Source organism: Bufo bufo, chromosome 1, assembly GCF_905171765.1.
Source record: "Bufo bufo chromosome 1, aBufBuf1.1, whole genome shotgun sequence".
NCBI lineage: Eukaryota > Metazoa > Chordata > Amphibia > Anura > Bufonidae > Bufo > Bufo bufo.
The window spans coordinates 37,199,196-37,487,553 of NC_053389.1; the positions used below are offsets into that span (position 1 = coordinate 37,199,196).

At 45.7% G+C, this 288,358-nt stretch overlaps 1 protein-coding gene across 3 annotated transcripts; it reads left to right on the plus strand.

Annotated features, from left to right (window-relative positions):
• Positions 1-92,690: 92,690 nt before the first annotated feature.
• LOC120993574 lies at positions 92,691-194,167 on the plus strand. Of its 3 annotated transcripts, XM_040422051.1 has the most exons (8): positions 92,691-92,730; positions 92,859-92,998; positions 152,670-152,711; positions 157,139-157,506; positions 158,980-159,052; positions 167,779-168,140; positions 188,701-188,782; positions 191,889-194,167. In XM_040422051.1, the coding sequence occupies exons 3-8, from the start codon at positions 152,692-152,694 to the stop codon at positions 191,938-191,940; spliced, it is 957 nt and encodes a 318-aa protein (XP_040277985.1). In that variant the 5' UTR covers positions 92,691-92,730; positions 92,859-92,998; positions 152,670-152,691; the 3' UTR covers positions 191,941-194,167. The 3 variants fall into 3 exon arrangements, with proteins under 3 accessions (XP_040277985.1, XP_040278000.1, XP_040277992.1); XM_040422058.1 differs by lacking the exons at positions 92,691-92,730; positions 92,859-92,998 and adding an exon at positions 118,516-118,607; XM_040422066.1 differs by lacking the exon at positions 188,701-188,782 and having other exon boundaries at positions 92,697-92,998.
• Positions 194,168-288,358: the final 94,191 nt, after the last annotated feature.

Genomic DNA, 288,358 nt, shown 5'->3' on the forward strand with positions numbered 1-288,358 from the left:
CACGGACCCATTCAAGTTGAATGGTCCTGCATCCGTCTGCGACAACAGCACGGCGGCACACAGCCCTTATTTGGCAGGGGAGATGACTTCCAGAGGGAATAAAATGAGATCACTATTTTAGTCCATGCTAAATGTTAAGTAAGTTGCTGGCGTCACTATACCTTCCTATGCCTTCACAGCGGTCCTTTTACTGCACCATATATTTTCTTCTATACACCTGCAAATAAAAAAGTGATATGGATCAGGGATGAGAGGCCCCATCTACTGTACACGCTGAGATTTTTTATTTTAATGTAAAGCCATTGAAAAAACTTAGACCACAGGTCTAGATGAGGGTATTTTCCACTGTATCCATCATGGCTCCCCCTATCCATCATGGCTCCCCCTATCCATCATGGCTCCCCCAATTCCTCCTAACCATACACCCATAACCAGTGGGTAGGATCCCTTATACGTGAAACAACTTTTCAAACCACTGACAAATACAGATGTAGCCAGCACCAAAACCAGTGGGATAGCGCGCCATCCCCGCAGTGTAACGCAACACCACCATTAGAGGGAATGTGTCATCAGAAAACGACCCGCTGTTTAAATCACTTTCTTATGTTTAACATATTTTTTAACAATTTTTGATGATGTTATTTTTTAATTTTCCATGTCACTTTTTATATTTAAATTAAAACCCCAAATCCTGCCGTTTTCACACTGGCCACTATGTCTAATAACTGGCGCCACTTCTTGGTTTGTACAGATCACTTTACTGCAGTTATCTGCTTATCTGTCAGTCTAATCCTGCCTGTAAAGATATCACCTCTGTGTATAGATAAGACGGGATTCACCATTCACAATAGGTGATTGTCTACAATGATCTATTCTTTGTACAGGTCACAGAGCAAGCCCAGAAAACTCTCCCGTAGAAGTCAATGGGGTCCCCTCCTGACCATGATGTCTATGCCCCATGGGGCTGCTGTAAAACATGTTTCTTAATGCTTTCTACGAACAGCTCAGTCAAGATGTCCACCCCCATAATCATGTTCAGGAAATTAAATAAAGGAAATCTACAATCGGAAAATAAAAACAGATTAGAAAAAAGGAGATGTGTTACTAACTGGTTTTAACTGGCAGATAACATTTTTGGTGACATTTCCTTTAAGCTTTGCACATAATTAAACTAAGTTAGTGAGATAAGCTAGTGGGATAACGCATCAGGTTAGACTTTAACCACCTCCCGACCGCCTAACGCACGGATGCGTCCGGAAGGTGGTTGATTCATTCCTCCTGGACGCATCCGTGCGTCATCTCGCGAGACGCGAGATTTCGGGCATTGCCGGCCCGCGCATGCGCATCGCGGGCCCGCAAAAGTTAAAGAACAATTTCGTCACCAGCCTGCCAGCAACGATCATTGGCTGGCAGGCTGGCGATTTTCAAAAAATCCAATCACAAGCCATATAACAGATCATATTAGTAAATATGATCTGTTATATGGCTTGTCTGCTCCTGTGCTGGTCCTTTTCGTCGGTTGGATCCAGCACAGGAGCAGACTGAACTGTGAGTACACCAAACACTACACCTTAGCCCCAGATCACCCCCCTGCACCCCAATTAACCCTTTGATCACCCCTTTGATCGCCCCTGTCAATCACTAGTGAAAGGAAAAAAAGTGATCAGTGTAAACTGTCACTTTTTTTTTTCCACTAGTATTGGCTGTTAGGTTTTAGGGATAGTTTAGGCCCCTTGGTTAGGTAGTTAGCATCAGTTAGCGCCCAGCCCACCGCACCGCAGTCACTTTTATTCGCTGATTAGCGTATCGCTAATCAGCATTTGTACTTTTATAGTATCTGTAAGTGATCAAAACTGATCACTGTCAGATCTATAATTGTATTAGTGTCACCTTAGCTCGCCCTCCACCCAAAACGCAGTGTTTGCCCGATCAGGCCTGATCGGTCGCCCACACGTGCGTTCACCCACGCCCGCCCCGCCGCAGTGACAAAAATTTTTTTGTTTTTTGATCACTGCACACGCACTGCGGCGATAAAAAAATCAGTTTTGATATTTTTTATCAACCGCAGCGGCCTCCGGTACTTCGCTAGCCTCCCCTTTGTAAGACAGGTTTGCTTTTTTTCTTGGGTAGTCTCAGGGAATACCCCTAAATTTAGTAGTCCAAAATGTCAAACAGGGGGTATTCTTCTGAAGAGGCCTACAGGATTCTGACCCAGTCGGATGAGGAGTGGGAACCCTCATCTGACGAATCTAGCGGGTCAGAATATGAACCTGTGGAAAGCAGTGGCTCTCTGACCCAAAGTTCGGACGAGGAGGCTGAGGTCCCTGATAGCACCAGGCGTACCCGGCCCCGTGTCGCTAGACCACAGGTTACGCAGGATCCGCTTCAAGAGCAGCAGAGTGGGGCTGTCGCTGCCGGATCACGTGGTGAGGCATACACCAGCAGCGCAGCCCTTCCTGGACCTAGTACCAGCACTGCCGTACAACATGGTGAAGTAGCGAGCACCAGAAGGGCAGTTGAAGCTGGTACGGTGGCACGTGCAGTAGTTACCCCGTCGCAGCCACCGCACAGACAGGCCCGTAGAGCCCCTAGAGTCCCTGAGGTGCTGGCAAACCCTGATTGGCAGTCACCAACTTCAGCCGCACCTGTAGTTCCCCCTTTCACCGCCCAGTCTGGAGTTCGGGTTGAGACGGCTCAAATCGGTTCGGCCCTGGGATTTTTTGAGCTGTTCTTGACTGCGGAGCTCTTGGACTTAGTCGTGGCAGAGACAAACCGGTATGCCACACAATTTATAACCGCAAACCCGGGAAGCTTTTATGCCCAGCCTTTCCGGTGGAAACCAGTCCAAGTTTCCGAAATTAAAATTTTTCTGGGCCTTCTCCTCAACATGGGTCTAACTAAAAAGCATGAATTGCGGTCATATTGGTCCACGAACCCAATTCATCACATGCCCATGTTCTCTGCTGCTATGTCCAGGACACGATTTGAGACCATCCTCCGTTTTCTGCATTTTAGCGACAACACCACCTCCCGTCCCAGAGGCCACCCAGCTTTTGACCGGCTCCACAAAATTCGGCCCCTCATAGACCATTTCAACCAGAAATTTGCAGATTTGTATACCCCCGAGCAAAACATCTGCATAGACGAGTCCCTAATACATTTTACCGGGCGCCTTGGCTTCAAACAATACATCCCAAGCAAGCGTGCCCGGTATGGGGTCAAATTGTATAAGCTCTGTGAAAGGGCCACAGGCTATACCCACAAATTTCGTGTCTATGAGGGAAAAGATCAGACCCTGGAGCCGGTCGGTTGCCCTGACTACCTGGGGAGCAGTGGGAAGACAGTCTGGGACTTGGTGTCACCCTTATTCGGCAAGGGGTACCATCTTTATGTGGACAATTTCTACACAAGTGTGGCCCTCTTTAGGCATTTGTTTCTAGAACGGATTTGCGCCTGTGGCACCGTGCGACCTAGTCGCCGGGGCTTCCCCCAACGGCTCGTTACCACCCGTCTTGCAAGGGGGGAGAGGGCTGCCTTGTGTAATGAAGAACTGCTCGCGGTGAAATGGAGAGACAAGCGTGACGTTTACATGCTCTCCTCCATTCACGCAGACACGACAATCCAAATTGAGCGAGCAACCCGTGTCATTGAAAAGCCCCTCTCAGTCCACGACTATAATTTGCTCATGGGAGGGGTGGACTTCAATGACCAGATGTTGTCTCCGTATTTAGTTTCCCGCAGAACCAGACGCTGGTATAAGAAGGTGTCTGTATATTTGATTCAATTGGCGCTGTATAATAGTTTTGTTCTCTACAGTAAGGCTGGGAGAACACGATCCTTCCTCAAATTCCAGGAAGAGATCATCGAGAACCTCCTGTATCCAGAAGGTTCCGTGGCCCCATCCACCAGTGTAGTTAGCCGTCTACACGAGCGACATTTCCCCAATGTCGTTGCTGGTACCTCAATCCAACCGTCACCCCGAAAAAGATGTCGTGTCTGTAGCAGGAGTGGAATAAGGCGTGACACCCGCTATTTCTGTCCTGACTGCCCTGACCACCCTGCCCTATGCTTAGGAGAGTGTTTCCGGAAGTACCACACACAGGTACACCTAGCATAGGGATCACATCTCACCAGGACAGGCACACAGGGCTATTAGGGCCCATTCACTCACAGCTGCTGCAAACGTCTCCTTTCACATGGGACAAAGTGCATAACGTACTTCGCCACATCTTTGGGCGATTTGCGCTTTGCACATTGACCCATGGGGAAGGAGAGGTTTGTTCTATAAAGGTAAAAAAAAAACAAAAAAAAAAAAAACACCAGTAAGCAAAAAGGTTAATGTTCAGTTCAAAAAGTTAAAGTTTCTATGTTCTCTTCCAAAGTTAATAAAATTATTGTGTTGCGGCCTGGTTTTTTCTCTTTTTTTTTTTTTTTTTTACCTTCCAGGTGGACCAACCGATCGACTAGCTGCAGCACTGATGTGCATTCGGACAGAAGCATTGCGCTGCTGTCAGATTACACGCAAGTCGGTGTATGCGGCGCTGCAAGACGAGATTTCTCCTCTGCAGTAAAAGATACGTTTGCCGAGGCATATGAGCTGAGGAGGTGGCGGTGTTCATATACTTTGGCAAACACTTTGTATATCTAAAAAAAAAAATCCCGGCAATGATTTATTCATCCACATCGATTGATGTGAATGGAGAAATCGGGTTTGCCAGGGCATACGAGCTAAGTGGGCATGGATGTTGGGCGGAGCTCCTATGTCCTGGCAGACGCCTTTCCCCTCCTTTTTCTTTTTTTGGCAGAGATTTTTTCATCCACATTGATCGATGCGAATGAAGAAATCTGTGCCGTTCATTTTTTTCTTTCAGCCCAGCAGCTGAACGGAAAAAAAAAATCTCATTACCTGTATGCTCAATATAAGGAGAATAGCAGAAACTCCTAATGCTGGGCATACATGTAATGATTGCGGAGACCCTCAAATGCCAGGGCAGTACAAACACCCCACAAATAACACCATTTTGGAAAGAAGACACCCCAAGGTATTCGCTGAGGGGCATATTGAGTCCATGAAAGATTGAAATTTTTGTCCCAAGTTAGCGGAAAGGGAGACTTTGTGAGAACAAAATCCAAAAAATCAATTTCCGCTAACTTGTGCCAAAATTATTTTTTTTCAATGAACTCGCCATGCCCCTCATTGAATACCTTGGGGTGTCTTCTTTCCAAAATGGGGTCACATGTGGGGTATTTATACTGCCCTGGCATTTTAGGGGCCCCAAAGCGTGAGAAGAAGTCTGGTATCCAAATGTCTAAAAATGCCCTCCTAAAAGGAATTTGGGCCCCTTTGCCCACCTAGGCTGCAAAAAAGTGTCACACATATGGTATCTCCGTATTCAGCAGAAGTTGGGGAATATGTTTTGGGGTGTCATTTTACATATACACATGCTGGGTGAGATAAATATCTTGGTCAAATGCCAACTTTGTATAAAAAAAATGGGAAAAGTTGTCTTTTGCCAAGATATTTCTCTCACCCAGCATGGGTATATGTAAAATGACACCCCAAAACACATTCCCCACCTTCTCCTGAGTACGGAGATACCAGATGTGTGACACTTTTTTGCAGCCTAGGTGGGCAAAGGGGCCCACATTCCAAAGAGCACCTTTCAGATTTCACAGGTCATTTACCTACTTACCAGACATTAGGGCCCCTGGAAAATGCCAGGGCAGTATAACTACCCCACAAGTGACCCCATTTTGGAAAGAAGACACCCGAAGGTATTCCGTGAGGGGCATGGCAAGTTCCTAGAATTTTTTATTTTTTGTCACACGTTAGTGGAAAATGATGAATTTTTTTTTTTTTTTTATTTCATACAAAGTCTCCTATTCCACTAACTTGTGACAAAAAAAAAAAATTTCCATGAACTCACTATGCCCATCAGCGAATACCTTGGGGTCTCTTCTTTCCAAAATGGGGTCACTTGTGGGGTAGTTATACTGCCCTGGCATTCTAGGGGCCCAAATGTGTGGTAAGGAGTTTGAAATCAAATTCTGTAAAAAATGACGAGTGAAATCCGAAAGGTGCTCTTTGGAATATGGGCCCCTTTGCCCACCTAGGCTGCAAAAAAGTGTCACACATCTGGTATCTCCGTACTCAGGAGAAGGTGGGGAATGTGTTTTGGGGTGTCATTTTATATATACCCATGCTGGGTGAGAGAAATATCTTGGCAAAAGACAACTTTTCCCATTTTTTTATACAAAGTTGTCATTTGACCAAGATATTTATCTCACCCAGCATGGGTATATGTAAAATGACACCCCAAAACACATTCCTCAACTTCTCCTGAGTACGGGGATACCAGATGTGTGACACTTTTTTGCAGCCTAGGTGGGCAAAGGGGCCCATATTCCAAAGAGCACCTTTCGGATTTCACAGGTCATTTTTCACTGAATTTGATTTCAAACTCCTTACCACACATTTGGGCCCCTAGAATGCCAGGGCAGTATAACTACCCCACAAGTGACCCCATTTTGGAAAGAAGAGACCCCAAGGTATTCGCTGATGGGCATAGTGAGTTCATGGAAGTTTTTATTTTTTGTCACAAGTTAGTGGAATATGAGACTTTGTATGAAAAAAAAAAAAAAAAAAAAAATCATCATTTTCCACTAACTTGTGACAAAAAATAAAAAATTCTAGGAACTCGCCATGCCCCTCACGGAATACCTTGGGGTGTCTTCTTTCCAAAATGGGGTCACTTGTGGGGTAGTTATACTGCCCTGGCATTCTAGGGGCCCAAATGTGTGGTAAGGAGTTTGAAATCAAATTCAGTAAAAAATGACGAGTGAAATCCGAAAGGTGCTCTTTGGAATATGGGCCCCTTTGCCCACCTAGGCTGCAAAAAAGTGTCACACATCTGGTATCTCCGTACTCAGGAGAAGGTGGGGAATGTGTTTTGGGGTGTCATTTTATATATACCCATGCTGGGTGAGAGAAATATCTTGGCAAAAGACAACTTTTCCCATTTTTTTATACAAAGTTGTCATTTGACCAAGATATTTATCTCACCCAGCATGGGTATATGTAAAAAGACACCCCAAAACACATTCCTCAACTTCTCCTGAGTACGGGGATACCAGATGTGTGACACTTTTTTGCAGCCTAGGTGGGCAAAGGGGCCCATATTCCAAAGAGCACCTTTCGGATTTCACAGGTCATTTTTCACTGAATTTGATTTCAAACTCCTTACCACACATTTGGGCCCCTAGAATGCCAGGGCAGTATAACTACCCCACAAGTGACCCCATTTTGGAAAGAAGAGACCCCAAGGTATTCGCTGATGGGCATAGTGAGTTCATGGAAGTTTTTATTTTTTGTCACAAGTTAGTGGAATATGAGACTTTGTATGAAAAAAAAAAAAAAAAAAAAATCATCATTTTCCACTAACTTGTGACAAAAAATAAAAAATTCTAGGAACTCGCCATGCCCCTCACGGAATACCTTGGGGTGTCTTCTTTCCAAAATGGGGTCACTTGTGGGGTAGTTATACTGCCCTGGCATTCTAGGGGCCCAAATGTGTGGTAAGGAGTTTGAAATCAAATTCAGTAAAAAATGACGAGTGAAATCCGAAAGGTGCTCTTTGGAATATGGGCCCCTTTGCCCACCTAGGCTGCAAAAAAGTGTCACACATCTGGTATCTCCGTACTCAGGAGAAGGTGGGGAATGTGTTTTGGGGTGTCATTTTATATATACCCATGCTGGGTGAGAGAAATATCTTGGCAAAAGACAACTTTTCCCATTTTTTTATACAAAGTTGTCATTTGACCAAGATATTTATCTCACCCAGCATGGGTATATGTAAAATGACACCCCAAAACACATTCCTCAACTTCTCCTGAGTACGGGGATACCAGATGTGTGACACTTTTTTGCAGCCTAGGTGGGCAAAGGGGCCCATATTCCAAAGAGCACCTTTCGGATTTCACAGGTCATTTTTCACTGAATTTGATTTCAAACTCCTTACCACACATTTGGGCCCCTAGAATGCCAGGGCAGTATAACTACCCCACAAGTGACCCCATTTTGGAAAGAAGAGACCCCAAGGTATTCGCTGATGGGCATAGTGAGTTCATAGAACTTTTTATTTTTTGTCACAAGTTAGTGGAATATGAGACTTTGTAAGAAAAAAAAAAAAAAAAAAAAAAATCATCATTTTCCGCTAACTTGTGACAAAAAATAAAAAGTTCTATGAACTCACTATGCCCATCAGCGAATACCTTAGGGTGTGTACTTTCCGAAATGGGGTCATTTGTGGGGTATTTGTACTGTCTGGCCATTGTAGAACCTCAGGAAACATGACAGGTGCTCAGAAAGTCAGAGCTGCTTCAAAAAGCGGAAATTCACATTTTTGTACCATAGTTTGTAAACGCTATAACTTTTACCCAAACCATTTTTTTTTTACCCAAACATTTTTTTTTTATCAAAGACATGTAGAACAATAAATTTAGAGCAAAATTTCTATATGGATGTCGTTTTTTTTGCAAAATTTTACAACTGAAAGTGAAAAATGTCATTTTTTTGCAAAAAAATCGTTAAATTTCGATTAATAACAAAAAAAGTAAAAATGTCAGCAGCAATGAAATACCACCAAATGAAAGCTCTATTAGTGAGAAGAAAAGGAGGTAAAATTCATTTGGGTGGTAAGTTGCATGACCGAGCAATAAACGGTGAAAGTAGTGTAGGTCAGAAGTGTAAAAAGTGGCCTGGTCTTTCAGGGTGTTTAAGCACTGGGGGCTGAGGTGGTTAAAGTGTAACCGTCATTCTTTTTTTGCTTTTGTAATGTATAGGCGCAGTGATGATGACAATTTTTGTAATATACTTTAATTACTGAAATCGTACATTTCTATTAGAAAAATAGCTCTAAAGTTGCCAGTTTTCAGCCTGAGCAACGCTCCTCTGTCTTCTGTTTACATTACTGTGGAGACTTGCTCAATACTGACTGTGTTATGTAAACAGAGGAACGCTGCTAAGGCTCAAAATGGGCGACTTTAGAGCTATTTTTCGAATAGAAATTGATGAATTCAGTAACTAAAGTATATTACAAAAATGATCAGTATCACTGCCCCTACACATTACAAAAATAAAAAAAAGAATGACGGTTTCACTTTAATGCTGGGAACATCTGAAGTTTGTGGTTTCAAAAGTCACACTTGAGATTTCCCTTAGGACGATCCTGCTTGTTGAGCAAAGAGTATCATTGTCTTGCAGGCAGCATGTGTCAGGCCGCAACGTGAATATCTGTACATGAAGAATTTACGTATTACAAATGTGTCATCCGTAACAATTAGGAAGTGGAAATGAGCCATAATAGACAAAATACATACGTATTTAAATTACTAGTAAATAGGCTGGTGCGTCTAATAGGGCGAAAAATACGGTAGTTAAGCTAGGAGGCTGAAATTTTGCAGGTTAGTAAAACTACTTAGTCTAAGTCTCCTTCCAGTTTGGTGCTTTAAAGGGGTTGTCCAGGATCAAAATTATTTTTTCAAAAATACTTTACTCATTATTACTAGCTGAGTCAAGGTTCCCCCGATGTTTTTAGGTATTCTTTACACTGGTGCATGGTTCCTAAGGTCCCCCACAGATTGTTGACATTGATGTTTATTTGTGTGATGACTTCCTGCCGCACTGCACTGTGGGTCCCAGCGCAGCGCGGCATCTCCTGGTTTCTACTGTCTTTCAACTCGTCCCTGCACCCGCCCCCCTCATACATATTCTGCCTCCTGCCGCACATCGTCCACTCCTCCATCTATCTGCCCCCCTCATACATATTAATCCTCCTGCCACACATCGTACACTCCTCCATCTATCCGCCTCCATTCATTAGAAAGATCCATGCCTGATGATGTCACCGGATCGGAGGGGTGTGGCTTAGTGCGATGTCTGCAAGCCTAGTTACTGCCCCTCCGTGACATCATCGGGCTCCCTGAGGTCAGCATCAATTAGTGACAGAAATGCGGATTTCAGCGGTGTGTCACTCATGAGCTAAAAGTAAGTGGTTGCTGAGGACCAGCATGATAATCATTACAGCCCAGGCCTTGAAAAGAGTCCAATCTACCTGAGAAGAGTCCTGGTTATTTATAATCTCCTGCTCTCCCCGACCATCTGCTGATGATTGGCAGTTATCTTCTAGAGAGAAAGAGAGAAAACTTGGTAGAAGACTGTCAGCCATCAGCAGGTGGGCAGGAGAGCAGGAATTCATGAATAACCATGACTCTTCTCAGGTGGCCGTGACTCTTTTACAGGCCCGGTCTGCAATGATTGTGATGTTGGTTCTCGGCAACCACTTACTTTTAACTTATAAATGACAGACCGCTGAAAATGTTGGTAGAGCTGGAAGTTCTGTTAGTTCTTGCACCGGGCTCCAGTCAGCAATTTGCAAATCATTAATTTCTAGGTGTTCATACAACCTCTTAAGATCGGCGTGTGCTCTCACCACCATTTTTCTCTCTGGCGTGTTCACCAGTAAGCCGAAAGGAAATAACCACCGATAGACAATCTTTCTGTCTCTCAGCTCGTCCAAAAGTGGTTTTAATGCCCTTCTTTTCTTTAATGTCATTGGGGACAAGTCTTGAAAGATAGATATGGCAGTATTTGCCTACATTACTTGTACAGATGACCTGGCTGCTTTAAGGATCTTCTCCTTAGTTCGGAAGCTTGAAAGCTTGCACATATTATGTCCCTCAGCTGTTCTGTGGGACTTGGCGGCGGTCCCAGTGCATGATGTGCCCTTTCCAGCTTGATTTATGACGTTATGTCTGCCCCCAGGAGATCTGCTAAAGAGTCTTGCAGCACTTGCACAATGGCGCCCGCTTGTATGCTTTCAGCGAAGCCTTTCAGTCTCAAGTTATTTCACCTCCCGCGATTATCTTGATCTTCTAGCTGGTTATATAAGAAGTTTAGATGGGCCCGTGTATGATCCATGTTGTGCCACATCGTTGTTTAAAAATCCACCATGACTGCCTGCGCGGTTTCAACTGCTTCAAATCATCTCTGAAGTCCTTGAGCTCACTCAAAAGGGGATCCAGTGCTTCAGCTAGGAGTTGCCGTATAAATGCCCTGGAGACAGGCTGTTGGTCTTGCGAGGTAGGTGTTGCTGCTTCGCTTCCAGATTCTTGCTCCGAGTCTGTGGTCTCGTGGGTTCGCGCCCTCTCTGAGCATGGTGCCATCTTGTCCTGATTTCTGAGGAACGGCGAGCTCGTTTTCTTCACTAACCTGTCTAAATCTCCTTGTCCTGACGCCAATTTTATTGCTCCTGGTGTGTCTCTGGGCTTTTCTTTGGTTGGTTTGCCCATGTTTGCTAGATCTTCAGGTTTAATAATGCCCGCTCCCTGGTGATCCTCAGCAGAGCTCACACAGCAGTATGCATGCGGCTCAGCTGCTAGCAACTGTGGAAATTATATGAGTCATTTACTGTAGACATGGCCGTTTCTCTGTCGAGGTGGTCAAATTTCTGCAGAAACATTCTGAAGGATTCACAGGCTTTCCACTGTGCAAATTTAGTTTCTTTGTCTTCTTAGTATGACATTTGGCCAATTTTACCTAGGCCATTAAAGGGGTTGTCCGGGTTCAGAGCTGAACCCGGACATACCCTTATTTTCACCCAGACAGCCCCCATGAGGCTAGCATCGGAGCATCTCATGTTCCGATGCGCTCCCTTGCCCTGCTCTAAATCGCGCAGGGCACGGGCTCTTTTGTTTTCAATAACACACTGCCAGGCGGTAACTTCCGCCCGGCAGTGTGTACGGTGATGTCACTGGCTCTGAGGGGCGTGATTTAGCTCTGCCCTAGCCGTTTTACAGAGCTAAATCCCGCCCATCAGTGCCGGTGACATCACCGGGGTTCCTGGCAGCCTCATAGAGAGCCCCGGTTCGTCACCGAATATCCAAAAAATGCCTTTGCCCTGCGCAATTTAGCGCAGGTCAAAGGAGAGCATCGGAGCATAAACTGCTCTGATGCTCATGTCAGGGGGGGCCTTTAAGGATGTTGACTTAAGAAAACAATGAGGCCTTCAATGTCTAAATACCTCATACAGAAGACAAGATGAGGAGATATTTTATTAATGTTACGGATATAAAAGTAAGAAATCAATGGAAAATATGGAATGCCGATGGGGTAGGTGGATTATTAACCAATGCAGGGTGATGGCTGTGATGGCCTTAAAGGGATCCTAGTAGAAAACAAATGGTGGCTCTCTCACTGTACCACTTCTGGATTGGTGCACAACCCCTCAGCACTCCCAATTGCTGGTACGTAGAAAATGAAGAAAACTTGGATAGGGGGTCACTCAAAATATCAGGCAAACACTTGGGGATATGTATCCACACTCACTTTATAATACATACATTGCACGATAATAAATGCTACATAAAACATGTCATAAAATACAATAAAAAATAAACCGCTATGTCCCAAATGTCTATTGGGGTTATAACCGCGAGTCCCAAGTGTCTATAAATGGCCGCAATGGGGCTAAAAGTTCCTCAAGTTGCCGTTTGAAATAAATAGAGAGTCACTCTTCCATTAATAGATCTAGGTAGTACAATAAATTGTCGATCAGTTGTACATTACCATACCGGACCTTCGGTGAAGTCTCCCGCTTCCAAATGTGGCGCTGTATAAGATTCAGCAGACTGATGCAGCACTATGGTAGACGCTTCCTGCTGTGACCTTCCAGGACCTTACGTGGCGTCCCACGTGGTTCACTGTTTGGTCATGTGCTGATGACGTCTTCTGCGCGGAGATTTCAAATCACCTGTGTCCGATTTGTTGGTATTTTCGTATATGAAATACAACTGCTGCTTGGATAATCCCTCACTGTTTCCCAAACGTGTTTCGGGGATGAGCTCCTTCTTCAGTGGTTGAACAGTGGGGATGAAATGTCCTCTTTATATAGTGTCCGTGTTAGAGACATGTGGGTTGGGACATTAGATTAACCAGGTGAGGGATATATCAAAAAGCAGGAAAAACCTAGTGTTGAGGGATCGGAGCTTATCTTGGTATTTTATACCTTCATATCAAAAAACACTTCATATTTCATAGCGGACTGATGAAATCAGACAGAATTAATATATAAATAATATGCAGACCCTAAAATGATAAAATCGTAAAAAACGCACGTGCGGTTTTGATGCGTTATCGGTGCGTTTTTACGAAAATGTTAAAAATGGATCAATTAGATAAAACAGGATACATATATGAATTCTAAAACCTTACACACATGAAATAAGAACAATATATATATATATATATGTATAATTTACTTGCATCTTCAAAGGCTTGTACATTGATGGAAATAGAGATGTAATGGGGACACTGAGCTGGCGGGAGAGAGAGATCTGGGTGCTGAAAAAACAGCCTGACACAGATGTCCCTGTCCCACCAGGCCAACGCCCCGATTTATAGGAAGCCAAATAGTTCCAAGTCGGCATTTAGGCCTCTTGGTACAAGTGTGTCAAATTCAAAAATTCTTTTAGATTCCAATCTGGACATCTGTAGGATGTGATTACCTCCTCTCCATACATATCTCACTTTTTCTAGTGCCATATATTTAAGGCTTGATGGATCACTATCATGATGGTCTTTATAATGTTTGGATAGTGTGTGTAAGTCATATCCTTTTTTAATGTTTGAAATATGTTCCGACACTCTTTTCCTTAAGGTTCGCTTTGTTCTGCCGATATATTGTTTATGACATGGGCATTCAATTAAGTATATAACATTAGCAGAATCACATGTCATACCCTCCCTTATATCCATCGAAAAGGAGTTTTGAGTTGATTGTGCCTTTAAAGTTTTTTTAGGAAATTTAGTAATTTTACAATTAGAGCAGCGTTCGCATCTGTGATAGCCGCTGAAGGATAGCCAAATTTGTTTTCCCTGTGTGGTATGTTCCTTCTTTTTCACTGAGGGGGCAACTTTAAGACCCAAATTGGGGACCCTAGTATATGTAATTTGAGGTATGACGGTTAGTAATGGTCCCACTATTTTGTCACCGAGCAGATGATGCCAATACTTTTTGATTATTCTTTCCATGCCTCTGTATTGGGCATGAAACGGTAGGATCATCCTCAAATTGTCCTCCATTGTCTCTCTCTGCTTGGGGACAAAAAAGTCCTCTCTTCTCATCATTCTGACTTTCTCTAGTGAACCCTCCAGGAGATGGATAGGATATTCTTTCTCCAAAAATTGCTGTTTTAATGTTTCTGCCTCCGTCTCAAATTGTAATTCCTGAGTACAGTTACGTTTTAATCTCCTAAATTGGCTTTTTGGCACATTAGTCAGCCATCTAGGTAGATGGCAACTCGTGTATAGTATATAACTATTTTTGCTTACGGGCTTCTGATATGTACTACACATAAGTTTGTTGTCTTCCGCTGCGATGTTCAGATCTAGAAACTGTATATTCGTGTCACTAATGGTGGAGGTGAATCTAAGATTCCAGTCATTTCTATTTATTTCTTCCAAAAACAATGAGAGTGCTGGCATTGTATCCTGCCATATAAATATCACGTCGTCTATATACCTTCTCCATAGTACCAGACCCGCCCCCAGTATTGGTTCAATGGTAATAGATTCCCACTGGGCCATAAATAAATTAGCATAGCTGGGGGCGAATCTGGTACCCATGGCGGTTCCTTTACATTGTACGTAAAACTCATCATTGAATAAGAAATAATTGTGTTTCAATATATAATCAACCCCCTCCATTATATACAGGATCTGTTCTTCTTTCATAGTACCGTATGTAGTAAGTTGCTGACGCAGAGATTTCAAACCCAACGTATGATCAACTTTTAAAAAGTGTGTTGAGAACGATCTAAGAAAATTGAAGGGTTATAATATAAAGAATAACCTCACTACGAAGGAGATTGAGGCAATTAAACAGTTACAATCCATCAATGATATAACTATTAGGCCAGCGGACAAAGGGGGTGCAATAGTGGTTTTAAATACGACAGATTATAATCAAGAATGTCTTAGACAATTGCATGATGAAACCACATATAAGAAGCTTAAAAAGGACCCCACGGAGGAATATTTTAGATTGTTGGTGCAATATTGCAAAAAAGGCACTGATTCTGGTGTTTTGCTAGAACAAGAGGGTTAATACATTACAAACACAGAAAAAAGGTTACCTGTGCTGTATTGTATTCCCAAGATCCACAAAAATCCACAGAAACCCCCGGGGAGACCCATAATATCAGGGATAAACTCCATCTCCTCCAATCTATCAGGGTATATAGACAAACTATTGCAGCCTGTGGTAAATACTATACCTTCATATATAAAGGATACGACAGATATCATCAAGGTATTGGAGGAGATGGAGTTTAAGAAGGGGTGGATCTTGGGCACTTTAGATGTGAATTCCCTCTACACCATAATTGATCATACGTTGGGTTTGAAATCTCTGCGTCAGCAACTTACTACATACGGTACTATGAAAGAAGAACAGATCCTGTATATAATGGAGGGGGTTGATTATATATTGAAACACAATTATTTCTTATTCAATGATGAGTTTTACGTACAATGTAAAGGAACCGCCATGGGTACCAGATTCGCCCCCAGCTATGCTAATTTATTTATGGCCCAGTGGGAATCTATTACCATTGAACCAATACTGGGGGCAGGTCTGGTACTATGGAGAAGGTATATAGACGACGTGATATTTATATGGCAGGATACAATGCCAGCACTCTCATTGTTTTTGGAAGAAATAAATAGAAATGACTGGAATCTTAGATTCACCTCCACCATTAGTGACACGAATATACAGTTTCTAGATCTGAACATCGCAGCGGAAGACAACAAACTTATGTGTAGTACATATCAGAAGCCCGTAAGCAAAAATAGTTATATACTATACACGAGTTGCCATCTACCTAGATGGCTGACTAATGTGCCAAAAAGCCAATTTAGGAGATTAAAACGTAACTGTACTCAGGAATTACAATTTGAGACGGAGGCAGAAACATTAAAACAGCAATTTTTGGAGAAAGAATATCCTATCCATCTCCTGGAGGGTTCACTAGAGGAAGTCAGAATGATGAGAAGAGAGGACTTTTTTGTCCCCAAGCAGAGAGAGACAATGGAGGACAATTTGAGGATGATCCTACCGTTTCATGCCCAATACAGAGGCATGGAAAGAATAATCAAAAAGTATTGGCATCATCTGCTCGGTGACAAAATAGTGGGACCATTACTAAACGTCATACCTCAAATTACATATACTAGGGTCCCCAATTTGGGTCTTAAAGTTGCCCCCTCAGTGAAAAAGAAGGAACATACCACACAGGGAAAACAAAATTGGCTATCCTTCAGCGGCTATCACAGATGCGAACGCTGCTCTAATTGTAAAATTACTAAATTTCCTAAAAAAACTTTAAAGGCACAATCAACTCAAAACTCCTTTTCGATGGATATAAGGGAGGGTATGACATGTGATTCTGCTAATGTTATATACTTAATTGAATGCCCATGTCATAAACAATATATCGGCAGAACAAAGCGAACCTTAAGGAAAAGAGTGTCGGAACATATTTCAAACATTAAAAAAGGATATGACTTACACACACTATCCAAACATTATAAAGACCATCATGATAGTGATCCATCAAGCCTTAAATATATGGCACTAGAAAAAGTGAGATATGTATGGAGAGGAGGTAATCACATCCTACAGATGTCCAGATTGGAATCTAAAAGAATTTTTGAATTTGACACACTTGTACCAAGAGGCCTAAATGCCGACTTGGAACTATTTGGCTTCCTATAAATCGGGGCGTTGGCCTGGTGGGACAGGGACATCTGTGTCAGGCTGTTTTTTCAGCACCCAGATCTCTCTCTCCCGCCAGCTCAGTGTCCCCATTACATCTCTATTTCCATCAATGTACAAGCCTTTGAAGATGCAAGTAAATTATACATATATATATATATATTGTTCTTATTTCATGTGTGTAAGGTTTTAGAATTCATATATGTATCCTGTTTTATCTAATTGATCCATTTTTAACATTTTCGTAAAAACGCACCGATAACGCATCAAAACCGCACGTGCGTTTTTTACGATTTTATCATTTTAGGGTCTGCATATTATTTATATATTAATTCTGTCTGATTTCATCAGTCCGCTATGAAATATGAAGTGTTTTTTGATATGAAGGTATAAAATACCAAGATAAGCTCCGATCCCTCAACACTAGGTTTTTCCTGCTTTTTGATATATCCCTCACCTGGTTAATCTAATGTCCCAACCCACATGTCTCTAACACGGACACTATATAAAGAGGACATTTCATCCCCACTGTTCAACCACTGAAGAAGGAGCTCATCCCCGAAACGCGTTTGGGAAACAGTGAGGGATTATCCAAGCAGCAGTTGTATTTCATATACGAAAATACCAACAAATCGGACACAGGTGATTTGAAATCTCCGCGCAGAAGACGTCATCAGCACATGACCAAACAGTGAACCACGTGGGACGCCACGTAAGGTCCTGGAAGGTCACAGCAGGAAGCGTCTACCATAGTGCTGCATCAGTCTGCTGAATCTTATACATCGCCACATTTGGAAGCGGGAGACTTCACCGAAGGTCCGGTATGGTAATGTACAACTGATCGACAATTTATTGTACTACCTAGATCTATTAATGGAAGAGTGACTCTCTATTTATTTCAAACGGCAACTTGAGGAACTTTTAGCCCCATTGCGGCCATTTATAGACACTTGGGACTCGCGGTTATAACCCCAATAGACATTTGGGACATAGCGGTTTATTTTTTATTGTATTTTATGACATGTTTTATGTAGCATTTATTATCGTGCAATGTATGTATTATAAAGTGAGTGTGGATACATATCCCCAAGTGTTTGCCTGATATTTTGAGTGACCCCCTATCCAAGTTTTCTTAAAGGGATCCTGTTGCTTTTTATATTACTGGCCTGGGCGCAGCTCAGCCCTATTGAAGTGAACAGCGCTGATCTGTGGCCAGGCCAGTGATACTAGTCGTGACGCCACCGGGCCTGCGGTAAACAGCGAGAAGGCCGCGGCGCTTCTGCCAGTGCCGCTGCCTTCTCAAACAGCTGATCAGAGGGGTTCCCGGGTGTCGGACCCCCGCCGATCAGATACTGGTAGATCATCAGTAAGAAAAAGCTACAGAACCCCTATAAATACCAGAATTTTTTTTAAAGGCCTCTATGATTAATGTAAAAAAATAAAATCACTCATCACATAGCACATGACAATCTCATTCCAACAAAGCTAGAACCAGCCCTGTACCTCACGTGGATCCAGCTCAAGGGGAGTGTCCTTCCTGCTGCAGCTCAGGGAGCATCTCTGCATTGCTGAGAAAAAGAATGTTTTCATATATGCAAATGAGCCTCTAGGAGAAACCGGCGTTGCCATTACACCTAGACGAGGCTATGCTCTCTGCAACTGCTGTTCCCTCTGCACTGTGATTCACAGGACCAGGGGGGGGAGGGAGCCTGGTAGATGTGACTTTTTATATCTAATATGTGACTTTTTATATCTAGTATACAACTTTTTATATCTAATATATGACTTTTTCTCTGCATTCTTTGCACTTAATGCATGAGCCGACCAACGAACAGTGTAGTTACACATGATGCACCCGAGCCCTGATGATCACGAAGACGCCTCGCCTCATTCTTCAGCTGCTGTGCGAATACTACGCAGAATACCAACAGGTTAATAATCCCTTACGCAGGTCTAATCGAGAGTAAGATTGATGGAACTTCACTATGTGCGCCGCAACTTTGTAACCCACAGGAGGAACTCGCACGATAGAGATTTCCTGCTGGTGGAATCCTGGGTCATAGCTACACAAAAAGAGCCGCGGTTTTACTTGACTTCGCACTCTGACGCTTTGAAGTGTGCCCGGCAGCGCGACTACCTTTTGAATTGACTGAGACTCATTGTGAAAATCACCCACATCACACGTCTGGTCTGCGATAATGCGACGCCGAAGATTTGAATTTCCACAGTGGTGACTTTTATATTTACATCATTTGGTGCTTTAAGATCGCATTCTTCTAAACAGGTGAGCGCGATGAATGACCCCCACTCTTTTCTACAGCTCTAAACTGATATCACTCACGCCACAAAACTTCTTCCCCCCCTTCCCCCGACACTTTGTCAGATGTTTACAGACTTGAAATAGTTAAATTGTCGGGAACTTAACCCCTTAATAACTTCCAAGACAACTTTTCAAAACTGTTCTAGTGGACAAGGAGCGTGTACAGACCAAGTTTCCATCCGTAGGAGGAGAAGAGCTAACACTTCGTGCGCCGGAACAATGGTCGGCAATGCATGTCATCAACTTATCAAAAGCTATTTATCAAAACTGGCTTAGTTGCCGGTGACAACCAATCAGGTTCAACCTTTTTAATTTTCAGAGCTCCTTTGGAAAATGAAAAGTGGAATCTGATTGATAAATCACCCCCATAGGCATTATGTTATCGAATACATTCCAGAACTGTAAGGGTTACATAGCATAAATCAATATAATGCTAGGTGACCCCGTTATACTCGCTCTCCGAGTCCGGAGTGTACAACTCGCTCATGTGAAAGCAGCCTTAGAGTATAGATACCTGATACCTCCCGGCCTGTTTGGTGTGTTACTCCGCTCTTTCCAATGCTCCTCTAATGTGAAACCTGTGGCAGATAGATGTGCACAGCAGGAAGCTCAACTGCAGAATGAATCCAGCCGGCAGTGTGCTCTCAGTATTACCTGACGTGGGGGCGGGCGAAATGAGCCAATGGCAACCATCCTGCTGGGGGGGAGGGGGGTTGTACAAGGTAGATCTGATCAGGGTCTACTCGCCCTGCAGCTCTGCGCTCTTATGTCCCCAAGACGTCTGGTGATCATTTGATCGCTGGGTCCACACTGCCGAGCGCTCATTGAGGAGAAGGCAGAAGTGCTGATAAACCTCTTCTGCCTTTCCTTGGGGAGGGTACCTGAGCTGTGGCTTGTCTACTTATCAATGAAGGTGTCATTTCTTGTCTTGACCGTACCTTGCCGGCTGCCCCGACCCTGAATTTGTTATTTTCAATATGCATGTACTCAGCCTGCCCTGACCTTGCACTGTGTTCAGACTTGCTTAATCCCTCGGTGCTTCAGCTGTTCTCTTGCACTTTGCCTGCATTATCGTTGCTTTATCCCCCACCTGCTCCACCCGTGCGTTCCAGTACCTCTGACCCTGCTCACCACCCTGCTTGCAGGCTTTTCCCTGGGGCACATTAATCAAGATCATCTGTTTTATTGAACTCAGTCAGGGTACATGTTGTGGACTGCAAACGTGACTTGAATGTGTCCGCGATCCGCCAGATATTGCCAAACGTTGGTAATCTCTGTCCGGTGCATGGTGCACGGAGTCCTTATGTTTGTGGGGCATGGAGCAGTGGGTTCGCCTGTCGGTATTTTGGAGGCAGTGGATGAATGAGGAGAGGCGTCCTTGTATTCGTCAGGTCTCTGGTGGTTAAATTTCACTTAGACTAATTAGTAGGTGCATAAAAAAAACGCAAATGTGCTGTGAAAACCCACACGTCTACCAGAAAGTACGACTTTCCAAGCAAAAATAGTCGCACCTTCACCGCTAAAAAAATCAGCCAGCCCCGGAGTGGAGGAAATGCACACATTTCAGTCGTAAAAAAGACCCCGCTACATGAATAGATTGAAAAAATGGGGCAAAAGTTAGAAAAGTAAGATAAAAACTGTTGGGGGCTAACACTAGGGCGAAATGGATAATGGAGGGTACACTATCGTTTGGGTCACCCAATCCCAATATAAAGAGAGGTAAATGATAATGTTAAGATAGTCACTCCTCCTTCTGATGTATGAAGACAACTCTTTAATAAACTAAAAATACAATGGCATATTACGTATTAAAACATATAAAAACAATTGGTGCATGATATCGATATCATAAAAGAAAAGGAACAAAAGGGTGCGCACAAATGGATAAATTACATATAATGATGTTAGTCAAACTACTCAATTGGTAGTTCTACACAATGTAAAAAATATACCGTATTTTTCGCCCCATAAGACGCACTTTTTTTCCCCTATGGGGCGAATGCTGCCATTTTTACATTGCCAACACTGACACATTGCGGATGGCTGCGATGCTGCTCAGCGCGGCAATGTATCAGGAGGAGGGGCTGGATTCCGGGAACAGCTGCTGTGAGCGGTGGGGCCCGGTGTAAGAGTACCGTGACTGCACGGGCCCCGCCGCTCACAGCAGTATTTATATGAAAACTGTAATCCTTAACCTCTTCTTAACATTAGTTAAAGTAGCGCTATCCCGGATACTACTACTCACTATCAAGCTCCTGTAGCAGACAGAGCGGCCGGCAGTTGTAACATCGCTCACTCACGTCAGGCTCATGCTCCTCCCACTTTATGAATGAAGCAGGCGGCGCAGGCGCGTGACGTGATAAGATAGTGCTACTTTAACTAAAGTTAAGAAGAGAAAAAAAAACAACACAAAACCAGGGTTCCTATACAATAAACACAGCGTCTCCAACCACAACCATTGAAACACCAAAAAGAGAACAACAACGCAGTGCTACAATAATGTCAAAAATATATATAATCTTTATTTATTTACACAATTATATAAAAACTGTAGATGGCGATGACCGCCATACGCAAATACATAAAATACACCGTCAGTAGTAACAGTATGAAATGTCTGTTAGCTCAGTTTAACAATAATAATAAAGCAGTCTACTGCTCCTAGTTATGAGCCATATCAAGCTGGAGAGAGGCGGACAGTCTTAAAAACTGATAAAAACTAATGCTCCCTGCTATCAGCATTGTCAGGCTGGTGGGAGGCTGAGAGTAGAACAGGCTGATGCAATCTGATGCTCCTTGTCATCAGCCATTTTATCCTGGAAAGTGGCTGGCAGTTATTAGAGATTGATGCAAGATTTCTAGATGTTAAGAACCGAGTCTTCCTTGTCTCTCAGTCTACGCACATTTCACTTCTCCAGTATTTCCAGGAAGGAATCCTATCTGAAAGTCAGACCTTAGCTATGATGTTTCTGGTTACAAAAAACTGTAGAAAGAATTGTATTTAGGATCTAAAGTAATTGCGACTCAGAGGCTAACCTTAGATATCTCCCCACAATCTACAGCGCTTGAGACACCACCATGTAAGATGGCTCCATTCTGCATTGGGTTCTATGCATTGATCAGGGTCCTTTTTCTTTTTGAAAAAAATAATAAAAAATGACATCAGCTGAGTAATGCAACCCGTGTACAAATTTTATGATTAATCTTCGAAGAAGTGTAATTGCAGTCCATATTTCAGGAGTCGGGAAAGCTGAATGAGATCTACTGCACATGTGCCGATCCAACTCTCGGCAACGCATTCAGGCTCTGAGTGGCCTACAGGGGAACAGGTGACTTCCCCGGTCGGCCCCCAATCCTTCACCCCTTGCACAAATGGCACAAGGCACAATATATTGACTTTACTGTGTACAAATCAGCAGCTTTCAGAATCTCAACCAGCCTGTGTGTCCATATAAAAATGTGAGGTTATTTAACCCTTACGTGCACCACAATGTAGCGTAAAGTCAAGGCGCGCTGTAAAGGAGTATGGAGCTGGCTCACGCACGGTGTAATACAGCCGACATTCAGCCTCAATGCCTGGGATCGCCAATGATGCCGATATTGGTCATTTAACCCCTCAGATACCATGGTCAACTGTGACCATGGCATTGGAAGCAACATTTCCTGAGAGTGTCGCACTCCAAAGGCCCGAATGGCTCTCCTGTGAGATAATCAGGGAAGCCGTTCACTACCTGTGTGATAATCTCCAGCATTAGGAAGGCTTGAGGCTACCACAGCAAATACCTTCCTATGGAACCTCCTATAGACTGCAATGGTAAATTTTTAAAGATATTCATCCAAGTCTTTAAAGTCTATCGAAAAATTGCATTCCCATTGTATCCATGGCCAAGCAACACTGCCGATTCCAAGACATTAAAATTAGATTGCTAACCACAAGGTAAAAATAAACTTATTAGTCACTCATATATGAAAGGTCTTGACTTCTCTCCATGTTTCTACATTTAGTCACTATATAGTAGAATTACATATTCGGTACTACTTCCCACATCTCTTATATATAAAAATGAGTTTCTGTCTGTCTAGACGTCTGGACGTTCTTTATACGCGACCAAACGACTGGACCGATCTTCACCAAATTTGGCACACAGGTACATCAGGTGTCCGGGAAGGTTTTAGACCGGTTCTCAGCTCTCTAGGGCGAACCGTTCCTGAGATATTCCCAAAAAATTACCCATGGGCAGACTAGATGGGCCAAATGGTTTTTATCTGCCGACACATTCTATGTTTCCATGTTTCACATTATCCAATAAAAGTCTGCAAGTTTTTCTCTTAAAATCCCAACTGCTATAAACACAGTTTTAGTCCAGGTTTCCATAACAACCCAGACATTTTTCTTCACTGCTTAAAGGGGCGGGCACTGTGGAGGTCACTGTTTTTAAAGGGGCGGGCACAGTGGAGGTCACTGTTGTTATTAAATGTGCGGGCACTGTGGAGGACACTTATTAAATGTGCGGGTACTGTGGAGGTCACTTGGTATTAAAGGGGCGGGCGCTATGAAGGTCCCTGTTAAAGGGGCGGGCACTGTGAAAGTCACTGTTAAAGGGGCGGTTGCTGTGGAAGTCACTGTTAAAGAGGCGGTCATTGTGAAAGTCACTGCTAAAAGGGGGGTTACTGTGAAAGTCACTGTTAAAGGGGCGGTCACTGAAAGTCACTGCTAAAGGGGCGGTCACTGTGAAAGTCCTTGTTAAAGGGGCAGTCACTGTAAAAGTCACTGTTAAAGGGGAGGTCACTGTGAAAGTCACTGTTAAAGGGGAGGTCACTGTTAAAGGGTCGTTCACTGTGAAACTCACTGTTAAAGGGGAGGTCACTGTTAAAGGGGCAGCCACTGTGAAAGTCAATGTTAAAGGGGCGGTCACTGTTAAAGGGGCGGTCACTGTGAAAGTCACTGTTAAAGGGGCGGTCACTGTGAAAGTCACTGTTAAAGGGGAGGTCACTGTTAAAGGGGCAGCCACTGTGAAAGTCAATGTTAAAGGGGCGGTCACTGTTAAAGGGGCAGCCACTGTGAAAGTCACTGTTAAAGGTGCGGTCACTGTGAAAGTCACTGTTAAAGGGGCGGTCACTGTAAAAGTCACTGTTAAAAGGGAGGTCACTGTTAAAGGGGCAGTCACTGTAAAAGTCACTTTTAAAGGGGCGGGCACTGTGGAGGTCTGTTAAAGGGGCAAGCACTGTGGAAGTCAATATTAAAGGGGTGGGCACTGTGAAGGTCACTGTTAACCGCCTCAGCTCCCCTAGCTTAAACACCCTTAATGACCAGACCACTTTTTACAATTCTGCACTACACTACTTTCACGGTTTATTGCTCGGTCAGACAACTTACCACCCAAATGAATTTTACCTCCTTTTCTTCTCACTAATAGAGCTTTCATTTGGTGGTATTTCATTGCTGCTGACATTTTAACTTTTTTTGTCATTAAATCGAAATTTACCAAAATTTTTGCAAAAAAAAGAAATTTTTCACTTTCAGTTGTCATTTAAAAAAAAATAAAAATACATTTCTATATAAATTTTTGTCTAAATTTATTGTTCTACATGTCTTTGATAAAAAAAAAAATGCAATAAGTGTATATATATTCGTTTGGGTAAAAGTTATAGCGTTTACAAACTATGGTACAAAAATGTTAATTTCCGCATTTTGAGGCAGCTCTGACTTTCTGAGCACCTGTCATGTTTCCTGAGGTTCTACAATGCCCAGACAGTAGAAAAACCCCACAAATTACCCCATTTCGGAAAGTAGACACCCTAAGGTATTCGCTGATGGGCATAGTGAGTTCATAGAACTTTTTATTTTTTGTCACAAGTTAGCGGAAAATGATGATTTTTTTATTTAATTTTTTTCTTAGAAAGTCTCATATTCCACTAACTTGTGACAAAAAATAAAAACTTCCATGAACTCACTATGCCCATCACGAAATACCTTGGGGTGTCTTCTTTCCAAAATGGGGTCACTTGTGGGGTAGTTATACTGCCCTGGCATTTTAGGGGCCCTAATGTGTGGGAAGTAGTTTGAAATCCAAATGTGTAACAAATGTCCTGTGAAATCCTAAAGGTACTCATTGGAATTTGGGCCCCTTTGCCCACCTAGGCTGCAAAAAAGTGTCACATGTGGTATCGCCGTACTCAGGAGAAGTAGGGCAATGTGTTTTGGGGTGTATTTTTACATATACCCATGCTGGGTGAGAGAAATATATCTGTAAAAGTCAACTTTTCCCATTTTTTTGTACAAAGTTGTCATTTTAGAGAGATATTTCTCTCACCCAGCATGGGTATATGTAAAAAGACACCCCAAAACGCATTGCCCTACTTCTCCTGAGTATGGAAATACCACATGTGTGACACTTTTTTGCAGCCTAGGTGCGCAAAGGGGCCCAAATTCCTTTTAGGAGGGCATTTTTAGACATTTGGATTCCAGACTTCTTCTCACGCTTTAGGGCCCCTAAAATGCCAGGGCAGTATAAATACCCCACATGTGACCCCATTTTGGAAAGAAGACACCCCAAGGTATTCTGTAAACCACAACGGATCTTGTCTTTGGATAATCTATAAGGCCTCTATCCCATGGTCAGTGTCCAAAACACAGAAGACATTAAATATTCCAATCATGTGTCATCTCTGTTTTGGACCCTGTCCTGTTTTTACCTTACTAATACTGATCAAATCCTGATGCAAAAAATTCACCAAATTCTGACTGTGTGATTGAGGCCATTAAAGTCCTGCATGCAGGACTTCTTTATCATCTGAGTAAAACCAATGTCAGACGCACATGGCACAAACTCATACAAATTGAGCATAAGGCCTCTATTCCACAGTCAGTGCATCAGGATTTGATCATGATTTTGAAGCAGAAAGCAAGAGTGGGTCCAAAACACAGAATACATACACATACTTCCTTCACATGTCATCTCTGTTTTCGATCCACTCCTGTTTTTGCCTTACTAATACTGATCATTTACTGAACAAATACTGACCGTGTGAAGGCAAATGCTCAAAAGACAGGATCCTTTTTTTGTTGGGTGGACGGATCATAAAAAGGAAAAATAAACAGTGACGTCAACACAAACTTACTGCTGACACCCTCTCCACTCAGTCATGGGGTCACTACTTGTATCAGTGTGTTACACACCAGGTTCTCAAGCAATCTATGTGGAAACAGTAGACAGTATAAAATGAGAGCGCTCTTTCACTGTACAGTGGAGTTTGAGTGGGTAACACAATAGCTTATCTATCAATCAATGTGGACACCCCACAAACAGTGAGATGAGACCGCTCTTTCACAATTTGGTAGACTCAGTGTGTAACACACCAGGTTCTCTAGCAATCTATGTGGAATCAGCAGTGTAAAACTAGAGCGCTCTTTCACTCTATAGTAGAATCTTGGGCCACTGCACGGTTAAGTACATCATATAAGGACTTTATAATGACAGGGAGTTTTCCACAGGATTGGCGCATAGCAAATGTGGTGCCAATATTCAAAAAGGGTCCAAAAACAGAGCCTGGAAACTATAGGCCAGTAAGTTTAACATCTGTTGTGGGCAAACTGTTTGAAGGTTTTCTAAGAGATGCTATCTTGGAGGATCTCAACGGAAATAAGCAAATAACGCCATATCAGCATGGCTTCGTGAGGGATCGGTCATGCCAAACTAATTTAATCAGTTTCTATGAGGAGGTAAGTTCTAGACTTGACAGCGGCGAATCAATGGATGTCGTGTATCTGGACTTCTCCAAAGCATTGGACACTGTACCACATAAAAGGTTAGTATATAAAATGAGAATGCTCGGACTGGGAGAAAACGTCTGTAAGTGGGTAAGTAACTGGCTCAGTGATAGAAAACAGAGGGTGGTTATTAACGGTACACACTCAGATTGGGTCACTGTCACTAGTGGAGTACCTCAGGGGTCAGTATTGGGCCCTATTCTCTTCAATATATTTATTAATGATCTTGTAGAAGGCTTACACAGTAAAAATATCAATTTTTGCAGATGACACTAAACTGTGTAAGTTATGCACATGTCTGTGAAGGTTCTCATTTATCCAGGTCATGGTATATCTGTAAAGAATAAATCAAGGGAACTGGACTTACTGTAGATTTCTTGAAAACGTTTCACTCGTTCTTCCAGATGTTGATTCAGTTACATATTTATTCCCAGAGAATTCTTGTACAGTCACTCAGAATTGAGAAAGCTCGTTGGAAGAACGAGTGAAATGTTTTCAAGAAATCTACAGTAAGTCCAGTTGCCTTGATTTATTCTCTACAGATATGTTATGCACATGGGAAGGAATAATGCAAGTCACCCGTACATACTGTAAGAAGGTACAAGGAATCATCGTGGATGATAGGTATGTGTCACCGAGCTTCCTTGCCTCGGTGGAGTAATAGCCAGTTTTCATGTTTCAGCAGCAGTTGCTGTTTGACACTTTGTTATTTAGTATGGCTGTAATTAGCTGATTCGGAACTCCTCTTACTGGGAGTAGTCAAAGTGCTGGGTGGGTGACTACTCTCCACGTTCCAGGCCGGGTTTTGTCAGGCCTATAAAAACCAGCCAGCTGTGTCAAGTGTGGGGAATTAACTCTCTCTGACATTGGAGCTCTGGCAATCTCTGTACCGGGATCTGAGCCTTGTGTCAGGCTGGAGGCCTGAATCCGGGAGGACTGCTCTGTTCTGAGCTATGCCGGTCGTGTGTGGACTAACACCGAGGACAAAAAGTGACTTTTTTGCTTTTTGAGCTGTCTGGGTGTGAACTAACACCAATTCTGTACTGTGTACTTGAAACAAGTGTGAATAAACACTGAAGTTTGAGTTATAAACTGGTCTTTGCCTCTATACTGCGTCCGCTTGTCCTGACTACCAGCGTCCCCACAATACTAAATGGTAAAACACTGGGTAACACTGACATGGAAAAGGACCTAGGAATTTGGGTAAACCGCAAACTAAGGCTACTTTCACATAAGCGTTTTTTGCGGATGCGTCATGGATCTGCAAAAATGCTTCTATTTCAATAATACAACCGCATACATCCGTCATGAACGGATCCGGTTGTATTATGTCTTCTATAGCCATTAGGGTTGTCCCGATACCGATACTAGTATCGGTATCGGGACCGATTCCGAGTTTTCTCGGCGGTACTCAGCCGCCGATACCCCGCCCCGATACATAAATAGAATACTTTTTTTTTTTCCCGCAATGAATATTTTTGCGGCCCGGCAAAGATGCAGCATCGGGAGAGAGGAGGGGCTGGAGTCCGTAACTATGGGCGGGGCCCGGTGCAGTCACTGTACTCTTACACCGGGCCCCGCCGCTCACCAAAGTATTTATAAACGTGAATCCTTATCCTGTTATTAAGTTGAACTAACGCTGCCCTCTCCCATGTTCCCATGTTCCCCTGTATCCCCCTGTAAGCTTCAATAGCAGGCAGAGCAGACGGCAGCAGTAACGTCACTCACTGACGTAGAGCGCCTGATCCGCCCACTTTATGAATGAAGCAGGCGGAGCAGACGCGCGACGTCAGTGAGTGACGTTACTGGTGCCGTCCGCTCTGCCTGCTATGGAAGCTTAAGTAAGTGCTGTGGGGATACAGGGGAACATGGGAGAGGGCAGCGTTAGTTCAACTTAATAACAGGATAAGGATTCACGTTTATAAATACTTCGGTGAGCGGCGGGGCCCGGTGTATTGGGGGACACTGTTATGAGGGGGATCTGTGGATGACATATAGCAGTGTCATCCACAGATCCTCCCCATAACAGTTCCATCCACAGATCCCCTATAACAGCACCATCCACAGATCCCCCACCAAATAACAATGCCATCCTCAGATCCCCCCACCCCATAACAATGCCATTCACAGATATCCCACCCCATAGCAGTACCATCCACAGATCCCCATAACAGTGCCATCCACAGATCCCCCATAACAGTGCCATCCACAGATCCCCCATAACATTGCCATCCACAGATCCCCATAACAGTGCCATCCACAGATCCCCATAACAGTGCCATCCACAGATCCCCCATAACAGTGCCATCCACAGATCCCCCATAACAGTGCCATCCACAGATCCCCATAACAGTGCCATCCACAGATCCCCCATAACAGTGCCATCCACAGATCCCCCATAACAGCGCCATCCACAGATCCCCCATAACAGTGCCATCCACAGATCCCCCATAACAGTGCCATCCACAGATCCCCCATAACAGCGCCATCCACAGATCCCCCATAACAGTGCCATCCACAGATCCCCCATAACAGTGCCATCCACAGATCCCCCATAACAGTGCCATCCACAGGTCCCCCATAACAGTGCCATCCACAGATCCCCCACATGACAGTGCGTCATCCACAGATCCACAGATCCCCCAAAACGGTCACATGACATTTAAAAAAAGTATCGGTATTCGGTATCGGTGACTACTTGACAAAAAGTATCGGTACTTGTACTCGGTCCTAAAAAAGTGGTATCGGGACAACCCTAATAGCCATGATGGATTTGTCATGAACACCATTGAAAGTCAATTGGGGACGTATCCGTTTTTCTATTGTGTCAGAGAAAACGTATCCATCCCCATTGACTTACATTGTGTGCCAGGACGGATCTGTTTGGCTCAGCTTTGTCAGGCAGACAGCAAAACGCTGCAGGCAGTATTTTGGTGTCCGCCTCCAGAGAGGAATGGTGACTGAACGGAGGCAAACTGATGCATTCTGAGCGGATCCTTTTCCATTCAGAATGCATTAGGGCAAAACTGATCTGTTTTGGACCTCTTCTGAGAGCCCATGACGGATCTCACAACCGGAAAACAAAAACGCTAGTGTGAAAGTAGCCTAAGCTGTAGAAACCAGTGTCAGGCAGCTGCTGCCAAGGCCAATAATATAATGGGCTGCATCAGAAGGGGCATAGATGCCCGTGATGAGAAGATAGTCCTACCACTTTACAAATCACTGGTCAGACCACACATGGACCACTGTGTACAGTTCTGTGCTCCTGTGAACAAGGCAGACATAGCAGAGCTGGAGAGGGTCCAGAGGAGGGCAACTAAAGTAATAACTGAAATGGGTGGACTACAGTACAGATTATCAACATTATGGTTATTCACTTTAGAAAAAAGACGACGGACTTTGTAACCGCTTTATTCTGATAAAAAAAAAAATAATTTACTAAAGGAGATAACATCTTTTCCTAAAAATTCTGAGTCCTAGGAGACTAGAGGGTGTTATAAACCAATTTTCAGGGCAATTGGAGCAACTTTGGTTCAGGTAGAATCAATTTGGACAAAAATCTAATCTTTAAAAAAATTTGACGAACTGACACGAAATGAATTTCACGAAATTCATTGATCTCCAATAAATGGTTTTCTAGATTTATCATATTTAATTAAAAATATTTTATAATAAAGACTATAAAAAGATATGTATGCAGTCTAATGCTCCTGTTATCAGATCTTTGACAATGAGGAGAGTTTGACAATAGTGTTGAGCGAATCGAAGTTAAACGAATTGACTTCAATCAGAATTTTAGGAAAAATTCATATTGTCACAAATCCATATTTCTTGGCGCTTTGTGGTAATGAATCAATTTTTCCTGATATGGGTGCCTGACGCCATAGCAACTCATAGTGTTGAGCGAATCGAAGCATTCGAAGTGGAATTCAATACGAAGTTTAGGAAACGTTTGATTCGCAATGAATCTGAATTTCCTCACTCTTCGTGGTAACTAATCGTTTCTTCTCTAAAATGGCGGCTACACGTTTTACATAATGAAGGTAAGAAACCCGGGAACAAGAGATCGCCATAATGCCATGAAGAAAGTCAATCAGCATCTAGCCAGCCCCTGTGATGTCACATCCCTATAAAAGCCTCATCCCGCACAGTCTCCACCACTGTGAGGGAGAGATTTGGCAAGCGCTAAGGACAGTGTTTAAGAAAGGCTTTAAAATATTGGATAGGGAGAGTGCAGGGAGATCATAGGGAGAGTTTTCACACACTGTAGGGTGGGCATAGGGAGACTGCAGAGACAGTGCAGCAACTGTAATCTGAAGCTGAAGGGATCCATAGGAGACAGCACAGTTTGCATCAATCCCTGTGTAGGGCACACCTCGATCTAATTGAACATTGCCCACCTTGTTTAATAGATAAGCAATTCTATTAGGCCTGGATTCTCAAATTGGGGTGAATAAGCTGTATAATATTACTGTTATTGGGGTGTCCACCTTGTTTAATAGAAGGCTGCTGTATGCTTTTCTTTTGGGATTAGCTAGGACTGTTGGAGGCCTGCACAACTATGCGCCCATCCATATACTGTATGTGACCTACCTGACCTATGCACAGTAACCGTTTCACTACCAGAAAGGACTAGCTATGCGTGTTGCTGCAGTGCACAGTGATGCACACAGAGAAACACTCTCCCTGCAGCCCGGGATATAGCTGATTTAACGCGCTTTGTGACAAATTAATTAGTAAGGAAACAAATTTCTTAGACAGATTCGGCGAAGTGTCCAAATATTTTTTTTTTTTATTCACTCATCTCTAGCGACTGAGATCCTTCTGGTTTTCCACTGACCACCTCATCTACATCGACAGGTTGTGTAGGAGCTATTACCTGCTCTACTTGACCAAGTGATGACACCCTAGATTGTATTCCAGCGTCAACCCTCAACCTGTGATCAGTGATGAACGCAGCATCTGAAGGGTTCAATGCCGGGGGCGGCACGATTGCAGTTTCCGCTACATACAATGGAATGCGATTCATCACAAATTATTTTTTCACAAATCTAATTTGTTGACGAAGTTTGGCAAACTTTTCAAAACTTCGTTCATCACTAGTTGACAGTATTACAGATTATACAGTCTATTACTCCCTGTTATCAGCCATTTTCAGGCACAGATAAGGCCGTCGTAATGCTCTTCAAAAGGAAATAAACCTGCACCATGGGAACTACTATATAAACATCTAGACTGATATCACTCACCACACAACCATGAGTCACCCTTCCCCCCCCAATCATCATGTAACATTAGTCAGCATTTTACCACTAGGCTGTTTTGTTTTCAGAAAGTGGTCAAAAAGCTGAAAAAAGTAACGGTACCTGTAACCACACGACAGCCTGATGGGTGTACTACTCTGCTTCGATACCTGGCTGTATAGAAATCTTTCTGCCGGCCGGGGCAGCGTTCTCTCAGTGCAGGAATTCACTTCCTAGACTGTGAGTTCAGCCTGAACGGTGGCGTAAAGAGGCCAAGAACCAGTCGAAAGCATTTCCAGCATTAAGCTTATAGCAGTGTCTGTTATCAGTCGGGACTGTTTGACTATGACAAGATAGTTTGTATTTGCCTTGAGTAGAGATTAGCAAATTTTTCTAAAGTTCGATTCGACTGCTTCGCCGAGTTTTACAAAATAAATTCACTTTTTGATTAATTACTTCGTCATGAAGCACATTTTTTTGTAAGTAGTGGGTGCAATAACAGGCAGCAGCGATTGCACTGTCCTCTGTCATTGAACCAGGGGAGGGCTGGCAGCCTTAGTCCTGGGGGGCAAATCCAGTCAAGTGGCCCATTTTAGCCCCGCCTATTATAAAAAGCCCCTCCTACATATAATAGGCCACTCCCAACACACACTGTACAGCTGACATTCTATAGTTGAGGCCTGTCTACATATCAAATGGAGAGGGGAGGGTCTGTCCTGGCTGCACTGCCTGCTTATACAACAAATTAAGAAGAAAATCCACAGCACTCCTCAGTTCTGGTGAACAAGCTGGTTACTTTATTGGTAACAGCAGCATAGGGATAGCAACCTTTCAACCATCTCTGGTCTTTATCACGCTATGAGATCATATAGTGACATGTGCCTTTAAATAGTGACTCCATGGGTGTGTCTCCCATCAATAAAACATCAAAAAATCAACATGTGAAATAACTAAGTGTTTAGGATTCAGCCTATCAAGTGACTTGGTGTAGTTAATTGAATCATTAACCTATCATTTATGCATATAATAACATAATACTTACTGGTGGGGGAGGGACCATGTGAAAGCTGCGCTCAGTCAGGAGGTGAAATCGCGCCAAAAACCGACATGTTCCGTTTCCATATGCGCCTGCGCCGAGTCCCCACATCCACAGGGGGAGGGATTCTATGGAGGCCAATAGAAAAATCGGGCGCCCATGACGTCTGCTGGGGCGGGGGGCAGATCCCAGTGAAGGGAACGTCCTCCGGCCGCGGCGCCAACCAGAGTGTAGGTGCCGATGACGTCTATTGTTGCTAGGGAGAGTCCGCAGTCCAAAGCTAAGCTAGGATGGCGTCCCCTCCATAGCAACTACATGTGCCATACATAAAAGCAACTGGGGGAGGACCGGGGTGATGATAGCATATTTAGCCGCTGTGCCTGAGGATCCCATCTGGCTGGGATCGTTGTTTAGGCGATTCCAGCTGTCACTTGGGTACTCATACTAGGCTATGGCCCCTACATGGACGTGACCAACACTAGGCTGGCCATCAGTCCCTAGAAGAGGGGCCACAGGCCGACATTCATGCATCCCCCATCTGCATACAGTGTAAACCACAGAATTTCTTGAGTGTGTTTACTCTGTGACAGGGGTTACTTTACATGATAGTGTCCCCCTGGTCGCTCATTGTTTAGATAGCGACCAGGGGCAATGCTACCCTGCTCATACATACTCATTTAAAGGCCGCTAATGCATCAAACTTACCCCTGCGGTTCCCGTGTAGCCGCTGAAGGAGTATGGCAACTATAGAGGTCTTGGTCGTTGTGGAATCTGTGTAGGCGCAGCTGGAGAGGTAGTCGGGTGAAGAAACTAATAAAACCTGGTTTCACATGGAGAGCCCCCTGTAAGGCAAAGGAAGAAAAGGTGACTTTTGTGATTAAAACAGACACAACAATTATCTATTGTTGGGCACTCTACTTATAATAAAATCATCCGTACCAAAGTCATGGATAAGGATTGGGCAGGACATAGCCTGGGGAAAAAAATTAATGCAAGAAGATACTCAAATTAAAGTCCCTATTGAGTCCTTTCGGTTCCAGCGTATCAAGTCTGTGGATCCATTTCAGTTCCAATTTCTTAAGTAGAGTCTCTCGATCCCCACCCCTCCTCAGTTGTGGGATTCCATCAATGACTTGAAATCTCAACTGTGAGATATTGTGTCCGGTTTTTACAAAATGTTCTGGGACGGGTTTGCGGATCTTAGATTTGTGTTGGGTGAGTCTTTTTTTGATCTCCTGTGTGGTCTCGCCCACATATAGGAGTCCGCAGGGACATTGTAAAATATAGATAACGAATGACGAGTTGCATGTGTACAGTTGTTTGATACGGTATCTAGTACCTGTCCGGGGGTGTACAAATGTATTGCCCTTCATCATGCTGTTGCAATAGCAACATCCTAGGCATGGGAAACTGCCCGTTCTATGATTTTGTTGTTTTGGGGTATGTGCATCTGCATGTACTAACCTGTCTCGTAAGTTGGTTCCCCTTTTATAAGAAAATTGGGGGGTATTCTGGAACTCAGGAGTTTCTGGAAAAGCTTGGGTTAAGAGTTTCCAGTTCTTTTTAATGATGGATGAGATTTTGTTGCTCAGGGGGGTATATGTAGATACAAATGGGATTTTTTTGAGTTGTTCTCTAGGTTTTCTTTTTTCAATCAATTCTAGTCTGGACATACACTGTACTCTGTCTTCGTGTTTTTGAACAAGTTTAGGGGGATATCCTTTCTCCGTGAATTTTTGTGTCATTTCTTTTAGTCGGGTATGTGTATTCTGTTCCTTACTCACTACTAGAGTTGAGCGAACACCTGGATGTTCGGGTTCGAGAAGTTCGGCCGAAATTCCCGGAAATGTTCGGCTTCGGGATCCGAACCCGACCCGAACTTCGTCCCGAACCCGAACCCCATTGAAGTCAATGGGGACCCGAACTTTTCGGCACTAAAAAGGCTGTAAAACAGCCCAGGAAAGAGCTAGAGGGCTGCAAAAGGCAGCAACATGTAGGTAAATCCCCTGCAAACAAATGTGGATAGGGAAATGAATTAAAATAAAAATTAAAAAAATAAAAATTAACCAATATCAATTGGACAGAGGTCCCATAGCAGAGAATCTGGCTTCACGTCAGCAGAGAATCAGTCTCTTCATGCCATAGCAAAGAATCTGGCTTCATGTCAGCAGAGAATCAGTCTCTTCATGCCATAGCAGAGAATCTGGCTTCATGTCAGCGCAGAATCAGTCTTCATGTCATAGCAGAGAATCAGGCTTCACGTCACCCACCACTGGAACAGGCCACTGTCACATATTTAGGCCCCGGCACCCAGACAGAGGAGAAAGGTCCCGTAACAGAGAATCTGGCCTTATGTCAGCGCAGAATCAGTCTTCATGTCATAGCAGAGAATCAGGCTTCACGTCACCCACCACTAAAACAGGCCACTGTCACACATTTAGGCCCAGGCACCCAGGCAGAGGAGAGAGGTCCCATAACAGAGAATCTGGCCTTATGTCAGCGCAGAATCAGTCTTCATGTCATAGCAGAGAATCAGGCTTCACGTCACCCACCACTGGAACAGGCCACTGTCACACATTTAGGCCCAGGCACCCAGGCAGAGGAGAGAGGTCCCGTAACAGAGAATCTGGCCTTATGTCAGCGCAGAATCAGTCTTCATGTCATAGCAGAGAATCAGGCTTCACGTCACCCACCACTAAAACAGGCCACTGTCACACATTTAGGCCCAGGCACCCAGGCAGAGGAGAGAGGTCCCGTAACAGAGAATCTGGCCTTATGTCAGCACAGAATCAGTCTTCATGTCATAGCAGAGAATCAGGCTTCACGTCACCCACCACTGGAACAGGCCACTGTCACACATTTAGGCCCAGGCACCCAGGCAGAGGAGAGAGGTCCCGTAACAGAGAATCTGGCCTTATGTCAGCGCAGAATCAGTCTTCATGTCATAGCAGAGAATCAGGCTTCACGTCACCCACCACTGGAACAGGCCACTGTCACACATTTAGGCCCAGTAACCCAGGCAGAGGAGAGAGGTCCCGTAACAGAGAATCTGGCCTTATGTCAGCACAGAATCAGTCTTCATGTCATAGCAGAGAATCAGGCTTCACGTCACCCACCACTGGAACAGGCCACTGTCACACATTTAGGCCCCGGCACCCAGGCAGAGGAGAGAGGTCCCGTAACAGAGAATCTGGCCTTATGTCAGCACAGAATCTGTCTTCATGTCATAGCAGAGAATCAGGCTTCACGTCACCCACCACTGGAACAGGCCACTGTCACATATTTAGGCCCCGGCACCCAGACAGAGGAGAGAGGTCCCGTAAAAGAGAATCTGGCCCTATGTCAGCACAGAATCTGTCTTCATGTCATAGCAGAGAATCAGGCTTCACGTCACACACCACTGGAACAGGCCACTGTCACATATTTAGGCCCCGGCACCCAGACAGAGGAGAGAGGTCCCGTAACAGAGAATCTGGCCTTATGTCAGCGCACAATCAGTCTTCATGTCATAGCAGAGAATCAGGCTTCACGTCACCCACCACTGGAACAGGCCACTGTCACACATTTAGGCCCCGGCACCCAGACAGAGGAGAGAGGTCCCGTAACAGAGAATCTGGCCTTATGTCAGCGCAGAATCAGTCTTCATGTCATAGCAGAGAATCAGGCTTCACGTCACTCACCACTGGAACAGGCCACTGTCACACATTTAGGCCCAGGCACCCAGGCAGAGGAGAGAGGTCCCGTAACAGAGAATCTGGCCTTATGTCAGCGCAGAATCAGTCTTCATGTCATAGCAGAGAATCAGGCTTCACGTCACCCACCAGTAAAACAGGCCACTGTCACACATTTAGGCCCAGGCACCCAGGCAGAGGAGAGAGGTCCCGTAACAGAGAATCTGGCCTTATGTCAGCGCAGAATCAGTCTTCATGTCATAGCAGAGAATCAGGCTTCACGTCACCCACCACTGGAACAGGCCACTGTCACACATTTAGGCCCAGGCACCCAGGCAGAGGAGAGAGGTCCCGTAACAGAGAATCTGGCCTTATGTCAGCGCAGAATCAGTCTTTATGTCATAGCAGAAAATCAGGCTTCACGTCACCCACCACTGGAACAGGCCACTGTCACACATTTAGGCCCAGGCACCCAGGCAGAGGAGAGAGGTCCCGTAACAGAGAATCTGGCCTTATGTCAGCGCAGAATCAGTCTTCATGTCATAGCAGAGAATCAGGCTTCACGTCACCCACCACTGGAACAGGCCACTGTCACACATTTAGGCCCAGGCACCCAGGCAGAGGAGAGAGGTCCCGTAACAGAGAATCTGCCCTTATGTCAGCGCAGAATCAGTCTTCATGTCATAGCAGAGAATCAGGCTTCACGTCACCCACCACTGGAACAGGCCACTGTCACACATTTAGGCCCCGGCACCCAGACAGAGGAGAGAGGTCCCGTAACAGAGAATCTGGCCTTATGTCAGCGCAGAATCAGTCTTCATGTCATAGCAGAGAATCAGGCTTCACGTCACCCACCACTGGAACAGGCCACTGTCACACATTTAGGCCCAGGCACCCAGGCAGAGGAGAGAGGTCCCGTAACAGAGAATCTGGCCTTATGTCAGCGCAGAATCAGTCTTCATGTCATAGCAGAGAATCAGGCTTCACGTCACCCACCACTGGAACAGGCCACTGTCACACATTTAGGCCCAGGCACCCAGGCAGAGGAGAGAGGTCCCGTAACAGAGAATCTGCCCTTATGTCAGCGCAGAATCAGTCTTCATGTCATAGCAGAGAATCAGGCTTCACGTCACTCACCACTGGAACAGGCCACTGTCACACATTTAGGCCTCGGCACCCAGGCAGAGGAGAGAGGTCCCGTAACAGAGAATCTGGCCTTATGTCAGCGCAGAATCAGTCTTCATGTCATAGCAGAGAATCAGGCTTCACGTCACCCACCACTGGAACAGGCCACTGTCACACATTTAGGCCCCGGCACCCAGACAGAGGAGAGAGGTCCCGTAACAGAGAATCTGGCCTTATGTCAGCGCAGAATCAGTCTTCATGTCATAGCAGAGAATCAGGCTTCACGTCACCCACCACTGGAACAGGCCACTGTCACACATTTAGGCCCCGGCACCCAGACAGAGGAGAGGTTCATTCAACTTTGGGTTGCCCCACAATATAATGGTAAAATGAAAATAAAAATAGTATTGAATGAGGAAGTGCCCTGGAGTAGAATAATATATTGTTAAGGGGAGGTAGTTAATATCTAATCTGCACAAGGGATGGACAGGTCCTGTGGGATCCATGCCTGGTTCATTTTTATGAACGTCAGCTTGTCCACATTGGCTGTAGACAGGCGGCTGCGTTTGTCTGTAATGACGCCCCTTGCCGTGCTGAATACACGTTCAGACAAAACGCTGGCCGACGGGCAGGCCAGCACCTCCAAGGCATAAAATGCTAGCTCTAGCCACGTGGACAATTTGGAGACCCAGAAGTTGAATGGGGCCGAACCATCAGTCAGTACGTGGAGGGGTGTGCACAGGTACTGTTCCACCATGTTAGTGAAATGTTGCCTCCTGCTAACACGTTCCGTATCAGGAGGTGGTGCAGTTAGCTGTGGCGTGGTGACAAAACTTTTCCACATATCTGCCATGCTAACCCTGCCCTCAGAGGAGCTGGCCGTGACACAGCTGCGTTGGTGACCTCTTGCTCCTCCTCTGCCTTGGCCTTGGGCTTCCACTGGTTCCCCTGTGACATTTGGGAATGCTCTCAGTAGCGCGTCTACCAACGTGCGCTTGTACTCGCGCATCTTCCTATCACGCTCCAGTGTAGGAAGTAAGGTGGGCACATTGTCTTTGTACCGGGGATTCAGCAGGGTGGCAACCCAGTAGTCCGCACACGTTAAAATGTGGGCAACTCTGCTGTCGTTGCGCAGGCACTGCAGCATGTAGTCGCTCATGTGTGCCAGGCTGCCCAGAGGTAAGGACAAGCTGTCCTCTGTGGGAGGCGTATCGTCATCGTCCTGTGTTTCCCCCCAGCCACGCACCAGTGATGGGCCCGAGCTGCTTTGGGTGCCACCCCGCTGTGAACCTGCTTCATCCTCATCCTCCTCCACCTCCTCCTCATCCTCGTCCTCCTCGTCCTCCAGTAGTGGGCCCTGTCTGGCCACATTTGTACCTGGCCTCTGCTGTTGCAAAAAACCTCCCTCTGAGTCACTTCGAAGAGACTGGCCTGAAAGTGCTAAAAATGACCCCTCTTCCTCCTCCTCCTCCTGGGCCACCTCCTCTTCCATCATCGCCCTAAGTGTTTTCTCAAGGAGACATAGAAGTGGTATTGTAACGCTGATAACGGCGTCATCTCCACTGGCCATGTTGGTGGAGTACTCGAAACAGCGCAACAGGGCACACAGGTCTCGCATGGAGGCCCAGTCATTGGTGGTGAAGTGTGTCTGATCCGCAGTGCGACTGACCCGTGCGTGCTGCAGCTGAAACTCCACTATGGCCTGCTGCTGCTCGCACAGTCTGTCCAGCATATGCAAGGTGGAGTTCCACCTGGTGGGCACGTCGCATATGAGGCGGTGAGCGGGAAGGCCGAAGTTACGCTGTAGCGCAGACAGGCGAGCAGCGGCAGGGTGTGAACGCCGGAAGCGCGAACAGACGGCCTGCACTTTATGCAGCAGCTCTGACATGTCGGGGTAGTTGCGAATGAACTTCTGCACCACCAAATTCAGCACATGCGCCAGGCAAGGGAGGTGCGTCAAACCGGCTAGTCCCAGAGCTGCAACGAGATTTCGCCCATTATCGCACACCACCAGGCCGGGCTTGAGGCTCACCGGCAGCAACCACTCGTCGGTCTGTTGTTCTATACCCCCCCACAACTCCTGTGCGGTGTGGGGCCTGTCCCCCAAACATATGAGTTTCAGAACGGCCTGCTGACGTTTACCCCGGGCTGTGCTGAAGTTGGTGGTGAAGGTGTGTGGCTGACTGGATGAGCAGGTGGAAGAAGAGGAGGAGGAAGCTGAGTAGGAGGAGGAGGAGACAGGAGGCAAAGAATGTTGCCCTGCGATCCTTGGCGGCGGAAGGACGTGCGCCAAAAAGCTCTCCGCCTGGGGCCCAGCCGCCACTACATTTACCCAGTGTGCAGTTAGGGAGATATAGCGTCCCTGGCCGTGCTTACTGGTCCACGTATCTGTGGTTAGGTGGACCTTGCCACAGATGGCGTTGCGCAGTGCACACTTGATTTTATCGGACACTTGGTTGTGCAGGGAAGGCACGGCTCTCTTGGAGAAGTAGTGCCGGCTGGGAACAACATACTGTGGGACAGCAAGCGACATGAGCTGTTTGAAGCTGTGTGTGTCCACCAGCCTAAATGACAGCATTTCATAGGCCAGTAGTTTAGAAATGCTGGCATTCAGGGCCAGGGATCGAGGGTGGCTAGGTGGGAATTTACGCTTTCTCTCAAATGTTTGTGAGATGGAGAGCTGAACGCTGCCGTGTGACATGTTTGAGATGCTTGGTGACGCAGGTGGTGGTGTTGGTGGTACATCCCATGTTTGCTGGGCGGCAGGTGCCAACGTTCCTCCAGAGGCAGCAGAAGAGGCCGAGGCGGCGGCAGCAGCAGAAGAGGCCGAGGCGGCAGCAGCAGAAGAGGTAGCAGGGGGAGCCTGAGTGACTTCCTTGTTTTTAAGGTGTTTACTCCACTGCAGTTCATGCTTTGCATGCAGGTGCCTGGTCATGCAGGCTGTGCTAAGGTTCAGAACGTTAATGCCTCGCTTCAGGCTCTGATGGCACAGCGTGCAAACCACTCGGGTCTTGTCGTCAGCACATTGTTTGAAGAAGTGCCATGCCAGGGAACTCCTTGAAGCTGCCTTTGGGGTGCTCGGTCCCAGATGGCGGCGGTCAGTAGCAGGCGGAGTCTCTTGGCGGCGGGTGTTCTGATTTTACCCACTGCTCCCTCTTTGTCTTTTGCTACGCTGTTGGCTCGGTCTCACCACTGCCTCTTCCTCCGAACTGTGAAAGTCAGTGGCACGACCTTCATTTCATGTGGGGTCTAGGACCTCATCGTCCCCTGCATCGTCTTCCACCCAGTCTTGATCCCTGACCTCCTGTTCAGTCTGCACACTGCAGAAAGACGCAGCAGTTGGCACCTGTGTTTTGTCATCATCAGAGACGTGCTGAGGTGGTATTCCCATGTCCTCATCATCAGGAAACATAAGTGGTTGTGCGTTAGTGCATTCTATCTCTTCCACCCCTGGGGAAGGGCTAGGTGGATGCCCTTGGGAAACCCTGGCAGCAGAGTCTTCAAACAGCATAAGAGACTGCTGCATAACTTGAGGCTCAGACAGTTTCCCTGATATGCATGGGGGTGATGTGACAGACCGATGGGCTTGGTTTTTATGCGCCATCTGTGCGCTTTCTGCAGAAGACTGGGTGGGAGATAATGTGAACGTGCTGGATCCACTGTCGGCCACCCAATTGACTAATGCCTGTACCTGCTCAGGCCTTACCATCCTTAGAACGGCATTGGGCCCCACCAAATATCGCTGTAAATTCTGCTGGCTACTGGGACCTGAGGTAGTTGGTTCACGAGGACGTGTGGCTGTGGCAGAACGGCCACGTCCTCTCCCAGCACCAGAGGGTCCACTAACACCACCACGACCATGTCCACGTCCGCGTCCCTTATTAGATGTTTTCCTCATTGTTCCCGTTCACCACAATTTTGAGAATGGCAAATTTGGGAATAGTTTTTCAACCCAGAACAAAAACTGTGCTTTTACGATCACTACAAATAACTTGACGAGCTAAAACAGTACATATTTGGTTGAATAGAAATGTGAGGCCTATTTTTTTTTGCGCTGTGTGACAGGTATACGTTTAATCACAGAATTAGACTTGTATCTGCACGGTAGCGTGTGTGTTAAGTTTTTCTGAATGACACTATCAGCACCTTGAATCTAAGATATCCTTTTTGGGATAGATTTCAAGTAGGCCTGATATAGCAGAAACTACTTATTTTGAGAATGTCAAATTTGGGAATAGTTTTTCAACCCAGAACAAAAACTGTGCTTTTACGGTCACTACAAATAACTTGACCAGCTAAAACAGTACAGATTTGGTTGAATAGAAATGTCAGGTCTATTTTTTAGGCACTGGGTGACAGGCTCAACTTGCCCCTGATGTAGTATATGGCCAAAAAATAACCACACTGTTGATGGTTAAATGCACTTGGGTGACACAGGCTCAGCCTGCACCTGATGTAGTATTTTGCCAAAAAATAACCAGACTGTTGATGGTTAAATGCACTTCGGTGACACAGGCTCAGCCTGCAGCTGATGTAGTATATGGCCAAAAAATAACCAGACTGTTGATGGTTAAATGCACTTCGGTGACACAGGCTCAGCCTGCACCTGATGTAGGATATAGCAAAAAATAACCACACTATTGATGGTTAAAAGCACTTGGTGATAGCTCGTGCTGGCGCACCACAAGCCACAAAATGGCCGCCGATCACCCCAGAAAAAAGTGATATAAAAACGCTCTGGGCAGCCTAAAAAAAGTGAGCAAGTCAATAATAGCACTTCAATGATCCACAGCTGGAGATCGATCACAGAATGAAGTCTTTTGGAGGAGTTAATCTGCCTAATCTCTCCCTAACGTCGCAGCAGCAACCTCTCCCTATGCTTGAATCAGCAGAGTGACGTGCAGCGCTACGTGACCCAAGCTTATATAGAGGCTGGGTCACATGCTGCACTGGCCAATCACAGCCATGCCAATAGTAGGCAAGGCTGTGATGGCCTCTTGGGGCAAGTAGTATGACGCTTGTTGATTGGCTGCTTTGCAGCCTTTCAAAAAGCACCAAGAAAGCGCCTAACACCGAACCCGGACTTTTCCGAAAATGTTCGGGTTCGGGTCCGTGTCACGGACACCCCAAAATACAGTTCGGGTTCGCTCATCCCTACTCACTACCCTCCTAACCCGTAGGAATTGGCTCTATGGGAGCGATTTTACCATCCCGCGTGTGTGTGCACTATCAAAGCGCAGAAGGTTGTTTCTGTCGGTTTCTTTGCGGAATAGATCTGTTTGTAGAGTGTTGTTTTCCATGTATACCCTCACGTCCAGGAATTGTAGTTGTTCAGCTGAATGTACCTTTGTGAATTGTAACTCCTGGTGGATCCCATTGAGGTAGTCATTAAATTCCTGCAATTGTAGTATAGTTCCTGTCCAGATGAAGAAGATATCATCCCTCTTCTAGGGACTGATGGCCATCCTAGTGTTGGTCACGTCCATGTAGGGGCCATAGCCTAGTATGAGTACCCAAGTGACAGCTGGAATCGCCTAAACAACGATCCCAGCCAGATGGGATCCTCAGGCACAGCGGCTAAATATGCTATCATCACCCCGGTCCTCCCCCAGTTGCTTTTATGTATGGCACATGTAGTTGCTATGGAGGGGACGCCATCCTAGCTTAGCTTTGGACTGCGGACTCTCCCTAGCAACAATAGACGTCATCGGCACCTACACTCTGGTTGGCGCCGCGGCCGGAGGACGTTCCCTTCACTGGGATCAGCCACCCGCCCCAGCAGACGTCATGGGCGCCCGATTTTTCTATTGGCCGCCTTAGAATCCCTCCCCCTGTGGATGTGGGGACTCGGCGCAGGCGCATATGGAAACGGAACATGCCGGTTTTTGGCGCGATTTCACCTCCTGACTGAGCGCAGCTTTCACATGGTCCCTCCCCCACCAGTAAGTATTATGTTATTATATGCATAAATGATAGGTTAATGATTCAATTAACTACACCAAGTCACTTGATAGGCTGAATCCTAAACACTTAGTTATTTCACATGTTGATTTTTTGATGTTTTATTGATGGGAGACACACCCATGGAGTCACTATTTAAAGGCACATGTCACTATATGATCTCATAGCGTGATAAAGACCAGAGATGGTTGAAAGGTTGCTATCCCTATGCTGCTGTTACCAATAAAGTAACCAGCTTGTTCACCAGAACTGAGGAGTGCTGTGGATTTTCTTCTTTATCTGTATACCTATGGGACCCCCAGCCAGGATCCCCATCCGCGAGCACCGACCTATCTAGGTTTCTATTGGCAACTGTCCCTATATCGGGACCTGGAGTGCTGCTTAACCCTCTTTTTTTCTTTTCTTATTTTTTGCTTATATAACAAGCTACAGCCAGGAAGCTCCTCCGCTCTCCTCCCTCCCCTGATCCTGCTCAAGGCCTGTGGTTTCCCCCACCATCTGCCACCCACCCGTGGCCTGCTGCCCCCTTTCGTCGTCCTCACCCAGCTCTGAATCCTCCTTCTGCAAATGGCAGGAGGAGGAGCCGGAGCATCCCCTCTCCTACATAACACCACATACCTCTTACATCCAGTGATGTCACCTTTGTTGTAGACGTTCTCTTTCCTCATCTTCTCCATTCAGACCAGACCGCCATGATGATTTTTCTGCCATCTCCCGTCTCTGCAGAGATTGAGAAACAGACATTAGTTTCCTGCCTCCCCCAATACTATACTGCAGAAACAGTCCCCCTGGAAATACTACTACCACACAGATAGTGCCCCCAATACTATACCCGCTATGCCCCCAATACTATACTGCAGAAACAGTTCCCCTGGAAATACTACTACCACACAGATAGTGCCCCCTTCAACAATTATTGGCACACAGTGCTCTAAAAAATAACTGCGCCCAGACACTAATAGTATAAAGATAATGTCCCCCAAAAATAATTGTGCTAAGCTGATACTGTGCCAGGGTGCCTCCAAAGGAACAGTGCTCCCCAAAATCCCACCAATAGAAATAATTCTCTGCCAGAGCACACTTAGTAGTAATAATGCCCCTATAGTGCCCTTACTAGTAATCATGTTCCTCATAGCCCCCAGTAGTAGTAGTAAAGCTCCCCATAATACCCCCTAGTAGTACTAATTTTCCCTATAATATGACAGTACATGAAATACCCCCGCTTAGTGCCCGCAGTCGAGCTAATGTCCCCATAATGTATGCCAGTATAAAATACCCCTATATAGTGCCCCAGTAAATGCCCTCATACTGCTCCTCTCCCCCTTCCCCATAGTGTCCCCCATAATATGCCAGTAAAAAAATGCCCCTTAGTGCCCCCAGCAGATGCCCCTATAGTGCTCCTCTCCCCCACAATGTGCAAGTAAAAAAAAATGCCCCTTCTTAGTGCCACCATATGCCCCAATAGTTCTCCACTCCCCCATAGTGCCCCCAAATAATGCCCCATAGTGCCGCTCTCCCCTATAGTGCCTCCCATAATGTGCCAGTAAAAAATGCCCCCTTAGTGCCACCAAATGCCAAAGTGCCCCCCAGAATGTTCCAATACAAAAGGCCCCTTTAGAGCCCCCACTTCCCCATAGTGCCCCAAATAATGCCCCTATAGTAACACCAGATGCCCCATAGTGCTGCTCTCCCCTATAGTGCCCCCCAGAATGTTCCAATAATTAAAAAAAGCCCCTTTAGAGCCCCCAGATACCCCCATACTGCTCCTCTCCCCCATGGTGCCCCCCCATAATGTGCCAGTAAGAAATGCCCCCATAGTGCCAGCTCCTCCAATAGTGCCAGCTCCCCCCTATAGTGCCAGCCCCCCCTATAGTGCCAGCTCCCCCTATAGTGCCAGCTTCCCCTATAGTGCCAGCTTCCCCCCCATAGTGCCAGATCCCCCCCCATAGTGCCAGATCCCCCCCCCATAGTGCCAGATCCCCCCCATAGTGCCAGATCCCCCCCATAGTGCCAGCACCCCTAGTGCCAGATCCCCCCTATAGTGCAAGCCCCCCCTATAGTGCCAGATCCCCCCCCCCATAGTGCCAGCCCCCCGCAAAGAAAAAAAAAAACACGAATACTTACCTCCATCAGCAAGCAGTGATGCAATGCAAGCCTCTTCCGGCCTGTGTCCCTGCTGTGTGCTGCCCGGCTCAGGCATCGCGATGATAATGACGTCATCGCGCTGCCTGAGCCGGCCTCTGATAGGCTGCAGGCATTACTGCCTGCGGCCTATCAGAAGAACAGGGGAGGGACACGCCTCTCCCTCCCCTGCCCCACAGCACACAGCACGGCCGCAATTACATCCAGGGCCGCGCCGCCTGTGGTGATCGGTGGTGCGGCCCTGAAGAATAAAAAATATATATTTTTTTTAAAGACGCGCGGCCAAGCGGCCGTTTATTTAGGGCGGCCTGGGGGGCAATTGCCTCCCTGCCCCCCGGCCCAGCCCGCCCCTGCATTGAACCCCTTAGATGCCGCGTTCATACATGATCGCAGCATCTGAGTGTAAAAACAGTGTAAAATTGACATAAAAAAAATTAAATCAAACTTACCGCCTATTACTTGAAGATTTGGCTCGAAATCTTGCGCAGCCCAAGATGACGTCATCACGCTGGCCGGCGTGATGACATCATATGTCACCACGCACAGGATTTCTGCCGAGATCTTTAATCAAGAGGTAAGTATTAATTTTGAAAAGTGCAGATCGCTCCACAAAAATGAGCCCCTATATAGCTCTGGACACATAACTACAAAAAAGCTCAGGTCATAAATGACAATAAGAAAAGAAAAATATTTTGGTAAAGGTTTTTTTGTTTAGTTTTTTCAGTATCAAAATGCAAGAAAAACTATGCATATGTGGTATCGCCGGATTTGTACTGACCTCTAGAATGAAAAGCACAAGTCACTTTTACCATATAGTGAATGCTGTAAAAAATAAAATAAAAATAAAACTGTGGAAGGGTTAAAGGTGCTGTTTAGTGCTGAGTGAATCCAAGAATCCAAAGTGGAATTCAATCTGAAATTTCCTCTCGTTTGTGGTCACAAATCACTTTTTCCTGAAATGGCGTCTCAAAAAAAATACATATTCACCTCATTCACTTGCTCACGCAGAGGCTGCTGTGCCCGCCTTGATTGAAGAAAAGGCGCCGAAGGACCTGCGGTGAACGTCACCACATGGTCATGCTGGGCGCGCGCCGTGACGTCATGACGTCACCACGCTCGCCCAGCATGATGAGTTGGTGACGTTCTCGTGTCGCCTAGCAGCGGGTTTTCTGCAAGATAGCCGCAACAGCCTCATTGCGATTAAGTGGATGAGGTGATGTATGTATATATATATATATATATATATATATATATATATACACACATATACAGTCATGGCTAAAAGTGTTGGCACCTGAAAAGCTATAGCAATTACACATTTTTGTTATACACATGTTTATTTTCTTTGTGTGTACTGAAACAACAGAAAAAAAAACTGAGAATAAAAAGGCGAATTGGACATAATTTCACACAAAACTGCAAAAATGGGCCGAACAAAATTGTTGGCACCTTTTCAAAATTGTGGGTAGACAAGCATGTGATGCTCCTTCAAACTCACCTGTGGCAAGTAACAGGTGTGGGTAATATAGAAATCACACCTGAAAGCAGATAAAAAGGGAAGAAGTTGACTCAATCTTTGCATTGTTTGTCTGTGTGCGCCACACTAAGCATGGAGAACAGAAAAAGGAGAAGAGAACTGTCTGAGGACTTGAGATCCAAAATTGTGGAAAAATATCAACAAGCTCAAGGTTATAAGTCCATCTCCAGAGATCTTGATGTTCCTTTGTCCACAATGCTTAACATTATCAAGAAGTTTGCAACCCATGGCTCTGTAGCTAATCTCCCTGGAAGTGGACAGAAGAGAAAAACTTCTGAAAGGTTGCAACACAGGATAGTCCAGATGGTGGATAGAGAGACCCAATCAAGTTCCAAAGTAATTCAAGCTATCCTGCAGGCACAGGGGGCATCAGTGTCAGCGCGAGCTATCTGTCGACATTTGAATTAAATAAAGCATTATGGCAGGAGACCCAGGAGGACCCCACTGCTGACACAGAGACATAAAAAAGCTAGACTTCAGTTTGCCAAAATGTACATGAGTTAGCCAAAATCCTTCTGGGAAAACATCTTGTGGACAGATAAGACCAAGATAGAGATTTTTGGTAAAGCACTACTGAACCGACTAAGTTCAGGACGTGTGCCATGCGCCGAAAATTGGCACCGTTGTCGCACACCACTTTACCAACTGTCAAATTGAGCGGGGTTAGCTACTGATCGGCCTGTGACCGCAGAGCAGAAAGCAGTGCAGGACCAGTGTGGCTCTTGGCTTCCTGGCACAACAGCCGCAGCACAGCATGGAAACGTCTCACCTGAGACGTTGAATAGGTTCTGGGGAGCTTGGGGGGTGCAACGTAAAAGGCGGTAGCAGTGGAAAAGGAGGAGTCAGCCGAAGAGGAGGAGAAGAAGAGGCAGGCCTGCATGCAATCCTTGGCGGTAACACCAAATCCACACGGGTGCCAATAGTTACATGCTTGACGGCCGTCAGAAGGTTCACCCAGTGGGCAGTAAAAGTTATATACCTTCCATGCCTGTGTTTGATAGACCACGTGTCTGTGGTCAGATGTATCTTGGCACCGACACTGTTTGCCAGAGATATATTCACTTGCCACTGAACGTGGCCATATAGCTCTGGGATGCTCTTCTAGGATAAATATTTCCTTCCGGGGACCTTCTATTGTGCTGTGCCAATGGCCACAAATATTCTAAAGGCTTCAGAGTCCACCAGTTTATATTGCAGTAGTTGACGAGCTAGCAGTTCCGACAAGCCAGCGGTCAGCTATTGGGCAAGAGGGTTATCCGGTGTCATCAACTTTTTACGCTCAAACATTTGGGCCACGGAAGCCTGCCTTTTGCCAGATGAACGTAACTACGGCACAGTGGAAGATGGAGTGGAGGACAAATGGGAGGAGAGAAGAGAAGGAGAAGAGGCAGGACGTGTAGCGCGCCGGGAATGTGGCTTTGTGGGTTCTGACTGCGTTGCTCCCACTGGGCTCGGTGATGGGAGGCCCGGTGCCTTCTTAAGGCGGTCGTCCCTAGGTGAGTGTTGGGCTTACCGCGACTTATACGTTGACAGCACAGGCTATTGTCAGCAGCTGACACGTTAAAAAAAAGCCCACACTGCGGAGCTATGTGCCGGCATCCTGGGAGTACAAGATGTGACCATGCATGGTGGATGGCTCGCTCCAGATACATTTGCAGTCTGCTTTTTGCCTCCTGTGCACTGCGAGTTCTGCCTGCTTCTCCTCCTCCTTCCTATCTGCTGCCTCTCCCTCTGAACTCCCTTCCTCTTCCTCTCTTGTGGGCACCCATGTGACATCCATCGACACGTCATCATCGTCACCTTCACCACCACTGACATTAGAGATCTCGGAGTAGACAGCAACATCGGGAACCACCCTTCTTGGGCTGATCTGGGTACTGTCGTCAGACCACTGGGTGGCGGCCGTTGCTACCTCCTCTTTCTGATCCGATGCTAAGAATGGCTGCGCATCAGTAAGGTCTGGGAATGGATGGGAAAATAGTTCCACTGGCTCGAGTAGAGGGGCTATGGTGGTGGTGGTGTCTTTGGAGGTGCACACAGCAGAGAATGAGGAGGGTGCAGATACAGAGGATGAGGAGGGTGCAGAAGCGGAAGGCTGAGTGAGCCACTCAACCAACTCTGGTGCGTCCTTTGACGTACTGTAATCACACACGCTTTCTCCAACTTCCCACTTAGGCTCCGGCCTGGTGCACCTGCCCGACCTCTAACACCCCTGCGGAACGGCCTGCCTCTTCCTTTGCCTGTCATTTTCAAAATGACCCTGTGCCAAAGTCCCTAGAGAAGAGCAGTATTTGTGGAAGCAGGTATATCGCAGGCCTAATCAGTATTTGGTGGAAGCTGGTATGTCAAACTCCTTAATCAGTATTTTGTAGAAGCAGGTATATCACACCCCTCAATCGGTATTTTGTGGAAGCCGGTGTATCGCAGGCCTCAATCAATATTTAGTGGAAGTAGGTCTAAAGAACCCCTTAATCAATATTTGGTGGAAGCAGGTATATCGCACCCCTCAATCAGTATTTTGTGGGAGCCAGTATATCACACCAGTTGCAATTATTTGTTCCAATAACGTTTGCCCCTCTATATACCTGCAGTATCGCAGCAGAACCGCACACAACTGCTGCACAATACAAATGCACTATAATATACTTTCTGTGTGAGAAGGTATATTATAAGTATATCACACCCCTCAGTAAGTCACACCTATCGATAGCACACCTATACCAGTCCTTAAAAGGACTTTTGTGGCCCTATTAGCTAGCGTTTGGTGTCCCTAACAGTCTGTCCCTGCTCCACACAGCAACCTCTCCCTACACTGGCAAAACACTGAATGTAAAATGGCGGCCAGATCGGGTTCATTTATAGGGTGGGGTATGTCCATGTGCTGAAACGTCCCAATTGGCTGTCCTGTCCCACCTGATGGATGTGTGATCATCGGTCAAAGTTTGGCGCAATGCAAAAGAATATGGCCCATGAGAATATTGCCATATGTACGCATGTTCGGTGAATTCCGAACGTGCAAAGTTCGCCGCGCGAACAATGCTTAAATATTGAAGGGATTGATGGTAAAGTTCATCCAGTGTGCCATACAGTGCTCAAATAGTTTAGGGGTGAACGGTAATGTCCAATCAGTGCCTAGATAATACTGCCATACCATACCTAATAAGTAATGGCTTTAATGGTAAATTCAAATCAGGGCTCGGATAATACCGCCAGACAAGATTTAAATACGGGTGTGAAGTAAATGGTAAAGCCCCAAGTGGTTTAGTGCGGTGAAGTTCATAAGTTCCCCCTGGGGATTTAGTTCTTCAGACATTCAGAGGATGTGGGTTTTTAGACTGAAGATATTTGTCACAAAATTTCGAAACTTTCACCTGCACCCAAGCTCATACTTCCTGTCGGCCGTTCTGTTCATTGGAGACCGCAAATTGCAGGTCTCCAATGCACAGGCACCATCGGTGCGGCTGCAGCAGACAGATGCAGACCCATTCAAAGTGAATGGGTCCTTGATCTGTCCGCACCGCAGAAGCCCTCCGAAGTGTTTCCGTTGGGTTCAGTCAGTTCCTCCGTTCCACACCGCTCCTTCTGCATTGCATACCCATTCAAGTGAATAGGTGCGCTTTCGTGATGCGGTGCACAAACGGCCGGTACCTGTATATTGCGGACCCGCTATTTGCGTGTGCATGAGCCCTCAACCCGATGGTTTTTATCTGATTGCGTTCAGCGTTTCCATTTTTTTCATCTGGATTGAATCCGGATTGGATGTGTCTTTCACGTGAGTGAAGAAAAACTGAGGAATAAGGCCTCATGCACACGACCGCATTTTTTTTCCGTGTCCGATCCGTTTTTTTTTTTTTGCAGATAGCACACCGTGTGCTGTCCGCATCAGTATGTCCGTTCAGTTGCTCCGCAAAAAAAATTGTGCATGTCCTATTTTTTTCTAGTTTGCGGCCAAGGATAGGCATTATTACAATGCATCCGCAAAAAAAATGGATCTGCAAAAAAAAAAAACGGATCCGTCATCCGTTTTTTTTTGCGGATCCGCAATTTGTGGACCGAAAAACACATATGGTCGTGTGCATGTAGCCTAAGGCCTCATGCACACAGAGTTTTTTTTTTGCGGTCCGCAAAAATGGTTTCCGTTGTTCCGTGATCCGTGTCCGTTTTTTCTTCCGTGGGTCTTCCATGATTTTTGGAGGATCCACGGACATGAAAAATTAAAAAAAATATCTAAGTCAAGTTTGCAGGTCATATTTTTTTTACGGACTGGAAACACGGATCACGGACGTGGATGCCAAACGGTGCATTCTCCGATTTTTCCACGGACCCATTGAAAGTCAATGGGTCCACGGAAAAAAACTGAAAACGGAACAACGGCCGCGGATGCACACAACGGTCGTGTGCATGAGGCCTAACCCTTAGCATCTCCTAGCAGCTATCAGTGAAAATCGCATTGCTTCCGGATACTTTCTGTTTTACACGCAAGCCCCGTTCACTTCTTTGGACCAGAGCAGCGTGAAAAACGCACAATGTAGAAGGATTCAGTCCGGATGCTGTGTGTTCACTAGATACATCACAACCAGACTGAAATGTCGCTCGTGTGAATGAGGTCTAAGGCGACCTGCACATGGGTGCACCGATTTCTGGGTTTTTCTGCACCAAAATCTGCATGTGTTAGGCTACTTTCACACTTGCGCTTTCCCTTTCCGCTATTGAGATCCTTCACAGGATCTCAATAGCGGAGGAAAACGCTTCCATTTTGTCCCCATTCATTGTCAATGTGGACAAAACTGAACTGAAGGGAACGGAGCGTACCAGAATGCATTTACTTCCATTTGGTTGCGTCCCCATCGTAGACAGAATAACACTGCAAGCAACGCTTTTCTGTCCGCGATGTGGTGCCATGACCCACAATGCAAGTCAATGGTGGCGGATCCGTTTTCTCAGACGCAAAAGAAAACGGATCCAACACCCATTGACTTACAATGGTTTTAGAGACGGATCCGTCTTGGCTATGTTAAAGATAATACAACCAGATCCGTTCAGAGCGGATGCAGACGGTTGTATTATCAGTAACGGAAGCGTTTTTGTGAAAGTAGCCTTAATGGCGGTATGATGTGGTTTTGCTGCAGATCTCGCTCTTGGATTGAAAACTGTGAAATCCACACAAAAAAAAAAAAGGACAAAGACTTGATGTACTGCGAGGTCAATTTCTGCGTGGAAGTAAAAAGCAAAGTGTCCATGAGATCTGCAATGTGTGCTGGAACCCCTAGGGCAGTGATGGCGAACCTATGGCACGGGTGCCAGAGGCGGCACTCAGAGCCCTCTATGTGGGCACCCACGCTCTGGAAAAAGTCTATGGCATAGCAATATGCTTTAGACTTTTCCTGCCATTCATCATCCCCAGGACACACTATAAACAGCACAGGCAACGTATTAAATGTAGGCTATTAATCTATTATAGATAAATGATAAAGGACATGAAAGATATATTTTATTGGTATTTAGGTTAAATTGCCGTGTCGGCACTTTGCGATAAATAACTGGGTATTTGGTTGCAGTTTTGGGCACTCGGTCTCTAAAAGGTTCACCATCACTGCCCTAGGGTATACCGTATGAACGCCACGTGGATTTGTATCTGGAAAATGCTAAAAAAACTTGATAATAAAATGCACATATAAAAGCACCATTATCTTAACTCTGTTACAACGGAACACTGTAACGGAATTCCTAACGCAGACGAGAACCTGCCCTAAATACTGTGTGGCCACATTTTATATGTTTGTTGTGATATATATCATGTTCATTTGCAAGGCTCTGTGGAAAGGGTTAACAAATACTCCCTCCAACCTCCAAGTGGCTGTTATCTACCGCCCCTAGGGCTCGGCCACCATCTTTTTTGCCCAATTCAACACCTGGCTCCTACACTTACTTTCTGCTGGCATCCCCACTATCATCATGGTGTGACTTCAACATCCCCATTGACACTCTCCACTCATCTACCTCTAGACTGCTGTCACTTCCCACCTCCTATGACCTGTCTCAGTGGTCCTCCACTGTAGAGACAGCCACACACTGGATCTTATCTGTACCTGCCTCTGTTCCCTTCCTAACTCACCGCTCCCCCTATCCAACTACTTATGTCCTCTTCACTTGTCACTTCAGGTGCCCCCCATTTCACAAATTGGAACACCCTCGTAGGAACCTTAAACATCTTGTCTCTCACTTCCAACCATCTGTTCCTTCTGACGTGATGCAAATGCTGCAGCCACCATTACAGCTGGAGAACATTCCACCCTACTCGCCAGATCGCATCTCACCACCTGTGTGCTTGACCCAATCCCATCCCACCTCATCCCCCACCTCACCACAGGGTTTATCCCAGCCCTAACCCATCTCTTTAACCTATCAATATCCACTGGCGTCTTCCCCTCCTGTTTTAAACATGCTACCATCACACCCATCTTCAAAAAGCCTTCCCTCTATGTAAATTGTCTCTTTTGTTGTTGTGGCCTAAGTCCTCTTTTACACATCACGACATCGCAGACCACAGGTGACACTCCTACCTCTTGACTTTAATGTGTGTAGTCACACATCAGTGGTTTACCATGCACTGTGGGTTTGTGGTGACACCACGGAAGCACGCCCTATTTTTGTCTGGGAGAAACCCTCATGCACATTATAGTTTGTCCGTCCATAAAAACCGTGGACACAACACGGACGCCATTTGTACTTGGTCCATGGATTTCTGGGAATTCATTGTCAGCAAACCATTGTCCGTGGAATATGGATGACACAAGGAGGGCAAAAACAGACACACGGACCAAACACGGATCCTCCACAGACATCTTCACAATTGAGCCACTGACCATCTGGTCATGGATTACATCACAGACACATGAAAAAGGCCTAATAGGCAAGGTGTTTTTGTACATGACTGCCCTTTAGCCCAGGGGCGCACCTATCCTTTCTGCTGCCTGAGGTGAAAACTGAAACGGCACCCCAACCCCCCCAATGCCAATTTCTTAACCTAACCCCTTCCCTTCAGCCCATGGCCCTTTGGCTGCCCCCCTCTTGCCCATACCTGGTGCTGCCTGAGGCGATCGCCTCACCTGGCCTCATTGGTGGTGCACCCCTGCTTTAGCCGCTTTCTTGACAGTGTGCAACCTCCACCTTTTTATTCATGTCTGTTTATTCGTATGTTTAGCTTTTATACATAGGTAGCATCAATTACATTGTTATTTGTTACATTTGTGTTGCTCTTTTACATTTCTTTGCTACATTTTGGTTTCATGGCTCCTTTACTGCTGCTGTCTGGCCCATGCTCTGTGTACAAGGTCGCTTTACACTGCACCAATATCAGGCAGATCATCGCTAACAAGCCATCGCAGCGATAATCTGGCGGGGTAAAGATACCGCAGATTATCCGATAAAAATATGGTAATTGGATTGTTCCTGCAGTCACCTAAGGCTGGTTTCACACGGGCGTTGCGGATTGGGGCCGGATGCGTTTAGTGAAACTCGCACTATTTTGCAAGCAAGTTCAGTCAGTTTTGTCTGCGATTGCGTTTAGTTGTTCAGTTTTTTCCGCGCGGGTGCAATGCGTTTTGATGCGTTTTTCACGCGCGTGATAAAAAACTGAATGTTTACAAACAACATCTCTTAGCAACCATCAGTGAAAAACGCATCGCACCCGCACTTGCTTGCGGATGCAATGCGTTTTTCACGCAGCCCCATTTACTTCTATGGGGCCAGGGCTGCGTGAAAAACGCAGAATATAGAAGATGCTGCGATTTTCACGCAACGCAGAACTGATGCGTGAAAAACAACGCTCATGTACACAGATCCATTGAAATGAATGGGTCAGGATTCAGTGCGGGTGCTATGCGTTCACGTCACGCATTGCACCCGCGCGGAAAACTCGCTCGTGTGAAAGGGACCTAAGGCTACTTTTGCATCTGTGTTTTGGCATTCCGTTTTTTAGATCCAGCAGAGGATCTTAAAGGGAGTCTGTCATCAACATTTCACCTTTGTAACCCTTCCCATAGGTTTCTAGCATCCTTAGGCCTCTTTCACACAGGCGTTGCGGAAAAATGTGCGGGTGCGTTGCGGGAACACCCGCGATTTTTCCGCGCGAGTGCAAAACATTGTAATGCGTTTTGCACTCGCATGAGAAAAATCGTGCGTGTTTGGTACCCAAACCCGAACTTCTTCACAGAAGTTCGGGCTTGGGATCGGTGTTCTGTAAATAGTATTATTTTCCCTTATAACATGGTTATAAGGGAAAATAATAGCATTCTGAATACAGAATGCATAGTAAAATAGCGCTGGAGGGGTTAAAAAAATAATAATAATAATTAAACTCGCCTTAATCCACTTGCTCGCAAAGCCCGGCATCTCCTTGTGTCTCCTTTGTTGAAGGACCTGTGGTGAGCATTAAATACAGTTACAGGACCTTTGATGACGTCACTCCGGTCATCACATGGTACGTCACATGATCCTTTACCATGGTGAATCACCATGGTAAAAGATCATGTGACGTACCATGTGATGACCGGAGCGACGTAATCCCAGGTCCTTGAACTATAGTTAATGCTCACCACAGGTCCTATACAGTATAAAAAAAAGACAGACGGAGATGCCGGCTACGCGAGCAAGTGGATTAAGGTGAGTTAAATGATTTTTTATTTTTTTTTAACCCCTCCAGTGCTGTTTCACTATGCATTCTGTATTCAGAATGCTATTATTTTCCCTTATAACCATGTTATAATAATAATGATCGGGTCTCCATCCCGATCGTCTCCTAGCAACCGTGCGTGAAAATCGCACCGCATCCGCACTTGCTTGCGGATGCTTGCGATTTTCACGCAACCCCATTCATTTCTATGGGGCCTGCGTTACGTGAAAAACGCACAAAGAGGAGCATGCTGCGATTTTCACGCAACGCACAAGTGATGCGTGAAAATCACCGCTCGTGTGCACAGCCCCATAGAAATGAATGGGTCGGTATTCAGTGCGGGTGCAATGCGTCCACCTCCCGCATCGCATCCGCGCGGAATACTCGCTCGTGTGAAAGGGGCCTTACAGTTATTAAAAACGTTACCTTTAGCATCAATCCTGGACTAATAAAACTGGCAAAAAACATCTTTGTAGCATATGCAAATGAGGGCTCGCAAGTGCCCAGGGGCGGCGTTACCCTCATAGGTGCCCTGCTAGCTCAGCCTTTTCTTCACTTCCCCCCGCCCCTTCCTTCCCTCCGCCCGCTCATCCTTTCCCTCTGACCGCCTATCTACTAACTTGTTGTTTCGACGAGATCCCGCGCCTGCGCACTCAGTCCGTCGTCCGGCGCATGCGCACTGCGATGCCCATTCCTTGTACGGCATCACAGTAATTAATGCGCATGCGCCCGATTTGCGCCGTTAGCCCACGAATGCGCATTAATTACTGTGATGCCGTACAAGGAATGGGCATCGCAGTGCGCATGCGCCGGACGACGGACTGAGTGCGCACGCGTGGGATCTCGGCGAAACAACAAGTTAGTAGATAGGCGGTCAGAGGGAAAGGATGGGCGGGCGGAGGGAAGGAAGGGGCGGGGGGAAGTGAAGAAAAGGCTGAGCTAGCTGGGCACCTACGAGGGTAACGCCGCCCCTGGGCACTTGCGAGCCCTCATTTGCATATGCTACAAAGATGTTTTTTGCCGGTTTTATTAGTCCAGGATTGATGCTAAAGGTAACGTTTTTATTAACTGTAAGGATGCTAGAAACCTATGGGAAGGGTTACAAAGGTGAAATGTTGATGACAGACTCCCTTTAAAACTGGTCCGAGATGGTTCTGTTAAGTCCCCCTGCATTCTGAATGGAAAGAGATGCGTTCAGGATGCATCAGGTTGTCTTCTGTTCCGTCAGCATTCAGTTTTGTGACCGGAAACAAAACCGTTGCAAGCTGCAGTCCATCGAAACGGAACAAATCGGATCAGTCACTAAAAACAATGTAAGTCACTGCTAATTGATCCAGTTGTTTAAGAACCTAAAAAAAAAATGGATCTGTCACCCGTTGACTTTTAATGTATTTAGTGACGGATCCGGTTTGTTCAGTTTTGATTTCGCAAAACCGCATCCCAACGGAACGGATGCATCCTGATGTCTAAATCAAAACGGATCTGTTATGGTCAGGTTTTCAGATCCTCTACAGCATCTCAAAACCTAAAACCAAAACGCATATGTGAAAGTAGCCTAAATCATTGTTTGCCGGTGTAATGTCCCGAAGTGCCATTACCACTCCCCACCCCGCTACTTTCTCCCATGGGCTAATACAATGTCATCTTATGCATTTATTTCAGGTCCTATACACTGTGCATATTTATTTCTTGTAACTGTTATTGTTTATGTAATTTACCTGGTTCACCAGAAGGTGGCAGCTAGCATGGCAGTGCTACATTTACAGATAATGGAACCCTTCTTTCCGTTCTAACTCCCCCTCTAATGAGGGGACTAGTTAGTTACAGGTCAGTTCAGCTTTCCTCCTGCTAGGGGAAAGTTCAGCTTGCCCACTCCTAGGGGTTAGGTGTGCAGCAGGTGCACGTCCCTGTTGGCCAGCCAGAGCACCTTCAGCTATGCTGGACATGGAGGCCACAGCTTAAAGCCTCTGAAGCCAGGGGGAAAAGTTTCCTGGACAAGTCTAGAGTCAGACTACAAGAGAGAAGTTGCAGCATACAGCAAAAGCTACAGTAAGTTATACAGCTACCCTGACAGTACAGCAGAGCCAGAGAACAACCGACATAGCAGAGTTGAGTTTGTTTGCCTGCCAGAGTTAATGCTAAAGCCTGCTGGGAACCAAGATAAAGTCTGTAAACTGTTTTGGAGAATGTTTACTAAAGTAAAGCTGTTATTGAACTTCATCACAAGGTCTGGACTCAATTTATTTCTTCTTCCCCAAGTTAACTACCCCCTTTGTCTGCTTCAGACGACCACGCCTGGGATTCTAGCATATCCAGGTAGGAGCACCATGACCCGTGCACACAACCTAAAGGGACATTTCAGGCCACTCTACACCATTCTGGCATTCCTACACCTGGGTACCATCCACTATTTCACTAAAAGGGGCCATGTGCCCTTGTTCCGTCACTGCAACAAGCGTCACAAATATTTCTATTAAAGGGACCCCTTGCCGTTGTCGTGCGTCGCACCGGCAGCAGATTGTGGTGTCTCAGCTCAAGAGCAGCTGACAGTCGGCTGCTCGTTCAGTGGAGGAGACACATTTACATGCAGTTATCTCCTCTACAGTAGGAGGACGAGTGATCGCTATTGCATTCGCTCGTCCTAATGAGCTGCATTGTTTCTGGACAGATTTAGACGACTGCTGCCCAGAAATGCCTGCATGAACGCTCCTTCATCTGGTGATCGGCTGCACCTTTCAATGGGCAGATTGCACGAAAAGAAGATTGGAAAATCTGCCCGTTTCACGTTAAATCCCAGGCCGATTTTTGCAAATCTGACATGCGTTACTTTATGTGCTAATAACTTTGGAATGCTTTTACTTATCCAAGCCGCTCTGAGATTGTTTTCTTGTGACACATTGTACTTCATGACAGTGGTAAATTTGAGTGAATATATTTCACCTTTATTTATAAAAGAAACCAAAATTTACCAAAAATTTTGAAAAAAATCACAATTTTCTAAATTTGAATTTCTCTACTTTTAAGACAGATAGTGATACCTCATAAAATAGTTATAAATGAACATTCCCCATATGTCTGCTCTATTTTGGCATAATTTTGTAAATGTAATTTTATTTCTTTAGGACGTTAGAAGGCTTAGAATTTTAGAAGCAATTTTTCAAATTTTCAACAAAATTTCCAAAACTATTTTTTTAAGTACCATTTCAGTTATAATGTGATTTTTAGGGGCTTTCATAATGGGAACCACCCATAAATGACCCTATTTTAGAAACTGCACTCCTCAAATTATTAAAAACTGATGTTACAAACGTTGTTAACCCTTGATGTGTTTCAGAAGATTAAAAGGAAAATGGAGGTGAAATTTCAAAATTAAATTTTTTTGGTAGATTTTTTATGTTAATCAACACAGCAAGGGTTAACAGCAAAATAAACCTCAATATACATTACTCTAAGGCTACATGCACACGACCGTTGTGTGTTTTGCGGGCTGCAAAACACGGATGGCGTCCGTGTGCGTTCTGCAATTTGCGGAACGGCACGGACAGCCATTAATATAACTGCCTATTCTTGTCTGCAAAATGGACAAGAATAGGACAGGTTATATTTTTTTTGCGGACCACGGAACGGAGCACACGGAGTGCTGTCTGCATCTTTTGCGGCCCCCATTGAAGTGAATGGGTCCGCATCCAATCCACAAAAACTGCGGCTCGGATGCGGACCAAAACATGTGCATGCTGCCTAATTCTGCGGTTTACAGAAATACCCCATATGTGGCGGTAAACTGCTCTATGGGCACGCGGCAGTGGTCAGAAGGAAAGGAGAACCATATGGATTTTGGAGGCAGATTTTGCTAGAATGGTTTTTAGGCACCATTTTGTATTTGAAGAGACCCTGATGTGGACAGTGGAAACCCTCAAAAAGTGACCCCATTTTGGAAACTACACTCCTTAAAGATTATATTAAGGGGGGTACTGAGCATGTTGACCCCCTAAGCCTTTTACGAAATTTGGAAACACTTGGCTGTAAAAATGAAAAGTTTCATTTCTTCCAATAAAATGTTGCTTTAGGCCGAATGCACACGGCCGTGGAACCTGGACGTGAGCGGTCCGTGGTATCCCGGCCTGGCATCCTGCTGACAGCAGGAGCGCACGGCGTCATTGGTTGCTATGACGCCGTGTGCTTCATGCCGCCGCTGCACTACAAAGTAATACACTCGTACGATCCAGGGCCGTGTGCATTCGGCCTTAACGAAATGAAAAAAGGTGAAAGAGAGGGGCACTCTGGGTCCTAGTGTCCGGACCAGACAATACCTGTCCTTCGGAGTCTTTTTCTGACAACACGTCCGTTCGTGTCTCCAAATAATAGCGTACTTGGTGTTGGATCAAATATCAATAGATGAATATAGCTCACTGGTTTGGCAAGGGACAGTGAGCTATATTCATCTAATGAGTCACAAATGGACTTGTTGTCAGAAAAAGACTCCGAAGGACAGGTATCGTCTTGTCCGGACACTAGGACCCAGAGTGCCCCTCTCTTTCACATTTCGTTAAGGCCGAATGCACACGACATTAAGTTCCATAGCAGAGAGGAGGGAGGAGGCAGGCCGGGAGGATGGGCGGGCAGCACGTCACTCACTACATCATGCGCCTGCACCGCCAACTTTATGAATGAAGCAGGAGGCACGGGCGCGTTACTTAGTGAGTGACGCGCCGCCCGCCCGTCCTCCCGACCTGCCTCCTCCCTCCTCTCTGCTATGGAACTTAATGTTGTAAGTAATACAGATGGATTACACATAATTATTACAGTCATGTGAAAAAATTAGGACACCCTTTGAAAGCATGTGGTTTTTTGTAACATTTTTAATAAATGGTTATTTCATCTCCGTTTCAACAATACAGAGAGATTAAAGTAATCCAACTAAACAAAGAAAACTGAAGAAAAGTCTTTTCAAGATCTTCTGTAAATGTCATTCTACAAAAATGCCTATTCTAACTGAGGAAAAAGATAGGACACCCTTGCCCCTAATAGCGAGTGTTACCTCCTTTGGCTGAAATAACTGCAGTGAGACGGTTCTTGTAGCCATCTACCAGTCTTCGACATCGGTCTGAGGAAATTTTACCCCACTCCTCAATGCAGAACTTTTTCAGCTGTGAGATGTTTGAGGGGTTTCTTGCACGTACAGCCCTTTTCAAGTCACCCCACAGCATCTCAATGGGATTCAAATCTGGACTTTGACTTGGCCATTCCAGGACTCTCCATTTCTTCTTTTTCAGCCAATCTTTGGTTGATTTACTAGTATGTTTTGGGTCATTGTCATGTTGCATGGTCCAGTTCCGCTTCAGCTTTAATTTTCTAACTGATGGTCTCACATGTTCTTCAAGCACCTTCTGATACACAGTAGAATTCATCGTGGATTCTATGATGGTGAGCTGACCAGGTCCTGCTGCAGCAAAGCAGCCCCAAACCATGACACTTCCACCTCCATGCTTCACAGTTGGTATGAGGTTCTTTTCTTGGAATGCTGTGTTTGGTTTACGCCAAACATGTCCTCTGCTGTTGTGTCCAAATAATTCAATTTTGGACTCATCTGTCCAAAGAACATTATTCCAGAAGTCCTGGTCTTTGTCAACTTTATCTCTGGCAAATGTCAGTCTGGCCTCGATGTTTCTCTTGGAAAGCAAAGGTTTCCTCCTTGCACACCTCCCATGCAAGTTAAACTTGTACAGTCTCTTTCTGATTGTAGAGGCATGTACTTCTACATCAACAGTAGCCAGAGCCTGCTGTAGTTCTCGAGATGACACTTTAGGGTTTTTGGAGACCTCTTTTAGCATCTTGCGGTCTGCTCTTGGGGTGAACTTGCTGGGGCGACCAGTCCTGGGCATGTTGGCAGTTGTTTTGAAAGCCCTCCACTTGTAGACTATCTTCCGGACAGTGGAATGGCTGATTTCAAAATCTTTTGAGATCTTTTTAAATCCCTTCCCAGACTCATAGGCTGCTACAATCTTTTTTCTGAAGTCCTCTGACAGCTCTTTTGCTCTCACCATGGTGCTCACTCTCACTTCAACAGTCAGGAGCACACCAAACTAAATGTCTGAGGTTTAAATAGGGCAAGCCTCATTCAACATGCAGAGTAACGATCTACTAATTATGTGCACCTGGTGTGAGATCTGAGCCAATTTAAGAGGGAATACATGTGAGGGTGTCCTATCTTTTTCCTCAGTTAGAATAGGCATTTTTGTAGAATGACATTTACAGAAGATCTTGAAAAGACTTTTCTTCAGTTTTCTTTGTTTAGTTGGATTACTTTAATCTCTCTGTATTGTTGAAACGGAGATGAAATAACCATTTATTAAAAATGTTACAAAAAACCACATGCTTTCAAAGGGTGTCCTAATTTTTTCACATGACTGTATATCTTAACAATGCAGGTTAGATAAGATTTTTATTTTTTTGTCCCACTCTGGGACTTTTGGGGGTCTGATCCCCTTTACAATGCATTACAATGCAATCCCCTTTACACAGGGGCCGCAGTCGATGGTTATTGTATTAGATAATAGTATACAGGTATCTCAGTGACTGCATACAGCACATAGCTAAAGATGTAGTTGTGCGCAATCATCCTATACTATGACTGTAGATATTATAAGAGAGGAGATGGTATGTAAAGGAAGGAGGAAAGACCAGAGGGAACAGAGAACTACTGTGCAAAAAAGACAACTACAGGATAGATAATGTAAAACTGTATCATTTGTTCGTCACCCAGCTTTCCTGGGAACAGATAAGAATAACTGAATAAACAGAATGACAGGAGAAAGGTTACAAGGAGTTAATCTTACAAGGAGCGATGACTGGCGATAATCTGGCGGTGGATCGGGCGTTCACATTCTGCACGTAGCTAATATCTGGTGTGATCTGGATTCATATGCCGCTGCTATACTGTGCGGGGGGCACACCCTTCTACTACAGTAGATGAGGGGGAAATACTAATTGAGGCTTCCGAGATATTATCACCTGAGGAGTAGGGATCAGCTAACCCGAACTGTATAGTTCGGGTTCGTACCGAATTTTGGGGTGTCCGTGACACGGACCCGAACCCGAACATTTTCATAAAAGTCCGGGTTCGAGTTCGGCGCTTTCTTGGCGCTTTTTGAAAGGCTGCAAAGCAGCCAATCAACAAGCGTCATACTACTTGCCCCAAGAGGCCATCACAGCCTTGCCTACTATTGGCATGGCTGTGATTGGCCAGTGCAGCATGTGACCCAGCCTCTATATAAGCTTGGGTCACGTAGCGCTGCACGTCACTCTGCTGATACAAGCATAGGGAGAGGTTGCAGCTGCGACGTTAGGGCGAGATTAGGCAGATTAACTCCTCCAAAAGACTTCATTCTGTGATCGATCTCCAGCTGTGGATAATTGAAGTGCTAATATTGACTTGCTCACTTTTTTGAGGCTGCCCAGAGCGTTTTTATATCACTTTTTTCTGGGGTGATCGGCGGCCATTTTGTGGCTTGTGGTGCGCCAGCACAAGCTACCACCAAGTGCATTTAACCATCAATAGTGTGGTTATTTTTTGGCCATATACTACATCAGGGGCAAGTTGAGCCTGTCACCCAGCGCCTAAAAAATAGGCCTCACATTTATATTAATCCAAATCTGTCATTACTGCTTTAGCTGGTCAAGTTATTTAGTGTCCGTCAAAGCACAGTTTTTGTTCTGGGTTGAAAAACAATTCCCAATTTTGCCATTCTCAAAATTAGTGGTTTCTGCTGTATCAGGCCTACTTTAAATCTATCCCTAAAAGGGTATATTAGATTCAAGGTGCTGATAGGGTCATTCTCAAGAACTTCACACACACGCTACAGTGCAGATCCAAGTCTAATTCTGTCCGTAAACATATACCTGTCACCCAGCGCCTAAATAATAGGCCTCAAATTTATATTCAGCTAAATCTGTCATTACTGCTGTGCGTGTATTAGTGTAATACGGTACCTAAATAGATAGCCAGATAGTGTTAGGTGTCTGTAAAAAAAAACCCTGAATTTGAATTCAATACATTGGCCCGAATAATATTTTTCTTATTGTGGTGAACGGTAACAATGAGGAAAACATCTAGTAAGGGACGCGGACGTGGACATGGTCGTGGTGGTGTTAGTGGACCCTCTGGTGCTGGGAGAGGACGTGGCCGTTCTGCCACAGCCACACATCCTAGTGTACCAACTACCTCAGGTCCCAGTAGCCGCCAGAATTTACAGCGATATTTGGTGGGGCCCAATGCCGTTCTAAGGATGGTAAGGCCTGAGCAGGTACAGGCATTAGTCAATTGGGTGGCCGACAGTGGATCCAGCACGTTCACATTATCTCCCACCCAGTCTTCTGCAGAAAGCACACAGATGGCGCATGAAAACCAAGCCCATCAGTCTGTCACATCACCCCCATGCATATCAGGGAAACTGTCTGAGCCTCAAGTTATGCAGCAGTCTCTTATGCTGTTTGAAGACTCTGCTGCCAGGGTTTCCCAAGGGGAACCACCTAGCCCTTCCCAGGGGTGGAAGAGATAGAATGCACTAACGCACAACCACTTATGTTTCCTGATGAAGCACGTCTCTAATGATGACGAAACACAGGTGCCAACTGCTGCGTCTTTCTGCAGTGTGCAGACTGAACAGGAGGTCAGGGATCAAGACTGGGTGGAAGACGATGCAGGGGACGATGAGGTCCTAGACCCCACATGGAATGAAGGTCGTGCCACTGACTTTCACAGTTCAGGAAGAAGGCAGTGGTGAGACAGAGCCAACAGCGTAGCAAAAGAGGGAGCAGTGGGCAAAATCAGAACACCCGCCACCAAGAGACTCCGCCTGCTACTGACCGCCGCCATCTGGGACCGAGCACCCCAAAGGCAGCTTCAAGGAGTTCCCTGGCATGGCACTTCTTCAAACAATGTGCTGACGACAAGACCCGAGTGGTTTGCACGCTGTGCCATCAGAGCCTGAAGCGAGGCATTAACGTTCTGAACCTTAGCACAACCTGCATGACCAGGCACCTGCATGCAAAGCATGAACTGCAGTGGAGTAAACACCTTAAAAACAAGGAAGTCATTCAGGCTCCCCCTGCTACCTCTTCTGCTGCTGCTGCCTCGGCCTCTTCTGCTGCTGCCGCCGCCTCGGCCTCTTCCTCCGCCTCTGGAGGGACGTTGGCACTTGCCGCCCAGCAAACATGGGATGTACCACCAACACCACCACCTGCGTCACCAAGCATCTCAACCATGTCACACGGCAGCGTTCAGCTCTCCATCTCACAAACATTTGAGAGAAAGCTTAAATTCCCACCTAGCCACCCTCGATCCCTGGCCCTGAATGCCAGCATTTCTAAACTACTGGCCTATGAAATGCTGTCATTTAGGCTGGTGGACACAGACAGCTTCAAACAGCTCATGTCGCTTGCTGTCCCACAGTATGTTGTTCACAGCCGCCACTACTTCTCCAAGAGAGCCGTGCCTTCCCTGCACAACCAAGTATCCGATAAAATTAAGTGTGCACTGCGCAACGCCATCTGTGGCAAGGTCCACCTAACCACAGATACGTGGACCAGTAAGCACGGCCAGGGACGCTATATCTCCCTAACTGCACACTGGGTAAATGTAGTGGCGGCTGGGCCCCAGGCGGAGAGCTGTTTGGCGCACGTCCTTCCGCCGCCAAGGATCGCAGGGCAACATTCTTTGCCTCCTGTCTCCTCCTCTTCCTACTCAGCTTCCTCCTCCTCTTCTTCCACCTGCTCATCCAGTCAGCCACACACCTTCACCACCAACTTCAGCACAGCACGGGGTAAACGTCAGCAGGCCGTTCTGAAACTCATATGTTTGGGGGACAGGCCACACACCACACAGGAGTTGTGGCGGGGTATAGAACAACAGACCGACGAGTGGTTGCTGCCGGTGAGCCTCAAGCCCGGCCTGGTGGTGTGCGATAATGGGCGAAATCTCGTTGCAGCTCTGGGACTAGCCGGTTTGACGCACATCCCTTTGGCGCATGTGCTGAATTTGGTGGTGCAGAAGTTCATTCACAACTACCCCGACATGTCAGAGCTGCTGCATAAAGTGCGGGCTGTCTGTTCGCACTTCCGGCGTTCACACCCTGCCGCTGCTCGTCTGTCTGCGCTACAGCATAACTTCGGCCTTCCCGCTCACCGCCTCATATGCGACGTGCCCACCAGGTGGAACTCCACCTTGCATATGCTGGACAGACTGTGCGAGCAGCAGCAGGCCATAGTAGAGTTTCAGCTGCAGCACGCACGGGTCAGTCGCACTGCGGATCAGACCCACTTCACCACCAATGACTGGGCCTCCATGCGAGACCTGTGTGCCCTGTTGCGCTGTTTCGAGTACTCCACCAACATGGCCAGTGGCGATGACGCCGTTTTCAGCGTTACAATACCACTTCTATGTCTCCTTGAGAAAACACTTAGGGCGATGATGGAAGAGGAGGTGGCCCAGGAGGAGGAGGAGGAAGAGGGGTCATTTTTAGCACTTTCAGGCCAGTCTCTTCGAAGTGACTCAGAGGGAGGTTTTTTGCAACAGCAGAGGCCAGGTACAAATGTGGCCAGACAGGGCCCACTACTGGAGGACGAGGAGGACGAGGATGAGGAGGAGGTGGAGGAGGATGAGGATGAAGCATGTTCACAGCGGGGTGGCACCCAAAGCAGCTCGGGCCCATCACTGGTGCGTGGCTGGGGGGAAACACAGGACGATGACGATACGCCTCCCACAGAGGACAGCTTGTCCTTACCTTTGGGCAGCCTGGCACACATGAGCAACTACATGCTGCAGTGCCTGCGCAACGACAGCAGAGTTGCCCACATTTAAACGTGTGCGGACTACTGGGTTGCCACCCTGCTGGATCCCCGGTACAAAGACAATGTGCCCACCTTACTTCCTACACTGGAGCGTGATAGGAAGATGCGCGAGTACAAGCGCACGTTGGTAGACGCGCTACTGAGAGCATTCCCAAATGTCACAGGGGAACAAGTGGAAGCCCAAGGCGAAGGCAGAGGAGGAGCAAGAGGTCGCAGCTGTGTCACGGCCAGCTCCTCTGAGGGCAGGGTTAGCATGGCAGAGATGTGGAAAAGTTTTGTCACCACGCCACAGCTAACTGCACCACCTCCTGATACGGAACGTGTTAGCAGGAGGCAACATTTCACTAACATGGTGGAACAGTACCTGTGCACACCCCTCCACGTACTGACTGATGGTTCGGCCCCATTCAACTTCTGGGTGTCCGAATTGTCCACGTGGCCAGAGCTAGCCTTTTATGCCTTGGAGGTGCTGGCCTGCCCGGCGGCCAGCGTTTTGTCTGAACGTGTATTCAGCACGGCAGGGGGCGTCATTACAGACAAACGCAGCCGCCTGTCTACAGCCAATGTGGACAAGCTGACGTTCATAAAAATGAACCAGGCATGGATCCCACAGGACCTGTCCATCCCTTGTGCAGATTAGATATTAACTACCTCCCCTTAACCATATATTATTGTACTCCAGGGCACTTCCTCATTCAATACTATTTTTATTTTCATTTTACCATTATATTGCGGGGCAACCCAAAGTTGAATGAACCTCTCCTCTGTCTGGGTGCCGGGGCCTAAATGTGTAACAGTGGCCTGTTCCAGTGGTGGGTGACGTGAAGCCTGATTCTCTGCTATGACATGAAGACTGATTCTCTGCTATGACATGAAGACTGATTCTCTGCTGACATGAAGCCTGAATCTCTGTTATGGGACCTATCTCCTCTGCCTGGGTGCCTGGGCCTAAATATGTGACAGTGGCCTGTTCCAGTGGTGGGTGACGTGAAGCCTGATTCTCTGCTATGACATGAAGACTGATTCTCTGTTACGGGACCTCTCTCCTCTGCCTGGGTCTAAATATCTGACAATGGACTGTTCCAGTGTTGGGTGACGTAAAGCCTGATTCTCTGCTATGACATGAAGCCAGATTCTCTGTTACGGGACCTCTCTCCTCTGCCTGGGTGCCGGGGCCTAAATATATGACAATGGACTGTTACAGTGGTGGGTGACGTGAAGCCAGATTCTCTGCTATGGCATGAAGAGACTGATTCTCTGCTGACATGAAGCCAGATTCTCTGCTATGGCATGAAGAGACTGATTCTCTGCTGATGTGAAGCCAGATTCTCTGCTATGGGACCTCTGACCAATTGATATTGATTAATTTTTATTTATTTTATTTTTATTTTAATTCATTTCCCTATCCACATTTGTTTGCAGGGGATTTACCTACATGTTGCTGCCTTTTGAAGCCCTCTAGCTCTTTCCTGGGCTGTTTTACAGCCTTTTTAGTGCCGAAAAGTTCGGGTCCCCATTGACTTCAATGGGGTTCGGGTTCGGGACGAAGTTCGGGTTCGGGTTCGGATCCCGAACCCGAACATTTCCGGGAAGTTCGGCCGAACTTCTCGAACCCGAACATCCAGGTGTTCGCTCAACTCTACTGAGGAGGCTACGATTCAGGAAAAAGTGACAGCTCCTCTTTAACCCCTTAGTCACCAGCCTAACTGAACAAGTGATTTTTTTTTTTTTTTAAATTCATTTTTGCCAAGAGCTAAAACTTTTTATTTTCCCGTCTGGAGGCTTGTTTTTTGTGGGGCAAGTTGTAGTTTTTCATTGCTTTATTTTGGGGTACACATAACTTACTTTAAAACGTATTAACTCTTTCTAGGAGCAGGATGGGAAAACAACAGCAATACGGCCACGGAGGAATTATGTTATAAATTTAGCGGCATTCATTTTTTGCATTTAACATTTGAATACTTTTGCGCAATAAAAAGAAGAAAATGTTTTTGCATCACCGCATCCCAGGACCCATAACTTTTTTATTTTTATTTCCTCTGAGCTGTTGGAGAGCTTGTTTTTGTGATTGAACACCTTGTAGTTTACATTGAAATCAGTTGGGTGAACAAAAGGATGCAATTCTGACATTGTTTTTTTTTTACGTTCACGTTGTGCAGTGTAGGTTGTTACAGACACGGCGATACCAAACATATGGAGATTTTACTTTTTAAATTTTTTATTTCTTTTGATGGCTTCTAAAATACAATGCATTATCCCTATAGAGCAATGCATTTTAATGTCAGTGCTATACTGACATTGACTAGCAGTGTACACCACAGAGGCACAACCTGCTGGAAAACGCTGGAGGCAGACCTGAGGCCTACATTAGGCCCTGGCCTGCATGCACAGTCCACTCCCTCTATAACTGCTTATGGGCAGCGGCCGCCATCGTCCGATGCATGTAAGGGGTTAAACAGCCCAGATTGGCGCTCCTGCTGGTCCGGGCTGTCCAGACACGTGAGAGCCGAGCCCTTGCTCTTTGCGGCACGGCTGACCTGTGACTGTTGTAAAAATGGGTGGTCTATTACTGTACTATAAGGAGCATTATCAGGGGCACTATGGGGACAGGTTTCATACTAGGGACACCAAGGCATTACTGGGGGCACTATTATAAGTGGGGGCATTATTATTGATGGAGGCATTTTAGGCAGCATTGTAATTGCTTAGGGTCCTATTGGGGGTATTGTTATTACTAGGGACACAGTATGGGGAATTATTATTGCTGGAAGCGTTATAGGGGGTATTATTAATACTGGGGGAATTTTTAATACTGTGACACTATGGGGCATTATTATTACTGGGGGAACAATAACAATAACATTATTATTGCTGGAAGTACTATAAGGCCATTATTAATACGTGGGGCACTATAGGGGCATTATTAATATTTGGAGCATTAAAGGAGGCATTATTTTTACTGGGGGTGGGGGCATTACCAATATCAAAAGTACAATATGGGCATTGTTATTATTGGGTTCATTATTACTACCGGGAACACTATTTCTGTAGTATATTTTGGGGCACTGTAGAGCACTGCTAGCACAGTACTGGCATAAGTGGGGCGCCAAGAGGTTTGTGCAGAGTTGGTGGAGTGGATGATGGAAAAGTGAGAAACTGATGATATCTGCCAGGCGAGACATGGCTGAAAGAAGTCGTCATGGCGGTCTAGGCCAAATGGAGAAGATGATCATACATCGTCTACCTTCAAGGACACATCACTGGTTGTAAGAGGTATCGGGTGCTTTATTCTCCTGTATGACTAAGCAGCATGCTGATGGCAGGGCTGACCCGGGGCTGTGGCCCATGTCTCACCTCCTCAGACCCTCCTTAGTATCTTATTGGAGGTGGTGGAGAACATGGCAGCTGGTGCTGGCCACCACAGTGGGGCAGCTTCTAGGGAGGTATTTTGTGCCTTAGACCTGCCTGCTTACTTGTGTTTGCCCCGCCTTTTGTTAATGTTGACCCGCTTACAATATGGGTCCACTTTTATTTTATTTTGTTCACGGCCACTTTGAAGAGGTCATCCCAGACATCAGACATCTTCCTATAGTACTGTACATGATGCTGTACAATAATATCCGTATACACCCTTGGGAGGAAGAGTTCTGTAGGTGACTAATGACTGATTGGTATTTATGTCGAGAGAAGCAAAGGCCTAACGGCTCCAATTATGTACCGGGAAGAATGTATTCCTATGTATAACCCTAAGGCCGGGCGTATAAATGAGATTATACAATGCATAGACACGTGTCTCCTGTCAACGAGGAGTTTTTCATCCACACTCACGGCTGAATTTAAAAAAATAATAATTTAAGTTTTGCAGCTGCCCCCTCCCCCATTGTTTTTAAAAGGGATTTCCAGGAAGCCTATCCTTAGAGTCAATGAACAACTGGTGGTTGTTCAGCCCTCAAGACACCTCCCAATCAGCAGAATGAATGGGGCTGAGCTGCAATACCAGGCACAGCCACATGTATAGCGGTGGTGCTCTGTCTGGAAAAAAAATGAAATTGATGTCAGCGATTGTAGTGGGCGTGCGGGTGTGGGTCCCATCACATCTCCAGAGCAGTTTAATCTGAGGGGGAGACACGATATAAATGTTGATAGGATTTAGTAATGTATCATTCAGCCTGTGTGGTGGGGCATGGGGGGGGGGGGAGATAGATTTTGTAGGTTCAGTCAGTCAGGAGCCGTGGAAATCCTCCTGGTAACCATGCTGTCATCCAGCTTTCTCAGAAACAGATAAACAGATAAGAAAAGACTAAGCAGAGGAAACCAGGGAAAACAACAAGGAGCGAGGAAATGACTCAGCCGACGGGACGGGGGTTCCCCAATCTGCACGACTGTGTCCTGGGTGATCACAGCCTCAAAACAAATAAAACCAGACAAACCTGCTAATAACACTGCACGGGGGGGGGGGCAGACAGCATAACGCATGTTGGGATTAGATACACAGGCTCTGCAGGCTGCATCACACGTGATAGCATTAGATACATTGGTTTAGAGGACAGCATCACACACGGTGAGATTAGATACTGCAATTCACCATACGGTATCACACATTACAGTCTCTTCAGGCAGCATTACAGTATTAGATGCATCAGCTCGGTAGACAGTATCACGCATGATAGCATTAGATACATGTCTCATCAGCGGCCTGAGGCCTATGAGCCAGAGGTAGTACATGAGAATCTCTTTCTAACACAGCTAGAACCAGCCCTGTACCTGACATGGATCCCGAGATCAAGCTGGCAGCTCAAGCGGAGTGTCCTTTCTGCTCCGGCTCAGGAGACGTGTCCTTTTTTTATTCTTCAGCGCTCTCCTTATCATAGCTCAGGAGGCAGTTGAAAGATGAAACTGAGCATGTGCGACCGTCTCAGTGAGTCGGACAAAGAAATAAGTATAAAAAAAAAACAGTAGGGGGCGCTAGATTTGAGTGAATAACTCAATGGCTGTACTACATTTTTTAAATACATGCAATTACAAAAGTATTCAAACCGTAGAATATTTTTCAAGGGACTACCCCTTTGAGTCCTCAGCCCACCCCTGCAGCCCACCCAAAAAATAACTCAGCAACGCCCACTGTTTTCTTTTATCATTTCAAGGGGATGGTGCCCCTGCTGGCTGTCATGGGCCCTTGCAATATGCTCTAATGGGCCCTCAAGTGAGCCGATCATGATCACCCATAAAACCAGTTCCTTTGTGGACGTATTCTCGTTCTCCTCGAGCCACCTGGACATCTTGTAGCTGAAAATGTGTACAATGTTGAGGTGGAATTTTGGTTCATTCCTCCCTGCAAATGTGGTTCCATTCATGAATATTTCTGTGATCAGGTCATGTCACAACATCTCCATAGGGTTAAAGGGGTGTGCAGGCAGTGTACATTGATGACCTATCCTCTGGTAAATGGAGTGAGTACTTGTCATTACACCGCACCGCCGAATCTTCCGAGACTAGGGGCAGTGTAATGAACAGGAAACATGGAGCGCTGCCTTCTCTTCCAACAGCCGAACGGTGGAGGTGCTGGGTGTCGAACCACCGCCAATCAGATATTGATGACCTATCCTGAGGATAGGTCATCAATGTATACTGCACAACCCCTTTAAGGTCATGTCTCTGACGTGACCATTCCAAAACATAAATGTTCTTTTCCCACCATTGTTTAGTTGATTTACTTGAGGGCTTTGGGTCATTGTCTTGGTGCATCAACCAACGTATTTTCAGTTTGAGGACATGGATGTTGTCCTTACTTTCTCCTGTAAAATGTTTTGAATTTGCTGTTTCTTCAATGATCACAAGCATCCAAGCTATGAGACAGCAAGCAGCCCCAAACCCCGCCACCAGCCCCACATTATTTTTTACTGTATACCGTACATTTTTTTTTAGGGCATAATTTTCTATGATGAAGCATACTCTACTACACTATTCCATATGCTTTTCTCATGGTATAGCAGCATATACTTGACAGTGAAGGCCAAAAGAAAGTGCATGGGGATCTATGAAATCTCCTAACGAGCTCTTCCACATGAACAAGTTGAATGTACATCAGTTACATATCAGGCACTTACTGTGAAGACAAACTTAAGGGGATTCCAGGGAGTTTCCCAGATGTACATCTATACATTCATTGACAAATAAAAAAATAGATAGAAATGTCAGATTGCTGCAGAACATGGCATGCAGATATGTCTCAGGCATATATGTAAATCATTACAGATGTGGTGTGATTAGACACTGGGTTTTGCCTCAAGAGGGCAGAGTGTTACTCAATAAAAAGTTTTTCAGAGGCTACTTTTGGGTAGTGTACCTCTTAGTGAAAGATTGTTGACTGCTAGGCATGCCTCTAAAACACATTCAAAGAAATTTTGCACAGTTGACAGACTTTGAGAGGGAGCACATCAATGGACTGAGAAAATCAAGATTTTTTGTTTAGGTGAATTGCCACCATCTCGGCCATTCTGACTTAGCTGTTAGGCACACACACGATGAACAAGCTTCGGACGGTCCAGCCAGAGCCCACCAGTAGAGAGGATTGCTTGATCTGCTCACAATCTCAAGCAGCTCCCATAGTTTTGTTGTCTACCATCGAGATACAGGTGGCGCCTTCATTACACACCTTTGTCTCTGCTTGGACCATTTGTTGGCACTTAGCAGAAGGAAATTTGGTGACACGGTGTCCATTGCATGTCCTGCTATTAACAACAGCCACCATCTCCTTGGTTTGCAGTAGTGTTATGAAGAAAAACACCTGGAACAATATCATCCTTAACATTGATTCTAGGTTCTCTTTTTGGATCCCACAACAGTTGGGATGGAGTATGGAAGACTCGTAGTGAGCACTTCTATCCTGCCTTTGCTGTGGAGCGACACAATGCCCCAACCACTGCTAGTGTGATGATCTGGGAGCCATCACATGTGACAGTTGGTCACCCCTAATAATGATATGAGGGGCACTAACAGCTCAGCGAAATGTGCAGGACATCCTCCGGCCACATGTGTTACTCTCATGGCAGGGCTTCCAACTGGCATTTTTTAGAAGGATAATGCTCGCCCACACACAGCAAGGGTTTCACAAGAATGTCTACTTCAGATTGCAAAACTTTCTTTGTCTCCCCGGTCGCCAGATTTTTTTGCCAAACAAGCACTTATGGGACCAGCTGGGATGCCAGCATCAACAACCTACAAGTGTGCAGGATCTACAGGCCCAGATGTAACATCTGTGGGCAAAGGTCCAAGAGGATAACATACAGAACCTGTATGCCTCCATCCCAACAGCATTTCATCTTGTATCCAGGCTAGAGGCAACTCAACAGGATCCTGGAGCCTCCTGCCTATTGTACAGTTTTCTCCAATAAACTTCTCCTTTCGCTGTAATATTGTAATTACTTACAAATATCTCATCATTACATTTAGGCCTCATGCACACGACCGTATTTTTTTGCGGTCCGCAAAACGGGGTTCCGTTTTCCCGTGATCCGTGACCGTTTTTTCGTCCGTGGGTCTTCCTTGATTTTTGGAGGATCCACGGACATGAAAAAAAAGTCGTTTTGGTGTCCGCCTGGCCGTGCGGAGCCAAACGGATCCGTCCTGAATTACAATGCAAGTCAATGGGGACGGATCCGTTTGACGTTGACACAATATGGTGCCATTTCAAACGGATCCGTCCCCATTGACTTTCAATGTAAAGTCTGGAGTCCCTTTTATACCATCAGATCGGAGTTTTCTCCAATCCGATGGTATATTTTAACTTGAAGCGTCTCCATCACCATGGGAACGCCTCTATGTTAGAATATACTGTCGGATATGAGTTAGATCGTGAAACCTCATTTCCGACAGTATATTCTAACACAGAGGCGTTCCCATGGTGATGGGGACGCTTCTAGTTAGAATATACTACAAACTGTGTACATGATTGCCCCCTGCTGCCTGGCAGCATCTGGTCTCTTACAGGGGGCTGTGATCAGCACAATTAACCCCTCAGGTGCCGCACCTGAAGGGGTTAATTGTACTATCATATCCCCCTGTAAGAGATCAGGGCTGCCAGGCAGCAGGGGGCAGACCCCCCACCACTCCCCAGTTTGAATATCATTGGTGGCCAGTGCGGCCCGCCCCCCCCTTCCTCTATTGTAATAAATCGTTGGTGGCACAGTGTGCGCCCCCCCCTTCCTCCCTCTATTGTAATAAATCGTTGGTGGCACAGTGTGCGCCCCCCATCGCCCCCCCCCCCCCCCCCTCTATAGCATTAACAACATTGGTGGCCAGTGTGCGGCCTCCCATTCCCCCCCCCCCCCCCGATCATTGGTGGCAGCGGGTTACTAGCAATAGTACAATAGTAAAAGATTCATACTTACCTGGGATCTGCGATGTTCGTGTCCGGCCGGGAGCTCCTCCTACTAGTAAGTGACAGTTCATTTAGCAATGCGCCGCACAGACCTGTCACTTACCAGTAGGTGGAGCTCCCGGCCGGACACGAACATCGCAGCAGCAGCCAGCAGCAGGTAAGTATGAATCTTCTACTATTGTACTATTGCTAAGTAACCATGGCAACCAGGACTGTAGTAGCGTCCTGGTTGCCATGGTTACCGATCGGAGACCCAGCGATTAAACTGGGACTCCGATCGGAACTCCGCTGCCACCAATGATGGGGGGGGGGGAGATGGGAGGCCGCACACTGGCCACCAATGTTGTTAATGCTATAGAGGGAGGGGGGGCCGATGGGGGGTGCACACTGTGCCACCAACGAATTATTACAATAGAGGGAGGGGGGGGGGCCGCACTGGCCACCAACCTATTATTACAATAGAGGGGGGGGGCAGCACTGGCCACCAATAATATTCAAACTGGGGAGGGGGGGAGGGTCTGCCCCCTGCTGCCTGGCAGCCCTGATCTCTTACAGGGGGCCGTGATCAGCACAATTAACCCCTTCAGGTGCGGCACCTGAAGGGGTTAATTGTGCTGATCACGGCCCCCTGTAAGAGATCGGGTGCTGCCAGGCAGCAGGGGGCAGTCTTGTACACAGTTTGTAGTGTATTCTAACTAGAAGCGTCCCCATCACCATGGGAACGCTTCTGTGTTAGAATATACTGTCGGTTCTGAGTTTTCACGAAGTGAAAACTCAGCTTTGAAAAAGCTTTTATGCAGACGGATCTTCGGATCCGTCTGTATAAAAACTAACCTACGGCCACGGATCACGGACACGGATGCCAATCTTGTGTGCATCCGTGTTCTTTCACGGACCCATTGACTTGAATGGGTCTGTGAACCGTTGGCCGTGAAAAAAATAGGACAGGTCATATTTTTTTCACGGCCAGGAAACACGGATCACGGATGCGGCTGCAAAACGGTGCATTTTCCGATTTTTCCACGGACCCATTGAAAGTCAATGGGTCCGCGAAAAAAAACGGAAAACGGCACAACGGCCACGGGTGCACACAACGGTCGTGTGCATGAGGCCTAATATAGAGAAGATTTCCAGGTTATACCAGCATGGTCCTTATCACTATATACAAGAAGATATATAACTTATACCAGCTGTACATATATAATTATATACAGTATATACCCAGGTTATACCAGCATGGTCCTTATCACTATATACAAGAAGATGTATAACTTATACCAGCTGTACATATATAATTATATACAGGAGATACCCAGGTTATACCAGCATGGTCCTTATCACTATATACAAGAAGATGTATAACTTATACCAGCTGTACATATATAATTATATACAGGAGATGCCCAGGTTATACCAGCATGGTCCATATCACTATATACAAGAAGATGTATAACTTATGCCAGCTGTACATATATAATTATATACAGGAGATGCCCAGGTTATACCAGCGTGGTTCATATCACTGTATACAAGAAGATGTATAACTTATACCAGCTGTACATATATAATTATATACAGAAGATGCCCAGGTTATACCAGCATGCTCCATATCACTACATACAAGAAGATGTATAACTTATACCAGCTGCACATATATAATTATATACAGGAGATGCCCAGGTTATACCAGCATGGTCCATATCACTATATACAAGAAGATGTATACCTTATACCAGCTGTACATATATAATTATATACAGGAGATGCCCAGGTTATACCAGCATGGTCCATATCACTATATACAAGATGTATAACTTATACCAGCTGTACATATATAATTATATACAGGAGATGCCCAGGTTATACCAGCATGGTCCATATCACTATATACAAGAAGATGTATAACTTATACCAGCTGCACATATATAATTATATACAGGAGATACCCAGGTTATACCAGCATGCTCCATATAACTATATACAAGAAGATGTATAACTTATACCAGCTGTACATATATAATTATATACAGGAGATACCCAGGTTATACCAGCATGCTCCATATCACTATATACAAGAAGATGTATAACTTATACCAGCTGCACATATATAATTATATACAGGAGATACCCAGGTTATATCAGCATGGTCCATATCACTATATACAAGAAGATGTATAACTTATACCAGCTGTACATATATATAATTATATACAGGAGATGCCCAGGTTATACCAGCATGGTCCATATCACTACATACAAGAAGATGTATAACTTATACCAGCTGCACATATATAATTATATACAGGAGATACCCAGGTTATACCAGCATGGTCCATATCACTATATACAAGAAGATGTATAACTTATACCAGCTGTACATATATAATTATATGCAGGAGATGCCCAGGTTATACCAGCATGGTCCATATCACTATATACAAGAAGATGTATAACTTATACCAGCTGTACATATATAATTATGTACAGGAGATGCCCAGGTTATACCAGCATGGTCCATATCACTATGTACAAGAAGATGTATAACTTATACCAGCTGTACATATATAATTATATACAGGAGATACCCAGGTTATACCAGCATGGTCCATATCACTATATACAAGAAGATGTATAACTTATACCAGCTGTACATATATAATTATATACAAGAGATACCCAGGTTATACCAGCACACTCCATATCACTGTATACAAGAAGATGTATAACTTATACCAGCTGTACGTATTAAGGCAGATTGCCTGGATTTGTGGGAGGGGCTGAGGTCCGCCTCCAGCCTATTTAGGGCACTCCCTTACCTGGCTCCTGCATCATTGAGGTCTGAGCTTTTGAGAGAGGAGGTCGCTTGCGGAGTTCCTGGAGTGTTACCTGCGAGTCGCTGGATTTCTGGGAGTTTTCGTTGCCATCCGTTCTGGATTTGGAGCATTTCGGTTCTATTTTTTCCGGCTTCACTCGGTTCACTGTGGGTCACGTTTGCCCGTTAAACTGCGAGTCATCCATACGGTGCAGCCGGGGCCTCACGGTTGCCCCCTGTACCGGTTCAATTCATTTCACCAAACGCTGCACCAATGTCACTGTTTTCTCGTACAGTCACCAGTATTTCATTTCTGTCACGCCTTGTTCATGCACAATTTGTCCACACCGTACCACTATTCCGGTCGGCCCCCCTGCGACAAGCATGCAGTCGTTCCTGGGCAATCCCCCATTTCTGTTCATTTCATTTCACCAAACGCTGCACTAATGTCACGGCTTTCTCGCACAAGTCACCAGCATTTCATTTCTGTCATGTCTTGTTCATGCATAAGTTATCTGCACCATATCACCACTCCGGTCAACACCCCTGCGGCATGCGGGCAGTGGTTTCTGAGTCATCCATACGGTACAGACGGGGCGCGCGGTTGCCCCCTGTGCCGGTTCATTTCATTCATCAAACGCGCACCAATGTCACGGATTTTGCCTACAAGTCACCAGTATTCATTTCTGTCACTCCTGTTCATGCACAATTTGTTCACAACCGTACCACCATTCCGGTCAACAGCTCTGCAGCAGACGGCCAATGGTTCCTGGGTTAATCCCCCATTTCGGTTTGTTTCATCTCATACACGCTGCGCCAATGTCACGGCTTCTCGCATCAATCACCGGCATCTCATTTCTCTCATGTCTTATTCTGGCGTCTTCCCACAGTACTAACACTCCGGTCAGCACCCTGGTGGTTCCGGGCTCATTCCCCATTTCTGGGTCAGTTCATATCACCCCACATCATCCACATTCATGCCCCCCCCCCCCCCCCCCCCCTACTCATGTTCATGTGCACGGCTACAGGTGCCAGCTGCGGTGCACCTGGTACACCCTCCATTCATGTCCGCCTCCACTGGGCATACCGCTGCCACAAGCATCCCCTCCCCCCCGCCTCCTTCCTGTTCCGCCTCTCCTCCTGCCGCGCGGCCGATGGCGCCCGGCCGCGTCCCGGTGCCTGCCCCTGTACCATTCCATTTCACAATCATTGCACTCATGTCACGGTTTCTCGCTCACAAGTCACTTGCCATTTCATGTCTGTCATGCCTTCTATGAGGCAAGGGATACGACCACACAGCAGCCCTACTCCAGTCACCACCATGCAGCAAGCCAGCCCAGGTTATTGTTCCTGGGTTTTCCTCCCATTCCAGTTCAACAAACCACCCTGCACTCACTTACATTCATGGCCCCCCCCCCCCCCCCCCCCGTTTCATGTCACAGCAGGGCCAAAAAATCACACACTTGCTCACATGACCTTGCGCAGCTGAAAAGGCCACACTGCTCACACCCTCCCTCATGGTCAGCACCGCCGGGCACGCACGCTGCTTCAAGGCGACACCCCCCCCCCCCCGCTGCCTCCGGTCCCATTCCGCCGCTCCTCCTGCCGTGCTGCCGATGGCGGCCGGCCGCGTCTCCGCGTTTGGTCTGCGCACGCGCGGCCGGGGTACTGCGCATGCGCGGCGGTGCCGTCGGCGCGTGCGCGGTGTCCCGGCGGCCGTCCGCCGTTGTGGCTGGTGCAGGGTGCCGCCGCCGGGTCTGTCCGACCTCCTGACTGGCCGGCGGAGCCCTGGGCCAGTAGTTCAGCGTCATGCCCCCACCCACACAGGCTGCACAGTCCAGGGGGCATCCAGCCTGTTTGCCTTGCACACAAACCCTTGTGAAAACACCCCACCGCATTAGGTCAAACAGCCCCCACACATAAACATAAACCCACCACTGTGCCCCAGGGTCAAAAAAATAAATAAAAAAATAAATAAATAAAAAAATAAATAAAAATTAAAAATGAAAAAAAAACGGGAAATCCATACAGTCCGCACGATCACACGCTCCGCCACGTAATAAATCACAGGCCTCATTTCGCACATCACCCGCACAGGCGCTGCATTATTGCATATTCACGTTATGATCCTCTCGGGTCATGCTAATGTTTATACCACAGTCCACTCTCGTCATACTACTTTCTGTTACCAGGTACGTACACCTGCTCTTAAACGATTTTCTCCTTACATTTCGGATGGTCCCGTTACTAATAAAAAAAAAAAACAGGGGGGAGGAGTTATCGTCTGGTTACTAATAAAGAAAAAAAAAAAAAAAAAGGGGGGGAAGAGATATCAGTTGGTCACCAAAAAAAAACAAAAACAAAAAAAAAATCCAATTAAAGGACACAAACCAATACGTTCCATTGGATTGCAAAACGCACATTCCCACTTGTGCATGGCCATGCGCCACGCGCTGGTCTCTTCTCACACCAGGCGCAAGCTATCATTTCATGAACAACCGTCATGATCCTCCGGGTCATGCATATGTACCATATACATTGTCACATTTCATCACACTATTTTATGTCTACCCTCCCCCTTTTTCAGGCGGTCAACCTATATGGTATTTTGCACTACCGTGTATCCGGAGAATTTTTTCTTACCACCAGGTACGTTTACCTGCTCATTTAACGAAAGTCTTCCTTACATTTCGAATGATCCCATTAGGGTCAGTGTGCTGGCTTTAGGGGCACCATCATCCCACTAGGTTACCCCCTTCTTGGCTTCGCCAGCAGTTAGTGGTCCCGCGAGGCCGACACCCCGCCTCAAACGTACAGAGGCACCCGCCCAACGCGCCACCTCGTTAGTAAGCCGCCTCGCGTGTTGCATAGAGAGGGCCTCACCTGTCACTCCCTTCCCCTAGTCCTGTCTTACAGTCACCGAGAGGCCAACGCTCCTGCCACTACCACAAGTGGCCTCATTAACCCCTCGCGCCAAATCATAGGTAGAGCCTCTCAAGCCGCTTGGCAAATTAGCAGGGCCTCATCTGTCACCATGCAAGTATAATTTTTTCGCCATCCGGCCTAGCTAGCTTGCCAGCACGATCCTGTGTTTCCCCAAGCTAATCAACTGTTTTGTTTTACCATGTCTCTGGAAGGGATAGAGAACTTCTCCCTACCTGGCACCCCTGCTGGATCCGTCACTGCTACCCAGGGAGACGGTCTAGCCAGTCCAGCACCCATCAGATCCTGGACAATCCCACGCATAACGACGGAGTTAAGGTGACGGCTTGTTCCCTTCCCCGCCACGGCGAGGAGAGCATAGCTTTTCCGGCTGCTGCGCACACCAATCGATAACAGGGAGGCAGGGGAAGGACCTAGCCAGTCCAGCACAGGGGATATACATACCATGCTGTCCTCTCTAAATGTCATCCATGTCTAAAGTCAACGCCAGGTTGGAGAGGCTGGAATCGGTCACCGCGACCCTCTCCCTGGCAGGGCCACCACCGGCAGCGTCACCGGCGCCGGCCGGATTGCCAGTGATCACGTCGACCGTTAGCCTGGAGGACCAAGAAGTCAGCCCGGCGCACATAATACCGGAGGAGGAACCTGGGGTACCCGTCGCCACCAAGAAGACAGAAGGGCCAGACACGGTCATCACCTTTCCTGGGTACCCAGTTGGATTCAGCCTCAATGCAAGCCAGTTTGCCATCCGGGAAGATCCAGGACATTCTCGCCCACATAGACAACTACCTTCAACTCAGCACCGGCAGCCGCAAAGAACGGCAGTCCCTGCTGGGCTCCCTGATCTTTGCCATGCGCATCCACCTCAGGGTCGCTCATTTATATCACGGCTCCTGCACCTCCCCCCTTTTTTCCTACACGACTCGCACAGGTTGTCCCTGGATGCCCACGCTGCGGCAGGTCTGGGCATGTGGGGGAGATTTCTGTCCACCTGGAATGGCGGGAGCTTGTTTCTCCCTCAGCCGTCGGACTCTTCCCCCTCTATCTGGTCAGATGCGGCATCTACCACAGGCTTCGTGGCCATTTTTGGGAACGATTGGCTGTGGGGCAGCTGGCCTCCTGCGGTCCGGGGTTGGAAGGATTCTCCACTGCCTCAGCGCTTTTCAAGATCTACCCCATTGTGGCGGCTGCCGTAGCGTGGGGTCATTCATGGGCAAACATGTCGGTCCGGTGCTATTCAGACAACCATACGACCTGCCAGTTCATCAACAGGATCGTTCCAAATCTCTCACAATCGTGAGGTTTCTGCGGAGACTTCCTTGGTTGGCCACTTGCAATAATTTCTTCTTACATTGTTTCCATGTCCCGGGGGGTGTGCAATACGGCAGCTGACAATCTGTCTCGCGTCAAATTTCAGGCATTTCATCAAGCTCTCCCATCAGCGTCACCCACGGCCTCCATCACTCCATTTCAAACAGCTCATTCTGGATTAGAAGGCATCATGCGGCATAGCCAGTCTTTGTCCCACTTAGCACTATCAGACAATACACATAGAACATACGACAGAGCGTTCACACTATTCAACAGGTTCCTGTTGGAACACAACATCACGCACCCTTTTGTCATGACGTCTCTTCCGGGGTTGGCTTCTTTTGCCACCTCAAACTCAAATGTCATACAACACCATCAAACTATATCTCACCGGCATTTCAACATCATATGCTAATCATACACCCCAATAACATCAGCTTCATGTCCTCGCACCAGATCAAATCCATACTCAGAGGATTCAGGAAACGGAACCCGCACGTCCAGCCCAGAGGCTACCCATAATCAATCATATCTTCAAAGCATTATCCGACTTACTGGACGCCACGCCTCTTGAAACAGATACCAACTCCATCATCAAAACGGCAATTTACTTGGCCTTCTACGGATTCCTGAGTTCCGGGAAATTCACTACAGCCTCCACGACCCGAACCTCACCTTGTCTTCTTGTCTCCCACGTGTCAAAACACATGGTTCACTACATCCTGTCCTTACCTCACTCCAAGAATAGTCAGCACTTACCCGTCAACATTTCATATTACCCCACGCACAACAGATGGTGTCCAGTCAGGGTCCTGGATGCTTACAATCAGCTTCACAAGTTCTACCCTCTCAACCGCTACTTCAACTACATGGTTCGGTACTCACCACCACCACCTTGATGACCCATGCCGGGTCATCCCTCACACAACTAGGCCTCAACGCAGCCAACTACTCAGGGCACTCCTTTCGCATTGGAGCCACGTTCACGGCCTCCAGTGCCAACATCCTCACTCATGCCATCAGGGAATTGGGGCGCTGGGAGTCATCCGCTTACGCGCAATACATTCCCAATCCAACACAAGAGTTAAGAGTGGCTTTCCAAAACATGTCGGGTCAAGCTATTGATACATCAATTGGCTAAAATAAACTGGTTTATTTCCATTTTTGCCCTCTTCTTTCTCAGGCCTACCTCATCCTCGGTTTCGGCACACCACAACCGACTGCACTCATTCCCTGCTTTCCCAGGGCTCTTCACTGTACTACCGTAAGCCCCTTACACAAGTATTAAGGCAGATTGCCTGGATTTGTGGGAGGGGCTGAGGTCCGCCTCCAGCCTATTTAGGGCACTCCCCTTACCTGGCTCCTGCATCATTGAGGTCTGTGCTTTTGACCCTCCCACCACTCCACTCATTTACAACTCATTTCTTCCATATCTTTTCCTTGGGTAGGCCCTCTTCTTTCTCAGGCCTACCTCATCCTCGGTTTCGGCACACCACAACCGACTGCACTCATTCACTGCTTTCCCAGGGCTCTTCACTGTACTACCGTAAGCCCCTTACACAAATATATAATTATATACAGGAGATGCCCAGGTTATACCAGCTGTACATATATAATTATATACAGGAGATGCCCAGGTTATACCAGCATGGTCCATATCACTATATACAAGAAGATGTATAACTTATACCAGCTGTACATATGTAGTGTACGGGAGTTGTAATACCCGTCACTACCAAAGGTCACTTGGTGTGCTGTCGTCCCTCCTTAATTATGGAAAGTTGATATATGTCAGTTTTATAAAATGTCATGTAATGTAATGCATGTATTTCCCTGTTACTAGGAAACTTGCAAGTACAGGCCGGCTAGGGGTGTCATTCCAGCTCTTAGGCATTAGAGGGAGCTAGAGAGCCCTAGTTTATAAAAGGCCCAGTCAAGGAAGGGAAAGGCAGTGTAACCTGATCTAGTGTGGAGTGCAGAAGCAGTCTAGACCAGAGCTCAGAAGTTTCTAGAGCCTGAGGAAGCTGGGAGAGACTGAGGCAAAGATCAGAGGAGCCAGAGGTACTGAGAGAAACAGAGGAGGTACTTATTTAAGCCATAATCAAGGATATAAAGCCAGACTTAGGTTAATGGGCCTTGGTGAAGAATTGCTACATTCCAGGATCAGACAGAGTTAGAGTGCAAGCTCCTCAGCCTGCAAATCCTGTGTTTAACACTCTGTAATTACCCTGCTGTACTGAATTGCCTGCATCGACCGAATTGCAAAATCGACTGTATGCTGAGGAACTGCGTTTCCAATATTGTCTCTGCCTGCAAACTACTAAAGTTGAAGTTCTGTTTTAACACCACGTTTCCTCAAATTATTCCTGCATCCGCAAACGGCGTGCCACCGTTTACTTGGCACTGGCGTCACAAACTATTCCTACCTATACCTGCCCTTGCAGAGAGTCAGCTGGTTAGTGTATATTGCACTACTACACCCAGAAACACCTACTACGCACAACTTGAGTACACTGCACCTCTCTTTTGGCGTCACGAACACGGATACGCACGCTTTATAGTGCAAGAAGCGTGAACTTTGTGCCTTATACAGTTGCCCTGTGACCAAAGTGACAATTTGCCTGTTTATTTCAAGTGGACTTTGTGGACTGAAAATTATACCCAAAGTGTACCAAAAACTTCTAAAAAGCGCTGTGCAGTATTGCGCTATACAGAGGAAGAAAATCGCCGCATTGGAGTGTGGATTTATAGACTTTTTACAATCCTGCTTGCTGTCAGTGAATGGACAGCGTTTTGCTAAAGATGGCCACCGGCTGCCTGGAGTAAAGTTTCCCGCGCCGCTGAGGACTTCGTGGGCGGATCCCTGCAAAGACACAGAGAGTCCCGCCCCTCTTCATCATCGCACCGCCGCGGCCCTGCTTCTCCTGCGTCACCGCGGTCTCAGGACGTCCGGGATCTCGCGAGACTTGGCCTGCGCAGGCCCGACGATACCGGTAAGCACCTGTAACCGGAGGGAAGGGGAGTGTACCGGCCTCTTTAGTCGCCAGCGGCCACCTCTCAATAGACTACCATGTCAGAGCCAGGAGTGCCTGAACAGCCGGCCCCAGGAGAGCTTGCGGCTCCTGGTCATCCGGCGGCCCCCAGCATGATGCCCTTTACCATGCCCTACTATTTCGGGGCCCCATGGTTCCCCCGCTACAGGGGAGAGACCCATACCCTACGGGACTTTGAAGAAAAGTTGCTGGCACTATTCCGATTATACCCTATAAATGCCGACCAGCAAATGGAAATCATGCTGGCGCAACTGGAGGGGGCTGCCCGCAGGGAAGTGTTATCATGGCCTGCTACTGAGCGGAGTACTCTAGGACAGATCTTCACCCGCCTCAGAGCCACTTTTGAAACTAGGACTGCCTCAGAGATAAAGATGCACTTCTTTGGCAAGAGACAGAAACCCGGTGAGTCCCTCCGTGACTATGCCCTATCACTTCAGGAGGCTTTAGGGGCTGTGATTCAGATAGATCCCAAAGAGGCTGATAACCGGGACCAGACCCTAAGGGAACAATTTATAACCGGGGTGTTTAGTGAACAAATAAGGACCCAGTTAAAGATGCTGTCCGCCCAGCACCCTAACAGTGCCTTTCTGGACTTTAAAGAACTGGCTATAAAAATTCTGGGGTCCACAGTATCTCCTGAGTTGAGCGTCCTATCTGAGTCATCAGCCTGCAGGCCAAAACCGCTTGTCACTAACCGAGCTGAGGCCGGTCAAGCTGTTCAAGTGTCAGCTACCGATACTATTGCCATGCTGACAGAGCAAGTAAATCACCTCACTAAAAGTCTAGAGAAGGTGTGCAGAAAAATAGAGGAATGGGAAAAACCCATAATGCTAGAAGAAGAATTCCTGTCACCTCCTAGGCCGTTCCCACCTCCTTACCAAGAGACTCACCCCAGGGATCCTGGGAGGCGTAATAAAAACCGTAAGCGGCCCGTGTGTACATACTGCAAAAAGCTGGGACACACAGAATCCACGTGCTGGCAGTTAAACAGGGCAACCCCTGAGGCTGAGGACCACCCCTCGGGAGGTAGAACACTAGGTCCAGAAGATCCAAATTGGATGCCACGGTATGTAGGATCCCATCCTAAAATCAATATAGAGATCAACGGGGTCCCCTTTGAAGCCTTATTAGATACTGGGTCTCAAGTCACTACTATTCAGCTGCCCGCCTTTGAAAGGTTCTGGGACACCAACCAATTGACCCAGCCGCCTGAATCCTGGGTGGAGATTATCGCCAGCAATGGCAAACCAGTAAAGGTTCATGGATACTGGGAACCCACCCTGCAGGTGGGAGAAGTAACCCTGCCTCAACAGGGAGTGATCGTAGTACAAGCCGGTGACAGAGGAGGACATCCTGTCATTCTAGGCACCAATGTCTTCAAAAACTGTTATTCAGAAATACTTGCTGTATTACATCAGACTTTGCCCACTGCTTCCTCTGCATCCAGGAGGGTGATTCAAAAGACTATCACTGTGTTAAGTGCCCAGCAGAGGTTTGCTAATGAGAAAGGAGAAATTTGTACTGCCAGGATCCGTGATATTAAGCCTGTGACTTTGCCTCCTAATTCTCAAACTCTTTTGTGGTGTCGTGCTGTCCTGGGAGTCGAAGGCCGAGATTATCCAGCCCTGGTGGAACCAATCCAGATGGAGGATTACCCTTATGTGAGAGCTGCCAAGTGCCTGGTGAACGTCTCCCAAGGTAAAGTACCTGTCCGTCTGATTAATCTGAGTAATCATCCTGTTGCGCTTACTAAGCATTGCCCTGTTGCCCAGCTATCCCAGGTGTCCTTCCAAGACATCATTCGTCTTCCAGTGACAGAAAAGCCACCAGCTGCAGACAGCGGATGTTCGCCGGTGACCCAGCCACAAGTGCCCTGGTGGGAAGAGCTCCATGTCGGGGACGAGAATACCCCCCAACGGCAACAAGAAGGGATTATACAGCTTGTCAAAAAGCACCACCAGGCCTTCAGTAAGCATGCCACTGATTATGGAGAGGTGAGTGCCATACAACACACTATACCTACTGGCTCTCATCCTCCTATCAAGGAGAGATACAGACCTTTACCGCCTACTTCATATCAGACTGTAAAGGAAATGATCCAGGAGATGAAAGACTCTAATGTAATCCGGGACAGCCGTAGTCCGTGGGCGGCACCCCTAGTCCTTGTAAAGAAGAAGGACGGTGGTATCCGTTTCTGTGTGGATTATAGGAAAATCAATCAAATAACCCACAAAGATGCATACCCATTGCCCCGCATTGAGGAGTCACTAACTGCTCTGGGCTCCTCTGCCTATTTCTCCACGTTGGACTTGACCAGTGGCTACTGGCAGGTACCCATGGCCCCTGCAGATAGGGAAAAGACTGCTTTCACTACTCCCATGGGCCTGTTTGAGTTCAATTGTATGCCGTTCGGGCTATCTAATGCCCCAGGAACTTTCCAGAGACTAATGGAGCGGTGTTTGGGTCACAAAAATTTCGAAACAGTGCTGCTGTATCTAGATGACGTCATTGTGTACTCAAAAACATATGAGGACCATCTGAAACATTTGGCAGAAGTATTTGAAATCCTTATCAAATATGGCTTGAAGGTAAAGCCATCCAAATGTCACCTGCTCAAACCTGCAGTAAGATACCTGGGGCATGTAGTAAGCGGAGAGGGAGTGCAACCTGACCCTGATAAATTAGCAGCTGTCCGTAATTGGCCAGTTCCTACTACTGTCAAAGAGGTGAGGAGTTTCCTGGGTTTTGCCGGCTACTATAGACGTTTTATCCCCCATTTTGCTCAAATAGCTGATCCTATCCAGGAGCTCTTGAGGGGGCAACCCAAAAAGAGTCCTAGAACTCCTGTGCCCATCGAGTGGAATGAGGAAAGGGAGATAGCGTTCCAATTGCTAAAAAAGAAACTGACCGAGCCTCCAGTGTTAGGTTATCCAGATTATAGCAAGCCCTTCCATCTCTATACTGACGCTAGCAAGCAAGGCCTGGGAGCTGTGTTAGCCCAAATCCAAGAGGGAAAAGAGAGAGTGATAGCATATGCAAGCCGCTCCCTGAAAGGAGCTGAGAAAAATGACCAGAATTATAGTTCCTTTAAACTAGAGTTCCTGGCATTAGTGTGGGCGGTGACAGAAAAATTCAAGGATTATCTAGCCGCCACCCCGTTCATTGCATTCACTGACAATAACCCTCTGGCACATCTAAATACAGCTAGATTGGGGGCCTTGGAGCAGAGATGGGCCTCTCGCCTTGCCAACTATAATTTCTCTGTAAAGTATCGTGCTGGACGTACTAATGATAACGCTGATGCTTTATCCAGGCTTCCCACAGAGACAGCTCCTGATGATGTGCGAGATGCTTGGGAAGATGTAGAGATGCCGGCTTTCTATAACAAATTTGCTCAACAGGATCAGGCTCGAGCTACCAATAACAGAGCTGCAGTTCCTTCATCCTCCAATAGGCCTGAACCTAAAGAAGAAAGGTGGGTGAAACTACAGTCTGAAAGTAGAGTGCTGGGTGAGCTGTTGGACTTCATTACTAGTGGCAGAGCCCCTGAGAGGATTCGGCGTAAGAGTGCAGATCCTGAGCTCATCAAACTGTGGAGACAGCGCCATCAACTCTTCATACAAAAAGGCCTATTGCTACGGAGAAGCCTAGACCCAGTGTCCAACGAAAGAGTACACCAGATTCTCATACCCCGACGAGATGCAGGTATGGTGTTGGAGATGTACCACAATCAATCCGGTCACTTTGGGGTCCAAAAGACTGAGGCTACTATCCGTCAGCGGTTTTACTGGGTGGGCATGAGAGAAGACATGGAGAAGTGGTGTCGAGAGTGTGTAGCCTGTGCCTTGAAACGAAGTGAGCACCATGATCAGAGGGCACCACTAAGACCCATTGTAAGTACCCGTCCTCTCGAACTTGTCGCCATCGACCATGTAAAACTGGAGCCTAGTCGCTCAGGGTATGCTTATGCCATGACTATTATTGACCATTTCACAAAGTTTGTTGTAGCAGTGCCTGTGAGAGACCAGACAGCCAAGACTACAGCCGAAATGTTCTGGAAGCACTTCCTCCTGCCCTAAGGATGTCCAGAAAAGATCCTCACCGACCAAGGACCTGCTTTTGAGTCCCATCTGTTCCATGAACTGTGCCGCTTACACAACTGTAAGAAGATCCGGACAACGGCCTACCATCCTCAAGGTAACGGATTATGTGAAAAAATGAATCAGACCTTGATAGAGATGCTGAGGGCCGTGCCTCCTGAAAACAGAGGAGATTGGCCCAGTCTGTTGCCACAGCTCATGTTCACATACAATCATACCATACATTGTTCCACCGGGTATACCCCTTTTTACCTGATGTTTGGGCGCCATGGGACATTGCCTGCTGATCATTCATTGGATGTACATGTGCCTGACTGCATTAACCCATTACCTAACACCGACTGGGTTGCTGAACATCAAAGGCGATTGGATGCAGCCAAGGCCATTGTTCAGGAACGTATGGACTTTGCTAGAGACCGACAGCAGAAAGACTATGATCAGGCAGCCCATGCAGAACCCTTGACCATAGGGGACGTGGTATGGTTAAAGAATAACCGCCGTACCAGTAAATTGGACAGTAAATGGGAGCGAAGTCCTTATGTTGTCACTGCAACCCCAAATGTTGGAACTCACACTTATGAGATCACCCGGGAAGACAAGGGATCCCAAATTGTACACCGAAACCGGTTGAAGCTCTGCCTGACACCAGAACCTAGTGCCGAGAGTTCTGGATCTGAATATCCTGTGTCAGAGTCAGCAATACAGCCCGAGGATCCTATGCAGGCTGTCAATAATCTAAGGTATGACGCTGATCCCATGCATTGGCTTCTGACACCGTGGTTGAATTTGCTGGTGCCTGCTCCGGCCCCTGCTGTTTCTTCACCTCCAGAAGAGCCCGTTCAAGATGCCCCGGATCCAGTTTCCCCTCTTGTGGATATTGTTGTTCCAGTTGTTCCAGTTGTTCCTGACCAGGGTCTCGCTGATGGAGACCCTCCTGTTGCTCCTGTCCCTTCTACTTCGTTGCTAAGGGAAGAGGAGACCCCTGTACTGAGAAGGTCTACCCGGATGACCAGGGGACGCCCGCCAGTCCGTTTAGGAGACTTTGACTATTCTGGTGGTGTCCCCTCCCAAACCGTTGTTACTGGGAATACCTTGTTGGACATTTGTGCGCAAGAATGGACTCCCCCACGTGAGCCCTTGCCTGTGCTACACCCACAGGAAACCCCTGGGTAGTTCCGTTGTTATTCTGTCATTTTATTGTGCAACTTCATACAAAAGTATTGTGCCCAGAGATGGACTCCACCGCATGAGAGCCTCTGTGATTTAATATGGAAATAACCTGGGTACGGACTCATGTTTGTTATTTGAGCCTCCAAGAACTTTTATACCGTTTTCTACTGTTTTATCATGGACTTATTCATTGTCATGGACTATCCTGGTTATAATGTTACGCTGTGCCAGGTCAGCGCCCCCGTTCCATTCACTATCCTGAGAGAAGAGAACGACGCCCCTTGTCACTACCCTGCACCTTTGCCAATTGGACCTGATGTAAATGTAAATGCAGATGAATTACATGTATGTATGCCTGCATGTCTCTATTTTCTATTTCAGGTAGAGATTCCAGTTGGGCGACCCATGATGGAGTACGAGGTCGTACTCAGCTTAAAGCAGTGGGGTATGTAGTGTACGGGAGTTGTAATACCCGTCACTACCAAAGGTCACTTGGTGTGCTGTCGTCCCTCCTTAATTATGGAAAGTTGATATATGTCAGTTTTATAAAATGTCATGTAATGTAATGCATGTATTTCCCTGTTACTAGGAAACTTGCAAGTACAGGCCGGCTAGGGGTGTCATTCCAGCTCTTAGGCATTAGAGGGAGCTAGAGAGCCCTAGTTTATAAAAGGCCCAGTCAAGGAAGGGAAAGGCAGTGTAACCTGATCTAGTGTGGAGTGCAGAAGCAGTCTAGACCAGAGCTCAGAAGTTTCTAGAGCCTGAGGAAGCTGGGAGAGACTGAGGCAAAGATCAGAGGAGCCAGAGGTACTGAGAGAAACAGAGGAGGTACTTATTGAAGCCATAATCAAGGATATAAAGCCAGACTTAGGTTAATGGGCCTTGGTGAAGAATTGCTACATTCCAGGATCAGACAGAGTTAGAGTGCAAGCTCCTCAGCCTGCAAATCCTGTGTTTAACACTCTGTAATTACCCTGCTGTACTGAATTGCCTGCATCGACCGAATTGCAAAATCGACTGTATGCTGAGGAACTGCGTTTCCAATATTGTCTCTGCCTGCAAACTACTAAAGTTGAAGTTCTGTTTTAACACCACGTTTCCTCAAATTATTCCTGCATCCGCAAACGGCGTGCCACCGTTTACTTGGCACTGGCGTCACGAACTATTCCTACCTATACCTGCCCTTGCAGAGAGTCAGCTGTACCAGGTTAGTGTATATTGCACTACTACACCCAGAAACACCTACTACGCACAACTTGAGTACACTGCACATATATAATTATATACAGGAGATACCCAGGTTATACCAGTATGGTCCATATCACTATGTACAAGAAGATGTATAACTTATACCAGCTGTACATATATAATTATATACAGGAGATACACAGGTTATACCAGCATGCTCCATATCACTATATACAAGAAGATGTATAACTTATACCAGCTGTACATATATAATTATATACAGGAGATGCCCAGGTTATACCAGCATGCTCCATATCACTATATACAAGAAGATGTATAACTTATACCAGCTGTACATATATAATTATATACAGGAGATGCCCAGGTTATACCAGCATGGTCCATATCACTATATACAAGAAGATGTATATCTTATACCAGCATGCTTCATATGACTTGGAGATGTAAGAGTTAAAGGAATAAGAATTCTAAAGGCCAGGGAGGAGTATAGAAGGAAGTGGAAAGTAAACTATTTATATTACATGACTACAAATTCTTACAGCTGCAGAGAAAAGTTCAGTCCTGACTTCTCCATGGTCAAAGAAATTCTGTATGAAGGATTTTTATAAAATCTTCTGGGAGAAGAATTTAGAAATGGATTTGTCACACGTCATCACCTATTTCAGGATACAACTTGATCTTGATATTTTGTTTTTTTTGTCTTGCTGTTGTTTATAGTCTTTAAACTTCTGGTATCTGGAATGGAAATTGTGACCTGGATCTTCTCTACAATAGTGGCTGGATTGAGTGTCTGGACTTATATCCTGGTCATTCCACTTTGAAGATGTTTTTGCCTCCAAATTCCTGAGATCCTAACGGTAAGAGCCTAAAGTAACGTATAACCCTATACTTGGTGCAGTTCACAGTTTCGAGCAGTGTCTGGGCTGACTTTCTCATCTCTAAAATTTCGGTAACCTAAACTTAGGTAAGACAGTCCGAAGGTGCGCCAAATTTGTCAAGCTGTGTGATAGAGTGGATACAGCTTCTTAAACTTGTCCTTCTGCCATCTCTTGGTTGGCTTACTTTATACCAACTTTTCTCACTACAATTTCTCCTCCACTTTGGAGGACCTTAGACCATGCTCCATTTTCTGTTCACTTCTCTAGTTAGGTGAAAAAGGTGTCTTAAAATGTGTTATTTTTAGATAGTGCTTAATGGGGTTTTCTGTATTAGGTGACCCCTTTTTAAAGACCTAGTGTACTCTCTAGAACAGTGATGCCCAACCTACGGCTCGCGGGCCAAATCCGGCCCATGTGGCCCGTGCAGTGCCGCCGGCATCAGCCAGCGAACTTTGTGTGAGCGCTCATCTCGGCCGGCCATTGCCATTCAGTGAATCATTAACTGAACGGCTCAGGTGGGATGAGCGCAGCCAGCAGTGACAGACAGAGGAGGGGAGGTCACGTGGGCGGGGCGGCAGCAGGGGGCTCAGCCTATGAAGTAGCGTGCGTGCTCTGAGTCAGGAAGTGTGCGCCCACCCATCTCACTCACTTATGTGCTCGCCGCCGGCCGCAGCTCACCCTCCTCCAGGTAGGAAAAAACTTTCCATTTTTGCAGCCGCTCGCTCGATCCAGTGCTCCTCTCTAGGCCCCCTGAAAACCGCTGTGTGCATTGTAGTGTACACTGCAGCCGAGGCCTGCTGCTGCTTCAGTAAAAAAAAAAGCACCCACTGTGGTGTGTGTGTGTCAGGGCATATTACTGTGAAGGGGGCACAGAGGGCATTATTAGTATGGAGGGGGCATAATGGGCATTATTATTGTGAAGGGGGCACAGAGGACATTACAACTGTGAAGGGGGCACAGAGGGCATTACTACTACAAAATGCCCAGATGTGCCCCCTTCACAGGGGTAATACCCAGATGTGCCCCCTTTCACAGTGGTAATGCCCAGATGTGCCCCCTGTTACAGTGGTAATGCCAAGATGTGCCCCCTTCACAGTGGTAATGTCCAGATGTGCCCCCTTCACAGTGGTAATGTCCAGATGTGCCCCCTTCACAGTGGTAATGCCCAGATGTGCCCCCTTCACAGTGGTAATGCCCAGATGTGCCCCCTTCACAGTGGTAATGCCCAGATGTGCTCCCTTTTACAGTGGTAATGCCCAGATGTGCCCCCTTTCACAGTGGTAATGCCCAGATGTGCCCCCTTTCACAGTGGTAATGCCCAGATGTGCTCCCTTTCACAGTGGTAATACCCAGATGTGCTCCCTTTCACAGTGGTAATACCCAGATGTGCTCCCTTTCACAGTGGTAATACCCAGATGTGCTCCCTTTCACAGTGGTAATGCCCAGATGTGCCCCCTTTCACAGTGGTAATGCCCAGATGTGCCCCCTTTACAGTGGTAATGCCCAGATGTGCCCCCTTTACAGTGGTAATGCCCAGATGTGCCCCCTTTACAGAGGTAATGCCCAGATGTGCCCCCTTTACAGTGGTAATGCCTAGATGTGCCCCCTTTACAGAGGTAATGCCTAGATGTGCCCCCTTTACAGTGGTAATGCCTAGATGTGCCCCCTTTACAGAGGTAATGCCCAGATGTGCCCCCTTTACAGAGGTAATGCTTAGATGTGCCCCCTTTACAGAGGTAATGCCCAGATGTGCCCCCTTTACAGTGGTAATGCCTAGATGTGCCCCCTTTACAGAGGTAATGCCCAGATGTGCACCCTTCACAGATAAAATGCCCAGATATTTGCCCCTTTACAATAGTAATGCTCATATGTGCCCCCTCACAGTGTTTGCATTTCTTTCTGGCAAAGCTACCTGGTTCTGGCCCGCAAAATTTATACCATGTCTAGTGCGGTCTTCAGGCGAAAAATGGTTGGGCACCACTGCTCTAGAAGATCTGAATCTTTATAGATGGCCAGTGTGTGTGGTCCCCCAGACGAGATCCTGGATGACGCAGCTCTGCATTGCTAAGGAATGGAGCTGGTGAAAGTACATTTCATTGTTTCCCTTTCTCTCAGAACCTGTGTGACAATTAGTGTTGATTGCGAATATTCTAATCGTGAATATCGGCACTTCGAGAATTCGCGAAGATGTAGAATATAGTGACATATATTCGTAATCACGAATATTCTAGATTTTTTTTTCATCAGTAACCTCACTTCTTGCTTGTGGGCCAATGAGAAGGTTCACACACCGTAGGTAGTCTAGTGGTAGGAAACCATGCCACACCGAGATAACCTTGACGGAGGTGCAAAAGGGCTCCGATGTGTTCCTGACCGGAATACATTGGCTAAAGTCTCAGTTCTTAACATCAACTGTAGGGATTTGCCAGAGTTGTCAGTTGCATATCATTCGCAGTGATTTATGTATTTTTATATTTGCATACACACATTATCCCATCTTGTGTAGGATGCTTTTGTGGTGCATGTGGTCCGCTGCCGACATCCTCCATTGTATGCATTTTTGCTGGGGATTGCCCTAGCAACGGATCACATGAGGAGGAATTGCTCCCCCGGTTAAAACACGCTACAGTGTTTGGGGTGTTTGAGCATTTCCTCCCATTTAGGTCACTTTATTTCAGTTATTTTCCCAATGAGAAGGCTGCAATATCTTTGTCTGAGCTTAGAAACATCCCTAACAACCAATAGGAAAGCTGCCTACCCCTTACTATATAAGAACCTCCCCAGCAGCCATTTTCTGCTGTATTTTGCAGTTGTAAGAGAGAGAGCAGTGACATTGCTGTGCTCTGGGCTTTGCTGAGTCAATTACATTAGTTAGCTCCTCTATATAATACAGATAGTTAGTGGGAGATAGTCAGTGTAGGTCAGATAGTGATACAGTGTAGCTGATTCCAGTGCAGGGTGTTAGGTTGTGTGATAGGGATTACTGTTTCTCTGCTGTCCAAACATACATGCTACAGACATAGCGCTGTGATGTCACAACAATACTTAGTGCACCAATCAGTAATATCTACTCAGACCTGATAACATGTGAAGTTGCACGCATTGCGCCAAAAATATGCGCTTCATTAGTGTCGATGTTCACAATCGCGAATATACGGGAGCACAGTGCTGTAATATAAAATTACTTACAGTGATCAGGAGTCACGAAAGTCTCAGGAAACTTCTAGCAGCTTGAAAAATGTAGCAAAATTGACCCACGCCTGTATTGCGCGCACAATATGCGCATATTACATTGGCGATTTTCGCAATCAAGAATATAATTACTGGAGATCACGAGTTTGCGAATTTATGGCGAATATTAGTCCAAAAATTCGCGAAATATCGCAAATTCTAATATTGCCTATGCCGCTCGCCACTAGTGAGAATTGCAGAAAAGGGTGTGAGAAAGAACATGACAGACAACCAATCCGTGCGCACGACAGTGACACACCCCACATCTTGACCAATCCTGGTTGAAGGTCTGGGTATATAGGAGGGTAGGTCGGGGAGCGGCAGCGGCCCGACATCTCATCCAGTTGATCATACGTCTAATATTAATCAATGTTTGATTTGTACTCGTTCAGTGATAGCATGTCTTTGTCCTGCATTGTGTCCTGTATGGCAAGATTGTTTTTAAAACAGCATTGTGGCGTTTATGAAGTAATACCCTCACCATGTAAGGCTGGGTTCGGGGTTTTTTGTATGCGATTTCTAAAACCAAAGGCAAGCGTTTATTCAAAAAGATGAGAAGATTCAGCCTTGTCCTTTATATATGTATGTCCTCTGTTTATGATCCATTTCTGGTTTTGGCTAAAGAGACGGCATAAAAAAAACCTGAACATGTAGACCCAGCCCAATGATGGACTTACCTAGTTTCTAGTGGAATCAGGGGCATAAATAGAAATATCTGGACTCCATGGCAGACCTTTGAATGAGCTCCCCCCAAGCTTGTATGGCAGCAGGATGTCAGGAGTGTTATACAGCTATCAACCCCTGTTATACTCTCAAATACAACTTTATATGATTACACGTCCCTGCAGAGTATTTCACCTATACCAGGCTTGGCCAACCTGCGGCTCTCCAGCTGTTGTAAAACTACAACTCCCACCATGCCCTGCTGTAGGCTGATATCTGTAGACTGTCCGAGCATGATGGGAGTTGTAGTTTTGCAACAGCTAGAGAGCCTCAGGTTGGCCATCCCTGACCTATACCATTATCATGATCTGCAGAGACAATAATAATATGGGGATTATTTATGAGATGCTCTGCAGGATAGTCATTATAAGGGGATTGACTATTGTATGGCTGCAGGGCATCTCAGGGGGTAAAATTCCTTGTGGCATTACGTGGAGTGACTGTCTAGAGGGCACTGCAGGTGAAGGGGTGGGGGCTTCCTCGTATACCATTCCCAGACTATGTACTGGACTGCGGCAGTGACACTCGTCCTGGCGTTAAAGCGAACCTTTCACCTCATTTTCACCTTATAAACCAGCAACAGTACCTTATAGATTATCCTGAGTGTGTTCTTATCCATGTTAGTGCCGCTTTCCTGGGCTCTTTATACTTCCAAAAATCGTCTTATAAACTTCACATTCTGTGCTCCAACAGTCATGCAAACAGTCAAGGGGGTAGCCCTTCCATCCCCTCTGGCCGTACCGCCCCTGCCCTAACCCCTCCTCTATGCACCTAAACTGACAGCCGGCTCAGTCGCCGGGACGGCGCTTCTGAAACCTGCGCATGCGCCGTCCTCCTGATTCGCCGCGCGATCCCGTCTTTCTTGCTGACAATAGTGGAGCACGGGAGGGAGAGCAGACAGGAGAGCAGACAGGCCGGCATTGCGTAAGGCGCATGCGCGATTCTCGTACATGATCGCGCTTTTGTCATCAAGAAAGACGGGATCGCGCGGCGAAGCAGGAGGACGGCGCATGCGCAGGTTTCAGAAGCGCAGTCCCGGCGACTGAGCCGGCTGTCAGTTAAGGTGCATAGAGGAGGGGTTAGGGCAGGGGCGGTACGGCCAGAGGAGATGGAAGGGCTACCCCCTTGACTGTTTGCATGACTGTTGGAGCACCGAATGTGAAGTTTATAAGACGATTTTTGGAAGTATAAAGAGCCCAGGAAAGCGGCACTAACATGGATAAGAACACACTCAGGATAATCTATAAGGTACTGTTGCTGGTTTATAAGGGGAAAATGAGGTGAAAGGTTCGCTTTAAGTAGTCTGCACACCTACCTATCAGACGTGCTATAGCTCCACCAATGGTCAGAGATTTCTGTGTCTGCAGTGCTGGGTGACCTGGGCCCCTCATAGAGTGCAGACCCCAGAGCATTTGCTACGACTGCTACGGTGACTCACTTAATGGCAACAATCCCAAAATAAAAATTATATATAGAACACGTAGGGGGAGATTTATCATACACCCCTGCGCCAGAATTGTGATGACAAAAAGTTCCACATTTTTAAGCAAGCTCCATTTTGTGCCTAAATTTGAAACTTTTTCGCCCTTTGTCTGCCACTTTGTTAAAAGTGTATGTGTCCAAACGACCCAAAGTCAAGGGCACTACAATCTCCTATGAGTGGTCTTCAGTAAGGCCATCGGAATGGTCAACTCTGGGGCAGAACAGAATAGCAGGTACTGTGGTCAGGTCGCAGATCTAGGACATGTAGGGCGCCCAGCTCCCCTACTTTTTCACTGGCACTCCGGCCGGCATTTGTACCTGCAGCAAAAGACTCAAAGGGACATTGTTAACTGGACCAAACTTATTGCTGGGCTGGAAGATAATAACGGCACCACCAATACAGTGTTCATTTTAGGACATGGTCAGATATTATCATAGTCAAGTATCAGAATAATGCCAGTCAGGTGTCACACTGGCATTATTCTGATACTTGACTATGATATCGGACCATGTCCTAAAATGAACACTGGACATGCGGATAGTAGGAGTCATCAGTCTGGCAGCCTGCAGTGTCTGTGAAGCCCATTCCTCCTGCTGGGGAATCATCACTCAGAGAGCAATGGTGAATGAGCTCAGGAGACAGTAACATGTCGCTGTCCTGCAGTCTTATCTTTTACAAACCCATTCTGTGCAGCAAAACAACAATTCACTATTATACAGTACATTATCCCAAAAGCATGTTAGCCAGTAGCCATATGATCTGTGCTATTGACTCCCATAAAACATGACCAACCCCCACCGACCAGCACTGATGCAGATTTGTTTCCATTACAACTCTACTACAGTTGTGTATAAACCTTAGACCTAGATGCATATACAGCTCTGCTACATCTGTCTTCCCCAGTCCCCTACCAGCACTGTGGCTGAATCGCTTCCTATAGAGCTCTGCTACATATGTCTTCCCCTCCCCCTCTAGCACTGTGGCTGAACAGCTTCCTATACAGCTCTGCTACACATGTCTTCCCTGAACCTCTTCATATACAGCTCTGCTACATCTGTCTTCCCTGAACCACTATATATACAGCACTGCTACATCTGTCTTTCCCTCCCCCTCTAGCACTATGGCTTAACAGCTTCATATACAGCTCTGCTACATCTGTCTATTTCCCTCTCCTACCAGCACTGTGGCTGAACCGCCTCATATACAGCCTGGTACACCTGTCTTCTCTGAATCGCTATATATACTCACCTAAAGAATTATTAGGAACACCTGTTCTATTTCTCATTAATGCAATTATCTAGTCAACCAATCAGATGGCAGTTGCTTCAATGCATTTAGGGGTGTGGTCCTGGTCAAGACAATCTCCTGAACTCCAAACTGAATGTCAGAATGGGAAAGAAAGGTGATTTAAGCAATTTTGAGCGTGGCATGGTTGTTGGTGCCAGACGGGCCGGTCTGAGTATTTCACAATCTGCTCAGTTACTGGGATTTTCACGCACAACCATTTCTAGGGTTTACAAAGAATGGTGTGAAAAGGGAAAAACATCCAGTATGCGGTAGTCCTGTGGGCAAAAATGCCTTGTGGATGCTAGAGGTCAGAGGAGAATGGGCCGACTGATTCAAGCTGATAGAAGAGCAATGTTGACTGAAATAACCACTCGTTACAACCGAGGTATGCAGCAAAGCATTTGTGAAGCCACAACATGCACAACCTTGAGGCGGATGGGCTACAACAGCAGAAGACCCCACCGGGTACCACTCATCTCCACTACAAATAGGAAAAAGAGGCTACAATTTGCACGAGCTCACCAAAATTGGACTGTTGAAGACTGGAAAAATGTTGCCTGGTCTGATGAGTCTCGATTTCTGTTGAGAGATTCAAATGGTAGAGTCCGAATTTGGCGTAAACAGAATGAGAACATGTATCCATCATGCCTTGTTACCACTGTGCAGGCTGGTGGTGGTGGTGTAATGGTGTGGGGGATGTTTTCTGGGCACACTTTAGGCCCCTTAGTGCCAATTGGGCATCGTTTAAATGCCACGGGCTACCTGAGCATTGTTTCTAACAATGACCATCCCTTCATGACCACCATGTACCCATCCTCTGATGGCTACTTCCAGCAGGATAATGCACCATGTCACAAAGCTCGAATCATTTCAAATTGGTTTCTTGAACATGACAATGAGTTCACTGTACTAAAATGGCCCCCACAGTCACCAGATCTCAACCCAATAGAGCATCTTTGGGATGTGGTGGAACGGGAGCTTCGTGCCCTGGATGTGCATCCCTCAAATCTCCATCAACTGCAAGATGCTATCCTATCAATATGGGCCAACATTTATAAAGAATGCTATCAGCACCTTGTGGAATCAATGCGACGTAGAATTAAGGCAGTTCTGAAGGCAAAAGGGGGTCCAACACCGTATTAGTATGGTGTTCCTAATAATTCTTTAGGTGAGTGTATATATAGCGGTTCAGGGAAGACAGATGTAGTAGAGCTCTATATGAAGTGATTCAAACTCAGTGCTGGTAGTGGAGAGGAAGACAGATGTAGCAGAGCTGTATATGAAGCGGTTCAGGGAAGACAGGTGTAGCAGAGCTGTATATGAAGTGATTCAAACACAGTGCTGGTAGTGAATGTTGGGGCAAAACCCCCTTCTATAATTGTCGGGGTCCCAATTGAAGTTTTCTTTATGAGCGCTCAGAGAGCTGACACAGACACACTGCTGAATCAGATTCTCTCTCCTTTATTCCATGCAAGCATACATCTTTATAACAGTACAGATAATCACAGACATATCTGGCACACCGCCAAGGGGGTGGTAAGCGAAACAAATTATTTGATTCGTTATTCATAAAAGGCAATACTTCCGCACCATACTAACAGAATTCAAATAATTAAAAAGTTTCTGCAATATCTTACCTCAAAATTAGCATTCTCCAGCAGTACATCCCGAAACTCAGAAGGAACATAACTAGAGTTGAGCGAACACCTGGATGTTCGGGTTCGACGAGTTCGGCCGAACTTTCGAAAAATGTTCGGGTTCGGGATCCGAACTCGACCCGAACTTCATCCCGAACCCGAACCCCATAGAAGTCAATGGGGACCCGAACTTTTGGGCACTAAAAAGGCTGTAAAACACACCCGGAAAGGGCTAGAGGGCTGCAAAAGGCAGCAAAATGTAGTTAAATCCCCTGCAAACAAATGTAGATAGGGAAATGATGAGTTAACATAAAATAAATAAAAATTAAACAATATTAATTGGAGTGAGGTCCCATAGCACAGAATCAGGCTTCAAGTCACCCACCAATGGAGAAGGTCACTTACTATTATTTTGACCACAGCACCCAGACAAAGGAGAGAGGTCCCACAGCAGAGAACCAGGCATCATATCACCCACCACAGGAGTAGGCCACCATTTAGTTACTTTGACCCCTACACCCAGACGGAGGAGAGAGGTTACACAGCAGAGAATCAGGCATTTAGATCACCCACCACAGGAGTAGGCCACCATTGAATCAGACCCCGGCAACCATGTCAGATGGCACAAGCATAAGCTTTATATCAATCAGCACAGGAGAAGGCGACTTTGACAGACTTTGACCCCTACACCCGGACGGAGGAGAGAGGTTTCAAAGCAGAGAATCAGGCATTTAGATCACCCACCACAGGAGTAGGCCCCAATTTAATGGGACCCCGGCAACCATGTCAGATGGCACAACCATCAGCTTCATATCAATCAGCACAGGAGAAGGCGACTTTGAAAGACTTTGACCCCTACACCCAGACGGAGGAGAGAGGTTTCACAGCAGAGAATCAGGCATTTAGATCACCCACCACAGGAGTAGGCCCCCATTGAATCAGACCCTGGCAACCATGTCAGATGGCACAACCATCAGCTTTATATCAATCAGCACAGGAGAAGGCGACTTTGAAAGACTTTGACCCCTACACCCAGATGGAGGAGAGAGGTTTCACAGCAGAGAATCAGGCATCATATCAACCACCACAGGAGAAGCCACCATTTAGTTACTTTGACCCCTGCACCCAGGAAGAGGAGAGAGGCACCACAGCACATATTCTGGCATCATATCAGCCACCACAGGAGAAGCCACCATTGAGTTACTTTGACCCCCGCACCCAGGAAGAGGAGAGAGGCACCACAGCACATATTCTGGCATCATATCAGCCACCACAGGAGAAGCCACCATTGAGTTACTTTGACCCCCGCACCCAGGAAGAGGAGAGAGGCACCACAGCACATATTCTGGCATCATATCAGCCACCACAGGAGAAGCCACCATTTAGTTACTTTGACCCCTTCACCCAAACAGAGGAGAGAGGTTCCACATCAGAGAATCAGGCATCATATCAACCACCACAGGAGTAGGCCACAATTTAGTTTATTTGACCCCTGCACCCAGGAAGAGGAGAGAGGCCCCACAGCACATATTCTGGCATCATATCACACACCACAGGAGAAGGCCTCTTTCAGTGATTTAGGCCTTTGGACCCAGACAGAGGAGAGAGGTCAGAGATTAGCTTCATATCCCCCAGCACAGCAGAAGACCGCTTTATTTGACTTAGGCCTCAGCACCCAGACAGAAGACAGAGGTAGCATGGCAGAGGTTATGGCTTCATGTCACCCGTTAGTTTAACCGGCCACTTTCATCTGGTTAGGCCCCGGCGCCCAGACAGAGAAGAGTTTCATTCAACTGTGGGTTTCATAAAATTTGTATCAAATAAAGAAGTGGCCCGTAGCACAACAAGACATGTTTTAGGCAGTTAATAAGGACTACTCTGCACAAGGGAGGGACAGGTCCTGTGGGATCCATGCCTGGTTCATCTTTATGAAGGTCAGCTTGTCCACGTTGGCTGTGGACAGGCGGCTGCGCTTGTCAGTAATGACGCCCCCTGCCGTGCTGAATACGCGTTCAGATAAAACGCTGGCCGCCGGGCAGGAAAGCACCTCCAAGGCATAACATGCTAACTCTGGCCACGTGGACAATTTCGAAACCCAGTAGTTGAATGGGGCCGAACCATCCGTCAGGATGTGGAGGGGTGTGCAGACATACTGTTCAACCATGTTAGTGAAATGCTGCCTCCTGCTAACACGTTCCGTATCAGGTGTCGGTGCAGATAGCTGTGGCGTGGAGACAAAACTTTTCCACATTTCTGCCATGCTAACCCTGCCCTCAGATGAGCTGGCCGTGACACAGCTGCGTTGGCGACCTCTTGCCACTCCTCTGCCTTCACCTTCCACCTGTTCCCCTGTGACATGTGGGAATGCTCTCAAGAGCGCCTCTATCAGCGTGCGCTTGTACTCGCGCATCTTACGGTCGCGCTCCAGTTCAGGAATTAAAGTGGGCACATTGTCTTTATACCGGGGATCCAGCAGGGTGGCCACCCAGTAGTCTGCACACGTTAAAACGTGGGCAACTCTGCTGTCGTTGCGCAGGCATTGGAGCATATATTCGCTCATGTGGGCCAGGCTACCCATGGGTAAGGACAAGCTGTCCTCTGTGGGAGGCGTATCGTCATCGTCCACCGTATCCCCCCAGCCACGCACCAGTGATGGGCCTGGGCTGCCACCCCGCTGTGAACTTGCGTCATCCTCGTCCCCCTCCACCTCCTCCTCCTCATCCTCCTCGTCCTCCAGTACAGTGCCTTGGCTGGCGACTTGTGAACCTGTCCTCTGCTGCTTAAACAAACCTCCCTCTGAGCCACTTCGAACAGACTGGCCCGAAAGTGTTAGAAACGAGCCCTCATCCTCCTCCTCCTCCTCCACCTGGGCCACCTCCTCTAACATCATTGCCCTAAGTGTTTTCTCAAGGAGACATAGAAGTGGTATTGTAACGCTGATAACAGTGTCATCGCCACTGGCCATGTTGGTGGAGTACTCGAAACAGCGCAGCAGGGCACACAGGTCTCGCATGGAGGCCCAATCATTGGTGGTGAAGTGGTGCTGTTCGGCAGTACGACTGACGCGAGCGTGCTGCAGCTGAAACTCCACTATGGCCTGCTGCTGCTCGCACAGTCTCTCCAGCATGTGCAAGGTGGAGTTCCACCGGGTGGGCACGTCGCATATGAGGCGGTGAGCGGGAAGGCCGAAGTTCCGCTGTAGCGCAGACAGGCGAGCAGCGGCAGGATGTGAACGGCGGAAGCGCGCACAGACGGCCCGCACTTTATGCAGCAGCTCTGACATGTTGGGGTAGTGGTGAATGAACCTCTGCACCACCAAGTTCAGCACATGCGCCAGGCAAGGGATGTGCGTCAAACCGGCTAGTCCCAGAGCTGCCACGAGATTTCGCCCATTATCGCATACCACCAGGCCTGGCTTGAGGCCCACCGGCAGAAACCACTCGTCGGTCTGTTGTTCAATACCCCGCCACAACTCCTTTGCGCTGTGGGGCCTGTCCCCCAAACATATGAGTTTCAGAATGGCCTGCTGACGTTTACCCCGGGCTGTGCTGAAGTTGGTGGTGAAGGTGTGTGGCTGACCGGATGAGCTGGTGGAAGCAGTGGAGGAGGAAGCCGAGTAGGAGGAGGAGGCTACAGGAGGCAGAGAATGATGCCCTGCGATCCTAGGGGCGGAAGGACGTGCGCCAAGGAACTGTCCGCCGGGGGCCCAGCCGCCACTACATTCATCCAGTGTGCAGTTAGTGAGATATAGCGTCCCTGGCCGTGCTTACTGGTCCACGTATCTGTGGTTAGGTGGACCTTGCCACAAATGGCGTTGCGCAGTGCACACTTGATTTTATCGGACACTTGCATGTGCAGGGAAGGCACGGCTGTCTTGGAGAAGTAGTGGCGGCTGGGAACCACATACTGCGGGACAGCCATGGCCATCAGCTGTTTGAAGCTGTCTGTGTCCACCAGCCGGAATGACAGCATTTCAAAGGCCAGCAGTTTAGAAATGCTGGCGTTCAGGCCAAGGGCTCGAGGGTGACTCGGGGGGAATTTGCGCTTCCTCTCTAAGGTTTGAGATATTGAGAGCTGAACGCTGCTGTGTGATATAGTGGAGACGCTAGTTGACGGTGGCGGTGGTGGTGGTGTCGGTGGCACATCCTCTGTTTGCTGCTCGGCAGGTGGCAACATTCCTCTCGAGGCGGAAGCCGAGGCAGCAGCGGTAGAGGGAGCAGGGGGAGCCTCAGCGAGTGCCTGGTTTTTAAGGTGTGTACCCCACTGCAGTTCATGCTTTGCATGTAGATGCCTGGTCATGCAGGTTGTGCTGAGGTTCAGAACGTTAATGCCTCGCCTCAGGCTCTGATGGCAGAGCGTGCAAGTCACTCGGGTCTTGTCGGTAGGACATTGTTTAAAGAAGTGCCATGCCAGGGAACTCTTTGAAGCTGCCTTTGTGGGGCTGGGTCCCTGTTGGCGATGTCCAGTAGCAGGCGAACTCTGGGGGCGGCGGCTCGTCTGCTTTGGCCCCCTGCTCCCTCTTTGGCTTCGCTGTTGTCTCGGTCTCACCACTACCTCTTCCTCTGAACTGTGAAAGTCATCGCCACGACCTTCAGTCCATGTGGGGTCTAAGACCTCATCGTCCTCTGCATCGTCTTCCACCCAGTCTCCCTCCCTGACCTCCTCCTGTTCAGTCTGCACACTGCAAAAAGACGCGGCAGTGGGCACCTGTGTTTCGTCATCATCAGAGAGTCGGTGACTCTGCTGTGGTGGTATTCCCATGTCCTCTTCATCTGGAGACATAAGTGGTTGTGCGTCAGTGCATGGTATGTCTTCCTCCACTGGGGAAGGGCTAGGTGGACGCCCCTGGGAAACCCTGGAAGCAGAGTCTTCAAACAGAAGAAGAGACTGCTGCATAACTTGTGGCTCAGACCGTTTCCCTGATATGCTTGGGGGTGATGTGACAGACTGATAGGCTTGGTTTTCAGGTGCCACCTGTGCGCTTTCCGCAGAAGACTGGGTGGAAGACCATGTGGTGAACGTGCTGGAAGCACTGTCGGCCACCCAATCGATTAATGCCTGTACCTGCTCAGGCCTTACCATCCTAAGAGCGGCATTGGGCCCCACGAGATATTGCGGTACATTCTGCCGGCTAGTTGAGGGAGTTCGTTCCCTACTGTGTGCGCCTGGGGCCGAACGGCCACGTCCTCTACCAGCAACAGAGGCTCCACGGACACCACCACGACCGCGTCCTCGTCCCTTAATAGTATTTTTCTTCATTGTTGCGATTCAACTCGCACCACAATGAAATATATTATTTTTTATAAGCAAAATCCCCTCACTGGAATACTTTCAGTCTTTTGACTGTATGGATTACAGATGGAATGACTGTTATATGTGAGTACCGCTTTCTTTGACAGATTCTAGTATGGGTACATATATGTTTTCCCAACCCCAGCACATTAGTTTGCTAATTCCAGATGTATGAAACGCAGGCCTAACTGTATCTAGTATATTGAACGCCAGATAAACTAACTTGGCCTTTTTTAAATAAAAAAAAAATTCCCTCACTGGAATACTTTCAGTCTTTTGACTGTATGGATTACAGATGGAATGACTGTTATATGTGAGTACCGCTTTCTTTGACAGATTCTAGTATGGGTACATATATGTTTTCCCAACCCCAGCACATTAGTTTGCTAATTCCAGATGTATGAAACGCAGGCCCAACTGTATCTAGTATATTGAACGCCAGATAAACTAACTTGGCCTTTTTTAAATAAAAAAAATCCCCTCACTGGAATACTTTCAGTCTTTTGACTGTATGGATTACAGATGGAATGACTGTTATATGTGAGTACCGCTTTCTTTGACAGATTCTAGTATGGGTACATATATGTTTTCCCAACCCCAGCACATTAGTTTGCTAATTCCAGATGTATGAAACGCAGGCCTAACTGTATCTAGTATATTGAACGCCAGATAAACTAACTTGGCCTTTTTTAAATAAAAAAAATTCCCTCACTGGAATACTTTCAGTCTTTTGACTGTATGGATTACAGATGGAATGACTGTTATATGTGAGTACCGCTTTCTTTGACAGATTCTAGTATGGGTACATATATGTTTTCCCAACCCCAGCACATTAGTTTGCTAATTCCAGATGTATGAAACGCAGGCCTAACTGTATCTAGTATATTGAACGCCAGATAAACTAACTTGGCCTTTTTTAAATAAAAAAAAAAATTCCCTCACTGGAATACTTTATGGCTTTTCACTGTATGGATTACAGGTGGACTGGTATTAGTAGGGGTGACACAAGCACACCCAAGTCCCTGATGTAGGATTTCTATGGCACAGACCACTATTACAAGTGATTAATGGACGTTGGGAGAGATTGTGCTGCAGCACTAGTCCCAAGATGGCCGCCGCCTATCAGCCCAGTAACATGTGCCACAAAATGGTCTGCACAACCTTTAAAAAAAATAGCCTTGGACTGTGCTGCTAAATCGCTATTGGTCTGAATCCCAGGTGTAGATGTCTGACTTGTTTGGAGCTTTGGAATGCACACTGTGGCAGCTTCTGCTGCAGCACTACAAGTCGCAAAATGGCGGCCGGCGGTCAGCCCAGGTACATGTGGATGGAAAAATCACTCTGGCCACTCTAAAAATAGCCAATCCCTATCAAAAAAGCAGCTCAGCTGCAGTTGTTCAGATGAATCACAGGTGGAGGAGAGAAATTTGCTTCCAGTTATTCAATTATCCCTGCCTATTCTCGCCCTAGCATCAGCTGCGTCTAACCCTGTTCTATTCACATCGGGAGTGAGCACGTCCCGACGTGCGCACAAGCTTATAAAGAGGCTGAGTCACATGCTGCACTTGGCCAATCACAGCCTTGCCAATAGTAGGCATGGCTGCGATGGCATCTTAGGGCAAGTAGTATGATGCATGTTGATTGGCTGCTTTGCAGCCTTTCAAAATGCGCCAAAATACATGCCGAACGACGAACCCGAACCCGAACTTTTACGAAAAAGTTCGGGTTCGGGTCCGTGTCACGAACACCCCAAAATTCGGTACGGACCCGAACTATGCTCGAACTGTTCGCTCAACACTAAACATAACGCTCTCTTGTATGTCAAACTCTGATAAGGGGTTGGCCTTGCAGCTAGGAACATTTGATCTATATACACAGAAACTCCCTACATCCTGCCAGCTGGCTCATTCATTTTTTTCCACATATGTACAAGATGGAGGACATGTTTATACAAAATGGATTCTCATCCCTCACATGGAGAGCAAGACAGATGTAGCAGTGCTGTGTACATAGCGTTTCAGGGAAGACAGATGTAGCAGAGCTGAATATACACTCACCTATAGAATTATTAGGAACACCTGTTCTATTTCTCATTAATGCAATTATCTAGTCAACCAATCACATGGCAGTTGCTTCAATGCATTTAGGGGGGTTGTCCTGGTCAAGACAATCTCCTGAACTCCAAACTGAATGTCAGAATGGGAAAGAAGGGTGATTTAAGCAATTTTGAGCGTGGCATGGTTGTTGGTGCCAGACGGGCTGGTCTGAGTATTTCACAATCTGCTCAGTTACTGGGATTTTCACGCACAACCATTTCTAGGGTTTACAAAGAATGGTGTGAAAAGGGAAAAACATCCAGTATGCGGCAGTCCTGTGGGCAAAAATGCCTTGTGGATGCTAGAGGTCAGAGGAGAATGGGCCGACTGATTCAAGCTGATAGAAGAGCAACGTTGACTGAAATAACCACTCGTTACAACTGAGGTATGCAGCAAAGCATTTGTGAAGCCACAACACGCACAACCTTGAGGCGGATGGGCTACAACAGCAGAAGACCCCACCGGGTACCACTCATCTCCACTACAAATAGGAAAAAGAGGCTACAATTTGCACAAGCTCACCAAAATTGGACTGTTAAAGACTGGAAAAATGTTGCCTGGTCTGATGAGTCTCGATTTCTGTTGAGACATTCAAATTGTAGAGTCCGAATTTGGTGTAAACAGAATGAGAACATGTATCCATTCTCTGATGGCTACTTCCAGCAGGATAATGCACCATGTCACAAAGCTCGAATCATTTCAAATTGGTTTCTTGAACATGACAATGAGTTCACTGTACTAAAATGGCCCCCACAGTCACCAGATCTCAACCCAATAGAGCATCTTTGGGATGTGGTGGAATGGGAGCTTCGTGCCCTGGATGTGCATCCCTCAAATCTCCATCAACTGCAAGATGCTATCCTATCAATATGGGCCAACATTTCTAAAGAATGCTATCAGCACCTTGTTGAATAAATGCCACGTAGAATTAAGGCAGTTCTGAAGGCAAAAGGGGGTCCAACACCGTATTAGTATGGTGTTCCTAATAATTCTTTAGGTGAGTGTATATACAGCTCTGCTACATCTGTCTTCCTCTCCACTACCAGCCTACATCCAAGTCATAGTCACCTCCCCCAGCTTCCATGTACTCCTTAATGTCCTCCCCCAGCATCCAGGCACTCCATAATGTCCTCCTGCAGCCTCCTTCCACTCCATAGTGAACTCCCCCAGCGTCCAGTCACTCCATTATGTCCTCTCTCAGCATCCAGGCACTCCATACTGACCTCCCCCAGCCTACTTCCACTCCATTGTGACCTCCCCCAGCCTCCTTTCATTCCATAGTGACCTCCCCCAGTTTCCATGCACTCCATAATGTCCTCCCCCAGCATCCAGGCACTCTATAGTGACCTCCACCAGTGTCCATGCGCTCCATAATGTCCTCCCCCAGCCTACTTCTACTCCATAGTGACCTCCCCAACCTACTTCCTCTCCATAGTGACCTCCCCCAGTTTCCATGCACTCTATAATGTCCTCCCCCAGCATCCAGGATTGCCATAGTGACCTCCTGCAGCCTCCTTCCACTCCATAGTGACCTCCCCCAGTTTCCATGCACTCCATAATATCCTCCCCCAGCATCCAGGCACTCCATAATGTCCTCCTCCAGCCTACTTCTACTCCATAGTGACCTCCCCTAGCGTCCCTCCATTCCATAATGTCCTCCCTAGCGTCCCTCCATTCCATAATGTCCTTCATCAGCGTCCATCTGCCCCACAATATACCCTCAATCTGCGTCCCTCCACTCCATAATGTCCTCCACAGTGTCCCTCCATTCCATAATGTCCTCCATCAGCGTTCATCTGACCCACAATATATACTCCATATGCGTCCCTCCACTCCATAATGTCCTCCCCAGTGTCCCTCCATTCCATAATGTCCTCTAACAGTGTCCATCTGCCCCACAATATACCCTCCATCTGCGTCCCTCCACTCCATAGTTTCCTCCCCAGTGTCCCTCCATTCCATAATGTCTGCCATCTGCCCCACAATGCTCCTTAATGTCCTCCCCAGTGTCTCTCCATTCCATAATGTCCACCATCAGCATCCATCTCCCCCACAAAATACCCTCCATCTGCGTCCCTCCACTCCATATTGTCTTCCCCAGTGTCCCTCCATTCCATAATGTCTGCCACCTGCCCAACAATATACCCTCCATCTGCGTCCCTCCATTCCATAATGTCCTCCCCAGTGTCCCTCTATTCCATAATGTCCTCCCCAGTGTCCCTCTATTCCATAATGTCCTCCATCAGCGTCCATCTGTCCCACAATATACCCTCCATCTGTGTCCCTCCACTCCATATTGTCCTCCCCAGTGTCCCTCCATTCCATAATGTCTGCCATCTGCCCCACAATGCTCCTTAATGTCCTCCCCAGTGTCCCTCCATTCCATAATGTCCACCATCAGCATCCATCTCCCCCACAATATACCCTCCATCTGCGTCCCTCCACTCCATATTGTCTTCCCCAGTGTCCCTCCATTCCATAATGTCTGCCACCTGCCCAACAATATACCCTCCATCTGCGTCCCTCCATTCCATAATGTCCTCCCCAGTGTCCCTCTATTCCATAATGTCCTCCCCAGTGTCCCTCTATTCCATAATGTCCTCCATCAGCGTCCATCTGTCTCACAATATACCCTCCATCTGTGTCCCTCCACTCCATATTGTCCTCCCCAGTGTCCCTCCATTCCATAATGTCCGCCATCTGGCCAACAATATACCCTCCATTTGTGTCCCTCCACTCCATAATGTCCTCCCCAGTGTCCCTCCATTCCATAATGTCTACCATCAGCATCCATCTCCCCCACAATATACCCTCCATCTGGATCCCTCCACTCCATATTGTCTTCCCCAGTGTCCCTCCATTCCATAATGTCTGCCACCTGCCCAACAATATACCCTCCATCTGCGTCCCTCCATTCCATAATGTCCTCCCCAGTGTCCCTTTATCCATAATGTCCTCCATCAGCGTCCATCTGCCCCACAATATATTCTCTATCTGTGTCCCTCCACTCCATAATGTCCTCCCTAGCGTCCCTCCATTCCATAATGTCCTTCATCAGCGTCCATCTGCCCCACAATATACCCTCAATCTGCGTCCCTCCACTCCATAATGTCCTCCACAGTGTCCCTCCATTCCATAATGTCCTCCATCAGCGTTCATCTGACCCACAATATATACTCCATATGCGTCCCTCCACTCCATAATGTCCTCCCCAGTGTCCCTCCATTCCATAATGTCCTCTAACAGTGTCCATCTGCCCCACAATATACCCTCCATCTGCGTCCCTCCACTCCATAGTTTCCTCCCCAGTGTCCCTCCATTCCATAATGTCTGCCATCTGCCCCACAATGCTCCTTAATGTCCTCCCCAGTGTCTCTCCATTCCATAATGTCCACCATCAGCATCCATCTCCCCCACAAAATACCCTCCATCTGCGTCCCTCCACTCCATATTGTCTTCCCCAGTGTCCCTCCATTCCATAATGTCTGCCACCTGCCCAACAATATACCCTCCATCTGCATCCCTCCATTCCATAATGTCCTCCCCAGTGTCCCTCTATTCCATAATGTCCTCCCCAGTGTCCCTCTATTCCATAATGTCCTCCATCAGCGTCCATCTGTCCCACAATATACCCTCCATCTGTGTCCCTCCACTCCATATTGTCCTCCCCAGTGTCCCTCCATTCCATAATGTCTGCCATCTGCCCCACAATGCTCCTTAATGTCCTCCCCAGTGTCCCTCCATTCCATAATGTCCACCATCAGCATCCATCTCCCCCACAATATACCCTCCATCTGCGTCCCTCCACTCCATATTGTCTTCCCCAGTGTCCCTCCATTCCATAATGTCTGCCACCTGCCCAACAATATACCCTCCATCTGCGTCCCTCCATTCCATAATGTCCTCCCCAGTGTCCCTCTATTCCATAATGTCCTCCCCAGTGTCCCTCTATTCCATAATGTCCTCCATCAGCGTCCATCTGTCTCACAATATACCCTCCATCTGTGTCCCTCCACTCCATATTGTCCTCCCCAGTGTCCCTCCATTCCATAATGTCCGCCATCTGGCCAACAATATACCCTCCATTTGTGTCCCTCCACTCCATAATGTCCTCCCCAGTGTCCCTCCATTCCATAATGTCTACCATCAGCATCCATCTCCCCCACAATATACCCTCCATCTGGATCCCTCCACTCCATATTGTCTTCCCCAGTGTCCCTCCATTCCATAATGTCTGCCACCTGCCCAACAATATACCCTCCATCTGCGTCCCTCCATTCCATAATGTCCTCCCCAGTGTCCCTTTATCCATAATGTCCTCCATCAGCGTCCATCTGCCCCACAATATATTCTCTATCTGTGTCCCTCCACTCCATAATGTTCTCCCCAGTGTCCCTCCATTCTATAATGTCCTCCATCAGTGTCCATCTGCCCCACAATACACCCTCCATCTACGTCCCTCCACTCCATAATGTTCTCCCCAGTGTCCCTCCACTCCATAATGTCATCCATCTAAGTTCCTCCTGAGTAACCCCCTTTATTGTCCTACCTATAATATCGTTGGTGGATTTGGTGTTGATTTTATTTATGTACAAATGCTACTCACATATTTTGAAGTTGTCCCGGTCCTCCGATACTTCTCCTGCACATCCTCTCTCTACGTCCCTCTACGATGTCTGCGCTACAAACAGGGCATGCGCGGCTCTGTATTAGATGTGGCACAAAGGAATAAAGCTTTGCCCATGCGCGGCTCTGTATTAGATGTGGCACAAAGGAATAAAGCTTTGCTCATGCGCGACGGCGCATTCATGAATGCAATGAGCGGCTGGCCAGTCGAAAAATGTGTTTCTTCTGCGCAAGCGCGGCCCATGGATTCGTCAGAGAAGAGGTGGCTGTAACTATGGGGAACCAAAGCACAACACTCAGGTAGGATGGAAGGAAGTTTATCAAGAAGGGTGGGAATTTCAGATTGCAACATATTTGCAAAAATGATCTATGGCACCTCATTAAAAGATTAAACTATGATCATTGTGATGGGAATACCCCTGTAAGCACTTAATTCTGGTATCTGGCTGGTTTGATACCTCTGGTGATGCTTTCTGATCTCCTGGGCTACATTTTCAGTAACATTTTCTTGAGATCTTAGGGTTTCTTCCCCTAGTTCCTCAGCTAAACACAGCTTCATTGGATGTATTGGAATGCCTCACCCTCCAAATTGCAGGGAATGGGTGCTCCCCCTAAAAAAGGTAACCCCAACCTTTAGGAGAATTCAATTATACAAAGGAATAAAGGGGCACACCTACATCTGGATTCACACAAAACACTAGCCAATATATTAAAGTAATTTATTTAATATAACAAGGTACCTAATTAATCACACTAAAATAAAATACAATACAATGGTTTATTTTAATGGTCTGCGGTATACCTGCGGTTTATTCAATATAAACGATTCCACTATTTTAGGGATTACTGAATATAACAGCCTCTTGGTTTGTGGTATATCGTTTCTCACTGTTTTGACTTTGGTTTAACAGTTACAGCCTTGCTGTGATTGATTGCAACAAGTTACTCACTGTTTAGCAGCATGGAGTAATCGTCTTTCTGTGCTTAGCGTGGCGTCCCACGTGTTGTCAGCACATGCGGTCTTACCTCCGATCAGCTTTAAAAACAGTTTTTAAGCCAGGAAACAGTCCGCTTTAACGCCGGGGTCAATAGGTGGTTGGACCCGCTTTAAAATCCAGCGTACCTTTGTGTCTTTTTGAGCAAGACAAGGCAGGACTTTCATTTCTTTTTGCTGTAGGTATTTGGATATTTTTGCGAATGCCAAAGCGGTGCGCAGAAGGTATGCTGCGTTTTTCTTCTTAGCTTGGAGACTTGTGTACACCAGACGCATTTCGGAGATAGCAGGACTCCTTCCTCAGTGGTCAAGTCTCGTTTGTTATGTGGCAGTTTATATAGGCAGGAATCCATTTGCCTGTTTGGGGCTGTTGCCTCATTTTTTGGAAAAACAGAAACTGTGGATCTGGCCTAACCGATCGCTTATCCTTTAATCGTGGTGTTATACAGAAATAACTGTTTTAAAATATCTTATAATAAATAGAATGTTATTTCTGTATAACACCACGATTATGTATTACACCTAGTGACCAATTGTAAATAAAATATTGTATAGTCCCAACACGTGTTAGGGAGAGATATGTAAAGGAGGATGGTGGGTTGTTGGCACATTCAGCACTATGTCAGCTGGCAACCAGCTCTAGTCCTGACAGTAATGTATACAGGGCTTGTTTGGTGGAACAGTGTTGTGTATGGTTATACAGCCAATTTAGATAACCACGTTGCCCATTTTCCTTTCTCACACTCTGGCAGTTGATGTAATAGATTTATTATGTTTGGTTCATTTTTTTCACATAAACCATTGCATTGTGGGTTATATTATACAGCGTGCACATATCTTGGAATAATTGTGACTTGAATGCATCACCCTGGTCAGTCAGAATCTTTTCTGGTGGTCTGTGTGCAGTGAGCCCCTGAGGAGCCGGTGCAGAAGATGCAAGTGGTAGTGCCCCTGATGAAGTGTTGTGTCAAGGTGTCCTACCTCAGGCCGTTGCTCCCTGGGGTTCGGTGCAGTGAATAAATGATATAAAGGAACCAGGTAGAAATGATAGAACAAAGAACGTCTTTCTTTACTGAGTGCACGAATCAGATTTTTCCCAAAAAGGCTGCTGAACAAAGTGAAAATAAGAAGCCTGGGAACGAGGGAGCACCCATAATGCCGTGCAGCCAGCCAATCAGCAGATAGCCAGTCCCTGTGATGTCACAGCCCTATAAAAAGTCTCATCTTGCCCAGTCTCCGCAATTTTACTATGAACTTACTGCAGGGAGAGACGTGACAAGCACTAGGGACAGTGATTAGGAAAGACTATATTTGCAAAATATTAGTTTGGAACAGTTCAGGGACAGCACAGAGATAGTGTAAATAGGGAAACTTTATCCACAATATAGGGAGAGTGCAGGGGCCAATAGAACATGTCCTCCGTGGCTAATAGAGAAGCTATTCTGTTACATCTTGCTGCACTAAAAGTGGTCTAATACTACTGCTATTGTTGAGTCCACATTATTTTGTACATACGTAATACTATAACGCCTTGAATCGCTAATTGGGGTTAGAAAGCGGTCTGATACTACTGCTATTGGGAGTCCACATTGTTTTATAAGTCACTCCATTAATCCTTGATTCTGTATAATACTACTGATGTTGGGGTCTTCACATTGTTTTTTACATAAGTAATTCCATTAGGTCTCGATTCTGTAATTGGGGTGATACTATTTTACACTTAGTTACTACTATTGTACAGTATGTCTGACAGAAAGGTGCCAGGGCCTTCTAAGGGAACGGGCAGTGGCAAAAAAGTTTCTGGAGCCGGCAAAAGTAGCAGCAGAAGAAGGGGTGGTGGTAGCAGCAGAGCTAGAGCTTCCAGTGTCATCCAGCAGTCGTTTAGACCAGCAACCCAGCTCGGTCTTCAACATCCTCTCAACTAACATCAGACCCCCCCAGCCCGGAGTCGGTGGGTTCCTCTGACACCACGCTTAGTTGGCTTGGCCCAGGAACAAACTTTGTGCCCCCACTTGTCCTTAACCTGCCCTTTCATGCTTGGGAAGTATTGTATGCTGTCGGCTCACTTTTCAGCGTAGACGAGCTTATTTAGGGCACTCAGCAGCTACTTCCCTGCCAAAATTTGACTGGGGGTCTGCACATCTTGTACTGTCACTTCCACTGCTGTTTCCTCCCACATCCCCACTCTGTGACTGGGTCACTGTGTTTACTCCTCATGCTGTTGCCACCTCACCACTCTGTAACTAGGCCACTGTGTGGACTCCTCATGCGGTTGCCACCCTCCCCTCTCTTTGACGGGGCCACTATGTTGACTCCTCTCGCTGTTTCCACCCTCACCACTCTGTGACGGGGCCACTAGTGTCTCTGTTTGGCCTTGTTGACATCACTGTTTATTTTACCCTTCTTATGATCTGTCAGAATAACTGAAAAGTGAAAAACACAACAGAGCCTATCTTTGGAGCAGCCATAAGGCCTGTATCACATGGTCCCTATTTTGCATCAGGATTGAATCATGATTTGGAAGCCAAAAGCAGGAGTGGGTACAAAACACAGAAGACATGCAAATATTTTCATCATGTTATCTCTGTTTTGGACCCACTCTTGTTTTTGTCTTCCCAATACTGACCAAATACTGACAGTGTGATAGAGGCCATTAAAGTCCTGCATGCAGGACTTCTTTTCCATCTGAATCAAACCAAAGACAAACAGCCAAAACTCATGCAAATTGAGCATGATACCTCTATCACACAGGAATTGCTCATGATTTGGAAGCCAAAAGCCAGGAGTGGGTCCAAAACACAGAAGACATGCAAATGTTCCAATTACATGGCATCTCTGTTTTGGATCCACTCCTGTATTTTTTGGCCTTCGCAATACTAATGAATTACTGACCAAATACTGACCATGTGAAGGCAGATGCTCAATTGACAGGATCCCTTTTTTTTGGCCTTCTTCTTGTGACGGATGAGAAGAAGAGAAAAATAAACAGTGACGTTAACATAAACTTACTCCTGACACCCTCCCCACTCTGTCAGGGGGACACTACTTGTATCAGCGTGTATCAGAACAGGTTCGGTAGAAATCTATGTGGAATCCACTGATCCAATCACAACAGAGAGCGTCACAGCCAGGGAGAAAAAGAAGCTCACCTTCTCCCTGGCTGTGACGCTCTCCGCTGTGCTTGGACCGCGGCACAGCCAGGGAGAAGGAGACGCCCATTGAGAAACCCTGGCGTCTCCTCCTCCCTGTACCGATGCTCAGTATCAACATACTGAGCGGGAAAACTGCATGGGGGCACAGCGGGGCGTAGGACTCTGAGCGATATTTCGAAAAAACAGACAGGGTAGCATCATCAGCGGGGGCTACCCCCCAAGGAAAGGTATTTATCTAAAATAAAAAAAACATGAAAGGTCCTCTTTAAAGGACTGTGCTCTTTCACTCTATAGTAGAATCTTGGGCCAGGTTCTTTATACCTGACACTAACATCGACCTGTAAGGATAAGTTCACGCTTGAGTTGTCATAACTGCCCCATAACTGCCCAAATAAGTGAAGTGTGAACTGTATCTAAGAACGTCTGTCACCTGCCTGTCATACTGACGCACAGTAACTTTTTCACTACCACAGCGGACTCCCTATGCATGTTTCTGCAATAGACATTGATGTATACGATAAACATGCTCCCTGTAGCTGGGAAATAGCTGATTTTTAACAAGCTTTGTCACAAATTAATTCAGATCAAATCAACTTTTTGGGGAAAATATGGCGAAGCGGCCAAATCGAATTTTTGAAAACTTTGCTCATCTCTGACAATTTGGTTATTAACAAACTAAAAAGTATCCATCCTAGTTGGGATTTATACCTTTTTCTGCATCCCTTCCTGTTATTATGTATATCTGTACTTTCATGGAATTGCCCCAGTATAGTATAAGAGACAAACTATGATCCAAGAAGTGAGATGCTTCCACGCTGGAACACAAGAGCAATTGGGCAGGACCGGAAGTTTACATGCGTTCCATGCTGGAACGCATCGGGTTACTGCATAAGACAGGAAGGGAAGGTGGCTGGAGTGCCACAATACAGGAAACTGAGAACATATGGAGACAAGAGATAGCTATTTATGGTAACGCCCAGACATCAGAGATTGCCAACATGTTTTTATTAACTTAACCTATTTTTGATCCCCTGAAGAACCAGAAAGATTGGTGTTTCTTATTGTAGGTCTGTATCAGTGATTTGCAGGGCTTAGCCACCGAGAAGTTGGGTTGCCCCTGTAGGGGCAGGTGCTCTGCTTGTAGTCTAGAGATACAGAAAGGGGCAGTGAAGGATAGTCCTGAACCTGGATGTACTTGATTGTCACGGTCCCACTTCTAAAATTGAATCAAGAGGAGTCAACTAGTCACAGGCACAGCTGAACCGTGAGTAAAGACGGGCTGGAGGAGTCACAGGCACTCGAGCCCCATCTTAAGAGTTCTGTGTGTCTTGATTTAATAACTGCTGCAATTATTCTGGACCAATCTTGGTATATATTTAGCACATTTTATTGGCTTTTATTCATCTATTTTCTGTGTAGGGAATACATTTTTAATGAACCAATTAAAAAGTTTGTTTTATTAGGATTTCTTTCTGTATTTCTGTGCTAGCTGATTTATATCCTTCTATGTTATCCGACATACAGTATAACGAGAGCTAGCTTGAAAGAGCTGTAATTACAGTCATTCTTCTCAGTAGGCCTGTGAGCGACTGGGGTATGCAATGACTCGCTCGTGTTGGTCGTGCACTTGAGCCAACTCTGCTCCCAAGACCTTCTTACATGCATCGGTATACAGTCTAAAGGGTTTAGTATAGTCTGGGTAATCAAGAATAGGGGCTTCGGTAAGTTTACATTTCAGACCATTAAAAGCTTTTGCCTGAGCATCAGTCCATGCAATTGTGGTCTTATTTGAACCTTGAGCCTTTTAACAAGTCCTGCAAAGCGACAGCAATCTTAGTAAAGTCCTGAATAAATCGCCTGTAATATCCAGAAAAGCCTAGAAATTTCTTGACCTCATAGATAATGGTAGGTGCGGGCCAATTTTTAACTGCAGCCATTTTATCTGGGTCAGGGAGGACTCCTTGAGCATTGACCACATGCCCTAGATAGTGCACCTCAGACTGCAATAAGTGGCACTCGGATGGCTTCAATTTGAGACCCTGTGTTATGAGTGCAGCAAGTACCTCAGACAGGTGTTGCAAATGGTCTAGGTTTTGGAGTATATAATAATATCATCCAGATGCAAAGTTTTTGTGACCTAAGCAATACTCCATGAGATGCTGGTAGGTGGCTGGTGCATTACACAGGCCGAATGGCATATAATTGAACTCATAAAGCCTCATAGGTTTGGTAAAAGTTGTCTTTTCCCTGTACTCGATTGCCATGTGGACCTGCCAGTACCCACTAGTTAAATCTAAAGTAGAGAAGAATGCTGCAGAGCCCTGGGACTCTTCTATTCTAGGCAAAGGGTAGACGTCTTTATGGGTGATGTTATTTAATTTGCGGTAGTCCACACAGAATCGTATTGTACCGTCCGTTTTACGCACAAGCACTAAGGGTGCGGTCCAAGGGCTATGACTGTCCCCAATGACATTAGAGGCTTTCATGTCATTCGCTAGCTGTTTCTCTTGCCGGTACATGGCTGGTAGTATGGGCCTGTATCTTTATTTAATGGGTAGGTGGGACCCAGTCCAGATAGTGTGTTGGATCGTCTCTACTTTCTCAAAATCAGTGGGGTGTTTACTGAAAGCAGCCTCATTTTCCTTAACAACCTTCAGGACACCCTCCTTCCACTCAGCAGGGGTGTTCTGATCCCCAATATACAGTTGCTTCCACCCGAGACCCTCTGAACAGACTTCTGCCTGGCTGCGTGGCTGAACAGTCGAAGTGGACAATATTATCATTCCCAACATGTATTAATTTAGCAACAGTCTGGTATTTGTTCCACTGAATAGGTCGGTCACTAATGTTTAGCATGCGGACTGGCACCCTGCCACACTTTACAGTAGCTAGACTGCAGGCAGCGAGCAAATATTCCTTGCCCCCATCCAGTATAGATTTCACAAGAGCCTGGTAAGCTTGTCCATGTGGTCCTATACGTGCTTTACACCAAAGTATTGTTTCAGAGTTAGGTCGTAACCATATGGGTTTAGCATCAGTAACCCTTACATTTCCAATCTCACGCTTGTGATCAATGAAATTTGTATGCTCTCTGAGTGCCCTCAGTTTGTGCTAACTAGAGATGAGCAAAGTTTTAAAAAATTCGATTTGGACACTTCACCTTCTTTCCGAATTAATTTGTCTTGAAGCGCGTAAAATCGGCTATATCCAAGCCTGCAGGGGGAGTGTATTTTGGTGTACATCACTGTTCATTGCAGCAAATAGCTCCTCCACAGACCTATCTATCACAATCAATGGTTTCACACTCTCCCCGGTCAATCAAGTCCGCTGCCATGGAATGACCTTTGATTCTGCCCTCTCCTTCAGACTGTACATCCAAGCCCTTTCTACCACCTGCCACCTCCAACTCAAAAATATCTCCCGCATCCGCACATTCCTCAACCATGAGTCTGCAAAAATGCTTGTACATGCCCTCATCATCTCCCACCTAGACTACTGCAACATTCTCCTCTGTGGCCTTCCATCTAGCACTCTCGCACCCCTCCAATCTATCCTCAACTCTGCTGCCCGACTAATCCACCTCTCACCTTGTTACTCCTCTGCCTCTCCCCTCTGCCAATCCCTTCACTGGCTCCCCATTGCCCAGTGAATTCACTTCAAAGTACTAACAAATACATACAAGGCCGTCCACAACCTGTCCCCACCCTACATCTCTGAGCTACTTTCCTAAAACATCCCCACATGTAATCTCTGATCCTCACAAGACCTCCTCTCCTCTTATCGCCTCTTCCCACAGTCGCCTCCAGGACTTCTCCCGTGCATCCCCCATACTCTGGAACTCGCTACCCCAACATATCAGACTCTCACCTACAGTGGAATCCTTCAAAAGAAACCTAAAAACCCACCTCTTCAGACAAGCCTACAACCAGTGACCCTGCTGCCTCTATACCGCCATGACTAACTTCACCCGCACCTACTGTGTCCTTCTCCCATACCATGTAGATTGTAAGCCCTCACGGGCAGGGCCCTGTCTCCTTCTGTACCAGTCTGTAACTCGTCTTGTTTATGATTAGTGCAATTGTCTGTATTATGTATGTGCACCGCTCATCATATGTACAGCGCTATGGAATGAATGGTGCTTTAATAATGAATAATAATAATAATTATAGCTAGTCCTTTCTGGTAGTGAAACAGTTACTGTGCGTCAGTATGACAGGCAGGTCTCATACAGTATATGGAAGAGTGCATCATCGTGCAGGCCAATAACAGTCCTAGCTAACCCCTAGCTAAACCAAAATAAAAGCACAACCGCTGGATGACACTGGCAGCTCAGGCCTGTTTCTGCAGCTGCTGCTACCACCCCACCCTTTATCTGCTGCTACTTCTTGCCAGCTCTAGCAACATTTTGCCACTGCCCCTTCCTTTGGAGGACCCTGGCAACTGTCTGTTGGAGATAATGTACAGTATCAGAAACTGTATTTGTAAAATAAGTTATTCAATGTCAATTTGGACACCCCAATAACAGTAGAACAAGACACGTTATTCACGCCAATATGAGAATCAAGGCCTATTGGAATTGCTTCTCTATTAAACAAGGAGGACACTGTTCAATTAGATAGCTTTGTGCCCTACACAGGGATTGATGCAAACTGCTATGAATCCCTTCAGCTTCAGATTACAGTCTCTACACTGGCTCTGCAGTCTCCCTATGCTCTTCCTATACTCACCCTACAATGTTTAAAAACTCTCCCTATGATCTCCCTACACTGTCCCTGCACTCTCCCTATCCAATATTCCACAAGTAAAAGCTTTTAGCAACGTCTCTCCCTATGCTCAGCTCACATTGAAATGGTAAAGACTGCGCGGGATGAGGCTTTTAAAGGGCTGTAACTTCACAAGGGCTAGCTAGCTACTGACTGGCTGCTTGCATGGCATTATAGGCGGCCTTGCGTTCCTGGGCTTCTTACTTTCACTTTGTAACACGTGTAGCCGCCATTTTAGGCAAAAAATGATTCGTTACCATGAAGCAAGAGGAAATTTGGATTCATTGTGAATCAAATTTTTCCTAAACTTCGGATTGAATTACACTTCGGATACTTCGGGTCGCTCAACACTCTGCGGACAGGCAAAGGGGCTGCAACTAACTCTTGCTGGAGTATACACATCAATTCCTCCCCACAATTGTGCAGAATATTAATTCTTAATACTACTGGGGGAAAACCCTCATCATGCACATGCACAACTATTAGGCCACTTTCACATCTGCAGCATTGTGATCCGGTCAACAGTTCAGGCAGAGAAAGTCGCCGGACACAAACCGCAGCGTGCAGCGTTTTCTGTCTGGCCAATTCTCTGCATTTTTGCCAGATTGAGGTCAGATCACTATCTGACTCCATTGTAGTGGGGCTGGCAGGCATTACAGTTGCATCCAGCAGTGCCAGATCTGTAGAACTCCAGCAAGCTGTTATTTGACAGAGCAGTCTGCCAGAATTGCTGCTGAGGATGTGAAACTAGCCTTAACCCTTGCCGCTGTAATTCAGTGTGACCAATTTGCCCAGTGGGCTCCCAATATCCCAAGGACATTATGGGCTGGCCATTACACTTATCAAGAATGGAGGAGATGGTGTAGTTCCCAGTGCTGCTGATAGAATGGCAGTTACGTAGTGGTCTCTTGTGACCCAGTGTCCACTAAGGCAAAGCATGACACACCATTTATTTTGACAGTAATGGTTGCAGAAATTTTTTGAATCATGCAGCGTATGATACACGCACTCCATACCGAGATTAAATACACCGATGCCTGCTCAGGTGATTGAAGATAGGCGTTCCCTTGTTACGTTTTCGTTATACTTCATTGGTCGCTTTTGTTTTTAAATCCCCTGTCTTTGAGTCCTCCATTGGGCTGTGATGAAGGACTGTTTATCATGAAACACGTAGCTGGAGGGCGCCATAAAGTTTTTTATCTTTTTTAATTAAAAGTTAGGTTTTACTTGTAAAGGTGCTTTATTTTTATCAAGCTGTTGTTGTGAAAGCTGAAAGAAGGCTGTGGAGCTACTGCAAGCACCAATACCTTCATCCCAGATGTCGGACCCTCACCGATCAGATACAGATACTGATCCAGAGGATAGGTCATCAGCATATAAGTCTCAAAAAACCACTTTAACCTTGCCAATGGCTGCTCCCTCTAACTGACCGATCAACATAGAAACTTTCTGTTCATCCTTAAAGGGGTTCTCCGGGAATTAAGAAAATGAAAATACTTAACTATTACTTTATTATAACTATATTCCCAAATACCTTTCATTAGTTATAATGGCTCGTTTTATCTAGGGAGCAATCATTAGGAGAAATAAAATGGCCGCCGTCCTATTAGTACACACAGAACCTGTCCTAATCACACAGCAGGACAAGTTACTTCACAACACTGAGCTAAAGAGCTGCCTCATCCTCCTCTCTGCTCTACTTGTCAGGGGTTATAATCCTGAATACAGTTTAATATGATGATCTTAAGCTGAATCTCTGTAGGAATGGAGTTCATGAGGAGACATGAAGTACAGAGAGGATGGACAGGACAGACTGTGGTAATGGAGACTGCATACAAGAGCTGCTGCTCATTATCCACATCCCCACCTCCTCTCTGTACTTCATGTCTCCTGTTCTAACTGTACTCAGGATCATACCTGACAAGTAGGGGAGAAGGAGGATGAGGCAGCTTTTTACCTCAGTGATCTGAAGTAACTTGTCCTCCTTTGTGCTTAGGAAAGCTTTTGTGTGCACTAATAGGACGGAGGCCATTTTATTTCTCCTAATGATTGCTCCAAAGACAAAATGAGACATTATAACTAATGAAAGGTATTTAGGGATGTATTTATAATAAAATAATATTGAAGTATTTTCATTTTCTTAATTCCTAGAGAACCCCTTTAACAAGAAACATCTTTTAAATGGCACTTATTCGACCCCTAAAATCTTTTAATCTCTTCTGTATTTCGGCAACTATGGTGCACCAAAGAAGTGTGGTACCAACAATGGTATGGTTAGGGTAGTGCTAGATGTTCCAGGACTAAGCAGGCATATCACATTCTCTACTGACATTGTAGCAAACTAAAGTAGCACAATAAGGCAGTTACACAATTCCCCACTGGCAATTCTCTAGCTAGCTAGTAAGGCAGGATACAGTCTCACTAGCACAGTCACTTGCTTTCGGCAGACCCCACCAGGAGAACACTCATAGTTGCAGATGTTCTTATGTGGCTGGTTCACCTCAGATGCAGACTGGGTTCCTGTGTTTGCCACTGGCTGTCTTGATTCACAAGGGTTGGATCCACAATGATTTACGTTTCTGGCACCGCACTGTATCCAAGGCACTGAGCTGGCTCTTCCAGTCTCCTCCTGGGTTGAAGAAGGTTACGTGCTGAGGAGAGGCCTGAGCTAGCTGTCCGTCTCTCTCTCAGAGGGCTGTCTCTCTGTTCGAAGACTGGTGCCCCATAGTCTGTAGCTCAGTGTCCCCATGGTCAGTGTGTCAGTTTTTTTTCCCACCAAAACTTTGCATACGTAGAAAGTCATAAAGTAATTTGGTATTCGCTGGGATATATTACAATAAACGTATAAATGCAGTCCAACAATATAAAACAGTATAAGTGCGCACAACAGCATAAACCACAGTGCAAGTTAACCCTTCAAAGCAAAATATAGTAGGGGGAGGATAGCTTTGCATAGTAGCCACAAGGGCAAATGTCCATAGTCCAAAGTACACTTGCTCCAGGGCACTTTGTCCCCTAGCTGGAGTAGATTTTGGATTCGGGGCACACAAACCAGTAGTGTTGAGCACGAATATTTATCGCGAACATCGCCACTTTGAGAATTTGCTAATATTTAGAATATAGTGCCATATATTCGTTGTATCGAATATTCGTCATTTTTTTCCATCTGAACACGTGATTCCTCTCTGCTTCTTGCTTGTGGGCCAATAAGAAGAAAGCAACGTCAAGTTCACGACAATACTTAGTGCACCAGTCAGTAATCTGTAGTCAGATCTGCTAAAATGTGAAGTTGCACGTAGTGCGAAAAAATATTCTAATCACTGCCGATTAGCGCAATCGTGAATATATTGGAGCACTTGACTCTATCTGGCTATGAAGCTATTCTAATGTTCTGCCGTGCAAATCATTTTCTCCAGTCTCAGGAAACTTATACCACCTTGGAAAATGTAGCAAAAGTGACCCACGCCTGTATTTTGCGTTACGAATTTGCATTACGCGATTTTTACATCGCCGTTTTTTTGCACTTAATTAAATAATCTCAAATTCTCGGATTCGCGAATATATGACAAATATTCTACAGAATATTCGTGAAATACCGTATCGCGAATTCAAATATAGCCCCTGCCGCTCATCACTACAAATCAGCTGAAGAAAAAGTTTAGTAAAGGAATCACATAATTTAAAACAAAAAAAATAAACTTCTTTATGAGAGATAAGTCATAATAAAATGCTAAAAACATATTGAATAATATAATGTAAATTACAGTGACAAGGGAGGAATGACCAAATTTAGGGTCCATTCACACGTCCGCAAAATGGGTCCGGAACCCATTTCCGTTCCGCATCCGCACTTCCGTTCAGCAAAAAATTAGAACATGTCCTATTCTTGTCAGCAGACACGGACAAGAAAAAGCATTTCTATTTAAAGTGCCGGCCATGTGCGGTCCGTAAAATGCGGAATGCACATGGCGGATGTCCGTGTTTTGCGGATCCGCAATTTGCGTACCGCAAAACACTTGCGGACGTGTGAATGGACCCTTACTCTGTGGGGTTGAGGACCTTGCTGTCTTAGTGTGCTGCACATGTGCAGACTTTTATTTCCTAGCCTCTGGCATCATCTGTTGGCCAAAACATATAGGGACATCAATGCCCAGTTGGAGTTGGCAGGGTTACAGCTCATGGGATGTTTGCTGCTTAAAGAGCATCTGTCAGCAGATTTGTACCTATGACACTGGCTGACCTGTTACATGTGCGCTTGGCAGATGAAGGCATCTGTGTTGGTCCCATGGTCATACATGCCTTCAATGCTGAGACATATTATGTTTTATTATATGCAAATGAGCCTCTAGGAGCAACAAGGGCGTTGCCATTACACCTAGAAGACACCTTGCACCACAGTAACAATCTCAAGGACCGTCCCACGTTCTCCACCATGTCAGAGTACAAGGCAGGGATGGCTTTTTGGGGAAAATAATGCTGGCTAGGTATCTTCCAGCAAGGCTGAGCACAGGCCATCAGTTTTCTAAAAGCAGACTCTACTAAATGATACGTCAGCGACTGCACCGCCGGCAACTTGGCCAGGTTGGAATTAAGCTTGGGCACCTTCAGATTGTTGAGTGAGTAAATTGTTTCCTGGCCATGCATTCCGTTATCAATGTCTGACGACAGAATGGAGGTGGAGGAGTCTGAGTGGGAGAAGCAGAAAGTGATGACGACAATGTGAAAGACATCATACTGCCACTGGATGTGGCTTGGATGCCGCAAGGATGACCGGGAGAAGGAGGATTACGGGATGGGGTGATGCTGCTTCATGTGGTACAATACATCTGTGGTGCCTATATTTGTGTTTGACTGCCAACGGCTTATTTTACTCTTGCAGAACTTGCCCAGGGAAATGCTTCTGCTTTCCGGCAGTGTGGAGAAAAAGCTGCACCAGATACCAGAGCTAGAGTCAGCCGAGCTTGGCTTAGCTCTGGCACGTTTTGGGCCAAATGCATCTACAGTGTCAGTGGCAATGGCATCACCAGATCCCAAAGCAAATATGGCCCTGGCAGTCCAATCCACAATCTCATCCCCTTTGTGCTCAATGAAAATGTTGTGCCTTTCTGAAGCCTACTACTACCACTACTACTTCTAATACCCGCGACAGGTGCCAGGAGATCGGTGAGACTGGCAACACGTGGTTTGATCTGACATGTTTTTCGTTTTGATCAAATTACATCTGTGTTGTTTCTGGTGCTTGCCACAACTTCTTTCCCCGGGTGTGGCTATTATGGTCATTTAAACTTCTTTATTTATTGTTGTTTCTCCCACTTTGCTGTGCGGTTTATAGCTTCTGTTTGAGTTGAGCTGGTGTGTGGATCTCGGCTGAGTTCCTGGTGCTGCCATAGCCACTTGAAGTTAAGTGTTTTCTTTCCCTTTTGTATTTTGTTTGGGTTATTTTCTGTGTTGCATTTCCCTGTTATTTGTATTAAGGCCTGAGGGAGACTCCTGTTTGTCCTTCCTTCTGGAGGAACAGGTTGTCTCAGTCCTGACATTAGTACCAGGGTCCTATAGGGCGACTTAGAACACTAGGTATTCCTGTGTATGAACTCACCTACCTCTGGGGTCTGTTCATACTGGTAGTTAGTCAGGGTTTTACTATGAGGGGTGTCCATCTCCTTTCCCTGGTTTCCAGGCCTTATTCCCTCACCCATTTCCCTCCTATGTTCGGTGTGGTGTTTCCCTTCCACACCTGGACGTGACACATGTCTTATGTGTGTAGATTCAGAAAAAAGCTTTCTCTAGTGTAAAACAGAAAAATGGGTGGGCCACCCCGGGCAGGGCCAGGAATAATGCCTCTTGTGTATGTTGGCCCTGCAGGAAATAACCACTCCATAGTGTTAAAACTCAGGGATAGATAGATAGAGAGATAGATAGATAGATATGAGATAGATAGAATAATATCCAATAAATGAAAAATGAGGCAGTGTCCACAAGACAATGAAGTAGGGTGTTAGCCCCTATTTATTTCCCTGCAGAGTTTCACCCCAGCCCTATGGGGCCTTAGTATCTGCCATGTGACAGAGAATATACATGTGGGGTTAAGGGGATACAACAGGACTGGACAACATGTCATGAAACAATTACATGATTGTGCAACAATAAAATCAGAAATCCATCATTTGCCATCATCATAGTTGGTCCATGTGGCATGTGCATGATCAATACAAAAGAATCAATACAGTCATCTAGAAGTGCGCTAACAGTTTTGGCCATAGGGAAAAATAAAAACATGCACATCATATCTGCATGATTAATCGACAGCAGGTTTCGATACTTAATCGGGTAGCGTGGGACTACCATCCGGGTCCCCAAGGCTAGGTTTGGCGTGTCTAGAACGGCCATGCGCATGCATGTCACATGGCACACCAGACGCAACATACGTCAATCGTGCATGCGCAGAGACGGCACAAGCTTCCCAGTGCATTCAATAAGTGGCGGCCGTGGTAACAGTAATCAATGGCCATCGCGTTACTTCTAGGTATCTGCTGTAACAAGGTTCAGGAATCAGGGCACCTAGTGGGGAGATTAAGCCACCACTAAGTGACATCTTGTGGGTAATAGAATAAAGAAAGTTCCAAAATGGGACCTGTCCACCCCTATCTGCGGTAAAGGTCAGAGGCAGTGCGGGTGGAGGGGTCACCAGGCGACAATGTAGTCCATTGTGGGGGCACAACTAGATGTCCCCACACTGGGTGCAAAACTGCACCGCATCAGAATACCTGTAGAGGAACATATCAAACAATACATGATTACAGTGCGAGCTAAGGGTGTCACCCAGCGGTCAGCCGCATGGTAACGATACCCTTAAAGGAGTTGTCCCACAAAATATGTTCTACAGTTTTCAAACCAGCACCTGGATCTGACTACTTTTGTGATAGCATGAAATTAAAAATTTTGTATAGCCACTGAGTTATTAAATAAAATGTGTCTGTATGGCGCCACCTGCTTTTTGTATTTTTCTCATTTCTTTGTCCCGCTCACTGAGACGGCCGCACATGCTCAGTTTCATCCTTCAACTGCCTCCTGAGCTGTGATAGGGAGACCATGGACACGCCTCCTGAGCTGTGATAGGGAGACCATGGACACGCCTCCTGAGCTGTGATAGGGAGAGCATGGACACGCCTCCTGAGCTGTGATAAGGAGAGCATGGACATGCACCCTGAGCTGTGATAGGGAGAACATGGACACGCCCCCTGAGCTGCAGCAGAAATGACACTCCCCCTGAGCTGTCAGCTTGATATAAATCTAGCAGAGCAATGAATGGGGAGATCTCTGGATCCATGTGAGGTACAGGGCTGGTTCTAGCTTTGTTAGTAAGAGATAGTCGTGTACTATATGATGTCTGATTTTCATTTTTTACATTATTCATGGGATAACCCCTTTAATGCAGTCCAGTGAGGGGCACATTTAAATGTCCCCACTGTCTAGAAATTGTAGGGGAGAATGATTTCTGAACCGAGGGATGACAGACTCAGTGACTATCCAGGAGGTGAATATCTTATGACTAAATAACAAATTGGAACCCTTGGAATGGCATTGTCCACGGCAAGCGACAAAGTCTTCAACAGAACATGTTGCATTATGTAATTTTTTGATGACACATTGTCCAATCCTATTGTTATCCCGATTACCCCCACATCTATATTCTCTGTCACGTGGCTGGTACTAAGGCCCCATTGGGATCAGAAGAATGGAAAACTAAACAGGATGTGAACCTCGCCTAAGACACTTCCAGATTTCCCTGTGTAGAGACTCTTACTTATGTTGCACCTGGACTGAGCGCAGAAACTTTCTCTATGGCCGCATTATTACCGGACACTGCGCGAAGTTAACCCCTGCAGTGCTGGCCTTCCCAGACCCCGACTGAAGTTAATAAAGAGCACATTATCCAAATATGACTCATTCCTGCCTTACATAGAATAGCGTGAGCTGTGCAGACCCCGGAAGGGTGCAGACCCCAGAGTGGACAGGCAGATAGACAGAGACCTGGATGGAAGGATATTACTCATAGTATAGAGCGGTAGCTCAGTGTCCCCCCCAGTACACACAGCTGCCACTGTGCAGGAACGAAGGCTTCTCTCTTCAGCAGTAAATCACATGCGCCACCTGGTGGTTAAACATGATTCTCACTTTTCATTTTTCTTACAGTGCAGACACGCACATCACTACTTTCTTTATGATGCAATGTCTAGCTAACACATTAGTGAAATGATATTGGCGCTGCTACATCTGTATAATTCTCCCCCTGTAGTGGTAGCATATACAGGGAGTGCAGAATTATTAGGCAAGTTGTATTTTTGAGGATTAATTTTATTATTGAACAACAACCATGTTCTCAATGAACCCAAAAAACTCATTAATATCAAAGCTGAATATTTTTGGAAGTAGTTTTTAGTTTGTTTTTAGTTTTAGTTATTTTAGGGGGATATCTGTGTGTGCAGGTGACTATTACTGTGCATAATTATTAGGCAACTTAACAAAAAACAAATATATACCCATTTCAATTTTTTATTTTTACCAGTGAAACCAATATAACATCTCAACATTCACAAATATACATTTCTGACATTCAAAAACAAAACAAAAACAAATCAGTGACCAATATAGCCACCTTTCTTTGCAAGGACACTCAAAAGCCTGCCATCCATGGATTCTGTCAGTGTTTTGATCTGTTCACCATCAACATTGCGTGCAGCAGCAACCACAGCCTGCCAGACACTGTTCAGAGAGGTGTACTGTTTTCCCTCCTTGTAAATCTCACATTTGATGATGGACCACAGGTTCTCAATGGGGTTCAGATCAGGTGAACAAGGAGGCCATGTCATTAGATTTTCTTCTTTTATACCCTTTCTTGCCAGCCACGCTGTGGAGTACTTGGACGCGTGTGATGGAGCATTGTCCTGCATGAAAATCATGTTTTTCTTGAAGGATGCAGACTTCTTCCTGTACCACTGCTTGAAGAAGGTGTCTTCCAGAAACTGGCAGTAGGACTGGGAGTTGAGCTTGACTCCATCCTCAACCCGAAAAGGCCCCACAAGCTCATCTTTGATGATACCAGCCCAAACCAGTACTCCACCTCCACCTTGCTGGCGTCTGAGTCGGACTGGAGCTCTCTGCCCTTTACCAATCCAGCCACGGGCCCATCCATCTGGCCCATCAAGACTCACTCTCATTTCATCAGTCCATAAAAACTTAGAAAAATCAGTCTTGAGATATTTCTTGGCCCAGTCTTGACGTTTCAGCTTGTGTGTCTTGTTCAGTGGTGGTCGTCTTTCAGCCTTTCTTACCTTGGCCATGTCTCTGAGTATTGCACACCTTGTGCTTTTGGGCACTCCAGTGATGTTGCAGCTCTGAAATATGGCCAAACTGGTGGCAAGTGGCATCTTGGCAGCTGCACGCTTGACTTTTCTCAGTTCATGGGCAGTTATTTTGCGCCTTGGTTTTTCCACACGCTTCTTGCGACCCTGTTGACTATTTTGAATGAAACTCTTGATTGTTCGATGATCACGCTTCAGAAGCTTTGCAATTTTAAGAGTGCTGCATCCCTCTGCAAGATATCTCACTATTTTTGACTTTTCTGAGCCTGTCAAGTCCTTCTTTTGACCCATTTTGCCAAAGGAAAGGAAGTTGCCTAATAATTATGCACACCTAATATAGGGTGTTGATGTTATTAGACCACACCCCTTCTCATTACAGAGATGCACATCACCTAATATGCTTAATTGGTAGTAGGCTTTCGAGACCAAACAGCTTGGAGTAAGACAACATGCATAAAGAGGATGATGTGGTCAAAATACTCATTTGCCTAATAATTCTGCACGCAGTGTATATTATGACCCCTTGTATTGGTACTATATATAATGACTCTCTCTGTAGTAGTAGTATATATATATATATATATATATATATATATATATATATGTAGCCAAGCTAAACTTGACTCTGATGACACAAGGCACAGTGTTATATCGGTTATCTCCTGACAAAAGTCATTGAAATCCATTGAAAAGTTAGTTGTCTTTTTCTTAACCATCAAGTTTAGCTCGGCTGAATCTGTATATATACACTGCCCGTCCCAAAAAAAATTTGTTAGACCGCCTTTAGCTTTGAATACGGCACGCATTCGCTGTGGCATTGTTTCGATAAGCTTCTGCAATGTCACAAGATTTATTTCCATCCAGTGTTGCATTAATTTTTCACCAAGATCTTGCATTGATGATGGTAGAGTCTGACCGCTGCGCAAAGCCTTCTCCAGCACATCCCAAAGATTCTCAATGGGGCTAAGGTCTGGACTCTGTGGTGGCCAATCCATGTGTGAAAATGATGTCTCATGCTCCCTGAACCACTCTTTCACAATTTGAGCCCGATGAATCCTGGCATTGTCATCTTGGAATATGCCCGTGCCATCAGGGAAGAACAAATCCATTGATGGAATAACCTGGTCATTCAGTATGTTCAGGTAGTCGGCTGACCTCATTCTTGGAGCACATACTGTTGCTGAACCTAGACCTGACCAACTGCAGCAACCCCAGATCATAGCGCTGCCCCCACAGGCTTGTACAGTAGGCACTAGGCATAATGGGGGCATCACTTCATCTGCCTCTCTTCTTACCCTGATGAGCCCATCACTCTGGAACAGGGTAAATCTGGACTCATCAGACCACACGACCTTCTTCCATTGCTCCAGAGTCCAATCTTTATGCTCCCTAGCAAATTAAAGCCTTTTTTTCTGGTTTCCCTCACTGATTAGTGGTTTTCTTACAGCTACACAGCTGTTCAGTCCCAATCCCTTGAGTTCCCTTCGCATTGGGCATGTGGAAATGCTCTTACTTTCACTATTGAACATAGCCCTGAGTTCTACTGTTGTTTTTCTTCGATTTGATTTCACCAAACGTTTAAGTGATCGCCGATCACGATCATTCAGTATTTTTTTTCCCGCCACATTTCTTCCTCGAATACGATGGGTCCCCACTATCCTTCCAGTTTTTAATAATGCGTTTGGAAAGTTTGCTTGATGCATGCCAATGATTTGACCCTTCTCAAACAGACTAACATCTTTTCCACGACCACAAGATGTGTCTTTCGACATGGTTATTTAAGAAATGAGAAGCAACTCATTGCACCAGTTGGGGTTAAATAACATATTGCCAGCTGAAAGATAATCGCCCATGCAGTAATTATCTAATAGGAGGCTCATAACTATTTGCTTATTTAAATCCCGGTGGCGCCTTTTTTTTTGGGACAGGTAGTGTATATACTGTATATATATATACAGTGGGATGCGAAAGTTTGGGCAACCTTGTTAATCGTCATGATTTTCCTGTATAAATCGTTGGTTGTTACGATAAAAAATGTCAGTTAAATATATCATATAGGAGACACACACAGTGATATTTGAGAAGTGAAATGAAGTTTATTGGATTTACAGAAAGTGTGCTATAATTGTTTAAACAAAATTAGGCAGGTGCATAAATTTGGACACCACAAAAAAGAAATGAAATCAATATTTAGTAGATCCTCCTTTTGCACAAATTACAGCCTCTAAACGCTTCCTGTAGGTTCCAATGAGAGTCTGGATTCTGGTTGAAGGTATTTTGGACCTTTCCTCTTTACAAAACATCTTTAGTTCATTCAGGTTTGATGGCTTCCGAGCATGGACAGCTCTCTTTAAGTCACACCACAGATTTTCTATTATATTCAGGTCTGGGGACTGAGATGGCCATTCCAGAACGTTGTACTTGTTCCTCTGCATAAATGCCTTAGTGGATTTTGAGCAGTGTTTAGGGTCGTTGTCTTGTTGAAAGATGTCACTGATTCCTGGACATTGGTCTCCAGAATCTGCTGATACTGAGTGGAATCCATGCGTCCCTCAACTTTGACAAGATTCCCAGTCCCTGCACTGGCCACACAGCCCCACAGCATGATGGAACCACCACCATATTTTACTGTAGGTAGCAGGTGTTTTTCTTGGAATGCTGTGTTCTTTTTCCTCCATGCATAACGCCCCTTATGGCCAAATTACTACATTTTAGTTTCATCAGTCCACAGCACCTTATTCCAAAATGAAGCTGGCTTGTCCAAATGTGCTTTAGCCCACCTCAAGCGGCACTTTTTGTGCTGTGGGCGGAGAAAAGGCTTCCTCTGCATCACTATCGCATACAGCATCTCCTTGTGTAAAGTGCGCCGAATGGTTGAACGATGCACAGTGACTCCATCTGCAGCAAGATGATGTTGTAGGTCTTTGGTGCTGGTCTGTGGGTTGACTCTGACTGTTCTCACCATTCGTCGCTTCTGTCTATCCGAGATTTTTCTTGGTCTGCCACTTCGAGCCTTAACTTGAACTGAGCCTGTGGTCTTCCATTTCCTCAATATGTTCCTAACTGTGGAAACAGACAGCTGAAATCTCTGAGACAGCTTTCTGTATCCTTCCCCTAAACCATGATGGTGAGCAATCTGTGTCTTCAGGTCATTTGAGAGTTGTTTTGAGACACCCATGTTGCTACTCTTCAGAGAAAATTAAAAGTGGAGGGAAACTTACAATTGACCCCCTTAAATACTCTTTCTCATAATTGGATTCACCTGTGTATGTAGGTCAGGGGTCACTGAGCTTACCAAGCCAATTTGAGTTCCAATAATTAGTTCTAAAGGTTTTGGAATCAATAAAATGACAACAGTGTCCAAATGTATGCACCTGCCTAATTCTGTTTAAACAATTATAGCACACTTTCTGTAAATCCAATAAACTTCATTTCACTTCTCAAATATCACTGCGTGTGTCTCCTATATGATATATTCAACTGACATTTTTTATCGTAACAACCAACGATTTATACAGGAAAATCATGACGATTAACAAGGTTGCCCAAACATTCGCATCCCACTGTATATATATAGATGGAGATAAAAGGAGGAGTGAGCACTCACAACACTTGGACCATAGGGATAAATTTAGTATTTATTAGACTAGGACCTGCTGGGTCCAATAAAATCACATGTAATTCATACACTAAAATGAAATAAAAATAATTGTTACCAATACATAAAATATATAAACTGATGGGGGGTAAATGGAAATCTTGATGCCATAGTCCTTAGACAGTTGGTATTTCCAATTGTCTTTTTGAAAACACCTAATTCCTAACAATAAAACACTTGCAATGGAGAACCACTTCTGGTACTTGTAGTACCGCAGACCGCAATTCGAATGAAAGTGTCCAAAGGATACCTATAACAAGCCACTCCGAATAATACTTTGTTTTCCGGTGCATACAGACAGAATATTGCTAATGCTGTAGCATAATAAGTCTCTCCAGAATTATTTTCCAGCTGTTAATATGGCGGACCCGAACGGTAAATTGAAGCCACTTCGTGCTCAAATTCAGGTTCCTACCTGGTTCCTGGTCTCACTTCCCGCTGTCGCGTCTTACAGTCCTTCCACGAGCGGTGTCGGCTGCTTCGGCGTCTCGCGTCGCCCGTCTCAGGTTGATGACGTCACACTATCGCGGGACTGAACAGGCAGGGATAATACCTTATCAGTGGCGTCCGTAACTGTGTACTGCAGCGGTGCTTATAGCTGAAGATTTTTCTTAATAATATGGCATGGCCATGCAATCTCTTTAATAGGGATCCAGTAGGTTAGGTGGGCGCTTTTCTTCCTGTCACCAGACGCGTTTCGGGGCGTCTACACCCCTTCCTCAGTGGTTAACTATATATATAATGGCCCCATGTATTAGTTTATATATATATATATATATATATATATATATATATATATATATACACACACACATACACACCACTCACAAAAACTTAGGAATATTTGTCTTTCGTGTAAAATTTATGGAAAACGCTAAAAGTTTCCGCTCCAGTGATATTATATCTTGAAAGTCGGGCATTTAAGTAGAAGCATGCAGTGGTGATTTCCTTATCTCAAACAATTTATTGAAACAAAAGCCCACACCAGTGCTGGGTATACCCCCAGAAAAATTTTAGTTTCTCAAAAACTCGTCATAGGGCCTTCAGCATCAATTACAGCCAATTACAGCTTGACAACGACGTCTCCTGCTGTTCACAAGTCGACTTATTGTCTGCTGAGACATGGCTCAGCAGACAACTGTTCTTGAAGGGGGGCCCTAAGGTCATTGAGGTTCTGGGGTTGTCATGGTCTTACCTTCTTGCTGTTCTCCTTCGTTTGACATGTGCTGGCGGCCATCTTGGTTTCTGGGTTTCTTGTAGCCTTCCACCCTGCGGCTCCTCCTTCCCACTGGGAGGAGCTGGATGCCTAGCTCATATATATAGGAGGTCTGTGGCTTCAGTTCCTTGCTTGGTCCTCTTGTGTACACATGCTTCTAAGACTGCTGCTGCTTCTGGTTCCTGATCCTGGCTTCGTCTGACTACCCTGCTGGTTCCTGATCCTGGCTTCGTCTGACTACCCTGCTGGTTCCTGATCCTGGCTTCGTCTGACTACCCTGCTGGTTCCTGATCCTGGCTTCGTCTGACTACCCTGCTGGTTCCTGATCCTGGCTTCGTCTGACTACCCTTCTGGTTCCTGACCTCTGGCTTCGCAAAGACTCTGCTCGGTTTCACCATCCGTTTGGACTTTTGCTTTACAGCTTTATTTTCAATAAAGCCTTCTTATTTTCTCTTATCTCTTGTTGTACGTCTGGTTCATGGTTCCGTGACATTAGGACCAAGCCATGAATTCTGACGGTACAGGGCCATTCTCGCTACCCACGCTGGTTGCCAGACTTGATCAGCAGGATCACCTGTTGGGTCGGTTCGCTGTGGCGTTGCAAACCCTGCTTGAACGCACGGCTCATTTCGCTCCCGTTGCCGATGGGTCGGTTGTCGCTCCTGGGCTCGCTCCTACTGCCGCTCCGGTTGTTGCGCCAGAGTCTACCCCGACACCTGTTGTTGCGCCTGCGGTGTTTCGGGGTATGACCGGTTCTGCCCCTCTTCCACAGCGCTTTGGGGGAGAGCCAACTCAGTGCCGAGGTTTCCTTAACCAGGTGGGCATTTATTTCGAGTTGCTGCCACATGCCTTTCCTACTGAGAGATCAAAGGTGGGCTTCTTGATCTCGCTGCTCTCGGACAAGGCCTTGGCCTGGGCCAGCCCTTTATGGGAGAACAACAATCCGGTGGTTGCCGAGTTTTCCGGTTTTGTTGCTTCTCTTCGGAAGGTATTCGATGTGCCGGCTCGTGCTGCCTCTGCTGCGAAGCTCCTTATGTCCATCAGACAGGGTTCACGATCCGTAGCTGAATACGCCATTGAGTTTCGTACCCTGGCAGCAGAGGTGGGCTGGAATAATGAGGCTCTGGTCGCTGCTTTCTCTCATGGTCTCTCGGATGCCTTGAAGGATGAGGTTGCAGCTAAGGACCTACCAGTTGAGCTCGAGTCTCTTATTTCATTCCTGATTTTGATTGACACCAGACTCAGGGAGAGACCTTCCTTTAAGGAGAACCTGCGGAGGTCTTCTAACAGATTGGTGCCTACGTTTGCTGTCCCACCCGTGCCTCCCTCTCCTCCCACGCCTCCTGGGGATGACTTGTCTGGGGGTGAACCCATGCAGCTGGGGTTTGCTCGCCTGTCCGAGGGGGAGAGGGCACTCCGGAGACGCGAGGGCCGATGCATGTACTGTGGTCTCGGTGGGCATTTTCGGTTGGCATGTCCGAACCGTCCGGGAGAACGCTCGTACCTGAGATCCTGTCGGGGGCAGATCTTGGGTGGAGTCTCCTCGTCCCCGGTTTCCCGTGTTGACAAACCACTGATCACTGTTGTCCTCTCCTGGGTCGGGGGCTCGGTGACGACCCAGGCGTTGGTGGACTCTGGTGCTGGTGGTTTGTTCATTGATAGTGTGTTCGCTGCCGCCAATTCCATTCCTCTGCAGGCTCGAGGTTCCCCACTGGCTCTTGAGGCGATAGACGGCAGACCCCTTCTGCCGCCACACGTGACTCATGAGACCCTTCCAGTGGGGATAGCCATTGGTGCCGTTCACAGAGAGTCGGTCTGTCTCCAGGTTATTTCGTCTCCACACTACTCGGTGGTCTTGGGGTACCCCTGGCTCCAGAAGCATAATCCGACTTTCGATTGGAGATCGGTCGAGATCCTCTCGTGGTCACCGCAGTGTGGGGCTAGTTGCATCCATGGGCCTGTCAAGTTGCTGTGTACTTCCTCGGACTCTCTGTTGCCTCCTGAATACGAGGAGTACCGGGATGTATTCGATAAGGTGCGCGCGGTTGCCCTACCTCCGCACCGCCCATACGATTGTGCCATAGAGTTACAATCTGGTGCCGTTCCTCCTCGTGGCAAAGTCTATCCACTGTCGGTAGCGGAGAATGAGGCCATGGAGGAGTACGTGAGGGAGGCGCTTTCACGCGGACACATTCGCAAATCTTCGTCCCCGGCAGGGGCTGGATTTTTCTTTGTGAAAAAGAAGGGCGGTGAGTTGAGGCCTTGCATCGATTACAGGGGTCTCAATCGCATCACGATCAAGAACGCTTACCCGATACCCTTGATTTCCGAGCTGTTCGATCGCCTTAAAGGGGCCACGGTCTTTACCAAACTCGACCTGAGGGCGGCATATAACCTGGTAAGGATCAAGGCGGGCGATGAGTGGAAGACCGCGTTTAACACCAGGACCGGTCATTACGAATCCTTGGTTATGCCCTTTGGGTTGTGCAATGCGCCCGCAGTCTTTCAGGAATTCATCAACGATGTTTTCCGTGACCTGTTGCAGCAGTGTGTGGTGGTCTATTTGGATGACATCTTGGTATATTCTGAATCCATGGAGGTCCACATTCTGGATGTCAGACGAGTGTTGCAACGGTTACGAGAGAACAAGCTGTTCGGTAAGCTTGAGAAATGCGAATTTCACCGATCCCAGGTAACCTTCTTAGGTTACATCATTTCCGCTGAGGGGTTCTCCATGGATCCTGAGAAGGTTTCGGCTGTCTTACAGTGGCCCCAGCCCAGTGGTCTTCGTTCCCTGCAGCGCTTTTTGGGCTTCGCCAATTATTATCGGAAGTTCATCAGGGACTTTTCCATGCTGGCCAAGCCTCTCACGGATCTGACCAGGAAGGGCAGTAATTCCCAGGTCTGGCCGCTCGAGGCCATCCGAGCTTTTGAGGCCCTAAAGTCCGCCTTTGTGTCGGCTCCGATTCTGTCGCATCCCAACCCTGGGTTGCCCTTTGTCCTCGAGGTGGACGCGTCTGAGACGGGAGTAGGTGCCCTTCTGTCTCAGCGTAGAACACCAGAGGGTCCTCTGCTTCCTTGTGGGTTTTACTCCCGGAAACTGTCTTCCGCGGAGTGCAACTATCAGATTGGTGACAGGGAGTTATTGGCCATCGTGCAGGCCCTTAAAGAATGGAGGCACTTGCTCGAGGGTTCGGTGGTTCCGGTTCTCATCCTGACGGACCACAAGAATCTGACCTACCTTTCTGAGGCCAAGAGATTGACACCACGTCAGGCCAGATGGGCTCTGTTCTTGTCACGTTTTAATTACGTGGTCTCCTACCTACCCGGTTCCAAGAACATCAGGGCGGATGCCTTATCACGGCAGTACTCCGAGCTGTCCAGGGAGGAGTCGATTCCGACTTCGGTCATACCTCCGAATCAGATCCTGGCCGCCATTCGCACCAGCCTGACCTCTCCCCTGGGTGAGCAGATTTTGGCGGCTCAATCTGGTGCTCCCTCTGGGAGACCCAACGGCAGATGTTTTGTGCCTGAGGAGTTGCGCACTCGGTTGTTGCGTACCTACCATAACTCCAAGACCGCGAGGCATCCTGGAAAGAATCAGCTGTCCTGGGCTGTTTCACGTCTGTTCTGGTGGCCTTCCCTACGTTCCGACATCGCCGCATATGTAGCGGCATGCTCCGTTTGTGCCCAGAGTAAGTCCCCTCGGCACCTTCCGTTGGGCCTTCTGCAACCCATAGCCACCGGGGAGCGCCCATGGTCACACCTGGGGATGGATTTCATTGTGGACCTCCCTGCATCCCGAGGCCATACAGGCATTCTCATGATTGTCGATCGGTTTTCCAAAATGTGCCACTGTGTTCCTCTCAAGAAGTTACCCTCTGCACAAGAGTTGGCCACGATTTTTGCCAGGGAGGTCTTCCGGTTGCACGGTTTGCCCAAGGAGATTGTGTCGGATCGGGGGAGTCAGTTTGTGTCCAGGTTCTGGCGCGCCTTTTGCTCCCAGTTGGGGATTCATCTCTCCTTCTCCTCGGCCTACCACCCTCAGTCCAATGGGGCCGCAGAACGATCCAATCAGGCCTTGGAGCAATTCCTTCGTTGCTATGTCTCCGACCACCAAGACAATTGGGTTGACCTCCTGCCTTGGGCTGAGTTTGCCAGGAACACGGCGGTGAACTCTTCCTCTGGGACGTCTCCCTTCATGGCCAATTATGGGTTCCAACCTGCCGTGTTACCGGAGGTATTCTCTCCCCAGGATATTCCGGCTGTGGAGGATCACCTTTCCGTCCTACGTGCTTCTTGGGTACAGATCCAGAAGTCCCTTGAGGTCTCTGCGCAGCGCCAGAGACTCCAGGCTGATCGCAGACGAGCGCCTGCTCCTTCCTACCAGGTCGGAGACCGTGTATGGTTGTCCACCCGCAACCTCAACCTTCGAGTGCCCACTCCCAAGCTGGCGCCTCGCTTTGTTGGTCCCTTCCGAGTGCTTCGCAGGGTAAATCCGGTAGCCTATGCCCTTGCGCTTCCTCCTGGCATGCGGATCTCCAACGTGTTTCATGTCTCCCTGTTGAAGCCACTGGTGTGTAATCGTTTCACTTCCTCGGTTCCTCGGCCTCGTCCGGTCCAAGTGGGCAATCGTGAGGAATATGAGGTGAGCAATATCCTGGACTCACGTCTGGTCCGCGGTCGGTTGCAGTTTTTGGTCCATTGGCGTGGTTATGGTCCAGAGGAGCGTTCCTGGGTTCCCTCCGCAGATGTCCATGCTCCTGCCTTGCTCCGAGCCTTCCACGCACGCTTCCCTCAGAAACCGTTTTGTGCTCCGCGGAGGAGGGGCCCTTGAGGGGGAGGTACTGTCATGGTCTTACCTTCTTGCTGTTCTCCTTCGTTTGACATGTGCTGGCGGCCATCTTGGTTTCTGGGTTTCTTGTAGCCTTCCACCCTGCGGCTCCTCCTTCCCACTGGGAGGAGCTGGATGCCTAGCTCATATATATAGGAGGTCTGTGGCTTCAGTTCCTTGCTTGGTCCTCTTGTGTACACATGCTTCTAAGACTGCTGCTGCTTCTGGTTCCTGATCCTGGCTTCGTCTGACTACCCTGCTGGTTCCTGATCCTGGCTTCGTCTGACTACCCTGCTGGTTCCTGATCCTGGCTTCGTCTGACTACCCTGCTGGTTCCTGATCCTGGCTTCGTCTGACTACCCTGCTGGTTCCTGATCCTGGCTTCGTCTGACTACCCTTCTGGTTCCTGACCTCTGGCTTCGCAAAGACTCTGCTCGGTTTCACCATCCGTTTGGACTTTTGCTTTACAGCTTTATTTTCAATAAAGCCTTCTTATTTTCTCTTATCTCTTGTTGTACGTCTGGTTCATGGTTCCGTGACAGGGGTACAGAGTTACAAGCCTCTACATGGCGACTCAGCTGATCCCATAGGATATCAATGGGTTTCAGGTCTGGAGAAAGTGCAGGCCCCTCCATTTGAGGTCCTCCAGTCCCCAGCAGCCGCTTCCTAATGATGCAATCTCGATTAGCTGGTGCATTGTCCTCCATAAGGATGAAATTAGGTCTGTCTTGTTCCTGCAGAGGCACAATGACCGGATTAATGATGTACTTCAAGTAGTATGGGCTTGTCACTGTACCATTCACAAAGTGTAAGGCAGTTCTGTATTGACTAGACACACCTGCCCACACTGTAACACCACCACCACCTAAGGCTGGTCTGGTGACAACAGAGGCTGATGCATAGTGCTCCCCTTGACGTCTCCAACATCATTGGATGGCCATCATTTCTGCTCAGCGTAAATCAACCTTCATCAGTGAACAGCACTGAGGCCCACTGGTCCCAGCGTAGATGACAAGACAATGACACCTGTGCCTGGTGGTGCGGTCAGGTACCCTTGCAGGTCATCTAGCACGCAGACCACGCTGATGTAAATGATTTCAAGTGGTCGGATGTAACACTTGGGTGCCTCTCAGCTCCCTTAAATGTGCCTGGAGTTGTGTGGCATTCATCTACTAGTTCTGCGCAACATTGTTCACAATGAAGCTGTCAACCGTGTGGGATGTCGCCAAAGGTCGTCCACTTCTTTGCCTTTCTGTTACTCTTCCTGTATCTCTGTTGCAACCTGCTGATGACACTCAGTGACAATCTAAGCTCAGTGGCTACTAACGTCTGATAACATCCTGCTTGAAGCCTCACAATGGTGAGGTACTGTTGAACAGCAAGTCGTGCAAAAAGTACTGAAACCTTGAACATTTGGATTCAAAAGTTTAGAGAAGGTTCACATTAAGTTCACATGTAAAGGTTAGAGTGCATTTTAGGTTCGTCCTGAAATTTCACCCACAAGCCAAATATCCCTAACTTTGTGTAATGTATGTACTGTATATATATATATTGTAAGGGATCGCTCTCTCACACGGAGTCTCAATCACAGATTTCTCCTCTGACAACGGGGTTCAAGTCCAAATAGTGCTTTATTTTGACTCTTCAGCACCATCACAAACCAAAATAAACACCTGCCCTTCTGGGCTCTACCTAATACAGAGGCCTTCTCCCTTATTTAACCTCAAACAACGCAGTTTACACACAGGGTCTCCGGCTCCAACCCTCTCTGTAGGGTCACTTCCTCCCCCCAGTCATACACAGGGGGTTGTCTTATCCCTCCTTGATTACAGCCCAGCTGACCTCACCTGTGATCTCCTCAGCTAAAGGTAATATCTGTAGTGGACTAGGGGTGTGGACTGAGAGACTCCTGAAACGAGCGCCTCCCCCCAGTGCCCCTATATGACGCTTCCCAGGTATAGGAAATGGCGATTGGTGTAATGATGCGGCCCAAATGTCTTTTTATGTGTGTCACGGTGCTCCTACCTGTATACCGCTAGACCCCAGGCTTTGGCTCCGAAGCAATAAATAAAAGGGAATGATTAAGGAAGAACTTGAGTCCAGACCTTGAGATGAAGTTCAATAGAATTTTTACTTTGAGTAAATGTTTTTCCAAAAAAGATTTTAGGCTTTATCTTGGTTCCAGCAGGCTTTAGCATTAAAATGGCAGGCAAACTCAACTCTGCTATATATGATAAAAAGTATATGTTGTGAGACTGGCACTCCCTCACATGGAAATAGATCAATGATAGTAGTGTTGTTACACAATATTTAATATGGCACAATATCTAAAATACAATGTTACAATACAATGTTAAAATAGTTGGCAGTCGCTGCAGCGGAAATACAATAACAATATCACACCCTAAAAATACCTAAAATTTCGCCCATTATCGCACACCACCAGGCCGGGCTTGAGGCTCACCGGCAGCAACCACTCATCGGTCTGTTGTTCAATACCCCGCCACAACTCCTGCGCGGTGTGGGGCCTGTCCCCCAAACATATGAGTTTCAGAACGGCCTGCTGACGTTTACCTCGGGCTGTGCTGAAGTTGGTGGTGAAGGTGTGTGGCTGACTGGATGAGCAGGTGGAAGAGGAGGAGGAAGCCGAGTAGGAGGAGGAGGCTACAGGAGGCAAAGAATGTTGCCCTGCGATCCTTGGTGGCGGAAGGACGTGCGCCAAACAGCTCTCCGCCTGGGGCCCAGCCGCCACTACATTTACCCAGTGTGCAGTTAGGGAGATATAGCGTCCCTGGCCGTGCTTACTGGTCCACGTATCTGTGGTTAGGTGGACCTTGCCACAGATGGCGTTCCGCAGTGCACACTTGATTTTATCGGATACTTGGTTGTGTGGGAAGGCACGGCTCTCTTGGAGAAGTAGTGGCGGCTGGAAACAACATACTGTGGGACAGCAAGCGACATGAGCTGTTTGAAGCTGTCTGTGTCCACCAGCCTGAATGACAGCATTTCATAGGCCAGTCGTTTAGAAATGCTGGCATTCAGGGCCAGGGATCGAGGGTGGCTAGGTGGGAATTTACGCTTTCTCTCAAATGTTTGTGAGATGGAGAGCTGAACGCTGCCGTGTGACATGGTTGAGATGCTTGGTGACGGAGGTGGTGGTGTTGGTGGTACATCCTCTGTTTGCTGGGCGGCAGGTGCCAACGTTCCTCCAGAGGCGGAGGAAGACCCCGAGGCAGCAGCAGAAGAGGTAGCAGTGGGAGCCTGAGTGAGTTCCTTGTTTTTAAGGTGTTTACTCCACTGCAGTTCATGCTTTCTATGCAGGTGCCTGGTCATACAGGTTGTGCTAAGGTTCAGAACGTTAATGCCTCGCTTCAGGCTCTGATGGCACAACATGCAAACCACTCGGGTCTTGTCGTCAGCACATTGTTTGAAGAACTGCCACGCCAGGGAACTCCTTGAAGCTGCCTTTGGGGTGCTCGGTCCCAGATGGCGGTGGCCAGTAGCAGGCCGACTCTCTTGGCGGCGGGTGTTCTGCTTTTGCCCACTGCTCCCTCTTTAGCTAAGCTGTTGGCTCGGTCTCACCACTGCCTCTTCCTCCGAACTCTGAAAGTCAGTGGCACAACCTTCATTCCATGTGGGGTCTAGGACCTCATCGTCCCCTGCATAGTCTTCCACCCAGTCTTCCTCCTTGACCTCCTGTTCAGTCTGCACACTGCAGAAAGACGCAGCAGTTGGCACCTGTGTTTCATCATCAGAGACGTGCTGAGGTGGTATTCCCATGTCCTCATCATCAGGAAACATAAGTGGTTGTGCGTCAGTGCATTCTATGTCTTCCACCGCTGGGGAAGGGCTAGGTGGATGCCCTTGGGAAACCCTACCAGCAGAGCCTTCAAACAGCATAAGAGACTGCTGCATAAGTTGAGGCTCAGACAGTTTCCCTGATATGCATGGGGGTGATGTGACAGACTGATGGGCTTGGTTTTCAGGCGCCATCTGTGTGCTTTCTGCAGAAGACTGGGTGGGAGATAATGTGAACGTGCTGGATCCACTGTCGGCCACCCAATTGACTAATGCCTGTACCTGCTCAGGCCTTACCATCCTTAGAATGGCATTGGGCCCCACCAAATATCGCTGTAAATTCAGGCGTCTACTGGGACCTGAGGTAGTTGGTACACTAGGACGTGTGGCTGTGGCAGAACAGCCACGTCCTCTCCCAGCACCAGAGGGTCCACTAACACCACCGCGACCATGTCCGCGTCCTTTACTAGATGTTTTCCTCATTGTTACCGTTCACCACAATAAGAAAAAGATTATTTGGCCCAATGTATTGAATTCAAATTCAGGCCTTTTTTTACAGGCACCTAACACTATCTGGCTATCTATTTAGGTACCGTATTACACTAATACAGGCACAGCAGTAACCACAGATTTAGCTGAATATAAATTGTAGGCCTAGTATTTAGGCTGTGGATGACAGGTATACGTTTACGGACAGAATTAGACTTGGAGATGCACGGTAGCGTGTGAAGTTATTGAGAATGACCCTATCAGCACCTTCAATGTAATATACCCATTTATGGATAGATTTAAACTTGGCCTGCTACAGCAGAAACCACTGATTTAGGGAATTTCTAAGTTGGGAATTGTATTTCAACCCAGAAAAAAATATATCCTTTGGCAGACAGCAGACAGTATTACAATTGGCTAGCCACAGCTGAAACACCAGATTTAGGGTACTGCTATTTTGGCAATTGTATTTCACCCCTCAATAAAATAGCTAGCCCAGCCAAGCCCCTGATGTAGGATATAGCAAAAAACAACAACACACTATTGATGGTTAAATGTACTTGGTGGCAGCTTGTGCTGGCGCACCACAAGACACAAAATGGCCGCCGATCTGCCCAGAAAAAAGTGACAGAAAAACGCTCTGGGCTGCCTTAAAACAGTGAGCAATTAAATAGCAGAGGTTGAATGATACACAGCTGTACCTCGATCACTTCAGTAATTGTTTTTGAAGACTAAATCACTGCCTAATCTGGCCCTAACAGCAGCAGCTGCATCCTATCGCAACACTGATCAGAGCAGAGTGACGTGCGGCGCTACGTGACTCCAGCTTAAATAGAGGCTGGGTCACATGCTGCACTGGCCAATCACAGCCATGCCAATAGTAGGCATGACTGTGATGGCCTCTTGGGGCAAGTAGTATGACGCTTGTTGATTGGCTGCTTTGCAGCCTTTCAAAAAGCGCCAAGAAAGCGCCAAACACCTAACCCGGACTTTTACGAAAATGTTCGGGTCCGTGTCCGTGTCACGAACACCCCAAAATTTGGTACGAACCCGAACTATACAGTTCGGGTTCGCTCATCCCTAGTCAGGGATCTAGAGCGAAAATTCAGGGTGTATGAGGCAAGACCAGAAGGAGACGTACAACCCATCTTATGGATGACAAGGCCAGAGACATGATGCTCAATATTGCGGATACTGCCCCAAAGCGGAATGGAGGACCAGGAATACGTTGTGAAATGGATCATAAAAACCAACTGAACCTTGTAAAGTTTTGGTTCTAGTGTGAGTACTGGCAATGCCCTAGCCTCAGGAGATCGGGAACCGAAACCTAACTGCCTAAACTATGCAGGAATGAGGGCCAAAAAGAACCATGTAGATAGGAAGAGAATCCTTGAATTGTTCCCCAGACAACAGCTATCTGCTAGCCGTGGTCCGCGAATTGTTCTACTGTGTGCCCCTGAGAATTGTTTTTTTTAACCGACCTACTATCTGAATCCTCTACCGTGAGGAAATGCTGGACCTTGTCCAAATCCCGATTCAACGTGGTTGTAGGGAGTCTCAGGTTAGTGCGGCAAGAAGCTATGAAGCCATAATATACAAGATTCTGTCTATGCCCTCCCATGAGTGAGGGAATGCAATTGCAATGAAGCTACCGGCGAAAATGAATTCCTGGTCGTGGTAAAAAGGCAAGACTTTGCGCGGGGACCTGGTTGACAAGATATGGTCGACTACGATCAGAGACTGAAATGCTAGAGGGAATTACCCTACTTGTTCCTCCTCTGGCAGGACCTGAATGAAAGCATGAACAATTAGAGCAAGACGAAATATCTGCGTAAGACATGAAAATGATGCTGTAGGGCGAACCAGACCAGTTTGCGGACAAAACATAAAGTGAGCGATCAACATGGATTATTAGGAAATTTGGGAAGCAGGTATGTATGTGATACTTACGGGCCAAATCAGCCTAGATGCACATATGGACAACCAACCAGGCAATCAGCCCAGCAGGACTGAAAACAGTCATCGGGCCCCCCAAGCCATGGGGCCGAAGCTGTCATTGGGCCCCCGAAGCCATGGGGCAGAGTTTTATTATTATTTTTATCAAGAAATTATAACTATAATAAGTGACCTGAATAAAGTGCAGGTGAAATTAAACCATGAGCCTGACCGATGTGGCAGGCGATACCTAAGATAAACTACGTCGCCTGAATAACATGCAAGGCGAAATATCGTTAGGAACGAGACCTGACCGACGTGGAAGGTGACCCCCAACATGATTTCAACTGCATGACCTGAAAAGACGAAGGGAAACGTGACAGAAAATGGAGATAATAACGGACATTAACTAAAATGAAACCTAAATAACATAGGCTGGCAAGCAGGTAAAGATGTGAGTCATTCAAAACCAAAAGCATAGCTGCACAGGTGGACAGACAACCATTGGTCGGACCCCTGGAGCCAAAGCAACCACCAGGGGCCCATGGGGCCGTGCAGCTGCCGGGATGCGAACCTTAAGAATTAAGGACGGCTGGGGAAAAGATTGGGGCTTAACCCGACGGGTTTAGTAATAAACCGGGACTCGATAACCTAGAAAGACAAAGACATGGGGTAAAGCTTCTTAATGAAATGAGGCTGAAATGAACCGCAAGTACTAATCTGTAAAATATAAATGAACAAAAGAAAACTTCTGAAAGGTGTGCCATGGAAAATAGTATCAGATGGCCGTATGACCTACCAATGTCGATGTCAATTGCGAGTCCCTTATGGCGGGAGCCATGCGTGCGAGTCCCTTATGGCGGAAAAAAGTATTAGATGGCTGTGCGAACGACAAGTGTCGGTGCCAATCGTGAGGTCCTATAAGCGAAGAGCCACTCGAGCGAGCCTCTTATAATTTTTCTTTTTTTTTCTTTTTATTAAATAAACCACTTATGCAGCACCAGAATGCCTTGGGGACTCGCATAACCATGACCCCTTCCAACAGCAAACCTGGGACACTAACCAGCCTACAACCATGTCGTACCCCTAACAAACAAAACATGAAAAACGGTCATGGGGCCCCCGGAGCCACGAGGCAGGATCAGTCAAAGGGGCCCCGAAGCCAGAGGCCCCCGAAGCCAGAGGGATGACGTTGCGGTGATGATAAGTAATTAAAACGTAAGCCGGACCTGATAGGATATGCAACGACTTGAATGATTGGATTGGCTATTAGGTGGCCTAAGGAACATAACTGCCAACAGGCGTTGAAAATATAGACTTTAGTAATCCGAAGCACGTGCATACATAACACTAACCACCGCGAACCATAAACGTAAACATGAAATTGAAACAGAGATGGGAGAAAAACAAGAGCCTGAGGCATTGCAAGTTCGCTAAGAGAAGTCTCTTATCGTGACAAACAAATGAACAGCTTGTGAAAACATAGCAGGAAACTTACTCCTATTGGCCGACTGACCTCCGCTGAGGAGCTGTTTGGTGAACTGGGGCAGGAGACCAATCTGAGTGAATACGAACCAGAAGTAAAAGGAGACCAGTCTGAGTGATTATGAACCAGGATTAAAGAAGACAAAAAAATTAAAATTCTCACTGAGGTGAACAGAAAAGTAGGCCTATGGAATGTAACAGACCACTGAGGAAAGGAACGTAAGCTTGAAAAGAACGCAGTTATGTTTGTCGGGAGAGAGGTACCAGAGCGGTGGGTGCAGACTGCCCCGGTGAGACTATTGAGTAAAACCATGACGTAGCAATGAACAGGAGAATGCAGCTTTGAGTGGGATCAGAGTACAACACATGACGTAACAACAAATGGGTGAATGCAGCTTTGGATGTGAGTGGTACCTAAAAACATGGTATGGGCGCAGCTCTGAGTATGGGTGGCGCATGAAAAGCATGGTATAAAGCAGACGTATAAATGCGATCTGAAAGTGAGCAGAGTATTGACGTGATGCGAAAGCAGACACGTGAACGCAGCTCTAGTAGTGAATGGAGTATAGGACAAGATGTAAAAGCAGACATGCGGACGCAGCTTTGGATGTGAACGGAATATTAACTTGATGTGACAGCAGACATGGAAAGCTGCTTTGGTGAGTGGGGTATACGACCTGGTGTAGCAGTAGAAGTGTGAACACAACTCTGGGTATAAGCAGAGCATGAAATTTGGTATAACAGCAGCTCTGGTTGTGACTGGAGCATAACATAGATGAAACAGCGACGTAAATGCAGTTCTTGAAATGGGCCTGGAAAGACCCTGTAGTAGCATAGGACGTGTGAGAGTAGAGCAAACCTGATATACCGATAGACGGATGAATGCAACTCTGGTCGTGGGTGGAGTGCAAAAAATGATTTGACAGCATAGTGTTAATGAACCTCTGGGTGTTGCCGAGAATGAAATTGGTAGAATAGCAGCTCTAAATGTGAGTGGAGCATACACATGATGTAACAGTGAACGTGAATGCAGCTCTGAAACAAGCCTAGTATGAACATGTTGTGACAGCGGACGTGTAAACACAGCTCTCACGGTGAGCGGAGCAGACATGGTGTAACAGTCAACGCATGAACGCAGCTCTGGTTGTGAGTGGAGCAAAGTGTGAACACCAGGGTGGTGCGTCCAGAGAATAAAAATGGAGTAACAGTAGCAGCTATGGCTGTAAACCGAGTACACAACATGTAATAACAGGCGTGTAATACGGATCCGGCTGTCGGCTGGGGACGGAATGAGATGTAACAGTCAACTGGTGAACGCAGCCTGAATGAGATTAACGGGTGAAGAATGATGAAAATAGCAGACATGTGGACACAGCTCAGGGGAGCGGGGAGTGAAACATAGCGGACAGCCAAACGGAAAGGCTGGTCTGGGAATGAGTAGGAAAGTGCTGGAAAGTAAAGACGTGCGGATGCATCTGAGGGTGTGAGGCGCATGAAGCATGGTGCAATAGTAGCATAAGACATGAAATGAAAGCCGAAAGCGTAAATGCCGCCCAGGATAACCGCAGGGCATGAGAGGCCTAAACAATAAACGCTGCGTCCGATCTCCAAACAGGACGTCACGTGCGGCCCGGGTGACTCTTCCTTTACAGCAACCGGCTGAAGTAACTTCTCATACGAGATGAACGAAGCGAAGTGAAACTTGTAAGATTTATAGGAACCAACTCCTATTGCCAACAAAGTTGAAAAGAAATAGAAGTATTTAGCCCCAACGAGCAAACCTGAGGTAGCAGATTCTGAGGCGAAGCCTCCCGTTCTCTAGCAAAGTGGGTTCCGACCGGCCAGGAGAGACGGCCCCGGCCCAACCTACTTACGTAGTATGGCGCGTGCATGCCACGGTAGCAGAGAGCAAAACAACAAGCTCCATGCTGCAAAGACAGACTCCTACCACCAGAGAAGCGAGTCTGCTATCGACACCCAGCAGCAGCTGTGCACCTGAGAACCCACGCCTGTGAGCGCGGCTGTGGCTCGTATATGAAGAGCCTCCGCCCCTCCCACAAATGCAGGCTGACCAACATATATATATATACAGTATATACAGCATATTCCGCACCCTCTGAAGTTTGATACTCGGGGCCAGGGAGGGAAAATATCATCCCAATTAAACTGGAAATTCAATTTTTTTTTAATATGTAAAATGCATTTCACACACACACAAACAGTCGGTGCATGCGATAGTTCACCCTGTGTGCATCAGGAACATGGCCAATTTTCGCTTTTGTGCTTTTGTTTTTTTCCCTTTCTGCCTTCCAAGAGCCATAACTTTTTTTTAAATCTTCCCTTCACTTTGTTATATAAGAGTTTATGTTTTTGCGGGACGAGTTGCATTTTTTTAATGTCACTATTTCGTTTATCATAAATTGTGCTTGGAAAATGGGGGAAGAAAGTCTTTGTAGGGAGAAATGGAAAAAACATGTAATTCCAATAGGGGTTTTTGGCTTTTGTTTTTACGCCATTTATTGTGTGCTAAAAATGACATGATGACCTTATTCTGAGGGTCAGTACGATTCCGGCTATAGCAAAATAATATAGTTTCTATTATTGTTTACTACTTTTAAAAAACTAAAAACATTTAAAAAAAATATTATTTGCATCGTCATTAGAGATGAGTGAATTTTTCAAAAGTTCGATTCGGCTGATTCGACGGATTTGACTAAAATATTTGCTTCGTGACGAATGACTTTGTCACGAAGCGCATTTTTTTGTAAGCAGTGGGTGCAATGAGAGGGAGCTGCCACAACCCCGCCCCCGTCATCGTTTCCATCAGATGCCACATTCATACATGATCGCGGCATCTGAGTGTAAAAACAGTGTAAAATTAACATTAAAAAAAACGAAATCAAACTTACAGCCTCCATTTGCTCACGACGGGCCGACTTGAAGATCTTGCTTGAAGATCTAGCGCGAGATTACGTCACGCCGGCTGACGTGGTGACGTCATATGTCACCATGCATGGAATTTCAGAAATTCAGCTTTAAGGCAAATCGAATTTATTCTGAAAATCGGATCGAAATTCCACTTCGTGGGGTTTGATTCGCTCATCCCTAATCGCCATATTCTGACACTCCAACTTTATTATATTTCCTGATTCCTACTACAAGAACTGTGTGAGGGATTGATTATTGCAGGGCAAACTGTAGTTTTTATTGTAGTTTTTCACACGAGCATCTGGAGAAATATGCTCCATGTGCCAGAGGAGTTTCCATGTCCTGAATGCTCTTCCTATAACATGAACCCCCAGTATTATAATGGTTTATAATGCTGTGTGTTCCTGCACAACCTCAACTCTTACCATTTGTACTGATGTCAGTATAATTTATAAGAGTTGAGGTTGGACAGGGACACACAGCATTACAAATCATTCTAATGCTGGGGGTTCATGTTATAGGAGCAGCATTCAGGAGGGGAACCACCTGAATACACTTGTCTGAAAGACGCCTTACTCCAAATATATAATGTACTTGTACTTGCAACATTTTGATTACATTTGTTGCTAAATGTTCCTCATTATCTTATTTTTCTCTACAGTTCCAGGTGGTGTACGAGGAGGATGGCATTAGAGTGCAATGAGTAAGTATATATTTTATAACTACAGCTCTAGTTTTCTAGTTTTTTGGGATGGTTACATTGGAGGCTGACAGATGCATCTAGAGCAGCTTTCCCACTGTCCCCATTCACCATTAGGCCTCCTGCACACGACCGTTTTTATTTTCGGTCCGCAAAAACGGGTTCCGTTTTTCCGTGATCCGTGACCGTTTTTTCGTCCGTGGGTCTTCCTTGATTTTTGGAGGATCCACGGACATGAAAAAAATGTCGTTTTGGTGTCCGCCTGGCCGTGTGGAGCCAAACGGATCCGTCCTGAATTACAATGCAAGTCAATGGGGACGGATCCGTTTGACGTTGACACAATATGATGCAATTTCAAACTGATCCGTCCCCCATTGACTTTCAATGTAAAGTCAGGAGTTAATATACCATAGGATCAGAGTTTTCTCCAATCCGATGGTATATTTTAACTTGAAGCGTCCCCATCACCATGGGAGCGTCTCTATGTTAGAATATACCATCGGATTTGAGTTACATCGTGAAACTCAGATCCGACAGTATATTCTAACACAGAGGCGTTCCCATGGTGATGGGGACGCTTCTAGTTAGAATATACTACGAACTGTGTACATGACTGCCCCCTGCTGCCTGGCAGCCCCTGATCTCTTACAGGGGGCTGTGATCAGCACAATTAACCCTTCAGGTGCCGCACCTGAAGGGGTTAATTGTGTGTATCATAGCCCCCTGTAAGAGATCAGGGGCTGCCAGGCAGCAGGGGGCAGACCCCCCTCCCTCCCCAGTTTGAATATCATTGGTGGCCACTGTGCGCCCCCCCCGCCCCCCCCCCTCAATTGTAATATCATTGGTGGCCAGTGTGCGGCCTCCATCGGCCCCCCTCTATTGTAATATCATTGGTGGCCAGTGTGCGCACCCCCCGGCCCCCCTCTATTGTAATATCATTGGTGGCCAGTGTGCGGCCTCCGTCGGCCCCCTCCCCCCCTCTATTGTAATATCATTGGTGGGCAGTGTGCGCCCCGCCCCCGCTCTATTATAATATCATTGGTGGTCAGTGTGCGCCCCCCCCAGCCCCCCCTCTATTGTAATATCATTGGTGGCCAGTGTGCGGCCTCCCCTCTCCCCCCCCATGCCGATCATTGGTGGCAGCGGAGAGTTCCGATCGGAGTCCCAGTTTATTCGCTGGGGCTCCGATCGGTAACCATGGCAACCAGGACGCTACTGCAGGCCTGGTTGCCATGGTTACTTAGCAATATTACAATATTAGAAGCATCATACTTACCTGCTGCGCTGTCTGTGACCGGCCGGGAGCTCCTCCTACTGGTAAGTGACAGGTCTGTGCGGCGCATTGCTTAATGATCTGTCACTTACCAGTAGGAGGAGCTCCCGGCCGGTCACAGACAGCGCAGCAGGTAAGTATGATGCTTCTAATATTGTAATATTGCTAAGTAACCATGGCAACCAGGCCTGCAGTAGCGTCCTGGTTGCCATGGTTACCGATCGGAGCCCCAGAGCGATTAAACTGGGACTCCGATCGGAACTCTCCGCTGCCACCAATGATCGGGGGGGGGGGGGGGGGTGAGAGGGGAGGCCGCACACTGGCCACCAATTATATTAATACAATAGAGGGGAGGCCGGGGGGGCGCACTGGCCACCAATGAAATTAAAACTGGGGAGGGAGGGGGGTCTGCCCCCTGCTGCCTGGCAGCCCCTGATCTCTTATAGGGGGCTATGATATGCACAATTAACCCCTCAGGTGCAGCAGACTTTAGATGAGAAGTAAATTGACCATTTTGGCGTGGGATGAGCAAATTTCATATTTTGAAATTTGTTTTCGCTTTGTGTTGTGGTATTCACTAAATTGCGTTATGGATTCCGTTACCACGAACCATAAAGCAATTCCATGACGGAATGCATAACGGAATGCCTTTAGAGGCATTCCGTTATTCATTCCATCATAATAGAAGTCTATGGGCTGCAAAACGGATCCGCCCCATTTCCGTTATGCAGGAGAGGACTCCAGCATAACGGAAACAGGACGGATCCGTTTTGCAGCCCATAGACTTCTATTATGATGGAATGAATAACGGAATGCCTCTAAAGGCATTCCGTTATGCATTCCGTCATGGAATTGCTTTATGGTTCGTGGTAACGGAATCCATAACGCAATTCAGTAAATACCACAACACAAAGCGAAAACTAATTTTAAAATATGAAATTCGCTCATCCCTAGTCACTGCCAATGACCAGGAGGAGCCCACAGTTTGGGCAAAATCAGTTTTCTTTCCAACAACATGAACAACCTAAAGACTTATTCACATATTGCATCAATTTTGCTGTGGTTTTTCATCTTGATTTTTTTCTTAGCATCTTTATATCCTGACCACCATATCTTGTTTTGTATTTGTAGCTTATAATTATGTGTGTATGACTTCTTTATCACTTTTTATTCAATTTTCTCTGGGAGAAGAAGCGATCAAAAAATGTCAAATGAGCCTTTTTTCTATATTACAGCATTTACCCTACTGGATGAATGCATTTAAATTCTAATAGCTCGAGCATTTTGAGTTGTGATGCTGCAAATGATATTTTATTGCTTATTTACTTTTATTAAGGGAAAAGGTTGGGGATTCAAATGTTTATGTTTTATTTTATATTTTTAAAACCTTTTTTGTACTTTTTAAAGCCCCCCTTGTGAATCTGAATGTGCAGTCATTTTGCTCCCTCCTTCTACTAATGTAAAACATTAGTGCATCAGATTCAGTATATTCCAATGCTCCACTGCCACCTGCAGGCTTTACATTGGAATATACTTATGATAAGTATGGTAGCCTCTAACAGTCTACAGCTTATCACCACCAACAAACGGATTCTTCAATTGCAGCGCTCCTGGAGAAAGCCACTTCAAATACCATAGTCACAATTGACAATGACTTTCAAGGGGTTAAATGTCCACAATCGGCGTTATCGCCGAGCACAGACATTTTTTCCAGGTTTCTGCTATTTAAAACAACAGAAACCTGGTGGCTATGGCACCTGCTCCTCTTATGAGTGGTAGCTATTATAAATTCCCAGACTTTTGCTGTATCTGTACGGTGGTTGTCCTGAAGGTGTTAAGCAGCAGACAAACCGGGGCCCGAGTGTGACTGCTACCTTTACTGCCCAGTAAATAGTTTTAATTCAGAACAAGTTTTTAGCCTATTCACTAATAGTAAGTAGAAATATAAAAAAGTGAGAAACTAAAGAAAGGTTACAGAACAATTAAAATGGGTGTTTCCCATAATGGACTCTTAGGCAGCACCCCTTCCCCACACCAGTTTGGCTGTATTTGCAATGGTAATCATACTTACTTGACCCCTGCCCCAGGTACTGACTCCTTTGCTCGACCATCAAAGCTGCAGATCTCTGGTCTCAAATAAAAAAAATAAAAAAATAAAAACGGAATAGGCTAAGCGCTACTAGAACCAGAAATTGAAGGTGAAAGAGTGAAAGAGCCAGAACCTAGAGGTGGGGATGAGGTTAATATTATTCCTTCCACAGGGAGGTCTGCCCAAGAGACCACTGGGCAGTGACCAACCCCATTAAGGCTTTTTTCCATAAAATCATAAAACCCATTTCAACATCATGTTTTATTCTTTATTTCTGCTTCTTGGTGAAGATCTTGTGGTTGGAGCTCCCACGGTCCATGCTGCAGGCTGTCTGGAGGCCATGTTCTCTGAGACTGGAGGCCATGTTCTCTGAGACTCCTGCTTTGTAATGTTTAGCTTTTCCAGTAGGGGCACTGCTGAGAAACTGCACATTTATAGGGTCATTTACTAAGACTTTTTCGCTCCCTCCCTGCTGTCAGTGGATGCGCCAAAGCCTAAATCTACGCCAGCTCCCTTGCTGGTATAGATTTATATATTTTTCTACGCCTAAAACAAGAATAGAAAATGATGAATGAGATGGGCCGGCCCACTTGCCCACTCCCCCTTTTTTTTAGTACTGGCTACCGATATAAGATATATCTAATAATAAATGACCCTTTATTGTTTAGTTATTAGAGGTTGGGGGAAGGGGGTTGCTCTGCTCAAGATCCTCACCTCTTGATCTGAGTTCTGGAGGACCTGACCTGTCCTGTACTACATAGCCCACTGAATAGTATGTAATGCTTTATTTTCCCTGTGGTGGCGCTACAGGGAAACTGAATACTTTGTATGAGATTTCCCTACTGATCAAAGTTGATCACTGGGTGAACCTGCACAGGGAAACTTTGTGATCTTATTTTGGCACTACCAGTAATGCACTGTCATGGCTCAGCCACAACTCGCATTCTGAGTTTTTCCTCTGGGCTGCTTTTACTCATGCACATGACCTTCGTGATGAATTTTCAACTTTTCTTGTGCTAACTGAGGGTATCTACAATTTTCTTCACTTCTTGTCTCCATGAACATCAGGATGAATGGACAGGAAGGTAGCGGTAGATCTACTGAAGAATCTGAAGGAGTGTATGAGCAAAGAAGAAATCAAGAGGGGAGGGAAGAAATAGAGGAAACACCTGACCCCACCCATAAACAGGTCACACCCCATACGAGAGAAGCCCAGTCAGAAGACCAGCCTTCTTCAGGGATATCAAGAGTAAAAGAGAGCGTACAGCAGATATGCCTGATAAGTTACACGATTCTACAACTGCTGTACATTTATATGCTGGAAGACCCAGATGTTGTGGAATTGCTGCTGCAGCTCTTGACCCAACTTTGGCGTTTCATCAAGTGGTCATTTGTAATAGTCACAGACATACTAGAGCTCATTGTTCTGTACCATGGTAAGTTTTGAGAGTCATTATTTTTGTCTTATATGGCTTGTTTTGCCTCATCATAAGCATCAAAACCAAGATCTCTCCCCATATTATGGATCCATTCATCAGCCTCAAATATTTCACCTGTTTCTGCACCTAGATGAGAGTGGGGCTTCATAGTCATGTGAAAAACTAATGACACTTCATGTACAGTTTTACTTTTCCCAACCCTCTTCACAGCATATCACTGAGATCCGGGCTTTGACTTGGTCATTCAAAAACCCTGCATTTCTTTTTTTTACAGTCATTTCTAGGTGGTAGAACTTTGGTTAATCTGCTGACAAACACTTCAGCCACCTCTCATCTGATGATAAGCTTCTAAAAGGGTGGTCAAAACCCTTAGACCAGTCATGGCTAACCTCCAGCACTCCAACTGTGGTAAAACTACAACTCCCAGCATGCTCCATTCACTTCTATGGAGTTCTAAGAACAGCAAAGCAAGTGTACATCTTGGGAGTCGTAGTTTTACCACAGCTGGAGTGCCGGAGGTTAGCCTTCACAGCCTTAGATGGTACATGTCTTTTGGCGTTGCTGCAGTAGAGAGGGATTAGGGGCTCATTGTGTGCTCTGTCTCTTAGAACCGACTTTTGTTAATACTTTTGGTTCTTAGCACAGGCTCCTGCTTCACAGAAGAACCTTTATCCCCTTACCACAACATGATCAATGGGGACCCCACCGTCTAAGAAAGATCACTAGATATTCTATTCTAATGACCTGATTGAAGACTGGAGAAGCCATTTGCAGTTAGCCCTGAGGACCTATATAAAATAATAAAAATAATAAAAAAAACAAAGTGTGTGAAACCCACAAAAAGTAAATTTAGGCTCAAACTAATTTTATTGTGCTCACATGAGGAAAAAACTGAAAAATATAATTTAGCAGGTTAATTAGTATGAATCGGAATTAAAATAAATGCAGAATTTTTTTTCTAGATTAAAAAAAAATCAATAAAAGACAGCATAACTTATATATACCTTCAAACCACATCAACAACTAATAAAATATCTTCCACATACAGCTGCAGATTCATACTTTTGTTATTATGTTAATGAGGTGCTCAGAACACTGAGGAGTTTACCAGGACCTTGGAGCACCTGCTTCACCTTGTCCTCTCCTCTTCTGCTGTCCCTCCTCTCCACTGATTGTCATTGCCAGACAACCTCACTGCTCCAATGACCTGCCATGCGGCAGCAAAGGTGGAATTGTCCCATGAGCAGTTGGTGTCATTTGGCCGAGCTACCCATGCACAGATTGTACTTTTGCTAGAGCATGCAGGAGTTTTCTTGGGCCCCAGTCATCAGAGCAGTGAGGAGGCCTCTATCTTTGCCTCGCCTGTTCAGGGCACGTTGTTCTAGATTCTGCTCTGTTCTTATGTGTTCTGTGCCTGCCGTCCATTCCTCTCCTTACATCTCATCTAGGCTCTTTATTTTATTTTTTTAGTTAATCACATTCGATTGTCTCCATCCTTGTCTCGTTTTGCAAAGAAAATTTTCTGCCAAAAGAAATCGTACAGGTAAGTTCCTACCAATGCAATATCGTGAAGATACCCTACATCATTGATCACCGGCCTGCACCTTTTTCATGATTGCAGAACTACAACTCCCAGCATGCAGCATACTGTTAGTTTTCTAACTGCTGGAAATCCATAGGACAGAGGAAACGATCTGTTACATCTGCAGCAAGTCCTGGAGGAGCCAGTGCAGAAGATAGGAGTGGTAGTAGTCCTGCATCACAGTGTTGCATCACAGAGTACTCCGTTAGGCTGTTGCTTCCTGGGGATCGGTGCAGTGGAAATGGAGAACTGAAGAATGAGGCCAGAATTAAACATAACCATGTAGAACTCTGAATACATTCAGTAGCAGCAGATTTCAAATGCAAACCTTCTCTGTAACCAGTAAAAATGATGGAGGCAGGTTGGATGGCTGCAATTTAACACTTAGGTCATACTGGTCGTAGTGGGTGTCTTTACTGTAATCCCTCACCTTGCAGAAGCAATTCACTCTGCTGTCAAACTTAATAAATGATTTCTCTGGAGAATTTGTGAAAGGAGCAGGAGCTCTGACTTGTACTCTCCACACAAAGTCCTCACAGGATACCCCTCAAACAGGACCAGCCTACTCGTACCAAAAAGGTGGTTAACCCTGTTCCTTGTTAACTCTTATTAGAAGTGGATGGAGACGTTACATGATGGGTTCATAGACTGTACCCATATGTTTCGCCATCTCTGTATTTGTTTTGTCCCCAGATAAAAAGCGCCAACCCCTTTTAAAGAGAGTCGTGATTTGAAAATAATATTGTGATACGTGACCGATTAAGTCTAAATGATGGGATAGTCGGTAGGTATAGTGAATAGTGAACAGGCACGATTTGTCACCGCAAAGAAATATAGGCTATAATAGTTTTTTGCGTCAACCTTATTATGCCAAAGATAGGCCTCTAATAGGAAATGTTAAAGAAAAAAAAATAAAATAGGAAATAATATATAAAATAGTTAACTCACTTCACTGGGGGGTGGTCTAGAGAATAAACTCAAGACACCTATGGAACCTGATACTCCTCTAGTAAGAATCGCCCGTAGAATAGTAGATATTGATGTCAGCACAATCCGTGGTGGCTTCTGATCAATCTCTTTATTTAGAGATTCTTTCCAACGCGTTTCGGGGCCTAATACAAAGATCCCCCTTCTTCAGGAGCAATAAAACAATCATAAAAATAAAATACAGGACAGACATAGACAATGCTACCTTGTCTCTTTAAATAGTGGTATTCTCCCATCTGAATTACAATGTATGGGCGGAAATGAGGTTGTGCGTTCCACTTTGGAAAGCAAGTGGATTTCAATTGAAGGATTAAAGGGAACCTGTCACCTGGATTTTGGGGATAGAGCTGAGGACATGGGTTGCTAGATGGCCGCTAGCACATCCGCAATACCCAGTCCCCATAGCTCTGTGTGCTTTTATTGTGTAAAAAAAACGATTTGATACATAAATTAACCTGAGATGAGTCAGAGCTTGAAAATATGACTCTTCTCTGGTCACACAAGTAAGATATGACTCTTTTATGTTAATTTGCAAAAAAGCGGGAAGTACGAAAATGCATAATACTTATTGAATTTGTCTGCAAATTAAATTAAAAGTGTAATTTATATGTTTAGGGTAACACAATGAACATTTAGAAATGCTCAGTGAGGGTAGCATAGTAGAGGTGACAGGTTCCCTCTAAATAAAAAACTATGGGAGCATCTCAAAATGTTATACTGTACAAATGCATTGGTGGCAGGGGGGGAATGTTCTAGATATAACCGCTGCTTATTTCGGGGGCCAGTGTATGGGAAAATAGGCCTCCATGTTGGAGCAAATAGGCTGAAGCGGAAGTTAAAGTGGAAAGCTGTTTGCGTACCGCGCTATTCATTTACAAGATAGGTGGAACGCGTTCCATCTGGTTAACTTGTATGGGCGGATCTGAGGTTTATGGTTATAAACCTTGTTAGTCTAACTAAGGGAGTGAATTATGGTCTTTGTAAGGTCTAGTTCACATCACCATTTAGGAGCAGGAGAACGGAAAGGACGGATTCGGCACAACACTGAGCCAAACTGAGCCGAACGGAGACTAAAAACCTCATAGACTATAATGGGGCCCGTTAGGTGTCCGCTCAGAAGATGATTTTGGAGCGGAGACAAAAGTAGTGCATGCAGGACTTTTGTGTGCGCTCACTTTGTTAGTATACTAAGTTCAAGATTTTGGTGCCCTTAGATACAATACTGCTGTATGGAAATAAAAAGAAATAAATAAAAATACATATATGAGATGCAAAAATAAATAAATATATATACAGTACAGACCAAAAGTTTGGACACACCTTCTCATTCAAAGAGTTTTCTTTATTTTCATGACTATGAAAATTGTAGATTCACACTGAAGGCATCAAAACTATGAATTAACACAAGTGGAATTATATTCATAACAAACAAGTGTGAAACTACTGAAAATATGTCATATTCTAGGTTCTTCAAAGTAGCCACCTTTTGCTTTGATTACTGCTTTGCACACTCTTGGCATTCTCTTGATGAGCTTCAAGAGGTAGTCCCCTGAAATGGTTTTCACTTCACAGGTGTGCCCTGTCAGGTTTAATAAGTGGGATTTCTTGCCTTATAAATGGGGTTGGGACCATCAGGGGCGTTGAGGAGAAGTCAGGTGGATACACAGCTGATAGTCCTACTGAATAGACTGTTAGAATTGGTATTATGGCAAGAAAAAAGCAGCTAAGTAAAGAAAAACGAGTGGTCATCATTACTTTAAGAAATGAAGGTCAGTCGGTCAGCCGAAAAATTGGGAAAACTTTGAAAGTAAGGGCTATTTGACCATGAAGGAGAGTGATGGGGTGCTGCGCCAGATGACTTGGCCTCCACAGTCACCGGACCTGAACCCAATCGAAATGGTTTGGGGTGAGCTGGACCGCAGAGTGAAGGTAAAAGGGCCAACAAGTGCTAAGCATCTCTGGGAACTCCTTCAAGACTGTTGGAAGACCATTTCAGGGGACTACCTCTTGAAGCTCATCAAGAGAATGCCAAGAGTGTGCAAAGCAGTAATCAAAGCAAAAGGTAGCTACTTTGAAGAACCTAGAATATGACATATTTTCAGTTGTTTCACACTTGTTTGTTATGTATATAATTCCACATGTGTTAATTCATAATTTTGATGCCTTCATAGTCATGAAAATAAAGAAAACTCTTTGAATGAGAAGGTGTGTCCAAACTTTTGGTCTGTACTGTATATAATACACATCTGAAAATATAAAAAATATACATATATAAATATATATAAGATATAGCAGTGGTAGATAGATCTAAAAGTTAATAAATATGGGTAAATACAGAAGGAACATATAGTGTTTTAGACTCATCAATAATTTACGTATTCTAGTGATACATTTAATCCAAGGGGTGTGAGAGTGTTTAATTAGTAAATCCAGAGCATCTCCTTTCTGCAGAGTTGTTGGAAAGAGGATGGAACACATTCAAGGGGGGTCATCCATAAAAGGTCTGGGTTTCCATCGTGTGATTCTGCAAAATGGCATGATACACTGTGGGTGACCATTTTTCTTCTTATAATTGATTGATGTTCATTTATTTGTTCTCAGGGTGCTTGTGCGGTACGGCCCACATAGTACAGATTGCAGGGACATTGTAGCAAGTATATCTCGTTGATGGTGCCGCAGTTCATATGATGTTGTAAAGTGATGGGATTTGTGGTATTTGAATTTCCCCAATCCCATGGTTAATCATCCTACAGCATTTGCATCTACTAGCTCCGCATCTATAAGAGCCTTTTTTTCAGGTTTCTTTGCAGGACAATGTCTGATTCGGGATTTTTTGAGGCAGTTTTGGACATGAGGGGGCCAGCATGTTTTTTAGAGTTTTGGCCTGACGGAAAGTTAATTTGGGTAGTTTGGGGATGTCTTTCCATAAAATAGTTTTTTTTTGTAAAACGGACCAATGTTTAGTTAGAATTTGACTAATTATCTTGTGTTTGGAATTATACCGTGTGAAAAGGCTTAAAGGGGGTGGGCGTGAGATGTCAATATGGCTGTTTTTTCCTTTAAGGCTGTCTTTTTGGTTTTCTCTTAGGATTCTATTCCTGGATTCTTTGATGAGTTGTGAAGGATAACCTTTTTCAGTGAATCTAGTACTCAAGATGTCTATCTGTTTTCTCATGTCAGCATCTTCTGAGCAATTCCTTTAATCCTCCTCATCTGGCTGAAGGGGATATTGGTTTTCCACTTGTGATGGTGACAGCCATTAAAGTCTAGATAGCTATTGGCGTCTACGCTTTTAAATTGAGTTCTGGTGGAAATACGATTGCTGGAACTGTTAAGGTGGAGATCTAGAAAGATGACTTCTCTGGGATGACTTTCTAGTGTAAGATTCAGATTCCAGTCATTAGAATTAACCGCCTTTATATAGGATTCTAAATCTATAATATTTCCATCCCATATTAAAATTATATCATCGATGTATCACTAGAATACGTAAATTATTGATGAGTCTAAGACAATATATGGTATGTTTTTTCTGTATTTACCCCGATATATCCACCACCGCTATATCTTATATATATTTATATATGTATATCTTATTCTCTCTCTCTATATATATATATATATATATATATATATATTTCCTTTTGCATCTCATATATGTATTTTTATGTATTTTTATTTATTTCCATACAGCAGTATTGCATCTAAGGGCACCACAATCTTGAACTTAGTATACTAACAAATATGAGCGCCCTTATGAGATAACCCCTAACAGCGGCCAGTCATTATCAAAAGATCTTAATGTTTATGTTTATCAATGCTGATATTCTTCTACCATTCCTATTGCTCAAAAAAACTTTTTCCCCACTTACAAAGACCATAATTCACTCCCTTAGACTAACGAGGTTTATAACCATAAACCTCAGATCCGCCCCCGAAATAAGCAGCGCTTATATCTAGAACATTCCCCCACTGCCACCAATGTATTTGTATAGTTTTTTATTAAATCCTTCTATTGAAATCCACATGCGTTCCAAGGTGGAACGCACGACCTCATTCCCGCTTACATTGTAATTCACGCGGGAGAATACCACTATTTAAAGAGACAAGGTAGCATTGTCTGTTTATGTCTTTCCTATATTTTGTTTTTATGATATTTTTATTGCTCCTGAAAAATGGGGATCTTTGTATTACCCCCGAAACACGTTGGGAAGAATCTCTAAATAAAGAGATTGATCAGAAGCCACCACGGATTGTGCTGACATCAATATCTACTATTCTTCTGGCGATTCTGGATAGAGGAGTATCAGGTTGCGTAGGTGTCTTGAGTTTATTCTGCGGACCACCCCCCAGTGAAGTGAGTTAACGATTGTATATATTCTTTCCCAGTGGCGTAACTAGAGTGTTATGGGCCCCAGTGCAAACTTTGGATCGGGGCCCCCCCCCCCCCCCATTTTTACAAAGAAGCGGCAGATTTTCTTACTAATGGCTCTTTCCCGTGCGGCTAGTCCGCTGCGTGAATGAGGGCCAAGCCCCATTCCGGACAGCAGAGACCCGGAGCAGTAACATGATTGATAACGCTCTTTGCCTCTGTGACCTTTTTACTACAAAATCACAGTGAGATACAGTTGTCGCCGTGATTTTGTAGCAAAACGATCATAGAGAGGCAAAGAGCATTATCAATCATGTTAATGCTTCGTGTCTCTGCTGTCCAGAGCGTGGCTTGGCACTCTTTCACACAGCAGATTAGCCACACGGGATCCGCTCGTGTTAAAGAGCCCTAAGCCCAATGCATGGCTAGACTCACCCAGTCCTAATAAAATCTGGTCCTACCTCATCCAGGGTGTCGCTGGCATCGGCGGGATGTCCGCTGGATCCAGAACAAGGTCCCTGTGGTGATAGAGAAAAAAAAGAATAATCACATAATCATAATCACAAGGAAGGGATGGTGACTGCCCCTGTGAAACTATCAGCAGGGGGCGCTGTGCTGGCCTGGTAGACTGAGCTATGCCAATGTATAGCAGGGTAATTTAGGACATTTCCCCTAAGTGCAACCACACAGTACTAATGCCCACCTTGTGGTCCCTTCACAAAAGTTATGTCCTTCTTGTGGCCCCTCACAGCAGTTATGCCCACCTTTGTTCCTGTCACAGTAGTTATGCCCAGATATGTGCCCCTCACAGTAGTTATGCCAAATATGTGCCCCCTAACAGTAGTTATGCCAAATATGTGCCCCCTCACGGTATTTATGCCAGATATGTGCCCCCTCACAGTAGTTATGCCCAGATATGTGCCCCTCACAGTGGATATGCCCAGATATGTGCCCGCTCACAGTGGTTATGCCCAGATATGTGCCCGCTCACAGTAGTTATGCCAGATTATGTGCCCCTTACAGTAGTTATGACCAGATATGTGCCCCCTTACAGTGGTTATGCCAGATTATGTGCCCCTCACATTAAATATGCCCACACATGTGCCCCTCACAGTGGTTATGCCAGATTATGTCCCCCCCCTCACAGTAGTTATGCCTTCATATGTGCCCTCTCATAGTTATGCCTTTATATGTGCCCCCCTCACAATAGTTATGCCAGATATGTGCCCCCCTACAGTGGTTATGCCAGATTATGTGCCCCTCACATTAGATATGCCCACACATGTGCCCCTCACAGTGGTTATGCCAGATTATGTGCCCCCCTCACAGTAGTTGATATATGTGCCCCCTCATAGTTATGCCTTTATATGTGCCCCCCTCACAGTAGTTATGGCAGATTAGGTGCCCCCTCAGTAGAGATGCCCACTTTTGTGCCCCCTCACTCTAGTTGTGCCCATCAACCCCCCCTTCCCCTTTGCCCCCAGTCTGCAGTGTTAGGAAAAGAAAAAACAAACACATACTTACCCTCTTCCCTGATGTTGCGCTGCCACACTCACATTGCACTGCTGGCTGTACTGAAGGCAGTTTCCCGGGCCTTCAGAGCTCCTCCCACAGCCAGCAGCGCGATGTGCGGCCAGCAGAGGGAGCGCTAGATCTCCTGCTTCACTGATAAACTGCAGACAGCTCGGCAGTGACAAGAACTGCCGGGCCGAGTGTATGTGAGTGAGTGCGCGCGTCCCCCCTCTTCCTCCTCCCCCCCTCTGCACAAACCTCCCCACCTTGCCTCATATTAAACATGTAATGGAGCGCCCTGACGGGGCCCGGCATTGTCACTGTACTTCATGCCGGGCCCCGTCACAGCGCTTCATTACATGTTAGTATAGCGGGCCCCCTCCCCCCGCCGGGCCCAGTCGCAGTCGCACTCCCTGCGACCGCGATCGTTACGCCCCTGTTCTTTCCTACTTTTATTTAAGTTCTTTAAGATTTCCTATTAGAAGCCTATCTTTGGCGTAATAAGGTTGACTCAAAAAACTATTATAGCCTATATTTCTTTGCGGTGACAAATCCTGCCTGTTGACTATACCTACCGACTATCGCATCATTTAGACTTAATTGGTCACGTATTACGCTATTATTTTCAAATCATGACTCTCTCTTTAAAAGTTTTTTTTTTCTGGGTACAAAACAAAAACAGAAATGGTGAAACAGGTATATATGGTGTAGGGATTTGCTCTGGTAGGCAGGGTAAGCGGACGCAGTACAGAGGCAAGAACACGGTAGTAAAGTAAAAAGTTCAGTGTTTATTCTCACCAAAGAAAAAAAGTAACACAAACAGAGTCCTGGTGTTAATTCACACCGCACAAAGTCCACAGAACAAAGATGTCACCTGGCAGGCTGATTTGTCCACGGCAGTCCACAGCAGGCTTTAGGGCGCCTGTTTCCCAGCATTGTCACTCCAGCACGGTACCAAATGTTTAAGTCCCAAAACAGAGCCTGACCGAGCTCCACTGTCAGATGGAGGATACATTCCACACCCAGCTGAGCTGCTGGCTGGGTTTTTTAAACGCAGCCCAAAACCTGGCCTGGACGTGGGGAACAGCCACCCACCCTGCTCTTTGGCTGCTCCCAATAAGTACTGGCCCGGATCGGCTTTACAGCCATACTAAGTACAACAGTGTCAGCGAGCACTAGCTGCCGCTGACACACAAAATTATCGGTTCTTCTTAGGAACCTCGGTGTCACGTATCTTCCGTCAATGACAGACCCTTGCGCCTTCCTACAATGGGTACAGTCTATGAACCCATCATGTACTTTCTCCGTCCACTTCTTATTAATTCTGCTGACACATAGATTGTAATCTACGTTGTCTCCCCAGTAGCTGTCTTCCCACATATCATAAATTTCCGTCTTTTATCTCATCTCTTTTAACACTTTTTACAGCGATCACGAATACTCCTATTCCACTGGCGCCTCTAGTTTTTCTTATCTTTCGGATAACTGTTCCTTAAGATTTGAATAAGCCTTGTTTTTTTAACCCCTTGTTAACTCTTGCCATCCATAAACTTTCTGTTAATAAGGCCATGTAACACAATACAAAATACAGAACAATACAAAACTATTGTAGTACCTCCAGGTCTGGGGTACTAGATATCTAGTGCAAGAACTAATAAATCATAGTTGCTACTATGGCTCCGCTCCAGCCTAATGCTGACTTTTGCTGTGTGTTCCCATGATTCATGTACACCGTCTTCTTGACTAATTTCAAGTTTCCTTGTGTAAATTGAGAAATTAAATTACTATCTTCTTCACCTTTTGTCTCTGGGAGCAGCAGGTTGAGCGTTGAGGAAACCGATAGCTATATTGATTTATCTGGAAAACAAACGGAAAAAGAAAGGAGTGTCCACGAAGCGAATGAGGGAGGAGAGGAACCATCTCGTCCCACCCATAGATGGGTTAATCAGACTCAACCACTAGACCAGACTTTATCAGAAATATGGAGAAAACTAGTTGAGAACTTCCAGCAGATGTACCTCATTCTTTGCTATATTCTCCATCCTATTTGCAAACATTTCCGTCAAGATCTGGATGTGGTGGATTCTCTGCTTCTGCTGACCGTCAACTTCTGGCGTTGTTTAAAATGGGCAGTAATACTAGTCATAATCACATCCATTTATATCCTCTTCTGCTGTGGTGAGTATTTTCAAGGGTTATGATGTCATCATTGTCATTTATGATGTCACATGTCTCATGATATTCACTATTTGTACAATTGCGCCGACACTGCCTATCCCTCTTGTGTGGTTTCCGGCCCAGGTAATCCTTCCTGCAGTAGGTTTAGTATCTTCAAAATTTTATCCACAACAAGGGGTCAGCACATGAAATTAGTATTTTTTCTTTTGTTGAAGTAATGCCACACAAGGTATTCACATTTGCAGATCCGCAAAATACGAATGTGGTCCTTGTGCATTCTACAACTTGTGCAGGGACTACTGAAAAAAGCCTATTCTTGTACACAAAATGGACAAGAATAGGACAGGTTCTATAATTTGAGTGCCGACCGAATGAAAGCACGCGGATGACATCACCAAATTTCACAAAGAAATTTGCTTTGTGACTAATTACTTTGTCACAAAGTGCATTTCTTTATATGTAGTGGGCACAATGATGGGGAACGGTAATTGCGCCACCCCCTGTCCTTGAACCCCTCAGATGCTGCGTTCATCACTGATCGAGGCTACCATTTAACTTTTTAAGGGTTAATCAGGGTAAAGAAAATACTCACCTCCATCCATTTGATTGCATAGAGACCGTTGTGGCCATCTTGATTGAAGACACCACGCAAAATCTCATCATAGGTCACCACGTGTGAGATTTCACATGGTATCTTCAATCAAGATGCCTGCAACAGCCTCTTCGAGCTCAAATGGATGAGGTGCAGCGACCGGTCCACAGGGGCAATATGTGAGTGTTGGTGGGCTGATGGGGGTGGTAGTTGTTTACTCACTGTTCTGTAGAGCTCCCTGGGCCGGTGTGCAGTGAATGGAAGGACAGCCACAGTTCCTTCGGTGCAAACTCTGTTGCCCAGGGACTCCCACCAGATGGTGGTTGAGGTGCCCTTGGTGGAATGGTTTAAGGTGCCGTGGAGGCAATGATTGTAAACAACTGAACTTTTTACTTAATCAATTTTCTTGAAGTAGTTAGTGCAGTACATTTACATGGCAAGGGTGACAACCCATATGATTGGTTTAGCTACAATCCTAGTAACTGACTTGACAATAGGTGCATTGAGATTTTTCATTTGGCTGGTATGAGAGAGTCCCTTTCTAACTGTCCTCCCTTTGTCCACACTCTAGCCGTCAGATACTGGAAATAATAATGACTCATACTTGTGTTTGGCAACCCACAGGGCGGTCTCCCTGATGGCAGGCATGAATCCTCTGCTCCATTGTTTGCACTGGTTGGTTTCAGAAAAACTGGCCCACAATGTCCATCGATGTGATGAAGTAGAGAACCACACTCTATTCAATAGGCTCTGGTGCCAATCAAGGGCTGAGAGCAGCCAATGTACATATAGTGAGATTGAGGCACACAGATTTTAAGTGTTGCAATTCAAAGTAATTATTTAGTTTCACAGTAGTTTCATCCAATAGCCCAATATTTGTTTCCAAGGTAAAAACAGAATATCTAGACCGGACGTTTAGGTCACATTAGACCTTCATCAGCGATCACATTTTATCTGCAATAATATACAATAATGGAAATGAGCTGGAATAGAAACACTAAAGAAATTGTGGTATATACGTTCAGTAATATAGAAATATGACAATCCAAAATGTTGCTAGATATACACTGCGTGCAGAATTATTAGGCAAATGAGTATTTTGACCACATCATCCTCTTTATGCATGTTGTCTTACTCCAAGCTGTATAGGCTCGAAAGCCTACTACCAATTAAGCATATTAGGTGATGTGCATCTCTGTAATGAGATGTGCATAATTAGGTGTGCATAATTATTAGGCAACTCCTTTCCTTTGGCAAAATGGGTCAAAAGAAGGACTTGACAGGCTCAGAAAAGTCAAAAATAGTGAGATATCTTGCAGAGGGATGCAGCACTCTTAAAATTGCAAAGCTTCTGAAGCGTGATCATCGAACAATCAAGCGTTTCATTCAAAATAGTCAACAGGGTCGCAAGAAGCGTGTGGAAAAACCAAGGCGCAAAATAACTGCCCATGAACTGAGAAAAGTCAAGCGTGCAGCTGCCAAGATGCCACTTGCCACCAGTTTGGCCATATTTCAGAGCTGCAACATCACTGAAGTGCCCAAAAGCACAAGGTGTGCAATACTCAGAGACATGGCCAAGGTAAGAAAGGCTGAAAGACGACCACCACTGAACAAGACACACAAGCTGAAACGTCAAGACTGGGCCAAGAAATATCTCAAGACTGATTTTTCTAAGGTTTTATGGACTGATGAAATGAGAGTGAGTCTTGATGGGCCAGATGGATGGGCCCGTGGCTGGATTGGTAAAGGGCAGAAAGCTCCAGTCCGACTCAGACGCCAGCAAGGTGGAGGTGGAGTACTGGTTTGGGCTGGTATCATCAAAGATGAGCTTGTGGGGCCTTTTCGGGTTGAGGATGGAGTCAAGCTCAACTCCCAGTCCTACTGCCAGTTTCTGGAAGACACCTTCTTCAAGCAGTGGTACAGGAAGAAGGCTGCATCCTTCAAGAAAAACATGATTTTCATGCAGGACAATGCTCCATCACACGCGTCCAAGTACTCCACAGCGTGGCTGGCAAGAAAGGGTATAAAAGAAGAAAATCTAATGACATGGCCTCCTTGTTCACCTGATCTGAACCCCATTGAGAACCTGTGGTCCATCATCAAATGTGAGATTTACAAGGAGGGAAAACAGTACACCTCTCTGAACAGTGTCTGGGAGGCTGTGGTTGCTGCTGCACGCAATGTTGATGGTGAACAGATCAAAACACTGACAGAATCCATGGATGGCAGGCTTTTGAGTGTCCTTGCAAAGAAAGGTGGCTATATTGGTCACTGATTTGTTTTTGTTTTGTTTTTGAATGTCAGAAATGTATATTTGTGAATGTTGAGATGTTATATTGGTTTCACTGGTAAAAAAAAATAATTGAAATGGGTATATATTTGTTTTTTGTTAAGTTGCCTAATAATTATGCACAGTAATAGTCACCTGCACACACAGATATCCCCCTAAAATAGCTAAAACTAAAAACTACTTCCAAAAATATTCAGCTTTGATATTAATGAGTTTTTTGGGTTCATTGAGAACATGGTTGTTGTTCAATAATAAAATTAATCCTCAAAAATACAACTTGCCTAATAATTCTGCACTCCCTGTACAAGAGATACGACTAGAGTTGAGCAGACAACTGGATGTTCGGGTTCGACAGGTTCGGCCGAACCTCACAAAAAAGTTTGAGTTCGGGACCCGAACTTGACCCCGAACCCCATTGAAGTCAATGGGGACCCGAACTTTGGAGCACTAAAATGGCTCTAAAAAAGTCATGTAAATGACTAGAGGGCTGCAAATGGCAGCAAAATGTGGTTAAGAGCATGGCAAGTGCTCTGCAAACAAATGTGGATAGGGAAATGAGTTCAAATAACATAAAATACGTACAAATAAAAAATAATAATCTTGATCTAGAAAGGGGGAGGTTGAGGAGGCGGTGGATGTGGCGGTGTAGGTGGAAGAGGTGGTGGAGGAGGAGGAGGTAGCCAACACTGTTTTTTGTTTTTTATTTTATTTTATTATTTATATTTTTTTGTTTAAATTTGGGTAGACCCAAAAACATTGGGAAATATAAAAAATAAAACAAAGAGAAAGTGCGCTGGAGTACAACAATGGCCGGGTGAGGCTGGTATACATGTCTATTCTGCACAAGGTACGGACAAGTCCTGTGGGATCCAAGCCTGGTTCATTTTAATGCATGTGAGCTTGTCCACATTGGCTGTGGACTGGCTGCTGCGCTTCTCTTTGATTACCCCCTCCTGCCGTGCTAAGCAAACGTTCAGACAATACACTGGCTGCAGGGCAGGCCAGCACCTCCAAGGCGTAAAGGGCAAGCTCAGGCCATGTGCCCAATTTGGAGACCCAGAAGTTGAAGGGGGCAGACCCATCAGTCAGTACGTGTAGGCGTGTGCACACATACTGCTCCACCATGTCACATGTCCCTGTGATGTCCACAATCCAATTGGATATTTTCTCTATCAACTTTCGATGTTCTTTTATGCGCCTACCATGGTGATCACGGTTAACGGGGAATCAGGGTTCAATGCTGGAGAGGGAGCATGAGAAAGGGATACCACATCCAAGGGCGGTCAATGGATGAAATTAAATGTGATCGAGCGGAAATGTAGGATAAATTATAGAAGCAGAAGCTTCCAAGTAAAGGAGGGGGCGCGCGGCAATTACCCACTCCCGACTCGGGGAGGTAGTGACGATAAATAACAATACAGGACTCTTAAGATGCCCCGTTATTGGAATAATAAATAAAATATTATAGGGAATGTCACTGGGGTATTTTGGATTTGAAAACGTTAGCCAGGAGAGGCCCTGCTGCCGCTTTGTTGACTCTAGATAACTTCTGCCTGATCGTACGTCCCCGTGGCATCCACGATCCAATTGGATATCTTCTCTATCAACTTTCGATGTTCTTTTCTGCGCCTACCATGTTGATCACGGGTAGCAGCGAATCAGGGTTCCACGCCGGAGGGGGAGTGTGAGAAAGGGAGACCACATCCTAGGAAGGTCAATGGCTGAAATGTGATCGAGCTGAAATGTGGGACAAGTTATTAAAGCAGAAGGATCGAATGAAAGGAGGGGGGCGCGCGTCAATTTAAAGATGAATTTTAGAAATTTAAGTCCCTGTTACCTATGCAGAGCAGGGGTTTTTCATCGACAAAAATGGGTTTATGTCACCCACCAATTGAACAGACGATTTTACAAAAATTAGGTCCCTGTCACCTATGCAGAGCAGGGGTTTGTATATGGCAAAAATGGTAAAATGTCACCTGAGAATGTAACAGACGATTTTTTGAAATTTAGGTCCCAGTCACCTATGCAGAGCAGGGGTTTATTCACGGCAAAAATGGTAAAATGTCACCCAAGAATGTAAGAGACGCTTTTGCACCCTGCTCCCTCTTTTGCTGTGCTGGTGCCTCTGTGTGACCACCGCCTCTTCCGCCGAACTAGACAGGTCACTCGCATGACCTTGATTCCATGTGGGGTCTAATACCTCATCATACTCCACATCATCTTCCACCCACTCTTTACCTCTGCCCTCCTTGTCGGTCTGCAGACTGCAGAAAGCCGCAGCAGTTGGTACCTGTGTTTCGTCACCATCAGAAACGTGCTGCGGTGGTCTACCCATGTCCTCATCCTGAAACATAAGTGGTTGGGCATCAGTGCACTCAATCTCTTCCACTTCCGGTGCAGGGCTATATAGATGGTCCACGGAAACCCTGCCAGCAGAGTCATCAAAAAGCATAACAGACTGCTGCATGACTTGGGGCTCAGACTGCTTGCCTGATTTGCAAGGGGGTGAGTTAAAAGACAGATAGCCATGGGCTGTAGTTGCCAACTCTGATCTTTCAGCAGGGGACTGGGGGGTAGACAATGTGAAGGAACTGTAGGCACTGTCAGCCACCCAATCTACTATCGTCTGTACTTGTTCTGGCCTCCCCATTCGTACTGTCCTAAATGCAGTGTAGGCCAAAAATGTACTTTCTAGCGCAAAAGATGAGCATTTGTCACCCAACAATTTAACAGATAAATTGGTAAAATGTATTTCCTTGTCCACTAGGTAGAGCAGGGGTATATCACGGCCAAAAATTGGTGAATGTCACTCGACAATGTAACAGACAAATTAGTGAAATGACCTAAAATAAGAAAAAATACGTAAAAATTTAAAATAAAAATCTTTATCTAGGATGTGGAGGTCCATATGGAGTAGTAGGTTGAGAAGGCGGTGGACGTAGCGGTGTAGGTGGAAGGGGTGGTGGAGGAGGTAGCCAACACTGGTTTTTGGTTTTAATATTTTTATTTTTTTTGTTTAAATTAGGGTACTCCCCGAAGGAGTGGGAAATATAAAAAATACAACAATGAACTAGTGCGCTGGAGTATAACAATGTCTGGGTAAGGCCGATATACATGTCTATTCTGCACAAGATACAGACAAGTCCAGTGGGATCCATGCCTGGTTCATTTTAATGAATGTGAGCTTGTCCACATTGGCTGTGGAAAGGTGGCTGCACTTGTCTGTGATGACGCCCCCTGCCGTGCTAAACACACGTTCAGATAATATATTGGTTGCAGGGCAGGCCAGCACCTCCAAGGTGTAAAGGGCAAGCTCAGGCCATGTGCCCAATTTGGAGACCCAGAAGTTGAAGGGGGCAGACCCGTCATTCAGTACGTGTAGGCGTGTGCACACATACTGCTCCACCATGTTGGTGAAATGCTGCCTCCTGCTAAGACGTTCCATATCAGCTGGTGGTGCTGGTTGTTGTGGCGTGCTGACAAAGCTTTTCCACATTTCAACCATGCTAACTCTGCCTTCTGAGGTGCCGGCGGTGCCCCAGCTGCGTTGGCGAGATCTTCCTCCTCCTCCTCTGCCTTCGCCTTGTGCATCCACTGTGCCACCGCTATCAGGTGGGAATGCCATCAGCAGCGCGTCTACCAGCATGCGCTTGTACTCGCGCATCTTACGATTACGCTCCAGTGAGGGAATTAAGGACGGTACGTTGTCCTTGTAACGGGGATCCAGCAGCGTGACCACCAAGTAATCAGCACAAGTTAGAATGTGGCCAACTCGGCGGTCGTTGCGGAGACACTGCAGCATGTAATCGCTCATGTGTGCCAGGCTGCCCAGAGGCAACGACAAGCTGTCCTCTGTGGAAGGTGTATCGTTTGTGTCCTCTGTATCCCCCCCAGCCACGCACCAGTGATGGCCATGAGCTGGTCTGGGTGCCACCCTGCTGTGAACATGGTTCTTCCTCCTCCATCTCCTCCTCCTCATCCTCCACCTCGTCATCCTCCAGAACTGTGCCCTGGCTGGACAATTGTGTACCTGGCGTATGTGGGTGCAGGAACCCACCCTCGGAGCCACTTGTAAATGACTGGCCTGAAACCCTTGTAAATGATCCCTCTTCCTCCTCCTCCTCCTCCTGTGCCACATCCTCTTCCATCATCGCCAGGAGCGTTTTTTCAAGGAGGCATAGAAGTAGGATAGTAATGCTGAGAATGGCGTCATCGGCACTGGCCATGTTGGTGGAGTACTCGAAACAGCGCAACAAGGCACACAGGTCTCACATGGAGGCCCACTCATTGGTGGTGAAGTGGTGCTGTTCCACAGAGCGACTCACCTGTGCGTGCTGCAGCTGAAACTCCACTATCGCCTGCTGCTGCTCGCACAGTCTGGCCACCTTGTGGGCACGTCGCATATGAGGCAGTGAGTGGGAAGGCCGAAGTTACGCTGCAGCGCTGACAGGTGAGCAGCAGCAGGGTGAGAACGCCGAAAGCGCGCACAGACGGCCCGCACTTTATGCAGCAGCTCTGACATATTTGGGTAGATTTTCAGGAACCTCTGCACCACCAAATTCAGCACATGCGCCAGGCAAAGGATGTGCGTCAAACCGGCTAGGCTCAGAGCTGCTATGAGATTTCGCCCATTATCACACACCACCAGGCCGGGCTTGAGGCTCACTGGCACCAACCACTTATCGTTCTGTTATTCCATGCCCCTCCACAGCTCCTGCACGGTGTGGGGTTTGTCCCCCAAACAGATAAGTTTTAAAAATGCCTGCTGTCGTTTACCCCTGGCTGTGCTGAAGTTGGTGAAGGTGTTACGCTGACCGGATGAGGAGCTGGTAGAGGATGAGGAAGCGGAGTAGGAGGAGGAAGCAACAGGAGGCAAAGAGAAGCGCCCCTGCAATCCTCGGTGGTGGAAGGACATGCGCCAAACTGCTATCCGCCTCAGGCCCAGGCTGCATTTACCCATTGTGCTGTTATGAAGATATAACATCCCTGACCGTGCTTTCTGGTCCACGTATCCGTAGTGAGGTGCACCTTGCCACAGATGGCGTTGCGCAGTACACACCTGATTTTGTCCTCTACTTGGTTGTGCAGGGAAGGGATGGCTCGCCTGGGAAAGTAGTGGCAACTGGGCACGACATACTGTGGGACAGCCACCGCCATAAGGCTTTTAAAACTCTCCGTCTCCACCAGACGGAATGACAGCATTTCAAAGGCCAGTAATTTTGAAATGCTGGCTTTCAGAGCCAGGGATCGCGAGTGGGTAGGGGGGTACTTCCTCTTTTGCTCCAGTGTTTGGGAGATAGACAGCTGAACGCTTCCATGGGACATTGTGGCGTTTTTGGCAGATCCTCTGTTTGCGGGGTGGCAGGTGGCACTGTCACTCCAGAGGTGGATGAAGAGCCCGAGACTGCAGCAGAAGAGGAAGCAGGAGGAACCAGAGACCTTTCTTGGTTTTTGAGGTGTCTACTCCACTGCAGCTCGTGCTTTGCACTTAGATGCCTGGTCATGCAGGTTGTGCTCAGGTTGAGAACGTTTATGCCTCGCTTCAGTCTCTGATTGCACAGCGTGCAAACCACTCGTGTCTTGTCGTCAGCACATTGTCTGAAGAACTGCCACGCCAGGGAACTCCTTGGAGCTGGCTTTGGTGTGCTCGGTCCTGCGGTGGGCAGTAGCAGGCGTACTGTCTAGGGGATGGCCGCTCCGCTTTTGCACCCTGCTCCCTCTTCTGCTGTGCTGGTGGCTCTGTGCGACCACAGCCTCTTCCTTCGAACTACACAGGTCACTCGCATGACCTTGATTCCATGTGTGGTCGAGGACCTCATCGTCCTCCACATCATCTTCTACCCAGTCTTCACCCCTGCCCTCCTTGTCGGTCTGCACACTGCAGAAAGCCCCAGCAGTTGGCACCTGTGTTTCGTCATCATCCGAGACGTGCTGCGGTGGTCCTCCCATGTACTCATCCTGAAACATAAGTGGTTGGGCATCGGTGCACTCAATCTCTTCCACTTCTGGGGCAGGGCTAGGTGGATGGCACTGGGAAACCCTGCTAACAGAGTCATCAAAAAGCAGAAGAGACTGCTGCATGACTTGGGGCTCAGACTGCTTGGCTGATTTGCAAGGGGGTGAGGTGAAGGATTGATGGACATCGGCTGCAGGTGCCAACTCTGATCTTTCAGCAGGAGACTGGGTGGGAGACAATGTGAAGGAAATGGAGGCACTGTCAGCAACCCAATCTACTATCGCCTGTACTTGTTCAGGCCTCACCATTTGTAGAGCAGCATTAGGCCCGACCAAATACCGCTGCAGGTTCTGTCGCCTACTCGCACCTGAGGAAGGTGTTTCACTTGTGCATGTAGCTGGCACAGATCGACCATGTCCTCTTCCTGCAACAGGAGCTCCACCAGCAGCACCACGACCTGGGCCACATCCCTTATTTGACGCTCTCCTCATTCTTTGCGTTCACCCACCAAACTAACGGATGGTTTATGTCAGGCGACAATGTAACCGCCAATAGTCAACAATTAAGTTCACTCAGAGTAAGGCAGTGCCGGTGTCATAAAGAGGAAAAATTTATTGAGGTCACACAACAGTGTGACAGGCGAATTTTATACAATTACTTCACGGTCACAATTTTTTTAAATTTGTCAACCAACAATGTAACAGCAGTATTTAACGCTTGTATTGGACTGTCAGAAATGCAGCAAAGGCCCCAAATGTATTATCTTGCTTAAAATGGGTGTTTTTTTAATACCAGAATATAACAGCAGTATCTAATGCTTGTATTTGACTGTGACAAATGCAACAAAGGCCCCAGATGTAGTATCTTGCACAAAATGGGTGTTTTTTTAAAACCAGAATATAACAGCGGTATTTAACGCTTGTATTGGAGTGTCACAAATGCAGTGCAGGGCGCATATGTACTTTTTAGCAAAATAATAATAATTTGTCCCCACAGAATGGATTCACTTGGATTGTACTTTGTAGAAGAAAATGTGAATATGTCACCCCCTGGGTCCCTGAACTCACAGAACGATTCGCTATATTATTTTCCCTTCCCCTGGCACATATGCAGTTCAGGTGCACTTAAAAAATGGGTATATGTTGCCCACTGAACTAAAAGAACAGGGTTAAATTATTGTCCCTGGCACATATGCTGTGCTGGTGCACTGAACTTGCACAAAATGGCCGCCGACCCCCACCTAACTAACAGATGGATCAAAGTAATTTTTTTGTGTCACTGGGCTCAGGGCAGGGTACAAAAATGTTTCACTGCACCCACACAAAAAAATCGTTAACAAGTTCTATTCTCTCCCTCACAGCAGCAGCAGCATCCTCTCCCTACACTAAGCACAGCAGAGTGACATGCAGCGCTACATGACTCCAGCTTATATAGAGGCTGGGTCACATGCTGCACTGGCCAATCACAGCCATGCCATTAGTAGGCATGGTTGTGATGGCCTCTAAGGGCACAAGAGTTAAACGCTTGTTGATTGGCTGCTCTGCAGCCTTTCAAAAAGCGCCATTAAATTGCCGAACAGTGAACTCGAACCCAAACTTTCACTGAAAAGTTGGGGTTCGGGGTCCAAAAATCCTAACGTTCGGTACGAACCCGAACTTTATAGTTCGGGTTCGCTCAACCCTACATACGACACAATGGCAAATCCACAGACACCATGGACGGGAAGTATATTAAGACTTAATCCGGATTTTATGTAATTCATAACGTACTCATACAGATTCAGACTTGTTAAGTGAAAGTTATGAAGGTAAGTATATAGAGGATAATGCCGGATATATGCAATCAGCAAACACAATGGATCTATTTGTTATAAATATTGGGCACCTATATAAGGGTGCATGCGGTCCATACTGATTATATGTTAATAGCAGACAGTATATTCAGGAGAAATGCTCAATATATTCTATTAGTACATGCTGAGTACATCAAGGAGAAATGCTCTATGTGCAGGATCCTACATGGGATGGAGGCAACAATATAACATTTTATTTTACTCAGCATGAATAGATAGAATATATCCAGCAGCTTTCAGATATTTTGCAATCCTGTGCATTGAACATTTCCTCTTGATGTACCTAGCGTGTATTGATTGAACATATGTATTCAGTAGCTCCCAGACAAATTTGGGATCCTGCAATATATTGAGCATTTCTCCTGAATATACTGTCTGCTATTAACATATAATCAGTATGAACCGCATGCACCCTTATATAGGTGCCCAATATTTATAACAAATAGATCCATTATGGTCTCCAGTACTGCGCACAATACTCCAAATGAGGTCTCACTAGTGCTCTGTAGAGCGGCATGAGCGCCTCCCTCTGTCTACTGGTAATTCCTCTCCCTATACACCCAAGCATCCTGCTAGCATTTCCTGCTGCTCTGTGACATTGTCTGCCTACCTTTAAGTCTTCTGAAATAATGACCCCTAAATCCCTTTCCTCAGATACTGAGGTTAGGACTGTATCACTGATTTTATATTCTGCTCTTGGGTTTTTACGCCCCAGGTGCATTATCTTGCACTTATCAACATTAAATTTTAGTTGCCAGATTTTTGACCATTCCTCTAGTTTTCCTAAGTCCTTTTCCATTTGGTGTATCTCCAGGAACATCAACCCTGTTACAAATCTTTGTGTCATCAGCAAAAAGACACACCTTACCATCGAGGCCTTCTGCAATTTCGCTGATAAAGATATTAAACAATATGGGTCCCAGAACAGATCCCTGAGGTACCCCACTGGTAACAAGACGATGGTCTGAATATACTCCATTGACTACAACCCTCTGTTGCCTGTCCCTCAGCCACTGCCTAATCCATTCAACAATATGGGAGTCCAAGCCCAATGACTGCAATTTATTGATAAGCCTTCTATGTGGGACAGTATCAAAAGCCTTACTAAAGTCTAGATAAGCGATGTCTACTGCACCTCCGCCATCTATTATTTTAGTCACCCAATCAAAAAAATCAATAAGATTAGTTTGACATGATCTCCCTGAAGTAAACCCATGCTGTTTTTCATCTTTCAATCCATGGGATTTTAGATGTTCCACAATCCTCTCCTTAAGTATGGTTTCCATTAATTTCCCCACTATTGATGTTAGGCTTACTGGCCTATAGTTGCCCGATTCCTCCCTACTACCTTTCTTGTGAATGGGCACAACATTTGCTAATTTCCAATCTTCTGGGACGACTCCTGTTGCCAGTGATTGGTTAAATAAATCTGTTAATGGTTTTGCTAGTTCGCCCCTGTGACTTATTTGTATTCATTTTAGACAGCTGACTTAGAACCTCTTCCTCTGTAAAGACACATGCATCAAAAGATTCATTAGTCTTCTTTCCTAACTGAGGTCCTTTTCCTTCATTTTCCTTTGCAAAAACTGAACAGAAGCATTCATTGAGGCAGTCAGCTAGTTCTTTATCTTCTTCCATATATTGGGCAATTGGATGAAACTACTGTGAAACTAAATAAAAACTTTGAATTGCAACACTTAAAATCTGTGTGCCTCAATCTCACTATATGCACATTGTCCATAGAGGCATGTGGTAATGGACAACCTTGTGCCTAGTCGTCCAGCTGTGTCCAGGTGCTTTTAGGCTTCTGCCGGTCACTGGTGCTGTGGAGTCCATAAGCTAATGCTGCTTCTATCTCCACTAGACTTTCTCTCTATATCCACAATTTACTCTGGTCTGTGCTAGGTAGCTGTAATGATGTTCTTCCCACTCCCTCAGCTTTGCCAGGGCCAAGAGGCTAAGATAGCAGCTACATATTGGACTTTTCTTCTCCTGCTCCTCATGAATCACTACCTCCCTCCTTTCTCCTCAGCTAACTTCCTTCCTTCCACACAGAACTGACACACCCTATGGTATATATATATATACAGTACAGACCAAAAGTTTGGACACACCTTCTCATTCAAAGAGTTTTCTTTATTTTCATGACTATGAAGGCATCAAAACTATGAATTAACACATGTGGAATTATATACATAACAAAAAAGTGTGAAACAACTGAAAATGTCATATTCTAGGTTCTTCAAAGTAGCCACCTTTTGCTTTGATTACTGCTTTGCACACTCTTGGCATTCTCTTGATGAGCTTCAAGAGGTAGTCCCCTGAAATGGTCTTCCAACAGTCTTGAAGGAGTTCCCAGAGATGCTTAGCACTTGTTGGCCCTTTTTCCTTCACTCTGCGGTCCAGCTCACCCCAAACCATCTCGATTGGGTTCAGGTCCGGTGACTGTGGAGGCCAGGTCATCTGGCGCAGCACCCCATCACTCTCCTTCATGGTCAAATAGCCCTTACTTTCAAAGTTTTCCCAATTTTTCGGCTGACTGACTGACCTTCATTTCTTAAAGTAATGATGGCCACTCGTTTTTCTTTACTTAGCTACTTTTTTCTTGCCATAATACAAATTCTAACAGTCTATTCAGTAGGACTATCAGCTGTGTATCCACCTGACTTCTCCTCAACGCAACTGATGGTCCCAACCCCATTTATGAGGCAAGAAATCCCACTTATTAAACCTGACAGGGCACACCTGTGAAGTGAAAACCATTTCAGGGGACTACTGTCACAACCAGACAGCTGAGAAGCTCTGACAGGAGCCTTCCAGATCCTCCTCCTTGAGTTTTTTTGTTTTGGTTTCAGTTCCTCATCTCGTTAGTCTATCTCAGCTGTCATGCAGTTGGACTGATTGCTTCCCTTTAAGTTCCTCCCCATAATGCAGTAGTGTGCGGCTTATACAACTTCCTGGAGTGTGTGTGCATGCTGTTCCTATTTCCCAGTCCTCTGCAAGATAAGTGCTGTTCCTTTATTTGTGATTTTCTGTCTGCTGGATTTCAGGAGACCCTGACTCCCTCCGTGTCTAGTGTAGGGAGCCGGTGGTCGTGTCCCCTCACTATTGTAGGGTCTTCAGGTATTAGATAGCCGAGGTACGTGGATATGCGCCCATCCACCTTTGGGGTGTTTGCATAGGCTGAGCAGTCAGGGAGAGTGGCAGGTCTCATGCAGGGGTCTCCCTTTTGTTCCTTAGTTGTGGATCCAGTGAGTCATTTGAATATATTGCATTGTCTTGTTTCCTGTACACCATCTGTGACATTATAAGCCGCCAAAACCGTCTCAAGCATGGATCCGGTTTCACTTTTGGCTGAACGCTTCCAGGGTCTTTCATTGGAGGTAGCTGATCTCCGTGAGACTTTTTCTCAGTTTCAAGTGACCGGTTCAGCTTGCGTTCATGGAGTTTGTTCTGAGCCTAAGATCTCGCTCCTGGATACGTTCTCCGGGGGTAGTGAGTATTTTGTGCGTTTTAGAGAGGCTTGCAAACTCCATTTTTGCCTTCTTCCCCATTCCTCTGGTGATGAGGAGCGGAGGGTGGGGATCATTATATCGCTGCTCAGGGGTAACGCTCAATCCTGGGCCTTTTCGCTGCCGGAGGGGGCACGGCCCCTCCGTTCAGTGGATGAATTCTTTTTAGCCCTGGGTCAGATATATGATGATCCAGATCGTATTGCTCTGGCTGAGTCTAGACTACGTCTGTTATGCCAGGGTAAACAATCCGCAGAGATATACTGCTCAGAATTTCGGAGATGGGCAGCTGATACTGGTTGGAATGATGCTGCACTCCGAAGTCAATTTTGCCATGGTCTTTCAGAGGGATTGAAAGATGCATTTGCCTTTCATGAGAGACCTACCTCCTTGGATTCTGCTATGTCTCAGGCCGTTCGTATTGACAGACGTCTTAGAGAGAGAGGAGAGATCTCTCCTTCCTGTCATACTCAGTCGCGGGACAGTGCAGCGGTCTCATTCTGTGCGCAGGGGTCTCAGTCGCTGTCAGCCCCTTCTGAGCAGGAGCCCATGCAGCTGGGTTTGCTTGCCTCTGACAATAGAAGATTCAGCCCGCATGGGAGGGTTTGTTTTTGTTGTGGAGGTATAAATCATTTGGCAAATGTTTGTCTCTCTAGGAGATTCAGGCAGTCTTCTGGGAGTAATAAAGAAGCAAAAAGGAAAAAATCTTTTAAAAATGTTCCGTCTGTTACTATTGGCAGGGTTGAGGCGGAAATTGAAGGTTTTCCGTTTGCTTGTAGTTCCCGTTTTGTCCTGCCTGCTAGGGTGGCGCTAGAGAGCAAGAGCATTTTTTGTGAGATTTTTGTGGATAGTGGAGCAGCTGTCAATCTCATTGATAGTCAATTTGCAATAACTCATGGTTTCCAGGTATGCACTTTGGGAAAGGATATTCCTGTTTTTGCTATTGATTCCGCTCCACTTTCTCAGAAATCATTAAAGGGCATAGTTCACAATATCCGTTTAATTGTGAGTGATGCTCATGTTGAGGATGTCATGTTTCGTCCTTAGCGGTTTGCCTACTCCTCTGGTGTTGGGGCTACCCTGGCTCACTAAACATAACCCCACCATTGATTGGCAAGCGAGGCAAATAAATGGTTGGAGTGACTTTTGCAGAGAGAATTGCCTCATGACATCTGTTTCTGAGGTTTCTACTAAGACTGTACCACCTTTCCTCTCTGAATTTTCGGATGTCTTCTCTGAGAGTGGAGTTCAGGATTTGCCTCCGCACAGGGAGTACGATTGCCCTATTAATCTCATCCCAGGCGCCAAGCTGCCTAAATCTCGTTTATACAATCTTTCCCAACCTGAGAGGGTCGCTATGCGTGCTTATATCTCTGAGAGTCTGAGAAAAGGACACATACGACCCTCGAAGTCACCTGTTGCCGCTGGTTTTTTCTTTGTTAAGAAAAAAGATGGTTCTTTAAGACCTTGTCTGGATTTCAGGGAGCTGAACAGTATCACTATTTGTGACCCTTATCCGCTTCCTCTGATCCCGGACCTGTTTAACCAGGTTGTTGGGGCTAAAGTCTTTTCCAAATTAGACCTAAGAGGGGCATACAACCTGGTCAGGGTCAGAGAAGGAGACGAATGGAAGACGGCTTTCAATACCCCTGAGGGCCATTTTGAGAATTTGGTTATGCCTTTTGGTTTGATGAATGCCCCAGCCGTTTTTCAGCATTTCGTCAACAGCATTTTTTATCATTTAATGGGAAAATTTGTATTAGTGTATTTGGATGACATTTTGATTTTTTCTCCTGATTTCAAGACTCATAAGGAACACTTACGTCAGGTCTTGCTCATCCTGCGGGAGAATAAATTATACGCGAAACTGGAAAAATGTGTGTTTGCGGTTCCAGAAATTCAATTTCTGGGGTTTCTTCTCTCCGCTTCTGGTTTTCGCATGGACCCCGAGAAGGTCCGCGCTGTGCTTGAGTGGGAGCTTCCTGAGAATCAGAAGGCGCTGATGCGTTTTTTGGGCTTTGCCAATTATTACAGGAAATTTATTTTGAATTATTCCTCTGTTGTTAAACCACTCACTGATATGACCAGAAAGGGGGTAGATTTTTCTTCCTGGTCGGTAGAGGCGCGTAAGGCCTTTTCTAATATCAAGGAGAGTTTTGCTTCCGCTCCCATCCTGGTACAACCTGATATTTCGTTACCCTTCATAGTTGAGGTTGATGCTTCTGAGGTAGGGGTGGGTGCGGTCTTGTCTCAGGGTTCCTCTCCTGCCAAATGGCAACCGTGTGCCTTTTTCTCGAAGAAACTCTCCTCCGCAGAGAGAAATTATGATGTGGGAGATAGGGAATTGTTGGCCATCAAGTTGGCTTTTGAGGAATGGCGCCATTGGCTAGAGGGAGCCAGACACCCTATTACCGTGTTTACTGACCATAAAAATCTGGCCTACTTGGAGTCAGCCAAGCGTCTGAACCCGAGACAGGCCAGATGGTCTTTGTTCTTTTCAAGGTTTAATTTTGTTGTCACGTTCCGCCCTGGGGTTAAGAATGTGAAGGCAGATGCCCTGTCACGTTGTTTTCCGGGAGGTGGGAATTTTGAAGGCCCGGGTCCCATTTTGGCTGAAGGTGTGGTGGTCTCTGCTCTTTTTCCTGAATTGGAGGCAGAGGTGCAGGCAGCCCAGTCAGAGGCTCCTGATCTTTGTCCTCCTGGGAGGTTGTTTGTGCCTCTCGCTTTGAGACACAAGATTTTTAAGGAACACCACGATACGGTCCTTGCTGGGCACCCGGGGGCAAGAGCCACACTGGATCTCATCGCTCGGAGATTCTGGTGGCCTGCGCTTCGTAAGTCGATTGAGGGTTTTGTGGCAGCTTGCGAGACTTGCGCTCGTGCCAAAGTCCCTCATTCACGGCCATCAGGTCCTCTCCTTCCCTTACCCATTCCTTCCCGTCCTTGGACACATCTGTCCATGGACTTCATAACGGACTTGCCTCGTTCCTCGGGGAAGACTGTGATTCTGGTGGTGGTGGACCGTTTTAGCAAAATGGTGCATTTCATCCCTTTTCCTGGTTTGCCCAATGATAAGACGCTGGCGCAGGCATTTATTGACCACATTGTCAAATTGCATGGTATTCCTTCAGACATAGTCTCTGATAGGGGCACGCAGTTTGTTTCCAGATTCTGGAAGGCTTTCTGTTCTCGCTTGGGGGTTCGGTTGTCATTCTCTTTTGCTTTCCACCCGCAGTCGAATGGCCAGACAGAGCGTGTCAATCAGAATCTGGAGACATATCTGCGCTGTTTTGTGGCGGAGAATCAGGAGGATTGGTGTTCTTTTTTGTCCCTTGCTGAGTTTGCTTTAAATAACCGTCGTCAGGAGTCCTCTGATAAGTCACCATTTTTTGGTGCATATGGGTTTCATCCGCAGTTTGGGACTTTCTCGGGAGAGGGGTCTTCTGGTTTACCTGATGAGGACAGATTCTCCTCGTCTTTGTCATCTATTTGGCAAAAGATTCAGGATAATCTAAAGAGCATGAGTGAGAGATATAAGCGTGTGGCAGATAAGAGACGTGTGTCTGGTCCGGACCTGAATGTTGGTGATCTGGTGTGGTTGTCTACCAAAAATATCAAATTGAAGGTTCCCTCCTGGAAGTTGGGTCCTAGGTTTATTGGGCCTTACAAGATCCTGTCTGTCATCAATCCTGTTGCCTACCGTCTTGATCTTCCTCAGACTTGGAAGATCCATAATGTTTTTCATAAGTCCTTATTGAAACCTTATGTTCAACCTATTGTACCCTCGCCTTTGCCTCCTCCTCCGATTATGGTTGATGGAAATCTTGAATTTCAGGTCTCTAGGATTGTGGATTCTCGTCTTGTCCGCGGTTCCCTCCAGTACCTCATTCATTGGGAGGGTTATGGTCCTGAGGAGAGGATGTGGGTCCCAGTGACGGACATTAAGGCCACTCGTCTCATCAGGGCTTTCCATAGGTCCCATCCTGAGAAGGTTGGCTCTGAGTGTCCGGAGTCCACTCGTAGAGGGAGGGGTACTGTCACAACCAGACAGCTGAGAAGCTCTGACAGGAGCCTTCCAGATCCTCCTCCTTGAGTTTCTTTGTTTTGGTTTCAGTTCCTCATCTCGTTAGTCTATCTCAGCTGTCATGCAGTTGGACTGATTGCTTCCCTTTAAGTTCCTCCCCATAATGCAGTAGTGTGCGGCTTATACAACTTCCTGGAGTGTGTGTGCATGCTGTTCCTATTTCCCAGTCCTCTGCAAGATAAGTGCTGTTCCTTTATTTGTGATTTTCTGTCTGCTGGATATCAGGAGACCCTGACTCCCTCCGTGTCTAGTGTAGGGAGCCGGTGGTCGTGTCCCCTCACTATTGTAGGGTCTTCAGGTATTAGATAGCCGAGGTACGTGGATATGCGCCCATCCACCTTTGGGGTGTTCGCATAGGCTGAGCAGTCAGGGAGAGTGGCAGGTCTCATGCAGGGGTCTCCCTTTTGTTCCTTAGTTGTGGATCCAGTGAGTCATTTGAATATATTGCATTGTCTTGTTTCCTGTACACCATCCGTGACAACTACCTCTTGAAGCTCATCAAGAGAATGCCAAGAGTGTGCAAAGCAGTAATCAAAGCAAAAGGTGGCTACTTTGAAGAACCTAGAATATGACATATCTTCAGTTGTTTCACACTTGTTTGTTTTGTATATAATTCCACATGTGTTAATTCAAAGTTTTGATGCCTTCAGTGTGAATCTACAATTTTCATAGTCATGAAAATAAAGAAAACTCTTTGAATGAGAAGGTGTGTCCAAACTTTTGGTCTGTACTGTATATATATATATATATATATATATATATATATATAGTGCCAGAACCACCTAGGGGTGAATGGATGCAACTACCAGCCTGTTGTAAGAAATTTGTAAAGAAGTCAATTCCACACTAATATTAATATAGCAAATAAAAGAAAGTAACATGAAAATTGACCCAGTATAATAAATTAGGTCGCATACTAATGGCAAAAGCCACAGGAGAGTTAAAATGAAGCATAATTGCTCATCCCAATAAGAAATACAATGTGCATCTACTAATAATAAAAAGATTACCTATCAAACCTGACCTAATGCCCAAGGCCACATTACATAACCGACAAACACAAAAATGTGAGCCCCAAAATAATCGGCAACTGTATATCAAAGTAAAAAGGTTGTTCCTTACAGCGGTTGTGCAGCCTGTTTATATTTAATTGGTGGGTGTCCGACACCCGACACCTCCGCTTCCTCTTACGCGCCGCCTCCCTTGGCGCCGCGGCATAGTGTAATTACAAATACTTGCTCCATTCATACACTGCACTTTCAATACGATGGGCTGTATAAATCTCGCATGGAGCGCCACCTCCTCTTCATACAGATGAAGTCACCCGACATCAATGCTGATCAGACACAAACCTCATATAGGGCACAAGAGCTTAGCGGTTGCAATACACTCAAGGTGGTGTAAATATAAAGCACAAGCCCAGTTCACCAGTGGGTAATTCCCAGAACCACGGATAACACCTGGATCGGATGTACCAATATTGACACAAAAATACGGAGAAATGGATTTATCCATATTTTTGACTCAAGGTGGTGTTATTGCTTGGACGTTTCAGTAACCACTAGTTAAGCCTCATTCACACGTCAGTGTTTCACGGACGTCTGCTGTACGTGTTCTCCCATTCATTTGAATGTGTGTATTCACACATCAGTGTTTTAGCACGGTCCGTGGGTCAGTGTTTTTAGCACGGATGCATGCCCTATTTTGTCCGTGTTCACTGATCCATTACGCCCATTATAGTCTAGGGTCTGTGAAAACCACGGTTGCAACACAGATGCAATCCCGTGTTTCACGGATCAAGAGATGCTTTGAAAATAATTTTTCAGCTGTTCAGTGTCAGTGAAATACGGATGCAACACGGACAGCAAAAAAACAGATACACGGACCCAACACGGATCCTTAACGGACAGCTTCACGGATGCATCACTGACCACCTGCTCACGGATTTGAGCATGGACTTGTGAATGAGGCTTTACACCCCAGTAGGTGGCACTAAAGAGACATTATTGCCTTGGAAGTGAGCTGATCTTCATAAAACATACAAACGAAATCCGTGTACTTTTTACATAATGTTGTGAGTGCTGTTTGTATCGAATTGATGCTATGCTGGAGTTCTGAAGTTCTTATTGTGTGCTTTGGATGCCGTTCATTCCTCTGCTGACACTTAGAGAAATTGATTGTAATTATTGTACAGCAATCCAAACCCGACTCGTATAACACGAATTGCAATGATTAAAACAAATCTAATAAAAATTAGTAATTTTTGTTTTTTAGCTAACACAGTCCTATCAGTCTGCTCATCTCTGCTTGGCCTTAGAGAGAAAATTTTCCACCAAATGAAAAAGCCATTGCAAGAGTAAGTCCTTACCATCATGGGGGGTGATGATTAAATATAGCACTGTAAATCTGATGGTCAGCAATATATACATAAGCTAAGCAAGTTTTAAGCAAAAACAATTATATTTCCTCCCTGGTTTTCTTCTGGCCCTTTGTTTACCTGCAATGAATATTTGTGCCTCCCCACCCTGCTCTGTAAAGGGATTGAGTAAAAGTGCTGCCCTGAGTGACATGTCTGACTGCTGGGATACTCAGCAGCATTTTGCATGTGTAGGACTACAAGTTCCAGCTGTACAATGACACTGCTGATACACACAGGATCTTCCCACTACCTGTTCTTGTGCAATGCTCTGCAGAACTCCTCCAGTCTGCCAGCTATGTGTCTGCAGGATAAGGAGGGCCGATCCTGTGTCTCTTCAATGCCTGCAGCTGCTCAGCAAAGTCTCCAACCCTGAGTGTGTGCTGTTGAAGGGGTTAAAGTTTCCTAAAGAATCCAGTGGGAGGGAGACACAGGGTAGACAGCAGCAGAGGGCAGTGATTCGGTACCACAAAGCGTGAGGACATTTGGCATTGTGACAAATGAAATTTTTCCTGAAATTCACTCACCACTACCTGTTATTATAGAGTCCTTAAATATTACAAGCAAGGGTCTATTACGTTACTTAATTCCCTTAGGATACAAGGGTGTAATTACCTGAACCAGGTCAAGGTGAATTTGTAAGTAACCAAATCTACCTAGAAATACTTGTGGGAAGATTTATTAAGACCAGCCCTGTGTACACTGCTCTTAATTAGATCTTTGGTGGTGTGAAATTTGCTATCGTTGTTAAGAGATGCACCCATGTCGGGCCATCTAAAGTCTACTCCAGCTGGGAGCTGGAATAGATACCTGGTGTAACGTCCACCAGTTTTCTGGCACACTTGTTATTCCTGTTATTAAAGTGTGCCTAAACTTTCACTTTAACTTTATTAAAAGTTATGGTACATGTGATAAAAAGCAGATTTGTAATATACAGGTGAAACTCGAAAAATTTGAATATCGTGCAAAAGTCCATTTATTTCAGTAATGCAACTTAAAAGGAATTGCATTAATGCAGCTTAAAATTTGAATTTTGTGAAAATGTTCAATATTGTAGGCTCAAAGTGTCACACTCTAGTCAGATAATTAATCCATACCCCCTGAGCAAAGGGAACCTCAAAATTGTGACTTTAGGGGTTTCATAAGCTGTAAGCCATAATCATCCAAATTATAACAAATAAAGGCTTGAAATATCTTGCTTTGCATGTAATGAGTCTCATATGTTAGTTTCACCTTTTAAGTTGCATTACTGAAATACATGAACTTTGCACGATATTCTAATTTTTCGAGTTTCACCTGTACTTTAATTTTATTTATTTATTGCTGAAATTCAATCCATATGGATTCCTCTGCGGCTGCACTGGTCGCTGCTCCTTCCTGGACCAACGCTGTTCTTCTCAAGGCTGGCTTCAAGGTGTTTGACCCGTCACCTCTGCTGGCTCCCTGGTGAATCCCTCAACATTTGAGGTTTTAGCAGAGTGGGCACAGGCAGGAGAGTGATGTCTTATGTCAGCTCCTACCCTAAGCTTCCTCCACTTCAGTGTACCAATGAAGAATGCAGGCTATTAGCAGAGCGCCGCAAGTGCAGGGCAGCAGCTGACATAAGACATCGCTCTCCTGCCGGCGCCCGTTCTTCTAGAGATTCAAATGCTAAGATTTTCAGAGGTTTTTGTAATAATTGTTAGTTGTTTCGTCCTTAAACATTTTCAGACACCTCGATGTCATGCTTGAGAAGAGCAACGATGGAACTGGAAGGGGCGGCAACTAGGGATGAGCGAATTGACTTCCGATGAAACATCCAAAGTCGATTCGCATAATACTTCGTTTGAATACTGTACGGAGCGAGCGCTCCGTACAATATTAGAATGTATTGGCTCCTATGAGCCGAAGTTATTACTCCACTAAGTCTCGCGAGACTTCGCATAATAACTTCATAAATCAATTTCTACTGTAAAAAAACATTTCCCGAACTCGGGTTCGGTTCCAAGGGACCACTTGGTAATAACTTCGGCTCATAGGAGCCAATACATTTTAAGGGCTCATGCACACGACCGTTGTTGTTTTGCTGTCCTTTTTTTTTACGGATCCGTTGTTCCGTATCTGAGTTTTTTTTTCTCCGATTTAAGTCCTCTTCCGTTCCGTTATTCCACAAAACATATCCGTATGGTTTCCGTATGCGATCTGTTTTTTGCAGATCGGAAACTGAAACAGTAACTTATTAATCACCAAACACATGAGCAATATGGGCTGGGCATAGCATTTCTACAGTATGGATCTGCAAAATACGGATGAAATACGAATAACATACGGATGTGTTCCGTGTGCGTTCCGTATTTTTTGCGGACCCATTGACTTGAATGGGGCCTCGGACCGTGATTTGCGGACATTAATAGGACATGCACTACTTTTTTGCAGAACGGAAATACGGAAAAGGAATGCACACGAAGTGCCTTCCGTTGTTTTTGCGGACCCATTGAAGTGAAGGGTTCTGCATACGGTCCACAAAAAAATACGGAACGGAAGTGGATAGAAAATATGTTCGTGTGCATGAACCCTAATACTGTACGGAGCACTTGCTCCGTACAGTTTTCAAACAAAGTATTATGCAAATCGATTTCGGATGTTTCTTTCGAAGTCGATTCGCTCATCCCTAGCGGCAACGTACAGTATGCCCCTGCCTGTACAGCACTCAGTTTGGCCGCAGTGGAATCTGTACTCCCATACACAGCGGTTTACGGGTGAAAGGTGCTTCAGGTGCCTATTTCACTAGGAAAAGTGGATTATAGATGTTAATAAAATTAAAGTGAAAGTTTAGATGCATTTCTAATGAGGTTGCCTATGAGGGTCCCGTCTGCAACCCACCTCCTCCCACCCATGCAAAGCCCATTTTTTGGAAAAGTGCAGAGGGTGTCTAAAAAGATGCAAATTTTGTCACATTGCACTTGAGACAAAATATATGACTTTTGTACGCCAGTTTCTAGAGTTTTAATAATCTCCCTGTTTGGTGTTTTGTGCTTAATAATAATCAATTATTTTGAATTTTTAGAACTGTTGGAGACACATCTGAAGATCTTCGTTCCATTGTTATCCATGTGTAGAGGGAGGACTCCACCAAACAGCCTCCTGTATCTCAGCTACGTGACTTAATTGGATTGCTGGAAACACCTCAACAGATCTTCATTCCGTCTTTATTGATGTGTAGAAGGAGAACTCCACCAAACAGCCCCCTATGTCTAAGTTACTGGTTTTAGAGTTTTTGCTTGTAGTTACTCTTTTACATATTTTAGACTATTAGATCAAATACCGTAGAAGGCATTTTATAAGTTTATGACGGTGCTCATAGCCACTTTTTTATTCATTTGTATGTTTAGAAATTACAATAGGAATGGTTATCATTGGAATAACACTTAGCAGTGCAGTAAAGAGTAAAACCGTTTCTACCAGAGCGGCTGAAGAAATTGTCTCTACGTTTTTGGGTTCAGTTCTTTTACATGGGACTTACGCCACTATTGTTACAATAGTACTTGAACTGTTTGAGTTATCAATATATTATAATTGCATATGTGGTATATAGATGATGATTTGATAGGGTAGCAGATACTAGGATAAATACTGTCTGTGTTTTGTCTGATTATGCAGAGTTGTTTAAGCAGGGTTGTGGAGGGCAATCCTTCCTAGTGTAGCGTTAAGGGCTTGCCAGGTCTACAAGGCAGGCAGAGATATAGAGAGCAAGGGAAGGAACCACCACCATGGACCACAGTTTGATGCAAGCTGTTGATGCAAAGCATTAAAGGGGTATTTCACAGGATAAGGGATAACTATCAGATTGGTGGGGGCCCCAGCGGCCACCGCTCCATTCATTTCTATGGGAGCATCGGAGGTAGCCGAGTACAGTGCTCGTCCATTTCCGTCACTGCCATAGAAATGAATGGAGCAGCAGTACACATTTCTGACCAGTCACTCCGTCCATTTCAAGGGGGCTACACTGTTCTCATAATCGATGGGGTTTCCATCAGTAGGACCCCCACCGATTTGATAGGGGATAACTTGTTATAACCAGAATACCCCTTCAGAATTCTGTGAATTGTACCGAGCAGATGTGAAACGTCCAAGCTTGAACTGTCCTCCGTGAAGCAGAAATGTATTACTAGGTTTATGACAAGTAAAGCCCACCTGTGAGTTTACATCCAGCTCCTGTTTCAGCGGTTCACTTGGGAGCAGTACATTTGCGTGCAGAACCTCCATTTTTATTTCATATGTGAGCGCCCTGGGGAGGAAATCAGAAATGGCCGCCCTGATGAGTGTTAACCAGCTTTGCTCAGGCAACAACCTCCTCAGGTTCCCATTTTTAGGTTATCACACTATGACATGTAATAAAATTCCACAGATTCCATAGTTACCAATAAAATTAGTGACACTTAAACTCCAGCCCTTGGAAAGCACTTAATCTCCCCACCTTTGTGGTAAATTAGCCTTTTCTCACTTCTTCCTTATTGGTGTCACCCCTATCCTGCCTTCCAGTCATATTCTTTGCTCTACACAATACAGGGGACTCCTGTCTGCCATGTGCCTCAGCCACACACTGACACACTTCCTGTAATCGGCCCTTTCTTCTAGTCTTCCATTTCTGCACCACTACAGAGGCCTCTAGTGGCAGAAATAATTATTGCAGGTTTAACTTCAAAACATTGTATTACCTACTTTTAAAACTAAGAAGGCAAATAAGCCAGTAATACGAGTATATAGTCACATTGGTAAGAGGTGCTAAAGTAGTTTACTGCTCTCGGGTGTCTGTGAATTTGTGACCATACAATAGCTCTTAGGAGATAAAAATGGCTGCTGAGCCCTCACTCTACAAATCACATATTTATTTTTGCATTTACTACACGCATTACAAAATTGTTGAAACATTCGTAATGCTTTTTAAACCACTTGCTAAACCTAAATGCCATGTTGTCAGTGTAAATCTATCTAGTTTTATTTTTTTTCTGATAGTTTTCTAATGTTACGTAGACTTAAATGATAACTTTCTAGCAGCTTGCAACCACCACTAGGGGGACCTTAGGAGCTTGACGCATACAGATTTATTTAGAAGTTCAATGAGAGAGGTTTACAGTAAGGTCTTAAGCTCCCCCTTGGGGTGTCTGCAGGTGCTGTATGGCTCTGTGAAATAGGACATTTGGTGCTTGGCAAAAAATAGAGCTCCAGGGACTAAATTATAATTAGAGATGAGCGAATTTCCGCTTATGAAATTCGTTCACACTTCGTTTGGTGGTAAAAGGTGAATTGCTTTATGGATTCCGTTACCACGGACCATAACGCAATTCTATGATGGAATGCATAACGGAATGCCTTTAGAGGCATTCCGGTATTCATTCCGTCATAATTGAAGTCTATGGGCTGCAAAACGGATCCGTCCCGTTTCCGTAATGCAGGAGAGGACTCCCCTGCATAACGGAAACAGGACGGATCCGTTATGGTCCGTGGTAACGGAATCCATAAAGCACCTCCCTGTTACCTGAGTGCTGGTCGGGTGGATGCCCATATATAGCAAGGCTGTGCATGTGTGTGTTATAGCCGTCCGAGGAAGCGCAAACCACGCGTGAAACGGCTGTCACCGCCGATCAACACTTAAGGGCTATTCCGCTCCCCAGCCTGCAAACTTTTTCTATGTATGCGTGAAATAAAGCGTTGAAATAATTTCAAGACAGTGGTGAGTGCCGCAAATCTTTTTCTACCATTATATCCAATTCACCTTTTAACACCAAACGAAGTGTGAGCGAATTTCAAAATATGAAATTCGATCATCTCTAATTATAATATGGATTATTATATATTATATATATTATACATTTTGTCAATGAAAAACTTGAAATGGTGAAAAAATTTAGAAAGGCACTTATTTATGTTTTTTTTATTTTGTATATTAGAAGTGACTTGTAATGTACTGATGTCGACTGCTGCTGATGCCCAAAGCTCAACAGTGTTGGAGCACCTGTGGCGCCTTTTCTTCTTTTTCTCAGTGTTAATATCAGGTCTTGAAAGTCAAGAATGTATTTCCATATTTTGTGCACCATATTTATATATTTCCAATTTCTCAATTGTTTTTGTTTCATTGAAACTTAGTCCTTTATAGGGAACTGGTCACATTGAACATGGTGCCTGAGCTGAAGGAAGGAGGACCTGAGCAGATTGGTATATAGTTTTGTGGGATATAATTCTGTATAATTTGTCATTTATCCATTTAAATTCTTGCTTCTTCTGGGCTTAGGAGTCCAGTGGATGGTCCTATCAGTGATTGGCATCCTTCCCCGGATGACTGCATAGCTGCCAATCCTTTCCTGATCCGGCAATTTTCTATTTTTGCGTTTTCATTTTTCACTTCCTGCCTTCCCAGAGCCATAATTTTTTTTAGTTTTCCCTTCACGCAGCCGTATGAGGGCTTGTTTTTTGTGTGACAAGTTATACTATCTAAGCCCACAATTTAATATTGCTTAGAATGTAGGAATGTAGTGGAAAGCTCCCCAAAAAAATTCCAAATTGGGTGGAATTGGAAAAACAATTAAATTCTGCCACAGTTTTACGGGATTTTTTTTAGTGTTCACTTTGTGGTATTTATTCTCCAGATCAGTATCAATCGCCATATTCTGACCCCCATAACTTTTTTATAGTTGTGTGTACGGAGAAGTGTGGGGGCTCATTTTTTGCAGGACGATCTGTAGTTTTTGATAATACAAATTAATTAATATTAATTAGTAATAATAACTAATATTTGGGGGGTGTATCAAGTTTTTATCACTTTTAGTCCATTTTCTGAGAGATAAAGAAAGTATGAATTAACCATTTTTATTATTTTTTTCCTTTACACCATTCACCAAATGAGCTAAATTTTTTATATTGTAACAGTACAGGCCTTTTCGCCCATTATGTTATTTTTCAAATTTGTTTATTTTTATTTTTATTTTAGAGAAGGGGTGGATTTGATTTTTTTTAAATATTTTTAAAAAACTTTTATTTTTTTATTCTTTTTAACTTTTTGTTAGGTCCTCAAGTGGACCACAATTTGCAATCATCAGATACACAACTTCTGTATTGAATTTTCTACATCTGAGTTTAGTGCTGCCACCTGCTGGCCTAAACTTGGATATACTAATAATGAGCCTGGAAACCTAGTACTCAGGCTCAGTATTAGAATAGGGCGCTTTCCCTGATCTCTGCTGGAGAAAAGTGCTCCTGACCCAGAAGCGCGGGTTTCCTGGTTTTAGCCACAGCATCGGAGAGGTTAAATGACCTCGGTTGGCATTACCGACGATCGCGGATATTAGCTGCAGTTTCATGCAGTAGACACCCGGCGGCTATGATGCTTGCTTCACTCTGGAGCGGGAGCCATCTTTAAAGACTCGATGTACGACGGATGTTGAGAAGGGGTTAAACGAATGAAATACAAGTTATACTGAATCATTTCCCATAAAACTATAGATTGATCTGCTCAGCTAATCCTGCTCTACAGCATGCTGCCTGTAGACTGCACTGCATTTTCAGTGTGCCAGGTTTGCCTTAAAGGGGTTATCCAATCTCTCCCGTTCAGGGCTGAGGCACTACATGATTTATTGATTGATGTAAGAGCAGTGACTGTTGATTAATAGTAATTACTAGCAGCACTGTGATGACATCATCGTGTCGTTTGCCTGTGTGCTACGTGTGTTCCTTTGGCTGCTTTGACGCAGTGGGATGCATCTGCACGTGCCATGGAGCTGTTTTGCACAGACTGATGCAAGGTGGCCTGGACAGATGCCGGTGCGCATGTGTGCGGGCTCCTGCAATCCCAGTCACCACATATGCAAGCCTGCTTCCCTGCACTGAGCATACGCAACCACCGCTGCTAGCTTGAAGAGGTGGTTGTAAGAGCAAGCGGAAAAGAGGTGGAAGATACAGAAAAAAGGAGCAAAGGACACACTTGTGATAATACATGTGTACTATCCCAGAGCGGGCACTACCGTTCTTACATCCTGCTACTGTCTCTAATAGCTAACAAATAATATAATCTGTTTATTTATTCCAGGTCCTCCTACACTGTGCCTTAATAATATTGTTATGTAACTGTTATGTGTTTTTATTACATGCACTGTGTCTCCTTGTCCAGCAGGTGGCAGTGTATCTAGCAGACACAGATCTTTTGGGCAGAAGTGGGCTAGTCCTGCTTCCTACCAAGGGAAGGGTTACAGGAAGCTATAGTGAGAGTGAAGTTGAGAATTGGAAGGAGAGAAGACATGTTGCAGTGAGGGGATCTCCCCCTCCTGCAGCAGGAATCTTCCAGAGGGAGCAGCTTGCAAAGCATCCTGACTCCTTACAGTTTACAGAGTATTACGAGGGGGTCAACAGCCAAAGGCACCCCACTCAAAGGTACCAAAAACTCCAGCTACCAGACTGAAACCAGAGTCTAGCACAGCAGAGAAAGCAAGGTATGCAGTTTTGCCTGCCAGTTTACCCCCAAAACCTGCTGGAGCCAAGAGAAAGACCAAATATTGTCTGGATGCAAGATTATTCAAATAAAACTGTTAAACACCACCTATGACTCTCCTCGTTATTGCTTCGGAGCCTAATCCTGGGGAGCAGCGGTATCCAGGTAGGAGCACTGTGACACACTGAACTAATAAGGCCGCATCACCACTCAGTTGTCACGCTCGTGTGTGGGAGGAAAACACCACACTAATCATAGGAGGGAAAAGGGGATACAGGAATAAGTCCAGGAAAGTAGGGAAGGAAAATGGACACCTCCTAGAGAAAACCCTAACTCCAGTCCTGACAGACTACCAGTATGAACCAAAGGTAGGCAAGTTCATACACCAAATACCTAGAATCCTATATCACCCTATACGACCCTGGAACTAATGTCAGGACTGAGTCTACCTGTTCTTCCAAAGGGAAGGACGAACAGGAGTCTCCATCAGGCCTAATGACAAACAACAGGCAAAGGCAACAAATATATATATATATATATATATATATATATATATACACAGTACAGACCAAAAGTTTGGACACACCTTCTCATTCTTCTCATTCAAAGAGTTTTCTTTATTTTCATGACTATGAAAATTGTAGATTCACACTGAAGGCATCAAAACTATGAATTAACACATGTGGAATTATATACATAACAAACAAGTGTGAAACAACTGAAAATATGTCATATTCTAGGTTCTTCAAAGTAGCCACCTTTTGCTTTGATTACTGCTTTGCACACTCTTGGCATTCTCTTGATGAGCTTCAAGAGGTAGTCCCCTGAAATGGTTTTCACTTCACAGGTGTGCCCTGTCAGGTTTAATAAGTGGGATTTCTTGCCTTATAAATTGGGTTGGGACCATCAGTTGCGTTGAGGAGAAGTCAGGTGGATACACAGCTGATAGGCCTACTGAATAGACTGTTAGAATTTGTATTATGGCAAGAAAAAAGCAGCTAAGTAAAGAAAAACGAGTGGCCATCATTACTTTAAGAAATGAAGGTCAGTCAGTAAGCTGAAAACGTTGAAAGTAAGGGCTATTTGACCATGAAGGAGAGTGATGGGGTGCTGCGCCAGATGACCTGGCCTCCACAGTCACCGGACCTGAACCCAATCGAGATGTTTTGGGGTGAGATGGACCGCAGAGTGAAGGCAAAAGGGCCAACAAGTGCTAAGCATCTCTGGGAACTCCTTCAAGACTGTTGGAAGACCATTTCAGGTGACTACCTCTTGAAGCTCATCAAGAAAATGCCAAGAGTGTGCAAAGCAGTAATCAACCTAGAATATGACATATTTTCAGTTGTTTCACACTTGTTTGCTATGTATATAATTCCACATGTGTTAATTCATAGTTTTGATGCCTTCATAGTCATGAAAATAAAGAAAACAGCCATTCAAAGAAAACTCTTTGAATGAGAAGGTGTGTCCAAACTTTTGGTCTGTACTGTGTATATATATATATATATATATATATATATATATATATATATATATATAAAAACAAAATACAAAAAGGAAAGGGAACACTTATCTTCAATGAAGCTTAGTGGAACTCAACTGAGAACCAAACACTAGCTAACCACAAGTACAACAGAAGCTATAAACCGCATAGCATAATGGGAGAAACAAAAATAAATTGAGAAAGTAAAATGACCACAATAGCCACACCTGGGGAAAGAAGATGTGGCAAGCACCAGAAACAACACAGACGTCATTTTATCCAAAAGGAAAACATGTCAGATCAAACCACGTGTTGCCAGTCTCACAGATCTCCTGCCACCTGTCGCGGGAACGTCCGTATGTCTCGGTACGTCCGTTACATCAGCATTCCTAAAAACCTTGGACATGATCAACCCTGGGGGGGCGGCATGTTGCACTTGCCAATCTGTACGTTGCATGTATTCAAGATTTAGGTACGCTAAGACCCATTTAATGCGGTCGAAAAAAAACTTTAGTTTTGGCCTTAAAAAGCGCCTGTAACCTCCACTGACATGTCTGTTTCACTAAATATTCGTATTCTAAGTTAAATCTATCCTTATGACACGATGCTGTGCCATTCCTCTGATATTCCTGCTAGGAGTTTATGAATGACTTACTGTTGTGGGTGTGTCCCAGCAGAGTCTGACACCGGCAGCACTGATTGGATAGACTATGCAAGGGCACAATCCTATATTATAAACTTCTAGTAGGCATAATAGAGGAATGGCACAACATACAGTTATATTAATAGATGTTCCAGAATTGTTATTACATGGGGGATGCAAGTAGTTACTAACACACACATGTCAGGAGAGGTGAATGGCCCTATTTAATGACCACTTTTTTTTTTACACTTTTTTACACTTTTTTTTTTACATTTGTGGAACAAGCTCTATATTTTGTAAGAATAAGGATTAAATAACAAGTCAAAACATAAGTTTGTTGTGTTTTTTTTGTTAGTGCTGGTATTTTATTTAATTGCAAAATGAATTAGTTTTAACTTTTTCTAGTTTCATTAGGAGGCTTTTACATTTTTTTAAGAGGTCATTCACACGACCATGTGGGGCCGCAAAAGATGCAGACAGCACACCATGTGCTGTCCGCATCCATTGTTCCATTCCGCTGGCCGCAAAAAATATAGAGCATGTCCTATCCTTGTGTGAAATCTAGTTTTCTCCGATCCCGGTCCTTTGCGCTGGAGGGTGGCATCAATTAACTAGCAAAGCTGATCAATCCAAGAGCAGGCTGGAGTCAGGGACATAACTACCATAGCGGCAGACCATGCGACTGCTATGGGGTCCAGGGCAAGAGGGGGCCGAGTCTTAGTTGGGATTGTCTCCTCTTCTACTGGAGGTGAAAATTCTACCCTTTAAAGCAGTGATGCCTAACCTATGCCAAATCCAGACCACGAAGCTGTGTCATGTGGCCCGTGCGACTCCCTGGAAAAAGTCTAAGGGGTACCAATACGCCTTAGACTTTCCCCCCCACATTCATCAATGCAGCGAGCGGCACAGGCAGCGCAGCGATGCTGCCTGTGCCTGAAATAACCAATAGCAAAACTCCTTACAGAAAGGAACTTTGTTATTGGTTGGTATGGGCGTGCGCCGGAGCGATAAGGGTCCTGCAGCAGGGGAAGCCGGCGGGAGCTGGAAGAAGGAGGGGCCGGCTCCAGGGGTGGCTGTTGTAAGGAGAGTGGGGCGCGCTGCCCGAGGACCTTGGCAAACATGACATGGCCGCTGGAGAGGTAAGGAGCCGTGGACTGATGTGACTGGTCCCCGGTGACCCTGCTCCCCCCTCCTCCTGTCACCCCACAGCGAAGAAGCTGAACAGAATCCACCGACTATGATGGGATCCGTTCAGGATCCTGTCTTTTTACCGGACACAAAAGTGCTGCATACAAGGCTTTTTTGTTTGGTCTTTCGACAGAATCTGCAACAGAGGCTCCGAACGCAGCCTCCAACGCATATTTGAAGACCTACGTATTATGTATTTTAGTAATGCTCACACGTGCCCCCTCACAGTGTTTGCATTTCTTTCTGGCAAAGCTACCTGGTTCTGGCCCGCAAAATTTATACCATGTCTAGTGCTGCCTTCAGATGAAAAATGGTTGGGCACCACTGCTCTAAAGGAACAACTTTTAGCCAATGAGGCAGTGGAATAAATGTCCCAAGGGTCATTGAAAAGGATTTAGGCATAAACCCTTCTGCCCTGTGTTGGGGGCCCTGGTTTGATCTTTGCTATGGGGCCCTTACTTCTCTATGTACGCCACTGGCTGGAGTATATCATCACCGAAGGATGGTGTGCATTGGATAGTCTGAGAAGTTGGTGTCTGTTGTAAATCTAGGAATTGGTGGACTGAAAAGGAAGGCAACAGGTACTTGTACTATACATTCCCCATGATATGTTTAATATTCTGAGTGAACTGATAGGTTACTATAATTTTACTGAACGCTTCTTTACATCAACAGGCACGCCACTCTTGTTGGTTCTAATTCTCAGATGAGGCACAAAAGCATAATGGTTATTTACACTCAAGGCGACACAGTAGCAAAAGAGCAACAGCAAAACAGGGCTGTTTAACTGCATCACACTTGACTCTCGGTCTCTGTTGACTCCACAAGGGCCACACCCAGGACTGTGCTGATTCACACTAATCCACACCCATCTCTTGTACTGCACTGTCAACAACTTCTCACATAACATAGATTAACCAGCTCACCGATCCCACTGATGCCCTCCGAATCCAGTGCAAGGATCATATATAGTGTTGAGTGAATCGAGTTTTCCATCCAAGATCCGAAGTCGATTCGGTCCAAACTTTGTTTGAATGCTGTACGGAGATTCATCTTCGTACAGCATTCAAATGTATGGGCTCCTGCGGGGGAAATTCGTTATCACTGAAGTCTTGCTGGACTTCGGTGAATAACTTCAGGATTTGATTTTTGAACTTGTAAACCAATTTAAAACTTGGATCCGAAGTAGGCTTCGTATTCCTGTTTTAAAATGTTTTATAAGTTTAAAAATCGATGGCCAAAGTTACTCACCGAAGTGTCATGAGACTTTGGTGATAACTAATTTTAACTCTCCAGAGCCCAGGGGTGGATTGGTCATTGACCTTACAGGGAAATTTCCCGGTGGGCCGATGCCCAGGGAGCTGCTCAAGCCCTGATCGCTGCCACTGGCTCGGTACATAATAAGCTCTATGAAAATCAGGTACTCATGTCCCTGTCCAGCGACAAACCCTGCTGCATATCTTAATCAGAAACAACTGGAGGAGGAGGAGAAGGTGGAGAGAAAAGGGCAGCTATTGATGGCCAATTCAGAAGGACAGCTTTTGGAGCAATATATTTTGTGGTATGTGGTATTTTGCGCTATGGTATTGCTGACCCCCCCCCCCCATACTTTTTTTGCCCTACCTCCTGTCAATTTAGTTCCTCCTACAATATGGGGGCCACTTTTAGGTATTTTTTTCAAGGGCCACTTTAGGTTCCCAATCCGCCCCTGCCGGAGCCCATACATATTAATTCTGTGCGAAGATTAAGTTTTTTGAGTGAATCAACTTTGGGTCTATGATCCGAAGCTCGATTCGCTCAGCACTAATCGTATACTCTGGGTGAAGAATGTTACTGCCCCGTTCCTCGACAGACTGGTATTTAACATTTAATAAATCTGTCTTTGGAAACATCACTAAAAAAAAGAAAGCTATAAATTAGGCATTCTAAATATCTAAGCACGCTTTTTTTTGGTGTGACATTTGATGGATTTGAATGAGTTGAATAAAGAACAATTGCTGTTTGTTAATTTGCAGAACTCTAGACAATTTATTTTTAGCATTCTAATTATCTGTTCATTCATTTGCCCCCACTACAGGACAATTAGGTCAAACCTCAAGCTTTGATTGACTCTTACTCAGGCGTGCAACCAGTAGTGCAACCTTCCTACTATGACCCTGACGCTTTATGGCCCCACCGTGCCACCCCTCCCACTGCTTACTCCTCTCAAGTTCAGGATGGTAGCACCAGGCCATCCCTCACACCTGTAAAGCAATCAGAACTCACTGCAGCTGTCTTTCCGTCCCACGAATAGTAACGTAACTAGAGTGCTGTGGGACCTAAAGAAAACTTTAGACTGGGGCCCCTCGTTCCAGGCACCCGCAGTTACCTCCTAGTCATCCTCCTTGACCCAGTGCATCATTTAGTACTGTGTAAATTTAGACATCAATTTCATATCATACTTTTTTTTACTGTGTTTACTACAAAATAGCCCCAAAAAGTCACAATTTTGCCACAATTTGAATTTGTGACATGACTGTCACATCTGAATATACCCTAAAGTGTAGGGTTGGGTTTTCATACAGTGGACAGAAACAGCAGGACCATGTTTCAAAACTTTTTTTTATTTTTTATTTGAACATGTTGGAATATGACATGAGTATTATATTATCGCAGTCTATGGTAGAATTGTAATGTTCCTATTAAGCCGTGCCTGAGACAAGACTTAATAATAACTTAAAAGGGTTTTCCAAGATTTTATACTGATGACTAGTGTTGAGTAAAACGAAGCATCCGAAGCAAAATTCAGTCCAAATTTTAGGAAACCTTTGATTTGCTACAAAGCGGAACTTCCTGCTGCTTTGCGGTAACAAATTATTTTTCCTAAAATGGCGGCTGGAGTAGTCTTACAAAGAGCGGGGAAAAAAAGCTCACCTCATCCACTTGCTTGCGCAGAGGCAGTCCGCTCCTCTCTTGAGTGGAAAAGACCTGATGATGTCACTGCGCACTTCCAAGACTTTATTGCAAAACAGGCCTAGTTATTGACACCATAATCATCCACCGGCCCTGCACCTGTTATCCTGCCTTTCACCCTGCCAACCATCCACCATCAAGGGCATCCCAGCCTCCACCAGGTAGGAGACCCCAAAAGTCCTGGGTGTGCCCCAAGGGAAGACGGGTGCATTCTCCAATCACTGCATGGCTCCAGAGAGAGTTGATGTAAGGACAGCCACCATGAACTTCCTATCAGTGCCAAAACTACCACTCTCCTCCTCCCTGCTCTCCCCTGATGGTTGCTGCTTAGCTCTTGAGGGGATGCCATTCTTTAAAGACCCAACATCCACAGTTCTTGTGAAGGGATTAATGTGGATAAGTATTCATCAACCAGTCGATACTCTGTGGAGCCATCTTTTTGCAATTTCAGAGGCAATTTCTTTGGGTATGTCTCTATTAGCTCAACACATCTAGACACTGGGATTTTCATACATTCTTCTGGGCAAAACTGCTCAAAATCTTTCACGTTAGGTTGTTGTATTGGTGTCCAGCAGTCTTCATGTCATTCCACAGGTTCTCCATTGACTAAGGTCTGGGCTTTCACAATTATAGGCCATTCCAAGGACTATTTCCCCTTAAACCACTCGAGTGTAGCTTTAGCCCTTAGTTTAGGATCATTGTCCCGCTGGAAGGTGGACATCCATCCCAGTCTCAAATCTCAAGTCAACTGGAATATAGTGCCCTGTATTTACTGCCATCCATCGCTTCTTCACTCCTGGCCAGTTTTCTAGTCCCCACAGCATGATTCTGTTAGGCTACATGCACACGACAGTGAAAAAAAAAAGGGTGTTAAAAACGGACACACTGTCAGTTCTTCGTGGTCATTTTTCAACCATTTGTGAATCAATTTTTTGTCTGCCTGTCCGTTTTTGCATCTGTTTTTCATAACTTTTAAAAATGAATTTCACTGGATTTTTTAAAATAAAATTCCAACACCTGCAGTGTAAATAATGGCCCCCATAATGGCTCCCAGCTGTAAAAATGTCCCCAATAGGAACCCCAGCAGTAATAAAATCCCCCATAATGGCCCCCAGCTGTAATAATGTCCCCCGTAGTGGCTCCCAGCTGTAAAAATGTTCCCAATAGTGGCTCCAGCAGTAATAATGTGCCCCATAGTGACCCCCAGCTGTAATAATGTCCCTAAAAGGGGCCCCAGCAATAATGAAATTCCCCATAGTGGCTCCCAGCTGTAATAATGTCCCCAATAGTGGCTCCCAGCTGTAATAATTTCCCATAATAATAGTAGCCCCCAGCTGTAATAATGTCCCCCATAGTGGCCCCAGCTCTAATAATGTCCCCAATAGTGGCCCCAGCCAACCGTCAGTACGATTCCAGCGATACCATATTTTAGTTTGCATTATGATTTACTAGTTTAAAAAAATAACCTTTAAAAAAATTATTTGCATCACCCATATTTTTTTTTAATATTTTGATCGACAGATCTGTGTTGGGGGTTGATTTTGCATGGTGAGCTGTAGTACAGTAACTTTTTGGGGAACATATGCCTTTTGATCACTTTATATTCCATTTTTGGGGGGAGGGGCAATATGACAAAAAACAGCAAATGCACCATTTACATTTTTATTTTTTTACCATATAACATGATTTTTTATAATTTATTAATTCAGACATTTTTGGATGCCGCGTTACCAATGGCGTTTTTTTTCTTTTCTATTTTTTATATATGTAAAATTGGGAAAGGGGGTGGTTTGAAATTTTAATATTTTGGAGTTTTTTTTCATATTTTATATTTTTTTTATTCCCCTTAGGGGACTTGTATATGTGCTTTTCTGACTGCTTATACCATAGACTGCCATAGTATGGGATTTTGACAGACGTCCTGCTTAGCCTTGCCAGGGCAGGGCATAACAGGCCGTCTGCTATGGCAGGTCTGGGAGCCATCACAAGGCCCCAGGCTGCCATAGCCTCAGAACTTCAATGGAGGGAGCCCTCTCCCTCTGTCTAACCCCTCATTGCTGCAGTCTCTATTGATAGTCACATCTCAGGGGTTAAATGACCAGGTTCAGGGTCATCCCTGATTCCAGTTGCTTCCAGTGGCTGTCTGATACAGCTGGTACTGTAACGCACCTAGTTGATCAGTTAGGATCTCAACTGCGGAAGCAATGGACATGCACTATTATCCCACTGCCCTTGTTCTTGGCTGTGGAATTCGCGGTTACTCAGTATGTACCCCAGGCGTCTCTCTCAGTCTTGGGCGGAGAGTTTGGGGTAACAAAATCATTTACCGCTATCCATCTATTTAGTATTACTGCTGGAGAGGAAGGTCTCCCAGTATTACAGGAGTCACAAGTTAGTATGAGCTTGTGCACAGTTCAGAGTTAGTATCTAGTATGCAATAGATTCATGGTTAGTATATAGCATGTCCTCAGTTTAGTATATTGTATGCCATAGGTTCAGGGTTAGTATATAGTATGTCCTCAGTTTAGTATATAGTATGCAGTAGGTTCAGAGTTAGTATAGCATGTCCACAGTTTAGTATATAGTATGCAGTAGGTTCAGAGCTGGTTTGGGAGTATCGTCTCACACCAGTTAGGAACCACCCCACTCAGAGTTCCAGGACATTAATCAGAGCAGGTAACAGGCATATACTTGCGGTTAGTTGGTCCTGGCTAGGAAGCCAGCAGTGGGGAAGCCAGTGGCAAGAAGGTAGACAGTCCTTCACGCTGTTGTTAGGGATCCAGGTCTGGATATGTGGACAGAGTCCTCAGATGCAGTGGAGCTAGCAGGGTGCGCACTCCATTAGTGGAACACCCTGCTTAGCACCTGTCTTCTATTTAAGGGCCGGACGGTAAGTGGGCGGAGTCACAGGACGGCCCAGCAGCCACTGCGTTCCACGCTGGAGCGCAAGCCAGCGTAACAACACAGGCGGTCGCTGCGTTCCACGCTGGAACGCAAGCCAGCGTATCATCGCAGACGGACGGTGCGTTCCACGCTGGAGCGCAAGTCAGCGTATCGTCACAGGGAGCCGCTGTGATCCAGGCTGTACTGTTACAGTACCCCCCCCCTTAAGGGACCCCTCCGGGGTACCCCACTAGGAGAGGGTCGGTTGGGAAATCTTCTATGGAACAATCTTTGGAGTCTGGGAGCATGAACGTTTTGCACATCTTCCCAAGAGTCATCCTGGGGACCATACCCCTTCCATCTAATGAGATACTGGATCTTCCCCCGTCTTCTTCTGGAATCAATGAGCTGCTCAACTTCAAATTCTTCTTCTCCTTGGACCTCTATCGGAGGCAAGGGTCGAGGATCACTTGATGGGAACGGCCTAGATCTAAACGGCTTCAGTAGTGACACGTGGAATGTGGGATGTACCTGTAATCGAGGAGGAAGGGTGAGTCTCACCGTGTTGGGGTTAATAATCCTTTCTATCGGAAAAGGACCCAGGAATTGTCTTCCCAATTTCTTGGAAGGTACCCCCAACCGAAGGTTTTTTGTTGATAACCAAACCGAGTCCCCGACCTGGTAGGGAGGACTTTCTCTCCTACGACGGTCGTAGTAAAACTTCTGTCTTTCTTTTGCCCGTTGAAGGTTGTCTTTTAGCGTCTTAAGGGTAGTTTGCAAAGTAGTCAGATAATCGTCTGTGGCTGGAACGTTTGTGGGAAGGCTGGTTTGAGGAAGAGACCTAGGGTGAAATCCGTAATTAGCAAAGAATGGAGTATGTAATGTGGAGGAATTCGTAGAATTATTATAGGCGAATTCAGCGAGAGGAAGTAGGCCCTCCCAGTCATCCTGGAGAAATGAGCAGTGACATCTGAGATACTGTTCCAGACACTGATTCACCCTTTCAGTCTGCCCATTAGTTTGGGGGTGATAGGCGGTAGACATTCTGTGGTCGATTTGAAGTCTGGAACAAAGTGCTCTCCAGAATTTGGATACGAATTGCGAACCCCTGTCTGATATGACCTGGCTAGGAATTCCATGTAACTTAATAATATTAGACAGGAATACCACGGCCGTTTCCTTGGAGGAGGGTAACTTCTTGAGGGGCACGAAGTGTGCCATCTTAGTCAGCAAATCCACTACCACCATGATGGTGTTTTTTCCTCTGGAAAGGGGAAGTTCAACTATGAAATCCATCGAGACCCATTCCCAGGGTCTGTTGGCAATGGGAAGACTCATTAGGAGACCATAAGGTCGGTTTCTGTCAGTTTTACATGAGGCACAGGTCTCGCACGTGGAAACGTATTCCTCAATTTGTTTGGTCATCTTTGGCCACCAGAAGTTCCTGCGTATCAGGGTTGTGGTTTTAGCAATGCCGGGATGTCCCGCGAGGGGTAAATCATGGCAAAGTTTGATCACCTGATTGGTGAGGGAGGGTGGTATGTACAGTTGGCTGTCCTTGTAAAGGAGACCCTGTTGGTTCTGCGAAAGACCAGGGGGGGTATTAGCATGGTCATTAATTAGAGCATCCTTGAGCTGGGTTTCCAACGTTATGGTGGCAAGGACGAGTTTCTTCGGTGGAATGAGCCATGTGGGGGCCGTGTCTGAGGTGCGAATTTCAGCCAGTCGTGACAAGGCGTCGGCCTTCCCATTTTTTGAGCCTGGTCGGTATGTAATTTGGAAGGTAAACCTGTCAAAAAAAAAACTCCACCGTACTTGACGGCCTGATAATGTTTTATTTGTTTTCAGGTATTGTAGATTACGGTGATCCGTATAAATTGTGATGGGGTGTATTGATCCTTCAAGTAAATGCCTCCAGTTTTCCAGGGAGCACTTTATGGCGAGGAGTTCCTTTTCGCCTATGGGGTAATTGAATTCGGCGGTATTTAGCGTCCGGGAGTAGAACCCGATAGGATGTAACGGAGTTGAAAAAGAGCTTCGCTGGGACAGAACAGCTCCTATGGCTGCCTGGGATGCGTCTACTTCCAGCACGTAGTGATGGTTCGGATTTGGGAGAGTCAGTATCGGTGCCGTAGTGAACCTGTTCTTTAATAACTCAAACGCTGATTGGGCGTCCTTGGACCAAACGAACTTCGTGTTGACACTAGTTAAGCGGGTTAGTGGTTTAGTGGTAGCAGAGAAATCTTTAATGAATTTCCTATAGAAGTTTGAGAACCCCAGGAACCGTTGAAGAGCTTTCCTGGAATCCGGAATCGGCCAATTTTGGATGCAAGTGATTTTTGAGGGATCCATCTGGATACCTTTGGGTGAAATTATGTATCCGAGGAAGGGAAGAGAGGTAGTCTCGAATACACATTTTTCCTGTTTGACGTATAAGCGATGAACACTTAACCGTGCGAGAACCCAACGGACATGTTTCCTGTGATCGTGTAAGTTATCGGAATACACTAGTATATCATCAAGATAGATGATTACACATACGTCCAGTAGATCCCTAAAGATGTCGTTAATAAAATTTTGGAATGTGGCAGGGGCGTTGCACAACCCGAAGGGCATCACTGTATACTCGAAGAGTCCATACCGAGTGCGGAAAGCTGTCTTCCATTCATCACCTTTTCTGATCCTAATTAAGTTGTATGCACCTCTCAAATCCAGCTTGGTGTAGATTGTTGCTGTTTGTAATCTTTCTATGAGTTCGGATATTAGCGGCAAGGGGTACCGATTTTTGATTGTTACTTTGTTCAAGGCTCTGTAATCTATGATGGGCCTTAGGCTTGAGTCTTTGTTTCTCACAAAGAACATCCCTGCTGCTGCCGGGGAGGTTGAAGGCTGAATAAAACCTTTTCGTAAGTTCTCTTCTAGGTACTGTTTGAGGTGAACAAGTTCTGGTTGTGCCAATGGATAAATTCTACCCGTGGGTATCTCACTATCCGGCAGCAAGTCTATGGGGCAATCGTAAGATCTATGGGGCGGAAGAGATTCCGCCTTCTTTGCGCTGAATACCTCAGCAAAGTCTGCGTATTGGCTGGGGACCTGGTTCACTCCCACGTGCATGAGAGATTTGAGAGGAAAGCAGGTCTCCATACAATAAGGTGACGTAAACTGAACTCTCCCCTGCTTCCATAGGAGGGTTGGCTGGTGTATTTGCAACCATGGCAACCCAAGAATCACGGGAAACAATGGAGAGTGTATGATATCAAGGGATAAGAATTCTGTGTGGTTATTTTCACATGTCACCATGAGGGGTTGAGTCTGACTGTGGATAGGACTAGAAGTGGTACCGTCAATGAAACTCACGGATATCGGAACGTTTTTTCTCATGTGGGGAATTTAATTTCGCTCAACCAGATGCATATCGATAAAATTCCCCGAAGCTCCCGTGTCCACCATGGCTTCAACGATAATCCGGTTTTGGTCCCACTGTAAGGTGAGAGACGTGTATATGTAACCACCAGTACTATTTTTTGTACTGCCTAAGGTACAAGACGTGCCGCTCTTACCTTCGCACTTCTTACGTATCGCGGGGCATCCGTCAACGGTATGGTCATCAGACGCACAATATAAACAGAGGTTGAGGTTACGTCTCCTGGCTTTCTCTCTCTCGGTCAGAGGACCTCGGATCGCCCCAATCTCCATCATCTCTACAGCAGGACCCTGGCTGGACGGTCTTGGGTTGGGTGTGAAGCCTGAGACTCTCTCGGCTCTGCGTTCCCTCAGCCGTCTGTCAATGGTGGTGGCCTTCTGCATCAAGGCATTAAGTGTAAGTGGTAATTCTCCTCGGGCTAATTCGTCCTTCAGGGCCTCGGAAAGACCTAGGCGAAACTGATTCCTAAGGGTGAGGTCATTCCATTCAGTCTCCCGGGCCCAGCGAGTGTATTCCGCAATAAAGTCCTCTACAGGTCTTCTCCCTTGTTTAAGGCTGCGTATAGCGGTCTCAGCGGTCAGCTGTTTACTATGGTCCTCGTAGAGAAGGGCCATTTTTTCAAGGAACAGAGGGAAGGATTCCAGGACTGGGTCTTCTTTTTCTAAATAAGTATTGGCCCATGCTCTGGGCTCCCCCCTGAGGTATGAGATCATGGTAAGTACTTTTGTTCTGTCAGTTGGGTAAGTCCGGTGCTGCAGCTCAAACATTAGTTTGCACGTGTTCAGGAAATCCCTGAACTGCCTTCGGTCACCCGCGAATATCTCAGGTGGGCTGACCTTGGGTTCTGGTCCATCACGGGGGTGTCCTGGCCCCTGAGTGACAAGTTGCCGTATTGCCTGGTTTTCTAGCTGGAGATGTTGTATAGTCACATTGAGGGTCTCCACCCTCTTAGTGAGGGTGACGAGGTGACCTGCAACCTCCGCTGGATCCATGTAGGTTCCACTAATATGTAACGCACCTAGTTGATCAGTTAGGATCTCAACTGCGGAAGCAATGGACATGCACTATTATCCCACTGCCCTTGTTCTTGGCTGTGGAATTCGCGGTTACTCAGTATGTACCCCAGGCGTCTCTCTCAGTCTTGGGCGGAGAGTTTGGGGTAACAAAATCATTTACCGCTATCCATCTATTTAGTATTACTGCTGGAGAGGAAGGTCTCCCAGTATTACAGGAGTCACAAGTTAGTATGAGCTTGTGCACAGTTCAGAGTTAGTATCTAGTATGCAATAGATTCATGGTTAGTATATAGCATGTCCTCAGTTTAGTATATTGTATGCCATAGGTTCAGGGTTAGTATATAGCATGTCCTCAGTTTAGTATATAGTATGCAGTAGGTTCAGAGTTAGTATAGCATGTCCACAGTTTAGTATATAGTATGCAGTAGGTTCAGAGCATGTCCACAGTTTAGTATATAGTATGCAGTAGGTTCAGAGTTAGTATAGCATGTCCACAGTTTAGTATATAGTATGCAGTAGGTTCAGAGCATGTCCACAGTTTAGTATATAGTATGCAGTAGGTTCAGAGTTGGTTTGGGAGTATCGTCTCACACCAGTCAGGAACCACCCCACTCAGAGTTCCAGGACATTAATCAGAGCAGGTAACAGGCATATACTTGCGGTTAGTTGGTCCTGGCTAGGAAGCCAGCAGTGGGGAAGCCAGGGGCAAGAAGGTAGACAGTCCTTCACGCTGTTGTTAGGGATCCAGGTCTGGATATGTGGACAGAGTCCTCAGATGCAGTGGAGCTAGCAGGGTGCGCACTCCATTAGTGGAACACCCTGCTTAGCACCTGTCTTCTATTTAAGGGCCGGACGGTAAGTGGGCGGAGTCACAGGAGGGCCCAGCAGCCACTGCGTTCCACGCTGGAGCGCAAGCCAGCGTAACAACACAGGCGGTCGCTGCGTTCCACGCTGGAACGCAAGCCAGCGTATCATCGCAGACGGCCGGTGCGTTCCACGCTGGAGCGCAAGTCAGCGTATCGTCACAGGGAGCCGCTGTGATCCAGGCTGTACTGTTACAGGTACTCGCCATGCATACAGCGAGCTCAGCTTGTGAGGGGTCCTTTACCAAAAGCAGGCTGCTCTACACAATCCTTTGTGAGCTAATAAGCCTGGATTCAAGATTAATATGTGGTACCCCCACTGATACATTGTAACAAATCATCTGAAAAGTGAAGGGAGTATTTGTGCATGTTTATCTACACTGGTTACTATCGAAGCAAACTGCAGCTATGTGAACAGGAGAAAGGAAAGGAAAAGTTTTGCTGCTCCTAAATGCCTATTATAAATGTTTTCATTCAGTGAAAGCAAGCAGCGATCTTCATAATAGAGAGGAATGAAGTGTAGAACTTTTCATTATACAAGGATTAAATGGATTTTTCAGGATATTGGCCTATTCTTAGAAGAGTTGGTGAATTTGCAGGCTCAGATAACAGCAGTAAATTACTGGGCCTCATAATGTCAAAATGCCAGGACTGACAGATGCATGTCTCCATTCACCACACATGCATGCTCAGCCAAGTGTATATGTGAGGGAGGGAGGGGAATCAAGGAAGATACCTGTTGGCCAAACCAGTGGGCAGACATTACATGTACAGTCGTGGCCAAAAGTTTTGAGAATGACACAAATATATTAGTTTTCACAAAGTTTGCTGCTAAACTGCTTTTAGATCTTTGTTTCAGTTGTTTCTGTGATGTAGTGAAATATAATTACACGCACTTCATACGTTTCAAAGGCTTTTATCGACAATCACATGACATTTATGCAAAGAGTCAGTATTTGCAGTGTCGGCCCTTCTTTTTCAGGACCTCTGCAACTCGACTGGGCATGCTCTCAATCAACTTCTGGGCCAATTCCTGACTGATAACAACCCATTCTTTCATAATCACTTCTTGGAGTTTGTCAGAATTAGTGGGTTTTTGTTTGTCCACCCGCCTCTTGAGGATTGACCACAAGTTCTCAATGGGATTAAGATCTGGGGAGTTTCCAGGCCATGGACCCAAAATGTCAACGTTTTGGTCCCCGAGCCACTTAGTTATCACTTTTGCCTTATGGCACGGTGCTCCATCGTGCTGGAAAATGCATTGTTCTTCACCAAACTGTTGTTGGATTGTTGGAAGAAGTTGCTGTTGGAGGGTGTTTTGGTACCATTCTTTAGGCTAGGTCTACACGACGACATTTGTCATGCGACATTTTGTTGCACTAATGTCGCGCGACAATTTTTATAATGGCAGTCTATGGTGTCGCACTGCAACATGCAACATGCTGCGACTGCGACGCAACAGTCGCAGAAAATCCATTCGAGATGGATTTTTCTGCGACTGTTGCGTCGCAGTCGCAGCATGTTGCATGTTGCAGTGCGACACCATAGACTGCCATTATAAAAATTGTTGCGCGACATTGGTGCAACAAAATGTTGCGCTACAAATGTTGCAGTGTAGTTGTGCCCTATCTGTCGCGCGACTTATTGTCGCGCGACAAATGTCGTTGTGTAGACCTAGCCTTATTCATGGCTGTGTTTTTGGGCAAAATTGTGAGTGAGCCCACTCCCTTGGATGAGAAGCAACCCCACACATGAATGGTCTCAGGATGCTTTACTGTTGGCATGACACAGGACTGATGGTAGCGCTCACCTTTTCTTCTCCGGACAAGCCTTTTTCCAGATGCCCCAAACAATCGGAAAGAGGCTTCATCGGAGAATATGACTTTGCCCCAGTCCTCAGCAATCCATTCACCAAACTTTCTGCTGAAGATTAATCTGTCCCTGATGTTTTTTTTGGAGAGAAGTGGCTTCTTTGCTGCCCTTCTTGACACCAGGCCATCTTCCAAAAGTCTTCGCTTCACTGTGCGTGCAGATGCGCTCACACCTGCCTGCTGCCATTCCTGAGCAAGCTCTGCACTGGTGGCACTCCGATCCCGCAGCTAAATCCACTTTAGGAGACGATCCTGGCGCTTGCTGGACTTTCTTGGACGCCCTGAAGCCTTCTTAACAAGAATTGAACCTCTTTCCTTGAAGTTCTTGATGATCCTATAATTGTTGATTGAGGTGCAATCTTAGCAGCCACAATATCCTTGCCTCTGAAGCCATTTTCATGCAATGCAATGATGGCTGCACGCGTTTCTTTGCAGGTCACCATGGTTAACAATGGAAGAACAATGATTTCAAGCATCACCCTCCTTTTAACAGGTCAAGTCTGCCATTTTAACCCAATCAGCATGACATAATGATCTCCAGCCTTGTGCTCGTCAACATTCTCACCTGAGTTAACAAGACGATTACTGAAATGATCTCAGCAGGTCCTTTAATGACAGCAATGAAATGCAGTGGAAAGTTTTTTTTGGGATTAAGTTAATTTTCATGGCAAAGAAGGACTATGCAATACATCTGATCACTCTTCATAACATTCTGGAGTATATGCAAATTGCTATTATAAAAATCTGAGCAGCAACTTTTCCAATTTCCAATATTTATGTAATTCTCAAAACTTTTGGCCACGACTGTATATGGGCAGCATTGCATACTATCAGCAGACTTTAGACAAGGGGTAACCTGATATTGAGACTGGACCAGTACCAATGACCAGGAAGAGCCCACAGTTTGCGCAAAATCAGTTTTTTCTATGAACATGTGAACGCACCCTAAAGACTAAGGCAGGATTTCACATCAGCGTTTCACTTTCCGATCTAGCAATCCGTTCAAACGCGATTAAAGCGGAAAATAAAAGAATTGCTAAAACGGAAAGCAAAATGGAATGGATGCCTTTAAAGTGCTCCCTTTTGCTTTCCGTTTAAGCAATTCCGTTATTTATCATTTTAATCATATTTGAACAGATTGTTAAAACGGAAAGTGAGACGCTGATGTGAACTCTCCCTTATTCACCTATCGCAGCAATTTTTCAGGGTGTTTTGCAACAATTTCAGGCAAGGGGCAACCTGTGAATCAGCCCTTAAGGTGGATGTAGACGGACCGATAATCGGGATGATTGTCGGGAACGAATGTTTCTGCGAACGCTCATTCCTGGCAATCTGCCTGTTTACAGGTGCAGCGAAACTCTCGTTCATCAGGTGAAACGCTTGCAAATAAATTATCATTTCTGGGCAGCAGATTGTGCAATATAAAAAGCCATCTACTGCCCAGAAACAATGCAATAGCATACCTCCCAACCATCCTGGATTTCAGTGGCGGTCCATGGTGGGGGAGGTATGTCCCGCTTTCGGCTGTCTGCCCTTCGCTCCTCACTTCACCATTCACCTCACCTCCTCCACTTTCCACCAACCTTGTCATCGGGGGAAGGGGGGAAGCTGTCGAGCTCTGAGGAGGACTTGTTCGTTCAGCATCCTCCTCTGTCTGCAGTTGCTGAAGGACCTGGGATGACATCAGTAGGAAGAGCTCAGCAGTTGAAGGACCTGCGATTATGTCACATTCATGTGATCAGTGCATGAAGAGGCGGGGCTTAGCAGTGGAGAGAACATTCAATGTAAGAGGCTGAGAGCCTGGGATATGCTGGGAGCTGTAGTTCTCCTACTTGGAGGGAAGGAGTGGTTATTTGCCTAGCACTATAGGTTTGAAGGGAAGGGAGTTATGTTATCTACATGGGACTGTACATTGGAGGAGGCCGGGAGAGGGAATGATGTTATTTACACTGTATGTTGGGGTTGGGGTTGACTAGGGGACGGAGTAGTGTTATGTACATGGGACTGTATATTGGAGGAGACTGCATATAGAGAGTGATGTTATTTACATGGGACTGTATGTTGGAGGAGACCGTAGATAGAGAGTGATGTTATTTACATGGGACTGTACATTGGAGGAGGCCAGGAGAGGGAATGATGTGATTTACAATGGACTGTATGTTGGAGGGGGTTGGGGGGAGGGAATGGTGCTATTTACATGGGACTGTACATTGGAGGAGACTGTAGATAGAGAGTGATGTTATTTACATGGGACTGTACATTGGAGGAGGCCAGGAGAGGGAATGATGGTATTTACATGGGACTGTACATTGGAGGAGCCCGGGAGAGGGAATGATGCTATTTACATGGGACTGTATGTTGGAGGGGGCTGAGGGGAGGTAATGATGTTATTTACATGGGACTGTACATTGGAGAAGACTGTAGATAGAGAGTGATGTTATTTACATGGGACTGTACATTGGAGGAGGCCAGGAGAGGGAATGATGTTATTTACATGGGACTGTACATTGGAGGAGGTCGGGAGAGGGAATGATGCTATTTACAGTGCCTTGCAAAAGTATTCACCCCCCTTGACTTTTTTCATATTTTGGTGACTCACAACCTGGAATTAACATGGATTGTTTGAGGATTTGCATCATATAATTTACAGAACATGCCCACAACTTTGAAGATTATTTTTTTATTGTGAAGCAAACAACAAATACGACAAAATAACTGAAAAAGTCAATGTGCATAACTATTCACCCCCCTAAAGTCAATACTGTCTAGAGCCACCTTTTGCGGCAATCACAGCTCCAAGTCGCTTTGGATAAGTCTCTAGGAGCAGTTGCCACATCTTACCACTGGGATTTTTGCCCATTCCTCCTTGCAAAACTGCTCCAGTTCCTTCCAATTGGATGGTTTGCGCTTGTGAAGAGTAATCTTTAAGTCTGACCACAGATTTTCTATTGGATTGAGATCTGGGCTGTGACTCGGCCATTCCAACACATTTACATGTTTCCCCTTAAACCACTCAAGTGTTGCTTTAGCCGTGTGTTTGGGGTCATTGTCCTGCTGGAAGGTGAACCTCCGTCCTAGCCTCAGATCACACACAGAGTGGGACAGGTTCTGCTCAAGAATATCCCTGTATTTAGCACCATCCATCTTTTCCTCAACTCTGACCACTTTCCCAGTCCCTGCTGCTGAAAAACATCCCCACAGCATGATGCTGCCACCACCATGTTTCACTGTGGCGATGGTGTTCTTTGGGTGATGTGATGTGTTGGGTTTGCGACAGACATAGAGTTTTCTTTGATGGCCAAAAAGTACAATTAGACCAGAGCACCTTCCTCCATACATTTTGGGAGTCTCCCACATGCCTTTTCGCAAACTCACAACGTGCCTTTTTGTTTTTAGCTGAAAGTAATGGCTTTCTTCTGGCCACTCTGTCATAAAGTCCACCTCTATGGAGCGTACGGCTTATTGTCGTCCTATGTACAGATACTCCAGTCTCTGCTGTGGAACTCTGCAGCTCCTCCAGGGTTACCTTAGGTCTCTGTGCTGCCTCTCTGATTAATGCCCTCCTTGCCCGGTCCGTGAGTTTTGGTCAGTGGCCATCTCTTGGCAGGTTTGCTGTTGTGCCATGTTCTTTCCATTTGGTTATGATAGATTTGATGGTGCACCTGGGGATCATCAAAGTTTTGGATATTTTTTTATAACCTAACCCTGACATGTACTTCTTAACAACGTTGTCCCTTACTTGTTTGGAGAGTTCCTTAGTCTTCATGGCAGTGTTTGGTTAGTGATACCTCTTGCTTAGGTGTTGCAGCCTCTGGGGCCTTTCAAAACAGGTGTGTATATGTAATGACAGATCATGTGACACTTAGATTGCACACAGGTGGACATCATTTCACTAATTATGTGAGTTCTGAAGGTAATTGGTTGCACCAGAGCTTTTTATGGGCTTCCTAACAAAGGGGGTGAATACATACGCACATGCCAATTTTCTGTTTTCTATTTCTAAACAATAGTTTTATTTATATATTTTTCCTCATTTCACTTCACCAACTTAGACCATTGTGTTCTGATCCATCACATAAAATTCAGATTAACAAAACATTGTACTTAAGTCTGTAATGTAACAAAACACGAAAAAAGTCAAGAGGGGGTGAATACTTTTGCAAGGCACTGTACATGGGACTGTATATTGGAGGGGGCGGAGGGAATGATGCTATTTACATGGGACTGTTCATTGGAGGAGACTGTAGATAGAGAGTGATGTTATTTACATGGGACTGTACATTGGTAGAGACTGTAGATAGAGAGTGGTGTTATTTACATGGGAATGTATGTTTGAGGGGGATGGGGGGGAGGGAATGATGCTATTTACATGGGACTGTACAATGGAGGAGGCCAGGAGAGGGAATGATATTATTTACATGGGACTGTATGTTGGAGGTGACTGGGGGAGGGAGTGATGTTACGTACATGGGACTGTATGTTGGAAAGGCTAAAAGGAAGGGTGCAATATTATTTAGCCAATATGCACATAGACGCGGAAAATGGCAGTGTGAGGGCAGTTTAACCCCTTCCTGACATATGACGTAATAGTACGTCATAGCGTCAGGAGACTTCCCGCCATTTGACATTCCTGCTGTATCTGCCAGCATCACTATAAAAGCCGGTGCCTGTGGATTAATCCCTTCTATGCCACGGTCAGCGCTAACAGCAGCATAGAAGGGGTTTGCGATCAGTGAGTAATCCCATCGGGTCCCCGCTCTGTGGTGACGAGGAACCGGTGGGTGAGAAGGCAGTACGATGCCTTGCAGAGGTTGCCTAATGCCTTGCTGAGGCATCGGGACCTGCCTACTACGGAAGCTGAAGAGATCCTGCCCCAGGCCGTGTCTCCTAGGCAGTAGGCAACTGTTAGGCTACATGCACACGAACGTTGTTTGTTTCCGTGTCTGTTAATTTTTTTTTGCGGATAGGATGCGGACCCATTCATTTCAATGGGTCCGCAAAAAATGCGGACAGCACACCGTATGCTGTCCGCATCAGTATGTCCGTTCCGTAGCCCCGCAAAAAAAATAGAGCATGTCCTATTCTTGTCCGTTTTAGGCATTGTTACAATGTATCCACCAAAAAAAAACGGATGGCATACAGATGTCATACGTTTTTTTTTGCGGATCCGCATTTTGTCCCAGAGTGGCATAGAAATAAAGTAAAAAAAATAATGTTTTTAATAATAAAAAATAAAGTAAAAAAAAAAACTAAAAACGCCCCTTTCCCCTGATTTTGAAAGAAAAAATAGAAAAAAAAACACACATATTAGGTATCGCCGTGTCCATAACGACTGTCTCTATTAATATATCCCATAATCTACCCAGTCAGATAAACACCGTAAAAGAATTAATCTAATCCTCTTCACTTACTCTTTCTCTTTCTTTTTCCTTCTTGCCTTTTTTCCCCCCCTTTTCCTCTATGTTAACCCTTTTCTTGTTTTTTCTTTCAGGGCCAGAGTCGTCTAATAACGGGTGGCGACACCCGTGAAGCACGCCCTAGCCGTCGGTATACTTGCTTTATATGATAATTATTCATTATGTACCTATGTTATCCCTCCCTTGTCACACATGCATGACATCCCTATTCACCTCTTCCCAGGGTCACACCCCCCCTTTGAGGTAATAGTAGTCCTGGATCCTTTGATCCATCTCATCTCCCCATTATCAAGGACCGACGTTCTGTTGCTTCATACATTACACATTTACCCTTCCCCCACTAGGGTCCCACATTCATCCTTGGCTGTATTGTGTCACATGTTTTCCGATCATATTATTCCCCTATTAACCTAGGATTGAGGACCAGTTTTTCTTGACATCTCATGTCTTCATATACTACTTACTATTGTCCTACATTATCCCTCCAGTTTTGAATAAATACTATCGGTCCCCTGACCCCTTACATACACAGTCAGTGCTTCTCTCTATGCCCGCTCCTTCCAGCCACCCCCTACGCGCATGCGCCGACACTTCATCTCCAATCCCTAACAGTATCGGCCTTGTTTTACCCCTTGGACGACGTGCGCATGCGCGCATCTCCCGTTCTTTGTGCGCATGCGCCTATCGATGCCACACGTCATACCGGCCCACGTCATGACGCTCGCAGCATCGCGAGATCAGATGCGTCATGTAGATGGCGGGAACCTATCTATTTAAACCGCCCCTACACACTACCCAGGCATGCCGGCCCGCTGAGATTCCGCTCACGCCATTTGGTAAGTTTCAGATCACCACCAGCCCTCTGTCTCTCTGACCTTATATCGTGCCGCCTTCCAGATCGTCCACCTCCCCCAGCAATATCCCGTTCCTAGTTACCCATATTGATACATTTGTGTATATGTGTATTTGCTCTGAGCCACTTCTTTCCCTCTGTAACTGTGTCCCTCCTTTAACCCCCCCCGCTCCCCCCCCTTCTCTTCTCCTACTCCATTTGCTGTGCACTGCCACTCTATTGGTCCTGTTCTGACACCTGATGTTATTAAATGTATACTCCTAGCACATGATGTTAGACAGCCATCTGACTGGCTATTTTTGTTTTTTGAAAACCTATGAAATCTTTTTGAAATATATGAAGTCCTATATATGAAGTGCCGTATATATGTATTATGATTTTATTTACTTTTGAATCATGTATCAATGAATCCTCACATCATGGCTACTATTGTATACTATACACAGTTATTATCTTTACAATAATCTCGTGACAATCATGGTCTTACTCTACCTGTATATATTCATATGTATACATACATTACCGATCATGTTTCTTATTATTTTTTCTTTTCTTTGTTTTTCTTCTTTTCTTTCCTTTGTATTACATCAGCCTGATGAAGGGCATATAATTTGCCCGAAACGTTGTTTTCACCTAGTCCTACATGGACCATTATGTCCGGCTAAAATAAAATAAGCATTATTTCATTTTTGGAGTGCTGTCTACAAATCATTTTCATTACCTATCAGTTCCGAGAGGTGGAGCTAGGAACGTACTTAGACGTGCACCCGACATCTATTACTCTCAGACAGAGTGCCGTGGTCCCTTTGTGATTCCTGTACAGCAGTTTACCACCACATGTGGGGTGTTTCTGTAAACTGCAGAATCAGGGTTATAGATAATGACTTTTGTTTGGCTGTTAACCTTTGATGTGTTTCAGGAAAAATGGATTAAAATGGAAAATCTGCAAAAAATTTGAAATTTAGAAATTTCAACTCCATTTTCCTTTGGCCTCTTTCACACGACCGTATGGCTTTTTCAGTGTTTTGCGGGCTATTTTTTCCAGATCCGTTTTTCCATTTTTTGTTTCCGTTGTGTTTCCGTTTTTTTTCATATGGCATATACAGTAATTACATAGAAAAAATTGGGCTGGGCATAACATTCTCAATAGAAGGTTCCGCAAAAACGGAACAGATACGGAAGATATACGTATGCATTTCTGTATGTGTTCCGTTTTTTTTTGCAGACCCATTGACTTGAATGGAGCCACGGAACGTGATTTGTTCTATCTTTTTTAACGGAACAGAAAAACGGAAATACGGAAATGGAATGCATACGGAACACATTCTGTTTTTTTTTGCGGAACCATTGAAATGAATGGTTCCGTATACGGACCGTATACGGAACTGAAAAAACGTCTCGTAAATGGAAAAAAAAACGTTTGTGTGCAAGAGGCCTTTAATTGTTGTGGAACACCTAAAGGGTTAACAAAGTCTGTGAAATCAGTTTTGAATGACTTGAGGGGCGTAGTTTCTACAATGGGGTCAATAATGGGTGTTTTCTACTATGTAAGCCCCACAAAGTGACTTCACACCTGAACTGGTCTTTAAAAAGTGGGTTTTGGAAATTCTCTTAAAAATGTTAAGAATTGCTTCTAAAATTCTAAGCCGTCTAACATCCTAAAAAAATAAAATGACATTTCAAAAATGATGCCAACATAAAGTAGACATATGGGCATTGTTAAGTAATAAATATTTTACGAGGTATCACTTTCTGTTTTAAAAGCAGAGAAATTGAAGTTTTGAAAATTGTGTTTTTTTCAATTTTTTTTCCAAATTTAGGATTTTTTTCATAAATGAAGGTGAAATATATTGACTTAAATTTATGACTGTCATGAAGTACAATGTGTCACAAGAAAACAATCTCAGAATAGCTTGGATAAGTAAAAGTTTTCCATAGTTATTACCACATAAAGTGACACATTGTCAGATTTGCAAACAATGGCCTCGGCAAGAAAGTGAAAACTGACCCGGGGTAGAAGGGGTTAAGTAACAGTCGTCACACGGCCATTTTTATAACCAATTAAAGTCTATGGAGCTGGTCATACAGCTGTTTCTTTAACAGCCAAAGAATAGCACAGCTGGGCATATTACTGTGAGGGGGCACAACTGGGCATATTACTGTGAGGGAGCACAACTGGGCATATTACTGTGAGGGGCCACAGCTGGGCATATTACTGTGAGGGGCCACAGCTGGGCATATAACTGTGAGGGGGCATAGCTGGGCATATTACTGTGAGGGAGCACAGCTGGGCATATTACTGTGAGGGGGCACAATTGGGCATATTACTGTGAGGGGCACAACTGGGCATATTACTGTGAGGGGGCACAACTGGGCATATTACTGTGAGGGGCCACAGCTGGGCATATTACCGTGAGGGGGCACAACTGGGCATATTACTGTGAGGGGCCACAGCTGGGCATATTACTGTGAGGGGGCACAGATGGGCATATTACTGTGAGGGGGCACAACTGGGCATATTACTGTGAGGGGGCACAGCTGGGCATATTACTGTGAAGGGGCACACCTGGGCATATTACTGTGAGGGGGCACAGCTGGGCATATTACTGTGAGGGGGCACAATTGGGCATATTACTGTGAGGGGCACAACTGGGCATATTACTGTGAGGGGGCACAACTGGGCATATTACTGTGAGGGGCCACAGCTGGGCATATTACTGTGAGGGGGCACAGATGGGCATATTACTGTGAGGGGGCACAACTGGGCATATTACTGTGAGGGGGCACAACTGGGCATATTACTGTGAGGGGGCACAACTGGGCATATTACTGTGAGGGGCCACAGCTGGGCATATTACTGTGAGGGGGCACAGATGGGCATATTACTGTGAGGGGGCACAACTGGGCATATTACTGTGAGGGGGCACAGCTGGGCATATTACTGTGAAGGGGCACACCTGGGCATATTACTGTGAGGGGGCACAGCTGGGCATATTACTGTGAGGGGGCACAACTGGGCATATTACTGTGAGGGGGCACAACTGGGCATATTACTGTGAGGGGGCACAGCTGGGCATATTACTGTGAGGGGGCACAATGTGGGCATAAATACTAAGCGGTGGCATAAACGGGGAATAATTACTATGTGGGGGCATTTAGGGGACTGGGTGGGATTAGGTGTTTAGTTATATTTCGGGTGGAGTTAGAGGCATTGAAAAAATTAGTAGATAAAGGGTTTTCCAGTTTTATGCAAATACAGCCTATCAAACAATCTCTCTCCTGTCCTGATCATTTGTTACACTGTCTCAATGAAGGGAAAATGTATATGCTGTTCTAAGGCCATGTGACCCATAGTCTTGACCACACTGGCCTACAGGGATCAGAAAGAAGGACGTGGTGCTGCTGCGAGCACCTCTGCTTTCTCAATGTGTAACTTTATGTGGTAATATCTTTGGAAAGTTTTTACTTGTCCAAACCATTCTGGGATTGTTTTCTTGTGACACATTGTACTTCATGCTAGTGGTAAATTTGAGTCGATATGATACCTTTATTTACTAAAAAATCCAAACTTTACCAAAAATGTTGAAAAATTCACAATTTTAAAAATTTAAATAGCTCTGTTTTTAAGACAGATAGTGATAGCTCTTAAAATAGTTACATGTATTACTTAACATTTCGCATATGTGTATTTTATGTTACCATCATTTTATTTTTTTTAGACTGTTAAAAGGCTTAGAATTTTGAAGGCAATTCTTAAAACTTCCAAAATTCACGTTTTAAAGGACAAATTCAGTTATGAAGTCATTTTGTGGGGCTTACGTAATAGAAACCAGCCATAAATTACCCAAATTTATAAGCATCATTTAAATTATTCAAAACTGATTTTACTAACTTTTTAAACCTTTAATTTAAAGAAATGAAATCCCCTAAGAAGTGACCCAATTTTAGAAACCACACACTTCACAGAATTGACCACGGGGTGTAGAGAGCATTTCGACCCCACAGGTATTTTGAAAACATTAATTTATAGCACATGGTGCAAAATGAAAATTGCAATTTTTCCACAGATATGCCATTTCAGTGCCCAATATGCTGTGCCCAAAATTCTGTGCCCATCATGTGCCATCTGAGACACACCGCTTTCTTTAAACTGTCAGGCGGTTCTACTGGGTATGGAAAAGGCTTAAATGTGGACGTAAACTGCTGTTTGGGTACACTGCAGGGTTCAGAAGGGAAAGGGCATCTTTTTGCTTTTGCAGTGCAGATTTTGATGGATTAGTTTAAGGGCGCCATGTTTCTTTTGATCAGCCTCTGGGGAACCAGAACAGCCATTCTCTGACAGCCATATTTTTATTTTTCTCTTAATGGAGCTGTGTGAGGGCTTATTTTTTTGCAGGTTGAGTAGCCATTATCATTGGTTCTGTTTTGGGGCACATACGACTTTTTGATCACTTTTTTTTTGCTTTTTGGGAAGCCATTGCTTTTTGAGTTTTGTTATTGCGGTGTGCTTCATGCTTCATGCTTATAGCTTGCTGATCTTTCCAAGTGCTGATTTTTATAAGTGTATTGGAGATATTCAGGAGATACTCAGGAGGTAATCTGGAGGTGGATACAATCTAAACAAGTAAGATTTGTTTGTTTAAAATCTTTCCCCTCTTTACGATGGCAGATCTGGTTCTGTGCAGGAATTGTTGCGCTTTTATTTCAGGTTCCACTCTTCGGAGGTTTGGATACTGTCTGATCTGTAGACAGCTCTCCGTAATGCAGCAGGAAATTTCCTTTTTGAAATATGAGATTTGTAAATTAACCATTAAACAAACTCAGGCTGAGAACGTTGCAATGCCACTGCCACAGAGGCCCCCTAGAAATGGAAGATGGGTTACTGCAGGTTCTGGTAGACTGAGAGTTGTGGATAGAAGACATGTCCCACAGTCTGTGGCTCTCCATAATTCATTTGCAGCACTTTCAGAGTGCAAGAGCAACATGGAGGATGGCTCAAGCACAGTGGGTGAGGAACAATCATCTCCCATGCCTAAAGTATGCAAGACTGCAGCCAAAGACAAAAAGGAGAAGGTGAGGACTGATAGTAAGCAGCTGTTGGTGGGCGATTCCATCATAAGAGGTGTGAAGTTTGAGGAAAATGGTGTTGTGAGATGTCTCCCTGGTGCTACCGCTAGCAGGGATAGACGACGGATCCTTAATATTGTTAGGCAAGCAAAGCAGAAAAGGGAGGTGGATGTTATTGTCCATCTTGGGACAAATGATCTGGCTTGCAATGAGGTTTCAAAGGTGAAAGAAGCTTTTCACACACTTGGTAATGATATACGGGAGGTTGCATCAACTGTTTCATTCTCTGCCGTTTTGCCTGTGCATAACCTTCAGCATGACAGGAAGATGCGCATTTAGGAATTCAATGTATGGCTTGGTGAATGGTGTCTGAACCAAGGGTTTGGCTTTGTGTCTCATGTTAGCTCTTGTTGGAATGGAAAAGAACTGTACAAGAAAGATGGTTTGCATCTTTCTCTCAAGGGAACAAATGTCCTCGGTGAACAGTTCCAGGGGAGCACCCAGGAATTTTGTCTAGGGGGGGTCCGAAAGGCAAAAAAATGTGGCATGTGTAGTCCGCGGGGGGAGGGGGGGGTGCTGTAGTGTGTTGCGCTGATTCTTTTACTTGGCCATTTCTAAAAGCTCTGCAGGAATGGAATAATGCGGCGCGCGCCGCCAATTTTTTTAGCCCCACCCATTATTAAAAGCCCCTCCTACATATAATAGGCCACGCACAACAAACACTGTACAGCTGAAATTCTATCGTTGAGGCCTGTCTCTACATATCATACGGAGAGGGGAGGGTCTGTCCTGGCTGCACTGCCTGCTTATACAACAAGCTACAGCCAGGAAGCTCCTCCGCTCTCCTCCCTCCCCAGATCCTGCTCATGGCCTGTGGTTCCCCCCACCATCTGTCACCCGCCCATGGACTGCTGCCCCCTTTGGCCGTCCTCACCCAGCTCTGAATCCTCCTTCTGCAAATGGCAGGGGCAGGAGCCGGAGCATCTCCTCTCCTACATAGCGCCCCATACCTCTTACATCCAGTGATGTCACCTTTGTTGTAGACGTTCTCTTTCTTTATCTTCTCCATTCAGACCAGACCGCCATGATGATTTTTCAGCCATCTCCCGTCTCTGCAGAGATTAACAAACAGACATTAGTTTCCCACATTTCCATCATCTTCTGAACACCCTTTCCTGCCACCCCCAATACTATACTGCAGAGAAAGTCCCCCTGGAAATACTACTACCACACAGATAGTGCCCCCTTCAACAATTATTGGCACACAGTGCCCTCAAAAATAACTGCGCCCAGACACTAATAGTATAAAGATAATGTCCCCCAAAAATTATTGTGCTAAGCTGATACTGTGCCAGGGTGCCCCCCAAAGTAACAGTACTCCCCAAAATCCCACCAATAGAAATAATTCTCTGCCAGAGCACACTTAGTAGTAATAATGCCCCTATAGTACCCATGCTAGTAATCATGTTCCTCATAGACCCACAGTAGTAGTAAAGTAAAGTAGTACAACCCTAACCCTAACCCTAACCCCCAAATAATGCCCAATAGTGCCGCTCTCCCCTATAGTGCAAGTAAAAAATGCCCCCTTAGTGCCACCAGATGCCATAATGCCCCCCATAATGTGCTAATAAGAAAAAAGGCCCCTTTAGAGCCCCCACTTCCCCATAGTGCCCCCAAATAATACCCCCATAGTGCCCCCAAATAATGCCCCTATAGTGCCACCAGATGCCCCATAGTGCCGTTCTCCCCTATAGTGCCCCCCATAATGTGTCAATAAAAAAAAGCCCCTTTAGACCCCCATATGCCCCCATAGTGCTCCTCTCCCCCATGGTGCCCCCCCCGATAATGTGCCAGTAACAAATGCCCCCCTTAGTGCCACCAGATGCCATAATGCCCCCGATAATGTGCCAATAAGAAAAAAAGTCCCCTTTAGAACCCCCACTTCCCCCATAGTGCCCACAAATAATGCCCCTATAGTGCCACCAGATGCCCCATAGTGCCGTTTTCTCCTATAGTGCCTCCCATAATGTGTCAATTAAAAAAAGCCCCTTTAGAGTCCCCAGATGCCCCCCATAGTGCTCCTCTCCCCCATGGTGCCCCCCCATAATGTGCCAGTAAGAAATGCCCCCAGAGTGCCACCCCCCAAAAAAATTGGGCTGTAAGAATTGTCAGATGCCCCCATAGTGCCAGCTCCCCCCCCCCTCTCCAAAAAAAAATAAAAAGAAAAAAAAATAGAAAACACTAATACTTACCTTACCTCCATCAGCAGCGATGTGATGCAGGCTCTTCCGGCCTGTGTCCCTGCTGTGTGCTGCCCGGCTCAGGCGGCGGGATGATGACGTCATCGCGCCGCCTGAGCCGGCCTCTGATAGGCTGCAGGCATTAGTGCCTGCGGCCTATCAGAAGAACAGGGGAGGAACACATCTCTCCCTCCCCTGCCGAAGCATAGGATGGATATGGAGATGAGCGCTTCCACAATGGAAGCGCTCATCTCCTACTGCCCGCCCGGCCCCCCCACCGCTGCCGCAATTACATCCAGGGCCGCGCCGCCTGTGGTGATCGGCGGTGCGGCCCTGAGGGATAAAAAAATAAATAAATGTCTGGTTGTTCTAGGGGGGGTCCAGACCCGCTGGACCCCCCCTGTAGGTGCGCCACTAAACAGTTCCAAGTATTTGCTAAGGAGCATTTAAACTAGGAAAGGGGGGCAAAAGAGTGATAATCCAGCAGCCAACTGCCCCCCGGAACAATGCCAGAAGATGCCAGTAGCACAAAGGTTAAGAAATGACAAGCTCAGATTCTTGTCTACAAATGCTCTCAGTTTAGGGAATAAGATCAATGAACTTGAGGCTATAATGGCTTTTGAGAATATAGATTTAGTAGCTGTTACTGAGACGTGGTTTAATGGGAGTAATGACTGGGATATAACAATACCAGGGTTCTCTCTATACAGGAAAGACAGAGAAGGCAAGAAGGGGGGGAGGGGTAGCCTGTATGTGAAAGATAGCATAAAATCGAATTTGATACAAGTTAGCGAGAACAATTTAGAGTCAGTTTGGGTTACCTTGCAGCTTGATAATCATAAGGTAACTCGTGTAGGTGTGATATATAGACCACCTAGCCAAGTCAAAGAATTAGATGATCTACTAGTTGAGGAAATAGCTAAAATGACATTGAAAGGGGAAGTTATCATTTTGGAAGACTTCAATCTTCCTGATGTAAACTGGAAAACCAAAATAGCTAGTTCTGCCAGGAGTACAGATATTCTAAATTCCCTACTGGGATTATCTTTACAGCAAGTAGTTGAGGAGCCAACCCAGAAGGAGGCCATTTTAGATTTAGTATTCACAAATGGGAATTTGGTATCTGATATTACTGTAGGGGAAAGCTTGGGATCTAGTGATCACCAGTCAGTCTGGTTTACTATAAGTCACACCACACAAAAACAAAAGTTTTAGATTTTAGAAAAACTGACTTTTCTAAAATTAGATTAGTGGTATACGAGCCCCTATCAGATTGGAACAGTTTCATTGGAGTCCAGGAGAAATGGGACTACTTAAAAGTGGCACTATTGAAGGGCAACAGAACATTGCATTAGGCTTGTCAGTAAAAGCAAAAAAAGGAAGAGACCACTGTGGTACTCAGCAGAAGTGGCCAAAATCATTAAAAACAAAAAGATAGCATTTAGGAATTATAAAAAAAAAAAAAAAACGAGGATGACAGGCAAATTTATAAGATTAGGCAGAGAGAGGCCAAACAAGTTATAAGAGATTCTAAAGCACAGGCAGAAGAGAAATTAGCTCAGTCAGGGAAAAAAGGTGATAAGGCATTCCTCAGATACATAATTTAAAAAAGGAAACTAAAACAAGGAATTACAAAATTAAAAACAAAAGAAGGAAGGTATATAGAAGAAGATAAAGAACTAGCTGACTGCCTCAATGAATACTTCTGTTCAGTTTTTGCAAAGGAAAACAAAGGAAAAGGACCTCAGTTAGGAAAGAAGACTAATGAATCTTTTGATGCATGTGTCTTTACAGAGGAAGAGGTTCTAAGTCAGCTGTCTAAAATTAATACAAATAAGTCACAGGGGCCTGATGGGATACACCCAAAGCTATTAAAAGAGCTCAGCGGTGAACTAGTAAAACCATTAACAGATTTATTTAACCAATCACTGGCAACAGGAGTCATCCCAGAAGATTGGAAATTAGCAAATGTTGTGCCCATTCACAAGAAAGGTAGTAGGGAGGAATCGGGCAACTATAGGCCAGTAAGCCTGACATCAATAGTGGGGAAATTAATGGAAACCATACTTAAGGAGAGGATTGTGGAACATCTAAAATCCCATGGATTGAAAGATGAAAAACAGCATGGGTCACTTCAGGGAGATCATGTCAAACTAATCTTATTGACTTTTTTGATTGGGTGACTAAAATAATAGATGGCGGAGGTGCAGTAGACATCGCTTATCTAGACTTTAGTAAGGCTTTTGATACTGTCCCACATAGAAGGCTTATCAATAAATTGCAGTCTTTGGGCTTAGACTCCCATATTGTTGAATGGATTAGGCAGTGGCTGAGGGACAGACAACAGAGGGTTGTAGTCAATGGAGTATATTCAGACCATGGTCTTGTTACCAGTGGGGTACCTCAGGGATCTGTTCTGGGACCCATATTGTTTAATATCTTTATCAGCGAAATTGCAGAAGGCCTCGATGGTAAGGTGTGTCTTTTTGCTGATGACACAAAGATTTGTAACAGGGTTGATGTTCCTGGAGGGATACACCAAATGGAAAACTAGAGGAATGGTCAAAAATCTGGCAACTAAAATTTAATGTTGATAAGTGTAAGATAATGCACCTGGGGCGTAAAAACCCAAGAGCAGAATATAAAATCAGTGATACCGTCCTAACCTCAGTATCTGTCACAGCCAGACAGTTGAGAAGCGCTGACAGGAGCTTTTCAGATCCTCCTCCTTGAATTTCTTTGTTTTGGTTTAGTTTCTCATCTCGTTAGTCTATCTCAGCTGTCATGCAGTGGACTGATTGCTGCCCTTTAAGTTCCTCCCCATAATGCAGGAGTGTGCGGCTGATACAACTTCCTGGAGTGTGTGTGCATGCTGTTCCTAGTTCCTTGTTCCCAGTTCCCAGTTCCCAGTCCTCAGTCCTCAGTCCTCAGTCGTCTGCAAGATAAGTGCTGTTTATGTATTTATGATTTTCTCTTTTCTGGATCCAGGTGACCCTGACTCCCTCCGTGTCAGTGTAGGGAGCCGGTGGTCGTGTCCCCTCACTATTGTAGGGTCTTCAGGTAATAGATAGCCGAGGAAAGTGGATATGCGCCCATCCACCTTTGGGGTGTTCGCATAGGCTGAGCAGTGAGGGAGAGTGGCAGGTCTATTGCAGGGGTCTCCCTTTGTTCCTTAGTTGTGGATCCAGAGAGTCATTGTTTATATGGTATTGTCTTGTTTCCTGTACACCATCCGTGACATTATCAGCCGCCAAAACCGTCTCAAGCATGGATCCGGTTTCACTTTTGGCTGAACGCTTCCAGGGTCTTTCTTTGTAGGTAGCTGATCTCCGTAAGACTTTTTCTCAGTTTCAAGTGACCGATTCAGCTTGCGTTCATGGAGTTTGTTCTGAGCCTAAGATCTCGCTCCCGGATACGTTCTCCGGGGGTAGTGAGAATTTTGTGCGTTTTAGAGAGGCTTGCAAACTCCATTTTCGCCTTCTTCCCCATTCTTCTGGTGATGAAGAACGGAGGGTGGGGATCATTATATCGCTGCTCAGGGGTAACGCTCAGTCCTGGGCCTTTTCGCTGCCGGAGGGGGCACGGCCCCTCCGTTCAGTAGATGAATTCTTTTTAGCCCTGGGTCAGATATATGATGATCCGGATCGTATTGCTCTGGCTGAGTCTAGACTACGTCTGTTATGCCAGGGTAAACAATCCACAGAGATATACTGCTCAGAATTTCGGAGATGGGCAGCAGATACGGGTTGGAATGATGCTGCACTCCGAAGTCAATTTTGCTATGGTCTTTCAGAGAGATTGAAAGATGCATTTGCCTTTCATGAGAGACCTACCTCCTTGGATTCTGCTATGTCTCAGGCTGTTCGTATTGACAGGCGTCTTAGAGAGAGAGGAGAGATCTCTCCTTCCTGTCATCCTCAGTCCCGGGACAGTGCAGCGGTCTCATTCTGTGCACAGGGGTCTCAGTCGCTGTCAGCCCCTTCTGAGCAGGAGTCCATGCAGCTGGGGTTGATTGCCTCTAACAATAGAAGATTCAGCCCGCAGGGGAGGGTTTGTTTTTGTTGTGGAGGTATAAATCATCTGGCAAATGTTTGTCCCTCTAGGAGATTCAGGCAGTTTTCTGGGAGTAATAGAGAGACAAAAAGGAAAAAATCTTTTAAAAAAGTTCCGTCTGTTACTATTGGCAGGGTTGAGGCGGAAATTGAAGGTTTTCCGTTTGCTTGTAGTTCCCGTTTTGTCCTGCCTGCTAGGGTGGCGCTAGAGAGCAAGAGCATTTTTTGTGAGATTTTTGTGGATAGTGGAGCAGCTGTCAACCTCATTGATAGTCAATTTGCAATAACTCATGGTTTCCAGGTATGCACTTTGGGAAAAGATATTCCTGTTTTTGCTATTGATTCAGCTCCACTTTCTCAGAAATCATTAAAGGGCATAGTTCACAATATCCGTTTAATTGTGAGTGATGCTCATGTTGAGGATGTGTCATGTTTCGTCCTTAGCGGTTTGCCTACTCCTCTAGTGTTGGGGCTACCCTGGCTCACTAAACATAACCCCACCATTGATTGGCAAGCGAGGCAAATATATGGTTGGAGTGACTTTTGCAGAGAGAATTGCCTCATAACATCTGTTTCTGAGGTTTCTACTAAGACTGTACCACCTTTCCTCTCTGAATTTTTGGATATCTTCTCTGAGAGTGGAGTTCAGGGTTTACCTCCGCACAGGGAGTATGATTGCCCTATTAATCTCATCCCAGGCGCCAAGGTGCCTAAATCTCGTTTATACAATCTCTCCCAACCTGAGAGGGTCGCTATGCGTGCTTATATCTCTGAGAGTCTGAGAAAAGGACACATACGACCCTCGAAGTCACCTGTTGCCGCTGGTTTTTTCTTTGTTAAGAAAAAAGATGGTTCTTTAAGACCTTGTCTGGATTTCAGGGAGCTGAACAGTATCACTATTCGTGATCCTTATCCGCTTCCTCTGATCCTGGACCTGTTTAACCAGGTTGTTGGGGCTAAAGTCTTTTCCAAATTAGACCTAAGAGGGGCATACAACCTGGTTAGGGTCAGAGAAGGAGACGAATGGAAGACGGCTTTCAATACCCCTGAGGGCCATTTTGAGAATTTGGTTATGCCTTTTGGTTTGATGAATGCCCCAGCCGTTTTTCAGCATTTCGTCAACAGCATTTTTTATCATTTAATGGGAAAATTTGTATTAGTGTATTTGGATGACATTTTGATTTTTTCTCCTGATTTCAAGACTCATAAGGAACACTTACGTCAGGTCTTGCTCATCCTGCGGGAGAATAAATTATACGCGAAACTGGAAAAATGTGTGTTTGCGGTTCCAGAAATTCAATTTCTGGGGTTTCTTGTCTCCGCTTCTGGTTTTCGCATGGACCCCGAGAAGGTCCGCGCTGTGCTTGAGTGGGAGCTTCCTGAGAATCAGAAGGCGCTGATGCATTTTTTGGGCTTTGCCAATTATTACAGGAAATTTATTTTGAATTATTCCTCTGTTGTTAAACCACTCACTGATATGACCAGAAAGGGGGTAGATTTTTCTTCCTGGTCGGTAGAGGCGCGTAAGGCCTTTTCTAACATCAAGGAGAGTTTTGCTTCCGCTCCCATCCTAGTACAACCTGATATTTCGTTACCCTTCATAGTTGAGGTTGATGCTTCTGAGGTAGGGGTGGGTGCGGTCTTGTCTCAGGGTTCCTCTCCTGCCAAATGGCAACCGTGTGCCTTTTTCTCAAAGAAACTCTCCTCCGCAGAGAGAAATTATGATGTGGGAGATAGGGAATTGTTGGCCATCAAGTTGGCTTTTGAGGAATGGCGCCATTGGCTAGAGGGAGCCAGACACCCTATTACCGTGTTTACTGACCATAAAAATCTGGCCTACTTGGAGTCAGCCAAGCGTCTGAACCCGAGACAGGCCAGATGGTCTTTGTTCTTTTCAAGGTTTAATTTTGTTGTCACGTTCCGCCCTGGGGTTAAGAATGTGAAGGCAGATGCCCTGTCACGTTGTTTTCCGGGATGTGGGAATTTTGAAGACCCGGGTCCCATTTTGGCTGAAGGTGTGGTGGTCTCTGCTCTTTTTCCTGAATTGGAGGCAGAGGTGCAGGCAGCCCAGTCAGAAGCTCCTGATCTTTGTCCTCCTGGGAGGTTGTTTGTGCCTCTCGCTTTGAGACACAAGATTTTTAAAGAACACCACGATACGGTCCTTGCTGGGCACCCGGGGGCAAGAGCCACACTGGATCTCATCGCTCGGAGATTCTGGTGGCCTTCGCTTCGTAAGTCGGTTGAGGGTTTTGTGGCAGCTTGCGAGACTTGCGCTCGTGCCAAGGTCCCTCATTCATGGCCATCAGGTCCTCTCCTTCCTTTGCCCATTCCTTCCCGTCCTTGGACACATCTGTCCATGGACTTCATAACGGACTTGCCTCGTTCCTCGGGGAAGTCTGTGATTCTGGTGGTGGTGGACCGTTTTAGCAAAATGGTGCATTTTATCCCTTTTCCTGGTTTGCCCAATGCTAAGACGCTGGCGCAGGCATTTATTGACCACATTGTCAAATTGCATGGGATTCCTTCAGACATAGTCTCTGATAGGGGCACGCAGTTTGTTTCCAGATTCTGGAAGGCTTTCTGTTCTCGCTTGGGGGTTCGGTTGTCATTCTCTTCTGCTTTCCATCCGCAGTCGAATGGCCAGACAGAGCGCGTCAATCAGAATCTGGAGACATATCTGCGCTGTTTTGTGGCGGAGAATCAGGAAGATTGGTGTTCTTTTTTGTCCCTTGCTGAGTTTGCTTTAAATAACCGTCGTCAGGAGTCCTCTGATAAGTCACCATTTTTTGGTGCATATGGGTTTCATCCGCAGTTTGGGACTTTCTCGGGAGAGGGCTCTTCTGGTTTGCCTGATGAGGACAGATTCTCCTCGTCTTTGTCATCTATTTGGCAAAAGATTCAGGATAATCTAAAGAGCATGAGTGAGAGATATAAGCGTGTGGCAGATAAGAGACGTATGCCTGGTCCGGACCTGAATGTTGGTGATCTGGTGTGGTTGTCTACCAAGAATATCAAATTGAAGGTTCCCTCCTGGAAGTTGGGTCCTAGGTTTATTGGGCCTTACAAGATCCTGTCTGTCATCAATCCTGTTGTCTACCGTCTTGATCTTCCTCAGACTTGGAAGATCCATAATGTTTTTCATAAGTCCTTATTGAAACCTTATGTTCAACCTATTGTACCCTCGCCTTTGCCTCCTCCTCCGATTATGGTTGATGGAAATCTTGAATTTCAGGTCTCTAGGATTGTGGATTCTCGTCTTGTCCGCGGTTCCCTCCAGTACCTCGTTCATTGGGAGGGTTATGGTCCTGAGGAGAGGATGTGGGTCCCAGTGACGGACATTAAGGCCTCTCGTCTCATCAGGGCTTTCCATAGGTCCCATCCTGAGAAGGTGGGCTCTGAGTGTCCGGAGTCCACTCGTAGAGGGAGGGGTACTGTCACAGCCAGACAGTTGAGAAGCGCTGACAGGAGCTTTTCAGATCCTCCTCCTTGAATTTCTTTGTTTTGGTTTAGTTTCTCATCTCGTTAGTCTATCTCAGCTGTCATGCAGTGGACTGATTGCTGCCCTTTAAGTTCCTCCCCATAATGCAGTAGTGTGCGGCTGATACAACTTCCTGGAGTGTGTGTGCATGCTGTTCCTAGTTCCTTGTTCCCAGTTCCCAGTCCTCAGTCCTCAGTCCTCAGTCCTCAGTCGTCTGCAAGATAAGTGCTGTTTATGTATTTATGATTTTCTCTTTTCTGGATCCAGGTGACCCTGACTCCCTCCGTGTCAGTGTAGGGAGCCGGTGGTCGTGTCCCCTCACTATTGTAGGGTCTTCAGGTAATAGATAGCCGAGGAACGTGGATATGCGCCCATCCACCTTTGGGGTGTTCGCATAGGCTGAGCAGTGAGGGAGAGTGGCAGGTCTATTGCAGGGGTCTCCCTTTGTTCCTTAGTTGTGGATCCAGAGAGTCATTGTTTATATGGTATTGTCTTGTTTCCTGTACACCATCCGTGACAGTATCTGAGGAAAGGGATTTAGGGGTCATTATTTCAGAAGACTTAAAGGTAGGCAGACAATGTCATAGAGCAGCAGGAAATGCTAGCAGAATGCTTGGGTGTATAGGGAGAGGCAATACCAGTAGACAGAGGGAGGCGCTCATGCCGCTCTACAGAGCATTAGTGAGACCTCATCTGGAGTATTGTGCGCAGTACTGGAGACCATATCTCCAGAAGGATATTGATACTTTGGAGAGAGTTCAGAGAAGAGCTACTAAACTAGTACATGGATTGCAGGATAAAACTTACCTGGAAAGATTAAAGGACCTTAACATGTATAGCTTGGAAGAAAGACGAGACAGAGGGGATATGATAGAAACTTTTAAATACATAAAGGGAATCAACAAGGTAAAAGAGGAGAGAATATTTAAAAGAAGAAAAACTGCTACAAGAGGACATAGTTTTCAATTAGAGGGGCAAAGGTTTAAAAGTAATATCAGGAAGTATTACTTTACTGAGAGAGTAGTGGATGCATGGAATAGCCTTCCTGCAGAAGTGGTAGCTGCAAATACAGTGAAGGATTTTAAGCATGCATGGGATAGGCATAAGGCCATCCTTCATATAAGATAGGGCCAGGGGCTATTCATAGTATTCAGTATATTGGGCAGACTAGATGGGCCAAATGGTTCTTATCTGACGACACATTCTATCTTTCTATGTTTCTATGCGGGAAAACTGTTACTGTACAGTATCTTTAACTTTTACAAAGACAGGTGCACTCTGCGGTCTTACTAAATCCTCATACTGATGTCAAATTGAGAGATAAGGCAACATATCCTACTGTGGAGGACATGTCTGAGGATGTCTGTTGTGCTACTTGTGGTCCTCTGCGGGCATCCTCCATTGTATGCAAGTGCAGGATCTGCCCCGCCGGTATAGATGCGCCACAGCGCAGCGTATTGAGCACTTCCTGTTTTTCATCACCATGCCAATTTGTCATTTATTTATAGAATTGTTTGGAGGTGTAAAAACTCCTAGTCTGAATGTGCCTTTATTTCCATCTACAGGCAGCATTCTGGTGCACATGTGAGGCCTGTGCTATATCAGCCAGTCTTGGGTGGGGCTCAGAGCTCTCTCCCTCCTCCCATTGTAAGCATGGTTGCATGCTGGAGGTAACTGGGAGTTTTCTAAGAGTCAGACCTTGCGCTCCTGTAGTTTGCCCACTGGCTCCTGGTATTGCCCATACGGCACAGGTAGGTTTAGCGTTAGGTCCCGAGCTACTTGAGAAACCTTGACGCAGTGCTCGGGCTCAGACATGTCCTCCACAGTAGAATATGTTGGCTAATCTCTAAATTTGACATCAGTATGAGGATTTAGTAAGATCACAGAGTGCACTTGTCTTTGTAAAAGTTATTGCTATTTTCTTTGATTGTTTATCACATCCACACATTTGCTATCCTGTGTAGGATGTCTATTGTGGTATTTGTGGTCCGCTGTGGGCATCCTCCATTGTATGTATTTTTGCTGGGGATTGCCATTAGCAGCGGACCACAAGTGCAGGATCTGCCTATTTTTATTTATTTTATAAAAAAACAAATAATGGCTAGATGAGGGGGAAAGAGTCACTTTTTTCTTTAAAACTTCTATTATTTATTTTATTTTTTAACTTTTTATTTTTGTCCCACTATGGGACTTCAAGTTTTGAGATTCTGATCCCTATTTCAATGTATTACATTAAATGCTATATTGTACTGCATTGAACTGTCTGTATTACACTGACAGTTCGCCTATGAGACCCAGCCTGGGAACTGAGCCTCATAGACCTCTGTACCTTTGTAAGGCTTCCAGAGGCTACAGCAACCATTGGCTTCCCATCATTGCTGCATCAGGAGCCGATGGGTTCAAACAGGGAGCCCCCATCCTATGCAAACCCCTTAGATGAGGCGGTCAGCATTGATGGGTTAATCCACCGGTATTGGCATTTCAGTAACAGCCAGGCTCCTTCACTGATCGGACAAGCACAGCTTTGCACAAATGCAATGTCCCCTGCGCCATACATTTATGACGCTCATCCTCTATGGGTTAAAGGGGTTGTCCAGATTTAAAGCTGAACCCGGACATATCCCCTTCTTCATCCACGCAGCTGTTAGACAACAAGACACTTTCAGATAAAGAAACCCCAATGCTTACATTATGTAGCATGTCCTCCATCCTCATAAACCTCCTCAGTATCTTGACTGACTGAGGCTAGGGTTGCCAACTTTCCCAACATAAAATACCTGTCACGGCGCGGTGTGGGAGGTAAACTCCACACCGAACACAGGAGGGATGGGGGAAAGGTACTAGGCCTGGAAACTAGAGAAAGGGAGATGGTCACAACCTAGTGAATCCCTAATCTTAACGCCCTGACTACTATCTGTATGAACAGACCTCAATGGTAGGAATGTTCATATGCAGGAACCTAAAGCCCTAGTTCACCCTATAGGGCTCTGGAAATAGTGACAGGACTAAAGATTACCTGTTCCTTCCCAGCTTAAGGAACAGGAGTGTCCCTCAGGCCTAATACCAAAAGATAGGGGAATACAACAAACTAGAAATAGGAAAAAGACACTTAACTCAGTACGTGGATGAGCATGAACTCAGTGGAAATCCAAACACCAGAACTTCCACAACTAGAATAGAGCTATCAACCGCATAGCATGATGGGTGAAACCAGACTAAATAGAGGAGTTGGAATGACCACTAAGCTACACCTTAGACAAGAGGTGTGGTCATTACCAACACTAAAAAAAGTGAAACCAAAGAGGCTGTCAGATCACATCACGTGCAGTCAGTCCCTTAGATCTTCTGACACCTGTCACGGGAGAGACTGTGACAATACCAGTCAAGTTTAAATGGGTAAAAAAGGGATGTGGTAGAAGATCTGGTTACCGCCATCTTAATTAAAGATCCAGCGCGAAATTTTGCATGGCCCATGATGACGTCACCATGTCGGCTGACGAGGCGACTTCATACATAACCGCGCATGAGATTTCGTGTGAGATCTTCAATCAAGATGGCGGCCGCCAGCTCTTTGCGCTCAAACGAATGGGGTATGATTTTTTTTTTGTTGTTTTTACCACCATTCAGTGAAAATCGATTCGCAACCACGAAGCACAAGGAAATTCGACTTCCACTTCGTCCAAATCAATCTGCTCAACACTAATGGAAACTTTTTTCACGTGTCAGAAATCTATCAGATCTTCCTTTGTAAGGATAGTTGCCATTACTGCAGCATGTAACGGGTATTGCTAAAGACGTACTCTCGCTCTGCAGGTTTTACGCTAAAGATCCAGTATGGACAGGAGGACGGTGTAACATGGAGACTTTACAGATGTCCGTATGTTCAGTGCGACTAATTTGATGCTGTGATCCTGATGCTGGTGAATGTAAGGGTTGTGGCATCTTGTGAGTGGAGGATTAGATGGTGAACGATCATCTTTTCACTACTCATATGGAAAAAATGCCAGGTTTTCTAATTTAAATCCAATAGCCAGTTTGGTCCATCAGGAGGCAGGTTTTATAGCCAGTGCAGTCGACCAGGTGGTGTTCATTTCTTTCATTTGATGGCATTGATGCTTCCATTATTTTAATTGTTCTTCTCCTATAATGGATGGTTGGGGTATTTTTATAATTTGCTTTATGCCATTCATTTTTTTGTAGTTATCAAAAATAATGATACTTCTGCTTCTACGAAACCACACATACAATATCCTGACAGATCTATAGAAATGTATCTTATGAAAACTGACTTAGTTGTCCACTGCAACCAGATTCTTTTATTTTTTTCAAAGGAGTTCTGAGAAATGAAAGCTAGAATCTGATAGGTTGCTATGGGCAACTAAGTCAGTCCCCTCCCCCTTGTGTCCAGGTCTTGCTGTAAAGTTCCCATCAAAACTAAAATATGGGTGTCTAGCTCTTGCTATAAAGCACCCCACCCGCCCTTCAAGAAATAGACTGCGTGCCCATCTCCTGCTGGAAAATCCCCCTTCCCTTCTAAATCAAAGCACCTGCCTAGCACTTGCTTGAAAGTCCCCCACCCCTACCCTCCAAGTCCAAGAGAAGGTATCTAGCTCTTGCAGGTGTCTAGCTCTTCCCCTCTAAACCAAAGAGTAGGTGACTGGCTCTTGTTGGAAGGACCCGCTTTCTCTCCTAGCAATAGACTGTCCAGTTCATGCTGAAAAGTCCCTATTCCCTTTACAAACCAGAGTGTAGTCCTAGCTCATGCTGGAAAGTTCCCCTCCAAACCAGAGTGTATACCTAGATCTTGCTCAAAAGTCCCCCTACCCCTCCCTGCAACAGTCTAAATGGCTAGCTCATGCAGGACAGACCCCCTTCCACTCCAAATAGACTACTGCATCTGCCAATATTATGGTGAAAAGTCCCCCTTCCCCTCCTAGCAATAGACTAAATGGCCAGCTCATGCTGGGAAGTCCCCCTTTCCCTCCTATCAATAGATTAATTGGCTAGCTTATGCTGAAAAGTCCATCTTCCCCTCCAAACCAGTGTATATGCCTAGCTCTTGCTACAAAGTTCCCCCTCCACTTCAAACCATAATGTGTGCCCAGCTCATACTGGAAAGTCATCCTTCCCTTCCAAACCAGAGTGTAGGCATAACTCAGTTTGGAAAGTCCCCTTTCCCCTCTCCAAGCCAGAGTCTATGCCTAGCTTTTGATGAAAAGTCCCCCTTCCCTTCCCAGCAATAAAATATGTGCCCAACTAATACTGGAAAGTCCCCCTTCCATTCCAAATCAGAATGTGTGCCCTGCTCAATTTGGAAAGTCCTTTTTTCAACTCCAAATCAGATTGTATGCCCAGGTTATACTGGAAGTCCCTCTTCCTCTTCAATCCAAAGAGAAAGTGCCTAGCTTATTCTGGAAAGCCCCCCTTCCCCTCCAAACCAGGAGTGTATGCCTAGATCTAGATAGAACATTCCCCTTTCTCACCCAGAAATAAAATATGTGCCCAGCTCATACCATAAAGTTCTCCTTCCACTCCAAACCAGAATGTGTGCCCTGCTGAATTCAGAAAGTCCCCTTTTTTATTCCAAATCAGAGTGTATGCCCATATACTGGAAAGTCCCTCTTCCCCTTTAATCCAAAGAGCAAGTGCCTAGCTCATTCTGGAAAGTCCCCCTTCCCCTCCAAACCCCAGTGTATGCCTAGCTCTTGATGAAAAGTCCTAGCTCATTCTATAAAGTCACCCTTCCCCTCCAAACCAGAGTGTATGCCTAGCTATTAGGCTACTTTCACACTCGCGTTTGGTGCGGATCCGTCATGGATCTGCACAAACACATCCGTTCAGATAATACGACCGCATGCATCTGTTCAGAACGGATTTGTTTGTATTATCTTTAACATAGCAAAAACTGATCCGTCTTGAACACCATTGAAAGTCAATGGGGGACCGATCCATTTTCTATTGTGCCATAATGTGTCAGTGAAAACGGATCTTGTAATAGCTTGGGTTGGACGGCACTCCTCTGGTGTCGTTTGGTACGGTGCTCAATGGTAATTGAGGTAATACAGTGAAAGGAAACCACGGCACTCGTTTAGGTAGTTTTGAAAATTTATATTTTCATTTCATTTCATTATTCATTTCATCATTTATCATATCATGTTTGTCAGCATCCAGGAATGAAATATGCACAAACTGGCCAACGTTTCGGTCCTAATATGGGACCTTGGTCACGGCCTGGAGTAAGGTAAATACAAAGCAATACATCAGGGTATTTTTACATGATAAATAGATGCATGGTCAATTCATAATATTTACAACAAAATAATGTCCAGTGTCTAATGTACAGAGACACAGAGGGTAGGTACAACATTGTGAGGCGAAGCAATTTCCATTAGAGAAATATATAGACCTACATAGCTATAAGTCTCAGTAGATGACAAAATAGAAAACAGTAGAAAAAAGCAGAATAATCTGTAGTAGCTGGGCAGTCGATAAGCTTGGTTCAGAGTTAGCAAATGCAGTCAAATGCAGAGAGGTGCAGGTCAATAGAGCGTCTCAAGGGTAATGTGGCCTGTGGAGTGTGACACAGATTATAGCATATATCGGTAACTGCATGATGGGTAATGATGAAGATAGGTATATAGAGACAAAGGTAAATATACAGTATGTAAGGGTCAGCAGAGTCGTAGCCCAATCATCTATAGAGATCTGTCTAACGGTGCCAGTTATAAAGAGAACATCAAAGCTGCAGGTAGAACGGCGGTGTGCGGGTACTTAGAGGGGTTTCATAATTACCTTAGTCGTATCTTGCATGTTGCCTGTGGGATGCGCTAGCTTGCACTGCGCTTGTGTTTCTTTTAAAGAATGCCGCTGGTACGGGCGAGCGTCCTACGTCAGAGCGTACGGCCCTGTCGCACGCATGACGTCAACGCGCACCAGCAGGTGACGTCACCGCGGCAGCGGCGCACGCGCGCATGCGCAATAGGCCGGCCGGGACTAGGACTGGCATGATACTGTGGGCAACCTGATTTAAACGATAAACAGGGTATCTCTACTGCCCTAACATAGATAAATATGGCAATAGTGGTCTCGAGTGGTATATACAGTGGCGCAGTATGGCCCCTAAAAGAGAAAGGGTGAGGGGAGGTTTAGGACGTACATTGAGGTATTCACATAGACCCAACCAGGGTAGAGGACTTTCTAGCAGACAAAATATGTTCCGTTATTAACTCTATGTGGCCGAGACAGATACCAGATAAATACCAGTACAATATATCTTTTGTTATATATTATGCGCTATATGTTCTTATATATCGTTATGTACTCTATTTATATTAGTACGTCTATCTTAAAGATCTAAGCATTACACTATAGATTATATATTCTATATTGTACGACTATGATATATCTCATACTACCTGGTTTGGATGGACTTTATGAGTCATTTTGTCTGTAAGAGGTAAAGGAGAAAATATGGTATTAGTAAACATATCATGACATATCATAACAAGTTGAAGATATAAATGGTAACAAGTAATAGGGAAAATGATATAGAGCTGTAATGTCCGATCCTATATATCTTCCGATATAATGGTATAGGTCTAGTAGTATCATCATGATGTACAAAAGTCAAAGTCCCTATTCATACCATTAGGAGAAAGGGTATTAAGTTCAAAAATCCAGAAAGATTCGCGTTCTTTAAGACGCGCGATCCGGTTCCCACCTCTTCTTCCAGCGGGGATTTGTTCCAATATTTGAAACCTGAGCTGATTAATTTGGTGTTTTGCAAGGGAGAAGTGATGCGGGATAGGTTGTTCTGTTCTATTGCAACGGATATCGGACTTATGTTTGGAGATGCGGTCACGTATATTCTGGGTTGTTTCTCCCACATAGGCCAGGCCGCAGGGACATTTAATGAGGTACACTACAAACGAGGAGTTACAAGTGAAGAAATTTTTTGAGTAATATATTTTGCCCGAGCGGGGATGTGTAATGCGGTTCCCTTTAATTACATTGGTGCATTGAGCACAGTGTAGGCATGGGTATGTGCCTGTTTTTTTCGGGGCTAGGGTGGTTTGTTGTAGTGTAGGTTTGAGTGGACCTATATCAGCATGCACTAATTTGTCTTTGAGATTGTTTGGCCTCTTATAGCACATACGGAGTGGATGTTTGAATTCATTGACCTCGGGATAGGACTGTTGGAGGAGGGGCCAGTGTTTTTTAACAATAGAGTGAATCTTGGGAACAAAAGGGTGGTAAGTCATCACTAACGGGACGCGTGGTGGGGACACAGTCTTGGGTGTTTTAGGTTCTACGGAATTAACTATTGAAAGTTCTTTTGTAAGTAGAGAGGTGGGATAGCCCCTATCTTGGAACTTTTGGGCCATTTCTGTAAGACGCTGTTCTCGCAGAGTAGGATTTCCGACGACCCTAGAAACTCGTTTGAATTGTGAGCGGGGTAGAGATTTTTTAGTGTTCTTTGGGTGGCAGCTGGAATAATGTAACAAGGTGTTACGATCAGTAGGCTTGGTGTAAAGGTCAGTGGTAAGGGTGCCTGTCTCGGTTTTAAGAACGACTGTATCGAGAAAGCTAATGGATAGCAAATCGGTGTGGGAGGTAAATGTGAGGTCGGGATCCTGGCTATTGATGTACTCTGTGAATTTGGTAAATGAGTTGGTATCACCGTGCCAAATACAGAAGACGTCGTCGATGTAGCGATGCCACGTTTTGGCATGGGTCTGACGTAGGACGCTCGCCCGTACCAGCGGCATTCTTTAAAAGAAACACAAGCGCAGTGCAAGCTAGCGCATCCCACAGGCAACATGCAAGATACGACTAAGGTAATTATGAAACCCCTCTAAGTACCCGCACACCGCCGTTCTACCTGCAGCTTTGATGTTCTCTTTATAACTGGCACCGTTAGACAGATCTCTATAGATGATTGGGCTACGACTCTGCTGACCCTTACATACTGTATATTTACCTTTGTCTCTATATACCTATCTTCATCATTACCCATCATGCAGTTACCGATATATGCTATAATCTGTGTCACACTCCACAGGCCACATTACCCTTGAGACGCTCTATTGACCTGCACCTCTCTGCATTTGACTGCATTTGCTAACTCTGAACCAAGCTTATCGACTGCCCAGCTACTACAGATTATTCTGCTTTTTTCTACTGTTTTCTATTTTGTCATCTACTGAGACTTATAGCTATGTAGGTCTATATATTTCTCTAATGGAAATTGCTTCGCCTCACAATGTTGTACCTACCCTCTGTGTCTCTGTACATTAGACACTGGACATTATTTTGTTGTAAATATTATGAATTGACCATGCATCTATTTATCATGTAAAAATACCCTGATGTATTGCTTTGTATTTACCTTACTCCAGGCCGTGACCAAGGTCCCATATTAGGACCGAAACGTTGGCCAGTTTGTGCATATTTCATTCCTGGATGCTGACAAACATGATATGATAAATGATGAAATGAATAATGAAATGAAATGAAAATATAAATTTTCAAAACTACCTAAACGAGTGCCGTGGTTTCCTTTCACAGTGAAAACGGATCTGTCCCCATTGACTTTCATTGTGTGTCAGGACGGATCAGTTTGGCTCAGTTTCGTCAGACGGACATCAAAACGGAATGGAGACGGAACGGAGCCAAACTGATGCATTCTGACCGGATCCTTATCCATTAAGAATGCATTAAAGGCAAAACTGATCCGTTTTGCACCGTTTGTGAGATCCCTGAACGGATCTCAAAAACGGAAACCTAAACGCCAGTGTGAAAGCAGCCTTACCGGAACGTTCTAATTTCCCTACCAGCAATAGACTATGTGCCAAGATTATGCTGGAAAGTCCCCCTTACCCTTACAAACTAGAGTGTATGTCTAGCTCTTGATAGAAAGCCCTCCTTCCAGCAATAAAATATATGCCCAGCTCATACTCAAAAGTCCCCCTTCCACTCCAAACCAGAAATGTGTGCCCTGCTCAATTTGGAATGTTAATTTTTCACTCCAAATCAGAGTGTACGCCCAGCTCCTGATGGAAAGTCCCTCTTCCCCTTCAATCCAAAGACCAAGTGCCTAGCTCATGCTGGAGAGTCCCCCTTCCCTCAAAACCAGAATGTATGCCTAGTTCTTGCAGGAAAGTTTCCCTTTCCCTCCGAGCAATAGTTTAAGTGCCAAGATTATGCTGCAAAGTCCCCCTTGTCCTCCCATCATAACAGACTAAATGACCAGCTCATGCTGGAATGTCCCCCCTCCCCTCCAAAACAGAGTGTATGCCTAGCTCTTGCTGGAAAGTTCCACTTCTCCTCCCAGAAATAGACTATATGCCCAGCGTATGCCTGAAAGTCTCTCTTCCCCTCCAAACCAGAGTGTATGCCTAGCTCATAACGAAAAGTCCCCCATCCACTCCGAACCAGAATGTGTCCCCTGCTTATGCTAAAAAGTCCCCCTTCTACTCCAACCCAGAGTGTATACTGGGGAATAGATGCCTAGCTCCTGTTGGAAAGTCCTCCTTCCCGCTCCCAGCAATAGGCTAGGTGGCCAGCACATGCTGGAAAATCCTCCTTCTCTTCCAAACCAAAGTACATCCCTAGCTGGTGCTGGAACGTCCCCCATCCTCTTCAAACTAAAGAGTAGCTGCCTAGCTCATTCTGGAAAGTCCCCTCTTCCACTCCCAGAAATAAATTATGTATCTGGTTCATGTTGGAAAGTCACCCTTCCTCTCCAAACCAAAGAGTAGGTGCCTAGTTCTTGCTAAAAACTTCCCCTTCTCCTCCAAACCAGGGAGTAGAAAAAGGAGCTGGAAAGTTCTCTCTCTTTTCCCAGCAGTAGTATCATTTCTGATATAGCAGGTAGCAGACATGCGATGCAGAGGGGAGGAGAGGAGTACCCGATCACTAGGGAGAGGGAGGAATGGTGACCCCTAGCTCACCTAGCACTGGCACCTAGCTGCCCTGATGTCCCTTAACGGGCTGCTCACCCATACGCCGATCACGTGCCTCATCCCTAGCTTACCCTGAAATAAGCCCTAGGTAGTGAGTAGAGCGATGGGAGCACTAGTCCTCACCACTGACACCTAGGGTAGCAACAGAGAAAGGACAAATAACACAAACACCACAAAACATTCAGAAAGTCAATCCAAATCAGAGTGTAGGCCCAGTTCATACTGGAAAGTCCCTCTTCCCCTTCAATCCAAAGAGCAAGTGCCTAGCTCATTTTGGAAAGTCCCCCTTCCCCTCCAAACCCAGTCTATGCCTAGCTCTTGATGAAAAGTCCCCCTTCCCCTGCCAGCAATAAAATATGTGCCCAACTAATACTGGAAGTCCCCTTTCCACTGCAAACCAGAATGTGTGCCCTGCTCAATTTGGAAAGTCCCTTTTTCACTCAAAATCTGAGTTGTATGCCTAGTTTATACTGGGAAGTCCCTATTCCTCTTCAATCCAAAGAGCAAGTCCCTAGCTCATGCTGGAAAGTCCCCACTCCCCTTACAAACAGGAATGTAGCCCTAGCTCATTCTAGAAAGTCCCCCTTCCCCTCCAAACCAGAGTGTATGCCTAGCTCTTACTGGAAAGTTCTCCTTTCCCTCCCGGCAATAAAATATATCCCCAGCTAATACTGAAAATCCCCCCTTCCACTCCAAACCAGAATATATGCCCTGCTCAATTTGGAAAGTCCCTTTTTCACTCCAAATAAGATTGTAAGCTCAGTTTATACCCGAAGTCCCTCTTCCTCTTCAATTCAAAGAGCAAGTGCCTAGCTAATGCTGGAATGTCCCCATTCCCCTTACAAACCAAAGTTTAGTCCTAGCTTATTCTGGAAAGTCCCCCTTCCCCTCCAAACCAGAGTGTATGCCTAGCGCTTGATGAAAAGTTCCCCTTTCCCTCCCAGAAATAAAATATGTGCCCAGCTCATATCATAAAATTCCCCTTCCACTCCAAACCAGAATGTGTGCCCTGCTGAATTCAGAAAGTCCCTTTTTTACTCCAAATCAAAGCGTATGCCCAGTTCATACTGGAAAGTCCCTCTTCCCGTTCAATCCAAAGAGCAAGTGCCTAGCTTATTCTGGAAAGTCCCCCTTCCCCTCCAAACCAGAGTGTATGCCTAGCTCTTGAAGAAAAGTTCCCCTTTCCCTCCCAGAAATAAAATATATGCCCAGCTCATACCATAAAGTTCCCCTTCCACTCCAAACCAGAATGTGTGCTTTGCTGAATTCAGAAAGTCCCTTTTTCACTCCAAATCAGAGTGTATGCCCAGTTTATATTGGAAAGTACCTCTTCCTCTTCAATCCAAAGAGCAAGTGCCTAGCTCATGCTGGAAAGTCCCAACTCCCCTTAGAAACTGGAGTGTAGCCCTAGCTCATTTTAGAAAGTCCCCCTTCCCCTCCAAACCAGAGTGTATGCATAGCTCTTACTGGAAAGTTCACCTTTCACTTCAAGCAATAGACTATGTGCCAAGATTATGCTGGAAAGTCCCCCTTGCCCTCCTGCAGCATAATAGACTAAATGGCCAGCTCTTGCTGGAAAGTCCCCCTTACCCTTACAAAGTAGAGTGTATGTCTAGCTCTTGATGGAAAGTCCCCCTTCATGCAATAAAATATATGCCCAGCTCATACTCAAAAGTCCCCCTTCCACTCCAAACCAGAAATGTGTGCCCTGCTCAATTTGGAAAGTCCCCTTTTCACTACAAATCAGAGTGTATGCCCAGCTCATACTGGAAAGTCCCTCTTCCCCTTCAATCCAAAGAGTAGACGTATGGCTCTCTTGGAAAGTCCCCGCTCCTCTTTGAGAAAAAGAGTATGTGGGCAACTCATTCTGGAAAGCCCCCCTTCCCCTCCAAACCAGGATGTGTGCCCTGCTCAATTTGGAAAGCCCCCTTTTCACTCCAAATCAGAGTGTTTACCCATTTTATACTGGAAAGTTCCTCCTCCTCTTCAATCCAAAAAGCAAGTGCCTAACTCATCCTGAAAAATCCCCCCTCCCCTCCAAACCAGAGTGTATGCCTAGCTCTTGCTGGAAAGTCCCCCTTCTCCTCCCAGAAATAGATTATATGCCCAGCGTATGCCTGAAAGTCTGTCTTTCCCTGCAAACCATAATGTGTCACCAGCTTATGCTAAAAAGTCCCCCTTCCACTCCAACCAAGAGTGTATACCCGCTCATATTGGAAAGTCCCCCTTCCCCTTCAAACCAAAGAATAGATGCCTAGCTCCTGTTGGAAAGTCATCCTTCCCTCTCCTAGCAATAGGCTAGGTGGCCAGCCCATGCTGGAAAATCCTCCTTCTCTTCCAAACCAAAGTGTATCCCTAGCTTGTGCTGGAAAGTCCCCCACCCTCTTCAAACTAAAGAGTAGTGCCTAGCTCATGCTGGAAAGTCCTCTCTTCCACTCCCAGAAATAAACTATGTATCTGTTTCATGTTGGATAGTCACCTTTCCTCTCCAAACCAAAGAGTAGGTGCCTAGCTCTTGCTGAAAAGTCCCCCTTTTCCTTCAAACCAGGGAGTAGGAAAAGGAGCTAGAAAGTTCTCTTTATTTTCCAAGCAGTAGTATCACGTCTGATATGGCAGGTAGCAGACGTGCGGCACAGAGGGGAGGGAAGGAGAATACCCTTTCACTAGGGAGAGGGAGGAGTGGTGACCCCTAGCTCACCTAGCACTGGCACCTGACTGCCCTAATGTCCCTAGACGGGCTGCTACGCCGATCACGTGGCTCTACCCTGGCTTACCCTGAAATAAGCCCTAGGTAGTGAGTAGAGCAGTGGGAGCACTAGTCCTCACCATTGACACCTAGGGTAACAACAGGGAAAGGACAAACAACACAAACACCACAAACAATACCTGAAGAGAGACAACAAACAGAAGAGAACCCGACATCCGACAGCACCAGTTCCAACAGTTCCAAAGCAACTCCAACTCCACCAGAGGTCAGAAAAGAAGATCTGGAAAGAAGGTCTATATCTGGCAACAAGGGAAGCAGAAAGGTATAATATATAGTAGCTGGGAGTGGCTGACGGAGAACAGCTGAAAGTTAAAGCTACAGATTCCTAAATGGGATAAATAGGATCGTAAACCACAGGAATAAGCAGGAAAACCTGGACCGGAATCAATTCCCACCACTAGGTCATGGAGCGATCTCTTGAAACCGAGCAAGTATCCACCCGCTGTGACCTTCTGACCCCAGGCACAACAGGGTCGGCCATATGTCGTGACCCCCTTATGACAAGTAGATTATGTGGCTAGCTCGTGCTGGAAAGTTCCCCTATCCCTTTAACCAAGGGATAGGTGCCTAGCTCTTGATGAAAAGTCTTCCCTCCCCTCCAAACCAATCCAAAGAATAGGTGTGTAGCTTTTGCTGGAAAATCCCCTTTCCCCTTGCAGCAAAAGAGTATGAGGGCCATTTATCATTTGTAGTTGTGTCAGTATTAAGTTTGGCTTTGCTTTGTGTGTATGTTCCAAATATATGAAATGGTGTATAGTACCCTAATGATATATTTGATGTGATTGCAATGTGATTTATATACAGTCAGGTCCATAAATATTGGGACACCGACACAATTCTAACATTTTTGGCTCTATACACCACCACAATGGATTTGAAATGAAACAAGCAAGATGTGCTTTAACTGCAGACTGTCAGCTTTAATTTGAGGGTATTTACATCCAAATCAGGTGAATGGTGTAGGAATTACAACAGTTTGCATATGTGCCTCCCACTTGTTAAGGTTCCAAAAGTAATGGGACAGAATAATAATCATAAATCAAACTTTTACTTTTTAATACTTGGTTGCAAGTCCTTTGCAGTCAATTACAGCCTGAAGTCTGGAACGCATAGACATCACCAGATGCTGGGTTTCATCCCTGGTGATGCTCTGCCAGGCCTCTACTGCAACTATCTTCAGTTCCTGCTTGTTCTTGGGGAAATTTCCCTCCAGTTTTGTCTTCAGCAAGTGAAATGCATGCTCAATCGGATTCAGGTCAGGTGATTGACTTGGCCATTGCATAACATTCATCTTCTTTCCCTTAAAAAACTCTTTGGTTGCTTTTGCAGTATGCTTTGGGTCATTGTCCATCTGCACTGTGAAGCGCCTTCCAATGAGTTCTGAAGCATTTGGCTGAATATGAGCAGATAATATTGCCCAAAACACTTCAGAATTCATCCTGCTGCTTTTGTCAGCAGTCACATCATCAATAAATACAAGAGAAGCAGTTCCATTGGCAGCCATACATGCCCACGCCATGACACTACCACCACCATGCTTCACTGATGAGGTGGTATGCTTAGGATCATGAGCAGTTCTTTTCCTTCTCCATACTCTTCTCTTCCCATCACTCTGGTACAAGTTTATCTTGGTCTCATCTATCCATAGGATGTTGTTCCAGAACTGTGAAGGCTTTTTTAGATGTCGTTTGGCAAACTCTAATCTGGCCTTCCTGTTTTTGAGGCTCACCAATGGTTTACATCTTGTGGTGAACCCTCTGTATTCACTCTGGTGAAGTCTTCTCTTGATTGTTGACTTTGACACACATACACCTACCTCCTGGAGAGTGTTCTTGATCTGGCCAACTGTTGTGGAGGGTGTTTTCTTCACCAGCGAAAGAATTCTTCGGTCATCCAACACAGTTGTTTTGGATCTTTGGCAAGGTCTAAAAAAGTGGGTGTGACATGGATAGTGAAGGGGACGGGCCGGCAGGCCGTTTCATTCGTCATTTTCTACGACTGTAGAAAACGGTCTAATTGTAAGCCAGCAAGGAAGCTTACATTTACACTGGCGCTGGGTGCACTGAAGTTATGTAGAGGCCGGTACCTCTTCGTAATACAATGTGCCGTGTCTTGTCCCAGGTTTTTAGGAATGCCGAGTGGTGATGCGGCCTTAATAGTTTGTGTGTCATGGTGCTCCTACCTAAATACTGTCTTTGTAGGAGTTGGAATCCAGACTTGATAAAGTTCAACAGTTTTACTTGAATAAACTTGCATTCAGACAATACTCAAACATTCTTTTGGTTCTAGCAGGCATTGGGGTAAACTGGCAGGCAAACTTGGATACATTGCTTTCTCTCTCTGCTGTGCTAATCTCTGGCTTCAGTCTGGTTACTAGACTTTCTGGCAGTTCTGGAGCCTTTGGCCATTGACCCCCTCATAATACTCAGTCTATGAACTGCAAGGAGTCTGAGCTGTTTCCCCAGGAAGACTACTGCTGCAGGAGGGGGGAACGCTCCCCTCACTGGGCCATGTCTTGTCTCTTTCCAATTTTTCTATCAACTCCCTATATTCTTCTGCAACCACTTCCTTGGTAGGAAGCAGGACTAGACCACTTCTGCCCAAAAGGGGGAGAATGGAATGGTAAGTTCCATTCTATTTGAAGGATCTATCTCTGCCAGATACACTGCCACCTGCTGGACAACCAGGCACAGTGCATGTAATAACAATACATAGGTTACATAGCAATACTATTAAGGCATAATATCAAAGGACCTGGAATTGAATACAAAGATGACATGCTTTGTTGGCCCACAGGGGAGAATTGGCCATAGACTTTCCAGGGAAATTTCCTGGTGGGCCGATGCCCAGGGGGCTGCCTGGGCCCTCCTCATGGCTGGCCAGTGTAAGTTATTGGGGATGTATTTTGTGCTGCTGGCAGTATTTTGTGATGTATGTACTGTGGTATTTGGCTCTGTTGGGGTGGTATAATGTGCCACAATATGTTATTGCTGGCCCAGCCTTCCATCAATTTGTACCCCACTATAAAACAGGTCCACTTTTAGTATTTTTTTCCAGGGCTACTTTAAGTTACCAGTCCGCCCCTGTTGGCCTATTAGAGACAGTAGCAGGGTGTAGGAATGTTAGTGCCCGCTCTGGGGTACTACCATAACTTTGGCGAATTCACTGCCAGATATAGGAGTTATTAAGACTGGCATCTAAAATGCTGGTCTTAATAAATGACCCCCTAACGTATATATATTAATTTTTTTATTTATATTTTTTTTACAAAGGAACCCTATGGTGATGGATGCCACTGTATGGCATTAGTCTGATGCATCTGTTAACATATACGTTTTTGTATACACTAAACGGATGATAAAAACTTGATGTGAACCCAGCCTTAGTGCCAGAATAAGCACTAGTACACAGTGGGCTAGAAAGGGGGAACTACCATGTACTGACAGAGCATAGCCTGAGACCCTTGTGCTGTACAGTGCGGTGCCCTCCGGTGGATGCTGAAGGTAAGAGCGGTAATTTACCTGCTGGCGGGCTCAAATAAAACAGCAATGCCTTACCTGTTATTACCCTAAAAATCAGGAGCAACTGGTAATGTAGCAAGTGACTTAGTGTTTCTTCTGAGTAAATGCCAGCCTGGCTTGAGCTTGTGGTGAAGCTTATCAGCTTGGATATAAACCTCCTGTAGTAGCAGGCCAGTCACACGATTTTCCGCACCTCTCATAGTGTACACGGCTGGGGCCACTTGAGGATGACCTCCACCCTGCTGTGGTCAGGCTTTACCCCCTCCAAGGTGACCGAGTGTCTCAAATACTCTATCTGCTGTCAGAACAGTTGCCACTTCTCGGGCTTGATCTTGAGCCCATGGTCTCGCAGCCGTCCTAGTACCTGCCGCCGCTTCTGGAGATGATCCTCAAAGGAGGCCCAAACACTACAATGTCGTCCAGTTATATCAATACCGACTCAAAGTTGAGATCCCCCAGACAGTCCTCCCTCAGCCGCTAGAATGTTCCCAGGGCATTGGACAGGCCAAACGGCATCCGGTTGAACTCGTAGAGTCCTATAGGAAGGATGAAAGCCTTCTTCACTTTGTCCTTTTTGACCACCGGTACCTGCCAATACCCTCTCTCCAGATCAAGAGTCGAGAAGGACTTTGCATGACTCAGAACGGACAATGACTTCTCAATCCGCGAAAGGGGTCAGGCATCCCGGACGGTCTGGGCATTCAGCTTCCGATAACCCTTGCAGAACCGGAGACTCCAATATTTCTTCCATACCAAGACCACTGGAGCAGCCCACGGACTTTGACCCATGCTCACCCATACGCCGATCACGTGCCTCATCCCTAGCTTACCCTGAAATAAGCCCTAGGTAGTGAGTAGAGCGATGGGAGCACTAGTCCTCACCACTGACACTTAGGGTAGCAACAGTGAAAGGACAAATAACACAAACACCACAAAACATTCAGAAAGTCAATCCAAATCAGAGTGTATGCCCAGTTCATACAGGAAAGTCCCTCTTCCCCTTCAATCCAAAGAGCAAGTGCCTAGCTCTTTTTGAAAAGTCCCCCTTCCCCTCCAAACCCAGTCTATGCCTAGCTCTTGATGAAAAGTCCCCCTTCCCCTGCCAGCAATAAAATATGTGCCCAACTAATACTGGAAGTCCCCTTTCCACTGCAAACCAGAATGTGTGCCCTGCTCAATTTGGAAAGTCCCTTTTTCACTCAAAATCTGAGTTGTATGCCCAGTTTATACTGGGAAGTCCCTATTCCGCTTCAATTCAAAGAGCAAGTCCCTAGCTCATGCTGGAAAGTCCCCACTCCCCTTACAAACAGGAATGTAGCCCTAGCTCATTCTAGAAAGTCCCCCTTCCCCTCCAAACCAGAGTGTATGCCTAGCTCTTACTGGAAAGTTCTCCTTTCCCTCCCGGCAATAAAATATATCCCCAGCTAATACTGAAAATTCCCCCTTCCACTCCAAACCAGAATGTGTGCCCTGCTCAATTTGGAAAGTCAATTTTTCACTCCAAATGAGATTGTAAGCTCAGTTTATACCCGAAGTCCCTCTTCCTCTTCAATTCAAAGAGCAAGTGCCTAGCTAATGCTGGAATGTCCCCATTCCCCTTACAAACCAAAGTTTAGTCCTAGCTTATTCTGGAAAGTCCCCCTTCCCCTCCAAACCAGAGTGTATGCCTAGCGCTTGATGAAAAGTTCCCCTTTCCCTCCCAGAAATAAAATATGTGCCCAGCTCATATCATAAAATTCCCCTTCCACTCCAAACCAGAATGTGTGCCCTGCTGAATTCAGAAAGTCCCTTTTTTACTCCAAATCAGAGCGTATGCCCAGTTCATACTGGAAAGTCCCTCTTCCCGTTCAATCCAAAGAGCAAGTGCCTAGCTTATTCTGGAAAGTCCCCCTTCCCCTCCAAACCAGAGTGTATGCCTAGCTCTTGAAGAAAAGTTCCCCTTTCCCTCCCAGAAATAAAATATGTGCCCAGCTCATACCATAAAGTTCCCCTTCCACTCCAAACCAGAATGTGTGCTTTGCTGAATTCAGAAAGTCCCTTTTTCATTCCAAATCAGAGTGTATGCCCAGTTTATATTGGAAAGTACCTCTTCCTCTTCAATCCAAAGAGCAAGTGCCTAGCTCATGCTGGAAAGTCCCAACTCCCCTTAGAAACTGGAGTGTAGCCCTAGCTCATTTTAGAAAGTCCCCCTTCCCCTCCAAACCAGAATGTATGCATAGCTCTTACTGGAAAGTTCACCTTTCACTTCAAGCAATAGACTATGTGCCAAGATTATGCTGGAAAGTCCCCCTTGCCCTCCTGCAGCATAATAGACTAAATGGCCAGCTCTTGCTGGAAAGTCCCCCTTACCCTTACAAAGTAGAGTGTATGTCTAGCTCTTGATGGAAAGTCCCCCTTCATGCAATAAAATATATGCCCAGCTCATACTCAAAAGTCCCCCTTCCACTCCAAACCAGAAATGTGTACCCTGCTCAATTTGGAAAGTCCCCTTTTCACTACAAATCAGAGTGTATGCCCAGCTCATACTGGAAAGTCCCTCTTCCCCTTCAATCCAAAGAGTAGACGTATGGCTCTCTTGGAAAGTCCCCGCTCCTCTTTGAGAAAAAGAGTATGTGGGCAACTCATTCTGGAAAGCCCCCCTTCCCCTCCAAACCAGGATGTGTGCCCTGCTCAATTTGGAAAGCCCCCTTTTCACTCCAAATCAGAGTGTTTAGGAAAGTTCCTCCTCCTCTTCAATCCAAAAAGCAAGTGCCTAACTCATGCTGAAAAATCCCCCCTCCCCTCCAAACCAGAGTGTATGCCTAGCTCTTGCTGGAAAGTCCCCCTTCTCCTCCCAGAAATAGATTATATGCCCAGCGTATGCCTGAAAGTCTGTCTTTCCCTGCAAACCATAATGTGTCACCACTCCAGCTTATGCTAAAAAGTCCCCCTTCCACTCCAACCCAGAGTGTATACCCGCTCATATTGGAAAGTCCCCCTTCCCCTTCAAACCAAAGAATAGATGCCTAGCTCCTGTTGGAAAGTCATCCTTCCCTCTCCTAGCAATAGGCTAGGTGGCCAGCCCATGCTGGAAAATCCTCCTTCTCTTCCAAACCAAAGTGTATCCCTAGCTTGTGCTGGAAAGTCCCCCACCCTCTTCAAACTAAAGAGTAGTGCCTAGCTCATGCTGGAAAGTCCCCTCTTCCACTCCCAGAAATAAACTATGTATCTGGTTCATGTTGGATAGTCACCTTTCCTCTCCAAACCAAAGAGTAGGTGCCTAGCTCTTGCTGAAAAGTCCCCCTTCTCCTTCAAACCAGGGAGTAGGAAAAGGAGCTAGAAAGTTCTCTTTATTTTCCAAGCAGTAGTATCACGTCTGATATGGCAGGTAGCAGAGGGGAGGGAAGGAGAAGACCCTTTCACTAGGGAGAGGGAGGAGTGGTGACCCCCTAGCTCACCTAGCACTGGCACCTGACTGCCCTAACGTCCCTAGACGGGCTGCTACGCCGATCACGTGGCTCTACCCTGGCTTACCCTGAAATAAGGGTAACAACAGGGAAAGGACAAACAACACAAACACCACAAACAATACCTGAAGAGAGACAACAAACAGAAGAGAACCCGACATCCGACAGCACCAGTTCCAACAGTTCCAAAGCAACTCCACCAGAGGTCAGAAAAGAAGATCTGGAAAGAAGGTCTATATCTGGCAACAAGGGAAGCAGAAAGGTATAATATATAGTAGCTGGGAGTGGCTGACAGAGAACAGCTGAAAGTTAAAGCTACAGATTCCTAAATGGGATAAATAGGATCGTAAACCACAGGAATAAGCAGGAAAACCTGGACCGGAATCAATTCCCACCACTAGGTCATGGAGCGATCTCTTGAAACCGAGCAAGTATCCACCCGCTGTGACCTTCTGACCCCAGGCACAACAGGGTCGGCCATATGTCGTGACCCCCTTATGACAAGTAGATTATGTGGCCAGCTCGTGCTGGAAAGTTCCCCTATCCCTTTAACCAAGGGATAGGTGCCTAGCTCTTGATGAAAAGTCTTCCCTCCCCTCCAAACCAAACCAAAGAATAGGTGTGTAGCTTTTGCTGGAAAATCCCCTTTCCCCTTGCAGCAAAAGAGTATGAGGGCCATTTATCATTTGTAGTTGTGTCAGTATTAAGTTTGGCTTTGCTTTGTGTGTATGTTCCAAATATATGAAATGGTGTATAGTACCCTAATGATATATTTGATGTGATTGCAATGTGGTTTATATACAGTCAGGTCCATAAATATTGGGACACCAACACAATTTTAACATTTTTGGCTCTATACACCACCACAATGGATTTGAAATGAAACGAGCAAGATGTGCTTTACCTGCAGACTGTCAGCTTTAATTTGAGGGTATTTACATCCAAATCAGGTGAACGGTGTAGGAATTACAACAGTTTGCATATGTGCCTCCCACTTGTTAAGGGACCAAAAGTAATGGGACAGAATAATAATCATAAATCAAACTTTCACTGTTTAATACTTGGTTGCAAGTCCTTTGCAGTCAATTACAGCCTGAAGTCTGGAACGCATAGACATCACCAGATGCTGGGTTTCATCCCTGGTGATGCTCTGCCAGGCCTCTACTGCAACTATCTTCAGTTCCTGCTTGTTCTTGGGGCAATTTCCCTCCAGTTTTGTCTTCAGCAAGTGAAATGCATGCTCAATCGGATTCAGGTCAGGTGATTGACTTGGCCATTGCATAACATTCATCTTCTTTCCCTTAAAAAACTCTTTGGTTGCTTTTGCAGTATGCTTTGGGTCATTGTCCATCTGCACTGTGAAGCGCCTTCCAATGAGTTCTGAAGCATTTGGCTGAATATGAGCAGATAATATTGCCCAAAACACTTCAGAATTTATCCTGCTGCTTTTGTCAGCAGTCACATCATCAATAAATACAAGAGAAGCAGTTCCATTGGCAGCCATACATGCCCACGCCATGACACTACCACCACCATGCTTCACTGATGAGGTGGTATGCTTAGGATCATGAGCAGTTCTTTTCCTTCTCCATACTCTTCTCTTCCCATCACTCTGGTACAAGTTTATCTTGGTCTCATCTATCCATAGGATGTTGTTCCAGAACTGTGAAGGCTTTTTTAGATGTCGTTTGGCAAACTCTAATCTGGCCTTCCTGTTTTTGAGGCTCACCAATGGTTTACATCTTGTGGTGAACCCTCTGTATTCACTCTGGTGAAGTCTTCTCTTGATTGTTGACTTTGACACACATACACCTACCTCCTGGAGAGTGTTCTTGATCTGGCCAACTGTTGTGGAGGGTGTTTTCTTCACCAGCGAAAGAATTCTTCGGTCATCCAACACAGTTGTTTTGGATCTTTGGCAAGGTCTAAAAAAGTGGGTGTGACATGGATAGTGAAGGGGACGGGCCGGCAGGCCGTTTCATTCGTCATTTTCTACGACTGTAGAAAACGGTCTAATTGTAAGCCAGCAAGGAAGCTTACATTTACACTGGCGCTGGGTGCACTGAAGTTATGTAGAGGCCGGTACCTCTTCGTAATACAATGTGCCGTGTCTTGTCCCAGGTTTTTAGGAATGCCGAGTGGTGATGCGGCCTTAATAGTTTGTGTGTCATGGTGCTCCTACCTAGATACTGTCTTTGTAGGAGTTGGAATCCAGACTTGATAAAGTTCAACAGTTTTACTTGAATAAACTTGCATTCAGACAATACTCAAACATTCTTTTGGTTCTAGCAGGCATTGGGGTAAACTGGCAGGCAAACTTGGATACATTGCTTTCTCTCTCTGCTGTGCTAATCTCTGGCTTCAGTCTGGTTACTAGACTTTCTGGCAGTTCTGGAGCCTTTGGCCGTTGACCCCCTCATAATACTCAGTCTATGAACTGCAAGGAGTCGGAGCTGTTTCCCCAGGAAGACTACTGCTGCAGGAGGGGGGAACGCTCCCCTCACTGGGCCATGTCTTGTCTCTTTCCAATTTTTCTATCAACTCCCTATATTCTTCTGCAACCACTTCCTTGGTAGGAAGCAGGACTAGACCACTTCTGCCCAAAAGGGGGAGAATGGAATGGTAAGTTCCATTCTATTTGAAGGATCTATCTCTGCCAGATACACTGCCACCTGCTGGACAACCAGGCACAGTGCATGTAATAACAATACATAGGTTACATAGCAATACTATTAAGGCATAATATCAAAGGACCTGGAATTGAATACAAAGATGACATGCTTTGTTGGCCCACAGGGGAGAATTGGCCATAGACTTTCCAGGGAAATTTCCTGGTGGGCCGATGCCCAGGGGGCTGCCTGGGCCCTCCTCATGGCTGGCCAGTGTAAGTTATTGGGGATGTATTTTGTGCTGCTGGCAGTATTTTGTGATGTATGTACTGTGGTATTTGGCTCTGTTGGGGTGGTATAATGTGCCACAATATGTTATTGCTGGCCCAGCCTTCCATCAATTTGGACCCCACTATAAAACAGGTCCACTTTTAGTATTTTTTTCCAGGGCTACTTTAAGTTACCAGTCCGCCCCTGTTGGCCTATTAGAGACAGTAGCAGGGTGTAGGAATGTTAGTGCCCGCTCTGGGGTACTACCATAACTTTGGCGAATTCACTGCCAGATATAGGAGTTATTAAGACTGGCATCTAAAATGCTGGTCTTAATAAATGACCCCCTAACGTATATATATTAATTTTTTTATTTATATTTTTTTTACAAAGGAACCCTATGGTGATGGATGCCACTGTATGGCATTAGTCTGATGCATCTGTTAACATATACGTTTTTGTATACACTAAACGGATGATAAAAACTTGATGTGAACCCAGCCTTAGTGCCAGAATAAGCACTAGTACACAGTGGGCTAGAAAGGGGGAACTACCATGTACTGACAGAGCATAGCCTGAGACCCTTGTGCTGTACAGTGCGGTGCCCTCCGGTGGATGCTGAAGGTAAGAGCGGTAATTTACCTGCTGGCGGGCTCAAATAAAACAGCAATGCCTTACCTGTTATTATCCTAAAAATCAGGAGCAACTGGTAATGTAGCAAGTGACTTAGTGTTTCTTCTGAGTAAATGCCAGCCTGGCTTGAGCTTGTGGTGAAGCTTATCAGCTTGGATATAAACCTCCTGTAGTAGCAGGCCAGTCACACGATTTTCCGCACCTCTCATAGTGTACACGGCTGGGGCCACTTGAGGACGACCTCCACCCTGCTGTGGTCAGGCTTTACCCCCTCCAGGGTGACCGAGTGTCTCAAATACTCTATCTGCTGTCAGAACAGTTGCCACTTCTCGGGCTTGATCTTGAGCCCATGGTCTCGCAGCCGTCCTAGTACCTGCCGCCGCTTCTGGAGATGATCCTCAAAGGAGGCCCAAACACTACAATGTCGTCCAGTTATATCAATACCGACTCAAAGTTGAGATCCCCCAGACAGTCCTCCCTCAGCCGCTAGAATGTTCCCAGGGCATTGGACAGGCCAAACGGCATCCGGTTGAACTCGTAGAGTCCTATAGGAAGGATGAAAGCCTTCTTCACTTTGTCCTTTTTGACCACCGGTACCTGCCAATACCCTCTCTCCAGATCAAGAGTCGAGAAGGACTTTGCATGACTCAGAACGGACAATGACTTCTCAATCCGCGAAAGGGGTCAGGCATCCCGGACGGTCTGGGCATTCAGCTTCCGATAACCCTTGCAGAACCGGAGACTCCAATATTTCTTCCATACCAAGACCACTGGAGCAGCCCACGGACTTTGACCCATGCTCACCCATACGCCGATCACGTGCCTCATCCCTAGCTTACCCTGAAATAAGCCCTAGGTAGTGAGTAGAGCGATGGGAGCACTAGTCCTCACCACTGACACTTAGGGTAGCAACAGTGAAAGGACAAATAACACAAACACCACAAAACATTCAGAAAGTCAATCCAAATCAGAGTGTATGCCCAGTTCATACAGGAAAGTCCCTCTTCCCCTTCAATCCAAAGAGCAAGTGCCTAGCTCATTTTGGAAAGTCCCCCTTCCCCTCCAAACCCAGTCTATGCCTAGCTCTTGATGAAAAGTCCCCCTTCCCCTGCCAGCAATAAAATATGTGCCCAACTAATACTGGAAGTCCCCTTTCCACTGCAAACCAGAATGTGTGCCCTGCTCAATTTGGAAAGTCCCTTTTTCACTCAAAATCTGAGTTGTATGCCCAGTTTATACTGGGAAGTCCCTATTCCGCTTCAATCCAAAGAGCAAGTCCCTAGCTCATGCTGGAAAGTCCCCACTCCCCTTACAAACAGGAATGTAGCCCTAGCTCATTCTAGAAAGTCCCCCTTCCCCTCCAAACCAGAGTGTATGCCTAGCTCTTACTGGAAAGTTCTCCTTTCCCTCCCGGCAATAAAATATATCCCCAGCTAATACTGAAAATTCCCCCTTCCACTCCAAACCAGAATGTGTGCCCTGCTCAATTTGGAAAGTCAATTTTTCACTCCAAATGAGATTGTAAGCTCAGTTTATACCCGAAGTCCCTCTTCCTCTTCAATTCAAAGAGCAAGTGCCTAGCTAATGCTGGAATGTCCCCATTCCCCTTACAAACCAAAGTTTAGTCCTAGCTTATTCTGGAAAGTCCCCCTTTTCCTCCAAACCAGAGTGTATGCCTAGCGCTTGATGAAAAGTCCCCCTTTCCCTCCCAGAAATAAAATATGTGCCCAGCTCATATCATAAAATTCCCCTTCCACTCCAAACCAGAATGTGTGCCCTGCTGAATTCAGAAAGTCCCTTTTTTACTCCAAATCAGAGCGTATGCCCAGTTCATACTGGAAAGTCCCTCTTCCCGTTCAATCCAAAGAGCAAGTGCCTAGCTTATTCTGGAAAGTCCCCCTTCCCCTCCAAACCAGAGTGTATGCCTAGCTCTTGAAGAAAAGTTCCCCTTTCCCTCCCAGAAATAAAATATGTGCCCAGCTCATACCATAAAGTTCCCCTTCCACTCCAAACCAGAATGTGTGCTTTGCTGAATTCAGAAAGTCCCTTTTTCATTCCAAATCAGAGTGTATGCCCAGTTTATATTGGAAAGTACCTCTTCCTCTTCAATCCAAAGAGCAAGTGCCTAGCTCATGCTGGAAAGTCCCAACTCCCCTTAGAAACTGGAGTGTAGCCCTAGCTCATTTTAGAAAGTCCCCCTTCCCCTCCAAACCAGAATGTATGCATAGCTCTTACTGGAAAGTTCACCTTTCACTTCAAGCAATAGACTATGTGCCAAGATTATGCTGGAAAGTCCCCCTTGCCCTCCTGCAGCATAATAGACTAAATGGCCAGCTCTTGCTGGAAAGTCCCCCTTACCCTTACAAAGTAGAGTGTATGTCTAGCTCTTGATGGAAAGTCCCCCTTCATGCAATAAAATATATGCCCAGCTCATACTCAAAAGTCCCCCTTCCACTCCAAACCAGAAATGTGTACCCTGCTCAATTTGGAAAGTCCCCTTTTCACTACAAATCAGAGTGTATGCCCAGCTCATACTGGAAAGTCCCTCTTCCCCTTCAATCCAAAGAGTAGATGTATGGCTCTCTTGGAAAGTCCCTGCTCCTCTTTGAGAAAAAGAGTATGTGGGCAACTCATTCTGGAAAGCCCCCCTTCCCCTCCAAACCAGGATGTGTGCCCTGCTCAATTTGGAAAGCCCCCTTTTCACTCCAAATCAGAGTGTTTAGGAAAGTTCCTCCTCCTCTTCAATCCAAAAAGCAAGTGCCTAACTCATGCTGAAAAATCCCCCCTCCCCTCCAAACCAGAGTGTATGCCTAGCTCTTGCTGGAAAGTCCCCCTTCTCCTCCCAGAAATAGATTATATGCCCAGCGTATGCCTGAAAGTCTGTCTTTCCCTGCAAACCATAATGTGTCACCACTCCAGCTTATGCTAAAAAGTCCCCCTTCCACTCCAACCCAGAGTGTATACCCGCTCATATTGGAAAGTCCCCCTTCCCCTTCAAACCAAAGAATAGATGCCTAGCTCCTGTTGGAAAGTCATCCTTCCCTCTCCTAGCAATAGGCTAGGTGGCCAGCCCATGCTGGAAAATCCTCCTTCTCTTCCAAACCAAAGTGTATCCCTAGCTTGTGCTGGAAAGTCCCCCACCCTCTTCAAACTAAAGAGTAGTGCCTAGCTCATGCTGGAAAGTCCCCTCTTCCACTCCCAGAAATAAACTATGTATCTGGTTCATGTTGGATAGTCACCCTTCCTCTCCAAACCAAAGAGTAGGTGCCTAGCTCTTGCTGAAAAGTCCCCCTTCTCCTTCAAACCAGGGAGTAGGAAAAGGAGCTAGAAAGTTCTCTTTATTTTCCAAGCAGTAGTATCACGTCTGATATGGCAGGTAGCAGAGGGGAGGGAAGGAGAAGACCCTTTCACTAGGGAGAGGGAGGAGTGGTGACCCCCTAGCTCACCTAGCACTGGCACCTGACTGCCCTAACGTCCCTAGACGGGCTGCTACGCCGATCACGTGGCTCTACCCTGGCTTACCCTGAAATAAGGGTAACAACAGGGAAAGGACAAACAACACAAACACCACAAACAATACCTGAAGAGAGACAACAAACAGAAGAGAACCCGACATCCGACAGCACCAGTTCCAACAGTTCCAAAGCAACTCCAACTCCACCAGAGGTCAGAAAAGAAGATCTGGAAAGAAGGTCTATATCTGGCAACAAGGGAAGCAGAAAGGTATAATATATAGTAGCTGGGAGTGGCTGACAGAGAACAGCTGAAAGTTAAAGCTACAGATTCCTAAATGGGATAAATAGGATCGTAAACCACAGGAATAAGCAGGAAAACCTGGACCGGAATCAATTCCCACCACTAGGTCATGGAGCGATCTCTTGAAACCGAGCAAGTATCCACCCGCTGTGACCTTCTGACCCCAGGCACAACAGGGTCGGCCATATGTCGTGACCCCCTTATGACAAGTAGATTATGTGGCCAGCTCGTGCTGGAAAGTTCCCCTATCCCTTTAACCAAGGGATAGGTGCCTAGCTCTTGATGAAAAGTCTTCCCTCCCCTCCAAACCAAACCAAAGAATAGGTGTGTAGCTTTTGCTGGAAAATCCCCTTTCCCCTTGCAGCAAAAGAGTATGAGGGCCATTTATCATTTGTAGTTGTGTCAGTATTAAGTTTGGCTTTGCTTTGTGTGTATGTTCCAAATATATGAAATGGTGTATAGTACCCTAATGATATATTTGATGTGATTGCAATGTGGTTTATATACAGTCAGGTCCATAAATATTGGGACACCAACACAATTTTAACATTTTTGGCTCTATACACCACCACAATGGATTTGAAATGAAACGAGCAAGATGTGCTTTAACTGCAGACTGTCAGCTTTAATTTGAGGGTATTTACATCCAAATCAGGTGAACGGTGTAGGAATTACAACAGTTTGCATATGTGCCTCCCACTTGTTAAGGGACCAAAAGTAATGGGACAGAATAATAATCATAAATCAAACTTTCACTGTTTAATACTTGGTTGCAAGTCCTTTGCAGTCAATTACAGCCTGAAGTCTGGAACGCATAGACATCACCAGATGCTGGGTTTCATCCCTGGTGATGCTCTGCCAGGCCTCTACTGCAACTATCTTCAGTTCCTGCTTGTTCTTGGGGCAATTTCCCTCCAGTTTTGTCTTCAGCAAGTGAAATGTATGCTCAATCGGATTCAGGTCAGGTGATTGACTTGGCCATTGCATAACATTCATCTTCTTTCCCTTAAAAAACTCTTTGGTTGCTTTTGCAGTATGCTTTGGGTCATTGTCCATCTGCACTGTGAAGCGCCGTCCAATGAGTTCTGAAGCATTTGGCTGAATATGAGCAGATAATATTGCCCAAAATACTTCAGAATTCATCCTGCTGCTTTTGTCAGCAGTCACATCATCAATAAATACAAGAGAAGCAGTTCCATTGGCAGCCATACATGCCCACGCCATGACACTACCACCACCATGCTTCACTGATGAGGTGGTATGCTTAGGATCATGAGCAGTTCTTTTCCTTCTCCATACTCTTCTCTTCCCATCACTCTGGTACAAGTTGATCTTGGTCTCATCTGTCCATAGGATGTTGTTCCAGAACTGTGATGGCTTTTTTAGATGTCGTTTGGCAAACTCTAATCTGGCCTTCCTGTTTTTGAGGCTCACCAATGGTTTACATCTTGTGGTGAACCCTCTGTATTCACTCTGGTGAAGTCTTCTCTTGATTGTTGACTTTGACACACATACACCTACCTCCTGGAGAGTGTTCTTGATCTGGCCAACTGTTGTGGAGAGTGTTTTCTTCACCAGCGAAAGAATTCTTCGGTCATCCACCACAGTTGTTTTGGATCTTTGGCAAGGTCTAAAAAAGTGGGTGTGACATGGATAGTGAAGGGGACGGGCCGGCAGGCCGTTTCATTCGTCATTTTCTACGACTGTAGAAAACAGTCTAATTGTAAGCCAGCAAGGAAGCTTACATTTACACTGGCGCTGGGTGCACTGAAGTTATGTAGAGGCCGGTACCTCTTCGTAATACAACGTGCTGTGTCTTGTCCCAGGTTTTTAGGAATGCCGAGTGGTGATGCGGCCTTAATAGTTTGTGTGTCATGGTGCTCCTACCTAGATACTGTCTTTGTAGGAGTTGGAATCCAGACTTGATAAAGTTCAACAGTTTTACTTGAATAAACTTGCATTCAGACAATACTCAAACATTCTTTTGGTTCTAGCAGGCATTGGGGTAAACTGGCAGGCAAACTTGGATACATTGCTTTCTCTCTCTGCTGTGCTAATCTCTGGCTTCAGTCTGGTTACTAGACTTTCTGGCAGTTCTGGAGCCTTTGGCCGTTGATCCCCTCATAATACTCAGTCTATGAACTGCAAGGAGTCGGAGCTGTTTCCCCAGGAAGACTACTGCTGCAGGAAGGGGGAACGCTCCCCTCACTGGGCCATGTCTTGTCTCTTTCCAATTTTTCTATCAACTCCCTATATTCTTCTGCAACCACTTCCTTGGTAGGAAGCAGGACTAGACCACTTCTGCCCAAAAGGGGGAGAATGGAATGGTAAGTTCCATTCTATTTGAAGGATCTATCTCTGCCAGATACACTGCCACCTGCTGGACAACCGGGCACAGTGCATGTAATAACAATACATAGGTTACATAGCAATACTATTAAGGCATAATATCAAAGGACCTGGAATTGAATACAGAGATGACATGCTTTGTTGGCCCACAGGGGAGAACTGGCCATAGACCTTACAGGGAAATTTCCTGGTGGGCCGATGCCCAGGGGGCTGCCTGGGCCCTCCTCATGGCTGGCCAGTGTAAGTTATTGGGGATGTATTTTGTGCTGCTGGCAGTATTTTGTGATGTATGTACTGTGGTTTTTGGCTCTGTTGGGGTGGTATAATGTGCCACAATATGGTATTGCTGGCCCAGCCTTCCATCAATTTGGACCCCACTATAAAACAGGGCCACTTTTAGTATTTTTTTCCAGGGCTACTTTAAGTTACCAGTCCGCCCCTGTTGGCCTATTAGAGACAGTAGCAGGGTGTAGGAATGTTAGTGCCCGCTCTGGGGTACTACCATAACTTTGGCGAATCCACTGCCAGATACAGGAGTTATTAAGACTGGCGTCTAAAATGCTGGTCTTAATAAATGACCCTCTAACGTATATATATTTATTTTTTTATTTATATTTTTTTACAAAGGAACCCTATGGTGATGGATGCCACTGTATGGCATTAGTCTGATGCATCTGTTAACATATACGTTTTTGTATACACTAAACGGATGATAAAAACTTGATGTGAACCCAGCCTTAGTGCCAGAATAAGCACTAGTACACAGTGGGCTAGAAAGGGGGAAGCTACCATGTACTGACAGAGCATAGCCTGAGACCCTTGTGCTGTACAGTGCGGTGCCCTCCGGTGGATGCTGAAGGTAAGAGCGGTAATTTACCTGCTGGCGGGCTCAAATAAAACAGCAATGCCTTACCTGTTATTACCCTAAAAATCAGGAGCAGCTAGTAATGTAGCAAGTGACTTAGTGTTTCTTCTGAGTAAATGCCAGCCTGGCTTGAGCTTGTGGTGAAGCTTATCAGCTTGGATATAAACCTCCTGTAGTAACAGGCCAGTCACACGATTGCCCGCACCTCTCATAGTGTACACGGCTGGGGCCACTTGAGGACGACCTCCACCCTGCTGTGGTCAGGCTTTACTCCCTCCAGGGTGACCGAGTGTCTCAAATACTCTATCTGCTGTCAGAACAGTTGCCACTTCTTGGGCTTGATCTTGAGCCCATGGTCTCACAGCCGTCCTAGTACCTGCCGCCGCTTCTGGAGATGATCCTCAAAGGAGGCCCAAACACTACAATGTCGTCCAGTTATATCAATACCGACTCAAAGTTGAGGTCCCCCAGACAGTCCTCCCTCAGCCGCTAGAATGTTCCCAGGGCATTGGACAGGCCAAACGGCATCCGGTTGAACTTGTAGAGTCCTATAGGAAGGATGAAAGCCTTCTTCACTTTGTCCTTTTTGACCACCGGTACCTGCCAATACCCTCTGTCCAGATCAAGAGTCGAGAAGGACTTTGCATGACTCAGAATGGACAATGACTTCTCAATCCGCGAAAGGGGTCAGGCATCCTGGACGGTCTGGGCATTCAGCTTCCGATAACCCTTGCAGAACCGGAGACTCCAATATTTCTTCCATACCAAGACCACTGGAGCAGCCCACGGACTTTGACGCTCCTGGATTACCCAATTTTTCAACATGTTGACCACCATGTCCTTCATCTCCTTTTATATTTTGGGTGGGATTTTCCAGTACCATTCCCTGATCAGCACAGCATTGCCTGTGGAGATTTCATGCTCGATAGCAAAAGCACACCCGAAGTCCTCATCATGTCTTGAGAACGCCTCCTGAAATTCCCAAAGGGTGTCTTCCAGCAACTTCTGTTGTCCTGGTCAGGGTCTTGCAGTCCACCCCCATCCGGGCCATGATCACTCGCCCATTCCACTCCGCTGTCGGGGTCTCCCTTTGATGGACCTCTACAGCATAGGTCCCGGATGATCTCCTATCCGGCTGTAAGTGAAGCTCCTTCGTCCCCCTGGGACACATAAACTTTGGCCAGCAAGGTATTCCCAGGAACGGTTAATTTGCAGTCTTCGATATTGAGGCAGCATACAGACACACTACCAGTGGACAAGTCTTCGTTTCCTCCTGGTAAGCAGGCTCGATCAGGACCTCCAGTCCATTCAGTTGTCATCCAGCCCCCACCGGCAGCATCAATATTTGTTCTTGTCATGGCGGGATCTTCACCGGGGTCCTCCGCAGCATCTTCACGTGTCCAATGGACCGACCAGACATGTTGCTCTTTTGCAGACTACAGCTCCTCACCATTTGCTGTAGAACCTTCTGGGTTGGCCGGTGTGTGGTGGCCTGTTGCCAATACTTCGGTCCTTCTTTGGCATAGAGTTGATGGTCTAGGTCTCTCAGCACATTCATTCCTAGCATCATGTCCATTCCTCTCCAAGATGACTGGTCCACCAGAATGACCCCCTTCTTGCCGATGTCTTGCCCAAACAGTCAGACCCGCATTCAGACTATCCCTCACACTTCCATCTCTCTGTTATTGGCAGCTGTCAGTCTGATGACGCTCCCTCCCTCCGGCTTCATCAGACGCCCAAAGTGTCTCTCGAAGAACACCAGAGGCATAAGGGTGCACTCCGACCCTGTATCAACTAAGCAGCATACCTACTGGCCTTCCAACTCGGCTTCCATAATGGGGCTGCTGGCATATAGGTTGTGTTACTCACGCATAGGGCTTAGCTTCTGGTGTACCGCTGCAGGATGCCTAGCTATTGCAGCGGTTGGAAGTTTAACATTGGCTTGGACTTCATACTGTCTTTTGGCGAGACCCCGCACCCGAGTTATCCTGGAAGGAACGTCATGGGGTGCTGGGGTCATTTCCAGAGGCTGGGGTGATCCTCCCTTCATCTGGGACACTTCCAGCCAAAGTTCTCTCAATTCTTTCCGCAGGGCCTGGACCACATCTTTTAAGATTCTTCAGACCCTGACCGGCCTCTTGTTGCATGGGTGCTACTTGGATTAGTAGAACTACAGGTAACAGCACTCTGCTAGTCAATTGCACAAAGATATAAGCAAACACTGAAAGAATAAATGCTTGGTGGTCATACTTACTGCAAATGCAGCTAGAAGCTCTTTGCGAATATAATTGATCAAAAATATTTCGGGCCCATCTACCGGTCGTCAAGGTAGCTTCTAATCAGATGGGTCCTACTCTAACATGCCTCTCCTGGGCTTACAGCCTACAATCTGGGCAAAGTAGTACCAAGCTGTATCCTAGGCATGCCTCTCCCAGGCTGTGAGCCTGCAGTATGGGCTGGGTAGAATACAGCTGTACAAGCTATCTGATTAAAAGCACATGGTAAATGGGCTGGTGGTGCACGGTGCAATCTCACCACCAGGGGGAGCCACTAGTGGCAGTGACAATGGGGAAAAAATAAACGAACCAGCACCTCCATAATAAGTGAATATGAGAACGCAGGTGCACGCTACCTTGGCTAAAACACACTTGGATTAGTAGAACTACAGGTAACAGCACTCTGCTAGTCAATTGCACAAAGGTATAAGCAAACACTGAAAGAATAAATGCTTGGTGGTCATACTTACTGCAAATGCAGCTAGAAGCTCTTTGCGAATATAATTGATCAAAAATATTTCGGGCCCATCTACCGGTCGTCAAGGGAGAGGCATGCGTAGGATACAGCTTGGTACTACTTTGCCCAGATTGTAGGCTGTAAGCCCAGGAGAGGCATGTTAGAGTAGGACTAGGGATGAGCGAACCTGAACTGTATAGTTCGGGTTCGTACCGAATTTTGGGGTGTCCGTGACACGGACCCGAACCCGAACATTTTCGTAAAAGTCCGGGTTCGGGTTCGGGGTTCGGCGCTTTCTTGGTGCTTTTTGAAAGGCTGCAAAGCAGCCAATCAACAAGCATCATACTACTTGCCCCAAGAGGCCATCACAGCCATGCCTACTATTGGCATGGCTGTGATTGGCCAGTGCAGCATGTGACCCAGCCTCTATTTAAGCTGGAGTCACGTAGCGCCGCACGTCACTCTTCTCTGATCAGTGTAGGGAGAGGTTGCAGCTGCTGTTAGGGCGAGATTAGACAGTGATTAACTCTGCAAAAACACTTAATTCAGTGATCAATCTACAGCTGTGGATCATTGAACTGCTGCTATTTAATTGCTCACTGTTTTTAGGCTGCCCAGAGCGTTTTTATGTCACTTTTTTCTTGGGTGATCGGCAGCCATTTTGTGTCTTGTGGTGCGCCAGCACAAGCTGCCACAAAGTCAATTTAACCATCAATAGTGTGGTTATTTTTTTGCTATATTCTACATCAGGGGCTTGGCTGTGCTTGCTATTTTATTGAGGGGTAAAATACAATTGCCAAAATAGCAGTACCCTAAATCTGGTGTTTCAGCTGTGGCTAGCCAACTGTAATACTGTCTGCTGTCTGCCGAAGCACAGTTTTTGTTCTGGGTTGAATACAATTCCCAACTTAGCAATTCCCTAAATAATTTTTTTCTACTGTATCAGGTCAAGTTTAAATCGATCCATAAAAGGGTATATTAGATTTAAGGTGCGGATAGTGTCATCTTCAATAACTTCACACGCTACCGTGCATTTCCAAGTTTAATTCTGTCCGTAAACGTATACCTGTCACCCAGCGCCTAAATAATAGGCCTAAAATGTATATTCAGCTAAATATGTGTTTATTGCTGAGGCTGGTCAATTCATTTAGTGTCCGCCAAAGCACAATTTTTGTTCTGGGTTGAATACAATTCCCAACTTAGCAATTCCCTAAATAATTTTTTTCTGCTGTATCAGGCCAAGTTTAAATCGATCCATAAAAGGGTATATTAGATTTAAGGTGCGGATAGTGTCATCCTCAATAACTTCACACGCTACCGTGCATTTCCAAGTTTAATTCTGTCCGTAAACGTACACCTGTCACCCAGCGCCTAAATAATAGGCCTAAAATTTATATTCAGCTAAATCTGTGTTTATTGCTGAGGCTGGTCAATTCATTTAGTGTCCGCCAAAGCACAGTTTTTGTTCTGGGTTGAATACAATTCCCAACTTAGCAATTCCCTAAATCATTTTTTTCTGCTGTATCAGGCCAAGTTTAAATCTATCCATAAAAGGGTATATTAGATTGAAGGTGCGGATAGGGTCATCCTCAATAACTTCACACGCTACCGTGCATTTCCAAGTCTAATTCTGTCCGTAAAAGGGATACCTGTCATCCAGGGCCTAAATACTAGGCCTACAATTTATATTCAGCTAAATCTGTCGTTACTGCTGTGCCTGTATTAGTGTAATACGGTACCTAAATAGATAGCCAGATAGTGTTAGGTGCCTGTAAAAAAAGGCCTGAATTTGAATTCAATACATTGGGCCAAATAATTTTTTTCTTATTGTGGTGAACAGTAAAAATGAGGAAAACATCTAGTAAGGGACGCGGACATGGTCGTGGTGGTGTTAGTGGACCCTCTGGTGCTGGGAGAGGACGTGGCCGTTCTGCCACAGCCACAGGTCCTAGTGAACCAACTACCTCAGGTCCCAGTAGCAGCCAGAATTTACAGCGATATTTGGTGGGGCCCAATGCCGTTCTAAGGATGGTAAGGCCTGAGCAGGTACAGGCATTAGTCAATTGGGGGGCCGAGAGTGGATCCAGCACGTTCACATTATCTCCCACGCAGTCTTCTGCAGAAAGCGCACAGATGGCGCCTGAAAACCAAGCCCATCAGTCTGTGACATCACCCCCATGCATATCAGGGAAACTGTCTGAGCCTCAATTTATGCAGCAGTCTCTTATGCTTTTTGAAGACTCTGCTGGCAGGGTTTCCCAAGGGCATCCACCTAGCCCTTCCCCAGGGGTGGAAGAGATAGAATGCACTAACGCACAACCACTTATGTTTCCTGATGAGGACATGGGAATACCACCTCAGCACGTCTCTGATGATGACAAAACACAGGTGCCAACTGCTGCGTCTTTCTGCAGTGTGCAGACTGAACATGAGGTCAGGGAGGAAAACTGGGTGGAAGACGATGCAGGGGACGATGAGGTCCTAGACCCCACATGGAATGAAGGTCGTGCCACTGACTTTCAGAATTCGGAGGAAGAGGCAGTGGTGAGACCGAGCCAACAGCGTAGCAAAAGAGGGAGTAGTGGGCAAAAGCAGAACACCCGCCGCCAAGAGAGTCTGCTACTGGCCACCGCCATCTGGGACCGAGCACCCCAAAGGCAGTTTCAAGGAGTTCCCTGGCGTGGCAGTTCTTCAAACAATGTGCTGACGACAAGACCCGAGTGGTTTGCACGCTGTGCCATCAGAGCCTGAAGCGAGGCATTAACATTCTGAACCTTAGCACAACCTGCATGACCAGGCACCTGCATGCAAAGCATGAACTGCAGTGGAGTAAACACCTTAAAAACAAGGAACTCACTCAGGCTCCCCCTGCTACCTCTTCTGCTGCTGCCGCCTCGGCCTCTTCCTCCGCCTCTGGAGGAACGTTGGCACCTGCCGCCCAGCAAACAGAGGATGTACCACCAACACCACCACCTCCGTCACCAAGCATCTCAACCATGTCACACGGCAGCGTTCAGCTCTCCATCTCACAAACATTTGAGAGAAAGCGTAAATTCCCACCTAGCCACCCTCGATCCCTGGCCCTGAATGCCAGCATTTCTAAACTACTGGCCTATGAAATGCTGTCATTCAGGCTGGTGGACACAGACAGCTTCAAACAGCTCATGTCGCTTGCTGTCCCACAGTATGTTGTTCCCAGCCGCCACTACTTCTCCAAGAGAGCCGTGCCTTCCCTGCACAACCAAGTATCCGATAAAATCAAGTGTGCACTGCGCAACGCCATCTGTGGCAAGGTCCACCTAACCACAGATACGTGGACCAGTAAGCACGGCCAGGGACGCTATATCTCCCTAACTGCACACTGGGTAAATGTAGTGGCGGCTGGGCCCCAGGCGGAGAGCTGTTTGGCGCACGTCCTTCCGCCGCCAAGGATCGCAGGGCAACATTCTTTGCCTCCTGTTGCCTCCTCCTCCTACTCGGCTTCCTCCTCCTCTTCTTCCACCTGCTCATCCAGTCAGCCACACACCTTCACCACCAACTTCAGCACAGCCCCGGGTAAATGTCAGCAGGCCATTCTGAAACGCATATGTTTGGGGGACAGGCCCCACACCGCACAGGAGTTGTGGCGGGGTATAGAACAACAGACCGATGAGTGGTTGCTGCCGGTGAGCCTCAAGCCCGGCCTGGTGGTGTGCGATAATGGGCGAAATCTCGTTGCAGCTCTGGGACTCTGCTGAATTTGGTGGTGCAGAAGTTCATTCACAACTACCCCGACATGTCAGAGCTGCTGCATAATATGCGGGCCGTCTGTGCACGCTTCCGGCGTTCACATCCTGCCGCTGCTCGCTTGTCTGCGCTACAGCGTAACTTCGGCCTTCCCGCTCACCGCCTCATATGCGACGTGGCCACCAGGTGGAACTCCACCTTGCACATGCTGGACAGACTTTGCGAGCAGCAGCAGGCCATAGTGGAGTTTCAGCTGCAGCACGCACGGGTCAGTCGCACTGCGGAACAGCACCACTTCACCACCAATGACTGGGCCTCCATGCGAGACCTGTGTGCCCTGTTGCGCTGTTTCGAGCACTCCACCAACATGGCCAGTGGCGATGACGCCGTTATCAGCGTTACAATACCACTTCTATGTCTCCTTGAGAAAACACTTAGGGCGATGATGGAAGAGCAGGTGGTCCAGGAGGAGGAGGAGGAGGAAGAGGGGTCATTTTTAGCACTTTCAGGCCAGTCTCTTGGAAGTGACTCAGAGGGAGGTTTTTTGCAACAGCAGAGGCCAGGTACAAATGTGGCCAGCCAGGGCCCACTACTGGAGGACGAGGAGGACGAGGATGAGGTGGAGGATGAGGATGAAGCATGTTCACAGCGGGGTGGCACCCAACGCAGCTCAGGCCCATCACTGGTGCGTGGCTGGGGGGAAACGCAGGACGATGACGATACGCCTCCCACAGAGGACAGCTTGTCCTTACCTCTGGGCAGCCTGGCACACATGAGCGACTACATGCTGCAGTGCCTGTGCAACGACAGCAGAGTTGCCCATATTTTAACGTGTGCGGACTACTGGGTTGCCACCCTGCTGGATCCCCGGTACAAAGACAATGTGCCCACCTTACTTCCTGCACTGGAGCGTGATAGGAAGATGCGCGAGTACAAGCGCACGTTGGTAGACGCGCTACTGAGAGCATTCCCAAATGTCATAGGGGAACAAGTGGAAGCCCAAGGCGAAGGCAGAGGAGGAGCAAGAGGTTGCCAACGCAGCTGTGTCACGGCCAGCTCCTCTGAGGGCAGGGTTAGCATGGCAGAGATGTGGAAAAGTTTTGTCACCACGCCACAGCTAACTGCACCACCACTGGATACGGAACGTGTTAGCAGGAGGCAACATTTCACTAACATGGTGGAACAGTACGTGTGCACACCCCTCCACGTAATGACTGATGGTTCGGCCCCATTCAACTTCTGGGTCTCCAAATTGTCCACGTGGCCAGAGCTTGCCTTTTATGCCTTGGAGGTGCTGGCCTGCCCGGCGGCCAGCATTTTGTCTGAACGTGTATTCAGCACGGCAGGGGGCGTCATTACAGACAAACGCAGCCGCCTGTCTACAGCCAATGTGGACAAGCTGACGTTCATAAAAATGAACCAAGCATGGATCCCACAGGACCTGTCCATCCCTTGTGCAGATTAGACATTTATAACTACCTCCCCTTAACCATATATTATTGTACTCCAGGGCACTTCCTCATTTAATCCTTTTTTTATTTTCATTTTACCATTATATTGCGGGGCAACCCAAAGTTGAATGAACCTCTCCTCTGTCTGGGTGCCGGGGCCTAAAAATATCTGACAGTGGCCTGTTCCAGTGTTGGGTGACATGAAGCCTGATTCTCTGCTATGACATGAAGCCTGAATCTCTGCTATGGGACCTCTCTCCTCTGTCTGGGTGTCGGGGCCTAAAAATATCTGACAGTGGCCTGTTCCAGTGGTGGGTGACATGAAGCCTGATTCTCTGCTATGGGACCTCTCTCCTCTGTCTGGGTGCCGGGGCCTAAATATCTGACAATGGCCTGTTCCAGTGTTGAGTGACGTGAAGCCTGATTCTCTGCTATGACATGAAGCCTAATTCTCTGCTATGACTTGAAGCCTGATTCTCTGCTATGGGACCTCTCTCCTCTGTCTGGTTGCCGGGGCCTAAATATCTGACAATGGCCTGTTCCAGTGGTGGGTGACGTGAAGCCTGATTCTCTGCTATGCCATGAAGCTTGATTCTCTGCTATGGGACCTCTCTCCTCTGTCTGGGTGCCGGGGACTAAATATCTGACAATGGCCTGTTCCAGTGGTGGGTGACGTGAAGCCTGATTCTCTGCTAGGACATGAAGCCTGATTCTCTGCCATGAGACCTCTCTCCAATTGATATTGGTTAATTTTAATTTATTTTATTTTTATTTTAATTCATTTCCCTATCCACATTTGTTTGCAGGGGATTGACCTACATTTTGCTGCCTTTTGCCGCCCTCTAGCCCTTTCCTGGGCTATTTTACTTCCTTTTTAGTGCCGAAAAGTTCGGGTCCCCATTGACTTCAATGGGGTTCGGGGCGAAGTTCGGGTCGAGTTCGGATCCCGAACCCGAACATTTCCGGGAAGTTCGGCCAACTTCTCGAACCCGAACATCCAGGTGTTCGCTCAACTCTATATTTGAAGAGACCCTGACGTCCCCCTACAGTGGAAGCCCTCAAAAAGTGACCCCATTTTGGAAACTACACCATTCAATGAATATATTAAGGGGGGTACTGAGCACTTTGACCCCCTAAACGTTTTACGGAATTTGAAAACACTTGGCTGTGAAAATAAAAAGTTTAATTTCTTCCATTAAATGTTGCTATAGCCCAACATTTTTCATTCTCACAAGGGATAACAGGAGAAAAATTTGTTACCCATTTTCTTCTGAATACGGCAACACCCCATATGTGGTGGTAAACTGCTGTGGGGGCACATGGCAGGACCCAGAACAGAAGGAGCGCCATATGACTTTTGTAGCTCAGATTTTGATGGATTGGTTTATGGGTGCCATTGGTTTTTATTTTTTGAGTGATTATCTTATGTGGGGGCTCATTTTTTGCGGAATAAGGTGACCTTTTCATTGGTACCATTTTAAGGTACATAAGACTTTTTGATCACTTGGTATTACACTTTTTGTGAGGCAAGGTGAAAAAAAGGGTGTTTTGGGGTAGTTAAAATATTTTTTTTTTTTTACAGTATTCGCCTGAGGGGGCATATAATGTGATATTTTTATAGAGAAGATTGTTACGGACGCGGTGATAACCAATATGTCTATTATTTATATTTTTGTTAAGTTTTACACAGTAAATGCATTTTTTATTTATTTTTTAAAATTTTTCAAAGCTTTATTGAAGACGTAAATCAGCAGTACAAGTAAATCCACTTCAATGCACAGTAGTGGGCAGTACACAACCGTATACAATATTGTACTACTTATCTATCAATAAAATAACCAAGTTAACAAAATTAACATAGTAGATGTCATTTCCAGTCATATTGCATAAGTATTAACATTAGCAACATAGAATGCTGATGAGAAACAGTATACCCTAAAACCTTTAATGGACCTCGTTAAAGTGCCTAAAATCAATCCAGGGTTTCCAAAGGGCGGTGAATTTGTCATGAGAACGGTTTTCCCAAGCGGATAGCTCTTCGAATCTGTATATGGAGTCCACCTTATTTACCCAATAGTCTAGTGGTGGGAGATCTGACGAAAGCCAGAATCTGGGGATTAAGAGGCGTGCTGCTGATAACAATTTCTTAAACAGTGGAGTGACACCGGTGGATGTGTGGGAGGGGGGGAGGCCTAAGACAGCAAGTTGAGGAGAAAGCGGAGTCTTGGATTTGCAGATTGTGTTGTATTGTTTAAAGATCTCGGACCACCAATTATACAAAGGTGAGCAGGACCACCAAATGTGAAAGAATTTGCCACCCCCCTCACCACACCTCCAGCATGCGTCAGAGCCAGTACTATTATATCTACAGGTGATATCAGGCGTTTTGTACCACCTGGTGAGTACTTTGTAGCCGTTTTCCTGTATCCTAACACATCTAGAGGAGCTATGAGGCTCTCTAAAAAGTCTCAGTTGATCATCATTAGAGAATAGAGTATCAATCTTTTTCCCAGGCTCCAATGAATGCCAACTTAGGAGGGCATATAGGGAGGCTCAATTTTCTATATAGCTGAGAAATAAATTTTTTAGGGGGATGTTTAGCATTGATGAGGCTTTCAAACCAGGTAAGGAGTCTTAAAAGCGCATGGTAGGGGACAAACTTTGTTAAGTTGGCATGTATAAACGAATAGAGAGAAGGGAATGTCTTAGCTTCGGGAAAAAGGGAGACAAAGTGATCTTTATGGATCATGCTGCCGTCTTCCCCAAAAAGAGAGAGAGCCGGGGTTTCCGAGTTACGGATATATGCAGGGAGACTTTGTTTCAGCTCTAATGGAGCCAGGTCTATTAAATCTTTTATTTGAATAAGTGGAGAGGGTAGTGGGATTCCCTTATCAGATCTTTGGAATTTATCCCACGCTTCCAGGGTGGCTATTATAGTTGGGCTAGTGTTCTTATATTTGACTCGGTTTTGTTGAGGATGGATCAGAAGGGTTCTGAATGAGACGTTAGCTAGGGCAGCTTCCATACTAGGCCAGGATTTGTATGTAGGATCTCTGAACCAATCAACAACCCTGGTTAATAAGGTAGCTGAGTTATATAGTGAGGGATTCGGGAGGTTGATGCCGCCGAAGGTTTTGGGGTTCTGTAATATAGAAAAACGTATGCGGGCTTTCTTACGACTCCATATAAAGGAGCGAATTTCCTTATCAAGAGATTGGAAGAAGGATCTGGGAATTGGGAGGGGGAGGACTTGTTGTAGATAGTTTAGTTTAGGCAGGACTAATGAGGTAAATATATTTTTACGGCCAAACCAGGATAGTGTTTGAAGGTGGAGGTTGTTTAGTTGGTCTTGCATGGTTGGTAACAGTGGGGCAAAATTAAGTTGAAATAATTTGGAAAGATCAGTGCCAATTTTAACTCCTAAATATGTTATGAAAGGGGTATCCCAGTTAAACGGGGAGTGGGCTGCTAGGTCTAATTTAGTACGGGCGTTCAAGCCTATGCTCAAGATATGGGATTTTTTCATATTTATTTTGAGGTTAGATAGGGGACTAATTTTTTCAAAGGTCTCGTATATTAATGGGAGGGATACTTTTGGGTTAGAGGTAAGGAGAAGGAGGTCGTCCGCAAATGCTGCAATTTTATGTTCATGGTTTCCAAGTTTAATACCTTTGATTTTGTCATTTTGGCGGAAGGATTGAAGGAGTGGTTCCATAGTTAATACGAAAACTAGGGGGGAAAGTGGGCACCCCTGGCGCGTACCATTTCTAATGGGGAAGGAAGGGGAGGTAGTTTCATTCACCAGCACCGACGCTGAGGCATTAGAATACATGGAGAAGACTGCGTCTATAAAAGATATTGGTATTCCAATTTAATCAATGTAAGGCGCAGAAAGTCCCAACTGATCCTGTCAAAAGCCTTTTCGGCGTCGGTGCTGAGGAGAACTAGGGGATGGGAAAACTTGGTGGCATATTGAATAGCATTGAGGATTCTGACCGAGTTGTCCTTACCTTCTCTACCAATCACAAAGCCTGTTTGGTCACCATGAACCAATGATGGGAGAATAGGGGAGAGGCGGTTTGCTAACATCTTGGCTAGAAGTTTTAGGTCGAGGTTCAGCAGAGAAATGGGACGGTAATTTGCGCAGTGGGCTGGGTCTTTACCTTCCTTAGGTATGATGGTTATTAGAGCTCTCGTCATGTCTATTGTGAGAGGGGTGCCCTTGAGTGATTGATTACATATATTTAGAAGGTAAGGAGAGATAGATTCTCTAAATGTGTTATAATAAAGGGCTGTGAGACCATCAGGGCCTGGGGCTTTATTTTTTGGGAGCTGTTTGATGGCATTTTTCAGTTCGTCTGTAGAGAAGGGGGATTCTAATATTTTTTTATTAGAAGGATTGAGTTTAGGGAGGGAGACAGTATCCAGGAATCTGCTGATGGCTTCTATAGTGGATGGGGCACTGGTTGAGGGAGTAGGTTGGGGTAGGTTATAAAGGGATTGGTAGAAGGCTTGAAATTGGGAGACAATTTCCTTGGACGTTGTGACTGTTTCTCCTTTGTTGTTATGGATCTTACAAATATAATTGTGATTTCTCCTTTTTTTTAATCCTATTCATAACAAACTTGGACGCCTTATCACCATGGGCAAAATATTTGAATTGGGAATTGAGAAAGTATTTGGCCGATATGGAGTTTAAGTTGTTTTTAAGTTCAGAGCGAAGTCAGTTGAGTTTAAGGAGGTGCTGGTCAGAGAGGGTTTTTTTGTGGATCGCTTCAAGTTTCCGAATTTCTGATAGAAGGCTATCAATTCGGGCTTTTCTCAATTTTTTAAGATGGGCACCTAGGCTGATGAGTTGGCCCCTTATTTTTGCCTTGTGGGTGTCCCAGAGGACGTGGGGGGAGGTTTCTGGAAGGGCGTTTAGGGAAAAGAAATCATTGAGGGATTTCTGAATTTTGGTTTTGTTTTCTTTTGAGGAGATCAGTTGTTCATTGAGTCTCCAGTTAGTTATTTTGGGAGCTAGTTGGGGGGTGGAGAATATTGAAGAGTGATCGGATAAATGAATGGAGTCTATGTGGGTTTTGGAGCATAACTGGAGATGTGTATTATAAATAAATAGGTAATCTAACCTTTGGTATGAGCCGTGAACGTTGGAAAAAAAGGTACAGTCCCTTTCAGTGGGATTAAATGTTCTCCAGGTGTCAACCAGGTTCAGATTGTGAAATTTGTTGCATAAGAAGTTAAGCGTTTTCCGTGAGAGAGCAGATTTTTTTGTTGAGGAATCTAGAACGGGATTTAGGGCGACAAGTCCCCTCCCATGATAACTGTACCTTCTTGGAAAGATTCTATGATTGGGCAGATAGTATCAAACCAAGAAGCCTGGTTAACATTGGGGGCATATATGTTGATCAATGTATAGACATGGTTAGCTATAGATCCCTTTAGCATTATATACCTTCCTTCTGTATCTTGAATATGTGAATTATATTGGAAAAATGTATTTTTGCTAAATCCGATACTAACCCCCCTGGAAGAGGAGGAGCCTGAACCGCAGTGGAACCACACAGGAAAGCTGGAGTGGGAAAGGTCTGGGTAGCGATTGAACTTAAAATGGGTTTCTTGTAAAAATAATATGGAGGTATTCCTTTTTTTTAAGAGTGAATTTTTTTTGCACCTTTTAGAAGGGGCATTGAAGCCTCTGACATTAAATGATGCTACCGTAAGATCTGCCATAACTTTTTAACTTGTGGGATGGACCACTGCGATTCAGGCTTCCCCAAGCAAGAGGCAAGCACAAGATATAAGGTATCTATTGGTTTGTGCGTTGGTCATAGGAGTATAAATATAAGGTGTCTTGACTGAGATAAGGCTAGGTCACAATATGAAAGGCATCTACATAACAAATATGAATGGTAGAACCTTAAACATAAAAATAGAAACAAACTTAAATAAGATAGATGCGTCAGTGCGTAAAAATCTCGTTGGTGGATTAGAGGGGGAATTTCAAATATATGAAAACATCACCCTATTTTAAGATATAGATCCAGAACATGACAGAATGATTATATATGTAAGAATGGAGGAGGGGATGAAGGGGTTAAGTAGTAGGTAAGGGTATAAGGGTGGGTAGTTGAAAGGAGAGAGTGTGATGAGAGGATTAAAGCTTGGAGAGAGGGAGTGATAATAGAAGGCACGTAAGTGACTGTCCAGCTCACTCTCCTAATGGAAGTCTTCTTGGTGTGGACTGTAAAACATCTCTTCTGGTCCTAGTAGATCTTGGGGTGCGTTGTTTCTCCCATGGAGCCGGGATAGGTAGATCCGGTAAGGAAGATAAATTCTGGACTAGGTCCCAGTTTTGAATATTTAGAGATTCGATGTTAAGATGGTCATAGACTTGGTTAAGGTCTGTGAATGTGGATATATTCATTCTGCGACCTTCGTAAAAGAATGACAGGCCAAAAGGAAAAGTCCATCTATATGGAATATTGTGTGATCTAAGCCAGTCTGTTAGTGGCTTCAGTGATCTCCTCTTCTTCAGTGTGGATTGGGCAAGATCCTGATATATGGTGATGTTGCATCCATCCCAAGAAATCTCTCCTGCAGAGCGGGCTTTAATCATGATAGCTTCTTTAACTTGGAAGCTTAGGAATCTACAGATAATGTCCCTTGGTGGGTCTGTTGCGGCTGGTTTGGGTCTTAGAGCTCTATGCGCTCTTTCAGTTAACACTTCGTGGGCTGAGTCAGGGCCCAAGATGGAGAGGCAAATTTGGGTGATAACATGAGGAATATCGCTTGCGACAGTTGTTTCTGGCACCCCGCGAAATCGCAGGTTATTGCGCCTGCCGCGATTTTCCTGGTCTTCAAGAGCACAATAAAGGGTGTTTAGATTGCTTTGTATGAAGACCAGATTATTTGTTACCCCCATTTGGTGACTCACCAGGGCCGCTTGTGATTCCTCTAAGACCTCGACTCTTCTGCCGATTTGCCGAACGTCCTGCTTGATCGCTGCGAGGTCCGTGCTCAGAGGCTCCAGGGCTGCTGTTAGAGAGGAGGTAAGAACATCCTTGAGATACGATCTTGAGATAGGTAGGTTGTCAGTCTCTATCTCCGCATCTTGAGACGGATCTAACGGTTCTTTCTGTGGGCGGCCTGCGACGCGTGGTGAGGCCGGCGCCATCTTGCTTTCCCGCGCCACATAAGCAGAGGCCGCTTTTTTGATAAATTTGTCCATGTCCTCTTTGCAGACAGGGGTCTTGTGTTGATCGGCGGTGTCACCGGACTTGGATCCTCCGATTTTGACCATGGCTGGATCTCCAGGCGTTAAATCCAAGCTAGTTAGGGTGATTTGTGTACGGAGCTATTCACTCATGCAGCCATCTACTGCCGGCGCTAGCCTACTAATCCAGTAAATGCATTTTTGAACAGAATTAAATCTTGTTTTTGTGTTGCGATTTTCTGACTGCCCTATTTTTTTATTTTTCTGGTGATTGTCTTAGGTATGAGCTCATTTTTTGTGGGATGAGATGTTGGTTTGATTGGTACCGTTCTGGGCTACATAAGACTTTTTGATCGCTTGGTATTACACTTTTTGTGAGGCAAGGTGACAAAAAATGGCTGTTTTGGCATAGTTGTTTTAAAAACATTTTTACAGCATTAACCTGAGGGAGCATCTCATGTGATATTTTTATAGAGCAGGTTGTTACGGACGTGACGATACCTAATATGTCTATCATTTTTATTTTTGTTAAGTGTTACACAGTAAATGCATTTTTGAACAGAATTAAATATTGTTTTTGTGTTGCCATTTTTATTTTTTATTTTTTGGGCTATTGTCTTATGTAGGATCTTATTTTTTGCAGGATGAGATGACAGTTTGATTGGTACCATTTTTGGCTAAATCGCCTTTTTGATTGCTTGGTATTACACTTTTTGTGAGAGAAGGTGACCAAAAATGGCTGTTTTGGTACTTTTTTTTTTTTTACTGCATTCAACTGACAGGGGGGATCATGTGATATTTTTATAGAGCTGGTCGATACGGATGTGGCAATACTTTTCTTTTTTTTCCAATTTTTTTTACTTATTTTTTTCATTAATTATGGGAAAAGAACGCTTTTTTTAATTTGAAACTTTCATTTTTTTTATTATGTAAAACTTTATTTTAACTTATTTTTAACTATTTTTTTTCTTCACAACTTTTGGGTGTCTGATACCCTGTACAATGTATTAAGTGTATTACTCAATGTAGTACACTTACAGCCTTCCTGCCTGTGAGATCCAGGGGCTGGATCTCACAGGCTTACAGTCGTGGCCAAAAGTTTTGAGAATGACACAAATATTAGTTTTCACAAAGTTTTCTGCTAAACTGCTTTTAGATTTTTGTTTCAGTTGTTTCTGTGATGTAGTGAAATATAATTACACGCACTTCATACGTTTCAAAGGCTTTTATCGACAATTACATGACATTTATGCAAAGAGTCAGTATTTGCAGTGTCGGCCCTTCTTTTTCAGGACCTCTGCAATTCGACTGGGCATGCTCTCAATCAACTTCTGGGCCAATTCCTGACTGATAGCAACCCATTCTTTCATAATCACTTCTTGGAGTTTGTCAGAATTAGTGGGTTTTTGTTTGTCCACCCGCCTCTTGAGGATTGACCACAAGTTCTCAATGGGATTAAAATCTGGGGAGTTTCCAGGCCATAGACCCAAAATGTCAACGTTTTGGTCCCCGAGCCACTTAGTTATCACTTTTGCCTTATGGCACGGTGCTCCATCGTGCTGGAAAATGCATTGTTCTTCACCAAACTGTTGTTGGATTGTTGGAAGAAGTTGCTGTTGGAGGGTGTTTTGGTACCATTCTATATTCATGGCTGTGTTTTTGGGCAAAATTGTGAGTGAGCCCACTCCCTTGGATGAGAAGCAACCCCACACATGAATGGTCTCAGGATGCTTTACTGTTGGCATGACACAGGACTGATGGTACCGCTGACCTTTTCTTCTCCGGACAAGCCTTTTTCCAGATGCCCCAAACAATCGGAAAGAGGCTTCATCGGAGAATATGACTTTGCCCCAGTCCTCAGCAGTCCATTCACCATACTTTCTGCAGAAGATCAATCTGTCTCTGATGTTTTTTTTGGAGAGAAGTGGCTTCTTTGCTGCCCTTCTTGACACCAGGCCATCTTCCAAAAGTCTTCGCCTCACTGTGCGTGCAGATGCGCTCACACCTGCCTGCTGCCATTCCTGAGCAAGCTCTGCACTGGTGGCACTCCGATCCCGCAGCTGAATCCTCTTTAGGAGACGATCCTGGCGCTTGCTGGACTTTCTTGGACGCCCTGAAGCCTTCTTAACAAGAATTGAACCTCTTTCCTTGAAGTTCTTGATGATCCTATAAATTGTTAATTGAGGTGCAATCTTAGTAGCCACAATATCCTTGCCTGTGAAGCCATTTTTATGCAACGCAATGATGGCTGCACGTGTTTCTTTGCAGGTCACCATGGTTAACAATGGAAGAACAATGATTTCAAGCATCACCCTCCTTTTAACATGTCAAGTCTGCCATTTTAACCCAATCAGCCTGACATAATGATCTCCAGCCTTGTGCTCGTCAACATTCTTACCTGAGTTAACAAGACGATTACTGAAATGATCTCAGCAGGTCGTTTAATGACAGCAATGAAATGCAGTGGAAAGTTTTTTTTGGGATTAAGTTAATTTTCATGGAAAAGAAGGACTATGCAATTCATCTGATCACTCTTCATAACATTCTGGAGTATATGCAAATTGCTATTATAAAAACTTAAAGGGATTCTGTCACCAGGTTTCACCCCCTCCAGATAAAAATATGGTTATGTTCAGGGAGCTTTCACGATTCCTAATGTGGTCTTATAAATGTAATCTGTAGGCTCATTTTGCTAAAAAAAAACGCTATTACTAACCTGTCATTAAACAAAATAAGGTGCCCAACGGGATGTAAATGGATCCAAGCTGCCGCCCGCACCCGCCGCCGTTCGTACCCAGCTACGCCTTTCCCGACCTTAGCACCGCCTCATAATCCTGTGTGACGCCTCTGGCTCTCCCTCCTTCCCCCCTCCTTCTGCTCTAACATCTCGCGCGTGCGCACAGGGCTCTGCCAGTGTGCAGGTCATCGAGAGGTTGAGCGAAGTGCCGGCGCATGCGCACTTCGCTCTATGAAGCCGAACTGAGAAGTCCGCACGGGCGTATCAGGCAGAGCCCTGTGCGCACGCGCGAGATGTTAGAGCAGAAGGAGGGGGGAGGGAGGGAGAGCCGGAGGCATCACACAGGATTATGAGGCGGCGCTGAGGTCGGGAAAGGCGGAGCTGGGCACGAACGGCGGCGGGTGCGGGCGGCAGCTTGGATACATTTACATTCCCTTGGGCACCTTATTTTGTTGAATGACAGGTTAGTAATAGCGTTTTTTTTGCAAAATGAGCCTACAGATTACATTTATAAGACCACATTAGGAATCGTGAAAGCTCCCTGAACATAACCATATTTTTATCTTGAGGGGGTGAAACCTGGTGACAGAATCCCTTTAAGCAGCAACTTTTCCAATTTCCAATATTTATGTAATTCTCAAAACTTTTTGTCACGACTGTACATGGAAGGCAGACCCGATGTCTGTGGAAGACATTGGGCTGCCTTCACTGCCATCAGGTCCTCGTCACAGCAGCACAGGGACCCAATGGGGAAGGGGAGGGAGCTCCCTCCCTCCACACACCCCGCACATTTCGCGGTCAGCGATGGCATAGTGAGGGTTAATGCGCCGGCACCTGTGTTTTCATCGATGCCTGCGCATACAGCAGAGGTACGGCTAACCGGAAAAGTCGGTCCCCTGAAGCTGATCGGGCTCGCGCAGCTCCTGCACCCACCCGATCAGAGCACCGTAGTACTACGGTGCTGGTCGGGAAGTCACTTCTCGCAGCGCCGTACTATTACGGCGCTGGTCGGGAAGGGGTTAAGCAGTTTAGTTTCATCTACAAAAATTTATATTTTACTGCGCAAGCCTTTTACAAGATCATTAATAAATATATTGAAGAGATTAGGGCCCAATACTGACCCCTGTAGTACCCCACTAGTGACGGTGACCCCCCAATACTGACCCCTGTAGTACCCCACTAGTGACAGTGAGTGTGTACTGTTATTAACCACCCTCTGTTTTCTATCACTGAGACAGTTACTTACCCACATACAGACAGTCCAAGCATTCTCATTTTACTATCCTTTAATGTGGTACAGTATCAAATGCTTTGGAGAAGTCAAGATTAGAGTTGAGCGGACCTGGATGTTTGGGTTCGCCAGGTTCGGCTGAACTTGACCCCGAACCTGAACCCTATTGAAGTCAATGGGGACCCAAACTTTTGGGCACTAAAATGGTTCTAAAAAAGGCCTGAAAAGGGCTAGAGGGCTGCAAAGGGAAGAAAAATGGGGGTAAGAGTAGGACAAGTGCCCTGCAAACAAATGTGGATAGGGAAATGACTCAAAATAACATAAAATACATACAAATTTAAAATAAACGTTCTAAACCTGAGCAAAAGTGAGTGACAGTGGCACCTGCCACCCCGCAAACAGAGGATGTGGCAGAAACACCACCACGTCTTTCACCGTCACCAAGCATCTCCACACTGTCTAATGGAAGCGTTCAGCTGTCCATTTCCAAAACACTGGAGAGAAAGAGAAAGAGGAAGTACCCCCCTACCCACCGGCGATCCCTGGCCCTGAATGCCAGGATTTCAAAATTCCTGGCCTTTGAAATGGTGTCATTCCATCTGGTGGAGATGGAGACTTTAAAAAATTTATGGCGGTGGCTGTCCCACAGTACGTGGTTCCCAGCCGACCACTACTTTTCCAGGCGTGTCCTTCCGCCCCCGAGGACTGCAGGGCATTTCTCTTTGCCTCCTGTTGCCTCCTCCTCCTACTCCGCTTCCTCCTCCTCATCCGGTCAGCGTAACACCTTCACCACCAACTTCAGCACAGCCAGGGGTAAACGACAGCAGGCAGTTTTGAAACACATCTGTTTGGGGGAAAAACACACCACACAGCGCAGGAGCTGTGGACGGGCATGGAACAACAGACCGATGAGTGTTTGGTGCCACTGATCCTCAAGCCCGGCCTGGTGGTGTGCGATAATGGGGCGAAATCTCGTTGCAGCTCTGGGACTACCCGGTTTGACACACATCCCTTGCCTGGCGCATGTGCTGAATTTGGTGGTGCAGAGATTCCTGAACACCTGACAGTCAAAATCAATTTGGTAAATCCAGCTCTTAGATTCTGGGGGGACAAATTCACTTTTATTGGTGGTCAAGGAGTGGACCCATGCGGCCTGAGCTGCAGATGTGACAGGCAAATAATTTTCTTAAATTTGTCAGTTAGATTGTTGGGTAACATTTCCACGGTTATCAGGAATTTTTATTATAAATCGTAACAAAAACCATACAAGGAACATTTCCACAAGAGAAAATTAACCCGACCAGCCTTTCAGTCAAACCACTCATTCATGCACATTCACACACTATTTACAAATTTACTTATAAACAAATTTACATAACTATAAGGCAGATAAACTAAATAAATAAACAAAAATATATACATGACTTACCCTTAATAAGGCCAGTCATTCACAAGTGGTTCGGAGGGTGGGTTCCTGCACCAACATAGGCCAGGTACACAATTGTCCAGCCAGGGCACAGTTCTGGAGGATGAGGAGGAGGAGGAACCGTGTTCACAGCAGGGTGGCACCCAAAGCAGCTCATGGCCATCACTGGTGCGTGGCTGGGGGGATACAGAGGACACAGACGATACACCTCCCACAGAGGACAGCTTGTCATTGCCTCTGGGCAGCCTGGCACACATGAGCGATTACATGCTGCAGTGTCTCCGCAACGACTGCAGAGTTGCCCACATTCTAACTAGTGCTGATTAGTGGGTGTCCACGCTGCTGGATCCCTGTTACAAAGACAACGTGCCGTCCTTAATTCCGTCACTAAAGCATGATCGGAAGAAGCAAACACTGGTAGACGCGCTGCTGATGGCATTCACACCTGACACCGGGGGCCCAGTGGAAGCACAAGCAGCAAGTGGGAGAAGCCTATCACTGCACAGAGGAGGGGGGTTATAATGGAAGGAAAAGCTCCATTCTCTGTACCTGTAGCTCTGCCATGTTTGCTGCCACCTGCTGGTGAACCAGGCATATTACAATTGAACAGTTACATAGAAAGAGATATGCACATTATACAGAACCTGGAAATAATTACATAGGATGACATTTAGCTAACCATTGGAGATAGTGGTGGGGTGCAGAAGTGGTAATGCACCTCTGGGGCGTTACATATGCAATTTAGTGAGCTCCTGTGGACTGCAGCTGTCACTAAAAGGAACAGTTCCATCAGAATTATATATTTTTTTTAACTCAGTATTGATGGAAATCACAATATTTTTTTTTTTTCATTTAACCCCTTAGGGACCCATGACGTACCGAGTCCTTAAGGACCCATGACGTACCGCTACGTCATGTATAGTTCCGATTACCACTGCCTGGCGGGCGGTGATCGGAACCCGCTGCCTGCTCAAATCATTAAGCAGGCACCTCGGATAAATGCGCGGGGGGGGTCCCGTGACCCCCCGTGTCGGCGATCACCGCAAACCGCAGGTCAATTTCAGACCTGCGGTTTGCGGCTTTTACCTGGTGCGGCGGCGGCGGTGCCATCGGGTCCCCATGGGGCTGTGGGGGGGACACGATGGCATGGAAGGCAGCGCGATGTCTAAGGAAGGCATCGCGCTGCCTTCCTGCGACGAGCCTGTGAGATACAGCCCCCTGGATCTCACAGGCCCCGGAAGCTGAATGAGTAATACACACAGTATTACTCATACAGCCAATGCATTCCAATACAGAAGTATTGGAATGCATTGTAATGGATTAGACCCCCAAACTTCAAGTCCCAAAGTGGGACAAAAAATAAAGTGAAATATAAAGTAGAAAAAACTAAAGTTTTCCCCCCAAAAAATTAAAAGTTTCAAGTAAAAATAAACAAAAACGTCATTTTCCCCAAATAAAGTAAAAAAAAAAATTGGTAAAAAATAGGGGGAAAAGAAAAGTATACATATTAGGTATCGCCGCGTCCATATCGACTGGCTCTATAAACATATGACATGACCTAACCCCTCAGATGAACACCGTAAAAAAAAAAAAAAAAAAACTGTGCTAAATAAACAATTTTTTTGTCACCTTACATCACAAAAAGTACAACAGCAAGCGATCAAAAAGGTGTTTGTTCACCAAAATAGTACCAATCTAACCGTCACCTCATCCCGCAAAAAATTAGCCCCTACCTGAGACAATCGCCCAAAAAAATAAAAAACTATGGCTCAGAATATGGAGACACTAAAACATCATTTTTTATTTTTTTTAAAAGCTGTTATTGTGTAAAACTTACATAAATAAATAAAAAGTATACATCGCCGCGTTCGTATAGACCGGCTCTATAAAAATATCACATGACCTAACTCCTCAGATGAACACCG

What these genes read in the sequence shown, in the direction of transcription:
- LOC120993574 (XM_040422051.1), top strand. Translation starts at nt 152,692, where the DNA reads ATGGCATTAGAGTGCAATGA. An exon ending in GCTCATTGTTCTGTACCATG is followed by an intron (nt 157,507 to 158,979) that starts GTAAGTTTTGAG and finishes TTATTTTTTTAG; the next exon opens with TTAATCACATTCGATTGTCT. An exon ending in TGCCAAAAGAAATCGTACAG is followed by an intron (nt 159,053 to 167,778) that starts GTAAGTTCCTAC and finishes CTCTGGGAGCAG; the next exon opens with CAGGTTGAGCGTTGAGGAAA.